General features: G+C 43.7%; 1 protein-coding gene across 3 annotated transcripts; it reads right to left on the bottom strand.

Annotated features, from left to right (window-relative positions):
• Nucleotides 1–92,978: 92,978 nt before the first annotated feature.
• USP6NL (USP6 N-terminal like) lies at nucleotides 92,979–224,845 on the bottom strand. Of its 3 annotated transcripts, XM_040413231.1 has the most exons (16): nucleotides 173,847–173,850; nucleotides 157,848–157,855; nucleotides 154,709–154,710; nucleotides 152,050–152,117; nucleotides 144,807–144,889; nucleotides 132,768–132,807; nucleotides 129,782–129,862; nucleotides 129,350–129,457; nucleotides 127,999–128,108; nucleotides 125,457–125,505; nucleotides 121,004–121,124; nucleotides 120,136–120,230; nucleotides 117,710–117,775; nucleotides 116,184–116,283; nucleotides 106,937–107,089; nucleotides 95,928–97,330 (listed from the first exon to the last, which is right to left on the bottom strand). In XM_040413231.1, coding segments are annotated over exons 2-16 (2,481 nt in total). In that variant the 5' UTR covers nucleotides 157,850–157,855; nucleotides 173,847–173,850. The 3 variants fall into 3 exon arrangements, with proteins under 3 accessions (XP_040269163.1, XP_040269165.1, XP_040269167.1); XM_040413229.1 differs by lacking the exons at nucleotides 154,709–154,710; nucleotides 157,848–157,855; nucleotides 173,847–173,850 and adding an exon at nucleotides 224,668–224,845 and having other exon boundaries at nucleotides 92,979–97,330; XM_040413233.1 differs by lacking the exons at nucleotides 154,709–154,710; nucleotides 157,848–157,855; nucleotides 173,847–173,850 and adding an exon at nucleotides 221,207–221,229.
• Nucleotides 224,846–288,358: the final 63,513 nt, after the last annotated feature.

The raw sequence follows: 288,358 nt of genomic DNA, 5'->3' as shown, positions 1-288,358 counted from the left end.
TGTCTTGATATAACTACTTATCATGGTTATTCTAATATATATGTTGGATTTAAATGTGACCTTTGTTGTACTGTATTTGAGACATCTTATTATGTTGCACCACATGGTCTTTCACATAAACTAAAAGGGGCCACATGGCTACTACATATATTCCCCCAATGTTCTTGTTTTTTCCATTCCACCCCTGTATATATCTTAATAATTTCCAATATGGGTGATATTAATCTATATACCCATATACAGTTTATCATATTCATATATAAATCTATTGGGCCCAGGTAGGGCAAGAGGTGGATTGGAATGGTTATAATATCGAAATTGGGGATGCTATGATCTCTATGGAACACAAATATGTTCCACATAATTGTATATATATATATATATATATATATATATATATATATGAGCCAGAAAGAGGCCCGGAACCTGTAGCCACTTCGTGGAGCGCATGTACGTTCCAGAGATCGGAAGGGCGGCGCGGTATTGACCTCACTACTTGCTCCTATGTGATCGGAGCATCCGCCCATTGGGACGCACATGCGTTCCAACAACAGGAAGTGGAATCGATTTCGAACTATGTGAATCACCAACCAGCCAGGGTGACGTGAACATCCGCCCCATGGAACGCATATGCGTTCCAACAACAGGAAGGTGGAGTAACACGGAGTGTTTTGAATCACCAATAAGGCTGTGGGCACTAATTGGCAGCATTTTAAATGCAGCTGCAACACTAGTCACACAATCGCCTACCAGGGGGAACAGGAGCAGTGAGCAGGACTCCTACATGTAAGTTAACCAAGCCTCGGTCATTTTTCAACTACAGACTTTGTTAGTTTGTTTGGTGTTCATTCAGTGTCAGTTTAATATCAGCATCAGTGGTGACCATAACTTTTGATTGTAGTGCGGGTCTTATTAAGACCATTTGACAGGGGATAACAGAGACAACATCTTGATGGGAGCCTCCCCAGCATCTGAACTGTGAGTCAGCACTGATTATTGACTGATGATTTTACATACATTTGGGTGATGAACATCAAACTGACCCTGGCATACTATTATTTTCTGCCCTATTGGATGCGGAGTACATCATCTGCTGTTTAAAGGAGCCTAATATAGGCATGAGTGTCAAAATATGCACATAATCGGCATTAAATGATGCTATCAAGCACATTCACTGGCCTGACTACATCCCCCTGAATCTATAAATTGTAGAGCGGTTATCTTAATTTGTTAATGTGACCTGGCTTTATGCCAGCACCTATCATGTATTACTTTGTTATGTGGCCTGGCTGTATGTCAGAATTTATCTAGTCGCATTCTATTTGTATAGACTAACAGTTTGACTACACCTCCTGATGAACCCATAGCACTGTCTAGGGGGAAACGCGTCGAGGTAGCTAAGGTGTTTGAATACCAACAGGTAGCTAGGGTGTTTGACTATTTAGTCAACCCAGACCAACTATATGTTTTGTATATGTCTGTACTTATGTATTATTGTAATTTTTGTTTGTATTTTTATTCCATCCAGCTGACATTTCATATATTTTGATTAATTAATTATCCTTACCTCAACCTGGGGCAATCTAGTACTACCTCCTCTCTGTACCCCTGTAGGGAATTGTAAGGGATAGTAGTCTAGGTACGTGGACAGGGGGCCTCCACCATCAGGAGTCCTCCCTGGGCTGAGGTTTTAGGATAGGGGTAGATATAGGGACTACTATTCCCAGACCCCAGGATATTATTATTATATACTGGATGTGAATATCAATCACGTTTATTTCTTTATGTATATTTGATGTGATATATAGTGGACCCTAGCGGGATCCTTTTAAAGTATACCAATAAAATTATTATTTTAGGGGTTAATTCTCTATGCTGGACTTGTTGACATAACTGTACCCCATTATATCAATGTTTATTGATTTTGCTGGAATTTGATATTCACATAAAGAGAAAGAAAAAACCTCCCTGACTCTTGGTAGTGTGAATGGGGAGTCTCAGCAAGCTAATATGCATGATCTCTGCAATACCCGTTTTCTCCTGCCTGGCATGGTAGCACTAGACTCAAGAAATTTAGATTTTGAGGTATTTGTTGACAGTGGTGCGGGGGGGGGGGTAAACCTTATTGACTTTCATTTTCTCCAAAATTTTGGTTTTAGAACAGCGCATTAGAAAAGGTAATACCAGTGTTTGCTATTGATTCCTCCCCTCTCTCACAAAAGAGTCTTACTCATATTGTTCATGACATTCAGTTAAGGATGGGTGATTCACATGTTGAGTCCATTTCTTGTTTTGTTATGAGGGGCTTGCCTGCTCCGATGGTTCTAGGTTTACCATGGTTGGTAAAGCATAACCCTACTATTGACTGGCGAACAAGACAAACCAGTAGCTGGAGTGAATTTTGTACGGACAACTGTCTCTGTGCTTCTATCTCAGGGGTGTCAACTACAGTCCTACCTCACTTTCTCTCTGATTTTGCGGACGTATTCTCGGAGGGTGGAGCTCAGGAGCTGCCCCCCCCCCCCCCCCCCATCGAGAATATGATTGTCCGGTCAATCTCATCCCTGGAGCTAAACTGCCAAAATCTCGGCTATACAACCTTTCCCAACCCGAAAGAGAGGGTATGCGGAAGCATATTGCCGAGAGTTTGGCAAAGGGACATATTAGGCAATCCAAGTCCCCTGTGGCCGCCGGCTTCTTTTTCGTAAAAAAGAAAGACGGATCACTTAGACCGTGTTTGGATTTCTGGGAATTGAATCTTATTACGGTCCGTGATCCGTATCCCCTTCCTTTGATTTCTGATCTATTTGATCAAATTGTCGGAGCCAAGGTGTTCTCCAAGTTGGATTTAAGAGGAGCCTATAATTTGATCAGAATAAAGGAAGGAGATGAGTGTAAAATGGCCTTCAATACACCCGAAGGTCATTTCGAAAATCTTGTCATGCCCTTTGGTTTAACTAATGCGCCAGCGGTCTTTCAGCTATTTGTCAATGATATTTCCCATCATTTAGTGGGAAGGTTTGTTGTTATTTATCTTGATGACATACTAATTTACTCACCCGATTTGGAGACCCATCAGGATCACATGAGACAGGTGTTGTCGAACCTTCGGGAGAATAAATTGTATGCAAAATTGGAAAAATGTGTATTTGCTGTCCAGGAGCTACAGTTTTTGGGATACCTGCTTTCTGACTCTGGTTTTCGTATGGACCGCGAAAAGGTCCGGGCGGTACTGAAATGCGACCGGCCTGAGAATCAGAAAGCACTGATGCGGTTTTTGGGTTTTACCAATTACTACAGAAAATTCATCTTGAATTATTCCACCATTGTAAAACCTTTGACAGATATGACTAAAAAAGGCGCCGACCTCTCTGTCTGGTCGGATGAGGCATTACAGGCCTTTTCTGCTATTAAGAAATGTTTTGCGTCTGCTTCCATTCTGATGCAACCTGGTGCGTCTCAACTGTTCGTCGTGGAGGTTGATGCATCAGAAGTGGGGGTCGGAGCAGTTCTGTCGCAGGGTCCATCCCCTAGCAAATGGCATCCGTGTGCTTTTTTCTCCAAAAAACTCTCCGCCGCTGAAAGAAATTATGTAGGAGATAGAGAATTACTGCCCATTAAATTGGCCTTTGAAGAATGGCGTCACTGGGTGGAAGGGGCTACTCATCCTATTACGGTATATACTGATCACAAGAATTTGGCTTACCTGCAGTCTGCTAAGCGCCTGAATCCTAGACAGGCTAGGTGGTCACTGTTTTTTACTAGGTTCAATTTTGTGGTCACCTTTCGCCCTGGGGTTAAAAACGTCAAGGCAGATGCGTTGTTACGAGGTTTTCCTGGGGGGAGTGATTCGGAGGATCCCACTCCGATTTTGGCTGATGGGGCGGTGGTTTCTGATCTGTACCCCGAGTTGGAGATGGTTTTGGGGGCCCAGGAGGAGGCTCCCGATTCCTGTCCTCCAGGCAAGTTGTTTGTTCCTGCTGAACTGCGATACAAGGTGTTCAAGGAACATCATGATACAGTCCTTGCGGGACATCCTGGAAGCAAATCCACCATAGATCTTATTTCCCAGAGATTCTGGTGGCCAGGGTTGCGCAAGGGTCTGGAGGGTTATGTGGCAGCTTGTGAGACCTGTGCACGGGCGAAGGTGGCTCACACTAGGCCTTCAGGATCCCTTCTTCCTTTGTCCATCCCGTCTCGTCCTTGAACGCATTTGTCCATGGACTTTATTACCGATTTACAGAGTCCCTCTGGGAAAACTGTGATTTTGGTGGTAGTGGACCGCTTCAGTAAGATGGCCCACTTTGTACCGTTACCTAGCTTGCCCAATGCCAAAACTCTCACTCAGGTTTTTATTGATAACATTGTAAAACTACATGGCATTCCCTCTGATGTGGTGTCTGATAGGGGTACGCAATTTGTTTCCAGGTTTTGGAGGGCGTTTTGCTCTCGTCTGGGAATTCAACTGTCTTTCTCTTCGGCTTTTCATCCCCAGTCGAATGGTCAGACAGAGCGCACTAACCAAAACATGGAGACCTACAGTATGTGAGGTGTTTTGTTGCCGAGAACCAGGATGACTGGTCCTCGTTCTTGTCTCTAGCCGAATTTGCCTTGAATAACCGTAGACAGGAGTCCAATGATAAGTCAAAAAATTTTGACGCATATGGTTTTCACCTACAGTTTGGTCCTTTTTCTGGGATTAGATCTAATGGAATGCCAGAAGAGGAGAGATTCTCTTCCGCCTTGTCATCTATCTGGCAGAAGATCCAAGTTAATTTGGAAAAGATGGGTGAAAGATATAAACGGATGGCTGACAGGAGACGTATGACTGGTCCGGACCTGTGTGTGGGTGATTCGGTGTGGTTGTCCACTAAAAACATTAAGCTCAAGGTACCATCTTGGAAACTGGGTCCAAGATTTATTGGCCCTTACAAAATCTCTGCTGTGGTCAACCCGGTGGCATTTCGTCTGGATCTTCCGCAGACCTGGAAGATCCATAATGTGTTTCACAGGTCCTTACCGAAGAAATATGTGGAACCATCTCCATTGCGACCTCCTCCTGTCCTGGTGGATGGCAATTTAGAGTTTGAGATCTCTCAGATTCTCGACTCATGTGTTCTTCGGTGTTCCTTCCAGTACCTAGTGCACTGGAAGGGATACAGTCCCGAGGAAAGAATGTGGATTTCGGCTTCTGATGTTCATGCTAGCTGCCTGGTGAGGCCCTTTCACAGGGCACACCCAGAAAAAGTTGGTCCGGGGTGTCCGGAGGTCACCCGTAGAAGGGGGGGTACTGTCACGCCTTGCTGTCACGGATGGTGTACAGGAAACAAGACAATGCAAAATATTCAATGACTCACTGGATCCACAACTAAGGAACAAAAGGGAGACCCCTGCATGAGACCTGCCACTCTCCCTGACTGCTCAGCCTATGCGAACACCCCAAAAGGTGGATGGGCGCATATCCACGTACCTCGGCTATCTAATACCTGAAGACCCTACAATAGTGAGGGGACACGACCACCGGCTCCCTACACTAGACACGGATGGAGTCAGGGTCTCCTGAAATCCAGCAGACAGAAAATCACAAATAAAGGAACAGCACTTATCTTGCAGAGGACTGGAAAATAGGAACAGCATGCACACACACTCCAGGAAGTTAAGTATAAGCCGCACACTACTGCATTATGAGGAGGAACTTAAAGGGAAGCAATCAGTCCAACTGCATGACAGCTGAGATAGACTAACGAGATGAGGAACTGAAACCAAAACAAAGAAACTCAAGGAGGAGGATCTGGAAGGCTCCTGTCAGAGCTTCTCAGCTGTCTGGTTGTGACAGTACCCCTCCCTCTACGAGTGGACTCCAGACACTCAGAGCCCACCTTCTCAGGATGGGACCTATGGAAAGCCCTGATGAGACGAGTGGCCTTAATGTCCGTCACTGGGACCCACATCCTCTCCTCAGGACCATAACCCTCCCAATGAACGAGGTACTGGAGGGAACCGCGGACAAGACGAGAATCCACAATCCTAGAGACCTGAAATTCAAGATTTCCATCAACCATAATCGGAGGAGGAGGCAAAGGCGAGGGTACAATAGGTTGAACATAAGGTTTCAATAAGGACTTATGAAAAACATTATGGATCTTCCAAGTCTGAGGAAGATCAAGACGGTAGGCAACAGGATTGATGACAGACAGGATCTTGTAAGGCCCAATAAACCTAGGACCCAACTTCCAGGAGGGAACCTTCAATTTGATATTTTTGGTAGACAACCACACCAGATCACCAACATTCAGGTCCGGACCAGGCACACGTCTCTTATCTGCCACACGCTTATATCTCTCACTCATGCTCTTTAGATTATCCTGAATCTTTTGCCAAATAGATGACAAAGACGAGGAGAATCTGTCCTCATCAGGTAAACCAGAAGACCCCTCTCCCGAGAAAGTCCTAAACTGCGGATGAAACCCATATGCACCAAAAAATGGTGACTTATCAGAGGACTCCTGACGACGGTTATTTAAAGCAAACTCAGCAAGGGACAAAAAAGAACACCAATCCTCCTGATTCTCCGCCACAAAACAGCGCAGATATGTCTCCAGATTCTGATTGACACGCTCTGTCTGGCCATTCGACTGCGGGTGGAAAGCAGAAGAGAATGACAACCGAACCCCCAAGCGAGAACAGAAAGCCTTCCAGAATCTGGAAACAAACTGCGTGCCCCTATCAGAGACTATGTCTGAAGGAATACCATGCAATTTGACAATGTGGTCAATAAATGCCTGCGCCAGCGTCTTAGCATTGGGCAAACCAGGAAAAGGGATGAAATGCACCATTTTGCTAAAACGGTCCACCACCACCAGAATCACAGTCTTCCCCGAGGAACAAGGCAAGTCCGTTATGAAGTCCATGGACAGATGTGTCCAAGGACGGGAAGGAATGGGTAAGGGAAGGAGAGGACCTGATGGCCGTGAATGAGGGACTTTGGCACGAGCGCAAGTCTCGCAAGCTGCCACAAAACCCTCAACCGACTTACGAAGCGCAGGCCACCAGAATCTCCGAGCGATGAGATCAAGTGTGGCTCTTGCCCCCGGGTGCCCAGCAAGGACCGTATCGTGGTGTTCCTTAAAAATCTTGTGTCTCAAAGCGAGAGGCACAAACAACCTCCCAGGAGGACAAAGATCAGGAGCCTCTGACTGGGCTGCCTGCACCTCTGCCTCCAATTCAGGAAAAAGAGCAGAGACCACCACACCTTCAGCCAAAATGGGACCCGGGTCTTCAAAATTCCCACCTCCCGGAAAACAACGTGACAGGGCATCTGCCTTCACATTCTTAACCCCAGGGCGGAACGTGACAAAAAAATTAAACCTTGAAAAGAACAAAGACCATCTGGCCTGTCTCGGGTTCAGACGCTTGGCTGACTCCAAGTAGGCCAGATTTTTATGGTCAGTAAACACGGTAATAGGGTGTCTGGCTCCCTCTAGCCAATGGCGCCATTCCTCAAAAGCCAACTTGATGGCCAACAATTCCCTATCTCCCACATCATAATTTCTCTCTGCGGAGGAGAGTTTCTTCGAGAAAAAGGCACACGGTTGCCATTTGGCAGGAGAGGAACCCTGAGACAAGACCGCACCCACCCCTACCTCAGAAGCATCAACCTCAACTATGAAGGGTAACGAAATATCAGGTTCTACCAGGATGGGAGCGGAAGCAAAACTCTCCTTGATATTAGAAAAGGCCTTACGCGCCTCTACCAACCAGGAAGAAAAATCTACCCCCTTTCTGGTCATATCAGTGAGTGGTTTAACAACAGAGGAATAATTCAAAATAAATTTCCTGTAATAATTGGCAAAGCCCAAAAAACGCATCAGCGCCTTCTGATTCTCAGGAAGCTCCCACTCAAGCACAGCGCGGACCTCCTTGGGGTCCATGCGAAAACCAGAAACGGAGAGAAGAAACCCCAGAAATTGAATTTCTGGAACCGCAAACACACATTTTTCCAGTTTCGCGTATAATTTATTCTCCCGCAGGATGAGCAAGACCTGACGTAAGTGTTCCTTATGAGTCTTGAAATCAGGAGAAAAAATCAAAATGTCATCCAAATACACTAATACAAATTTTCCCATTAAATGATAAAAAATGCTGTTCACGAAATGCTGAAAAACGGCTGGGGCATTCATCAAACCAAAAGGCATAACCAAATTCTCAAAATGGCTCTCAGGGGTATTGAAAGCCGTCTTCCATTCGTCTCCTTCTCTGACCCTGACCAGGTTGTATGCCCCTCTTAGGTCTAATTTGGAAAAGACTTTAGCCCCAACAACCTGGTTAAACAGGTCCGGGATCAGAGGAAGCGGATAAGGGTCACGAATAGTGATACTGTTCAGCTCCCTGAAATCCAGACAAGGTCTTAAAGAACCATCTTTTTTCTTAACAAAGAAAAAACCAGCGGCAACAGGTGACTTCGAGGGTCGTATGTGTCCTTTTCTCAGACTCTCAGAGATATAAGCACGCATAGCGACCCTCTCAGGTTGGGAAAGATTGTATAAACGAGATTTAGGCAGCTTGGCGCCTGGGATGAGATTAATAGGGCAATCGTACTCCCTGTGCGGAGGCAAATCCTGAACTCCACTCTCAGAGAAGACATCCGAAAATTCAGAGAGGAAAGGTGGTACAGTCTTAGTAGAAACCTCAGAAACAGATGTCATGAGGCAATTCTCTCTGCAAAAGTCACTCCAACCATTTATTTGCCTCGCTTGTCAATCAATGGTGGGGTTATGTTAAGTGAGCCAGGGTAGCCCCAACACTAGAGGAGTAGGCAAACCACTATATTGTGAACTATGCCCTTTAATGATTTCTGAGAAAGTGGAGCGGAATCAATAGCAAAAACAGGAATATCCTTTCCCAAAGTGCATACCTGGAAACCATGAGTTATTGCAAATTGATTATCAATGAGATTGACAGCTGCTCCACTATCCACAAAAATCTCGCAAAAAATGCTCTTGCTCTCTAGCGCCACCCTAGCAGGCAGGACAAAACGGGAACTACAAGCAAACGGAAAACCTTCAATTTCCGCCTCAACCCTGCCAATAGTAACAGACGGAACATTTTTAAAAGATTTTTTCCTTTTTGTTTCTTTATTACTCCCAGAAGACTGCCTGAATCTCCTAGAGGGACAAACATTTGCCAAATGATTTATACCTCCACAACAAAAACAAACCCTCCCATGCGGGCTGAATCCTCTATTGTCAGAGGCAATCAACCCCAGCTGCATGGGCTCCTGCTCAGAAGGGGCTGACAGCGACTGAGACTCCTGCGCACAGAATGAGACCGCTGCACTGTCCCGGGACTTAGTATGACAGGAAGGAGAGATCTCTCCTCTCTCTCTAAGACGCCTGTCAATACGAACGGCCTGAGACATAGCAGAATCCAAGGAGGTAGGTCTCTCATGAAAGGCAAATGCATCTTTCAATCCCTCTGAAAGACCATGGCAAAATTGACTTCGGAGTGCAGCATCATTCCAACCAGTATCAGCTGCCCATCTCCGAAATTCTGAGCAGTATATCTCTGCGGATTGTTTACCCTGGCATAACAGACGTAGTCTAGACTCAGCCAGAGCAATACGATCCAGATCATCATATATCTGACCCAGGGCTAAAAAGAATTCATCCACTGAACGGAGGGGCCGTGCCCCCTCAGGCAGCGAAAAGGCCCAGGACTGAGCGTTACCCCTGAGCAGCGATATAATGATCCCCACCCTCCGTTCCTCATCACCAGAGGAATGGGGAAAAAGGCGAAAATGGAGTTTGCAAGCCTCTCTAAAACGCACAAAATACTCACTACCCCTGGAGAACATATCCGGGAGCGAGATCTTAGGCTCAGAACAAACTCCATGAACGCAAGCTGAACCGGTCACTTGAAACTGAGAAAAAGTCTTATGGAGATCAGCTACCTCCAATGAAAGACCCTGGAAGCGTTCAGCCAAAAGTGAAACCGGATCCATGCTTGAGTCGGTTTTGGCGGCTTATAATGTCACGGATGGTGTACAGGAAACAAGACAATGCAAAAAATTCAATGACTCACTGGATCCACAACTAAGGAACAAAAGGGAGACCCCTGCATGAGACCTGACTGCTCAGCCTATGCGAACACCCCAAAGGTGGATGGGCGCATATCCACGTACCTCGGCTATCTAATACCTGAAGACCCTACAATAGTGAGGGGACACGACCACCGGCTCCCTACACTAGACACGGAGGGAGTCAGGGTCTCCTGAAATCCAGCAGACAGAAAATCACAAATAAAGGAACAGCACTTATCTTGCAGAGGACTGGGAAATAGGAACAGCATGCACACACACTCCAGGAAGTTAAGTATAAGCCGCACACTACTGCATTATGGGGAGGAACTTAAAGGGAAGCAATCAGTCCAACTGCATGACAGCTGAGATAGACTAACGAGATGAGGAACTGAAACCAAAACAAAGAAACTCAAGGAGGAGGATCTGGAAGGCTCCTGTCAGAGCTTCTCAGCTGTCTGGTTGTGACACTTGCCCTGTGAATGTGCGGAGATCTGCCAGGCTGGCTGCACATGTTTGACTCTTCTCTTTGTTTTGGTTTGAGTTTGAGCTGGATCCACCTTCCCTCAGGTGTACTGGGTTGATTGTTAGCAAGGCTATTTATTCCTCCTACTCCCAGTGGCCTGTGCGGGTTATAGTTCTTTCCTGTGGGCTCTTGATGTGTTGTGGATCGTCTGCTCAGATAAGTCCTCTCCTTCATTTCCCTTTGTGTGTTTTATCTAGGCCTCTAGGGAGACGCTTGCTTCCTCCTGTTTGAGGAAGCAGGCCACCTCTTTCCCTTTCCCTACTGCTCAGGGTTTTCCCAGGGTATATAAACGTAGGCACGAGGGCATGTGCATATCCACCATAAGGGTATGCACATGTGCACAGCAGTATAGGGAAAGCTTCGGGGATCGCTAGGAGGTGACCCTTTCTCCCTAGCTTTTGGGCCTAGTCTATTGTTCTGTTTGTTTTCCCTATGTTTGGTTATTTCCCTGCTTACATACCTTCCATGACACTAGCATCTTACTAGGATCCATTTTGAAGGCGTGAGGAGTCAGAACGTGACCTAGAAATAGTATCTCCTGCACCCCAAAGACACACTTCTCTTGCTTAGGGGACAACTGATTCTCCCTCAAAACCTCCAACACTTGTCTAACAAGAGACACATGAGATTCGAAATAAGGGGAAAATATTAAAATGTCATCAAGGTAGACAATGACAAATTTAACCAAGAACTCCCTGAGAATATCGTTCATGAAGTTTTGGAACACAGCTGGGGCATTGCTGAGTCCAAAAGGCATAACTAGATATTCAAAGTGTCCAGCCGGAGTATTGAACGCTGTCTTCCATTCTTCTCCCTCTTTAATTCGTATTAAGTTATATGCCCTTTTCAGGTAAATTTTAGAAAACCAGGCTGCCCCTAGTACCTGGTTAAACAAGTCAGGAATCAATGGGAGAGCGTATCTATTCCGGATAGTGATTTTATTTAATTTCCGGTAATCAAGACAGAGGGTCTAATGTGCCCCTTAATGAGACTTTCTCTAATATAATCTTCCATGGCCTTACGTTCGGGCTTAGAAAGATTATAAATACGCCCCTTAGGAAACATGGCACCCTCTAGTAATTCTATGGCGCAATCATAAGGTCTATGGGGTGGTAGAGCCTCCGGGGGCGATGATGAGGAAACATCTGAATATTCGTTAATGACTCATCAATAGAATGGAGTGGCTCACTGCTGATTGTGGGTGGTAAGGTGCTGCAAACTCAAATTGAGGACACCCAACCTCAATTGATGAAATTAAATAAAAGGCAAATTAGAAGAGCGAGCACTCACACTATGGCATCTACTAATATTTATTGGAATGAAATAGGATAAAATAGATCTGTCTATTGGCTAAAATAGACTAGCACATGAAAACATATAATAGCATAGAGTAAAATGCATAAGATTTGATCAAATCAAGGCTAAAATATAAGCAATAGTAATATACAATAGACCGCAACAATATAAGCAATAGGAATATGCAATGGACCGCAACAGATTAGCAGCAAGTAGCAACAAAGTAACTTCTGATGAATGGAAACAATTAATGGTATAATAGTAGCCAGTGGTGTGCGCCACCAATAGAGACTGTATCTATTATGGTGCAATGTGCTATTGAATAAAGATATAAATATAAAGATAAAAATATAAAGTGCCAAAGTGCAAAAATAGTGATGATGTCACTCAGTCCTGGAATCCAAATCAGATGAAAGTGTCTCGATAATAGTAAAGAAATAATGAAAAAAGTTTTTTTCTGTGAAGCTTTGTGTCACTGTGATTTAACCAGTGATAAAATCCACATAAATAAGTGTAAAAACAGCCTCTTCTGCGGCTATAAAGGATTGTCACACCACTTGAATTGTCCCGTTTTATCAACTCATCCACACAGGATGATGCATATACGCTGCTTGAAGGACTCGTGGTTTTTTTAGACAAGATCCCAATCAGCAGTCCATATCGGACAGTCGAGCTGAATGCGTGGATTATATAGAGTCCTTGAATAGGAGAAAATTCTTACCTCCTTCCACGTTTGGTTCAGGGTAAAGCTTCTGGCTATGTGCCGATAGTACTCTGGAGACGCCAATACGGCCTCGTTGTTCGTGTTGTACACTGCTCTCACCTGGATCTCGCGGTGATACAAGCAGGATTTCCGTCCGGTAAGCCGAATCACTTGGCTCAATTTGATCAGTTAATTATATCCAGAATGTTCCGATTTAGTATATACCAAATGTGGAGTCTAGCATGGCCATGCAAAAACTGGTTGTAGTGGAGGTTTTACCAGAGAGTCCAATGTCCCAGACGCGTTTCGGGATGATTCCACATCCCTTCCTCAGTGGTCATATCCGGCACTCCCCACCTCCTCCCTTTTATATCATTTCAAGATCAAATCCAAAATGTGGTGACAAAATCCAGAATTCTAAGATTTTTCAATTTTTCACCTCTTGCGGTTCTGATGCGGTTTTGTTGCGGTTTTACCGCCATCAGTGCGTTTTTTCTCTTTTTCAATAGTACACATTGCGATTTCATACTATGTCTAATATGAGCTATACCTCACATTATAATATAGTTTTTATTGCATTTCTCCATTAATAATGCGTTTTTTCCATTTACAGTTGCTTCCATTGTGCTCGTATACTGAATATAATATAAAAAAATAATAATAAACCACAAATATAGTTTAATTTATCTATCTAAGATGATAAAAATTGGAAGTTAGTCATAACTAGCAGCAGAAATTCCTCTAAAAATAGCAGCACAAATTTGTATGAATAAAATAACGATGCCAAAAAATCACAGCCAACATGATAGAATACAATTGATATATTGACATTGATTTTCTAATAATTCGTATGTTGACATAGATTTTCTAATAATTCTAGAATTAGACGAGCTGGGTCAGAATCCCAAACCAGAGAGCGGGTCCCAGTGCCTGATATCGGCCAAACATGGGATCCGCCATCGGGGATGGGACGCCGACCCTACAAAAACCCGAATATTTCCATGTCTGAGTTCAATCCAAATGGTAGAATGGATCCAAACTCATAAATCTGTCTGGATTCTGCTCTAGACATTTTCTGAATAAAATCTCCTCCTCTCCAATGTTGGTCTATTTTCTCTAATCCCATAAATTTTGAGTCTACTGGATTACTATTGTGTGCCTCTTTATAATGTTTTGATAAAGTGTGTTTATCATAACCTTTTTTGATATTTGCGATATGTTCATTAATCCTAGTTTTTAAAGTGCGTTTAGTCCGGCCTATGTATTGGCGATTGCATGGACATTGGATTAAGTATATCACTCCAGATGTATTGCATGAGATACAGTCTTCAATATTCCATATATAATTGTTTTGAGTTGACCGTACATCTACAGTTTTCCGTGATAAGTTGTTAAATTTACAACCTATACATCTGCCACATTTATAGAATCCTTTCATATTTAAAAAGGAACTCAGAGTACTTGTTTTTTTGATTTTATTTGGGACAGACGGTGCTACTTTTAGACCCAAATTACTGGCTTTCGTAAAAGTAATCTTTGGTACATGGGGTAGGAGATGTCCAATTGTTTTGTCACTGAGCAGATATGGCCAGTGTAGTCCTATCATTTTTTGAATTTTTTTGTAATTGGCATTAAAAGGGAGTATAAATCTGATGTCAAAAAGATCATTATCACCTCTCCCCTGTGATTTTTCTTTTTCTTTAAAGAAGGATTTCCTATCTAGCTGTCTTACAGTGTTTAGAGCTTCATCAATTGGTCCTATGGGATAATGTTTGTCTACAAAGTAAGATTTCATTTTTGTAGCTTCCTCCTCAAATTTCTCTTCCTCGGTACAATTACGTTTAATCCTTCGGAATTGTCCAGTGGGAATATTAAGTAGCCACCTCGGAAGGTGACAACTAGAAAATGGGATGAAGTTGTTGGTCGCTGTGGATTTTTGAAACGTACTACATTTGTACTTATCTTCCTGTGTCTCAATCAATATGTCTAAATACTCAGTCTTATTCTTAATACTTGAAGTAAAGACTAGACCTCTATCATTGGTGTTGAGATATATCAAGAATTCTTCCAATTGTGGAATTCCCTCTCTCCAAATAAAAATGACATCGTCGATATAACGCCGCCATAGGACCAGGTCCGCACCCAGCCTGTGGTCAATGGCAGATGACTCCCATTCGGCCAAAAACAGGTTCGCATAGCTGGGGGCGAACCTGGTACCCATGGCGGTGCCCCGCTGCTGTAAATAATAATCTTCCTCAAAATAAAAGTAATTGTGCTGCAAAATGTACTCGATTCCTTCCAATATAAAATTAATCTGGAGATTTTCCAAAGAAGCATCCTTGGTCAATTGCTTCTTTATTGCATCAAGTCCCTGTGTATGGTCAATCACCGTATACAGGGACTGAATGTCCAATGTGCCCATGATCCACCCAGGCTCTACCTTCAAATCTTCCAAAATTCCAATAATATGTGTGGTGTCTTTTACATATGATTTGGATTTCTTCACCAGTGGTTGAAGATGAGTGTCAATATATTTTGAAAGATTTGAAGTGATAGAGCCTATTCCAGAAACTATGGGGCGTCCTGGGGGATTTTGTAAATTTTTATGGATTTTGGGCAAACAGTAGAAGACAGGTAGTCTTCCCTGTGTGCCCAATATGAATTCTGATTCTTTCTGGAGGAGGATTTGATCACGTAATCCCTTTTCACATAATTTTTCCAATTCTTGTTTGAATTGGTTCAACGGATCCTTTGACAGTTTTAAATACGTTGTGGTATCCGTTAACTGCCTCCAGCATTCATTATTGTATTTTTCAGTGTCTAATAGTACTGTGGCACCCCCTTTATCTGCAGGACGTATGGTAATGTCCGTCATTTTTTGAAGTTCTTTAATAGCCACAATTTCCCTCTTGGACAAATTATTTGTTGTAGTTCTATTTTTCATTTTCCTTAGATCGCCCTCTATACATTTCTGGAATGTGGCCATTTCCTTACTGATTTCGTTCCGTGGGTACATTTTAGACTTATTTTTAAGTGTTGTGTGCTGAGATTGCTTGATAGATTTATCAATCTTAATCTCCACAGGATTTTTCACATTTTTCTAATAAATTTTTGTATACCTATATAGGTGGAGAATTTATCCATTTTTGCTGTAGGGGCATATTTTAGGCCTCTATTTAACAGAGAAGTTTGTGCTTCAGTGAGATTGGTGGAGCTAAGGTTTATGATAGAGTCCTTATTCGGTATTAATGGTGTTTCCTGTATCTGGTTTCTCTTCCTTTTGCTCCTCCTTGTTTTTCTCTTTTTTCTAACTGTTTGTAATACTGGGGCTTTTGGGTATGTATTTGTTCGTCGTTTATCCTCGAACGATGATTCCGAGATGGGGGAGTGTCGTAATAATTCCAAAAGGAAGAGAAACCAGATACAGGAAACACCATTAATACCGAATAAGGACTCTATCATAAACCTTAGCTCCACCAATCTCACTGAAGCACAAACTTCTCTGTTAAATAGAGGCCTAAAATATGCCCCTACAGCAAAAATGGATAAATTCTCCACCTATATAGGTATACAAAAATTTTTTAGAAAAATGTGTCTAAAAAAATATTTTATGAAAAATCCTGTGGAGTTTAAGATTGATAAATCTATCAAGCAATCTCAGCACACAACACTTAAAAATAAGTCTAAAATGTACCCACGGAACGAAATCAGTAAGGAAATGGCCACATTCCAGAAATGTATAGAGGGCGATCTAAGGAAAATGAAAAATAGAACTACAACAAATAATTTGTCCAAGAGGGAAATTGTGGCTATTAAAGAACTTCAAAAAATGACGGACATTACCATACGTCCTGCAGATAAAGGGGGTGCCACAGTACTATTAGACACTGAAAAATACAATAATGAATGCTGGAGGCAGTTAACGGATACCACAACGTATTTAAAACTGTCAAAGGATCCGTTGAACCAATTCAAACAAGAATTGGAAAAATTATGTGAAAAGGGATTACGTGATCAAATCCTCCTCCAGAAAGAATCAGAATTCATATTGGGCACACAGGGAAGACTACCTGTCTTCTACTGTTTGCCCAAAATCCTTAAAAATTTACAAAATCCCCCAGGACGCCCCATAGTTTCTGGAATAGGCTCTATCACTTCAAATCTTTCAAAATATATTGACACTCATCTTCAACCACTGGTGAAGAAATCCAAATCATATGTAAAAGACACCACACATATTATTGGAATTTTGGAAGATTTGAAGGTAGAGCCTGGGTGGATCATGGGCACATTGGACATTCAGTCCCTGTATACGGTGATTGACCATACACAGGGACTTGATGCAATAAAGAAGCAATTGACCAAGGATGCTTCTTTGGAAAATCTCCAGATTAATTTTATATTGGAAGGAATCGAGTACATTTTGCAGCACAATTACTTTTATTTTGAGGAAGATTATTATTTACAGCAGCGGGGCACCGCCATGGGTACCAGGTTCGCCCCCAGCTATGCGAACCTGTTTTTGGCCGAATGGGAGTCATCTGCCATTGACCACAGGCTGGGTGCGGACCTGGTCCTATGGCGGCGTTATATCGACGATGTCATTTTTATTTGGAGAGAGGGAATTCCACAATTGGAAGAATTCTTGATATATCTCAACACCAATGATAGAGGTCTAGTCTTTACTTCAAGTATTAAGAATAAGACTGAGTATTTAGACATATTGATTGAGACACAGGAAGATAAGTACAAATGTAGTACGTTTCAAAAATCCACAGCGACCAACAACTTCATCCCATTTTCTAGTTGTCACCTTCCGAGGTGGCTACTTAATATTCCCACTGGACAATTCCGAAGGATTAAACGTAATTGTACCGAGGAAGAGAAATTTGAGGAGGAAGCTACAAAAATGAAATCTTACTTTGTAGACAAACATTATCCCATAGGACCAATTGATGAAGCTCTAAACACTGTAAGACAGCTAGATAGGAAATCCTTCTTTAAAGAAAAAGAAAAATCACAGGGGAGAGGTGATAATGATCTTTTTGACATCAGATTTATACTCCCTTTTAATGCCAATTACAAAAAAATTCAAAAAATGATAGGACTACACTGGCCATATCTGCTCAGTGACAAAACAATTGGACATCTCCTACCCCATGTACCAAAGATTACTTTTACGAAAGCCAGTAATTTGGGTCTAAAAGTAGCACCGTCTGTCCCAAATAAAATCAAAAAAACAAGTACTCTGAGTTCCTTTTTAAATATGAAAGGATTCTATAAATGTGGCAGATGTATAGGTTGTAAATTTAACAACTTATCACGGAAAACTGTAGATGTACGGTCAACTCAAAACAATTATATATGGAATATTGAAGACTGTATCTCATGCAATACATCTGGAGTGATATACTTAATCCAATGTCCATGCAATCGCCAATACATAGGCCGGACTAAACGCACTTTAAAAACTAGGATTAATGAACATATCGCAAATATCAAAAAAGGTTATGATAAACACACTTTATCAAAACATTATAAAGAGGCACACAATAGTAATCCAGTAGACTCAAAATTTATGGGATTAGAGAAAATAGACCAACATTGGAGAGGAGGAGATTTTATTCAGAAAATGTCTAGAGCAGAATCCAGACAGATTTATGAGTTTGGATCCATTCTACCATTTGGATTGAACTCAGACATGGAAATATTCGGGTTTTTGTAGGGTCGGCGTCCCATCCCCGATGGCGGATCCCATGTTTGGCCGATATCAGGCACTGGGACCCGCTCTCTGGTTTGGGATTCTGACCCAGCTCGTCTAATTCTAGAATTATTAGAAAATCTATGTCAACATACGAATTATTAGAAAATCAATGTCAATATATCAATTGTATTCTATCATGTTGGCTGTGATTTTTTGGCATCGTTATTTTATTCATACAAATTTGTGCTGCTATTTTTAGAGGAATTTCTGCTGCTAGTTATGACTAACTTCCAATTTTTATCATCTTAGATAGATAAATTAAACTATATTTGTGGTTTATTATTATTTTTTTATATTATATTCAGTATATGAGCACAATGGAAGCAACTGTAAATGGAAAAAACGCATTATTAATGGAGAAATGCAATAAAAACTATATTATAATGTGAGGTATAGCTCATATTAGACATAGTATGAAATCGCAATGTGTACTATTGAAAAAGAGAAAAAACGCACTGATGGCGGTAAAACCGCAACAAAACCGCATCAGAACCGCAAGAGGTGAAAAATTGAAAAATCTTAGAATTCTGGATTTTGTCACCACATTTTGGATTTGATCTTGAAATGATATAAAAGGGAGGAGGTGGGGAGTGCCGGATATGACCACTGAGGAAGGGATGTGGAATCATCCCGAAACGCGTCTGGGACATTGGACTCTCTGGTAAAACCTCCACTACAACCAGTTTTTGCATGGCCATGCTAGACTCCACATTTGGTATATACTAAATCGGAACATTCTGGATATAATTAACTGATCAAATTGAGCCAAGTGATTCGGCTTACCGGACGGAAATCCTGCTTGTATCACCGCGAGATCCAGGTGAGAGCAGTGTACAACACGAACAACGAGGCCGTATTGGCGTCTCCAGAGTACTATCGGCACATAGCCAGAAGCTTTACCCTGAACCAAACGTGGAAGGAGGTAAGAATTTTCTCCTATTCAAGGACTCTATATAATCCACGCATTCAGCTCGACTGTCCGATATGGACTGCTGATTGGGATCTTGTCTAAAAAAACCACGAGTCCTTCAAGCAGCGTATATGCATCATCCTGTGTGGATGAGTTGATAAAACGGGACAATTCAAGTGGTGTGACAATCCTTTATAGCCGCAGAAGAGGCTGTTTTTACACTTATTTATGTGGATTTTATCACTGGTTAAATCACAGTGACACAAAGCTTCACAGAAAAAAACTTTTTTCATTATTTCTTTACTATTATCGAGACACTTTCATCTGATTTGGATTCCAGGACTGAGTGACATCATCACTATTTTTGCACTTTGGCACTTTATATTTTTATCTTTATATTTATATCTTTATTCAATAGCACATTGCACCATAATAGATACAGTCTCTATTGGTGGCGCACACCACTGGCTACTATTATACCATTAATTGTTTCCATTCATCAGAAGTTACTTTGTTGCTACTTGCTGCTAATCTGTTGCGGTCCATTGCATATTCCTATTGCTTATATTGTTGCGGTCTATTGTATATTACTATTGCTTATATTTTAGCCTTGATTTGATCAAATCTTATGCATTTTACTCTATGCTATTATATGTTTTCATGTGCTAGTCTATTTTAGCCAATAGACAGATCTATTTTATCCTATTTCATTCCAATAAATATTAGTAGATGCCATAGTGTGAGTGCTCGCTCTTCTAATTCGTTAATGACTGCAGGTAATGTACTGTATTCTTCTGAGACCCCAACCTGTACCACAGATAAGCACGAGTCGCACTTAGGTCCCCATCTCACTAACTCCCCTCTGGTCCAATCTATAGTGGGGTTGTGTAATTGGAGCCAAGGCATCCCCAGTACCACCTCAACTGGTAAGTTCTCCAGGACTAACGGGGAGCATTTCTCAGAATGACACACCCCCCAGTTAAGGAAATTTCTGAGGTGCTTGACCTCACCGTACCACCCACCAGGGGAGTAGCGTCGATAGCCATGATGTGAATAGGCGTAGGTAGAACAACAATTGGAATACCCAGTCTTATGGCATATTTATAATCAATAAAGCTGGCCGCCGAGCCAGAGTCAATAAAGGCCTTACCCGACCACTTATTAACACCCAAAGATATCGTTATAGGTACTAAAAGCTTACTTTTCATAATATCAGGGTGCACCTGGTCTTTAGGCTGCCTTGCCTTGGATGATTTTATGGAGAGGATCTTCTTAGGACACTGGTTAATCCAATGGTCAGGATCTCTGCAGTAAAAACAAACTCCACGTCTGCGACGTTGATCCCCTCGGGTCATGCCGACCTGCATGCGTTCTTCGGAAGAGACCTCAGCTCCGTTCCTATGAAAGACCTCAGGCTGGACCACTACCTGAGAAGAGAACTGTCATTCCTGTCGTCTCTCTCTAACCCGTCGGTCGAGTCGGACAGCTAGGGTCATTATCTCCTCTAGAGTCTCTGGAAGCTGATAACTCACTAGAAGATCTTTCAGGTTATCAGACAGACCTGACCTGAACTGACTCTTTAGGGCTGGTTCATTCCAACCTGAGGGTACATACCACCTTGTAAATTGGGTGCAATACTCCTCTGTGGGTTGATCGCCCTGAACCAGTGCCTTAAGAGCAGTCTCGGCTACTAGGGCCCTGTCCGGTTCATCATACAGGGTACCCAGGGCCTGAAAAAAACTCTCTACTGATGCTAGACAAGTGGCGTCAGGTGGTAAAGAGAACGCCCACTCCTGGGGATCACCCTGTAATCTGGAAATGACAATACCCACGCGTTGAGTCTCAGAGCCAGAGGACAAGCGGCGCAAACTAAAATAAAATTTACAATTCTCCTTAAAAGAATGAAACTCCAGAGAAGGGTTCTGGAAGCTTAATCTACGGCTCCATATGCGGACTGGAGGCTTGAGGGGTGGAAGAGCCTTTTCCTAACGGAGTTTCTCCCCTAGCTCCTGCGCTATCTGCGTCAGGTTAGAAACGTGATCTGTCAGGGTCACCAGAGGATTAATGATACAGTGGTTACGTAGGACCTGTTATTCTGTAACAGTCGCGTACACACACAGACAGGGGGGAGGGAAGTGACCACTGCGCTCCACCCTCAGCCCTGGCCCTGCCTACTTGCCACGCAAGTCCTGCTGACAGGGGACAACTGGACGTCAATCCCTAACTTGAAGTAAGTGCAGGGAGGACAGACCAGACAAACAACAGAACGTGAACGGACCGAGTCAAAACCAGGAGAGCAACGAAATACAAATGGAGTAAGCGGAGAATAGTCAGGAGAAGCAGAGGTCATAAATACCAGGAGAGTCGTAAAGTATCACAGGAGTCCGCAGAGAATAGTCAGGTGGAAGCCGGGGTCGGAATACCAGGAGAGCAGCGCAGTACACAGGGAGCAGGCAGAGGATCGTCAGGGAAAACAGCAGCAGGTACGTATGCCAGGTAATTAGAATCGCCGAAAAACCTAAATAACAGGCAACCTGTGGCCAGCAGGCTGCCTGTTAAATACTGATTATCAGGAGTCATGTGACGTGGCCAGCGTCACATGACCCACCCCTCTGAATACAGCTGAGCACCGAGTGCCCAGCTCGGTGCTCAGACTACCCAGTTGCTGGGGGAACCGAGGACGCCGACCGCGTTGAGGAGACATGCACGGCCGGGTCCGTCCCGCCCCCTATCACCTAGGAGAAGAGAACGCTGCACGGCGCTGAGGAGAGCGAGCGCCTCGTCGGTGTCCCGTGACACCACCTCACAGGTGTGGCATATCAAGGTGCTGATTAGACAGCATGAATATTGCACAGGAGTGGACCAACATTCCACAGGCCACAATCAAAAACCTGATCAACTCTCTGTGACAGAGATGTGTTGCACTGCATGAGGCAAATGTTGGCCACACCAGATACTGACTGGTTTTCTGATCCCTTCCCCAGTAAGGCAAAACTGTGCACATTTCAGAATGGTCTTTTATTGTGGCCAGTCTAAGGCACATCTGTGCAATATTCATGCTGTCTAATCAGAGCCTTGATATGCCACACCTGTGAGGTGCCAAGCTATTTTTTGGTCACTTTGCCCCCAAAAAAGTATAATATCCAACATTCAAAAAATCATATCTACCCAAAAATACTTAGAATAAAAACCAAAAGTGTTGTGTTTATATTTTTGTTCAGTGTATATAGGAGCTTGTTTTTTGCAGGATGAGGTGATAGTTTGATAGGTACCATTTTGGGGTACATACTGTCGAATTTCTTCTATATAAAAAGAATCTTCATATAAAAGGATAAAAAAATATATAAAAATTATATGATCCTTCAGGCGGACATAATCGCCTCTAAGTTCTTTTATCGAGTATCTTAATTTGATTTGTGCAAGCAGTGAAACAAAGGGACAATAGTCTATGCAAAAATATATATGTAATTTATTATACACAATACAAACCAAGAATATAAAATCAATACAATTGCAAAGACAAACAATGAAGCAGTAAAATAATACCCAAAATATGACACACGGTGGTGCTAATACACTCCTATCTCACTAGCACAGTACAACTTAAAGTTACTTATGAAAAATTGCCAATGATATACTTTTAACAGGCAGACCAATGATTTATATACCAGGAGAAACTTTTACCAAACAGGCTATAACAATAAAACACAGATTAATATAAATGTTATCCCTTGAGTCTGTTTCCCTATGACCAATCAAAAATATATGATATTAATACGACAAAATATCCAGCTCGGCAATCAGACTATGGAATATAACCTTCCAAGGGTTAAGTACTCTTTTCAAATAATGCCAGATCTTTCATAAGCAATATGCATCTTTCCTAAGAGCATTATGGAGGCGCCTAACACTATATATTCCCCACAGTATGGGGACTTTTGGCTATATACCAAGAGAAATATCTTATTAATATCACGAGCAGTAAACACAGTATACGTTACAGGGTCAAAGATAGGCAGAGGTTTCGATGGGACCAAGTCTCAAGAACTTACCTAGTAGTCAAAAAATAATCCAAGTTTCTTTCTTGTGATCAGTTTCCTTTGTGCGTTTTTCTTTTGGTTTCTGAGTGAGCCCTCTGATGCTCTGCACACAAGTAATTATTTCCCACCTTATCTAAGAATCATCCCCTTCTGGATTAGGGATTTCCAATCAGGTAAGGTGGGTGTATTCGTATGCTAATAACACAATGATAGTATATTAACCCTTGACATGGTATAAAACAAATGGTAAAATAATATAATATTGTCCAGATGGCACTGTTGTAACATCATACTTTTAAGTGAAAACTTAGATAATGTGGCTTTATTTTATTAGGTACCTTTTAACCTCCACAGTTCTGCAATTGATAAATGTACATACGATTTTTGTATAACCGTACTGCAGAAAGTGGGGCCCGATTTGATGGAGTCGCATGCAATGCAACTGCCACAGTGAAATGTCCCTTTTAAGGGATTCATCAACAAGGTAGATGACACTGGTGCCTGAAAAAAGCTGTGGCAGAGTCGATCTTTAAGATTGCGACCTCTCCTATACGTAACCGCTGGCATCAGCGGGATCAATCTGCAAAATACCCCAATACTTATAAAGGATTTTGCGAATTGGGTCATTAAACTCATCATAGGTGGCAATCAAACGAACCTGACCCTGAGAGTTATCCCTTTCACGAGGAATAAGGACTGATTCCCGAGTACATGTTAACGCATGATGATATGCCGAAGAATATCTATTTCCCTTCCCTGACACAGAGGGCGAGTGAAGTTGGTTGCAGTGGTACATATTTGTGCATCGCTGGTGGTATTACCCCCTGAGCTCAGAGCATTATAAGTGGTGTGTTTACAATATCACACCCACCTAAGCAAGGTGGGGTCTTTTTTTCACCAGTTGGGCACATCTATATTCCCCTGTGGGCGATAGCGGGCGGTGGAGGTTTTTTGGTTGATACCCACTGTTCACTCACCCCTGTTGCTCATGACCTATATATTTCAGTCCTCTGAGCGTTCTAGTGCCGCATCACTCCATATAGGAAACTTATTAGGTTTTCACTCCTGTTCCCCTGTTTTTAGTGTATACCAATAAATCACAGTTTCATACACTGCACACACCTGACTTCCCCTCATTTTCCGTGAATTGAACTAATTTGATGGTTCCCATACCATCTTATTTATGGACAGATAAGAAATACAATGGGCCTTACACTCGCACTGTGGGTTTGTATATCTAACTGTCCAAACTATTGAGTAACGATGCCTGGAATAACATTATCTCTTATGAGAAACTTCTATTAGTAGAAAACCTCAGTGTTTTCTATACCTTCTAAGACTATATCCATTCAGTAAGATACACACGGCATAAAGTATTCCTTAATACTTGGTTATACTATACATCAATATTCCATATTACACACGAATTATTGATATGTTCATACTAAAAAAACTAAATAAATGCACACATGAATATATATGATACTTATGAATATATGAATAGACATCACACACCAGATGTGTCTTAAGAATATAAATTCTTATCTTGTCATGGTTTAGCCATGAAACAAACATTTTTCCCTTCAGACAGACATGTCTGGAGAAGCCAGTATACTCCCCATAGATAAAACCATATCTTTAAGCAATAACTTTTTAAAATACAATGTCCATTCATATTCACTATGACTTTTATATAAACTGAACTTGCCATGAAACTGAATCTTTGCCTCTTCAGCCACATAACAGAACTTTGGTTCAAGCTGATTTAATTCTTAAAGGCAATGAGCATTCATTTTGGCTATAATATCATTAGATAATACTGTACACTAATGAAAATGCACAATACTACTTTTTGATCGCTTGGTATTACACTTTTTGTGAAATAAGGTAACCAAAAAATGGCAGTTTTTTTGCACATTTTTTTTTTTTTTTAGTGTTCACCTGACTGAGTGACGGGGTGGATCATGTTAAATTTTTATGGAGCTGGTCATTACAGCCCGGGCAATGCCTAATATGTCTTTCTTTTTCTTACACTTTTATATGTCTTTATTGTGGGATGTCAACTTTTGGGGGTCTGAACCCCTCTGCAATGCGTTGCTTGTCAGCTTTTACACTGACAACAGTGCCTATTAGACCCAGCCTGAGGGCTGGATCTCATAGGCTTCTGTAGAAGGCAATTGGGCTGCCTTCTCAGCCATTGGGTCCCAATCCTTGCAGCCTGGGGACTTGATGGAAATGGGGAGAGAGCTCGTAACCCCTGCAAGCCCAGTGTATGCCATGGTCAGTGCTAACCGCTGCATACAAGTGGGTTAATAGGCTGGCATTTGTGTATTCACTGATGCCGATGTATACAGCAGGGGCTCAGCTGTCAGGAACAGCTAGGCCCCTGCTGCTGATTGGGTGAGCAGAGCTCCTGCACCGACCTGATCAGCACACTGTACCTGTAAGGTGCTGAGACTCAAGACACGTCCTGCAGTGCCGTACATGTACGGTGCTGGTATCCTACAGGTTAAACTTAAAAACGTGATTTAAAACCATAGATCATTTTCTGATGTCACATTCCTCTCAACTTCAGCTCCTGTGTCTACTCCCCAGCAACAGGTGTCCATGTTCCTGTACTCAACTCTGATAATTCACAGTTGCATATCTGGCTTTGGTAAGCTACTGGAACATGATAGGAGGCTACTGGAACATGATAGGAGGCTACTGGCACATAAGGAGGACTACTGGCACATAAGGGGGGCTACTGGCACATAAGGGGGGCTACTGGAACATGATAGGAGGCTACTGTCACATAAGGGGGGGCTACTGGCACATAAGGGGGGCTACTGGCACATAAGGGGGGCTACTGGCACATGATAGGCTACTGGCACATGATAGGAGGCTACTGGCACATAAGGGGGGCTACTAGCACATAAGGGGGGCTACTAGCACATAAGGGGGCTACTAGCACATAAGGGGGGCTACTGGCACATGATGGGGGCTACTGGCACATAAGGGGGGCTACTGGCACATAAGGGGGGCTAATAGCACTTGATAGGGGGGTGACTGGCACATAAGGGGGCTACTGGCACATGATAGGGGGGCACTCTGGCTACAGGCACATGATGGTGGGGAGGCTCTTATTACTAGCACATGATTGGGGGGCATCTATGGGGGCACATGATTGGGAGGCATCTATTGGGGCACTTATTACTGGCACATTATTGGGTGGCACTATAGGGGCATTTTATATGGGGGGCTCTGTATAGGAGCATTTTATACTGGGACACATTATGGTGGGTACTATGGGGAAGGGGGGAGAAGAGCACTATGGGGTCATCTATGGGGGCACTGAGAAGGGGTATTTTATATTGGCACATTATTTCTACTGGGGGGGGGCATTATGGTGGGATTTATTACTGCCCCATGGTATGACCCTCTAGTAGCAGCACCAGCCTCTCCCTGCTCTGCTATCCCTCTGCCCCTTCTCCAAATCCTTATTATGAAATCTTTCTCATTAGGATAAAGCACAACATCAGCTCCACCGAGCCCGCGGCCAAAGTGTTGAAGTGGCGTCCGAGATCCCCAAGGACCAAGCCAAGTAATTGTAAGTTTTCATGTGGAGTATGTTTATGTTACACACTTATAGCATACACTGTGCCACACAATATACAGTATACCTCTACACTGTGTAGGGGTTATACTGTTTATTGTACAGCATGGCGCAGGGGTTATATTGTCCGGCATGGTGTAACCTCCATACATTTTATGTACAGTATACAGTAATCCGCCTTGCCATCTATGCTTTGAATCTCGTTTTATATGTTACTTGTTTTTTGTACATTTACTTGCGTGTGCTAGTTGAGATCTGCTGTGATTGGGTTTTAGTTAGTTATTAAATGCTAACATGACAGTTTTTTGGTTTTGCACATTATTGATGATTGTATTTCATGACTACTCTTCTAAGGGTATTGCCTTCCTTTATACTGCAGTTCTGTACCACTCTGCCTGCGACTTTTAGCAGTTTAAGCAGTAATTTATGATTTTCTTTTGCTCTCAATAAATCTTGTAAAAAATAATATATATATATATATATATATATATATATATGGTGAGACGGTTGCAAGTACTCTTCTGATATGATTTCATCGACCAGTTTTGATGGGGGGGGGGGGGGGGGTTGACACTCGCCCTGAGAGAAATTTTACCTAGAAACTGCACTGCACATCACCGTCCCATTTTGTTATTGCTCCTGCGTCCACCTAAGGTTTCAAATTTCCTGTCTTGTATATTTATAAAGCAGTGTTTAGCCATAATAGTTACTATGGGCCTGTTGACTATTCTGTGGTTAACCAGTACCATACACAGCAAGCTGCGAAACCCTGTTTCTTCCAATATCTCTATCACAGTCAATTTTTCTACATTAGCCCTTCTGAGGGATCAGACTGTATGGGCTAGTCTTCACTCTCTAGCTTGGGGCACCCATGACCACTGTTTCCTCTAAGCCTTGACAGCTGCTGAGCGGGGTAGGCTTACAGATGGGCAATGCTTAGTCACAGGTGGACAATAGGACAATCAAACAATTGATCATCATCGACACATTGGCCAAACATCAAATCTAGCATACTAATTAAGACAAGCATGGTTCATATAACTGCTCTAATAGCCGCAGTTTTTCCACAGGGGAATCCGCTCGTAATCCACATGTGCAGATAGCATTTAGGGCGGGTTCATCTGGCAATGTTATTGAGCTAAAAAAACACGAAAGGGGTAAAACATTGCATGTGAATCCTGTCTGGGGCAAGATGCAATGGGTTTCATCTGAATAAATTATTGACAAAAAAAAAGTAACTTATAGTCAGTAGAAAAATATATATTATGCAGTGATTGCATTTGTCATGATTTGTCATGCAAATAAGCAATAAAATTAGGCTAAATGCAGTCTCAAATGGGACTACAACCCACTGCATCCTGCATATGATGGACAATATGAGCTATGCTAAAGTTAACCAGTGACCAACCCAGGAGCTGAGTCACATGTTGTGTTTTATCCTAATGAGAAAGATTTCATAATCAGGATTTGGAGAAGGGGCAGAGGGATAGCAGAGCAGGGGGAGGCTGGTGCTGCTAATGGGGGGCTCATACCATGGGGGAGATCATGGCACCAAGGCTGATGATGGAGCAGGAGCTGGACAGGTTGTTCATTGGTTCAGTATCAGGCTGCTGGGGACTCAGCTTACAGGGAACACTGGCCATGATCTCCCCCATGGTATTAGCCCCTGTGTAGCAGCACCAGCCTCTCCCTGCTCTGCTATCCATCTGCCCCTTCTCCAAATCCTGATTATGAAATTTTTCCTATTAGGATAAAACACAATGATGTGAGTGAGAAACTAGCAAAAAACCAAGCCTACCCCAAACAGTGTGCTAATTACCAATTTACCATCCAGCTAGAAAATGCGCCCATAAATAGTGCCAATCAGAAAATTCCCCATAAACAATAGGCATCAGAGTGTCCCCATAAACAGTGGTAGTCAGAAAGTGCCCCCATAAACAGTGGTAGTCAGACTGTGTGTGGCCCCATAAACAGTGGTAGTCAGACTGCGCCGCCATAAGCAGTGGTAGTCAGACTGTGTGTGCCCCCATAAACAGTGGTAGTCAGACTGTGTGTGCCCCCATAAACAGTGGTAGTCAGACTGTACCCCCATAAACAGAGGTAATCAGACTGTGTGTGCCCCCATAAACAATGGTAGTCAGACTGCGCCGCCATAAGCAGTGGTAGTCAGACTGTGTGTGCCCCCATAAACAGTGGTAGTCAGACTGTACCCCCATAAACAGTGGTAGTCAGACTGTGTGTGCCCCCATAAACAGTTGTAGTCAGACTGTGTCCCCATAAACAGTGGTAGTCACTGTGCCCCCATAAACAGTGGTAGTCAGACTGACACAGGGTAAAACCACTCTAGCCTCTAAGATGGCACCACCAACGCCGCCTCCACGTTACCTCGCCCTGCTGCTGCGTCCTCTTCCGGTAAGAAAAAGAAGGAGGAGGAAGCAGCAGCAGAGCGGCAATATGTGGTAGGCGGCGCCCCGCTGAGCCGCACACAGAACAAGGACATATTGAAGAAGTCATCATGAGTGTGGGCATTTTGCCAGCAGGGTAAGCTGCGCTCTGAGCGGACTGCACACCCGCGCACCTAAGGCTACTTTTACACTGGCGTTTTGGCTTTCCGTTTGTAAGATCCGTTCAGGGCTCTCACAAGCGGTCCAAAACGGATCAGTTTTGCCCTAATGCATTCTGAATGGAAAAGGATCCGCTCAGAATGCATCAGTTTGCCTTCGTTCCGTCTCCATTCTGCTTTGGAGGCGGACACTGCTTGCAGCGTTTTTGTGTCCGTCTGACGAAACTGAGACAAACGGATCCGTCCTGACACACAATGTAAGTCAATGGGGACAGATCGGTTTTCTATGACACAATCTGGCACAATAGAAAACGGATCTGTCCTCCATTGACTTTCAATGGTGTTCAAGACGGATCCGTCTTGGCTATATTAAAGATAATAAAAAAAGGGATTCGTTCTGAATGGATGCAGATGGTTGTATTATCTAAACTGATCTATCTGTGCTGATCCATGATGGGAACACTGCCCAAGACCCTATTGCTGATTTGCAGACTGTTCTTTCTTGGACCATTTTTGGTAGGCATTAACGTTACATAAAAGGAATACCCCAGAAGACTGGGCATTTTGGAGATGCTCAGGCCTAGTCATCTAGCCATCACTACTTGGTCCTTGTCCAAGTTACTCAGATTCTTTTTTTTAAATCAGATTCTTTTTATTGAAGATTTTTCATTTTAACAAAAGACAGAGCCCTGTCTCCCACTTTTCCCCCTCCCTCCCTCCTCCCAACATACCCCATGAGACAATTATGAGTAGAAAACATTGCATCATTATATCTGACATATCATTATCTTAGTTTTGCGTTATCTCAATACCTTAATTCAGAACCATGCAGTTATGTGCCATGTGACATGATTTACTTAAATACTCAGAAATGTACACTGCGTGCAGATTTATTAGGCAAATGAGTATTTTGACCACATCATCCTCTTTATGCATGTTGTCTTACTCCAAGCTGTATAGGCTCGAAAGCCTACTACCAATTAAGCATATTAGGTGATGTGCATCTCTGTAATGAGAAGGGGTGTGGTCTAATGACATCAACACCCTATATTAGGTGTGCATAATTATTAGGCAACTTCCTTTCCTTTGGCAAAATGGGTCAAAAGAAGGACTTGACAGGCTCAGAAAAGTCAAAAATAGTGAGATATCTTGCAGAGGGATGCAGCACTCTTAAAATTGCAAAGCTTCTGAAGCGTGATCATCGAACAATCAAGCGTTTCATTCAAAATAGTCAACAGGGTCGCAAGAAGCGTGTGGAAAAACCAAGGAGCAAAATAACTGCCCATGAACTGAGAAAAGTCAAGCGTGCAGCTGCCGAGATGCCACTTGCCACCAGTTTGGCCATATTTCAGAGCTACAACATCACTGGAGTGCCGAAAAGCACAGGGTCTGCAATACTCAGAGACATGGCCAAGGTAAGAAAGGCTGAAAGACGACCACCACTGAACAAGACACACAAGCTGAAACGTCAAGACAGATTTTTCTAAGGTTTTATGGACTGATGAAATGAGAGTGAGTCTTGATGGGCCAGATGGATGGGCCCGTGGCTGGATTGGTAAAGGGCAGAGAGCTCTAGTCCGACTCAGACGCCAGCAAGGTGGAGGTGGAGTACTGGTTTGGGCTGGTATCATCAAAGATGAGCTTGTGGGGCCTTTTCGGGTTGTGGATGGAGTCAAGCACAACTCCCAGTCCTACTGCCAGTTTCTGGAAGACACCTTCTTCAAGCAGTGGTACAGGTAGAAGTCTGCATCCTTCAAGAAAAACATGATTTTCATGCAGGACAATGCTCCATCACACGCGTCCAAGTACTCCACAGTGTGGCTGGCAAGAAAGGGTATAAAAGAAGAAAATCTAATGACATGGCCTCCTTGTTCACCTGATCTGAACCCCATTGAGAACCTGTGGTCCATCATCAAATGTGAGATTTACAAGGAGGGAAAACAGTACACCTCTCTGAACAGTGTCTGGGAGGCTGTGGTTGCTGCTGCACGCAATGTTGATGGTGAACAGATCAAAACACTGACAGAATCCATGGATGGCAGGCTTTTGAGTGTCCTTGCAAAGAAAGGTGGCTATATTGGTCACTGATTTGTTTTTTTTGTTTTTTTGAATGTCAGAAATGTATATTTGTGAATGTTGAGATGTTATATTGGTTTCACTGGTAAAAATAAATAATTGAAATGGGTATATATTTGTTTTTTGTTAAGTTGCCTAATAATTATGCACAGTAATAGTCACCTGCACACACAGATATCCCCCTAAAATAGCTAAAACTAAAAACAAACTAAAAACTACTTCCAAAAATATTCAGCTTTGATATTAATGAGTTTTTTGGGTTCATTGAGAACATGGTTGTTGTTCAATAATAAAATTAATCCTCAAAAATACAACTTGCCTAATAATTCTGCACTCCCTGTATAGACGTACCGGTTATCCCCCTATTTCCGAAACCCTTAAAGCTATCTCTCTTATTTATGTTCTCCGCCCCCCCCCCCCTTCCATTTCTTCCCATACTACACACATTCTCTTGCACACTCTCTCATTCTGTTACAATTGCAGATTATAATGTTGAATCCATAACGACCATATTTTCTCAAACTTTTTTAAGCAGTTCCTTTTTTAAAAAACATAATTTTCAAGACTAATCAGCCCATGTATTTTTTTTACCAATTCTTCCACTGATGGCGATTGCCTATCTATCCAATGGAAAGCTATTACCTTCCTGGCCTGATATAAAACCCTAATGATAGCTAATCTTTTTTCGGCCATTGAGTTCGGCATACTCACTCCTCCTAACAAACACACCGATACAGTCATACTAAGCTCAACATCAAAAACAGTTTTTACCAATTCACTCACCCCTTCCCAGTATCTTCTTAATCTAGGGCAATTCCACATCAAGTGAATGAGGTCTGCATTCGCAACATCACACCTCGGGCAACAATCATCACTTCTATATCCCATTTTTTTCATCATAACAGGAGTTTTATATACTCTATGTAGTAACAGGAGTTGGGATACTCTTTGAGCCTCACTCACTGCAACCTGAGTGAAGTCCTCCAGGACAGTGTCCCATTGTTCCTCCGTTAAGTCAGGGGCATCTCTCTTCCACTTATCATATAATTGAAATGGTTGCTTCTTAAATTGTGCTTCCATAATACATGTGTAATTTAGGGATATCACTCCTTTTGTACCTCCACTAGATTTTACTAGATCTAATACTGAGTTCTTCTTTGCAGGGTTTACTACTACTAACTGGTCCTGAGCGCGTATCGCGTGTCTCAGTTGCAGATATAAATAAAATTGAGACTTTTGCAACCCAAAATCTCTCTGTAGACTTGAAAATTCCTTAAGTGTATTATTATCAAATAATTGGCCCATGTACTTCAATCCTGAAGCTTTCCATATTTTTACCCCACTAATCTTGTTTACTTCAGTATACATATAATTCGGCCAAATAGGAGTGATGTCTGAGTATCCTTGAATACCTATTATTTCTCTGGCCTTCCACCATACATTATGAATAGCATTAAGTGTTCGATATATCTTACCCTTCTCTTGAAAAGTACCCTCCTCCAGAGCAGATCTTAGGTTTTGACATCCCGCCAATATCTGAATTATTTTGCTGGCCGTATCCAAGCCATCCGTCGACTCCCATCCCCTCATATGCTGCAATTGTGCTGCCAGATAATATGCCCTTGGGTCAGGGACCCCTAGACCTCCCCCATTTTTTGGTCTGCATAAAGTTTCCAATTTAATACGAGGCGCACCTTTCTTCCAAATAAGTTCCCTGAATATTGCATTAATTACATAAAAGATCCTAAGAGGGAGCCATACAGGAGAATTATGTAGCACATAGAGTAGTTGTGGCATTAGTATCATTTTTATCAGATTCGTTCTGCCTATGATCGATAGTGTTAATTTTGTCCAAGCGTTGACTTTCTGCCTAAACTTTTGAAGCTGTGGGGTAATGTTCAATCTCTCAAAGTCTAGCTCATTGTTTGAAACCTGTATACCTAAATATTTGAAAGATTGGACAACTTGCAAACCTTCTACGCATGAGTTGATGTTATTGGCAGTTCCCTTTAGTGGCATCAGTACAGATTTAGCCCAATTAATGCACAAGCCTGACATCTTCCCAAACCTATTGATTACTTCCATTGCCACCGGGATAGATTCCCTCCAATTATCCATAAATAGCAACAGATCATCGGCGTACAACGCTACTTTCTCCTCTAGTGAACCATATATAAAGCCCTTTATCTCTACCGAAGACCTAATTGCTTCTGCTAGTGGTTCAATTGCTATTGCAAATAGTAGAGGTGACAGAGGACATCCCTGTCTTGTTCCTCTATGAAGTGTGAAACTGTCCGATAAATCTCCATTTACCCGGATCCTAGCTGACGGCTTGTTATATAAAAGTTGGATCCACCCTATAAAGGTCTGTCCAAACCCTAACTTCTGTAATACCTTCCACAGATATCTCCATTCTACACTATCGAAGGCTTTGGCCGCATCAAGGGATGCGACCGCCGCCTCCGAAGTGTGTCTCTGGCTTTGAATATTTAGATATAGGCGCCTGATGTTGACCGCCGTAGACATATTGGGCATGAACCCAGCCTGATCAGAGTGAATAAGATTAGTGATAATCAAATTCAAGCGATTCGCTAGAACCTTTGCTAGTATTTTAATGTCTACCTGAAGTAGTGAGATTGGTCTATATGATTCTGCCTCCAAAATATCTTTTCCTGGCTTCGGTAGAACCACAATCGTTGCCTCAGTCATACTAGCAGGTAATTTTTTCTGTGTCATCGCTTCCTTAAAAACCTCCAACAACCGTGGTAGCATAACTGATGCAAAACGCCTGTAAATCTCCACTGGCAGGCCATCTCCTCCCGGGGCTTTATTGTTGGACATACTTGCCAGAGCTATTTCCATCTCAGTGATAGTTATAGGGGAATCCAATTTGGCACACTGATCTGATGTGAGCGTAGGCATGTGCAATCTCTCTAGGAAGGAGTCTATTTCTTCATTAGGGGCGGATAGGCGAGATACATACAGCCCAGAGTAAAATCTCTTCATAATCTCTAGGATTTGTTCCTGTCTATTGCATATATCTCCATCTGTGTCTCTGAGAGCCGCAATATAATTAGATGGACGTTGAGCTCTTGAAATCAGGGCTAGCATCCTCCCTGTCTTCTCTCCTTCCTCATAATACCTTTGTTTTTGAAAGAACTGTTTGTTCCTGGCATTAGTTAATAACCTATCGTCCAACTCTTTCTGTGCCCCCTTCCATAATTCCCTGTGTCTATCTATTGGTTCTTTTATGTAAGTAGCTTCAGCCATCTCTAGTGCTTGCGTTAAAGATTGCACTTTAGCTCTAGTTTCACTTTTCTTTTTATTAACTTGTGCTATAAGTAGCCCTCGTAAGAAAGCTTTCATAGTGTCCCATACTATTAATCTTGTGGTTGTAGGCAAATTGATTCTAAAAAACTCCTCCAACTGTCCCTTGATGTTACCAATCTCTGGCAGAATAGGCAGCCAAAAAGGGTTAAATTACCATGTCATACCTTTACCCATTCTTGCTGGCCTAATGGCAACAGAGACTAAAAGGGGGGAGTGATCTGTCAGCCTTCTAGGCAGGTACTTAATTTCCTGAATTACTTTTCCCATTTCTGCATTTACTAATGCTAGATCAATTCTAGACAGCGAGTTAAATGTACTGGAACAGCATGAGTACTGTCTTACCTGCGGGTTCCTTTCCCTCCAAATATCCACTAAGAATACTTCCCGTAAAAGTCTCCCAAATGCAGTGCAATCTCCCGATACTCTCGTCTGTGTTCCTATTCTATCAACTTCAGGACAGACCACATTATTAAAGTCTCCCAGTATAATTGATGGTACCCCTGGAAAGTCTAACATAAAAGATAGAACTTTCCTAATCACCAGCGGGGAATATGGGGGCGGGATATAGACTCCACACATCACACAAGGCTGATTATATAGCGTACCATATAGGCACACATAACATCCGTCAGGGTCTACTTTGCTGGACAAACAACAGAACGGAATATCCTTATGTATCAAAATACTGACCCCTCTAGCGTATGTAGAATATGTGGAGTGATATCCCGCCCCCACCCATGCCAATCCAAGTAAATGTACCTGTTCCGGCAACAGGTGTGTCTCCTGTAGGCAGTATATGAGGGGATGTAGCGGACGGACGCTGTCCAGAATCGCCTTCCTTTTAGTATTTTCTTTAATCCCACGCACGTTCCAGCTAAAGATTTTAACACAGTTAGCCATTAGTAATATAACATAATCTTTTACCTATATTAAAGATCTCAATCTTTACGTTAAGTCTTGTACTCTTTTGCTCTGGAGGACGGCACTTCCACATCCATTCCATACTCTTTCTGTCACACTCCCACACATACCACATTTTGCATTGTCTCATACCCATTTCCAAAACTTCCCTAAACTTTAAACATGCCATTAAAAGGCAAAAAACTCTCTATGACCAACTACAGTTCACTGGGCTAACCGATTGGTCCCACACCACGCCTCAGTACTAGGCCCGTGGGATTATCCTGTACCAGTCGGTAAGTCCAGCAGAATTCCCCAGCTAATATATAATCTTAGCAGGGGGAACGTACCCTTCACTTACTACTTGTCTTTTCAGTAATAACTTAGAGACTTTCACACTCACTATCGGAAATATACAGTCCCCGTTTAGCTTCACGCATCTCACCCGAGAGTGTGTATCATATTTTAAAGCATATTCGTACCACCCTGAGTGAGATACAGGATAATTCAGTGCAACACCCATATTATTCTGTTCTATATCTTTTTTGTAAACAGTTGAAAATATCTTTTTCAGCTTCTGAGATGGACAAATATTCATGTATATGCAATACGTTATAACAACCCTATAACTTAGCACAGTTACTCTCCACCTTCGCTACCCCCTTAATATTCCCTCATAAACATATATATGTCTTGCAATATAAGGCAATATGCATATAAAACATTTGTGCCGCCTTCTGTATGAAAGAAGCAAAGTCCCTTCAAGCAGGAGGTGGTTGATGATCCATTCTTATCTGTCGCTCATTTCTGTCCAGCCATCTTGTCGCCTCTCTAGGATCCTCAAAGAAGCTGGTGGTATTTAAAGCCACAACACGTAGCCTAGCTGGATATAGCATAGAATATTGAACATCTAGGCTTCTCAACCTCTTCTTAATGTCCAGAAAGCGTGCCCTCCTTTTTTGGACCTCCATAGAATAGTCCGGGAATAGCGAGATTTTATGCCCATCAATAGATAGTTCCTGCAGCTCTCTTGCCTTGCGTAGAAGAATGTCTCGGTCTCTATAATGTAGCAGATTAGCCAGGACCGTTCTCGGGGGTGCTCCAGGAGGTAAGGGCCTTGTCGGCACCCTATGGGCGCGTTCCACAGCAAATAGTGGGGTCAGAGTATCTTGCCCCACATGTTCTTTCAGCCATGCTTCAAAATATTCTGTGGGATTTCTCCCCTCCACTTTTTCAGGTACACCAACAATGCGTACGTTATTTCGGCGTAGGCGATTTTCCATGTCGTCTTGTTTTGCCGCCAAAACATTTAACATTCTATCATGTTCTGCATTATTTATTTTTAAAGGCTGTATTTCGTCCTCCATCTCCCCCACTCTATCTTCCAGTGCAGTAGTGCGCTCCGCCAATTTTCCAGTCATGTCTAATAATAGAAATGTCCTCTTTGATAGCGCCTACCTGGACTGTGAGTGCACTCAAGGACTTGCCACATTTAGTAATAGCATATAGTACATCCTTTAGAGTGGGTTCCCCAGGGTCCGATTCGCCTGTCTCCTGCTCCAGCTCTTCACTATTCCCCCTCAGGGCTTCATACCTGTTGGTGCTCTGAAGCGTACTTATAGCCTTCTCCGGTTCTTCAGGCTCCGATTCATCCTCCTGGTCAATTGAACCGGTGACCTGGATCTCTCTGCTCTGTTTGCTGTTTTTTGTTTGCGATGGCCTTATATATTGGCTCAGCTTCACTGCCGCTTCTTTCTGTATCTCCGCGGCTCTTTCCCGCCTCCTCGGCGTGCTGATCCCGGCGCCATCTTGGGATTCCCTGTCCGCGCCTTTGCCTTCTCTTTTCCTCGACATACTGGTTGTTTCTTTTCCCCAGCACCTCCGATTTTTCCACCACACTTCTTCCCAACTGTTTAAGCTAATAAGGCTTGCAGATTTCGGTCGTTTTCAGGGTATTTGCAGGATAAATAGCCGGGCAGATGCGGGAGCTCTCACTGCGTGCGACCGCTCACATGCCTAGCTAGCCACGCCCCCGTTACTCAGATTCTTACACTTGTCTACTTTTTCTATTTCTTTTTTTTTTTTTTGTAAAGTCTTTATTTTCAGAATTTTTCAAAACAAACAATGACCATTTGGCCATATATAGTAGTATACAAAGTTGATATCACAGGTCATATACATTACATATATTAACTATTTGACGTATCTTTATAGATCCATAAGTAATATCATGCGGTATAGCAATGATCTCAGTCCCCTATATGACTCCTAGAGGTGTTAAGTAAAGACCTAATAATTGCATAGCAAAGTATATCAAAGTATCAAGGGGGACCATGGTTGTCTGGACCATATGCCATTTATACATAAAAAAGATAAGATAGAAAAAGATACTGAAAAAGAAAGAAAGGGGGAGAGAGGAGATAGAAGGAGAAGAAAGATGAAGAAGAGAAGGGGGGGTGGAGGGGGGGGGATAGATAGTAAGCGAGGTTTAAGCTATTTCAGTGCTCAGTAGAACTGTGTATGAGTTGAGGAACTAAGGAACTAAGCTCAAGATCTAGATCAGGGTGTCGGTTAGATGACTCTAGCTCATCAGTGGTTTGTTTGTTATGATATGGGGTTATCAGCTAATTTCACATCACTGCCCATCATTCCATGACCTCCAAGGGTGCCAGGTTTTCAGAAATTTCTCGTGGTTTCTGTTGATCCAACTTGTCATTTCTTCGAAACTACAAATTAGATTTACCTTGGTAATCCATTCCTTTATTGAGGGGGCGTTTGCGTCTCTCCAGTGGAGAGGTATGATAGATTTGGCAGCCGCTATAAGGTGGGTTACTAAATTGCGTCTGGATGGTCTGTAAAGGTCAGTTGGAAGTGAGAAGAACACTATTTCAAGTGTGATCTTTAGTTCTATAGCCGAGACTGTATTTATTATCTTATTAACGCCTTCCCAGAATGGGGTGATTAGAGGGCATGACCACCATATATGGGATAAAGATCCCTCTCCAATGCCGCATCTCCAGCAAATCCGGTCACCTGACAAAACACATTTGTGTAAGAACTCTGGAGTTCTGTACCATCTGGTAAGAAGCTTGAAATGATTTTCTTGTAATCGTATACATGGCGATGATCCATGCAAGAAAGCTAGAAGCTTTTTGAGTTCCTGGTCTGAGAAATTTATGTCAAGCTCTCTCTCCCAGTCTCTAATATATAATGTTTTTTTTTTTTTTCAATCTCTGTTCCTAATAAAGCGTATAATGCTGTAATGCTGTAATTTTTCTCTGCTTGCGAAGTGGGGACAAAAGAGTTTTTTCAAATTCTGTCAGTTGTCTCACTGAGTCAGATCTCTCCCTCAACCCTCCGCACACAGCTCCTATATATGCTCTAGTGAGAAAAAAACTAGCGGAGTTTTTTATTCGTTCTGGTAACTTGCTTATTATAGATGATTCTATGTCAGGGGTTAGCTCCCCCAGTCTGACTTGCTTTAATGACGACCAAACTTCCTGGTGGATATCTCTATTATTTCCTAGAAGGTCAGGTATGAGGTTTGCCGGTAATAAGGGCGACGGGTCGGGTGCTAACTTTTTGCTTAGTTCTTTCCATGTCTCTCTTTTCCCTTTCAATAAGGGGTCTATATCTTTATTCTTAGTTTGACTTTTGTCAGTTAACCAGAGAAGTTGTTGTAGTGTGGGCCCTACACTATGTCGCATTAGTTCTAATACGTCTGGTTGTCTTTGAGGGTCTACTAGCTCCAGCCATCTATTTAGTTGTGTTGCTTGATAATACCTCGAGACGTCTGGGAGTCCCAGACCACCGTCTTTTCTACTCCTTGTCAGAAGATCATGAGCTAACCTGGGTTTCTTCCCATTCCATAGGAATCTCAGAAAAAGTCTCCTAATCTCCAGGAAGAATGTTTTTGGTCGGTGTATCGGGACCAGTTGTATAACATATAGAATCTTGGGGAAGACGTATGTTTTTATCACATTTTTTCTGCCCATCCAAGACAGATAAGGTAAGTTGTACTTCAGTAGAAGTTGTGTGATGTCCTTTTTAAGGGGAATGTAGTTACATTTAAATAGGTCATCCAGTTTCATAGTGATCTTTATTCCTAGGTATTTTATTGTTCCCTTGGTCCAGTGAAAAGGGAGGTTATTCTGTAGAGAGGTTGCTCTGGAGTCAGGAACAGAGATTTTTTTTTTTTCAATCTCTGTTCCTAATAAAGCGTATAATGCTGTAATGCTGTAATTTTTTTCTGCTTGCGAAGTGGGGACAAAAGAGTTTTTTCAAATTCTGTCAGTTGTCTCACTGAGTCAGATCTCTCCCTCAACCCTCCGCACACAGCTCCTATATATGCTCTAGTGAGAAAAAAACTAGCGGAGTTTTTTATTCGTTCTGGTAACTTGCTTATTATAGATGATTCTATGTCAGGGGTTAGCTCCCCCAGTCTGACTTGCTTTAATGACAACCAAACTTCCTGGTGGATATCTCTATTATTTCCTAGAAGGTCAGGTATGAGGTTTGCCGGTAATAAGGGCGACGGGTCGGGTGCTAACTTTTTGCTTAGTTCTTTCCATGTCTCTCTTTTCCCTTTCAATAAGGGGTCTATATCTTTATTCTTAGTTTGACTTTTGTCAGTTAACCAGAGAAGTTGTTGTAGTGTGGGCCCTACACTATGTCGCATTAGTTCTAATACGTCTGGTTGTCTTTGAGGGTCTACTAGCTCCAGCCATCTATTTAGTTGTGTTGCTTGATAATACCTCGAGACGTCTGGGAGTCCCAGACCACCGTCTTTTCTACTCCTTGTCAGAAGATCATGAGCTAACCTGGGTTTCTTCCCATTCCATAGGAATCTCAGAAAAAGTCTCCTAATCTCCAGGAAGAATGTTTTTGGTAGGTGTATCGGGACCAGTTGTATAACATATAGAATCTTGGGGAAGACGTATGTTTTTATCACATTTTTTCTGCCCATCCAAGACAGATAAGGTAAGTTGTACTTCAGTAGAAGTTGTGTGATGTCCTTTTTAAGGGGAATGTAGTTACATTTAAATAGGTCATCCAGTTTCATAGTGATCTTTATTCCTAGGTATTTTATTGTTCCCTTGGTCCAGTGAAAAGGGAGGTTATTCTGTAGAGAGGTTGCTCTGGAGTCGGGAAGTGAGATATTTAATATTTCGGACTTAGAGTGATTGACCTTGAAGTCTGATATCTGGCTAAATAGCTCGATCTTTTTGACCAGTTGATCTAGTCCTTTATCCGGGTTAGTCACCAGGAATAAAAGATCGTCTGCAAAAGCAGTGCATTTTAGTTCTCCCTTGTTATGTTTGACTCCTTCAATTTCTTGGGTCTGTCTGATCAGCTGGATTAATGTCTCTATCACTAGTATGAATAAAGAGGGTGACAATGGACACCCTTGTCTTGTTCCATTTGATATTTCGAAGACTGGGGATAGTGTTCCGTTGACTTTTAGTCTGGCATGCGGCTGTTGGTATAGTGTGAGAATTGAGTGTATGAAGGGCTCAGGAAAGGCAAATTTTTCTAAAGTTAGCTTCATGAAGTTCCAGTTGACCCTGTCAAACGCCTTCTCGGCATCTATGCTCAACAGGGCCAACGGGAACCTCTTTGTTTTGGCTGCTTGAATAGCATGGAAGATCCTGTGTGTGTTATCTTTCCCCTCTCTGCCCTTAATAAACCCTGATTGTTCCGGGCCTATCAGATAAGGGAGTATTTTATTTAATCTTGTTGCAAGTATTTTGGCCCAGATTTTCAAATCTAAGTTCAAGAGGGAAATTGGCCTATAACTTCCACAGTTCTGGGGGTCCTTGCCATCTTTATGGATAAGAGTTACGTTCGATTCCTGTGTCTGTCTAGGCAATGACCCTCCCTGTAGCAGTGCGTTACAAACATCTGTAAGTCGTGGAATTAGGATGTCCTGAAAGCTTCTATAGTAAAGTAAGGGCAGACCGTCTGGTCCTGGGCTCTTACCAGGGGGGAAATTTCTTATAATAGTGGACACTTCTTCCTGAGTGATTGGTGCAGATAATAGATCTATATCTGTTTGGTGAACTGTTGGAAGTTTGAGGTAGCTTAGAAATTCTCTAATATGTGTCTGTCTGGTATCAGATTGATTTGGGGACATTGATTTGTTAAGGTTGTATAGACCCTCATAAAATTGTTGAAAGGCTCTTGCTATCTCCGGCGTATCTTGAGTAACCCTATCGTCGGGTAGTTTTATCTTGGGTATATATGTTACATTTTTCGTCTTTTTTAACAAAGAGGTAATCAACTTGCCCCCCTTGTCTCCATGCGCGTATACTTTATGTTGAAAATTTTATATCTGTTTCTTTATTTTCTGAGCTAAGAGATTTTTGAGTTGGAGTCTAAGTTCTGCTAATTCCCCTTGTTTTTGTTTACTTGCGGATAGTTTGTCTAATTTCTCTAACAACATTATCTGGGATAGTATGGAGTCTACCTTTTTCTGATTTTCCTTTTTTACCCTGGTACCAATAGAGATGAGACACCCTCTCACATATGCCTTATGCGCTTCCCATTCAATGGGTGAGGTGCTGTGTGCGGAGGTGTTGATCTCAAAATACATCTCTAGTTGAGATCTGACCTGATCGAGGCGAGTTCTGTTGTTCAGCAGGGATTCGTTGAGTTTCCAATTCCATTCCCTCCTTGGTAGTGAGGCCAGGGTGAGAGTCAGGTGACATGGTGCGTGGTCAGAAATAGTGATATTCCCAATCTCTGCATCGCTGGAGACAGGCAAAAGAGAAGAAGATGTTAAGATGTGGTCAAGTCTCTGATATGATCTATGTGGATTAGAGAAGAAGGAGTAGTCCCTAGTTGTCGGATTGTTATTTCTCCAGACGTCTATCAGCTGGAGATCCTGCAACTTTCTATGCAGACTACTGATATGTTTTTGCGCTATGTGTGACCTAGATGTTGAGGAGTCAAGGATTGGGTTTGGTACCAGGTTAAGGTCTGCCCCCAGGATTACCTGACCCTCTGCAAAATGCTTTACAATGTCTAGTGTCTTAAGAAGCCATTGTATGGTGGCTGTATTCGGTGCATACAGATTTGCTAGGGTGTATTTTCTTGAGGCAATCTCTCCTTTCAAGATCAGGAGTCTCCCTTCCGCATCTGTGAGCTGTTGAGAGAGTGAGAAAGGTATGGACTGGTGTATAGCTATGGAGACACCCTTGGAGGCTGAGGCAGGGTGAGCGCTGTGAAACCACTGATTAAATGGTCTAGAAGGCAGCTTTGGTATCTTTTTCTGGCGCAGATGTGTCTCTTGTAAAAAGACAATATGTGAGCCCATTTTTCTCAGGGCAAGCATTACCTGACCTCTCTTTTGAGGTGAATTGAGGCCCTTAACATTGTAGGTTGTCACCTTAATCTCCGCCATGTCCTGATGTATAAAGGTATTTTATACTTGTCCACTAGAGCAGAAAGTTTTTAAGCTGTTTAATAGGGAGAGTAAGAGAGGGGGGGGTGGAGGGAGGAATCAAAGCCAGAGAGAAAAGAGACAGAGGTATGTAGCAGGGGGAAAAACAACAAAAAAACTATTAATAAGCAATATAACAGTAGCTTACTACTAGTATAGTAACTGATTTCTTCCAAGTCGCTGGAAGATAAGGTGGGGAGGAGTGGTGGTGAGTGTAAGAGTGAGATGGGATTGGTTTAGCCCATACACCCAAGCTCGTAAACCAGATTATATTTTAGCAAACAGGTTGGTGACCCTGCTAAATAAATGGTGCTAAATGAAGACCGTAAGGGTCTTTTTTCCTTATCGCAATCATAACGAACAACAGAGGAGATATGATAAATAACAAAAATTTTGAACGTCAAGCCCTGGAAATAAAATACGGTCTTTATGGGATAGCGAATATGCATGACTATTTCAGCTTCCCATTGAAGGCTTGAAACCGACATATCCTGTTCGCATCTTCATGGTGGTGGGGATTGCACTTCTGCTGCTGCTCTATTCATCTTGGATTTCCCCCTAGGTACTTTCTTCCAGGATTCAATCTTTGTGAGTCGTGGCAGGTCTGTAGGTTGGGCAATCGGCATCCATGATGGTACTTCCAGCGGGTGTATTCCTATTGCTTCCCAGGCTCTATCCAAATCGTCTGGGGTATGTATTGCAATGCGCTTGCCGTTCCTTATGATCGCGATACCGAAGGGATATAGCCAGGCGTATTGTATCTTTTGTGCTCTCAGCACATCCAGTAGGGGCTTCATAGTGCGTCGTTTTGCCAGGGTGCGATATCCTGGTAGAGGGCTATGTCCACCCCATCATGTGAGATTTGCCTTTTCTCTCTGGCTGCTGTCAAAATACGAGCAGTGTCCACAGATGACAATAGACCGCAGACAACATCTCTGGGTCTTTCATTCGGCCTCGGGGCTGGTCTTAGGACCCTGTGGATTCTCTCTATTATAATCGAGGCGGCCGACTCTTGACCTAGTAAATTTGCGAAGATCTCCATTGCCACTTTATTCAGTGCTTCGGAGGCCCAGGATTCAGGTAAGCCTTTGATGCGGATATTCCGTCTCCTGCTTCTGTTTTCCTGGTCCTCTAGTAAGAGCATCGCTCTGTTGAGCTCTGTAGTGTGGAAGTTGAGATATTCTTCTACACCCGTGGAGTGCGACACAAGTTCCTGTGCTGCAGTTTCCAGAGATTCTACTCTGTGCCCCATTTGAGTGATTTCCGATTTAATGTCAGAAAGTTCCACCAGTACTGGCTTTATAGCTTTTTGTAGTGTTTGCTCCAGTATCTTTGTGAGGAATGATTTTGAGATGGGTGATGGGTCTCTGGATTCCAATGTGTCTCCTTGAGAGCTGTCTGCATCTGTGTCCTCCTCCTCTTCAGCGCATGTAGCTGCCGCTGCCATCTTAGTGCCTACACCGGGTGAAGGGAGCGCTTTTTTCTTGAGGAAGCGTTGCATTGTCTGTTGCCTTTTTTGGGTTCTTGGTGTATCGGGAGCATCAGAGCTCCTGTCTCTCCCATGTTTGACCATTTTGAAGTGGGTCACCGCTAATTAAATGGTTTAAATTGCTTGGGTGCGGAGGAGCCGAGTTCTCACACAGCCATTTGCAGTCCCGGCTAGGCTCCGGGCCCTTTTTTTAGGTTTTAAAACAGATTGTGAATACAGCTAGATATCTTCTGTCGTTTTGGGTTGACAGAACAAATAGGTCACTGTCTCTTTAAATCGGAAAGTTCAGAGAAAGCAATACCTATGCATCTTTTGGTTTTTCAGATTTGTTAATAATCGGATCTCTCCTGCGGAGTAAGATGGCAGATCTCCACGTTGTCCAGGTAGGCGCTATCTGTATCCTGAGATGCGGTGCTTGTGGTAGAGGGGGTTGTATGAGGTGACCTTAGGCTCTGTTTATGTGGGACTACTTCAGCGCAGCTTATATTGTATTTATACTTCAGAGACAGTGTGTGGCTGCAGAGTGTTGCGACCGATCCTCTTATGTCAGCACTGCTAAGAAAACAGCTTCCTTGATCGTTAAGCAGGGCACCCGCTGACAGGTCTGTATTTGATTTTAACTTTTATCTAGGGGTTGCTGATAAATTAGGGAACTAGCAGTATCGTCACTATTCTTAGACCTAAGATGGCGCCGGCTCTGCCCAGCAGTCAGCGTTATGATGATGTTAAGGTGGATGCTGTTAATATGACTCTGTTGTACAGCTTTAAGGGGGGTAAGAGCCGCATAGATATATGATTATTTGCGCTCCTGATCCTGTCAAGGCTCGGATCGTTCTTACTGTTTAGATGTAGCTTGTGATTCCAGTCTGGAGCGGTCTTCTCTGTGTCCCAAAATGGCGCTGGGTAATGAAGGCAGCCTCCAGTATAACGATTAGGATAACCGCTGGAGTCGGGTCTTTTTCTATTTTTCTATCTTTTTCTATTTCTAACACATAGATGGGAATTTATCATTCCTCTCATACCAATTTCCTAACTTTTAAACACCATTACTCCTAAATTTAGCTGCAACTGCCATTTCTATGCCGCCTTCACCACTTTCCTGAGAAGTGGCATTCCTGAGCAGGGGCATTACAAAGGTGGGTAGGGCTCTGGCCAGCGGACTCAGCAAATTTATCTTCAGTATATGTCTAAACTATGATGAGGACTGGGGATTTCGTATAATGTGGTCTATTATAAATTCCCCCTAAGAACCAACTTGTCACATACTTCTTAAGATATCCAACCCCTTGAAATTGCCAGATAATTTTATTTCACTGACAGTAGTTCTAACTGTATAGCTAAACAGCACACACATAGATCTTTAACATGATGGATTGCTGTACAGTATAAAATAAAATCTTGTTACAATATTTCACGAAAGTTTTTATAAGCGTCTGGTTGAGTTGTTTTTCCAGAATCCAATATTCAGATGTGTGTCTGTGACAGTCTGCATATTTTGCCTGCTTTAAGTAATAGAAAAAGGTCTTTCACACACTAACAAGGATGGGAGCTTATGCAGAGTGATTAATTTAAGTCAGATTGGGAGAAGGAAAGCATTTGTTTGCAGGCTACACTGAATCCTGGGTATAAAGTGGATATGGCCGCTGATCTCCTGAGTCTTTTTTATGTTCTCCAGAGTTTACCAGCTTTAGAAATCCATATTCGATATGGGTACAAAAATGAACTGACTGTATACAGCCAAGAGACATATTGGATACATTTGTTGTGGTGCATTCGTGCATCAGCAATAGTGGGGCAGGTTTACGAAGCTAAACACGCCACAATTCTGCCTTAATTTGCACCAAAAAACTAGAGAATATGCCATGTCCTAGATTAGAGTAGAGCGAAGTGAAACAAATTTAATTTGATCGAAATTTCAGGAAAAATTTGATTCACCATGAACTCGCGCTTCATGGTAACTAAAGTTGAGCAAACCTGTCTTTTGGCAGATTTGTGTTCAGGTTCAGGGTTTAAGTGAATTATGTAATGGATTCCATTCAAGTCAATTACTTAATTCAACGTCGGCGTGCCACATAAAACAAGTGTGTGGCCAGCTCCGAGGGTTCTGTTCTGCTGGCCATACACTTGTATTATGACGGCATGCAAAATGGAATGCCTCTAAAGGCATTCCGTTTGGCATACCAGCATTGAATTATGTTATGGATTCCGTGAGAACGGTATACATTACTTAATACACTTAAACCCCCTGAACTCGAACCTGCCAAAAGGCAGGTTCGCTCAACTCTAATGGTAACAAATAGTTTTTTTTCCTAAAATGGCGGCTACATGTGTTGCAAAGTGAAGGTAAGAAGCCCGGAAATGTGATATGACCCATAATGCAATGCAGCCTCCAAATCAGCAGATAGTCATTCCATGTGATGTCACAGCCTTATAAAAAGCTTCATGCTGCCAGGGACGCTAGGGACAGTGGTTAACAAATCTTTTAATTGTAGAATATTGGATAGGGACAGTGTAGGGAGAGTTTTTACACACTGTATGGAGGGCATAGGGAGACTGCAGGGACAGTGCAGGTTCTGTATAATTGCCCTGTGCATCTTGTTCATCTTTTGCGCCATTCATTCTTAACATGTCCTGTTATACATAGACTTACTGTTCATCAGAATCATTGTCAACAGGCGGTATACATAGATACGTTTTTTATAGTTTATCTGCTGCACTATTCATACTTAATCTGTTACATTACTGATTCACTTACTGTACACTGTGGCCGACAGACAGTTGCCTGGGGACTCAAAAGGAATGGGCAGTGGCAAACCTGTTGTAGCCAGCCCAAGTAGCAGCAGAAGAAGGGGTGGTGGTGGTAGCAGCAGCCACAACAACATGCCAGAGCTGTCACTGTCATCCTCTGGTCGTGTTTTGACCAACAATCCAGCTGTACTGGAATGGTTGACTCTCTCTTCAACATCATCTCAGGTGACAACAGAAACACACAGCAAGGAATCAGTGGGTTCCTCTCACACCACACTTAGTTGGCAGCTCCTTCTGCTCGAAAATTAATGCATGCCGTCGGCTCTGTTCCACTTTTAAGTAAGGACTGTCAGCAGCTACAGGCCAGCACAGACTTGGAAGAGAGGTCCGCTGCGTCCTCCCTTGGGCGTGCAACTAGTGATGATGACAGTGGGGTGTGAACACATGTTGCGAGCTGTCAGGGACAAGGCCATGAGACTGGTAAGAGTGACATAAGTGATGACCAGACAGTAGTGGATGATGATGTAGCCGATCGCATGTGGGAGCTTGATGAAGAGAGGGAATCATCATCATCATCATCATCAGGGGTGAGGGCGGCAGGATGTTGCTGAGCCAGCAGTGGGAGATCTGGAGCCAAATGTGCCTGGGGTAGACCATCTGATACTCAGGAGCCTACCTATCAGGAAACAAGTTGCAGTGCACAGGTTCATACAGGCAGCGGCAGGCAGCACGGAGTGGTGGGGGTAAAATGCCATACTCTGCAGTGTGGGAATTTTTTTATCAAGTCACTGGAGGACGTTAGCGTGGTGGTATGCAGGATATGTGGGTAGAAGGTAAAGCACAGTCAGGGAGCTAATGTTGGCACCACGGCCCCACATCAACACATGGAGCATCACCTGTGGCCTGTGCAAACTGTCGTACTAATGTAGTGGTACAGCATGAAGCAGCAACCGCTGCATCTCCCAGCAGCCTGCATGCCTTCTCCAGCAGTCAGGGCTCCTCAACCGCAGCTGTCGTTCCTTCCCTTCGTCTATTGCTCTTGATGCTCCTCCCCATCATGTTTTGCCAGCAATGGATCACCAAGGCGATTGCAAAGAGACAAAATGATGCATGCACTCATCGAACAGCATAGAAGCTGAACATGCACCTGGCCAACTTACTGGTACTACAGTCCCTCCCTTTCCTTTCCAGTCTTTGAGCCTGTCGGCATCTGGTACAGTTCATGCCAGTGCTGACATGTGAAACTGTAACTATGGTCAATTTATGTCCTTTAAAGCCCACTGGGAAAATTTGGTTCCTGCCCAGGTACACCAGCAACTTGGCCAGGTGATGGCAATGTCACCTCCGCATTGTAATCATAGCATTTCTGTGGCAATGTCCTCCTCTGTCTCCTCATCTTCCACTGAAGGCACAGTTCAGAGTGGTCCTCCAGCATACCCACCTATGCAAAACATGGCGTTGTCACACGGTTCAGCTTTGGCGAACAGAGTCACACTGGGGAGGAACTGCTCGGCGTCATCAACCAAGAAATCGAATCCTGGCTGTCTCCTCTCCAACTGGAGATAGGAACTATGGTCACCGATAATGGGAAGAACATTCTGTCTACACTGCGTCAGGGAGGACCGACCAATGCGCCCTGCATGCCGCATGTCTTCAGGAGCCAGGTAACGACCAGATTGAAGTCTTCCATCCAACTGCAAGACATCATGAAAATGTCAAGGAAACTGTTCATGCATTTCAGGACTCTCACCATGCAAAATACGTCCTCCTTGAGCTGCAGAGGCAGAATGGTGTTCTGCTACATCGCCTCACAAGCGGCATTTCCACACGGTGGAACTCCAAGCTCCACATGTTGGACCAACTGTATGAGCAGAGGAAACCAGTGACCGATTTCTTGATGATGCAGATGGACAGGACTACTACCCGGTGTAACTTTGACGTTAGACAGTGGCAGCTCATGCATGACACCTGCCATTTGAACAAGCCCTTTGAGGAGACCACTTTATTTGTCATTCGCCAGTACTATGGGATGATTTATGTCATTCCAGTCCTTCATGTCCTGGAGGGGATGCTGATAAATCTGACTGGTGAGGGGAGGGGAGACATGGTGCCTATATCTTACAGCCACTTGAGCCCTGTGGAGGCTGAACTGGCACAGGATGGGGAGGACAAAAAAGCCCAGGAATTCTATACAGAACTAAGTGGTTTATCTGCCCAAGTGACAGGAGAGGAGCAGGGAGCTAGAGGGTGATGACAACACAGGTGACCACAACAGACCATGACAGTATGCAGTGGAGATGGAGGCAGGGAGTCCCTCCAAGTCCCTTGCGCAAATGGCCAGATATATGCTGAGTTCAGGGGCGGACACAGACAGCAGAGGGTCCCTGTGCAAAGAATGAGCCTGGGCCCCCTCCCCTCCAAGCCAAGTTCGCAACATAACCAATTCCGTCCTAACAATACTTATAGCAATACAAAACATACAGTTTAAGACTACTTTCACACCTGCAGCACTACGCTCTGGCCACCTGATCTGGCAAAGAATGCAAGGAATTGGCTGGACACAAACTCAGGCATGCAGCAGTTGGTGTCCTGCTGATTCTCTGCATTTTTGCCAGATTGTGGCCAGACCTCTGCCAGACCCCATTATAGTTAATGGGGCCGGTGGACATTCTGTTTGCATTCAGCAGTGCTGGAGCATTCCGGCAGGCTGTTCTCTGCTGGAAGAGCCTACCAGAATCACTAACTCAGATGTGAAGGTAGCTTAATACAGGTCCACATCCAGACGTCTTCTTTGATGTAGATGTTCTCTGTCCTCATCTTCTCCTTTCAGACAACACCGCCATGATGATTGTTTTCATTCATCTCTTCTCTCTGCAGGGTTTGACAGACAGACATCCTAGTTTTCCATCACCCTCCCACATGATCAACACCCCTAGTTACACACAGATAGTTCCCCTTCAATAATTATTAACACACAGTGTCCTAAAAATAACTGTGCCCAGGAAACAGTGTGCCAGACACTAAAAGCGTAAACATAATGTTCCCCAAAAATAATTGTGCTAAGCTGATACAGTGACAGGGTGCCCACTAGTGATGATTGAGCACCAAAATGCTAGGGTGCTCTGGCCGAACACATCGGGATGCTCGGGTGCTCTAGTGAGCACCATAGAAGAGAATAATGGAGAATAATGGAAGTCAATGGGAGAACCCGAGCATTAAACCAGGCACCCCCTGCTCTGTAGAGGGGAGGGTGCCTGGTTCATAGGAAAAGGTCAGAAATAGATGGAAACGCCACCGAAATGGTGCGGGAACATGGGGAGGATGTCTCAATGCATCTTGGACTTCCAGGTCGCTGCTGGGAACCATGTTGTCCAAGTAGTACACCACTTTTACAGACTGACAATAATATGCACAAAACCAAAAAACGAAAAAATATTTTAGAGAAAAAATTGTTAAGAAACATTCTTTCCTGTATATTTACTTGTATATAAAGTGCAAGTGCTGCCAAAAATTAAAAGGAAGAGATTCTCTGATACAACCTGTATATCACATAATGGAGGGCCTCATTCACATTGTGGTACAATAGTTCAGGTAGTCGGACTCCTACACTCAAAAAGCATATGCACTAAGTGAAAGGGCTGCCAAAAATCACAAGGAACCGGCACTCCAAAACTCCTTGTTACACATAAAAGAGGGCATCATACACAACCATGAAAAATGATGATTGATGGCCTGCTGGTGACCCTCAAAAACATTTGGAGCAAGGGCCTGCTGATCTGACCATCTAAAACATTAGGGGCGAGGGCCTGTTGCCGCTTTGGTGACTCTAGATAGGGACGTGCAATCGCCCAGAGGTTATGACGGCAACGATCTATTCGGATGTCTGCTCTATCAACTTTCGATGTTCTTTTCTGCGCCTACCATGGTGATCACGGGTAACAGGCAATCAGGGTTCGATGCCGGAGAGGGAGTCTGAGAAAGGGCTACCACATCCAAGGGAAATCAATGGCTGAAATGTGATTGGCTTTTGTTGCCTTGCCCCTTTTTTTTCCTAATTGTGTACCATCCAGAGAGGGTGGGTCAAGTTATTAAAGCACAAGCATCCAAGGAAGGCAGCAGGCACGCAGCAATTACCCACTCCCGACTCGGGAGGTAGTGACGATAAATAACAATACAGCACTCCTAAGCGGTCCTGTTATTGGAATGAGTACACTTTCCGTTAACGAGGATCTATTGGAAAGCAAGTCTGGTGCCAGCAGCCAACTTGCCCCGGCCTCCACAACGTTCACCCAGTGTGCCATCATGGTGAGGGTTGTGTTGACCAGACTCTTGGCTACTGAGACTGGACTTGTAGGTGAGGGCCTTCTGCCGCTTTGTTGACTCTAGATAACTTCTAGGCTATTGCATGTCCCCGTGACGGCAACGATCCATTCGGATGTCTGCCCTATCAACTTTCGATGTTCTTTTCTGCGCCTTCCATGATGATCACGGGTAACGGGCAATCAGGGTTCGATGCCGGAGTGGGAGCCTGAGAAAAGGGCTACCACATCCAAGGGAAATCTGATTGGCTGTTGTTACCTTGCCCTTTTCTTTTACTAATTGTGTACCATCCAGAGAGGGTGGGTCAAGTTATTAAAGCACAAGCATCCAAGGAAGGCAGCAGGCACGAGGTAATTACCCACAACCAGTAATCCGTGTTGTCTAAAATGCGTATAACGCATGGGTCGTGGGAAAGGCAGCCTAACATGAAGTCAGCCATGTGTGCCAGAGTACCAACAGGCAAGACTTCACTGTTGTCATCAGAAGGTGAGATGACCCTGTAAAAGATTTTAAGTGAGGGCCTGCAGTTGACTGACCCTGTAAAATATTATATGAAAGGGCCTGCAGTTGAGCTGACCCTGTAAAAGATTGTAGGTGAGGGCCTGCAGTTGAGCTGACCCTGTAAAAAATTGTAGGTGAGGGCGTGCAGTTGAGCAGACCCTGTAAAACAGGCATGCTCAACCTGCGGCCCTCCAGCTGTTGCAAAACTACAACTCCCAGCATGCCTGAACAGCCTACAGCTCTCAGCCTACAGCAGGGAATTTTGGGAGTTGTAGTTTTACAACAGCTGGAGAGCCACAGGTTGAGCATGCCTGCTGTAAAACATTATATGTGAGGGCCTGCAGGTGAGCTGACCCTGTAAAACATTATATACGAGGACCTGCAGTTGAGCTGACCCTGTAAAACATATGCGAGGGGCTGCAGTTGAAATGACCCTGTAAAAAATGATATGCGAGGGCATATTGTCGTGGAAATTTTTATTAGCATAGGATGACTATAGTGGACTTTCTCTTTAGCTTAGGAATGTTATGTAGGTTTATTTGTATATGCCTCCCTGTGTAAGGACTGACTGGATTACGGTTATAAAGGAGCGTCATCGGGTCACGACGTTACAAGGGAAATTCTATAGATCAGCACTCGGGTTCCTACTCCCCCATGTGAAAGCCGCCACCGTTGGTTTGAGGGGGATCTAATGGCTGCTGGCTCTGAGAGCAATGTTCCTAGTGAAAGCTACTACCAGGTCCTCATCAGCAACGGTGGGGTATAGCACACTGATGCTGATCTCATTGAAACATGGGGGCCCCAACATGCTGAGAAACATTGGTTGGTGGGACTGGTGTCCATGTGAATGCTATATCACTGTGGCAAAACCAACCTCGCCACTGGGTTTTGGAGAGGACTGGCTGCTGGCCTCTTGCCCCTGGATTATGGGCCATATACTAACTTTTAAACCCCTGAACCTATTCAAGTGAATTTTGGATAGGTTTGTTATATGTATGGCCAATGTAAATTCACAAAGTTGTAACAATTTATAATAAGTGTAACTTGTCAGCTTGGGAGGAAAATGCTGGGTGTGTTTCTATTGTGCCATTGTCCCATTGTGTGTTTAAATGGTGATGTCTGTTCTGTTGTCCTCACATGTGTATTGGCGATCTCCCTTTGTCCTCAGAGATAATTGGATTGCTCCTCAGGTTGTCTCCGGGACAGAGAGGAGGAGACCATGATGCATTGTGGGGATATGTTGTATTTGTCCTATGTCACAGTCTTCATTCTGGTCCTCTGGGGGTGTGAACGATTGGTTGCTGTAGTTACATTGTATGTGTTGTAAATTACTGATTGGTTGTATTTCAAACCCCTGTGGGCAGTACTATGTTTGTGGTTTATGAATAAAAGAGGCTGTACGTGAAGTACAGTCAGACCACTGCTTGACCCTCAACACGGAGCCTTGTCTCGTTATTGGGGGGATTCACTGTATGCTGCTAGAAGACCGATTGCCAGAAGTGTAAGCTGATTCCTGTTCGTCTGCTAGCAGCTATTCGTGAGGTTCCAGTTTGGAGTGCTACTTTGTATCCAGTTCGGGAGTTTGGTGTATCCTGCAGTAGCTGTGCCTGTCTCTCAGAAAGGGGCTTATCGCCTAAACGGATTTTAACCCCTTGTCTGCTGAAACGGTCCGTTACATTGGTGGCAGCGGTGGGATTGTTCCTACAGCCAGAAGGACAGCTACAGGAAACACCATTTTTGTGGATTCTACAATTTAAGGACAACGCATGTCCCAGTACAGCGTCCCTGACAGCAGCAGGATGGAACCAGCAGTGTTATACGAGGAGGAGGACCTGGATGGCCGGGATGCATTAAGGAAAGGCATCTGGTACCAGGCCCTGGATAATCTACAATACCAGCGGGGTGAGAGTCTCCCCAGTGAAGAGCAGCGGTTGCAGAAGCAAGTGGCCCTGCGGATGCCCTTCCTGGGAGAGCAGCCCCTGGAGGAATGGGTGAAGGAACTAGAGCACCGGGTATGGCAGGAGCTATGGCTGGAGGATGCCTACCAGGCGCTTTGGTGGTATATGGCACAGTATATACCCTGGACAGCCGAACATGACAAGCCAGAGGGAGAGGAGTTTTATGGTCCTGGCTTGTTATGGGAGTCCTTTGCCGAGCCTGACTTCGGGAGCCCTGCACAGTCCAGACTTCAGGACATTTTCTATGAGAGGGAGGCTAGGCACGAGTGGGATGACCCCCATGAGGTAGAGAAAGACCTGGCTCACCTAGCAACCCTGGAGTGGGAACTGGAGCAGGACTACCGAGATCTCTTCCACTCCATTGAGAGGGCTCAGCAGGACGGTAAGGTGACAGACGCAGATCCAGACCCATTCAGCTGGGCAGATATTGTAGAGTGTTACTGGGGAGGACCCCAGGTGGCCGGTAGAGATGGGACCGAGGTCTCTCCACCGGTCCTGCAGGGAATTGGGAGCCCAGTCTCCATTCCCCAGTGGCAGTGTGAAGTGCAGGGAGAGGAGAGCAGCGCCCTCCCTCCCCAGCGGCAGGCTGAGGTACAGGGGGGCAGAGGTAGTTGTTCCTGCCCCCCAGCAGCAGAGTGATATGTCGGGAAGGCAGTGTGAAATGCAGGGAGAGGAGAGCAGCGTCCTCCCTCCCCAGCGGCAGGCTGAGTTACAGGGGGCAGAGGTAGTTGTTCCTACCCCCCAGCAGCAGAGTGATATGCCGGGAAGGCAGTGTGAAATGCAGGGAGAGGAGAGCAGCGTCCTCCCTGCCCAGCGGCAGGCTGAGTTACAGGGGGCAGAGGTAGTTGTTCCTGCCCCCCAGCAGCAGCATGATTTTTTGGGAATTGGGAGCCCAGTCTCCATTCCCCAGCGGCAGGCGGAGTTACAGGGGGCAGAGACAGTCGGTCCTGTTCCCCAGCGGCAGAGTGTCCAGCAGGGAATAGAGAGCCCAGTCTCCTTTCCCCAGCAGCAGGACACTGTATTGGGAGCAGAGACGGTCGGTCGCCCTCCCCAGCGGCTGGAAGTATGTATGGGAGAGGAGCTCGTTACCCCCTCTCCCCAGCGGCAGCTTAACGCACCAGGGGGAGACAGTAAGCCCCACAACAGTGCAGATGGGACCGTGGTACAGGGGGTAGAGACAGTCGGTCTCCCCCTCCAACAACCAGGCTCCAACCAGGCTTCTTCCGTGGTAGCGCTGGCACCAGGGCAGAGTACCGCTGATCCCTGCCCACAAAGCAACCTCCACTCCAAGCCAGGGAGCAACACAGAGACCGGGAGTACCAGCTTCCAACATAACCTTGGTGGACTCACTGGACAGAGACAGGCTACTAAATTCAACAGGTCCAGTATTGGGTTGTGGGTGGGCTGCCAGACTAACTCAGGTACCGACCGGCGTGAGGTCAGGTATCTGGTTAGTCTTCCCTAGGGGGGGGAGATGTGTGGCAAAACCAACCTCGCCACTGGGTTTTGGAGAGGACTGGCTGCTGGCCTCTTGCCCCTGGATTATGGGCCATATACTAACTTTTAAACCCCTGAACCTATTCAAGTGAATTTTGGATAGGTTTGTCCCAAAGTTATACTGTTTAAATTGATGTAAGTTATATGTATGGCCAATGTAAATTCACAAAGTTGTAACAATTTATAATAAGTGTAACTTGTCAGCTTGGGAGGAAAATGCTGGGTGTGTTTCTATTGTGCCATTGTCCCATTGTGTGTTTAAATGGTGATGTCTGTTCTGTTGTCCTCACATGTGTATTGGCGATCTCCCTTTGTCCTCAGAGATAATTGGATTGCTCCTCAGGTTGTCTCCGGGACAGAGAGGAGGAGACCATGATGCATTGTGGGGATATGTTGTATTTGTCCTATGTCACAGTCTTCATTCTGGTCCTCTGGGGGTGTGAACGATTGGTTGCTGTAGTTACATTGTATGTGTTGTAAATTACTGATTGGTTGTATTTCAAACCCCTGTGGGCAGTACTATGTTTGTGGTTTATGAATAAAAGAGGCTGTACGTGAAGTACAGTCAGACCACTGCTTGACCCTCAACACGGAGCCTTGTCTCGTTATTGGGGGGATTCACTGTATGCTGCTAGAAGACCGATTGCCAGAAGTGTAAGCTGATTCCTGTTCATCTGCTAGCAGCTATTCGTGAGGTTCCAGTTTGGAGTGCTATTTTGTATCCAGTTCGGGAGTTTGGTGTATCCTGCAGTAGCTGTGCCTGTCTCTCAGAAAGGGGCTTATCGCCTAAACGGATTTTAACCCCTTGTCTGCTGAAACGGTCCGTTACAATCACCTTTCTTGGTCGACCCGGTTTTAAAAGGCCTTCCTCAGGGACTGATCCCCCCTTTCAGAACCATGTCTAACAGAGGTTCACTTTGGGTCAGTAGGATATTTGTACCGGATTAAATGGATGTTGTCCAATTAGGGTCATATCTGTTTAACTAAAAGGCTGATTAATTTGGAACCATTTGCACATGTTCTGGGTGTGGTAGTGGATTGTGAGCATGTTTGAGCTCCACCCACCGCCATTCTCAGGAAATGTGCAAATGTGTACCTTCCAGTTCTGAAATGTATTCCTATTGGTCAAGGCATGAGGTGAATTGTACCTGCCTATCTGTAATATTATTGGGCCATGGATGGCGGGGTTAGCCCAGTAAAAGGTCTAACATATGTTAACAGACACACAGAATTTCTTGGACACTAAGCAGATTGTACGCGAGTCTTCTTTCATCGGTGCTGGTTGCTTACACTTGCAAGTCTCCATATATCTAAAGCGTGGGGGAAGGTAGCCATTTCTGTTACACTGTATTGTCCATCCATGTGCTGGTAAGATCCTTTCCTTCTTTTTTTTTTATTTTAGTGGCTGGAAGCGTGGGGGAAGGTAGACATTTATGCTACACTGTATTGTCCATGTGTTTGTAAGATCCATTACTTTGTTTCAGTGGCTGGAAGCGTGGGGGAGGGGAACCATTTTTGGTCACATTGTCGTTAGGATCAATTTAGATTTGGGAAAACCATCCACCCGATCTGAATTAAAAAACAGGATAAAAATCCATTTTAAATTGAATGTCACATTTTTTAACCGTTTATTTCCCCAATTTTAGTTGTTTTTTTTGTGTCTGGTTAAGTGAGTAGCCGCCATTTTAGGGCAGACCATGTGGGGCTGTTGTTGCTTTGTCCCTCATGTGGCCTGGTGGAGCAAGCAAAGCTTTGTTTGAATCCAGGGAGCGGGAATAACGGTGTGGGCTCACTTCCTACAACTTTTTTTACTTTTTAGTCATTTTTATGCAGTGAATTCCTTTTAATTTTGATTTAAATTTTTTTTGTGATTTTTACTTTTATCTGTTTTTCCTTATTTTTGTGTTTATCAAATTTTCTGACATCTTTAATGCGAAAATTTTAATTGAGAAGGCTACATTGTAGGCTACATTTTAAGAGAAGCAATAGGCCGCTCTGAGTGCACAAGATTTCTAGCTGTACCGTGAGAAGGAGCCGGGCGGTCCTAAACTTTTGATCAGCTGAAAAACAGGGTGTTTCAGTTTATTCGTTGTTTTCATTAAATTGAATGCTCAAAAAATGTTTTGTCTCACTCCCATTTCTTCTTGTTGCATGTTTGAAGCTCTACTTGGAACCTTGTTAAGATCCAGCCATGCTAAATATGATTTTTTGCCATTTTTCAAGTGGTCTTAAAATTTTGATCGGGACTGTATATCCAAAGAATAGGCAGCACTCCAAATGTGATAAAAGGTGATGACCCGTTTATTCCCAGGCAATGTTTCATCCCACTCGATGGGGCCTTTGTCAAGCAATACAATGGTGTCACACATGGGTATATATACCCGAATCAAGTCATGTGAAGTCCCTATCTAACCTTTCTAATTCGCCTCTCCCCCTATCTGACCACAACTACTCACCTTCTCTTTATTGGTCTCTTCTGCTGCTCCCCCGGTCCACACACTAGCACACCCCCGCAGGAACCTTAAACATCTCGACTTTCGCTTGCTTTTTGACTCTTCTCCCACTCTCTACCATCTGTTTCCTCCAAGACCCAGATGCTGCCACCACCCTATATAACACCACAATAAGTACAGCTCTGGACACTGTTGCCCCCCTCACACACAACAAAACCCAAAAAATTAACAGACAACCCTGGCACACCAACCTGACCAAAAAAACTCAGACAAGCTTCCAGGGCTGCTTAGCGGCGATGGAAGAAATCCCATTCTAAAGATCATTTCACCGCATACAAGCAATCCCTCCTCATATTCAAATCCTCTTTCGCTGATGCAAAACAGGCCTACTTCTCATCTCTCATATCTTCCTTGTCCCACAGCCCTAAACAACTTTTTAACACTTTTAACTCCCTTCTCCGTCCCCCAGCGCCCCCACCCTCTCCTCTCTTCTCAGCTGAGGACTTTGCCAAATACTTCAAACAAAAGATAGTCAACATCAGAGAAAGCTTCACTACACAGTCCCGACAGACCCTCTAACACAACTGCTCGGTCCTCTTCTCCCAAAACCCGCTTCTCCACCATTACAGAAGAAAAACTCTCCACTCTACTCTCCAGATCTCATCTGACCACCTGTGCACTTGACCCAATCCCATCCCACCTCCTCCTTAACCTCACCACAGTGCTTATCCCAGCCCTAACTCATCTCTTCAACCTATCACTAACCTCTGGTGTCTTCCCCTCTGCTTTTAAACATGCTACCATCACACCCATCCTCAAAAAGCCTTCACCTGACCCATCTTCTTTGTCCAGTGATCGCCCCATATCACTTCTTCCGTATGCCTCAGAGCTACTTGAACAACGTGTCCATTCTGAACTGTCCTCTCACCTCTCCTCCTGCTCCCTCTTTGACCGCCTACAATTTGGCTTCCGACCCCACCACTCGATTGAGACTGCCCTTACCAAAGTCACCAATGACCTACTAACAGCCAAAACCAAGAAACAATACTCTGTCCTCCTTCTCCTTGACCTGTCCTCTGCCTTCGACACTGTTGACCACTTCCTTCTGTTGCAAACTCTCTCATCTCTTGGCATCACTGACCTGGCCCTCTCCTGGATCACATCATACCTCACAGACCGGACGTTTAGCGTCTCCCACTCCCACACCACCTCCTCGTCTCATGTCTAATTCCCTCTCTATAGGTGTCCCGCAAGGCTCTGTCCTAGGACACCTGCTCTTCTCTATCTACACTTTTGGCCTGGGACAGCTCAGAGTCCCATGGCTTTCAGTATCACTCTTATGCTGACGACACACAAATCTACCTCTCTGGTCCAGACATCACCACCTTACTATCAAGAATCCCATAATGTCTATCTTCTATATCATCCTTCTTCGCCTTTCGCTTTCTAAAACTTAACATGGAGAATCATCTTTCCCCATCTTGCTCAACTTCCCCAACAGACCTATCTATCACAATCAATGGCTGCACACTCTCCCCGGTCAACCAAGTCCGCTGCCTTGGAGTGACCTTGGATTCCGCCCTTTCCTTCCGACCGCACATCCAGGCCCTTTCCACCACCTGCCGCCTCCAACTCAAAAACATCTCCCGCATCCGCGCTTTTCTTAACTTTGAATCAGCGAAAATGCTTGTACATGCCCTCATCATCTCCCGCCTAGACTACTTCAACACTCTCCTCTGTGGCCTTCCATCTAGCACTCTCGCACCCCTCCAATCTATCCTTAACTCTGCTGCCCGACTAATCCACCTCTCAGCCTGTTACTCCTCTGCCTCTCCTCTCTGCCAATCCCTTTACTGGCTCCCCATTGCCCAGCGAATTCACTTCAAAGTACTAACAAATACATGCAATGCCGTCCATAACCTGTCCCCTCCCTACATCTCAGAGCTACTTTCCCAATACATCCCCACACACACTCTCCGATCCTCACAAGACCTCCTTCTCTCCTCTCCTCTTATCGCCTCTTCCCACAATAGACTCCAAGATTTCTCCCGTGCATCCCCCATACTCTGGAACTCGCTACCCCAACATATCAGACTCTCCTCTACAGTGAAATCCTTGATAAGAAACCTGAAAACCCACCTCTTCAGACAGGCCTACAACCAGTGACCCTGCTGCCTCTATACCACCATGACCAACTTTACCCTCTCCTACTGTGTCCTTCTCCCATACCATGTAGATTGTAAGCCCTCTCTCCTTCTGTGCCAGTTTGTAATTCGTCTTGTTTAGGATTAGTGCAATTGTCTGTATTATGTATGTATACCTCTTCTCATATGTACAGCGCTATGGAATGAATGGCGCTTTAATAATAAATAATAATAATAATGTGATAAAAGTGAACAATTTAACCATTAGGTGCATCAAGTAATCACAACATATAGTTATAGAATCAAACTTTTCAGAGTAATACAGTGAATACATGATTACATATAAATAGACAATATAGATAGACAAAATATCTCCATGATTAAAATCGTGATAAAGTATAAATACAAAATATCCATCTGTATATACATAAAAAATATAAAGTGCCAAGTGCATCGATCAAGTGAAGGGTTAAAAAAGAGGTAAGGCCAAGCTGATCTTTCATAGCTGACCTATAATAAATGTAAGTAAATATTAAAAACAGCGTACCATTGGTGGTTCAGTGTGTCCGCATGTAGTCGGCATTCCCTTGTGATCACCGCGCAAGCGCAAAGACAGACAAACCGCCCATCATCCACGGACGTCAGCGGTGTTCCTCCCAAGCAACGCCCACGTGACCTAGGGCGTGCTGACGAGGACACTACCGCCCATACCAGAGGAACAAAAAGGTGGATCATGTGACCAAGCCTCGGCCAATCCACAAAAGGGGCGTGTATGTCACCTAGGTAACTACATAGTTTATGCCAACCAAAAGGTAAATACAATAATACTTAAACAGGCTGTATCAGTGGAGTTATTTATAAGGTAACATTGAATATGGGGTGGATGTAGGCGGACTTACATGTGGTGTCCCAGGGACGCCGCGGGGCATCCAATGAAGGGACACCCGATCGCGAAGTGTCGCCCCCCCACGTAAATGTAAAGCGGCACATCACAGCATGGCGCAACACATGTGCCCTCCCCACCACCTACAGGTATATCAAATGCAGGACCAAACGACTTGAGAGAGACTGGATAATGGAATAACATAGGTGTAGCATAAGGCAGACAGCCCTGTCTAGGACCATCGATCTCATGCTGATGTGTCTACAGGTGACAAGGCACGCTAATGTCCCATCCCTGCTGGCAAACATCAAATCACCCCCCCCCAGATGCATACCAGTCACAAAATAATAAGTCACCTAGGATCCTGTTCAAAATATGAATACATAATAGAGACATAATAGTCATCAAACTAAACAAAAGCAAATGAGGCCACTGATGTTCCCTCAGTCAACAAAGAAGAAAAATATAGTGCAGCCGAACCATGCAGACATCAAGAACCTCTTCTGGTACGCAAATATGGCAAAGGACAACAATCTAGATATCAGATAAAATAAAAAAGATATTACATGTCCGTATGTGAATCAGAGCAAAAAATAACACAATTGCATAATCATATGAACAGACAGGACAGAAAAACATCAGTCCAGAGCAGAGCGAGAACAACACTTAACTAGCATATAACCCCCATTTGAACTCAGTGTTTAACCCATATGGTTTCAGAGTATGTAAACGATATATCCATACCAGTTCTCTACGTTTCAATGATTCCTCCCTATTTCCACCTCTAATAAGAGGGAGAATGTGGTCAATGATCCTAAATGTAAGATCTTTCTCTCTATGACCAGCTTCAGAGAAAAGTTTAGATACAGGTAAATCTTTATTTTTTTGGTTGGATAGTGTACCTATGCTGATTCAAACGTGTCTTTAAATCAAGAGTTGTCTCTCCTACATACAGTAAGTCACAAGGACACTGGAGCAAATAGATTACAAAAGAGCTGTCACATGTTAAATAGTAACGAATATCATGTTGTGTATGACAAGCCGGGTGAATGAACCTATCACCTTTGAGCAGATAGCTGCAGTTCACACAAGTAAAGCATGGAAAGCAACCTTTCCTTTTTATACCTATGTAAGATTGACTTAAACCCTTAGATGTCATTTCCGTTTTAACAAGCTTATCTCGGAAATTGGAGGACCTCCTATACGACATGGGGGGGGCTGGAATTCCTTCACATAATGTAAGTTGCTACGCAAATGTTTTTAAATAGCCGCAGCTATGAAATGGCTACGCCCCGTATATGTAGAGATAAAAGGTACACGAGCCAATGCCTTCTTGTTGTTTTCCGATGGAATATCTGATTCTAACCTGTAAAGATGTGCCTGAACCAACCGTCTGGGATATCCTCTATGTATAAATTTATTAGCCATACCTTGTAGTCTCTGAACTCGCGTTTCAGGGTCCTTAACGATCCGCTGTACACGTAGAAATTGACTCCTAGGAAGGGACTTAATCATTGCACGCGGATGACAACTATCAAAACGCAACAATGTATTGCAATCCGTCGGTTTGATAAAAAGATCCGTGATAAGAGATCCTCCCTGAACACTGACCATCGTGTCCAGAAACTGGACCTGTTGTGTAGAATGCGTGAGGGTGAACTTAACCTCGGGGGCAATAGTATTGAGGAAGCAATGGAAATCCAAAAGATCGTTCTCACTGCCATCCCAGACCACAAACACATCATCTATGTATCTCCACCACCCCAGCACATAGCTGAAGTGGTGGGACACATAGACATGGTCTGCCTCAAGGTACGACATGAAGACATTGGCGTACGTAGGCGCCATATTTTAACCCATTGCGGTTCCTCGCAATTGAAGGTAGTAGCCATCTTGAAATGCTAAATAATTGTATCTCAACACGATGTTGAGTAATTCAATAATGAATTCCTTACATTCTTCGGTGTACTGTGTATGGATTAGGCATCTCTGAATAGCCTCAACACCCCTATCATGATTGATAGAGGTGTAGAGGCTAGTCACATCAAAAGATGCCAAAATGGTCGTAGGAGTCACTGCAATACCGGAGATTTTGTCCAAAAAAATCGCCTGTATCAGGTATAAATGAACGAGCTGAGACAGCAAAACAGCGTAACAGCTTATCCAAAAAGATGGCAATGTTAGAGAACAATGAATCCCTACCTGATACTATTGGCCTACCAGTTTTTTTTTCTAAAAACGTATGTATTTTAGGCAATACGTAGATGAGAAGGGTCTTAGGGTGTGTCACGAATAAAAAAAAAAAAAAGTGTATAGAGAATCATCTATGATGCCAGCAACCTTGGCCTTATTAAGTGTGTTAGTGATCACTTTTAATACATCAAATTTAGGGTCATGCTGTAATCGTTGATACACTGTCGTGTCATGCAATTGTCAAAAAATTTCCGCCAAATACCACTCTGTATCCATGACAACAACGGATCCCCCCTCATCAACGGGTTTGATAGTGAGGGAGCCGCTGCCACATAGTTCCTCTACAGCCTTCAAATCAGCTGTAGTCATGTTAGGGTGTAAAAGTCCCTTATCCCCCAAATGTGTTCTTCAATGTCTCAATCTCCAAATTGACCGCAATGATTAACTGCTGGGCAATTCAGTACAGGTGTGAAGTCACCCTTGGCGCGGAGTCCAACCGCAGCAAAACTGAGTTCATTGGTTCTCATGTCCATCTGTCTACTGTTATTATTGCGGTTAGCTGCATCGGCAAACCACACCATCAATTTAATATTGTGATAAAAACGATACAAATCCAATTCTAATCTAAACCAATCAATGTCCACCGCCGGACAATATGACAAGCCCTTAGCTAGCAGATCCATCTGTGTTTTAGTGAGTACACAAGAGGAAATATTTACCACATTTGGTTTTTCTTTCTCACAGTCCGACTCTTAATAGAAACCTCTGTTCCTTTGCTTGTGCTTTTTCTCCACCTATGTTGTCTTTGTCCACCTCGTCTGGTCCTTTTGGTTTGATGGCTACTTCTAAAAAAGGCATGTCCTGTTGTGTTGCTTGTGTTGACCCTGTAGCTGTAGAGGATACCACTCTATTACGGGTATTGCCTGTTGTTGGATTCGAATTATCCTGAGGAGTACGTCTTTGACCTTTCTGTGTTTGCCACGTGTAGATGTTACCTCTCCTGTATTCTTCCTCATCCCTCAGCCATTTCCATCTCTTTGTAGTTTCTTGTTCCTTAACAAATTTCTGTAGAAAGACAGAGTAGTTTGACAAATATGTATCAGAGTCCTGTGTCGTTAGTATAGATTTCAACTCATTAATAGTCGCAGTATGTCGTTTTTGAGAAACACCCAGTTCATGTTGGAGATATTCAAGATTCAACAAAATTACATCTAGTACATACTTGTTACAGATTTGTGTAAATCTCTGAGAGAACACAGAATCCACGGGAAACAAATTTGGCTTAAGCTGGGAGCGCATACCTCTCGGGATCCTGTGTAATTTATAATACTCTGCTAATGTCGTCAGATGCAGTTCCAGTGAGGCAATGCGTTTACTGTCAGCCTCAAAGCGTTTCTTTAATTTACACAGAGGGGGTAGACAGAAAAGAATTGTCGCTCACCAAACTCTGGAGAATCCGATTCTCATCCTGCCTCGTATATAAAAAGACATGTTTGATTCTATAACTATATGTTGTGATTACTTGATGCACTTAATGGTTAAATTGTTCACTTTTATCACAGGACTTGATTCGGGTATATTTACCCATGTGTGACACTATTGTATTGCTTGACAAAGGCCCCATCGAGTGGGCTGAAAAGTTGCCTGGGAATAAACGGGTCATCACCTTTTATCACATTTGGAGTGTTGCCTATTCTTTGGATATACTAATTTAATCTTGTATCTCGATCACGAAACCCCACGTCCGTGTTTCAGCCTAGTAATAAGCTACCGCGGGTTGGTTTCTTACCCTATATAATCCCGTTAGCGGATCGGGCTTATATCAAACAAGAAACTGGTGGCAGTATACCCGGACTAAGGAAGCGCTGTTTCACTGGGGCAGTGAAAAGGCTCCCTCAGCTTGTTGCCTCTCTGTGCCCGTGTGGACAGGAGGAGTCGGTGAACACTGTACCAAGCTGACCCTACCTGCTCCTCAGGGACGGCGTAACGTCACGCCTTGTTAACCAGTGACCCTACTGTATCTCGCTGGCTTTACGTAGTTGACGTCCGACGTCAGTCGGGGTACGGTATTCATCACAGTGTGCCAGTATAATGCCCCTATTTAATGACCCCCATAGTGCTCCTTTTCCCCCATCCTCCATAGTGGCCCCCATGTGTGCCAGTATATAAGATAGAGCCCCCATATTTCTCCTCCCCCTCCATAGTGCCCCCCATGTGTGCCAGTATATAAGATAGGGCCCACCATAGTGCTCCTCCCCCTTCATAGTTCCCCCCATGTGTGCCAGTAACTAAGATAGGGTGCCCCATAGGGCTCCATCCCCTCCAGAATGCCCATGTGTGCCAGTAAATAATATAGGGCCCCCATAGGGCTCCTCCCCCTCCATAGTGCCGCCCCCCCATGTGTGCCTGTATATAAAATAGGGCCCCAATAGTACTTCCCCCTTCATGGTGCCTCCAATATATGTCAGTATTTAAAATAGAGCCCCCATAGTGCTACTCCTCCTCCATAGTGCCCCCATGTGTGCCAGTACATAGGATAGGGCCCCAGTAGATGCCCCAATGAGTGCCAGTTAGGGCCTCTAGCAAAATGTAAATAAAAAATAATTAAACACATATACTTATTACTTCCCTCCTTGCTGCTTTCAGCGATGCGATGCAGGCCTCTTCTGGCTTGTGTCCAGCGCTGTACGGCTCAAACAGCGCAATGATGTCATTGCGCCGCCCTCTGATAGGCTATAGGCACTAGGCCTGCAACCTATGAGAGGACTGGGGAAGGGAGACACCTCTCCCCTGCCGCAGCATCCATCTGTATCGCCGTCCTAAGGACAGCGATACAGATGAATAGAGACGAGCACTTCGACAATGGAAGCACTCATCTCCCCCTTCCACCGATAAGAAGGGCCACCCTCCTGCTCTGGGTCCCTGTGCAACAAACCGGCTGCACACGCGGTATGTCAGCCCCTGGCTGAGTTGCTTGCATAGAAACAGCAGCATTACCACCATTCGGCAGAAGGATGACTACTGGCTCTCCACAATGTTAGACCCCTCGCTACCAGTCCAAAATGGGGGCTTTTTTTTTTTTTTTTTATACCTTCTGAGAGGGAACAACTACCATTAGTGTTGATCACTGACTATGTGTAGTGCCCTGGAGCAGGCAGTATTTTGACATTTGCCTATTTCCCCTATGCAAAGCTAAAACTTCTTACTATTTTTTATTTCACCTAAAAGGGTTAACTTGCACTGTTTAATACTGTGTAACTGCATTATATATATATATGCTCCACTGTCATGGCTGCTGGAGGGGCGGGGGGGGGGGGGGGGAGCAACACCATCTCCATCAGCAGCAACTTATGTCTTGAGTCTCTAATGAGCACTTTTCATCACCTGCCTATTGAAGAAACCAACCAGCAGCAGCAGGACATGGAACAGAACCTGAACCAGCAGGTGGTGGCATACTTGGACTGCACCCTGCCGCCCCAGATCCCTTGGACTACTGGGCAGACAAACTTAAATTGAGACCGCAACTGGCCAAGTTTGCCCTGGGCAAAGCTTTCCTGCCCAGCCAGTAGTGTGGTATCAGAGCGAGTGTTTAATGGGGCGGGTGGCATAGTCACGAACGCGAACTCACCTTTCAACACAAAATGTTGAGACTAACCTTTATAAAAATGAATCAGGCCTAGATCAACCAGGATTTCCAGACACCGTTGCCTGATACAACAGACTAGATCATTCTGGCAGTAATGATCAGACTGTAGAGTGCTGCCACCCGAGAACATCGTGACAAATGGCCCGTTACGTCTGCCCATGTGCTGCTGCCACTATTCTGATACTGTCACCCACCTAATGCCACACACCTGCTGTCTCTACTGCCATCTGCTTCTACTATGCCACCATCTTGTGCTGTTACTGCCACTCTGTTACGGGGCCACTATTGTGACTCTTCATGCTGTTGCCACCCTCATCAGTCTGTTGCAGGGCCACTAGTGTTCCTGTTTGGCCGTGTTGACATCACTGTTTATTTTTCCGTTCTTCTGATCCATCAGAAGAACAGAAAAAAATAAAATAAAACAGGTCTTTTTGTTTGAGCATCCATAAGGCCTCTATCACACAGTCAGTATTTTGCATCAGGCTATGATCATGATTTGGAATGGGTCCAAAACACAAAAGACATGCAAATATTTCCATCACATGTTATCTCTTTTTTGGACTCAATCCTGTTTTTGCCTTACCAATACTGATCAAATGCTGACCAAATACTGACTGTTTGAAGGTGGATGCTCAAACTACAGAACAGAAAAATATACAGTAATGTGAACACAGACTTACTGCTGACACCCTCCCCACTGTAATGGGGCTACCACTTGAATCTTGGGCCACTGTACAGTTCAGTCCACGTCAATAAACTAGAGTTGACGCTAACATTGACCTGCAAAGTCAGTTATTTCCATCACTTATTGTGAGGCAAATTCAGGAGCCAAGCCTACTCTCGATTAGATATTATGAAAAGATCTGCACCTGTTCTATGTAGGGATGTCCCGATACCATTTTCTTAAGACCGAGTACAAGTACCGTTACTTTTATTTAAGTACTCACTGATACCAATTACTGATAAAAATTATGGTGTGGTAATGTTTTTACAGCAAAATTCAATGTAATTTAGTCATAGGGGAGATTTATCAAACCTTGTACAAAGAAACAGTGGCGCAGTTGCTATGAATTTGGTTGCTATGGACAACTGCTTTACTTTTCCTTTGTACAAGAGTTAATAAATTAATAAATCGGCATATAACAGTGTTTCCCAACCAATGTGCCTCCAGCTGATGCAAAACTACAACTCCCAGCATGCCCAGACAGACTTTGGCTGGGAGTTGTAGTTTTGCAACAGCTGGAGGCACACTGGTTGGGAAACACTGGCCTATAAGGAGGGGAATGGGCATATGAAGGGAGAGAATGGGCATATAACAGTGTTTCCCAACCAGCGTGCCTCCAGCTGTTGCAAAACTACACCTCCAAGCATGCCCGGACAGCCGCTGTCCAGGCATGCTGGGAGGTGTAGTTTTGCAACAGCTGGAGGCACACTGGTTGGGAATCACTATTATATGCCCATTCCTCCCCACCTTATTTTATATTCACTGTTTGAACATGAAATGGAGAGAAATTAACTGAATTTCTCCTCCATTTCATGCACCATAACCATCTGGCATCCTTCCCATGCGGATGCACCAGAGTACTGGGAGGAAGTGGCTTTAACACAGAAGTCCCGCCCCCACGCTGATCAGCTTGGACTCAGCCCTATCCACTCATAGGCTTACCAACCTGAGGGAGTTTTGCAAAGATAATGAGATAATACACATGGTTGGGTGTTGCAGTTTTTAATGTTTTCCAAAGTACTGAGACCAGATCCTGAGGCTTTGGCAAAGACAACTGTTGAAGGGCTTCTGCTGTCTCTTGGGATGTTGCGGCTATTTTGGATTATTAATAAAATAATTAGGATCCATCTGAAACATTTGTCTGCTGTATGAAGAGCCCTCAAATAGCGTCCACAGTACTCCACAGTAAAGGTGGATTTACACAGGCAGATTATCGTGAATGAACATTCGTTCCTGACAATCTGCCCATCTGAGGATGCCGCAAAATGCTTGTTCATTATGTGATCCGGTCATTTGTGGAGGCACCTAAACTATCGTTTCTGGACAGCAGATCCTGCTGTCTAAACAGCAATCTGCTGCCCAGAAACAATGCAGCTGTACGAAGACAAGGGATGGCAATAGCAACCACTCATCCTTATACCGTGGAAGTGATCGCTGCACGTAAATGCAACGATTCACCTCCACTGAGCGAGCAGCCGACTGTTGGGAAGGAACGCTTCCTTCTCAACAATCTGCTGCTCATCAGTGCGTGTAAATGTGCCTTAAGTTTAATATCATTTGCTGTCATATTTCTGTATTGCTTGTAGTTTACTTTTTAGTTAGTTTGTTCCTACTATCTTCCTGTAGTCTGTCTCTCATGTCATCTGTCCCTCCTTTCTCCCTGTTCTAGTCCATTCCATACTATGCTGTGATTAAGGATTAGTAAATAGACTTCGGATGAAACATCGATTTGCATAAAACTTCTTACAGTATTATAATGTATTGGCTCAGATGAGCCGAAGTTATTGCTTTGCAAAGTCTCGCGAAACTTCGGGTAATAACTTCATGAATTAATTTTTACTGTAAAAAAAAAAACACATTTCCCGAACTCGGGTTCGGTTTCAAGTGGTACCTTGGAACCGAAACCAGAGTTCGGGAAATGTTTTTTTACAGTACAAATTAATTATCGAAGTTATTGCGCAAAGTCTCGCGATACTTTGGGAAGCAATAACTTCGGCTCAGCGGAGCCAATACATTTTAATACTGTACGGAGCTCCTGGTCCATACAGCATTAGAACAAAGTTTTTATCAGAATCGACTTCGGATGTTTCATCCGAAGTGGATTCCCTCATCCCTTGCTGTGATATTATTCAGACATTCTGTTGACCTCTGCTGTTTGTGTATATCTACAAGATTTCAGCCTGGAAATAAACCTCATTCTTCTTACATGCATCTTCAGCTGAGTTGATACGGTCTGACAAGGTTTCAAGGAATAGGTACTGGTCCAATACATACAAACCCCAAAAGACTGTCAAGAGCCAGCTACAGAATCACAAGAAAGTTTCAATAGAGCATCCCTGTGTGTTTCAGTTAGGTGACAAGCTGTGAAATCACAAGTGGGTCTCAAGTTGTGACATCACCAGTAGATAAGTCAGCTTTTGTTCAATCACAAGTAAGCTAAACCACTGTGACATCAGAAGAGGACTTCAAATCAGGTAACATACTATGACATCAAAATTGGGTTTTAGTCAAGAAATCAATAGAATCATCAAATGAATTAAGTGTTTCAGACAGATAAGATGCCGTGACTTTATAGATGTGTTTCAGTCACGTAAGCCCAGAGGCGACATGCCTTATGTACCACCAAATTAGCTACTGAAAATTAAAAAGCCTATACACTATTTTTGCCTTGGGAACTCTTCTGTAGTCAACCCCTGACTCGATTTACAATGAATACATTACACATAAAATGTATTATTCAAACCACAGCAATCACTCAGTCCACACCATGCAGTAAGCATACTGTCACAGGGTCCCTACACATATGTTGGAACTTTAGAAACAAATTGATAGTAATTGGTTTCTGGTTTCTTTCATTTAAATGAATTTTCTCAGTTCAGCAAATAGCATTCATCATGCAAAGAAAGTTAATACAAGCCATTTAAAAATGTATTGTTATTGTCCATATTGCCTCCTTTGCTGGTGTTAAATATGTGATATTAATTGGTATTTAATATAAAGTATGTATTACATTACACACTGACACCATCTATAGTAATGTTTATGGACAATGGGAGGTCTGTATGAGGACGTCAAGACTTATATTTAACGTCTCCACGTAGAAGCACATACATTGGTTAAGACACACCTGTATCTATGGTATAAATGACTGACAGAGACAGACAAGGGGTTGTCTTCTTACACCCACTCTGTTAGGGGTGTTTGCTGGCTAGAGATGAAGACACATAGAGCCTGAAGATTCCTAACCTTCAACAATGATACTTCAAGAACATTAAAGGGAACCTGTCACCGGGATTTTGGGTATAGAGCTGAGGACATGGATTGGTAGATCGCCGCTAGCACATCCACAATATCCAGTCCCCATAGCTCTCTGTGCTTTTATTGTGTAAAAAAACTGAGAAGAGTCATATTTTCAAGCTCTGACTCATCTCAGGTTAATCTGCATATGTATCAAATCGTTTTTTTTACACAATAAAAGCACACAGAGCTATGAGGACTGGGTATTGCGGATGTGCTAGCGGCCATCTAGCAACCCATGTCCTCAGCTCTATACACAAAATCCCGGTGACAGGTTCCCTTTAAGACTTTTCCTAAACTATTTCTTTAGGTAATCAACTCTTATGAAGACAAAAAAAAAAAAACACATTATTCATTTTTTATATAACTCTTGTTGAATCCTGGTGAGGAGTCCTCCGGGTGTTCTTTACTCCAAATAAGCATACACTAGATTTAGAGAGAGGATTAGCAAATCAGGTTGATATATTTTTCATACATAAATATAATACACTGGGAGACATATTACAATTGGCGAGCTACCATACCGCATATTCAAGCTTGAAGAGGGGGAAGAGTGAACTTAAAAGAATTATCAAGCTTTAAAGGGTTTCTATCACTTCGTTTTACATATTTAGCTTTCAGACACTAGCGATCCGCTAGTGTCTGCTCTATCTAACCACCCTAATATAAGAGCTTATTGTCCTGCCGTTTAGCTAAAAAAAGAACTTATATAGATATGCAAATGAGCCTCTAGGTGCTATGGGGGCGTGATAAGCACCTAGAGGCTCCGTCTACCTTAACAAACTGCCGCCGCCCAGCGCGTCCCTCCAGCCCGCCCATCTCCTCCGGAATGCAATGCTCCCCGTGCGCGTCTGTATTCGGCGCATGCGCAGTGAATGTCTGATCGCTTCCCTGCTCAGACATCTCCACTGCGCCTGCGCCGATGACGTCATAGCGCTCCGAGGAACAGGCGCAGTGGAGATGTCTGTGCAGAAAGCGGTCAGACATTCACTGCGCATGCGCCGAATACAGACGCGCACGGGGAGCATCGCATTCCGGAGGAGATGGGCGGGCTGGAGGGACGCGCTGGGCGGCGGCAGTTTGTTGAGGTAGACGGAGCCTCTAGGTGCTAATCACGCCCCCATAGCACCTAGAGGCTAATTTGCATATCTATATAAGTTCTTTTTTTAGCTAAACGGCAGGACAATAAGCTCTTATATTAGGGTGGTTAGATAGAGCAGACACTAGCGGATCGCTAGTGTCTAAAAAGTTAAATATGTAAAACGAAGTGATAGAAACCCTTTAATAAGTCAGAGAATCTAAGAAGAATCTTCTGGAGGACAAGTGCCAGACGTACCAAGACGTGCTGATGACAGATGCCCAGCCTTGAATCTACTGAGGCTGTGAGTATGGAAATAATACACTCTATTGCTGATAAGAGTAGATTACAATTTATGTTTATTCCTAGTGAACAGTTAGATCTGCAGAAGATATGATTTGATTTACATGCAGAATGTGAAAAGGAAAACAAGAAGATATTTTAGTCAGAAAAGAGACAGAGAAAATAAGGAATATTTTCCATATGGTGAAGGTTTTTCAGACTAGTGTCAGATACATCCATGTATAATTGTACTAGTGAAGTTCCACCCACAGATGCTGTGATCTGTGAAGATGCATCAATTGAGGGTGGAATTGGTAATAAAGTAGAGGAAAGTAAGAATTAATGCGGATTTGAGAATTTAGCAGGATGAAATGAAACACATATGCATGATCTCTGCTAAAGGTGACTATAACCTTATAGATGAGGAAGGGCCAGTACAACAAGAGAAGACATTGCATATCTCTGCTGAAGGTGACCTTGTGTCAGTAGATAATGACAAGTCTATACACCAGCAGACATTGCATATTAAAGAGGCCAGCTTACAATTAAAATTGCAGAAGCAATTCATGAAAATATGCCAAGAAAGCCCCACATATGATGCAAACCTTCATGTGTACAGGAATTTTGAGAGCCATCCAGACAGATTTGAATTATCAAATGAACAAAGAAATTGATTATTTAGATTGTGGCTTCCTGCAAATTTTTCTAGGAGTCTAGCAATGAAACAGGCTGATGATGATTCAAAAGAATGGATTTTTCATAATGATGTACAAATATAAAAAAAAAGCTGTTTTGTTGCACTAGAAGTGACAGCATGCCCACATATGAAATTCTAAAGGAATAAAAAATTGGCAGAAAGGAATCCACATTTCAATTTATGACTATGTTTGAACGGACATACAAAGGGGTTATTGAGAATGCCATACTTCACATATCATTCACATGTTTATCAGAAAGTTTAAATTTTTAGAGCCTTCTATATTAGTGTTGGCATCAGAGAAACAAACATTATTTCAGTCTGCAAAGTTTCTGGACATTCTGAGGAAGCAAATGAAGCAAGACTTGTCTCCATCACACATAAGTATAGAGAGAACACAGGTCGGATGTAAAAATAGAATCCGGCCTAAGACGACCCAAAAATCATATACATGTAAAAGATGTTTCATAGTATTTTATTTTATATTACCGATAGTAATTCTGACTATATATGTAGTTACATATATATATATATATATATATATATATATATATGCACTTTTTATTATTATTATTTATTTTCCGCCTTCATTTTATGATATATATCCATACATGCGTGTACAATTTTAACCACGTATTTATGGACTATTGTGTGTACACGTTTGTATATATTTATTTATATATTTATATGTGTATATATATATATATATATATATATATATATATATATATATATATATATACACACACAACTTATTCTTGCACAAAACCCCCCCTTTTAATTTGGTGATTTTTCAGACTTGAAAAAGGAGTATATTGACTCCGAAACATGTTGTCACTCATCAATAAAAGATCCTTTATCTATCTACTGAGGTTGTGTCTTTGCGCCAGAAGGTATCAATTGGTATACTGTTATAGTACACAAAACTCTCCCCATTGTGTTCCATATCATTCCTCTGGAGAATTGGCTACTCCACCTACGAGCACTGAGAGCTACCGGCTGCACCGACCCCCTATCCTCACGAGTGTTGTGCCTACGTATGCACAACACCATAAGGTGAGCACAACCATTGATGTCTAACTTCCACACATTTTTTATCGAACTTACTACCCTATGAGCGCCTTACTCTTTTTTCGCCATAATTGCTATACATGTAAAAGAAGCAAAGATAATCTTTATGAGGAACATAGAAAATTACATGTAATATTTATATCCTATCATATGATAAAATCAGTCACACACACAAATCCACAGACACCAATTGTCATTGAACAGATTTCTGAGGTAGATATAAATAGACCGACTTCAGAGAAGGATCTTCAGAGGGAAAAAGATCAGATTTCTAAGTCAGATACCAGTCTAAAGGACAAAGGTATAGACCTTCAAAACCAGATGGGTTTTGAATTATTCTGTTATTATTGATGAAAAACTTAAGAAAAAGCAGTCAAAAGGATTTTTTAAATGAACTAAAAGATTTAGAAATTTCTAAACCAGGTCATATTGAGCAGGATATTCCGGGATCTCATCAACAGAGAAGTTATGAGAATAGGGTTAAGTATTGGCTAGAAATAAGTCTATTGACGACAGACATATTGGTAATGGTTTTGGCCTGGATAAGGATAAGATTTAGTTTTTTCCATAAAAGTTAGCTAAATAAAAGTTCTGATTAATTATAAAACAATGTGTGGCATAATATAAGTATATACAGAGACATGTGATACCTATTGTAAGATCAGCACATTGTAGGATAAACCATGTATTCAGATTATGGTTCCATCCTCTCTTTTCTTTTTTTGTACAAGGACATGTAGAGTTTGAGCATGCCTGGTATAGGAGACAGAAGCTATAATTGTAAAATTACCAGGATCCTATTCTCATGTGTCTTGAGTAGGGTTGAGCGAACCCGAACTGTAAAGTTCGGGTTCATACCGAACTTTAGTATTTTTGGACCCTGGACCCGAACGTTTCAGTAAAAGTTCGGGTTCGGTGTTCGGCGAGTTAATGGCGCTTTTTGAAAGGCTGCAGAGCAGCCAATCAACAAGCGTTTAACTTGTGTGCCCTTATAAGCCATCACAGCCATGCCTACTAATGGCATGGATGTGATTGGCCAGTGCAGCATGTGACCCAGCCTCTATATAAGCTGGAGTCACGTAGCACTGCACATCACTCTGCTCTGATTAGTGTAGGGATAGGATGCTGCTACTGTGAGGGAGAGAATAGGACAGAATCTTTAATCTGAAGTGCTTGTTAACTCAGCTATCTACCTAGATTTTGTTTTGTGGGTGCAGTGCACAATCTTTTTACCCTGCTCTGAGCCCAGTGACACAGAAAAATAACTTTTATCCGTCAGTTAGGTGGGCGTCGGCGGCCATTTTATGCAAGTTCTGTGCACCAGCACAGCATATGTGCATTTGTGACAGTCAAATAGAAGCTTGAAATACTGCAATTATATTCTGGGTTAAAAAAAATAAAAATTTGGGCAAGACCCTATATCTGTGGGCTTTGCAGCATTTGTCTGTGTGTAATTTAAAAAGAATATCACTGAACAAAAAACCCCTAAAATATAACTTTTATTTATATGCAGATAAAATAATAAACCCCAGGCTTATATCTATTCAAGGTAGGTATGATGACCTATATCCGATGTCTGTACTGTGGATACAATATCATACAGTAAAATAATACAATTACGGCAAGGGAAAGAATAACCAGTCTCACCAGTCTGCGTTTCTAATAAACCCTTCAGATATGTACAAAATAACCAGCAGTTGTTTGATAAAAACTCACGGTTACTTGCATACAAATTATCTCAGGATGTTAGGAGACTCATGGTTACACATCACCAGGTTGTCTGTGGGTCTGCAGCCGAGAATATGGAGTGGGGAAGATCTTCTTTCCCTAGGTTATCCCTGCCGGCTCTCCCTGCCAACAGTCGTGGCCAAAAGTTTTGAGAATGACACAAATATTAGTTTTCACAAAGTTTGCTGCTAAACTGCTTTTAGATCTTTGTTTCAGTTGTTTCTGTGATGTAGTGAAATATAATTACACGCACTTCATACGTTTCAAAGGCTTTTATCGACAATTACATGACATTTATGCAAAGGGTCAGTATTTGCAGTGTTGGCCCTTCTTTTTCAGGACCTCTGCAATTCGACTGGGCATGCTCTCAATCAACTTCTGGGCCAATTCCTGACTGATAGCAACCCATTCTTTCATAATCACTTCTTGTTTGTCAGAATTAGTGGGTTTTTGTTTGTCCACCCGCCTCTTCAGGATTGACCACAAGTTCTCAATGGAATTAAGATCTGGGGAGTTCTGGGCCATGGACCCAAAATGTCAACGTTTTGGTCCCCGAGCCACTTAGTTATCACTTTTGCCTTATGGCACGGTGCTCCATCGTGCTGGAAAATGCATTGTTCTTCACCAAACTGTTGTTGGATTGTTGGAAGAAGTTGCTGTTGGAGGGTGTTTTGGTACCATTCTTTATTCATGGCTGTGTTTTTGGGCAAAATTGTGAGTGAGCCCACTCCCTTGGATGAGAAGCAACCCCACACATGAATGGTCTCAGGATGCTTTACTGTTGCCATGACACAGGACTGATGGTAGCGCTCACCTTTTCTTCTCCGGACAAGCCTTTTTCCAGATGCCCCAAACAATCGGAAAGAGGCTTCATCGGAGAATATGACTTTGCCCCAGTCCTCAGCAGTCCATTCACCATACTTTCTGCAGAAGATCAATCTGTCCCTGATGTTTTTTTTTTTAGAGAAGTGGCTTTTTTGCTGCCCTTCTTGACACCAGGCCATCCTCCAAAAGTCTTCACCTCACTGTGCATGCCGATGCGCTCACACCTGCCTGCTGCCATTCCTGAGCAAGCTCTGCACTGGTGGCACTCAGATCCCGCAGCTGAATCCTCTTTAGGAGACGATCCTAGCGCTTGCTGGACTTTCTTGGACGCCCTGAAGCCTTCTTAACAAGAATTTAACCTCTTTCCTTGAAGTTCTTGATGATCCTATAAATTGTTGATTGAGGTGCAATCTTAGTAGCCACAATATCCTTGCCTGTGAAGCCATTTTTATGCAACGCAATGATGGCTGCACGCGTTTCTTTGCAGGTCACCATGGTTAACAATGGAAGAACAATGAATTCAAGCATCACCCTCCTTTTAACATGTCAAGTCTGCCATTTTAACCCAATCAGCCTGACATAATGATCTCCAGCCTTGTGCTTGTCAACATTCTCACCTGAGTTAACAAGACGATTACTGAAATGATCTCAGCAGGTCCTTTAATGACAGCAATGAAATGCAGTGGAAATGTTTTTTTTGGGATTAAGTTAATTTTCATGGCAAAGAATAACTATGCAATTCATCTGATCACTCTTCATAACATTCTGGAGTATATGCAAATTGCTATTATAAAAACTTAAGCAGCAACTTTTCCAATATTTATGTAATTCTCAAAACATTTGGCCACGACTGTACAAGCAGAGCCCACTTCTCGTGGCTAACCCCTCAGACACCCTAGATGTCCCTGCTGAATAAACAATCTTCCCAACGCGTTTCCCCAAGTGGAGATATCCAAATGGTTCATCAGGGGACACCGTTTTGTTGATACAAAAATGCTGCAAGTAATAAGACACATATGATAAGGGCACCAAGATAAACAGGACCGCACCAGCGATTGCTGTTGTTCCCCTTTAAAGGCTATGTTGAAAGCCACACGTCTAACGTCACTTCCGGTCATGTGGTCAGACAAAAAAAATTGCATAGATTTATAGTATGTCTATAATTCTCAATTCAAAATAATCTACACACAAAATCATAAAGGTATCGATGATATTTATTATAATAATCACAAGCACTTTGTAATATGTACCAATTAAGGCGGAAGGACGTCACCTAAGCACTGTGGAGTGCATCTAGTAAGCGCCGGCAGGTGGTGGAACGCATGATGTGTTCCAAATACCGGAAGTAAGGTACATACAACTGGATATGCCTCGTTTAGAGCAGCGCAGATGCAGTGAAGTGCTGTCATGGTTAGGTGACGCTATTCTCGTGCTACGATAATTCTTTCTACTGTACAGCGCCTAGGTATAAATAAATCACTAGCAGGCTAACTTCTGGTGCCCCATTGGGGAATGGAACAAGGGACAAACTATATTTATGAGATCCCTGGTTAGTTTACAACATTGATAAGGTGATCCAGGGTGTCCCTATATACTTGTGTACATTTAATTGGCCATATTTTTGGCTATGGTATAAAGGCAGGATTTAAATCTGTACACTGACTTGGTGCCCAGATACTTTTTTATATAATCAAAACACTTATTTGGACCGTATAGCCTACAGAAAGCAAGAGTAGGAGATCTTTTCATTGAGACCCATTGGATTCACAGTTTTTAACCGATGAATCCACTGGGCCTCTTTATGAAGAATCATTTTATCCCAATCCCCACCTCTGGGGAATCTTCGTACCACCTCAATAACCTGAAACTGTAGGGCACTCACATCAGCAGAATGATATTCCAGGATGTGCCTCGCTACCGGTTTGTCTCTCCGATGTTTTACATCACCAATATGGTCTCCCACCCGTCTTCTCAGTTCCCTTTTTGTTTTACCCACGTAATTAAGTGGGCAGGGGCAGGTACATAGGTAAACAACTCCCTCAGTATTGCAATTGGCAAAGTCTCTCATAACATAACTTATTCCGGTGGAAACGCTGCAGAAATTTTTAGACTTAAAGATGAGTGGACAGTCACTTCCACATCTAAAACTTCCACAGGCTTTCTAACTAACCCAGTTACTAGTCTGAGGGGGTGCTTTGTAGTGGCTATGAATTAACCTATCCCTAAGTGATCTGCCCCTTCTGTATGTTATCAGTGGTCTTGGGGGCAAAAACTCCTTTATATCCGAGTCAGATAGTAAGATCCCCCAAAATCTCCTCAGGTTCCCCATAATCTTCTGATTCTGGACATCATAAGAACCAATAATTCTCATCATATTTGTCTCAGGGGCAGGCCGTTCACGTGGAGACAGTAAGGATTATCTGTCCCTGTGGACGGAGAATTGGAATGCTTCTTTCAAGACCTCAGAGGAATAACCCCGTTGGATAAACCTGCTTTGTTCAGTAATAGTCTCATTATTTCCCCTACGCAAATGCATCTTGCATGTCTGTGAGATATTGTGTGTAATTTCAGCTTAAATTACTGCAATAATTTTCTGGGTTTTAAAAAACAAACACAAATTTTTTGCAATACCCTCCATCTGGGGCCTATGCCGTATTAGTCAGTGTGCAATTTAAGCTTGAAATACAGCAATAATTTTCTGGCTTTTAAAAAACACCTTTTGGGCAAAATACTACATTTTACAGCCCTTGCTGCATCTGTCAGTCTAAAATAAAAGCGTTAGATACTGCTATCATATTCTGTAATTAAAAAAAACACCCATTTTGGGCCAAATACTAAATTTGCGGCCTTGGCTGCATCTGTCAGTGTGAGATACAAGCTTGGAATGCAGCAATAATATTCTCGGTTTAAAAAATAATAATTTGGGCAAAATACAGAATTTTTAAGCCTTTCTGCATCTGTCAGTGTGAAATACACGCGTTAGATACTGTTGTTCTATTCTGTTATTAAAAAAACTGCCATTTTGTGCAAGATCCTAAATTTGAGAAAAATGAGGAGCGCGTCAAATAAGGTACATGGCCCCGGTCGTGGTGCTGCTGGTGGAGCTCCTGTTGCAGGGAGAGGATGTGGTCGATCTGCCAGCTACACGCACAAGTGAAACACCTTCCTCAGGTGCGAGTAGGCAACAGAACCGTCAGCGGTATTTGGTCGGGCCTAATGCGGCTCTACGAATGGTGAAGCCAGAACAAGAACAGGAGATAGTAGATTGGGTTGCTCACAGTGCCTCCAGTTCCTTTACATTGTCTCCCACCCAGTCTCCTGCAGAAAGATCAGAGTTGGCACCTGCAGCCGATGTCCATCAGTCTTTCATCTCACCCCCTTGCAAATCAGCCAAGCAGTCTGAGCCCCAAGTCATGCAGCAGTCTCTTCTGCTTTTTGATGACTCTGCTAGCAGGCTTTCCCAGGGCCATCCACCTAGCCCTGCCCCAGAAGTGGAAGAGATTGAGTGCACCGATGCCCAACCACTTATGCTTCAAGATGAGTACAGGACCACCGCAGCACGTCTCGGATGATGATGAAACACAGGTGCCAACTGCTGTGGCTTTCGAAAGTGTGCAGACCGACAAGGAGGGCAGGGGTGAAGACTGGGTGGAAGATGTGGATGACGATGAAGTCCTCGACCTCACATGGAATCAAGGTCATGCGAGTGACCTGTGTAGTTCGGAGGAAAACGCGGTGGTCGCACAGAGCCACCAGCACAGCAGAAGAGGGAGCAGGGTGCAAAGGCAGAGCGGCCGTCCCCTAGACAGTACGCCTGCTACTGCCCACCGCAGCAAGGGACCAAGCACACCGAAGCCAGCTCCAATGAGTTCCCTGGCGTAAACTATGTGCTGACGACAAGACCCGAGTAGTTTGCATGCTGTGCAATCAGAGCCTGAAGCGAGGCATAAACGTTCTCAACCTGAGCACAACCTGCATGACCAGGCATCTAAGTGCAAAGCACGAGCTGCAGTGGAGTAGACACCTTAAAAACCAAGAAAGGTCTCTTGCTCTTCCTGCTTCCTCTTCTGCTGCAGTCTCGGCCTCTTCATCCACCTCTGGAGTGACAGTGCCACCTGCAACCCCGCAAACAGAGGATCTGCCAGCAACACCACCACCTGGGTCACCAAGCATCTCCACAATGTCCCACGGAAGCGTTCAGCTCTCCATCTCCCAAACACTGGAGCGGAAGAGGAAGTACCCCCCTACCCACCAGCGATTCCTGGCCTTGAATGCCAGCATTTCAAAATTACTGGCCTTTGAAATGCTGTCATTCCGTCTGGTGGAGACGAAGAGTTTTAAAGGCCTTATGGCGGTGGCTGTCCAACAGTACGTCGTGCCCAGCCGCCACTACTTTTCCAGGCGTGCCATTCCTTCACTGCACAACCAAGTGGAGGACAAAATCAGGTGTGCACTGCGCAATGCCATCTGTGGCAAGGTCCACCTAACTACGGATACATGGACCAGTAAGCACGGTCAGGGACGTTATATCTCCATAACAGCACACTGGGTAAATACAGTGGGGGCTGGGCCTGAGGCATATAGCAGTTTGGCGCCTGTCCTTCCACCACCGACCGTTGCAGGGCGCTTCAGTTTGCCTCCTGTTGCTTCCTCCTCCTCATCCGTTCAGCGTAACACCTTCACCACCAACTTCAGCACAGCCAGAGGTAAACGACAGCAGGCAGTTTTAAAACTTATCTGTTTGGGGGACAAACCCTACACCGCACAGGAGCTGTGGACGGGCCTTGAACAACAGACCGATGAGTGGTTGGTGCCAGTGAGCCTCAAGCCCGGCCTAGTGGTGTGCAATAATGGGTGAAATATCGTAGCAGCTCTGGGACTAGCCGGTTTGACGCACATCCCTTGCCTGGCGCATGTGCTGAATTTGGTGGTGCAGAGGTTCCTTAAAAATGACCATATGTCAGAGCTTCTGCAGAAAGTGCGGGCCGTCTGTGTGAGCTTTCTGCGTTCTCATCCTGCTGCTGCTCGCTTGTCTGCGCTGCACCATAACTTCGGTCTTTCTGCTCACCGCCTCATATGCGACGTGCCCACAAGGTGGAACTCCACCTTGCAAATGCTGCCCAGACTGTGCGAGCAGCAGCAGCAGGCAATAGTGGAGTTTCAGCTGCAGCACGCACGGGCGAGTTGCTCGGCGGAACAGCACCACTTCACCACCAATGACTGGGCCTCCATGCAAGACCTGTGTTCCTTGTTGCGCTGTTTAGAGTACTCCACCAACATGGCCAGTGCCGATAACACCGTTCCCACTTCTATGCCTCCTTGAAAAAACACTGCTGGCGATGATGGAAGAGGATGTGGCACAGGAGGAGGAGGAGAAAAAGGGATAATTTCATAGGGTTTCCGGCCAGTCATTCACAATTGGCTCCAAGAGTGGGTTCCTGCACCCACAAACGCCAGGTACACAATTGTCCAGCCAGGGCACAGTTCTGGAGGATGACGAGGTGTAGGATGAGGAGGAACAGAGTTCACAGCAGGGTAGCACCCAAACCAGCTCATGGCCATGACTGGTGCGTGGCTGGGGGGGATACAGAGGACACAGACGATACACCTCCCACAGAGGACAGCTTTTCATTGCCTCTGGGCAGCCTGGCACACATGAGCGATTACATGCTGCAGTGTCTCCGCAAAAAAACGCTGAGTTGCCCACATTCTAACTCGTGCTGATTACTGAATGGCCACGCTGCTGGATCCCCGTTACAAGGACAACGTACCGTCCTTAATTCCGTCACTGGAGCATGATTGTAAGATGCGCGAGTACAAGCGCACGCTGGCGTGCTGCCGGTGGCATTCCCACGTGACATCGGGGGCACAGTGAAAGCACAAGGCGAAGGCAGAGGAGGAGGAAGAGGTCGCCAATGCAGCTGGGGCACCACCAGCACCTCAGAAAACAGGGTTAGCATGGCCGAAATGTGGAAAAGCTTTGTCAGCACGCCACAACAACCAGCACCACCAGCTGATATGGAACGTCTTAGCAGGAGGCAGCATTTCAGCAACATGGTGGAGCAGTATTTGTGCACACGCCTACACGTACAGAATGACGGGTCTCCCCCTTCAACTTCTGAGTCTCCAAATTGGGCACATGGCCTGAGCTTGCCCTTTACGCCTTGGAGGTGCTGGCCTGCCCTGCAGCCAGTGTATTGTCTGAACGTGTGTTTAGCACGGCAGGGGGCGTTATCACAGACAAGCGCAGCCGCTTGTCCACAGCCAATGTGGACAAGCTCACGTTCATTAAAATTAACTAGGCATGGATCCCACAGGACTTGTCCGTACCTTGTGCAGAATAGACATGTATACCGGCCTTAACCAGCCATTGTTATACTACAGCGCAATTGCTCATTGTTGTATTTTGGATATTTCCCACTCTTTTGGAGTGTACCCTAATTAAAAAATAAAAATAATTTAAATAAAAAACCAGTGTTGGCTACCTCGTCCTCCTCCACCGCCACTTCCACCTACACCGCTACGTCCACCGCCTCCTCAAACTCCTACTCCATATGGACCTCCACCTCATAAATCAAGTTTATTTATTTTTTATTTGTACGTATTTTATTTTATGTAATTTTACAAATTTGTCTGTTACATTTCCGGGTGAAATTCACAAATTTTTGGGTGTGATATACCCCTGCTCTACCTAGTAGACAGATAGCATTTCACTAATTTGTCTGATACATTTTCGGGTGAAATTAATAAATTTTTGCGTGTGATATACCACTGCTATACCTAGTAGACAGGTAAAAAAAAATAATATAAAATTTGTCTGTTACATATTCGGGCGAAATTCACCAATTTTTGGCTGTGATATACCCCTGCTGTACCTATTGGACAGGTAAACAAATTTCACAAATTTGTCTGTTACATTCTTGGGTGACATTTGACCATTTTAGTCGTGATTAAACCCCTGCTCTGCATAGGTGATAGGGACATAAATTTCAAAAAATTGTCTGTTACATTGTCAGGTGACATTTTACCAATTTTGCCGTGTACAAACTCCTGCTCTGCATGGGTGACGGAATTAAATTTCAAAAATTCTTCTTTAATTGATGCGCACCCCCTCCTTTCATTCAATGCTTAAACTTGAACAACTTGTCCCACATTTGTGCTTCAATAATTTGTCCCGCTCGATCATATTTAATTTCAAACAATTAATCTCCCTTGGATGTGGTCTCCCTTTCTCACGCTCCCTCTCCGGCGTGGAACCCTGATTCGCCGCTAACCATGATCAACATGGTAGGCGCAGAAAAGAACATAGAAAGTTGATAGAGCAGATATCCAATTGGATCGTGGACATCACAGGGACGTGCGAAATGGTGGAGCAGTATGTGTGCACACGCCTACACGTACTGACTGATGGGTCTGCCCCCTTCAACTTCTGGGTCTCCAAATTGGGCACATGGCCTGAGCTTGCCCTTTACGCCTTGGAGGTGCTGGCCTGCCCTGCAGACAGTGTATTGTCTGAACGTTTGTTTAGCACAGCTGGAGGGGGTTATCACAGGTTATATTTCCCAATGTTTTGGGGCGTACCCCAATTTAAAAAAATATATAAAATTAAACCAAAAGCCAGTGTAGGCTACCTCCTCCTCCACCGCCGCTTCCACCTACACCGCAACATCCACTGCTTCCTCAACCTCCTACTCCATATGGACCTCGTCCTCCTAGATCAAGATTATTATTTTTACGTATTTTATGTTATTTTAAGTCATTTCCCTATCCACTTGCCATGCTCTTAACCACATTTTTCTGGCATTTGCAGCCCTCTAGCCCTTTCCAAGACATTTTTAGAGCCATTTTAGTGCTCAAAAGTTCGGGTTCCCGAACTCGAACTTTTTTGTGAAGTTCGGCCGAACTCAAACATCCAGGTGTCCGCTCAACTCTAGTCTTGAGTCTAGAGACATTTCTCTCTAAATCAGAGGAAGTCAGAGAATAGAAGAATAAGATTTTTGTATATTCTTTTTACAGATAATATTGCTGGGAAATATTTTTCTATTGCATTTAATATTTTCTATTTAAATTTTTTTCTCCAGTAGAAATTTTCTTGAGAAGCAGCATATTGACCGAAACCAATATTTTCCTTTCATAACAATTTTCTCCATATTCCTAAATAACTTTCAGAATTGCATGGCATGTTTAGTAATCAAACTGTTAATCTATGTAACAATGTTTGACTAACAGAATAATACTAAATGTAAGATATTAAAGATTTAACTTTTTGAAAAGCATGGTTCTTGTGTTCAGCCATGATGAGGAAAGCATGCGGTGAGTGGATTGACAGAGGCACATAATGACATTTGGGATCTTTTGTCTAAGAATAGATTAATGGTAGTATTTCAGGTTTATAACTGAAATTTATTTTATAATGTGCATAACAAAATATACATACGTATGGGTTCTATTCCATCATTTTATTCATTGAAGTTAATTGGCTATATGAGCATGTGATGATGTAAGAGTGATGTGAGCAGCTGCTGTGTTATGCGAGTATGTGCCATGTGAGTAGGTGCATGTGAGTATGTATGAATGCTATTCTAAGACTGAGCATAAAATGAGTTAGAAATTAATAAACAATTAGTTAAAAGCTGGTCATATTATTTATAATGACTTGTCAGATATATTGTAGGATTATACAACATATTTCATAATTTGTGTTGACAATTATATATCTAACATTTATACTGGAAATGAGATAAAGGAAATTTGTCTAAATTGTGTTAAAGGGAACCTGTCACCGGGATTTTGTGTATAGAGCTGAGGACATGGGTTGCTAGATGGCCGCTAGCACATCCGCAATACCCAGTCCCCATAGCTCTGTGTGCTTTTATTATGTAAAAAAAAACGATTTGATACATATGCAAATTAACCTGAGAAGAGTCCTGTCCCTGAAAGGAGGGGGTTATCACAGGTTATATTTCCCAATGTTGGTAAAAATGAAGGAAAGGTCAACTTCTGTCAGCTGCAGGGGTGGGAAGGAGGGCGACTTTCTCCCTGCATGCTTACAGTAAGACAGCACAGTGCTGCTTTCTTAGGGTCCATTCACACATCCGTTATAACACTCAGTTTCGATTTAAATCGGAACACTTTTTCGGATCCATTAATTTCAATTGCCTCTGCAAAAATGCGGACACCAATCATAGTGCTGTCCGAATCACGGAATCCGTTCCGTTTTCCTATTTTGGAGTATGCAGATCCTGAAAAAAAATTAAGCTTGTCCTACTTTCTGTCCGTTTTTCGGGTCCGTTGTCCATTCAAGTCAATGGATCCGCATAAATGCGGATGACATGCACAAAACCATCCGAATGTAATCCGATTTTGCAGATCTGTTGACAGGAAAATGGATGAAAAAAAAAAAAACGGAATAACGGAAAAACGGAACGGATTCGGAGGCACTTTAGTAAAAAAAAACGGAAGGTTGTACTGAAAAACGGATCCGCAAAAAAAAGGAATGTTTATCTGGAAAGGTAAAAATACTGAAGTGTGAATGGACCCTTAGAGTAAGCTGTTCAAAAGGTCACGCCCCCCCATCCAGTTAGGTCACGCCCCCTCCCACTTCTCAGAGCCTGAAGATTCCTAACCTTCAACAATGATACTTCAAGGACATTAAGACTTTTCCTAAACTATTTCTGTAAGTAATCAATTCTTATGAAGAGTGAAAATAAATCGCATTATTCATTTTTTATATAACTCTTGTTAAATCCTGGTGATGAGTCCTCCGGGTGTTCTTTACTCCAAATAAGCATATACTAGATTTGGAGAGGATTACCAAATCTGGTTGATATATTTTTCATACATAAATATAATACACTGGGAGACATATTACAGTTGTCTGGATTCATTTTTCCATCACATTATACACTGATTGTTTCCATGGTTACTACCGCCTGCAATCCAGCAGCAGTGGTCGTGCTTGCACACTATAGGAATTGGCCACCAGAGAGACCAGCCCTTTTTTCTATAGTGTGCAAGCACGACCGCCACTGGTGGATTTCAGGGTGGTCGTAACCATGGAAACGAGCAGTATATAATGTGATGTAAAAATGAATCCAGCAAGCAAAGAAAGCAATAGGGAAAACAACAATATATTAGTAAGTGGCTTGTATTAACTTTCTCTACATAACAGCCACTTGCTGAAGTGCGAAATCCACTTTAACCCCTTAGGGACCAGGCTCATTTTTACCTTAAGGACCAGGCCATTTTATGAAATCTGACCAGTGTCGCTTTATGTGGTGATAACTTTAAAATGCTTTGACTTATCCAGGCCATTCTGAGATAGTTTTTTTTGTCACATATTGTACTTCATGACACTGGTAAAATGGAGTTAAAAAAAAAAAAGCATTTTTATTTATAAAAAAAAATATCAAATTTACCAAAAATGTAGAAAAATTTGCAAATTTTCAATTTTTCTAATTCTATTCTTCTACTATAACACATAGTAATACCTCCAAAAATAGTTATTACTTTACATTCCCCATATGTCTACTTCATGTTTGGATCATTTTGGGAATGATATTTTATTTTTGGGGGATGTTACAAGGCTTAGAATTTTAGAAGCAAATCTTGAAATTTTTCAGAAATTTAAAAAAAATAAACACACTTTTTAAAGGACCAGTTCAGGTCTAAAGTCACTTTGTGAGGCTTACATAATAGAAACCACCCAAAAATTACCCCATTCTAGAAACTACACACCTCAAGGTATTCAAAACTGATTTTACAAACTTTGTTAACCCTTTAGGTGTTCCACAATACATAATGTAAAATAGAGATACAATTTCAAAATTTCACTTTTTTGGCAGATTTTCTATTTTAATATTTTTTTTCCAGTTACAAAGCAAGGGTTAACAGCCAAACAAAACTCAATATTTATGGCCCCGATTCTGTAGTTTACAGAAACATGCCATATGTGGTTGTAAACTGCTGTACGGGCACACGGCAGGGCGCAGAAGGAAAGGAATGCCATACGGTTTTTGGAAGGCAGATTTTGCTGGACTGGTTTTTTGATACCATGTTCCATTTGAAGCCCCCCTGATGCACCCCTAGAATAGAAACTCCAAAAAAGTTACACCATTTTAGAAAATACGGGATAGGATGGCAGTTTTATTGGTACTAGTTTAGGGTACATATGATTTTTGGTTGCTCTATATTACACTTTTTGTGAGGCAAGGTAACAAGAAATAGCTTTTTTTTGTTGTTATTTATAACATTCATCTGACAGGTTAGATCATGTGGTATTTTTATAGAGCAGGTTGTTACGAACGGGGCGATACCTAATATGTATAATATTTTTTTTTATTTATGTAAGTTTTACACAATAATTTCCTTTTTGAAACAAAAAAAAAAAATCATGTTTTAGTGTTTCCATAGTCTGAGCGCCATAGTTTTTTCAGTTTTTGGGCGATTATCTTGGGTATGGTATGATTTTTGCGGGATGAGATGACGGTTTGATTGGCACTATTTTGGGGTGCGTATGACTTTTTGATCGCTTGCTATTACACTTTTTGTGATGTAAGGTGACAAAAAATGGCTTTTTTTACACAGATTTTTATTTTTTATTTTTATGGTGTTCACCTGAGGGGTTAGGCCATGTGATATTTTTATAGAGCAGGTTATTACGGACGCGGCGATACCCGATATGTATACTGTTTTTAATTTTTATACTTTTACACAATAACAGCTTTTTTAAAACAAAAAAAATTATGTTTTAGTGTCTCCATATTCTGAGCCATAATTTTTTTATTTTTTGGGCGATTGTCTTAGGTAGGGGCTCATTTTTTGCGGGATGAGGCGATGGTTAGGTTAGTACTATTTTGGTAGGCATACGCCTTTTTGATCGCTTACTGTTGTACTTTTTGTGATGTAAGGTGACAAAAAATGGTTTATTTAGCACAGTTTTATTTTTTACGGTGTTCATCTGAGGGGCTAGGTCATGTGATCTGTTTATAATGCCGATCGATACGTACGTGGTGATACCTAATATGTTTTTTACTTTATTTGGGGGAAATTACGTTTTTGTTTTGTTTTTTACTTATTTTTTGGGGGGAAAACTTTATTTTTTGTCCCACTTTGGGACTTCAACTTTTGGGGTCTTATCCCCTTTACAATGCATTTCAATACTTCTGTATTGGAATGCATTGGCTGTATGAGTAATACAGTGTGTACTACTCATACAGCTTCCGGCCTGTGATATCCAGGGGGAAGCTTAGGTACCAGGACATCAGGGCGTACCTGTACGCCCTATGTCCCAAACAGGTTAAAGGTGTAGTGTGACTTCTCCAAAGCCTTTAAATATGTTTTAATAAAAGATAGTATACTCACCATATAATCCCCTGCCGCTACAGACCTCCTCTCCAGTCTGTGTTTACAGGCTGCGGCGGTGATATGGCGATATACTGCACATTACTGCTGCTGCCAATTACGGACCTCAGCGGTCTTGTGCCGTATACTGCAGAGGGCAGTGATTGGCTGCCATGGTGGTATATGCAGCTATGTCACCGTTGAAATGCTGAAAACTGTGGGGAATTAAGTGGTGCGTATATAATCACTTATTATTTTAACACACTTAGTGGCTTTAAGGATCTTTTTAAATAAGACAGATAACCCCTTAAAAAAAAATATATAATAATATAATATATATATATATATATATATATATATAATGAAAATAATGGCGGCACTGGAAAAAACACACAAGGACAGCACTCCAAGTAAAAGCTAGTGGTGTTTATTCACCCATGTGGATGGCAACGTTTCAGCTCATACAAGAGCCTTTTTCAAGCGCTTGAAAAAGGCTCTTGTATGAGCTGAAACATATATATATATATATATATATATATATATATATATATATATATATATATATATATATATATATATATATAATAAATATATATGCAAGAAAAAAAGTATGTGAACCCTTTGGAATTATATGGATTTCTGCACAAATTGGTCATAAAATGGGATCTGATCTTCATCTAAGTCACAACAATAGACAATCACAGTCTGCTTAAACTAATAACACACAAAGAATTAAATGTTACTACACCATGTAAACATTCACAGTGCAGGTGGAAAAAGTATGTGAACCCTTGGATTTAATAACTGGTTTAACCTCCTTTGGCAGCAATAACTTCAACCAAACATTTCCAATAGTTGCAGATCAGACGTGCACAACGGTCAGGAGTAATTATTGACCATTCCTCTTGACAGAACTGTTTCAGTTCAGCAATATTCTTGGGATGTCTGGTGTGAATCGCTTTCTTGAGGTCATGCCACAGCATCTCAAAATCGGGTTGAGGTCAGGACTCTGACTGGGCCACTCCAGAAGGCGTATTTTCTTCTGTTTAAGCCATTCTGTTGTTGATTTACTTCTATGCTTTGGGTCGTTGTCTTGTTGCACCACCCATCTTCAGTGGAGCTTCAGCTGGTGGACAGATAGCCTTAAGTTCTCCTGCAAATTGTCTTGATAAACTTGGGAATTCATTTTTCTTTCGATGATAGCAATCTGTCCAGGCCCTGACGCAGCAAAGCAGCCCAAAACCATGATGCCCCCACCACTATACTTCACAGTTGGGATGAGGTTTTGATGTTGGTGTGCTGTGCCTCTTTCTCCACACATAGTGTTGTGTGTTTCTTCCAGACAACTCAACTTTGGTTTTATCTGTCCACAGAAATTTTGCCAATACTGCTGTGGAACATCCAGGTGCTCTGGTGCAAACTGCAAACGTGCAGTAATGTTTTTTTTGGACAGCAGTGGCTTCCTCTGTGGTATCCTCCCATTAAATCCATTCTTGTTTAGTGTTTTACGTATCGTAGATTCCCTAACAGGGATGTTAGCATATGCCAGAGACTTTTGTAAGTCTTTAGCTGACACTCTAGGATTCCTCTTCACCTCATTGAGCAGTCTGCGCTGTGCTCTAGCGGTCATCTTTACAGGACGGCCACTCCTAGGGAGAGTAGCAGCAGTGCTGAACTTTCTCCATTTATAGACAATTTGTCTTACCGTGGACTGATGAACAGCAAGGCTTTTGGAGATACATTTATAACCCTTTCCAGCTTTATGCAAGTCAACAATTCTTAATTGTAGGTCTTCTGAGAGCTCTTTTGTGCGAGGCATCATTCACATCAGGCAATGCTTCTTGTGAAAAGCAAACCCAGAACTGGTGTGTGTTTTTTTTATAGGGCAGGGCAGCTGTAACCAACATCTCCAATCTCATCCAGTTGGCTGACACCTCACTCCAATTAGCTCTTGGAGATGTCATTAGTCTAGGGGTTCACATACTTTTTCCACCTGCACTGTGAATGTTTACATGGTGTGTTCAATAAAAACATGGTAACATTTAATTCTTTGTGTTTTATTAGTTTAAGCAGACTGTGATTGTCTATTGTTGTGACTTAGATGAAGATCAGATTACCTTTTATGACCAATTTGTGCAGAAATCCATATCATTCCAAAGGGTTCACATACTTTTTCTTGCAACTGTATATATGTATATATATATATATATATATATATACACTGCTCAAAAAAATAAAGGGAACACAAAAATAACACATCCTAGATCTGAGTAAATTAAATATTCTTCTGAAATACTTTGTTCTTTACATAGTTGAATGTGCTGACAACAAAATCACACAAAAATAAAAAAATGGAAATCAAATTTTTCAACCCATGGAGGTCTGGATTTGGAGTCACACTCAAAATTAAAGTGGAAAAACACACTACAGGCTGATCCAACTTTGATGTAATGTCCTTAAAACAATTCAAAATGAGGCTCAGTAGTGTGTGTGGCCTCCACGTGCCTGTATGACCTCCCTACAACGCCTGTGCATGCTCCTGATGAGGTGGCGGACGGTCTCCTGAGGGATCTCCTCCCAGACCTGGACTAAAGCATCTGCCAACTCCTGGACAGTCTGTGGTGCAACGTGACGTTGGTGGATAGAGCGAGACATGATGTCCCAGATGTGCTCAATTGGATTCAGGTCTGGGGAACGGGCGGGCCAGCCCATAGCATCAATGCCTTCATTTTGCAGGAACTGCTGACACACTCCAGCCACATGAGGTCTAGCATTGTCTTGCATTAGGAGGAACCCAGGGCCAACCGCACCAGCATATGGTCTCACAAGGGGTCTGAGGATCTCATCTCGGTACCTAATGGCAGTCAGGCGACCTCTGGCGAGCACATGGAGGGCTGTGCGGCCCTCCAAAGAAATGCCACCCCACACCATTACTGACCCAATGCCAAACCGGTCATGCTGGAGGATGTTGCAGGCAGCAGAACGTTCTCCACGGCGTCTCCAGACTCTATCACGTCTGTCACATGTGCTCAGTGTGAACCTGCTTTCATCTGTGAAGAGCACAGGGCGCCAGTGGCGAATTTGCTAATCTTGGTGTTCTCTGGCAAATGCCAAACGTCCTGCACGGTGTTGGGCTGTAAGCTCAACCCCCACCTGTGGACGTCGGGCCCTCATATCACCCTCATGGAGTCTGTTTCTGACCGTTTGAGCAGACACATACACATTTGTGGCCTGCTGGAGGTCATTTTGCAGGGCTCTGGCAGTGCTCCTCCTGTTCCTCCTTGCACAAAGGCGGAGGTAGCGGTCCTGCTGCTGGGTTGTTGCCCTCCTACGGCCTCCTCCACGTCTCCTGATGTACTGGCCTGTCTCCTGGTAGCGCCTCCATGCTCTGGACACTACGCTGGCAGACACAGCAAACCTTCTTGCCACAGCTCGCATTGATGTGCCATCCTGGATAAGCTGCACTACCTGAGCCACTTGTGTGGGTTGTAGACTCCGTCTCATGCTACCATGCTAGAGTGAAAGCACCGCCAGCATTCAAAAGTGACCAAAACATCAGCCAGGAAGCATAGGAACTGAGAAGTGCTCTGTGGTCACCACCTGCAGAACCACTCATTTATTGGGGGTGTCTTGCTAATTGCCTATAATTTCCACCTGTTGTCTATCCCATTTGCACAACAGCATGTGAAATTGATTGTCACTCAGTGTTGCTTCCTAAGTGGACAGTTTGATTTCACAGAAGTGTGATTGACTTGGAGTTACATTGTGTTGTTTAAGTGTTCCCTTTATTTTTTTGAGCAGTGTATATATATATATATATATTCTTGTTTCAGTTTCTAATAGCAGAACTGTAAGTTTCCAAAGAAGACAAACAACTTGTAGGTACTTAATAATATTAATCTTTAACGTATTAAAAATACAGTCACATTAAAAAGAACAATTAAAAACTGTAGAGGATGACATATGAAAATAGTATGTATAGATTTATACATAAAATCTACAATATTTAACATGATCGATACATTTTTAGGAGCAGTTGTTACCAGCTCAGCACAGTATATTGTACAGCTTGATTAAGAATCGCAGGCTCGCAATTAGGAAATGAGTATTATTACAGTCACATTTATATACATTGTATTATGAATCATTTCTGTATTTCTGGAAATAATCGGCAACACAGACAACAGAAAAAAAAAGAAAAAACAGAAAAAAAAAGCATTTAGTCATTTGTTGTAATGTACTGTAGTGTTCAGCTATCTGTTAACACTTGTTCTAATCAACCATATACACAAATATCACTCATGCAGATATTACTACTGCACAGCTACCTAGTTTTATCTTTTTTTTTTATATACACATAAAATGCATTACAACTGTACCTTAAAACCTGAAGACATAAAAATACTACTTTCCTGATCCAACTTTAATAATTATGGAATATGAAAAAGAAACATTAATTCTTCTATGTAATTAAGGTATTGTGTGTTCCCTGCAAAGAAACATGCCCTGGTGCAATACTACTTTGGTTTGTGACGCTGCTGTGCGAAAGCTGAAATGACTAAAATTATACTCTTTTCCTGGAACAGTTAAAGAATGCATATAAAAAAAATAAAAAAAAACATCAAAAGAAAAATGTGTCAATCAGAAGTAGGTAAAAACCCACTCAACCCAGCACTTGGAAACAAAATTCAAATTGATTTGCCTTCTCTTAACTTTTAGTGTCATTTCAGCACACAATGCATTGCTTCATAAAAGGTGTGATAGTATAATGATAAAACAGCAGACATTAAGCCATTAAAAGCAAAGGCACATAGTGAAAGACACATGCTGTAGGAGCAGAGTGCATGATTACCGAAGGCGGGGATAGATTCAGCTGAAAGCATGTATAAAATAATGAGCACAAAAGACAAAAAACTGTAACGTCTACCTATTTAGCAATCAACTGCTAAGTATTATGTTTTTGGAGGAGACAAAGTACACACACAGGAGTGTAATTGTAGGAGATATTGCTGCAAATACACACTTTCTAGTTCAACCCGATCCAAATTATGTAAACATTACAAATACTATGTATCTGGAAGAAAGACAATGCACAGTGATGTTAAGAAGGGGAACAAGCGCTATAAATACATTGTGGATCATCACAGATGAACAAGAGGTATCCGTCAAGGCACCACACACAGCACTGCAGCAACCGTATAGAGATATTAAGGGGCATGTGATAGAAACCTTCTCTAGACTACTAGTCTTACAGAGATACTTGGAGGGGTTGCCTAGAGGAAAAGTAAGGTTTAAAAACAAAGCAACATAACTACTGGTAAATCCAATTACAATAATGTGCACTGAAGTGCTACCATCCTCCATAGGCACATACTAAAAACTTCAGTTAAATTCACTATAGAGAAGGCTTGCTACACCATACAAAGGAGTTTGGGCAATGTACTCAGTCATTGGTAATCTGGGTTTTCTGTAACTTTAAATTTGGACATTCTGACCTTATTGCATTAGCTTTTGTTTTGCATGGGATGCACTCAGCAGCTACATCTCACAGCTGGTACAGCACTTTCAAAATCAATATTGGTAAAGTGCACAGTGTCAAATGGATACAATAAAGCATTTTACAGTGTGAATAGGCCAGAGTTGTTGGAAGACACACCATTAAGCCGAATACAACCTAGGCAGAATCTATAGCAGCTGCTGCTCAATGCCGAAGTACTGAGAAAAGGTTCTCTCAAGTACGGAACCATCATCAAAAGCCATACATTCATCCTTATAATACTTTCATACTACAGGAACAGAATAACTCCAGCAAGCTTTGACCTCCAGTTACTGAACCCAAAAAAGTCATGATACTCACCTGGAGTTTAAATTAAAACTTTCATTAGTCTCAAATATATCAAAAAGTTAAAGATAGCACAAAGTAATAGGCACGTCTTTGAACTGACTTTGCTGAATAAGTATACCAATGTATTGAAGCAGGTACTGTAACAGTCTAATGACTTCCAGAGGCTCTGAATACATTAATATGTTAGGAGGAACCCCTAAATGTATTCTTAGATTAAAGGAATACTGTTTCATAATGTTCACCTTTAAGGGATATTCCCATCTCAGACATTGATGGCATATTGCTAGGATATTGCATCAATGTCAGATAGGTTAGGTCGCATATGCCAGAGGTGGGACCCACACCTATCTCCAGGACAGGGCCCAAGAAGTGAAAGTGAGCATGCCATGCTATTTTAAGAGGTCCAATAGCAATGTAAGGAGAGTGCATCGTGCATGCTTGTCCATCCCTCCATTCACTGCTATGGGACTGCTGGAAATAGCAGAGCCAGTGCTGGCATTTTTCTGAACTCCCATAGTAGTAAACAGGAGGTGGCCACGCATGCTTGGTTGTTTTCCCTTCACTTCGGAGGGCCTGTTCTGGAGAGAGAAGCAGGTCCCACATTGATGACATAACCTAGCGATATTCCATCAATGTGTAAGATAAGAATACCTCTTTAAATATTGCTTGTATCACCAAAAGTCTTTTAAATAATTCCTTGAACCAAAAAATCTGCTATCGAGGCACTAAAGTTAAGTAGCTAAAGAATCAATAAATATCTCAGAACATATATGTACATAAAAGGCTACATATCGAACATTCTAAGAACCGGATTTAACACCTAGTTGGTAAGTCTATGTCAACTCTATTGAATGTTTTCATGTATATGTTACGGTATAATGTCTCCTTCCACACAACCTTAAGCGATTCAAAAAGTTCATGCTTGAAATGTTGCTTGTAAAAACAAAGCAACCAAATTCCACTATGACACCATTAGGAATATACAGTTCACAGCATCACAGACTCATGCATTATTAGTCCATCACGAGGATTTCGAAAGTGCGGTGCATTAACTCCAGGTTTTGAATGCAGATACCGTGGTGGAGTTACTTGTTCACTCTGTGGTGAAGTCCTTAGCCTCACTGGACTATTAACAGATACAGAAGAAAACATTTTCACTGGGCTTGAGGGCTGAGGTGAGCTTGGGGAATATTGCAGATTAGACAAATAGCTTCTTGATGCCTCTCGGTTTAATGGTTGTCCAAAAGTCCCAAAAGACACTTCAGGAAGGAATGTGTGGTCCACTTGGTAATCGATCGGTGGGACAATATATCTGTGGTTTTCCCTCTGATTAAAATTACCTAAGCGTAGAGTAGCATTCTCTTCTGCAGGTAGAACTTCAATTCTATGGGAAGGTGATGTAACTGGATTTTGCCTAGCAGTAGAGGTCACGGGTATTTTATCTGAAGGAAAATCAAAACTGCGATCATAGGATCGACTTAATGGACCAATCAATTTTGGTGAATGGTGCTCATTATTTAATCTACTTATTGAGTATTTTGTATTATCTGGATAAATTGGTGGGCTGCTGTAGGAAGGAGGTGGTTGTTTTAGACTGTACCCATCACCAGTACCCTGAAATGGTGCTAAAGGCCCTGGAGAGCGTGACTGCGTGCCAATAGGATAATTACTATCAGTTGCTCCTGGTGGACTGGATCCTTTTAAAAGAACACGTGATGAAGTGCTATTAAAATACATCACATTTCTGTCAGACAATTCTGACTGTCGCCTTAAATCTTCAACATGATTGTCAATCTCATTTTCACCACCGGAAACATTATCATACTGTGATGCATTGGACCCTCTCTTACCACCTGAATCAAAAACTCTATTTTTCTGCTTCACTGCCAAACCCTGAGATTCAGACTGACTTGAAACTCTATATTCTGGTGGGTTGCCCCTTCCATCACTTATGTGCTTTAGAAGAAGCTCTTTATTTTTTGATTCGGATGGCAAATTCCATTTAGGAGCGATTGGCTTTGATGAACTCGAAGTTGCATTTGTGTTTTGGTTAGCGGCAGCATGGTCATAGTATTTAACTTTGTCCTGAGAAGGAGTAACAGGTTGAGGAAGTTTCCTTTGATGTCCATCGGCCTTCAACTGCTCAACACGATATTCCCCAGATTCTCTCTTTATGGATTTCAAGGTTGACTTATCAATGGAATTCTTTCTCCTCTTCTCAGTTGGTGATGCTTGCTGTGTTTTAGTTGGAGAGGGAACTTTTTCATGTTTCACTTGATTTGGAAGCTTGCTGGTACTCTTCTGCCCATTCATAACATGATTTGTTAGTATATGAACAGGTTCGGAAGGAATTTGACCAAGAGGTTTTTTAGGCTGTTCTTCTTCTTTGCCTACGATTTAAGAAAAAAATAATAATATTAAAATAGAAGAATAAACAAAACCTTAAAATTTAAAATGAGCTTTATTGAGCTTTATACAAAGCTGTTGGTCAAGGCAAGGCTTGAAGGTGACATGTGAATTGTGACCAATTACTGTTATCCCCGGGCGCCGCTCTGTTCTCCGGTTATAGCCTCCGGTATCTTCATAGTTAGGCTCCACCCAGGGAAACCTGACGCCGTCTCTTTCTCTTATGCTGTAGCGCTGGCCAATCGCAGCGCTCAGCTCATAGCCTGAGAGGTTTTGTTTTCTCTCAGGCTATGAGCTGAGCGCTGTGATTGGCCAGCGCTACAGCATGGAAGAATGAGACGCCGGCAGGTTCCCCTGGGTGGAGCCCAACTATAAAGATACCGGAGGCTATAACCGGAGAACGGAGCGGCGCCCAGGTATAACAGTAAGTGCAGGGGGATCCCTGGGCGCCGCTCTACGCGTCTGTATAGTTAGTTTAGAGGTTTTATTATGGTGAAAGGTCCTCTTTAACTCTGTTTAAGGGTACAATATGTTTCTCTGCTCAAAGAGCAATGCCGCAGGCACAATTCAAAACACTGAAATTTTTCAATATACACTGAGAGATACATAAAATGTTAGGACTACATATCAAGGACTGCTGAACTCAAACCAATGGTGCGTTTCCACTTTGTGGCAGTATCACGTTCACTGCTAAAGTGAAGATTGCCTACATTCATTGGTGGTGTGCTCCTCCAAATCTGCAAATGCTTATGCCACACTTCGAAGGTTCTATATAAGGAAGACTTACCACAATTGTTACACAGTTAACCCCTGTGATCTATGCTCAGAAATGGCTTAGGGTGTACATTAGAACGTTTCATCTCATTCCAATTCCTATCTCTGAAGCACTGATCGCAGTATAGGACACTTATAATATAATAAAAATTAAATAAATAAAATACCAGAAGTACTAACAGAACAGAACACATATACCATGGGGAGGTGGGAGTAAAATTGTCCATAAAAAAAAAACAAAAAACAATAATTTCTATTGTTGAAAACGCTACCAAAAAGGGCATGCTGCAATAGATAAATAAAAATGGGCAAAACAAAAAGAAGAAGCACAAGTAAATAAATATGTGACTACAAAAATGTTGTATGAAAGTCTATGAAATACTGAATGCTGGACAAATTGGTGTTTCTTTGTAGTTTTTGACATTTGAGGTGTGCATTTTGAGTTTTTTCAAATTGCAGCACGCATTGGAGTTTTTTCCCCTCACTGCCTGGCAGTTTTCTCCTACAGACCTAAACATTTTTTTTTATTTTAGTTAAAAAAAAAACAAATGCATTATGTATGCTGGCGTTTAACAACTTTATTATAATTTTTTTTTTAACAATGCTTTTTCCCCATACAGTTCTACAGATGAAGTGACATTACAGAGGGCACATACGTTCCTCTTAAAACCTTTGGCATTCAAAAAAATTCCAGGTGCTAAAACAACCTATTATGGGCAAAAACTCCAAAAGGAAAAAAAACAAACAAAAAACACTGATCAGGTCAGGCATATTTTGAGCAATTTTTCTTCTGATTCTTTTCTCTCCCTCCCCCAAAAAAATGCCATAAAAAAGGGAGGGAACAGAAATAGAAAAAGAACAGTATGCGGAGTGGGGCAGGGTGGGGAAAGGGTTCCTGTCCCCTAAGGACATGATAATGAAAATTAAGAAGGATGCTACCGGAATAATACACTGAAAATATCACAAGGCTTTACACAAGTGGACTACACAATGACAGGTAGCAATGTGGCAAAAAACATGCACGAAAGCCACAGACTTAAAGGGGTTTTCCGAGAATGTTTAAGTGATGACCTATCATGTGAATAGATGAGAAGATTTCACAGCAGCATATCCAGTGTTACTTTTATTGGGGACCAAGAGTGCACACACAAATACGACGTTTCGGCTACGCAGTAGGTCATCAGTACCCGACCTGTGGGTGTCAGACACCCAGAAGCCCCACTGATCAGGTATTTGAGAAGGTACCAGCACTCCCGTCAGCCTTCTAGCATGTTTCCCTAGGCCAGTGACGTCATGCTCATTGATCACATCGCCGAGGTGCAGCTCAGCCCCATTCAAGTGAAGGGGCTGAACTGCGATACCAAGCACAGCCACTGTATGGCGATGTGCTTGGTAAGCTGCGAGAAGGCCACGGCACAGACACCCGGGACCCTGCCGATCAGATACTGTTGACCTATCCTGAGGACTGGAGCACATAACCCTGTTGTATCGCTTTTCATTTATAACTTCATAAAATGATTTAAATCGCTTCAGTAAAGACAAATCAACACTACATAAATCTCTTCAGGTTGACTTTTGGCAAATGAATATTTCCAGGTAGTAATTACGTTCTAAATCTACTGAAGTACACGTCAGTCCTAAACCTACGTCTTCCGACCGTGCAATGATTTGCCCACTAATAAAAGGACTATAAAAAGATTTTATTGTGATATAAACTATAAATCTTTCTTTGTGGAAGATGTACTGAACATGGTTTTGGAGCTAGAGTTTGTTTTTTTCTTACATGTATGGGTAACTCTGTATAGGAAATATGACGCCAGTTCACCACACCCTTCATATACTAGAAATATTACAGCACATACATGCAGGGATCTACGTTCTGCATGGCTGGGTTTATACGTGCTGAAATATTAAATATTCAGCATGTTCTTTCTCATGTATACTAGAGAAATAATTTGTTAAAAACGAAGGAAGGAAAAAAAATAAAAAATCTAAGTCAGTAGCACCCTTACAAAACAAAGCCTTTTTAATATAATCCATCTTTGTCTTGGTTGGTATTTAAACGTATGTCCCCTTTGTTAATAATGTCACTCCTGCAGCTCTTTCAGGAGTTTATCTTAAGCTTGCCTCCCACTTTCCATGGTTTATGCTGATTTTGGAATTTAAATACCACGTGAAGTCAGATTTAACACCTGAGCTCACAAATCCGGCAGGTTTGTAGGTGAAACTTACGAAGAAGGAAACCTAAACCAGGGGAGTAAAAAGGGGCTCCATATCATAAGTAAATTTAGGGAATACAAAGAAATCTATCTAAAACTAATCGGTCCTTTCTGACAGGACAGTGAGAGCCCTGCTTAGCCCACCCAAACAGGATTATTAACAGCTCTCATAGTATAAGGGAGCATTCACACGACCGTATAAATGGATCCGCATCCGTTCCGCAAATTTGCAGAATGGGTGCGGACCCATTCATTTTAATGGGGCCGCAAAAGATGCGGACAGCACACAGTGTACTGTCTGCATCCGTTGTTCCATTCCATGGCCCCGCAAAAAAGATAGAGCATATCCTATTCTTGGGCATTCTCTATATAGCGCTGGCCATGTGCAGTCCGCAAATTGTGGAACGCACACGGCCGGTATCAGTGTTTTGCGGACTGCAAAACACCTTACGGTCATGTGAATGCACCCTCATTGTGTGTAGACAGAACGCTGTTGATCACTGTGTGTGGGAGGGTAATCAGGACTCTCATTGCCCCTTTACACAGGCAATGATCAGGAATGAACTGTTTGTTCCTGATAATGGCCATTTAGATGCAGCAACAATCCCCCCTCTATGGGGATGAATAATCGCTATTGCTTGTTGGAAGCACATGCCTGTCCACACAGGGTTCTGCACAGCTATAGATGATGATTTTAGGTGCCACGTGAGAGAGGCAATTAACCAACAAACAAACAAGTGTTGTTTGTTGAGGGGGGAATTGCTGCACCTTTACACAGGACACAACTGGAATTAGCACTTGCATGAATGGTCACCCCGATAACTGTTCCATTCCTTGGCCAGTGTAAAAAAGAACCCTTACTCAGAATACCTACTCCAAATCATGTATACCAATATATCACAGAACTCAGGATCTCTTACGCTATCATACCCGGCTCTCAGATAGCCTGCACTGTGCCCCACGGTCAAGTGATATGCTCCTGGTGCTGTACATTGTGCACGTGATCCTATTTTGGTTACAACCCACAATGAACAGGTCAGTGATTTTGACGCGTCCATAACCATGGCGCGTGCATGAGAATGAATCCCTCGCTAGCACTGCCAGAGCATACAATACTATCTCCTAACCATGCTGGCTGCATCAGTGCAGTCAGACAGTGAATAGGGATGAGATGTACCTAGACCACATGACTGATGGTCTAGGGCAGAGGTGGCGAACCTATGGCACAGGTGCCAGAGGCGGTACTCAGAGCCCTCTCTGTGGGCACCCACGGCCCGGAAAAAGTCTATGGTGTACCAATATGCCTTAGAATTTTACCGCAAATCATAAGCGCAGGGCGCACTATGAACAGCAGGGGCAGCGCACTGAATGTAGGCAGGCTACTATAGCTAAATTATAAAGTACATGGAAGATATACTATATTGGCATTAAGGTTAAATTGCAGTGTTGGAACTTTTAAAAAAAATAAGTTGGTTTTGGGTTGCAGTCTGGGCACTCGGTCACTATTGCTGGTCTAAGGTAAGCGGCTGTGGCGCTTACAGGAGCGCCGGGGCCTTCTCAAACAGGGGGTCCCAGGTGTTTGGATAGGTCAACTGTTTCAAAGAGTTGTATAATTCCTAGAATGACAAACTTAAAAAATGACAGTTTCACCAACTTGATCTCCAGAGCACTCCGCCATGAACTCTGACACATGGGTAAGACAAAATGTGATCTGAACCCAACCCAACATCCATATGGATGCTACGACTAAATCTTTCCCAGCAAAACATTGCCCAGAGCACCACACTGCCTCCACTGGCTTGCCTTCTTCTTACAGGACATCCTGGTGCCATCTATTCCCCAGGTAAGTGACACACACGCACATGGGCAACCGCATGATTTAAAAATAAACATGATTTAGCATACCAAACCACCTTCTTCCAATGTCATGAGGTCCAGTTTTGGTGCTCAAATGCCCACTGTACCTGGTTTTGGTGGTGGACAGGTGTCAGCATGGGTACTGTGACCAGTCTGTAGCTATGCTGCCCCACATTCTACAATCTCCAATGAACTGTGTCAATGAACTGACACCTTTCTATCATAACCAGCAATTATTATCTTTTTGCAGTTTTTTGTACATTCACTGACCCATCCATTTATCCATCACAATAGAGTCCTTGGCAAAGAGACTTATGTTTTACAATTTTTCTTATTCCATACATACTACCTATTAATATTCCCCTTATTCCCCTCCCTTGACATTTACTATTGTTACAAGATATTCACTTCACCAGTCAGTGGCTTTCACATCACGGCTGATTAGTGTGCATTACAAATACTTGGTATATATATATATATATATACACATATACATACATATACATACATATACATATATACACACACACACATATATATATGTCCAGTATATCTCAGAGAAGAGATCTATAGCTTGTATATTTTTATTAAATGGTTGTATACCGCCCCCTTGTGGCATTTTTATGTACTTTGGAGCACCAATTCTGTTAATTACAGGTTCAAGTTTAGGAAGCATAACTGATATGTAACTAGCTGAAACCGCTGCTTTGTTGGCTGGAATCATTTAATAAAAGGCAACAAAAAATTCTAAGATCTAATAGGGTGGGACCTTTTAAAATAAGATACAGTGAGTGAAACTCATTAAACCTTAATGCATCTACTCCAAGATATGTATCATTGATGAACATCTACAAGACATCCTAGGGCAACCTGTTGTTGTGTAGAACACTGGCTAAACACACATACAAATTTAACCTCTTGCTTATCAGCTATTGAAGGTGTATTCCAGTGAAATCATTTTATATAAAATGGGGCGGAGAGAGCAAAAATAAACTGAGCTTACTGATCCCCCTGCTGTTTGGCCACAGCTCCAGTTCCCGCTCCTCTCTTACTTCTTTTTAGGCTTGACACACTGCAAAGAGCTTGGCCTTCCAATTACTGGCCACAGTGGTGACCCACTGGCTGGATGGGCAGGCTCAGCCGTTTCCAGTATTTCAAGCAAGAGAAGAGGAAGTGAGGAGAAGCAGGGACCAGAGCAGCCACCAAATAAGGCTACTTTCACACTGCCGTTTCTGGGTCCGATTGTGAGATCCGTTTCAGGGCTCTCACAAGCGGCCCAAAACAGATCAGTTTAGCCCCAATGCATTCTGAATGGATAAGGATCCGCTCAGAATGCATCAGTTTGCCTCCGTTCCGCTCTGGAGGCGGACACCAAAAGCGTTTTGATGTCCGTCGGACGATGCGGAGCCAAACGGATCCGTCCTGACTTACAATGTAAGTCAATGGGGACGGATCCGTTTTCACTGACACAATATGGTGCAATTGAAATGGATCCGACTCCCATTGACTTTCAGTGTAAGTCTTTGCATTATTTTTTTGTTCATGGTAATGCAAACGGATCCGTTCTGAACAGATACCAGTGTTTGCATTATCGGTGCGGATCCGTCTGTGCAGATACAAGACGGATCCGCACCTAACGCAGGTGTGAAAGTAGCCTTACATGGGCAGGGGATAAGTAAGGTGAATACTCACTGGCTTACTGCTATCTGTGACTATTTAAAAGGGTTTTCCAAGATTTTACTACTGATGACCTATCCTCACTGACACTAGGCACCCCCGCCGGTCAGCTGTTTGAGAAGGCAACGGCATTCTCAGTGCTTACCAAGCATGGCGCCATGCTCTGTATAGTGGCTGTGCTGGGTATCAAAGTGAATGGGGCTGAGCACGATACCAAGCACAGCCGCTATACAATGTACGGCACTGTGCTTGGTAAGCATGGAGAAGGCTGTGGCACTGACAGGAGCACTGCTGCCTTCTCAAACTGCTGATCGTGGGGGTCCCGGGTGTTGGACCTCCAGCGATCAGATACTGAAGACAGGTCATCAGAAGCAAAAACCCGGAAAACCCCTTTAAACATTATTGCACCAAAATACCTTGCCCTTTTGTGTAGGGAAATCAGGTACATTTGATAAGAACCAGGATTCTGCAGCCCTAACAGAAATATATAATGTACACATAAAAATGACGTGGGCGCCTTGGCAGAAACTATTAACGAAGCCCTGCTTTAAAAATCACTTCTTTAAGACTGAATGCTCCTGTAACTATCACAGCATGGATTAAGTCTAAAGAAAGGGCAGGCACTGCTTTATTTTAGTTAAATGTCACGAGAAAGCACCTGCTTTCTGCAGTGATAAAAAATTGACATCCTGCTGCAGCATTTAGCAGTCATTATAATGAAAAATAACGTGGTGAAAATTGCAAGCGAAATCAAAGCCTCTTATGCCCGTATACTCAGGCTGCTATGGGAGTATGGTAGAATACTAGAAAATGCCTACAACTAGAGCACAAAGTGTGAATATAGATTTCTACCATCATGTACGACACAAGAAAGATTCTGAGCGAATGTCAGAATAGCACATTTTCGGACACTTGAAAACCTTTCACTTGTAGTCTGCATTCTGCCCCTGAAGAGATTGGGGAGAAACACTTATTTCATACAGGGTAAAGGTTTGCTCTATTACTTTTCTTTTTGTGTTAACATCTTCTTGGATGGTGCTAAAAAAAATACTGAGAAAGAATAGATCGCTTTGCAGCGAGACAAGCAAGGGGCAGATTTATGAAAACGGACCATAACAGCCAATGCTGGTTAAGGTAGAAAGTTGTCACAACATGCAGTTTATTGCCGACAGTAGAATGTGAAGATGTACCCAGACAAGAATAGGCAGTTATATCAATGGCTGTGCGTGCCGTTCCGCAAATTGCGGAACGCACATGGACACCATCCGTGTTTTGCGGATCCACATTTTGCGGACCGCAAAACACACAACGGTCGTGTGCATGAGGCCTAAAACTGCTGATTTCTACACAATGGGGCCACATATTGAAATAGGAGCAAGAATTTTACAAAGTACTGACTAGATGCCATAGCTGGATGTTACCATGTGCCCACTGGCCCCCACTGACTATGATGGGATCTGGTAAAGCTCCGGCTGCTACCCAGCAAATATGCCAGGATTCACACTGTACGCAAAGGTTTTTGTCTGGCCAAATCTTGGCATATTTTCCGGGTAGCAGCTGGATCTCAGCCATATTCCATTATAGTCAGTGGGGCCGGTGGGCATACAGTAACATACGGCTATGCCGGATCCAGAGAGCTCCGGCTCTGCCGTGACAGCCTGCCAGAGACCTCTAATGCAGACTTCAAATAAGCCTCATGGTGCAGATCTGTGTGCACAAAAGCGCACATAAATCCACACCATTTATCGCATTTTTGGTGTGGGTCTGCTGTGGATTTTCCGCAGATCTCACTCTTCCATTGAAAAGGGTGAAATCTGCACAAGAAAAATGCAACAACAATTGATATTGATATTTCAAATTACACACACAGGAGGTCAAAAAAAAAAAAGCTAAGTGTAAATGAGATTTATCTAATCTTACATATTTTGCATGTACAAGTGGTCTCTCAGGTTACAATATCAATTGGTTCTAGGAAGACCATTGTCTGTTGACACCATTGTAACTTGAGTAATCTGTTCCAAAGCCCCAAAATGTCATCCAATATAAGAGGAATTGAAGATTTAAGAAACATAAGCAGATAACTAAGACAGATAGAACAAGTCCTTACATAGAACAGTCAGGAATAGCTGCTAACTAGCAACTTAGGCTACTTTCACATTAGCGGCAGCCTTCTCCGGCAGGTAAACAGCCTGCCGAATCAGTGCTGCCGCTAGTGCACGCGTACCACCGTTAGTCCGCTCCGGCCTCATTCACTATAATATGGGCGGGCCGGAGGTCCAGCCGCATCACAGCAAACATGTCGAGAGGGGGCCGTAATAAAACTATGACATGTCGTAGTTTTATTCCAAGAAAACAAAATACGTCCCACGGCGCAAATTACTGTCAACCAGTCACCAGGATCAAGAAGGAATCTTTTATTGCAGCAATACAACGCGTTTCGGGGAATCACAAGTTTGCCGTGATGCGGCTGGACCTCCGGTCTGCCCCCATTATAGTGAATAGGTAGGGAGTGGACTTCCGGTGGCACGCGTGCACTAGTGGCAGCACGGATCTGGCAAGCTGTTACCTGGCTGTAGTCATCGCATCATAGATTCCCGAGCAATGGGTGGCAAGTTTCGCCAACCAATATGCGATTGTCAACGGGGAGTGAACCAGAGCTTATATGCTGTCTGTGCTGATTGGGCAGCATCTGAGCTCTGTTTCACTCCTTATTAAGAATCATGCCTCCATGACAGTGTATTGGAAGCTGAAAACACAAATACTGACTATTTGTGAAAGGGAAGGGGGGGGGGGGGGGGGGGGGTTCATAGGATAGGAAAAACCAGTGACGGATTCTGCACCAGACTGCACAAGAGAAGAACAGGCTGCTTCTGCAGAGTGCCAATTCAAAATGATAGTACCCAGTGGATATACAAAAGCAATGAGCATTAGGCTGTTTTAAGCAATAGCATTTTGGAAAAAAAACTGTATACAAACAGCATATTAATGTAACTGGATATTAAGGTGAGAAATCAATACACTCATTCTAGAGCGAGATCCACAGAGACTTGCAGGGCTGCTTACCTGGAGGGGGGAGATCAAGCTTTGCTCGCCTTAGCTCGGTCATTGAGAGCTGGAGCTGTTCAATCACGTAGTCATCCTCATAACCAAAATTGTTAGCAAGGCTCTCCTGCAGGAACTCTATTAGATCTTCCATTGTCAGCTTCATTAAGTATTCTAAACAAAAACACAATGAGGTTATTCACCATACTTTTAATAACTAACCGAGCAGGTATAGAGAAGAGAAAATTACTTCATCACATAACAAGCTACAATAGCTATAAAGGCATCATTATGGGTTTTGGGTTATTAGCATTTACTTATTTATGAATAATTAAACTGGGAATAACAATACTGTGAAAAACGCTATGCTAAATTATAAAACTTCATTAAAAACGTATGGCTTTATGGAGAGCATATTAATGATGGCAGGCACATCATCCCAACTTGTGCAGAACACATTGTGAATGCATCCAAGTGTTGCTTCTGAGGCCATTCAACAAAAAACACAGCGGACCTAAAATGAAAGTCGTAATAAACACACAGACAGATTATGAAACATTAATATGGCAAGCAAATAAAGAAGTTATAATCTGTGGGGTATTCACTTTAACCTATCACCTTAACCAGGGTTTGCAGAAAGCAGGCCACTATTCCAAGAAACAAAATTATACAACGGTAATTAGAATTTGAACATCACTGTATTCTAAAGAAATTAGTGTGTGTATATATATATATATATATATATATATATATATATATATATATATATATATATATATATAGAAAATATGGGGTTTGGGATTTGCGGGCGGTTTACTTTAAGTCACTGCATCTTTATTTTACCTTACAATCGTGACGGTCCAGTAACAACTCTGCAGGCAGAGCGGAGGGCGGCGTAACGTCACTTACTCACGTGACGCGCCTGCTCCGCCTCCTTCATTCATAAAGTGGGCGGAGCAGGTGCGTCACGTGAGTAAGTGACGTTACGCCGCCCTCCGCTCTGCCTGCAGAGTTGTTACTGGAGCGTCACGATTGTAAGGTAAAATAAAGATGCAGTGAGTGATTAGTCTGCTGTGAGCAGCAGGGCTGGGGCTGTTATGGGTAGGGGGATCGGTCTATGGCACTGCTATGGGGAGGGGGGATCTGTGCACTGTTATAGGGAGGGGGATCTGTGCACTGTTATGGGGAAAGGGATCTGTGCACTGTTATGCCCATAACAGTGCACATATCCCCCCCTCCATAACAGCGCCACCCACAGATGAATTTCATTCATGAAAAAGAATTATTAATAAAATCATTTAAAAAAAAGTATTTTAAAAGTATTTGGGCAAAAAGGCAGTTTCGGTTTTCGGTCAAGGGCATCCTGAATTTTCGGTTTCGGACCAGAATTTTCATTTCGATGCACCCCACACATACACATACACATACACATATACACATACACATACACACACAAAATTGCAACACCAAGAAAGGCAAGCCGTAAGGTTATGCCAATCGAGTAACTAGCAGGTGTCATTAAGATCTGCAGATGATTACATTTTCAAGCATGTAGCTCCAATCTGTGGTACGTTTTTTAGCCATATGAAACCTCAAAAATCTGATCAACCGATTGTGTGATGCCTCCTGTTTGTCGATGTGCCAGTTATCACCACTTGTGTTCCACTGACCTCACACCACCACTCTCAAAGACTATGATGGTGCACAGTAAGATGGCAATGAAGATAGCAATGGAGGTCTATCCTCTTCAGGGATGGGTCCCGCTTTGTCTCAAAAGCAATGATAGCTAGAAATTGGTGTGGAGACCAAGTGGGCAATGCCATAAAGAAGCCTCCACAAAGGAACGCCACACCGGTCCTACTCCTGGGATAATTCTGTGGAGTGGCATAATGTACGGTAGCCATACTCCTCTAGTCTTGATAATGATAACCTTCCCCTACATTTTCTATGAAACAGTGCAGGAATTCAGAATAAAACATAGTGCATTGTAATGAGGGAGTCTGCTGGTATTTCATGCCGTAGACAACTGTTTCGGGGTGCTTGGCCCTTGTCCGTACGAAGTAGGATTCTGGCTGGCTGGGTGCGATGAGGTTTAGGCAGTCCTCCAGAATGAACTAAAGCTGCCGCACATTAGTTCCTATGGAGCCACTGCCTGTGGCAGGACTGGATAGGAATACATTGAAACTCTCATACTCCAATGCCATATGGGAACTAAAAAATAATGTAAAAAATGTTTTTTTTGTTTGTTTTTTTTAAATGTAAAAAATATAAAAATTCTAAAAAACCCACCTTTACTCAAAATGCAAAATAAAAAAATGCACCTCATGGGTATTGCCATGTGCGAAAACCTCTGTACTATTAAAATATTTTTCCATAGGGCAAACGGCGAAACGAAAAAAAAAAAAAACTAAATGCGCGGTTCACCGTTTTTGGTCGCTTCACCTTCCACAAAAAAATCTAATAAAAAGTGATTACACACCCCAGAATGGTATCAATAAAAAGTACAGATTGCCCCACAAAACATGAGCAATCAAACAGCTCTGTACACATAACTCCGAAAAAGTTATAGGGGTCAGAATATGACGATGAAAATAAAAACTAAATTCTAAGTTTTTTGTTTGTTTTTTTTTCAGTATTAAAATGCAAGAAAAACTATACATATGTGGTATCGCCGAATTCGTACTGACCTGGAGAATAAAAGTAACAGGTCAGTTTTACCATATAGGGAACGCTGTAAAAACAAAACCCATAAAACTGTTGTGGAATTGCGTTTTTCACCCCAATTGGATTTTTTTTCCAGCTCTCCACTAAATTGCATGTATTATTATTAAATGGTGGATTTAGAAAGTGCAACTTGTCCTGCAAAAAACAAGCCCTGATACGGCTATGTAAAGGGAAAAATAAAAAAGTTAATCGCCCCAGAAAGGCAGGTTGTGAAAAAATAGGATTTTTTGTGCTTACCTGTAAAATCCTTCTCTCGCCAAGTTCATTGGGGAACACAGAAGACCATGGGTATAGCAGCTGCTGTTGCCACTAGGAGGCGACACTAGGGGAAAAAAAAGTGCTAGCTCCTCCTCTCAGCTATATCCCTCCTGCAAACACTGAGCTAATCAGTTTGTACAAAAGCAGTAGGAGCAGCCAAGAGAAGCCAACAGAAACCAATTGTATGAAAGAGAGTTGGAGATGGGTCAGAACCAAGAACAGGTGGGAGCCACCAAAAAGAACCAGCAATGTACTTACTGAGTACGTGCTGTGTCCCCCAATGAACTCGGAGAGAAAAGGATTTTACAGGTAAGCACAAAAAATCCTGTTTTCTCGCTCGTATCATTGGGGGACACAGGAGACCATGGGACATAGAGCAGTACCATGGGGAGGGAATAAAAGAGTAGAACAAATCTAAGGCTGGCCATGGGATCCCACACAGAAATGTGAGAAAAGGATGAACAGGAACTCTGAATAGGACTGGAAGAGCGTGAACCAGGAAGGCCAGCCAGAAAGCGTAGAACGCACAGTGTCTTAGACTGGGCAAAAAGAGGAAAATCCAGTTAAACGAAGCCCAAGGGCTCGAGAGGCTTCGGAAGATGTGGATAGCAGCACATAATATCCACAAGGATAAGAATGTCTGACGACTGAAGATGATGTGCGGAAGGTACTTCCAGATAACGAGGACCACAGAATTGCAGTGAGGACCTGGAATGGAAACCCAGGATGTCTTGCATGACAATAGGCCCCATGGAAAACCGAGGGGGGTTTACTCAACAGAAATGAACCTGTAGAATATGGGTATGCACGAGACCTGGCGAATGAGAAACAGGAAAACTCAGACACGACCTTACCAAATGTATAGGTATCAGGATGGGATACTTCAACCCAGGAAAAAAGAGCAAGGAGAGAACACAGGCCGGGAAGAAACAGCATTTGGCCGGGGAATGGAGGCGTGGAGAGGGAAGATGGGGGTGAGAGATTGGGGGAAGTGGTGGATGGAGGGGGGCTATATGTTCACAATCCTCTTCGGGGTATTAGCAGGGTCACGTCTTCAGCCACTAGCACCAAGGTGGTAGTGAGGCTGGAGTGGAGGGGGGACTGCAGAAATGCAGGTGACCGCATGGCTGGCGGGATGCAGGGGAGCTGAGCCGCCCTGGTCCACTTTTGCCTTCTTGGGGGAGGCCGGGGGCGCTGAGGGGAACCGACAACGGCCTTCCTCCTCGGGCCAGGCGTCTGTTTCCCATACCTAAAGAGGAAAAAAAATATATAACAAAAGAAGATGCCCTGCAAAGCAGGGAGGTCTGCCTCCTACAGACACTAAGCTAAAACTGATTAGCTCAGTGTATGCAGGAGGGATACAGCTGAGAGGAGGAGCTAGCACGTTTTTTTGCCTAGTATCTCCTCCTAGTAGCAGTAGCAGCGATACCCATGGTCTCCTGTGTCCCCCAATGATACGAGCGAGAAATGAAAATGCGAAAAACTCTCCGGGGCTGAAAGGGTTAAGGACCTTCAGCACTCTTCCTAAGCTGGAGTAAGTAAAAAGAGACTGGTGAGTGACAAGGGAAGTGTGTGCATGGGAGGGTCAGGGGATTGGTTAGCTGCGTATTACCCCTTTGCTATTTTACACCATTGTCAGGTGTTTATAGTAAAATAAAAAAACACTGAAAACCCCCTTTAAATGGAACCTGTTCCCATGAATATGCAGTGTAACCTGTAGGTATCATGTTATAGAGCATGGTAAGCGGAGTAGAATAATATATAGTTTTATGGGAAAACATTCAGTAAGGCCCCTTTCAGACGAGCGAGTTTTCCGCGCGGGTGCAATGCGTGAAGTGAACGCATAGCACCCGCACTGAATCCTGAACAATTCATTTCAATGGGTCTGTTTATATGAGCGTATTTTTTCACGCATCAGTTCTGCGTTGCGTGAAAAACGCAGCATGTTATATATATTCTGGTCCTCAGTGAAAAACGCATTGCCTCCACAAGCAGGTGCGGATGCAATGCGTTTTTCACTGATGGTTGCTAAGAGATCTTGTTTGTAAACCTTCAGGTTTTTTTTATTATGCGCGTGAAAAACGCAAAACGCATTGCACCCACGCGGAAAAAAACTGAACAACTGAACGCAGTTGCAGACAAAACTGACTGTACTTGCTTGCAAAATGGTTCGAGTTTCACTGAATCTGTCAATCTGCCAATCTGTCACGCTCGTGTGAAAGAGGCCTTAGAACGTGTAGCTTAATTAAACTACTCCTTATTCTGGGCTTTGAAGTCAAGCAGCCGGTCCTATCGGTGACTGACATCCCTCCCTCTATGACTGTGTATACACAGATAGCTGTCAGTCACTGATAGGACCGCCTCCTGGACTTCAAAGCCTTGAATGTACAGGAATTTAAATGAATGGAATACAGGTTATATTGAATCTATTCCCACAAAGCTTCATATCATTCCGCTCAGCTCCTCCTTCTCTATGACACGATGCCATCGGCCTAGACACTGCATTCAATGTGACAGGTTCTCGCCTTCTGTACATGGTATAGGGAGCACAGCAATGAAAAGATAGAGAACAAGGCCAATGAGACCACCTCAAGATCTAAAAGGGGAATATACATTCTTGTCTTTGGGCTGTGGTAGGTATTGCAGCTCAACACTGTTCACTTGTCCTTTTAATGTGATCAAGGAAACAGTAAGCTTATTGAGTAAAAAGCGGGCACCACGCATATCCCCCGCTGGGCAAATCTCCGGGTGAGAAGAACATCCTCTTCCTTAGTTTGGTGTCCAGTGCAGCTCCTGTTTTAATGATCAAATAAAGGGAATATAGCGAATACATTCTGTAAGCCCCAAGTTGCCATTTTCTCCCTCTTGGTTTGTAGAAAGGTATAATATACTGGCAGAGCAGTTTAGGTAATATAAGAAAATGAGAATAAAAAGCCTGCATATTTCATCAAACACAAGAGCGTCTTTGAGATAATTATGGGTAATTTAGTGTGAGCTCTTTTAACCATTTATAAAGACTCTGAATTATGCAGGTGCTTTTTAGCCACAATTTATTCCATGGAGAACAAGCCGAACTGTTCAAAGTGAATGGAAAAGACCGATTTCAAGAATAGAGGAAAGTAAAGTTAAAGTCCGCTTTGCTGATTTATCACATACCGCTTCATTTTAAAGTTTACGTTCACCTGTAGAGGAGAAAAGATTTTATCTCAATTCCCCAATAAGTCTCTGCTGTATGAATCCATCCCTGAACAAATGGCATCCATATGATAACGTACAAGGCAGCCCACCATATATGCCCATTAGCACAATACAGGCTACTCCTAATTTCAACAGCGACCTGTATTCTTCCTAAAAGGGGCAAAACATTAAATGAACATTGGCCGAAGCAATCCCAGCCAACGATTTAATGTGTATAGGGGGTCTCAACCGACTTCCATAGGTGAAAGGCATTTCTTAAAAGGGTGGTCTCTGACACAATGGGGGAATATAGCTAGGATATGCCCCTATTGTCTGGTAGGTGCGGATCCCACCACTGGAACCCGTACCTAGCTCCTAAACGGAGCCCCGAAAGTGGTGGAGGATGCACTACGCATGCGCAGCCGTCCTCCATTCATTTCTATGTGGCCAGCGCTTAGCTATTTCCGTCAGGCCCATAGAGGTGAATGGGACAAGTGGCCGGTCATGCGTGGTGTGCTCCCTTTCACTTCAATGGGGAGAGTGCCTAGTGGCAGCCAGACCAGAGTCCTTTAGACACCACTTTGACCCGCTACGTTCTCGATATAGGTGCGGGTTCCAGCACCTATCAGACAAAGGGGGCATATGCCCCCATTGTATCAGATGAGACGATCCCTTTAACACTGCCAGACAGAGCACAGGACATGTCACATTGCCATATTCTAGCCTAACAGTTACTGAACCGAATACTCCGCATGAAGAGGACTTGCTCTGATTAAATCATTATGCTATACCCACTCCCTTTGATGAAACAGCAATGGTGCAGATTTGGATCACAAATTATTGCTCAAGGCATTACACACACATGTACCTGTCATAATCAATGTACTCGCTGTGCCGTAATAACGCTCACAATATACCCAGAAGACATGGCTTGTTACATGGAGATGAAATGGACCCTCCGGGAGCCATGAATAAACACATCTTAAAGCTTCAGCTCTGTGCCATGTAAACTTCTCCTTTCCAGCACAGGAAGAACGTACATATTTCAGCAGCGCGCAGTTTGTTCCCGACGTACATCACACAATTGTCTGCCTCGGACTGTATTATAAATGGTAATTTTAACTTCACAGCCGTCCAGGATCACACGTGTACAAACTGATTTCCTCAGAGGCTGATGATAGCTGAGCGAATACCGGAGCTACAGCCAGACCTCTCCTAATATTCTATACAGACTGACCTCCAGATATATGGACCCTGCACACACGGATATGGGTCTGTATTCATTAAAATTACTAGAGGATGGGCACTTTTCCACAGGCCGATCGGGCAGGCAATGATCGTGAACAACACTCATAGAAATGTTCCATCATTTACGTGCAGCAATGATCGCTGCTGTATGGCGGTAAGCCAGGGTTCATTTTTTTTGCCCTGTGTTTAATGTATATATTGGGTGAAGAAAAGGACACAAAACTGTAGTAAACTACACTTTGAGTCCGGCAAAAAATAAATAAATGTGTTAATGTATACCGTATGTTTGTTTTTTTTTTTGTTTTTTTTTAACAATGGAACTCTATAGTGACGGATGCTATTGTATGGCGTCCATCAGAGACATCCGTTTAACGTATCCATTTTTTGCACACATTAAACATAAGACAAAAATCTGACGTGAACGCAGCCTAAACGATTGCTACCGTTATTGCTCGCCCGCATAGCGGTTCATTGTCTGTCAGCAGAACAGATTTATTTACATGGAAACTCATCTGACTACGCAGAGGTAAATATTCTATTCTCAGTGGTGATTGCGGCAAATGAGCTCTGTGGTTAGTAATGCTGCCTAAGGGTCCATTCACACGTCCGTATGTGTTTTGCGGATCCGCAAAACACGGACAGCGACAATGTGTGTTCCGCATTTTGCGGACTGCACTCTCATAGAAAATGCCTTTTCTTGTCCGCAATTGTGGACAAAAATAGGACAGGTTCTATTTTTTTGTGGAACGGAAGTGCGGATGCGGACAGCACATTCCGGCCCCGTTGAAAATAAATGGGTCCGCATCTGTTCAGAAAAATTGCGGAACGGATGCGGACCCATTTTGCGGACGTGTGAACGGACCCTTATAGCACTGTCGCCCTGACTGAGTGGTCATTTTCTGTGTCGCAAAGGATCAGGAAGTGGAGACCAAGGACATGGAAAGCATCAGGGCAAGTAGAGGTAAGAGGGGTACCCCTTTCGTTTTTCGTTTTTTTTATGGCATTTTGACTATAAAAAATTTTTTAAAAAGAAAGAAAAAACACTGTATGGACAACTGCTTTAATAAGGACCTGTCACTTCTGCTGACCTGTCTGCTTTAGTAACTACTTTCTTTATAACTCGAAGTTGTGCCATTCCTCAACTATTCCTGCTAAAAGTTTATGAATGAATTGCCAGCAGTCTGCAATAAAAGGTCCAGCTGCACAGTACGACACTGACAGCGCTGACTGGATAGTGTCAGACAGTGCAGGGACATGTCCCCAAATAGTAACACCCAGAAGGACCTTTAATGCAAACTGCTAGCAACTGATTTGTATACTCCAAGTAGGAATAATAGAGGAAGAGAATAAAACTAGATGCTTCAGAAATGTTATTACACGGAGCATGCACATAGTGACTAACAGACATGTCAGGAGAGGTGACAGGTCCTCTTTAAGGAATCCGCTACATCTATCCATTCAGGAGTTGAATAACTAAATACATCCTGACTTTGGATGTTCGGCTCAGTAGCCGTTGCCAGTGCACTCCTCTACAGGCTGGCAGCATTGGCAGTAAGTAATTGCAATCTGCTAACTATTGGAATCCTTGAGGGAGAGTGAACACACACAGGGTGAACTCGGGGTATGTGCCAAAATAGCTAAAAGGATGCTGCATAATACAGTACACATAAAATGGAGTTTGTTGATTGCTACATGACAATACACAAAAAAAAAAAAAAAAAAAACACAATAAAAAATGAAGATTATATAAATCAGCAATTTCTGGAATGAAGGAGATAAAAGTGACACAACACACATCTATTTTTTTAGCAAAAGAAGATGTGGTCAACTGCAAAACAGCTTACAATGAAAAAGAACTTACTTTTATGTAGCTTCACAATTGTGTAGGACATTGCAGTAAGAATTCGATCACCATCAAGTATGTAAATGTCCCATATCCTCAGGTTTAGCGTGAAAGGAGTCTACACAAAGGCGAAAAATATCATGAGTGCCATTTCATACCGAGTGTATTCAGAAACCTAAAGCTACACAATCACCTCCACAGTACGAGTACGAGGGATCGCTATAGCTGCCTGCATGGACGACAGGATCCCCCAATGAATGAGCAGGTCGCTCATTCATCGGCAGAACATATAGATGGCCAGAATATTGGGAACAAGCATTCGCAGAAATGGTCGTTCCCGATAATCTGGCCTATTACTGGTACGTGTAAATCAACCTTAACCCTTTAAAAAGTACCAGATGACAATTTCTTTAAAAGGGGTATTCCCATCTGAAACAATGGGGGCATATCGCTAGGACCGAGAATGGAGCAGGGAAGGTGGTGGCCGGAGGACCCCAGGTTTCCCCGGGTCCAGCCACCACCAAACGCTCTCCTCATAGTACTGAATGGGAGCGCACGGTGCTTGTGCGGCCACCGTTCCCTATCATTACTATGGGGTCGACAGCAATAGCCAACCCAGTGCTCAGCTATTTTCAATGGCCCCATCAAAATGAATAGTAGTGCAGTGCACCCTCCACCACTTTCAGGGCTCTGTCCCAGCGGTGGGACCCGCACCTATCAGACAATAGGGGCATATCCTAGCGATATGTCCCCATTGTCTCAGATAGGAAAACCCCTTTAAACTTGCTTGAAAAGACAAGTAATCTCAATCGGTGAGGTGAAATATCTGGCACTGTTCATCAGTCACCTGTTAGAAGTGGATCTGTACTAAAACACATGAAATGTTGAAAAAAGAGGAATCCACTAATATCTCATATATATGACCAGCTTAGGGATACTGTGCACCCTTCAAAAGGATCTAGGATTAGAGCGGTCATTAAATGGATGTAAACCAGTGCATATATCTGGTTAGGCACTGGTTACTATCAAAGTATAACGAAGCGGAGGCGAAACCCGGGGTCGGGCGTTTCATGAGAGGACATTTTATGTGCGTGTTGTTTTATGGATCTTGTGAGTACAATAAATCACGTTATTTAAACTCAGTTGGCGGTATTTCACCATGTTGGGCCGTCTCTTCTTTCTCTGACTTTTAGGATATTTGAGCATCGACCGTAGTGAGAACCAAAACGGAGGAATCACATCGATGCATACCTTTTGTCTCCCTCAGTGTGAACTGCACTCAAGTTGAAGCAGCGCGGTTTTCTATATTACATACATAGGCACTGGTTACTGGCGATATAAGCTAGCGCTGAAAGAGCTCTCCCATGACAAATTCTCAGACTTTTCCCGCATCTGGACATCTTCCATCCAAAAATCATCCCAGACTTATTACATTTTGCATTGTGTACATTTTTACCGGTCACATCTGAAACAAGGTGGGGGTGGACGGTGTGTGCAGACATGCCAACGTGTCAATATAGAGACTTTGTCCTGGTCATATTTACCCGATCTAGGAAGCACTGGAAAAACCACTTCATGGTATAAAGACTTGTATAGAGTTCCTGAGTTTCCTGGAAAATCAAAAACATCTCAATTCATTCGGGGGGGTTTTATGAAGCCAAATAAAATCTATCATTTATATCCAAGTGAAAATCTGAACAATTGTGTTTAATGCTGCTCTTAGTGTTCCACTATTTTGAAGACTACAAACGAGGTGAACCACCATCTAGAACAGGCCTCCAGAGCAGCCGCACTATGTGACTTCATGGGCAGACGTACCAGTATTCTACTGCACCAGAAAATAACCATAGGAGGTGAAATGCTAGTTCAAATTACAGATTTGGTTTTTCTTAAATATACAGGTAAATTAGGTCAGTGACTTATGTGAAGCTTTGGCAGGTATCTACACCATTCAGCAAGGTGAGGGCATTACGGTATTTTGCTGACCCTGTAATACCGTATTTATAAAGAACTAGAGTGCTTTTAGGACTTTCTTGCTTCTGTAATTACCTGCCTTGTGATCACTTATAGAATTATGCTGCATGACAGAACAAAGAGGCTTTAATGTGCTTTACTATTCTTCCATGAAAATAGCTGTATGTTACATGAAATTTGCAGGATGGCATATTTCTCAGTACAATATAAAATACTGTACACAAGCAATTACTGATGTCCGCCTGTGAACCACTTCAACCTCACTACTACCACTGAGGGCGGGAGCCCGTGGAAGCTAACACTGTAACCACAGCTGCCCGGCAGCTCGCTGGCACCCCCTGCTGTCAGGCTGGTCTACAGGTCAGTCCAACATAAGAACAGTTATGCTGGACTGTAATGTGAAGAATAATTGATATATAGTCAGTTTGACTCTGGTCAGAGTGGCACAAAGATCTAAATGTTAGTCAGACAACAGCCATATTTCCCCGACAACTTCTCCCCCCACACATTCCTTATTTCCACTTGTATGGTTATCCTACGACGTCACAGAAACTGTACCCTGAAAGAAGAGAGCTATAAAGGCTATATGGTCAATTTGGCTCTATACAATCTGTAAGGCTACTTTCACACTGGCATTTTGGCTTTCCGTTAGTGAGATCCGTTCAGGGCTCTCCCAAGCGGTCCAAAACGGATCAGTTTGCACTAATGCATTCTGAATGGAAAAGGATCCGCTCAGAATGCCTCAGTTTGCCTCCGTTCCGTCTCCATTCCGCTCTGGAGCCGGACACCAAAACGCTGCTTGCAGCATTTTGGTGTCCGCCTGACGATGCGGAGGCAAACGGATCCGTCCTGACACACAATGTAAGTCAATGGGGACGGATCGTTTTCACTGACACAATCTGGCACAATAGAAAACGGATCCGTCCCCCATTGACTTTCAATGGTGTTCAAGACTGATCCGTTTTGGCTATGTTAAAGATAATACAAACGAATCAGTTTTGAACGGGTGCATGCGGTTGCATTATCGGTGCGGATGCGTCTGTGCAGATCCATGACGGATGCGCACCAAACGCGAGTGTGAAAGTAGCCTTAGGTTTACAGTTTCTATGTAGCTCTGGGAAAACACCACAAGTAGAAGTAAAGTCACGGTTGAATACAGGTCACTGCGACCTTACCGCTGGTGAAGAAAGATCTTGGCTGAATTTCTGGTTCAGTAGATAGTTTGTAAACTGTTCATTGTTATTACTGTATATTTAACCCATTCACTGCCAAGGGTCAACTTTCACACTTTTCACATACACAAATAATTGAGATATAAATGCAACTGCATGAAACATGCATACACAAATATTTCCACGTTAAATAAAGATGTGGCCCATAAGACTAAATGCCATAAAATAATAACTTATCATACACTCACCGGTTTTGCGGATCAGATGCAGATCCATTACTTTCAATGGCTCCGCAAAAAATGTGGACAGCACAATGTGTGTTGTCCGCATCCGTATGTCCATTCCGCAGCCCGGCTAAAGACAGAACATGTCCTATTCTTGTCCGTTTTGCAGATAAGAATAGGCATTTGTACAACCATAAAACGTTCACACTCCTCATCTGTAACACCTACTACTGTTCCCTCTTGCACTCCTATTGACCTGCTTTACATCAGTTGTCTCATCTACCTCACTATTCTCATACATGCTTGTGTATAAATATATGAATCTTGAATACAATAGGTAGGTACCAACCACTAAGAAAACTCATTTTACATGTTCAATTTCCTGGCTAACACGGGACAAAGATATTTTTCAAACTGAAAAATCACAGCGATTTTTAGTACAATACCTATGGATAGGCCTCTAAAAACTCCATCTACAGGTAGTAGAAAAAAGCCACACAACATAGAGTATAGTCCACAGTATGTCAATTCTGTTGTAAACCTCCGTAACATGCGATGGATACAAGCCTACATTGTCTTTATTCTGAATACTTTACTTACAAAGTGCTGCTTAAGTTTAGGCATAAATTTCTTCATTATTTTATCATGATGCTCCTGAAATCGTAATAGCTTTGGAAAACCTGGAACAAAAAAACCTAAAAAAAAAACAATGCATGTTAAAATCTATACATAATACATGTATTGCACATACATATGCACTGCACATACCTGGACACAAGGGATGGCTATTTTAAAGCTTACCTAAACTTTGGAATCAACTTTTTTTAAAACTAATCTAAATATCCAAAAATGTATTTCTGTAATATGCTTTCATTTTCTATGCATATATCAATATGATGCTATATGACGCCATCAGTGCTGGGAGGTCAGGACGGGTGCTCTCGCTGACACACGCTGCGAGTCCAATGCGTGGAGATCGCTTGTGTGAAAGGGGCCTAAATGTGCTATGCCAGACATTCACAAGCAGCGGTGTGCTATACAGAGCTCCTGCCTGCACTTTCTCACGGTGTTCCGCTAAAAGCATCGATACGGGCTTTTAGCAGAGGAGAGCGGGCGCAGACAGGAGCTCTGCGTAGCACACTGCTGCTCTTGCCCACTCCACTAAAGCCTGGCATAGCACATTTGGACAGGCAGGAACAGCAATGTGTGCTCCTGTGTGGGCCCCGCAGTAGAATCTGTAGTCCGATACATCACTGATGTGTCAGCCGTGTACGAGCTGTCACAGGCAATTGATTTCATGTACCTATTTCACATTTAAAAAAAAAAACATTAAGAAAATGAAAGTGCATTACAAAAATTCATTTTAGAACGTTTAGGTACATTTTAAGTACATAATCAGACACAAATCACACGAATTGTGATTAATAACGATGAGCATTATTTTGAACTAATCATGAGCAATTCTTACCATGCAATGTATGTTTGGACCCAGAGAACAGTTTGACAAGGGCCCAAAAGGCATCTTCTTCATTCATGTACATAAGTAATAATGCAGTAATCTGGCTCATTCCCTGACAGTATCCAACCTCCTGTGCAGTAAAAAAAGAAAGAAAAAAAAAACTTAGTTTACAAAAACAGCCTCTAGTTCAGCATTAATGTAATGCAAGGCTTTATTACAAACAGCAGCCATGAAGCCAAGGTGAACAGAACCATGACCACTAGGACTGTTTCATTTTCGGACACATCCAACAGGTTCAGGACTGCACTGCTTCTCATTATTTGCAGTCAAAAAAGTAGCAGAAACTTGGAGGACGATAGAACCCCACTGCACAAGTGTGAACTGAATGTGAAAGATCTCCCACGGATCTAAAATGGCAAAAACACAGCAGTGCCCGAAGCAGAAATGGACATGCTTCCCAATGAAAACCTGCAGTGCAAGTCAGTTTACCCTGCAGCGGGTGGATGGGATTTCGGAAAGCTCATCCACTCTGCTGGCGCTGTAAAGGTTGCAAAATTTCCAGCTCAAAATTCTGCTGCAGTAATACCACATAATGTACATGGTGTGCATCTGTACCTTTAGGGTACGTCCACACTGAAAAGACAGCTGCGGCTCTGCTGTAGATAAGCTGTGACAATGCTGCATGTAATACCTGACGTTTTAGATGCAGAAATAGCTGCGGATTTCACACGCTCCACTGGAAAAGGTAACATCCGCAGAATAAATTGACATGCTACAGATTTTAAATCCATAACGCTGGTCAATTTATGCTGCAGATTTTTTTATCCTGCTTAGGCTACTTTCACACTTGCGGCAGAGGATGCCAAAACTGTATGCAAACCGATGGCATTTGTCAGACGGATCAGGATCCTGATCCGTATGACAAATGCATTGAAATGCTGGATCCCTCTCTCCGGTGTCATCCGGAAAAACGGATCCAGCATCTATTTTTTTTCACATTTTTTGAGGTCTGAGCATGCGCAGACCGCAACGCTGGATCAATTTTGCCAGAACACTCGATGCCGAGTCATGCATTTCAATGGGAAAAAATGCCGCCCTGAAAAGGCAAAAAGACTGAACTGAAGACATCCTGAACGGATTTCTCTCCATTCAGAATGCATGGGGATAAAACTGATCAGTTCTTTTCCGGTATTGAGCCCCTAGGATGGAACTCTGTGCCGGAAAAGAAAAACGCTAGTGAGAAAGTACCCTTATGGAAGAGCTTTCTTAAGATCTCATCCACTTTGCTGGTACTCTACAATGCTATAGATCTGCCTATTAAAATGTGCAGCATTTCCATCATGTGTGGATGTACCTTTAGAAGTGCACTCTAGAAAGGACTATATTAAACGCTGGCAGAGCTGCTACAGGGCTTGTAGATCCTCATTGGTATGTTGTTTTCACCCGTTCCCTTTCAGAGCGCACAGCTTTAGGTGACCATATAGCTTAAAGAGCATCTCTCAGCTGATTTGTACCTAGGAAACTGGCTGACCTGTTACATGTGCGTTTGGCAGCTGAAGACATCTGTGTTGGTCCAGTGTTCATACGTGTCCACGTTGTTGAGAAAAATGATGTTTTAATATATGAAGATGAGCCTCTAGGAGCAATGGGGGCGTTACCGTGACAGAGAGAAACTGAGCCCTCTCTGCAACCGCCACGACCTCTGCACTTTGATTGACAGGACCAGGCAGACATGGTCACATTTACATTACCTGGCCATGTCAAAGTGCAGAGAGAGCAAGGGCAACACCCCCATTGCTCCTAGAGGCTCATTCACATATATTAACACTTCATTTTTCTCAGCAATGCGGACACATATGAACATGGGACCGACACAGATGCCTTCAGCTGCCAAGTGCACATGGAACAGGTCAGCCAGTGTCATAGGGACAAATCTGCTGACAGATGCCCTTTAAGACAACTGTTGTGCAAATCTTCATTCAGAGGACAGCTTCTTTTGTTCTCAATAAGAAAAATGGAATAAGATGATGTTCGATACCTCTAGCAGCAACTAAAAACTAAAGGATTGGGTCTGCTGAAATCCAACATCCCCATATCATGTTCTCTACGGGTGACACACACTCCTGCGCCATGACATAAAAGAGGCAAACTGGATACTGTAAAAGCTGGGTGACACCACCTATGGAAGAAATATTTAATATGCACTGTACCAACCACAGACAGGGTTCTGTGTGGTGGGTCTACATACAACATAGATATATCCAGTTCTTTGTTGAGGAACCAAAATCTGTTTTTGGATAAGTAACAGACTTTAAGAAACAACTGACACACAAGAAGCGTAGAAATCCTTTAAGAAAAATGGGGTTAGAAATGTAACGATTCTAATAACAGCTAGTCCTTTTCTGAGAATTTCCATGTACTTGGAGTTTTTAAATACAACCCAGGCAGGGAGCTCATCAGGCTTTCATCACACTGCCAGGTTCGGAGGGTTAACAAGACTGGTTTTGACACCATGCAGAACTTTTGCCAAGAGATTTCTCGCATACACTTAAATACCATCTGGTGGTACAGAGATCTAGCATGTGCCGCACTCCCCGAGCGGTGTGAATTCTCTGCGCATTGTGACCAACATGATCATTACACACAGATGTTTCTGTGGAAGGGATGGCGAGACCACTGATATGAACACAGAAGAGGGGACCCTGCAAGACCTTCCATGCCCAGGTAGTGAAAGCTATATATAGAGGCTTCATGTTGGGCGATTAGAAAAATTATCAGAGCCGTCTACCCTGCCACCTGTTCAGATTCCTCCATATGTGAGCACATTTTCCAGCAAGCACTTTCTGTGCTTTAGCTATAATTTAATGCAGATGAACTGGGGGATTCATCACTCTGAAATTGCACATTATTTCCATAAAAAACACCAGAGAATCAATGATAAAAACATCAGGTTCTGCACTGAGCAAAGGTTTCACTTCCTTCCTTTCCACTTAAGTAAGAACAAGAAGACACAAAAAAAAATGGTAAGATGTTGTCTGACCGTACAGAGTGCTGCGAAATGTCACACGCCGAGGTTTCGATAAAACTGCACATGCTGGACATAAAAATCCCAATAGGTGTCGTTTGAATTTGGCCTCTTGCCAAGAGTCTCGTGATGGGGTTTGGGCCATCAATCACCATCTTAATCAGATTGCCTACCTTGGCAGCACTCCCTACACTATGGTCAAGACAAAATACTGGCAAAGAGCGTACAATCCATCTCCATTTCATGCACTAATTGGAACGGATGCCACCTCACAGGGTGGGCTAGAGCATAATAAGTGACCGTGACTCTGGCTCATAATGTGAATGCATGAAACGGCCAGAGAGGTGGACACAAGGTCTCATTGACATGTGGCCATAGTGATTTAGCTCTTCAGCACACACAATACTCTGGCTCGGTACATCAAGATGAAAATGATGATGATTCGCATTACATCCTACAGCGCTGGGTCCTCTATTAGAGATGGGATTCTAAGTGACGGAGTAGGAGCAGCCCACAGATCATGGGGAGTCTAGGGCACTACATCGAGAACTAATATGCCATGCACTGTACTGAGAAGAATGATGATTTTACATATACCTGCATTATAATGTCAAAACCACATCAACCCGAGTGGTCCCCATGTTTCTGAAAATTCATGACGGATGATAGAAATCGCTACATCTTCACAAGATGACATTTTGATAAAAAAAATAATCGTTTTAAAGGGGTATTCTTTATCTTGGCGACTCATGGTTGAGATTAGAATATGGCTGTGTGTAGGAGGAATTATAGAAACAACCCAGTGGGCTGTACTGTAACTCCAATAGAGCACGGTGAGCTACACCGTTACTATACCTCAGAGTAAAGAAATGGTATAGCTCGCTGTATTGCGCTTTTTCCGAAATTTCCAACCACTTCCATGGGATTTATGGAAACAACGTAGCACAGTCCACTCTGCTGTTTCTCTAGTCCAGGCCACCGCTGGTCATCATATAGGATAGGTATTCTGATCTCAGTCAGGAATGGATGAGATTAGAATACAACTAAAGCGTTTTTTGGACATTTTTTTTTATACTGATTGATGGGGTCCGACACAGAGGGCCCCCACAGATCAGTTGTTTGAGTAAACGGTGGTGCTGCCTCCTCACAGCTTACCAAGCACAACGTTGTACATTGTATAGTGGCTGTGCTTGGTATCGCAGCTCAGCCCGTTCACTTAAATGAGACTGAGCAGCGCCTAGGCAATGTGACCAATGAACTTGACGTCATTGGCCTCGGGAAAGCTGCGAGAAGGCCGCTAGCACTCATGTGGGTGCCTCCGCCTTCTCAAACAGCTGATCGAGGGGGGGTCCCCTAGTGACCCTCAGGGGATAGGTCATCAGTATAAATAAAAAGTCAGAAAACCCCTTTAAATAGGTTTGTCCAGAAACCACTTACCGTATTATACAGTGAATATGCCGCCAACACATGAAATAAAGCCTGTTGCCTGGGGAGGAGAACAGAAAACTTTTATCAATACACAATACATCCAGGCTGCTTTAAAAACACATTTCATAAATTCAATCTAATTGGGAGGGTTTTTTAATGTGAAAAGCCATTTGCGGTGCTCTTATAAACTAAGAGGAGGCTGAAAGAAACAAAGCATGTAAAATCAATATGAGAAGTACTGACAGCTCTGTTCAATAGTCAAGCCTGGAAGACATCCAGTAGCTGTACTTCTGCCATAGACCACTTCAATACGATAAGTGGGTCTATGATGATCACAAGTACTACACAGTGCAATAACATTCACGTCATCCAAGTGGCTTCATTTAAAGAGCATTCACCTTGACGGATAAAAAAGAGGAACTCCAATTTCACATTATGGGCTTGTAAAAGCCAGCATTACAAACACAAGCCTAGTTATAGGGGCAGGCTTCATAAATACAGTGGATATAAAAAGTCTACACACCCCTGTTAAAATGTCAGGTTTCTGTGATGTAAAAAAAAATAGACAAAGATCAATCATTTCAGAACTTTTTCCACCTTTAATGTGACCTATAAACTGTACAACTCAACTAAAAAAACAAACTGAAATCTTTTAGGTGGAGGGAAGAAAAAATATAAAAATAAAATAATGTGGTTGCATAAGTGTGCACACCCTTAAACTAATACTTTGTTGAAGCACCTTTTGATTTTATTACAGCACTCAGTCTTTTTGGGTATGAGTATCAGCATGGCACATTTTGACTTGGCAAGATTTGCCCACTCTTCTTTGCAAAAACAAAGATTGCGAGGGCATCTCCTGTGCACAGCCCTCTTCAGATCACCCCACAGATTTTCAATCAGATTGAGGTCTTCTTCTGGTGAAGCCATTCCTTTGTTGATTTGGATGTACGCTTTGGGTCGTTGTCATGCTGAAAGATGAAGTTCCTCTTGATGTTCAGCTTTCTAGCAGAAGCCTGAAGCTTTTGTGCCAATATTGACTGGTATTTGAAACGGTTCATAATTCCCTCTAGGTTAACTAAGGCCCCAGTTCCAGCTGGAGAAAAACAGCCCCTTGGCATGATGCTGCCACCACCATGCTTCACTGTGGGTATGGTGTTCTTTTGGTGATGTGCAGTTTTCTTTTTGGGCCAAACATATCTTTTGGAATTATGGCCAAAAAGTTCAACCTTGGTTTCATCAGACCATAACACCTTTTCCCACATGCTTTTGGGAGACTTCAGATGTGTTTTTGCAAAATGTAGCCTGGCTTGGTTTTTCTTCGTAAGAAAAGGCTTTCGTCTTGGCACTCTACCCCATAGCCCAGACATATGAAGAATACGGGAGATTGTTGTCTCATGTACCACACAGCCAGTACTTGCCAGATATTCCTGCAGCTCCTTTAATGTTGCTGTAGGCATCTTGGTAGCCTCCCAGACCAGTTTTCTTCTCATCTTTTCATCAATTTTGGAGGGACATCCAGCTCTTGGTAATGTCAATGTTGTGCCATATTTTCTCCACTTGATGATGACTGTCTTCACTGTGTTCTATGGTATATCTAATGCCTTGGAAATTCGTTTGTACCCTTCTCCTGACTGATTCCTTTTAACAATGAGATCCCTCTGATGCTTTGGAAGCTCTATGTGGACCATGGCTTTTGCTGTGGGATGCGACTAAGAAAATTTCAGTTAAGACCAACTAAAGCAGCTGAACTTTATTTGGGGTTAATCAGAAGAACTTTAAATGATGGCAGGTGTATGCTGACTCCTATTTAACATGATTTTGAATCTGATTGCTTAATTCTGAACACAGCTACATCCCCAGTTGTAAGAGGGTGTGCACACTTATGGAACCACATTATTTTAGTTTTTGTTTTTTTCTTCCCTTCACCTAAAAGATTTCAGTTTGTTTTTCAGTTGAGTTGTACAGTTTATAGGTCACATTAAAGGTGGAAAAAGTTCTGAAATGATTATCTTTGTCTAATTTTTTTACATCATAGAAACCTGACATTTTAACAGGGGTGTGTAGACTTTTTATATCCACTGTATGTCTGAAAGCTTCTCTGATCATTGAGTACATAGAGGTTACTATTCAGGACTCTGCAACATGTCATAAAAGAACATAAGCTCTATGAGGCATCAAAGGGCATAGTTTTGTGAACGAGTAGTAGCTGTATTTTATTCCTTGTAACCCTACTGTTTTATTAAAGGGAATATGTCCCAACTTTACGCTGCCCTATTTAAGGACAGTATGAACCGGTTGATAGAGACCCTTATTACAATGTTGGGTCACTTTCTACTAAAATCAGTATTGAGAAGCTCCAGCATTACTGTGTAATGAGTACTGGGTGTATTAGGGCGCTATACATACATTCAGCATATGCAAGGAAAATCTCCTGGGACACAAGCTGAGCATATGAACAGTCTTACTTCCAAGGCAGACATACTAACACAGACTCATTTCAAAAGTGGATCGGACCCTGGGAGGCGCGCTATGAAGATAGGGCTGTACGTACTTAACACCATATCGATCTCTGAACATTATGTGGTCTCGAAATGTTCGGTTCACATCCAGATCAATCTGTCTGATATCAGGAGAAAGAATTCTCGCTTTTTGTTTCAGAACCTATGGGAAAAATACATACAACATTAGGAAACCTCCGCAATCCAGATAACTACTGATTAATATCCATATACATTACAATGCCAGTAATCCAGCATTAATAGAGAAGAAAATAAAATGTACTTAAAGGGTACAGGAACCTAAAGGGGTTGTAAAAGATTATTTTTCTTTTCTAATTCCCCTGTTCCCAAGCTGAACCCATGAAGAGATCTCTGACATTTCATTCTGGCTCTGTGACACCCAAGCTGTCTGCACCAGATATACAGTCCCCTCCTGTCAACCATATGGAAGTAGTCATGTGCCCTGCTGTAGCCAATGACACGTCCCCAAACAGCAGTGGGTAATGTGCCACCTGGGGACACATCAGCGCTGAGGTAAGTCATTGGCTGCAGCGGCGCACGTGATCCCATCCATGAAGAAGATGACAGGAGGGGACCAGAAGTCCCGAAGTCAGGATGGGGGGGGGGGGCAGAGAGCGGGTAAGTATAGATCTATTCACAGATACAGCTGCTGGGGAGGCAGGGGTTAGGTGACAGTATTATTTAAGGGGAAAAAAAAAATCTAAAAAAAAATCCCTTTAATTTTAGCCTTCTGGTCCGAGGTCTGGGGAAAATTCTGTATTGTACAGCTATATGTTGAAAGTCCCAGGTTCCCAACATTTGAGGATTAGTGGCTGACGGATAAAAGGAATATTGTCATACATATACTAAAGGGGTTGTGCAGTGATTTATAAGAATGACCTGTCCTCAGAATAGGTCATCAATATCTGACTGGCGGGGGTCCGACAACTAGCATCCCCGCCAATCAGCTATTTGAAGAGGAGGTGGCGATCCATGCGAGCCTCACTTCCTCTAGGAAGTGCAGTGTAATGACGATTACTGCTCCATTCACTTGAATGGAGAGAGTACTTGTAAATCCTCTACGCCACCGCTCCACAGGGGGGCAACACGTGGTGTAATGATCAGAAAGCAACGCTCACTGTCCGGTGGGGGTGCCAGGAGAGGATAAGTCACAAGGTCACATGCAGGCGTGGCAGATTCATTATTGTTTTTCAGAGAACTAAATTACTGTACAAAACACAGGAAAGGTTTATAGGAATTTCCTTGTATGCTACAGATTTTCATATCCATAGCACGCCAATCACCGCACATTTCAGTATGCAGAGGGTGAAATCCACAGATTCTTTCTCTCTGCCACTTCTGAATGTGGCCTAGAGAGAATTATTACATGAAACGAAATCTTACCGTATAAAGGTCTTTTTTGTCTTCTTTTAATTTTGGGACATCCAGTATTAAAGACCATACTTGACCTCGTAGCTGAAGGGGAATGCCCTTGTAAATTCTTCGGTGAAGCTTTGGATTATATATATATATATATATATATATATATATATATATATATTTAAAAAATAAAACATGTAGAGGAGAGAGAAAAAAAATTAGGCAGGAAAGAACATATCATGTAAGCTAAGTAAAAACGACATAAAAATGGATAAGTATATGCAGGTTCTAATGGTTTCAGCAAATTACACTTCTATGTTCCACCCTAGATAAGCTGGCAGCTATTCATGAATATGTGCATCTATTTTTTATTTTATTGCCCCAATAGGTATCTTACAGTGTGCAAAAAGAAATCACAGTGAGAGAACACAACCCATGATGTAACGTCAGCATTACCTTTTCAGAGTTTTTGTACTTATCCCAGCTCTTCAACATTTTCAGCCATTTGGAGGTCCTCTCAATTTCTAGAAACTTTTGCTATAAAAACACAGAGAAGACACACTGATATTACCAACCTAATGGGGTACTGTTATATAGTACTATATGACACCTCCCTCCGTCTATGTGACTGTTCCCCCTCTGGCTTCGATATACAGTAAATGGACAAAAGTCCTATTTTCATCTCTCATCTCCCTTTTCTGTACATTTGTGAGCAGTCCATTTCATAGTGAAGATCACATATAGCAGCTTCATTTTACACATTTACAGTCCTAATAATGTCATACATCTATATGGACGTTAATACACTTTACTAGAACTACTTGGGATGTATCCAGGGTTTTAGAGATTCATTTTAAAAGGGTTCCCCAGGCATGTTTTGCGGGGCAGTCAGAACTTTTCATTTATACTATTTTGGGGTGTGTATGACTTTGTCATCACTTTTTATTCAAATTTTTTTTAGCAGGTGAAGCAGCAAAAAAATAGTGAATCATTCTTTTCCGTTACAGTGTTCAATGTATGGGATAAATACATTTATATTGTAATAGTTTTGATGTTTTAGGACAAGGCAATGCTAAATGATATTTATTAGGGGGTGATTTAAGTTTTTATATATATTTTTTTAATTTTTGCTTACTTTTTTTTTTTTTTTTTTTTTTACTTTTTTTTAAAGGGACACTGACAGGCCCAAAAAGCATATTGAGGTATATATATGACAGTACATATAAAGTGTATTAGAATCCTCTAAGTATCCCCCCTGTCCACCTTCTAAATACAGTAATCTGAAGTTTTATAACCTGCTTGAATCGGGTTCAATCTGCCCAAGGGGCGGTGTTTCATCTCAACTTGCGCCCAGCCAGCCTCGCCACAACTGCCGTTTGAAGCGCCGACCAGATCATCAATATTCACTTCGCTGGGCGGCTACTAGTGTCACCGGCCATCTTCAGCGCATGCGCCCGGCACCCTCACTGGCCGGGATCGCATCGCGCCTGCGCACAGTCTGATTCTCGGAGGCCGATGCAGCCTCTGCTTTATGCGCATGCGCCGGGCACAGTTCAGAGCAGCGCTTCAGAGTAGCCGCCCAGCGAAGTGAATATTGATGAGCTGGGCGGCGCTTCAGAACGGCAGTTGGGAGCGGCTGGCTGGGCGCAAGTTGAGATGAAACACCGCCCCTTGGGCAGATTGAACACGATTCAAGCAGGTTATAAAACTTCATTTTACTGTATTTATAAGGTGGACAGGGGGGATACTTAGATGATTCTAATACACTTTATAAGACCTGTACTGTCATATATATACCTAAATATGCTTTTTGGGCCTGTCAGTGTCCCTTTAACATGTGATCATTTGATTGCTTCTCCCATAGACTGCAGTGATTAGAATTGCAGCCTATGGAGCCCTGCCACAGGCATAGGAACATTACCGTGACAGGCCCTGTAGAACTTCAGAAGGCCCAAGACTGTTATGGCAACTGAATGGCTCCCTCGATCTTGGAGCAGGGGAGGCATTCAGGCAACCAAAGCGCAGTGCTCTGAGGCTATCAGTGCTCAGAACCACTGCACCTGAGGGGCAAATGTCTGATTGGTGTTATCACCGATCATGGTTATTGCCTCCATGGGTCTGCCATCCAAAACAGCAAGCACCTGGCGGCTATGGCCAGGTACATGTATGGCGGAAGTTGTTAAGGGGTTATAGAACTTAATTTGTACAGCCAAGGGAAATAAAAGGGGGGACCTGATCAGACAATTTAAATATGTTAAAAGGCCATGTACCCCTTTGGAGACATTTTTTATGACTGCATTTTATTCTTATCAGTTAAAGGTTGGGAGATCAGTAAGAACAGCTACACATGAGCCACCAGATGAAGGGATTCAAAGAAAACAAAGTCACAGCTTGCATACAAACTGATTTTCTAGCCCTTGTATCTCAGTAACGGCTGAACATTTTTAATAACGACCAATTGAAAAAATGATTTTAACTCAAAAAGAAGAAAAACGCAATGGTAAAAAATAAATAAAAAAGTAATGCCCCCAAAGGTGTACATAGCTTTTAAAAAAAAATATGTTCAGGAAGGTAGTGTTTCTAATAAGAAACGTAACACAAGAACAAGGGGGCACAGTCTGAAACTAGTGCATTTGGAGGAGAGCAAAAGCAAGGTCAGAAAATATTTTACTGAAACAGTTGCAGATGCTCGGAACAGACTTCTAGCAGATGTGGTTGGAAGATCAACAGTAAGTGAATTGAAACCTGCCTGGGACATACATATGTATCTCCCGATAAATCTCTCTATCTTGGCGTTAAACTTGGCGTCAGACTATCAGATTTTTCCAGGCTGCCAGATGCTGGATTAAAGGAATTTCTCCTTAGTTATGACTATAAAAGGCAGCCAGGACACAGCTGCGGTTACTACAGATAACAGCAGGAAACCTGAGCACATTATCCTTTACATACTAATTGTTCCTGCGACTTCCTACAACACGGCATGGTTCCATTAGCATGTCATATTATGCTAGCAGGACAAGTGACACTCGAGTGGCCTTTTCAGCATAACTCATTCTTCCACAGTAAATTCACAATCCGTGTAACTTTCCTAACCCCAGTTCACACTTTCTTTTGGCGAGAAAACACTGCATTAAATGCAAAAGAAAGAGTCCAAAAATGATGAGATTCAAACCGTGCAAATATACTACTCCTCCCATCAGAAGAGAAAACTGCCTACAAGTGTAGGAGGTATTGGGTAAGGGACTTTATTTATGCCGATACGGCATACTACAGGTAGGAGGACACTTTGTATTGCGCTAAAATAAATCTGATTTGCAGGAAATTATAAAATCTCACATGAAAAGAAATCTGCTAAACAATAAAGTATTACAATAAATAAACCCAGATGTAAAACATAAAGAGAAGGAATGCATGAGATGTGATGAGCGAGGTCTATACATACCCTGTCTAATGCTCCATCATAAATTGGTAGTTCTTCCTCACTGAAAGTAGACAAATGCGAGTCAATAAGCTGCATGACATCTCCTCATCCAGCTAGAGGCAGTAGAAGCACAGACATTACGCCTCAGCATCTCCACCATCCACAGCCCAAACATATTAGAAAGTAAGTTACGCTTCCATATTTTTTATTTTTTAACTTATTTTTTTAAACCTAACTTCCCAGACTAGCTACCTGTATTCTGGATCACTCCTACTCATTCAGTACACGGAAACCACACACAATTTAGTTCCTCAAAATTATAGGAACAAGCACAAAAATGGTTTAATGTTGCGTCTGCCACAGGAAGTACTTTTCATAATTTATCACTATTTTAAAGAGGTTGTCTGAAATTTTTATAAACTTGCAAAAAAAAAAAAAAAAAAAATAATATATAATAATAAAGAAAAACTATTAACTGCTGCGTTTCTGCACCAAAATCTGCAATGTCTAATTGCGTTTTTTGGTGAGGATTTGAGGTGGTTTTGCCTCGGATCTCACCCTTTCATTGAAAAGGGTGAAATCCATAGCTAAAACCACAAACACAACAGACATGCTGCTGATTTTGTAATCCGTATAAAAAAAAAAAAAATCAGCAAAGTGTGCATGAGATTTGTGTAATCTCATCCACTTTGCTGGTACTGTAATATGCTGCCGTTTTCCTGCACGAGAATCTGTGGAGAAAAACTGTGAATATTCCACAATGTGTGCAGGTGGCCTAAAGGTCCTACAGTGATTTACATCACAGAGATAACCACTGCAGGCAATTACTGGCCTCAGCAGAGATGCTAGGCATGTATGGCACTGGACTGCTGAGACCAGTGATTAGTGACCGGTGTACGTGATGTCCCTGCTGCAGAACCGGAGGGGACTACTGGAGTGGTGGGGGATTCAACAGGTGAGTAAGGGTTTTTATTTATACCATGACCTGTTCTTAGGCAAGTTTCTGAAAATCCCAGACAGCACCATTAAAAAGAGCTTTCTAGGAGTACATTATTGATGACATATTTTCGGGACAGGTAATCAATACCGGATATGTGGGGGTCAGAGTCCCAATACTCCTGCCAATCAGCTGTTTCAAGAGGCCGCGGTGCTCCGTTGAGTCCGTGATTGCTGTGGCCTCCTTACAGCCTACCTAGCACTGCGCAGTACATTGTATAGTGGCTGTTCTTGGAACTGCAGTCCAGGCCCATCTACTGCACATAAGCTATGTGACCAATGAACAAGACATCAGCTCCCCGTGCCCCCGCGGCCTTTTTAAATAACTGATCTGTGGGTGTGCCAGGAGTCGTGAGGGCAAGTTATCAATACTGAACTCTCAGAAAAATAATTTAATACATTTAAAATAGGTCTTTGCGTATTAAAGATGGCCCAGTGACCAGTTGATGAAAACAGGTCCAGTTTTAGAATCCCTCAGCAATCAGCTGTTAGCAGAATGGGGAACCTGTAGCTAGCCATACTTTTCCTCATATGGACATATGGAAAGGGGTAGACTTCATGAGACAAGAACTTTAAAAAAAAAAAAATATATAGTAGCATCATATTCCATGTAGACCTCCTGTAGGATATTTCTTTCTGCATATAAATAATTTACTTCACGCGCAACTTGACTTTTTTTTGTTAGAGAAAAGGCAAATAAAGCAGAGAGCTGCATCCATACTGTAGCGCCTTGCGCTTTCTTGCTTCACATTCTAGATACATACACTGAAAAAATATATAAACGCAACACTTTCGGTTTTGCTCCCATTTTGCATGAGCTGAACTCAAAGATCTGAAGCATTTTCTACATACACAAAAGACCCATTACTCTCAAATATATTGTTCACAAATCTGTCTAAATCTTGTTAGTGAGCACTTCTCCTTTGCCGAGATAATCCATCCCACCTCACAGGTGTGGCATATCAAGGTGCTGATTAGATAGCATGAATATTGCACAGGTGTGCCTTAGACTGCCCACAATAAAAGACCACTCTGAAATGTGCACAGTTTTGCCTTACTGTCAGTATCTGGTGTGATCACCATTTGCCTCACGCAGTGAAACACATCTCCGTCACATGGAGTTGATCAGGTTGTTGATTGTGGCCTGTGGAATGTTGGTCCACTCCTCTTCAATAGCTGTGCGAAATTGCAGAATATTGGCAGGAACTGGAACACGCTGTCTTATACGCTGATCCAGAGCATCCCAAACATGCTCAATGGGGGACATGTCCGGTGAGTATGCTGGTCATGCAAGAACTGGGATGTTTTCAGCTTCCAGGAATTGTGTACAGATCCTTGCAATATGGGGCCGTGCATTATCATGTTGCAACATGAGATGATGGTCGTGGATGAATGGCACAACAATGGGTCTCAGGATCTCGTCACGGTATCTCTGTGCATTCAAAATGCCATCAATAAAATGCACCTGTGTTCGTTGTCCATAACATAGGCCTGCCCATACCATAACCCCACCGCCACCATGGGCCACTTGATCCACAACATTGACATCAGCAAACCACTCACCCACACGACGCCACACACTCTGTCTGCCATCTGCCCTGAACAGTGAAAACCAGGACTCATCCGTGAACAGAATGCCTCTCCAACGTGCCAGATGCCATTGAGTGAGCATTTGCCCACTCAGGTCAGTTACAACGACGAACTGCAGTCAGGTCCAGACCCTGATGAGGACGACGAGCATGCAGATGAGCTTCCCCGAGACGATTTCTGACAGTTTGTGCAAACTCTTTGGTTATGCAAACCGATTGTTGCTGCAGCTGTCTGGGTGGCGGGTCTCAGACGATCATGGAGGTGAACATGCTGGATGTGGAGGTCCTGGGCTGGTGTGGTTACACGTGGTCTGTGGTTGTGAGGCTGGTTGGATGTACTGCCAAATTCTCTGAAACGCCTTTAGAGACAGCTTATGGTAGAAAAAAGAACATTCATTGCACGGGCAACAGCTCTGGTAGACATTCCTGCAGTCAGCATGCCAATTGCATGCTCCCTCAAACGTTGCGACATCTGTGGCATTGTGCTGTGTGATCAAACTGCACATTTCAGAGTGGTCTTTTATTGTGGGCAGTCTAAGGCACACCTGTGCAATATTCATGCTGTCTAATCAGCACCTTGATATGCCACACCTGTGAGGTGGGATGGATTATCTTGGCAAAGGAGAAGTACTCACTAACACAGATTTAGACAGATTTGTGAACAGTATTTTAGAGTAATGGGTCTTTTGTGTATGTAGAAAATGCTTCAGATCTTTGAGTTCGGCTCATACAAAATGGGAGCAAAACTGCAAAAGTGTTGCGTTTATATTTTTGTTCAGTGTATATAGAGAGCCACTTCTCACTTTTTACATGCATTCGGACCTTGCTCACAACACACATGATTATATATGGTTATCATACTACACACAGAATGCAATCTGCCAGGCCAAATGAAAAGACAAAATTATAGACCGTAAAAACACAAACCCATAGTTATATGGAAGCTGAATATCTTCAATTTTCCAAAGACATTCTTTGTAACATTGAGACTCTTACCACAAGTTAAGGAAAGAAACCGATCACACCCATTGTGCAAAGCAAAGTGTACCTCCAGAGTTTAAACCAGAAACCACGAGCTGGGAAGTTCCAAGGAAACCAAAACTGACGTATGCAAATATTACTGGAAGAGGAAGGCCACAATCCTGCGGCTGTTCAGCATTCATTGATGCATGCTCCTCATTTTCACAACCATTTTATACAATGATATTGAAGGGCTGCAACCCTTAATGTGATCTCAGCCACCAACAAACGCCAACAGAATTTAGCGCCATGGATGGTGAACTATATGAAGCATGATCCATTACTCATACACATTAACAGCAGGGAAGAATGAATTACAACTTTTGAATACGTGCGGTTTTAACTACCAAAATGTAGACCAGTGTTACAAGGACAACCTGTCAAAAGGTCAGGTTTCAAAACACATTTTCTGTTGCTTATACTGCACCAAAATATGCGTCTAGCTGTACAGAGATTGCAATCACTCATGCGCTCAATGGGGTGTGCACAGGCGTGCACCGCCAATGAGGCGAGGTGCGGCGATTGCCTCAGGCGGCGCCAGGTTGGGGCCAGTGGGGGGCGATGGAAGGCTCTGAGCGCTTCTATTGTGGAAACACTCATCTTTGCATATTGATCGATGTTCGCAGGACAGCGATACAGTTGAAGGATGTGGCGGGGCACGGGAGCCATGTCTCCCTGCCCCACCATTCCCTCTAATAGGCTTTAGTCTTAGTTCATGTAGCCTATTAGAGGCTGGTGTCATCATCATCGCACCGCCTGAGCCGGGCTGCATACAGCTCAGGACACAGACTGGAAACGGTCTGCGTCTTGCACCGCATTGCTGACTCAATGGAGGTAAGAATTTGAGTTTAATAATTTTATTTGGCAGCATGCTGTTGGACCACAATGGGGGAAGCACTATGAAGACATTGAGGGCTCTAATCAGGAACATTTTTGTACTGGCACACATTATGAGGGGGCCACTATGGGGACATTAATTCTACTGGGGGCACTAAAAGGGGGTAATTTTTTGTACTGACACATTATTACGGAGCATTTTTGGGAGGACTGTTACAGTGGGGGCACCCTGGCACAGTATGAGCTTAGCATATTTATTTTTGGAGGACACTATATTTATGGCAATAAGTGTCAGGGACACTATATGCTGTGGACAGTTATTTTTTAGGGCACTGTGTGCCAATAATTATTGAAGGGGCAATATCTGCATGGTACTAGTATTTTCAGGTGGACTTTCTGAAGAATAGTGTTGGGGAGCACAGTGGGCACAGTATTTCGGGTGGCAGAATGGGGTGTTCAGAATGTGTGGAGGAGGATGGAAAAGTAGGAAACCAAGATGTCCGTTTGTCAAACTCTGCCAAGACAAGAGATGGCTGAAAGAAATCATCATTGCTGTCTAATCTGAATGGAGAAAATAAGGAAAATCATTTTGATGGAGAATGTCTACATCAGAGGAGACATTACTGGATGTAAGAGGTATGCGATACTGTATTACTCTTTGTTTTGTAGCACTGTATGTAATGTTTTCCAAGTATGTCTTTAACAGTAGAGCTGGAGGAAAGGGTTTAGGTTGAGAATTTGGCATTGGGAGGGGGGGGGGGGGGCGTTTCAGCTTTCTGCTTTCACAGCAGAAAGGCTGGTGCACCCATGGGTGTGCAGTCTAAATCAAACACGCACCTCTTAGATGACTTCTAAAGGTGGCTACACAACAATGGTCAGTTGTTTTTGCCAAGCGTGTGTGCTCTCAGCAGGGAGAAGAAATCTGCCAGAAACCTCTCCCATGTGAAAAGCCCACCCAAACCTTCTCCATTCTCCTCTGCTTCTGCTCCCCTTTGGACTTAGGCCCCTTTCACACAGGCGAGTATTCCGCGCGGATGCGATGCGTGAGGTGAACGCATTGCACCCGCACTGAATACCGACCCATTCATTTCTATGGGGCTGTGCACACGAGCAGTGATTTTCACACATCACTTCTGCGTTGGGTGAAAATCGCAGCATGCTCTATATTCTGCGTTTTTCACGCAACGCAGGCCCCATAGAAGTGAATGGGGTTGCGTGAAAATCGCAAGCATCCGCAAGCAAGTGCGGATGCGGTGCGATTTTCACGCACGGTTGCTAGGAGACGATCGGGATGGAGACCCGATCATTATTATTTTCCCTTATAACATGGTAATAAGGGAAAATAATAGCATTCTGAATACAGAATGCAAAGTAAAATAGCGCTGGAGGGGTTAAAAAAAATAAAAAATAATTTAACTCACCCTTAATCCACTTGCTCGCGTAGCCCGGCATCTCCTTGTGTCTCCTTTGTTGAAGGACCTATGGTGAGCATTAAATACAGTTACAGGACCTTTGATGACGTCACTCCGGTCATCACATGGTACGTCACATGATCTTTTACCATGGTGATTAGCCATGGTAAAGATCATGTGACGTACCATGTGATGACCGGAGTGACGTCATCAAAAGGTACCTTTACCCAGGTCCTAAGAAGAATACAGAAGCAGATGCGGCTGCGTATCAAGTGGACTAAGGTGAGGTTAAACATTTTATTATTATTTTTTTAACCCTCCAGCGCTATTTTACTTTGCATTCTGTATTCAGAATGCATATTATTTCCCTTATAACCATGTTATAGGGAAAATAATACAATCTACAGAACTTGATCACCCAAACCCGAACTTCTTCACAGAAGTTCGGGCTTGGGTACCAAACATGCGCGATTTTTCTCACGCGAGTGCAAAACGCATTACAATGTTTTGCACTCGCGCGGAAAAATCGCGGGTGTTCCCGCAACGCACCCGCACATTTTCCCGCAACGCCCGTGTGAAAGAGGCCTAGAGTGCGATGTGCACCTAAAATCACCTTACAACTCGGGCTAATCAATGGACTCAGCAGTTAGGTGTGCAGGCACGGCACCTGACTGCTGCCACTGCTGAGTCAACCGATTGGCCAGCAGTGGTGACATGTGTAGACAGTACATCACAGTTTGTGACCGGAAGCAGAGAAGGTAGCTCGGCGCTGAAAATGGAGACAGGCGAGTCCTTTTTTCACCCTTGCACCTTGCCTGTACATATGAAACAGGGTTCCCGATTTTGGAGAACCCCTTCAAATATTACATAAAAGTATCACTTGCAGACTCTAGACTACTCAAAATATGACGTTAAAGAGAAACTATGGAGGACGTACGTGTTCATTCCGGCTGCTCTACATCAATTGTTTCAAGCGCTGCTTATTAATTGGATTTTCCAAGTTGCAGGACATACAAACATTCGAAAGCTAAAAATGCTACACTATATGGAAGATATAAAAGTGTAATTGGCAAAGCCTTTCTATCACTAGGGGTTAAACGTACCCATGCTAGTTTATGAGAATTTTACAGGCCAGTGAATAAAACTCTGCCAGTCTGACCCTGTAGACACAAAACTCACTTAATTTACATTGAAATGGCTAATCAATAATATATTAGACTAGTTTTAATTTGTAGCTTCAACATTTTTATGTGCGCTGCAGGCAACAGTGTAATATGAAAAAGTGCTTAACCATAAAAGTCTAAAAATGGCCCCTCAAAATAACATAATTCAGAACATGAAGCATTTTAGGAAAGTGCTACAGAATTTAAGATGGGCTTAATAGCCTTATAACATCTGAATTGCTTCTATAAATATACTTAAAGCATGAAGACACAGTACTTGTGCTGGAGATAAGATAGCAACCTTGTAATTTCAGTTTAGAAATGGGCAGCTTAAAACCATAATGGTGACATCTAAACTGGATTTCAGCTGGAACCATCAATCCAGAATGCCAGGTAGAACTAGAGACATATTCTATATACAGAGCTAGACGTTTCCAAAACTACTACTATTTTTAATAGGAAGCCACAACCTAAAATAAGGCCTTGTTCACATTTTAGTCCACGTCCATGGAAAAGCCATGTGTGTTTTGTCTGTGAAGAAACCGTGTTTGGTCCGTGTGTCCATTTTTTGACCTCCGTGTATCATCCGTATTCCACAGACACTGCTCAGCTGAAAATAATTTTCCAGAACATCTCCTACCAATGGTCCATGAAAGGATGCCATCTGTGTGGCTAGTGGTTTTTCACAAACCTACAGACATTAATAGGCATGTTTGGTCTGAATCGCGGACCAAAGTAGTGCTCGTGTCTGGGATTTTTGGAAAACCACTGATGTGTGAGACAAACATTAATCATTGTGTATGTGTGCTATCTGTGGATATCACTTGTCTGTGAAAAACAAGAATGTGAACAAAGCCTAAAGATCCCTTTAGACAGGACAATTTTGCGGGCGATTATCAGGAAGGAAGCGTTCTTTCACGGCAATCGCCTGCTCATTTACATGCAATGATCTCCTCCACAGTAAAGGGGAGGAGTGAGCGCTAATGCCACCGGTCTTCCCCATGCAGACTCACTGTTTGCCTGCGGAGAGTGATTAGACGGCACGATCTGTCTGCAGTAAATGATTATTTAGGTGTCCACACCAATAATCCTATTACCCGACGAATGAGCGATCCGCTCGTTCATCGGGTAATGGGTGGCACCTTTACACAGCCAGATAATCGCCAACGAGTGTTCCTATTAATGCTTGTTAGCAAATATCTGGCGGATTCTCGTCCCGTGTAATGGGCCCTTTAGCCTGCATTCATACAGTGTTTGACCAGGGATTTCCATCAGTGATTGTGAGCCAAAACCAGGAGTGGAGGCTACACAAACATAAGGTATAAGGGAAAGATTTACACCTAGTTTTGGCTCACAGTCACTGTGGAAATCACTGTTCAAACACTGACTGTGTGAAATGGCCTAAAGGGGATGCACTCACTCCTAAAATTAGGCGCAGGATGTTCTTGTTCTTGAGATCCATAGGGATCCTAGCAGCTACACCTGCAAAAATGTAACTTATAAGTTCATAGATATAAGAAACATGGACCGTAATGCAAATGTATTGTAAGGCTACTTTCACACTAGCATTTTTTGAGGATCCGTCATGGATCTGCAAAAACGCTTCTGTTACAATAATACAACCGCATGAATCCGTCATGAACTGATCCGGTTGTATTATGTCTTCTACAGCCATGACGGATCCGTCATGAACACCATTAAAAGTCAATGGCGGACGGATCCATTTTCTATTGTGCCAGATTGTGTCAGAGAAAACGGATCCATCCCCATTGACTTACATTGTGTGTCAGGACAGATCGGTTTGGCTTCGCTTGGTCAGGCAGACAGCAGAACGCTGCAAGCAGTGTTTTGGTGTCCGCCTCCAGAGCGGAATGGAGACTGATCGGAGGCAAACTGATGCATTCTGAGCAGATCCTTATCCATTCAGAATGCATTAGGGCAAAACTGATCCGTTTTGGACCGCTTGTGAGAGATCATGACGGGTCTCACAAACTGAAAGCCAAAACGCGAGTGTGAAATTAGACTTAGGCGTCTCAAGTGCTACAGTACAGCACTGCATCTATGGAAGACTGATTTATCTTTTACTCAAGGAATGAGAAACACATCAGTATGGAGGTTTGGCAAGTCCCTATGAGTATTTATGGGCCACATATTTGGGAACAATATAACAGATGCTTAATATCCTTGTGTGCCAAGCACTAGCATACATACGGCTGTCATCTCCAAAATAGTTATATTCAAAGGAAGCAGACCGCCATGTGTGGTGGGTGCCCCCAAACAGAACCCTATTTTTCTTGAGAAAATTCTGTCTTCCAATGCTGAGAAATGCTTCACTATATGCAAAGAAGATTTTGGTGTGCCACTGGGCAGAGCTCCTCCACTATCACTCCACCAGTAACACTCAGCAATTGATTTACAGTTCTTAACATTTTAGAGCAGGTACCGGCTCAGTGGTTAGCACTGGTGCCTAGCAGCGCTGGGGTCCTAAGGTTCAAATCCGACCAAGGACAACATCTGCATGGAGTTTGTATGTTCTCCCCGTGTTTGGGTGGGTTTCCTCCAGTTTACTCCCACACTCCAAAAGGCATACAGATAGGGAACTTAGATTGTGAGCCCCATTGGGGACAGCCTGATGATAAAGTCTGCAAAGCGCAGTGGAAAGCATTTCTCATGATTAGCTAATCAGATTTTAACAAGAAAGGTATGGTTACGTTTTGGGGTACCTACCCTATATGGCAAGATACTTACTTTGAAACTGATTTACGAGGTGACAGCACAACTATGTCATGCAATAAGTGTGTTTTTCTGACATAGCTGGTAGGCATTCACACTAGAGTTTTTACTGGATGCGGCAGGGTTCAGCAAAAACGCTTCCGTTACTGATAATACAACCATCTGCATCCGTTATGAATGGATCTGGTTATATTATCTTTAACATAGCCATGACGGATCGGTCATAAACTCCACTGAAAGTCAATGGGGGACGGATCCGTTTTCTATTGTGTCAGAGAAAACGGAGCTGTCCCCATTGACTTGCATTGTGGGTCATGACGGATCAGTCTTGCTCCGCATCCCAGGATGGAAAGCAAACCGCAGCATGCTGTGGTTTGCTCTCCGGTATGAGAACGGAACAGAATGCATTCTGGTGCATTCCGTTCTGTTCAGTTACGTTTTCTTTCCATTGACAATGAATGGGGACAAAACTGAAGCGTTTTTTCCGGTATTGAGACCCTATGACGGATCTCAATACCGGAAAATATTAACGCTAGTGTGAAAGTAGCCTTAGCTTGTCATCAAATAAGACAATATGTAATTGACCAGTCTCAAGGTTAGTCCACCCTGGTCAAAACTACAAGTCAACTAAGTGCATGATGTGAATGGAGAACAATGTTAGTAACTGGGAGAATTACCGGCAGCCAATCTCTTGTTCCACCATCAACCATCTCCAGCGTCGCCCATGCACAGATACATTTTATTGATTAACTCAGTGGCTATAAGAAATGTTTAATTACATGCAATTACAAATGTATACAGATCCAGGTGCTGGTTTGAAAACGGTAGAATATTTTTTGTGGGACAACCCCTTTAAGTGTGCATACTGTGGGAATAGTATTGTTGCTCAAGGTTCTTAGCAGATTTTCCGTAGGTACTAATGTTAGGGCTACCTACTGTAATAAAGAGGCTTAATGAAGCAAGTAGTAGGGTAGAGCAGTAGAACATCAAAGAGTTGGGCTTCACAAATATCAATACATGTGAGGACTGGTACTTCTCGTCTGACATGTAGAATGAAAGGTGCATTGTAAAAGCAAATATGAACTGTCCTTCACATTAAGTATTCAGGTAATACAGTAATCTATAGACTCCTACACACAGCAGTGAACTGTTTACTGTCTCTCTCCTGCCCTTTTACCCTGTCACCCAACTGATTTGGCTGACCTCCATCTAAACAAAAGCATCCTTCCTAGACACACACTGCCACCTAACACCCTATACTTCTCACATCAACTTATATCTCCTCATCCCCCCTCAGCAAATCCCCACTTTTCTATCTCTCTCCTTTCACTGATCCACGGCCACACTGCTTAAACCGCTACTCCCTTACTTGCTCTCTCTAGAAAGAACACATGCAACAAGCTTTCCTTCATCCATTTTCAGGAAAGCTCACCTTTCTGGGTCTCAGAGTCCTTGGCTGTACTCTCATGGGGGACTGCAACGTCTTACTGACACACTATTTAGTTGCCTGCAAACGTCTCTCTGACTTCCTCCCAAGATCTCTCCTCTTGTCTGATCCTCACACAATCATCTCCATGATTTCTCCCATGCATCCCCCATACTCTGAATATCATTATCTCCCCTAAGACTCTCCCCTAACATCGGAACTTTCACACGCAACTTGAAAAATCACCTCCTCTGGAAAGCCTACAACCTGCAATAACCCATCTGTCTCCTTACCCCTTCCTTTGTAGGCTGTAAGCCCACAATGTTAGGGTTGTCTCCCTCCTTGTACTAGTCTGTCACAAAGTTAGTCCATGCTTATTAAATATGTTTTAATTCATGTTGTATACCCCTTGTCATACATACAGCTCCCTGGAATAAATGGAGCTTAAAAATTTATAATAATAATAACCTGCTGGACGTTCAGTCCGTACTGAAGTGACAACTGGTAATACGGTTACATATTTACTGGCAACACGTTACAGACCATTTTATAAAGGTTTGAAACTCCTCTGTTAAATATTAACTGAAACAGCAACAAGTTCATAGAAACAAGGCGGTAGGAGGGGGTGAAGGAAGAGAATGAAAAGAGAACAGTAAATGAAACAGTTCATCTTCATTTTACGCTCTGAATGAATCACGCGTGCTCCCCAGACTAACATAATTTCATTTTAAAAAGACACACATTAAAGTTTAATAACTGAAAATCGGCATGCAAGCACAAACTAAATCATCCGAACACTCTGGCGATAAAATGTTATTAACTTGCACACAAGATCTGTCACCCTTTACAATCTTCCCCAAGCCCTACAAGAAACAGACACTTACTGGAGGAAGCCAAATCTATCGGTGACCTTGTAGACTAGGTAATCCGCATCCTCCCAAGGTTCAATCTGTGCACCTTCTCTGCCCTGTTTTGGAAGCAAAGCAAAGTCAGTAAAAACTTATTTTGGTTAGAAACACTGTAAAGTTAGTTAAAGGGGTTGTCCGAGTTCAGAGCTTATCCCGGACAAACCTCTATTTTCACCCAGGCAGTTCATGCGCCAAGCTAAATCGCGCAGGGCAAAGGCTCTTTTGTTTACAGTAACACACTGATTGGCAGTGTGTTCGGTGACGTCACCGGCTCTGCTGGGCGGGCTTTAGCGTTGCCCTAGCCGTTTTACTGGCTAGAGCAGCGCTAAAGCCCACCCATCAGTGCCGGTGACGTCACCGGGCTCCCTGAGTAGCTGGAAAAAGAGGCTTCAGCGCTCTTGCAAGGGACCAGGTATGTCACCGAGTCTAAGAAAACTTCACTTCCGGCGAAGAATTTCCTATAAGAAAACGGGGCTTCAGAAACATGTGGAAAAAGGTAGGACATGGATGTATGTTATTTGTATGTCTGTCTTGTACTAATGGAACAAAGTCCTCAATCCCAGACAACCCCTTTAAAGGGCAGATACACCAAGCCAGTTCAATGTGAGAAACTCGCAACGTGTGTCAGTGTGAGGTCCCGTTCTGACCTCCTCCGCTCCTCTGACAGGATCGCACAGCATTAGGGCTCATGCACACAAACATGTGCCTGCCGTGCCTGTATTGTGGCCTGCAATCCTAAAGATACGGTGCGGAGGCATGGAGCATAATTCCACAGAATCACTATAGAGTGCTTCCATGGATTTCGGTCCATACCTCCATCCGCACTGCAAAAAAAAAATAGGAAATGCAGTTTTTTGCAGTGCGGGCAGATTGTGGGCCCATTCAAGTTGAATGTGTCTAAATCAGTCAGCACCGACCACACAGACGTGTGGCTGAGCCCTTATAATGATTTATAATGCTGTGTGACCCTGAGAGTCCTTAATGAATTACACTGACATAATGTGGTTAGTGTAATACAATAGATTCCAGGACTCTCAGGATCACACAGCTTTATAAATATGTATAGGTCGGAACAGGACCTCACACTGACACACGCTGCGAGTTTTGAGAATTGGACTTGCCGGTGTGTTTGGCCTAACACAGTAAAAATTTACATAAAGCTCGATCGACTTGCAAGGCTTCACCTTTTGTGGCAGAGAGTGCATTTCTTCTGGTGGTGTTTGAGAGTGCACATTTATTACCATTATGTGCATTTTGTTGGTCGTAAATATAGAAAAAGAGACTTTTGACATTGATGTGTTTATTTTTTTTACTGTACGGATTTCACACTGAATAACCCTTAACATGAGTTGTTCAGGTTATTTTGGTCATGTGGATAACTAATAAGTGTATTTTTTTTTTGTAAGGGGCTGTTCACATCTCATTTTTGTTTTACGTCAAACGAATACATTTGTAAACAGAAAAAACGTATGCCTTGATGTACCTATAGACTATAATTAGGCAAACGTAGTTCAAAAGTGCATACTTTTGACTCTGTCACCATTCCGGTCCTGGGGGGAAAAAAAATGTATAGAAAATATTTTTTTTTTACATTGCAGTGAATAGGAGACTGAGAGAAACAAGACAATGCGCATCCGTCAAACATATACATTAAAAAAGGATAGATAGCCACAAAATTGCATACGTTTGAATACTTTTTTTACGGTATGGCTAAACGTATCTACTCAACAAACAGCTAAAACAAGATGTGAATAGGACCTAACATATGCAGAATAAAATGTATTTAAAATAAATCACTTATTTTGTTTCAAGCTTTCCCCCCCCCCCCCCCAATTTATATTTTTGGTTAACTTTTTTTATTATATTTTTTCTAAAAATCCATTAAGGAATTACTATATATGACAACATTATTTTATACTTCTAATGTATTAGCAAACGCCTGTATGCCAATACATTATGCTCTGTGTCTCTATGGCACAGACTGCAGTTAGGGAAACATTCATGCGGAATTACTGCACTTACAGTCCTGGGGTCCTTTCTAGGTCCCAAGGGCTGACTGCAGAGGGCTTACCCAACCTCCAATCAGATCGCTGAGACCCAATTAGTGGGAGAAATCTCCTTTTATCATGCCGTGGTCAGTGTGGCAATCAAAGAGTTAACAGCTGAAACTGAAACTACCTCTGATCCTGGCTGTAGAGCAAAAGCCTGCTCTAGGAAGCTGTTACAGTTCATGCGCAGAGCAGGAGTGCTCACAGAACGATAACGACAGAGGTGGGTCATCAAGGAGAGAACATACATACATAGAAATATATATATATATATTCTATCCCCTCGAAGCATTCTCGTTCTTGCCGCTTAATACACAGCTCCTATATGTGTACCTGTTTTACTCAGACATATAGGAACCGTTAGTTGTTAAGGCACCCAAAGGGAAGTGCAGCCACATTGGTTGTCACCTTTAGCTTCTCAGTAAGCCAAGTCCGCTATCTAGGCGTGTGGCGCTATACTTTACTCAGAAAGTGGTATACATTTTTACAGGAAGTGTCTGCAGGCTATAAAAGGAAGACCATTTATTTTTAGTAGACTTTTTGGTTCCTTTTTGCCCTCTATGCGACACTGAACAGGCTGTTTACTACAAGCCCCATAATGCCTTGTGGGTGCCATTCCTTCACCAGCCGCTCCCCAGCTCGCCGATTTCTCAGTCTTAGCCCCCCTCTCCTCTCTGTTTAGTACATATACACTGGCAATACCACATCTGAATGGAGTTTGTATGTTCTCCCCGTGTTTGAGTGGCTTTCCTCCGGGTACTCCGGTTTCCTTCCACACTCCAAAGACATACTGATAGGGACCTTAGATTGTGAGCACCCTTGGGGACACAGTGATGCTAATGTCTGCAAAGTGCTGCGGAATATAGTAGCGCCATATAAGTGCGTAAAATACATACATACATAAATACATAAACATCCATAAGCTTTTCAGTTGAAAGCTGGAGACAATCCTGTTGCAGTGCAGGTAGTAAGGCTCCAGCTCTCCAGGGAACTCGCTGTGCTCGGCTTCGTCATAGAATCGGTGGGAAAGTAGAGTACCAGTGAAAGGCAAAGGACAGTATTTAGCACCACTGCGACCATAGTAGTCATACAGTAGTATATCTGCGCATGTGTATCCCCCAGCAAAAGTATTGCTGGATGGACATGTAATGACCGGTATAGAAGAAACAGTGTGGGTGCCAATCCCAGGTATTAAATCTATACTGTTAGGAAAAAATTTTTGAATAAAAGGTCAATGTAGTAAAATGATTAGTTCCCTTCAATGGAACCAATGCTGTTAATTCTCTTACTACATCTACTGAGATCTGCATCAGGGTGAAAACTCACAGAAATGGAAATGTTTGAAGTTAAAAAGCAAACCACACAACATAATAGACATTATACATTCAGTCAGGAAGGTGCTTTGAATGTAGTGAGAGATCCGCCCGGTTCATGCTGAGTTCTTGCCACTTGCGGCACAGTGATCATCACATCATGTCGCCTTTATTAAGTGCTGACAGAAGGTGAGAACACAGCAAGATACGTGCAAACACCTTAGTATAGGCTTATTATCATGCATGCTGTACGGACATGGGGAGGACATGCAAACTCTATAGGGTAGATTTAATAATCCTGTCTAAAATGTAGCATAAACTTAGGCAGTCTAAGGGCTCATGCACACGACCGTATGCCCTCCGAGACATACGGTCCGTGAGGGGGCCATATGTCCCGGAGCGGCATACATCGTGCGCACAGCATCATAGGTGACTATAATGCTGTGCGCATCGGGCCACCCACGGGGCTCTTGTCCCGCACTCAGATGATATGAGTGTGGGACAATAGCCCCGCGGGCGGCCCGTAACCTATGATGCTGTGCGCTCCCGTGCACACGATGTATGCCGCTACGGGACATATGGCCTGCTCACGGACCATATGTCATGGAGGGCATACGGTCGTGTGCATGAGCCCTAAGCGTGCACCAAATTTTTCACAGTGGTTCATGCAGGATGATAAATTTGGTACACAATAGACATGTTTGTTCTACTTTATACCAACTATTGGCTGGCTTACTTTGTGCAATTTTGGTGCAACACTGACACATCTTAAAGAGTGCCCCCTTTTCTGATAAGGCTACTTTCACAGTAGCGTTTCTATTTTCCAGTATTAAGATCAGTCATAGGGTCTTTGTACCGGAAAAAAAATGCTTCCGTTTTGTCCCCATTCATTGTCAATGGGGACAAAATGTAACTGAACAGAACGGAGTACTTGCATTGTGGGTCACGCCGGATGCGTTTTGCTCAGCATCCCATGACGGAAAGTAAACCGCAGCATGCTGTGGTTTTCTTTCAGTCATGGGATGCTGAGCAAAACTGATCTGACGTGACCCACAATGCAAGTCAATGGGGACGGGTCCGTTTTCTCAGACACAAAAAAAAAATAATGGAACTGTCCCCCATTGACTTTCAATGGAGTTCATGACGGATCCATCTTGGCTATGTTAAAGATAATACAACCAGATCCGTTCATTCCAGATGCAAACAGTTGTATTATCAGTAACGTAAGCGTTTTTACTGATCCCTGCCGGATCCAGCAAAAATGCTAGTGTGAAAGTAGCCCAAGTCATGTCTTCTCATCAGGCAAATCTTCCCCTATGTGCCAGAAAATGTGCCAAATTTTGGTGACTGTTTTACATCGAAATTCAATACACTTGAGTAAATGTGGGCCTGTGTGCTTGTGCATTGCCCCAGCACTAAAAGGCAGCAGATCTGCCCACAGAACTACCATGACGTTGACGTTTCTGTAAAGGTGCCCATACTTGTTAGAGAAAATTTGGTCCAACGTCTTGATTACACATGTGCACGGGCAGTTGGGAAAATAGCAAAGGGGGTGTGTATGCCTTGTGTAAGCTTACCTGACCCATGCATCAACTATTTGGAGGATGTATTCATTTGTCTTAACTTACTGCTGAGAGATTCTTTAGATCATGTCTAGTCATCTATACCACAATGTATACTTCCCTTGAGTGAACCTTAAATCAAATTAGGGAGTTGCCTTAATAATGTACTTACAGTGTCTTGAAAAAGTATTTATGCCCTTTGAACTTCTCCACATTTTTTTCATGTTACACCCACACACTTAAATGTATTTTATTGGGATTTTATGTGTCAGATAAACACAAAGTAGCAGGTATGTGTGGAGTGAAAATAAAATTATACATGGTTATTAAAATTTTTAATAAATAGAAATCTGGAAAGTGTGGCGTGCATTTGTATTCAACCCACCCAAGTGAATACTTTTTAGGACCATCTTTTGGGCTATGTCTCTACCAGCTTTGCACATCTAGAGGATGACATTTTTGCCCATCTTTGCAAAATAGCTCAAGCTTAGACAGATTGGATGGAGAGCATCTGTGAACAGTAATTTTAAGTCAGGACACGGAGGCTCCTATTGCTTTAACGCTCTCTTTACTCCTACCATAGCAGCAAAGAAAAAACATAACATTGAGGGTACAGTTACCAAGGCAACTAACCCCTCCCCTCAATCCCAGTGTATATAAGGTCTCTTCCCATTAAGATCCTCCTCTTTCTTTGCTGCTACCAGATAAGTAGAGAGTCTCTCTGTTCCCGGTTCATTTCAGGTGTTTTGTTTTCAGTTTTTTGCGCCATCCGGGCAGCTAGCTATGAATTCCTGTTAACCAGTAACGATGTTATTTGTATTAACTATCCTGTTTCGACTTCTCAAGGTTTTTTTCTTTTCCAACGTTGTCTCCACAGGTTGAAGATATCAGGCCTTGGAGGGCATACTCCAGCGTGTTTTACTTCTAAAGTGCAGGTTTCCTGTTCTCGTTTCCAGTTGTGAAAGTTTCGGTCGAAGGTTCTCCAGTAGTTCCGGTTGTTTCGTCCAGATGTTTATATTCCAGTGGGTCTCAGTTCGAACACGGCAGTGCACAAAGAAAGAGGAGGATCTTAATGGGAAGAGACCTTATATACACTGGGATTGAGGGGAGGGGTTACTTGCCTTGGTAACTGTACCCTCAATGTTATGTTTTTTTCTTTGCTGCTATAAAAGGAGTTAAGAGAGAGTTAAAGCAATACTCGCCTCCGTGTCCTTCATAAAATCATGACTTTACGTCATGAAATAAGAAAATCATGTAATTTTCAAGTCTTACCACAGATTCTCAATGGGACTTTGGGCCATTCTAATACATGAATATACTTTGATCTTAACCGTTCTATTGCAGTACTGGCTGTAGGTTTAGGGTCATTGTCCTGCTGGAAAGTGACCCTCTGCCCCACTCAAGTATTTTGCAGCCTCTAACAGGTTTTCCTCCAGGAATTCCCTGCATTTAGATCCATCCATTTTCATCATATCAACTCTGACCAGCTTTCCTGTCCTTGCTGAAGAAAAGCATCCCCACAGCATGATGCTGACACCACCATGTTTCACGGTGGGGATGATGTGTTCAAGGTTATGTGCACAGTTAGTTTTCCGCCACAAATAGCATTTTGCATTTAGGCCAAAAAGTTCAACTTTGGTCTCATCTGACCAGAGCACCTTCTTCTACATGTTTGCTGCGTTTCCTACATGGCTTGTGGCAAACTGCAAATAACTGCATAACAAGTTCAGAGCTTGGGATATATATATTTATTTATTTTCTAATTCTTTTTTTAACCTAACCCTGATTTACATGTCTCCATAACTTTATCCCTGACCTGTCCGGTGTGTTCCTTGGTTTTCATGATGTTGTTTGATCAGTAATGTTCTCTAACAAACCTCTGAGGGCTTCACAGAACAGCTGTAGTTATACTGAGAATAAATTACACACAGGTGGACTCTATTTAATAATAAGGTGACTTCTGAAGGCGGTTGGTCACAGTGGATTTTATTTAGGGGTATCAGAATAGAGAGAGCTGAATATAAACGCATGCCATACTCATTTCATTTTTTTATTTATTACAAATTTTCACTTCATACATACTTTCTACTTTGTGTTTATCACATAAAATCCCAATAAAGTACATTTAAGTTTGTGGGTGTAATGTGAAAAAAGATCAAGGTGGTATGAATCATTTTTCATGGCACTATATGATCCAGAATCAGCAGTATAACTTGTTTTAGGAATGCGAACCATCTCCTAACACACAGAGCTGGAAAGAATAAAAAAAAAATAAAGAAATACCTGTGTCACTCACCTTGTCATATTTGGCAACTATGTCAGCTCGTTCTTGTGCAGATTTAACAGCCACATCCTGTTCTGGATCTATATAAAGGAGAAGACAACATGAGCACATAATAAAACATTTTCAATTAGCAGAGGATGTCACTCTCTGTTGTCCTGCAGTGATAACATTGCGACTTACTATACGTCACTGGTGCAACCAATAACCAGTCCCTGATTGGCTGCCATGGTCCCATGTGAGTAGTCATCATCACTGCATGACAGCAGAGACAGGCAGAAGAACCAGAATAGTTAGGGATTTTCCAGGTAAGTAATACCAACTTTTTTATTTTAGGACTTCCCCTGCTCTGATTGCAATATTTTATTAACCCGGACAGCCCCTTTAAAAGGGTTTTCTGAGAGTTTTCTACTGATAACCTATCCAGAGGACACCGGTTCCCCTGTTGATCAGCTGTTTGAGAAGTCACCAGCACCAGCGCTGTGGCCTTCTCCAGCTTTTCCTAGGCCATGTGATGGTACGTTCACTAGTCACAGTCCTAGGCGCAGCTCAGCCCCATCGAAATGAATGGGGCTAAGCTGCGATACTGAGCACAGCTGCTATACAATGTACGGTGCTGTGCTCGGTTTGCTCAGAGAAGGCTGCAGCACTGTGAGCAACGGTGCCTTCTCAAACAGCTGATCAGCGGGGTCTCAGGTGTCGGACCCCCACCGATCAACTACTGGTGACCAATCCAGAAGAAAGGTCATCAGTATAGGCTTCCCGGAAAACCCATTTAACACTTCGAATTAAAACTGGGACAAACTAGAAACCATGAAGTGTATTTTCAAAGGTGGTAGATTTATTGAAGAAATATCCCATTTAGGCCTCTTTCACACGAGCGTGATGGATTGGCTCCGGGTGCGTTCAGGGAAACTCACACCATTTTGCAAGCAAGTTCAGTCAGTTTTGTCTGCGATTGAGTTTAGTTTTTTGCGCACGGGTGCAATACATTTTGATGCGTTTCTCACGTACGTGATAAAAAACTGAAGGTTTACAAACAACATCTCTTAGCAACCATCAGTGAAAAACGCTTTGCATCGACAATGCGTTTTTCACTTCTATGCGTGAAAAATGCAGAATATAGAACACGCTGCGTTTTTTAAGCAATGCAGAACTGATGTGTGAAACAAAAACTATCATGTACAAAGACCCATTGAAATGAATGGGTCAGGATTCAGTGCGGGTGCTATGCATTCACATCACGCATTGCACCCGCAAGGAAAGGAGGGGCCTTAGGCACACACGGCTATGTCCATATTTCAGACCACAAACAGATACACAAAATACGAAATCCTTATTTCTGCATTCAGCATTTTTCGCATTCCCATCAAAAGGACAATGCTTGTCTGAAATATGGAAATTAATAGGACATGTTCAATAATTTGCATAACGGACCCACAAAGAAGACGGCTACCTGAATGGCCCCATGGAAATGAATGGGTCGGTGCGCTTATCTGCAAAAAATGTGGATAGCACACTGTCATGCACATGAGGTCTTATCTGAATGAGGCTTGCAATAATCCGTGCGCTTGTCACCAAATAACCACATTCAGATGTGCAGACGGTATTTTTCTGCCCGCATGTGTAGTTCATAAATCCAGGCTATTGAGAATAACATCGATTTCAATAAAAGCAGTCACTATACCTAAATACGGGACAGAGAAAATGTCAGTATTGCAGAGCGGTGCCTCCTGAACACCAGAAGCCACTGAAACGAAAAGAACCTCTGTGCCCTGTAAATCCCTTCCATTACAGCCGTGTCTATCCAGTGGGTTATTAATGCGATCCTCCATGAGGGACATTTAATTAACTTGACTGTCCACTTTTCTTGGCATTTGCATTGGATTCCTCGGAAAGGTTGTCCATGCACATTTATATTCATGTTGTGTCTCGGCAAGATTAATGTTGTAGGTGCTGTAAACAAAACGCCGAACGAAAGCCAGACAGATTTCTAATAATTAACTAGGCCATTTATACTAAACTGCCAAGAGCCGACCCAAGAAGCTAAACCTCTACATATATTTATAGCCAAGTGGAAGATGAACCAGTGAGAGCCCACTATCTGAAATGCGTTGCAGAGCTAAACCTTATCTCACAAGTGCCAGTTTTAATTTCCCCTTCCTCTTGTCAGCAATGTAGTGTCGGGACTTGAGGAAGATAAAACCAGAGCACCACTGACCTCCATTCATGCTCCTAATTTACTGGAGAAATTCATTACCTTTTTCTTCTCGATAGAAATGGGCCTTTCAGCCGCAATGTTAGACTGGTAGCATCAGTTTTCTTAATGCCAAGCCCTACACAGCTGTCCAAGCTCATTCAGTGTCTGATGCTGAGCCCCGGGAGCCGGCAAATCTAATAAACTGTAATAGAAATATGTGGCCCCGGGTCCTCGAGTGTGAAATGGACACTCAAGTGTCTTATTCTGTAGGCAATGAGTTCTATGTTTAAAGAAGGAAGAAAACGAGGACGCTAGACGACCTGACTGCTATACGTTCAAAACGCTGGCTGAAAACTGGAAATATTCGATATCACGGAAAATTATGGAGCACTCGTGTCATGGAAATCAGAAGTCACGGGCTAACATACACCAAGTATCAGATCTGTACAAGGAAGAAAGTGGGAACAATCCAACTCCTCAGAAAAGCACAGGATTCCTGTAACCCCCCAACAGTCACATTAAAGGGGTTTTCCGAGATTTTAATACCGCTGAACTATCCTCTGGATAGGCCATCAGTATCTCATAGGTGGGGGTTCGACACCCGGGACCCCCACAAATCAGCTATTAGGGAAGGTACCAGCGCTCGCTCGCAGTAGCACCCCCGGCCTTGTCTCTACTTTTCCTAGGCCGACTGACGACACATCCATCAGTCACATGGCCTAGGCGCAGCTCAGCCCCATAGAAGTGAATGGGGCTGAGCGCAATACCAAGCACAACTGCTATAACCGGAGAAGGCTGCGGTGCCTTCTTAAACAGCTGATTGGCAGGGGTCCCAGGTGTAAGACCCCCACAGATCACATACTGATAACCTATCCAGAGGGCAAGTCATCAGTATTAAAATCTTGGAAAACCCTTTCAAACTTTGAAAAACTCTCCTGAAAAAGTCACTTTATTGTAGATGTTGAGTTTATGTTTGAAGTACATACAGTTCGTGCACAACTCAGGAGACTTAAAGAAGTTGTGCAGGCCATATATATTGAGGACTTATTGTCAGGATAGGTCATCAATATCTGATCCAAAGTAGTGCATGTCTCCGTAAAAAAAATACTGATGTATGAACAGACAAAATCAATCATTAAAATCAATGGGTACATCTGCTGTCCACAGAAAATGACGACAGCGCACATCAGTGAAAAACATGCCAAGTGAACAAGGCCTACAAGCTCAGGTATCAGAGGAAAGCAGAGATCAATCAGGCAATTTACCATGCACGTTTCACCCTTTGCAATGCAATTATGTAAAAAGCTGATTTTGGAACGGATCTGCAACAGATTTTTTTCATATGTAGATGTACCCTAAGGGCTCTTTCATGTGCTTGTCCCTTGCGGGAATCATGCTCCATGTGACAGAGGAATCCAGAGTTCTGGACTTAAAGAAGTGCAGGGAATTATCATGACTGATAATGCTGTGTGCCTCTGCGTGACCTTTCTTCTACAGAATCATACTGATATAAAGGTATCAGTAGGATTCTGTATTATTAAGGTCAAGCAGAGGTACACAGCATTATAAATCATGATAATGCCCTGCACTTCCTAAGTCCAGAAGGCTGGATCCCTCTCTCACACGGAACATGATTCCCGCAAGGGACACACTCATGTGAAAGAGCACCATCAGTTTTAAAATCTTTACACTCAATGACATTTTTTACTTTGCTCTACTTTTCTGGAAACACAATTAATGTGACCAATAGGCGGTAGCCTATGACCGATTTGCACAAACAACTCTGCAATGCTCATACTTCAGTAGGATGTCTGAAATAAAAAATGCATTTGGAAGCTATTCTTCCGATCATACACATTTTGAGAATAGACAATAGTTAAAAACAGGAAATCCCTGCCATTGTGTATTTAAGTCTTTTCCATTGTATGTTGTAAAGTGTAAAAAAAGGACGCAATGACATGAGCTGTCTGGTAGAGTAAGGATCACACAAGCTTTCCTGTTCACAATGAAGCGGTGGAAGAACAGAAAAAGTCTAATTTTCAGCATTAGACTGCACACAGCAAACCTACACAACTATTTCAGATGTTTTCTTCTTAGACATATTGTCAGTTAGGCAAACTAAATGGAAATTGATTAAAAATACAATCAGTACAACAGTATCGTATGGTGCCTGAGTGCACCATCAAGACAGATGCAAGTTTGATTTTGTGAACCCAAGCTTGTATAGTAAATCATGCTATGCACTGCAAATCTCTAAAATATACTTAGACCCCATCATAAAGTGAGCAGTTCTGATTTTGAGCACATATGTAGCAGGGCACTGGTAAGGAAATACATTCCCTGCCATTACTAGGGGTATAGCTACAGGGAGCAATCGGGACATAACACCCAGATGCTGAATGTTTGGGAAGGGGGCAACAAACTTGCCAGGGTATTCAGATACAGCGTTAGGGCAGTAAGCGGAACATTTGCCCCAGGTGGAAGAAACTTTAGCTACAGCTCTGGTTTCTCTATATATGGAGACTTTTCAATCACAATGTCAAATATATTTTACTTAAAAGAGACAAAGTTCACATGGCACGCACCAGAGGGTTAAAATCTTCATTCCATTACACAGGTACGTGAAGACAGACATATCAGTGACTGCCGTTTCGCGTTAGTGTGCACTTCATCTGGCCTACACATACACACGTGTGTCCCGCCCCTTATATAAGCACTTAAAACACCATTAAAACGCACACGATCACAAATTCTATTCTCTCAGCACTTCAAATAAGGGTTTTGCGAACTGATGCGTCTGCAACATGCGCCAAGTGGTGGAGACAAAAAAAATCATTATAAAAACAAGAGATCTGGGACCATTGGGTCTGAATGACAGGAATGATTTACCGTATTTTTGGCCCTATAAGACGCACCTAGGTTTTAGAGGAGGAAAATTAGAAAAAAATATATTTTTCATTAGACCTCAGATCAGACCCCCAATGATAATCAGACCTCAGCTCACAGCCCCAATCGGACCGTCCTACGCAACAATAAACCTACAGTGGGAAGGGATTTGAATCATATGGATTTGCACGAAAGAGCGTTGATCGATGGCACATTTACACAGGGCAATTATTGTGTACATGGGTTCGTTCCTCAGTCCATGTAAACAGGCCAGGACTTTAACTCACAAATTTATCCTCATAGATCTACCTGCTAATAAGTTAATAGACACCTTTTCTAAGCAGGACAGGTCACGATTCAGATGCCACTCAATTTATTAAGGGGTCATGCACACGACCGTAGGTATTTTGCAGTCCGCAAAACACGGATCTGCAAAAATACGGATGGGATCCGTGTGCATTCTGTGAAACAGAACAGCTGGCCCCTAACAGAACAGTCCTATCCTTGTCCGTTATGCAGACAATAATAGGGCATGTTCTATTTTTTTGCGGGACGTACTTCCGGACATACGAAAACGGAATGCACACGGAGTAACTTCCACAAAAAAAAAAAAAATGGACACGGAAAGAAAATACATTTGTGTGCATGAGCCCTAAGGCTTTCAACTTGGTTATTAAAAGTAAGCAGACAATATCCCTGAAGCCTACCATCACAAGAATCAAGAGACATAGCTGGCTGACAACACTGGAATGGTTATGTGCCACCAGTAACTGCCAAGTATCTTATCGCATTAGATTCGTGTTTACTTACCCAAATACAATGGAACCAAGTACTGATCCAGAAAAAAAGAAAGGTAGGCGTGCTACTTATTGCTATCAATATGCACACGCTATTAAGTTCAAAACCAGGAGAGAGAGGAGTTTTCATGTTCTAGACCAGTGGTGGCCAAACTCTAGAATGTGCTCTACTGGTAGACTTGGGAAAGTAGATCTTCATTTTAGAAGGGGCTGTCTGAGTGGGTTAAAAAAAATTGCCCAATGGAGAAAATGTGATGAAAGAATGAGAGAAGCATTACTTACAGTTTATTCCGCTGCTGTTCCTGCACCGCCGCTCTGGTCCTCTCCACCAGTTTCTGTTTATTTGGAGGCAGCAGTGATGTGCTTGTATACCCATGTGAACGCTGCAGCCAATTACTGGCTTCAGGGGAGTCATATTGAGAACAGCAATCAGCTGCAGCGGTCATTTGGGTATACAGATAGGTCATCACTGCATCTAAGTAGATCGATCATAGGGGAGACCAGAGCAGCAGTGCTGGAACTGCAGGGGAATGAATGGGCAAGTAACTTTTTTAAAAAAATTCTATCAAAATGTTCAACTTGGGCAACTTCTTTAAGCTTGTCATACACCTTCAAGATTTTATTGATACGCTGCAGTCCCTGGAAAACAATACTAGCGCAAATCAAGGGAGTCATTAAGTCACTTCTATGGAGGAGACATGGCGCTCACTGCTACAATGGTCATGTGAGGTACTGTCACCGTCGTTGGTAAGTAGGTGGGCCATATTATTGCTGGCTCTGCTCACATTCAGCCAAGGAGGCATGTTTACCCATTGTTATCTACCACTGTTGTTTATTCTGTATATACTGGATTAAAATTAAAAGCTTGTGACAAAAAAAAAACAAAACACAACAACCCTTTCCCCAAGACATACAGCGAGAACGCTCAGGCCGAATGTAAAGTTCATCAAGGGGCCCAGCTGAAGCCCCCGTAAAGAGGCAGAATTACCACCACTACGCCTGCGCAGGATTTCGGATGCAGGCGAGAGGAGGATCGGGGGTGTTTGCCGCTGATCGCGGCGCTGGGGGGGGTGGGGGGTAGCACTTAGCCTCGCCTCAGAGGCGATTTAGGCGATCTTGGAGGAGTTATTAGTTTTCAAATTTAGGCGGGCACGGCACTTCAGAGGGGCGTTCCTGGGCACCGTGGACAAAGAATAACGCCCCTCTGGGCTCCTTACAGCTTCATTTGAATATCATAAAGCGTTTTTTTGAAGAAATGACAAGACACAGAATAAAAAGAACAAGACATATGGATATAAGGTACTTTATTACACATGGATTCATTAAAAAAAAAAATTTGCTAACACTGACAAAAAAATTTTTTGCTAACACTGACAAAAAAAATAAAAAAAGGAGGGGTGTTATTTATGGGCATAATAATGGAAGAATGGCTTCACTCAGCAAGCAGACCCATTATATTTTGGTACATCGACAGACTTTAGATCCCTGCTAGAGTGGAAGACAACTGCAAATTCGTGATGAAACAAAAGCTAATCCTTTCAATGTCACCTCACCCTGTGTAAGCATGTGACGCTTAGCCAGTGCCCAAGCATCCACATATATCCAGCCCAGCCCTAAACAAGAATATATACACACACAGTTCAGTTTGTGGCTCAGATATTCATTACAAGCACACTTCTTTAAAAAGCCGGAATATGTACAGCCAGTGGAGAAAATCATAGGAGCAAATATTATATGTAGTCAGTCTGGTGCTGATATATACACTGTACAAAGTCTCACCAGCACCACTGGAGATGGCTTATATACAGTATGTATCCCAACTACAGCCATGAATGTCCCCGCGGGCTGCTTACATCTGGTAGACGAATTAAAAAATACAAGGGGACAAAATGCACCATGAAAGCTTACAATCCAATACTGTAACTGTATGCACTAGAAAAAGAGAGGCAGAACTGACAAAAGAGGTGGTAAGCAGGCTGTACTTCTATGGTTAGGCAGACGTTCCCTGCGTCAAGCTCTCCACATTGTCACTATGGATTGACAGCTGCAGTTCACAACAGTGCCCCGAGCTGCAAGGTGCCCGTACATGACAGCAAAGTCGACTGAACCCACAGATTGCAGAAAAAGTGCCAGACTCCTTTTTGCTTGTGAACATGTTGACTCTCCCTAGACAGATTAAGAAGAACTGGGCAGGGCGTGCTGAATTTCAAATATGCCCAATCCTTTTGTTCCGACATGAGATAAGCTGCTCCCATTGAAAACACATGCACACTTGGCCACACTGAACCTGAAGGCGGGAGGGGGATGCAGAGGAATATCCAGTCGACATTAATAAAATGAATGTGCCCTTTACCTGAATGTATTCCTCTAACTCCAGCTTAATAGATACAGTTACAGAACTTTGTTTCAAACACGTTGCTAGTAGCTCCAGCCATGGGTGGACTGGAAACTAAAAGTGGCCCCACGTTGCAGGTGGGTCCAAATTGAAAGAAGGCAACATAATTAGGCAGGGTAACAGAAGTAGGAGGGGTAGCAATACCATAGTGCAAAGCCATATACCTCTTGAGTAGAACCAAAAACCACAGTGCAGCCCAAAATACTGCCGTCTGGGTCACAGCATTAAACTCTATAGCTGTCCTAAGAGTGTGTCGATACCGTTGATTTCAGGGGGGCTGCTGGCCAGGTGTTTAGGAGAGAATCAGATCATTATGTACCCAGCTTGCGGCATTGAGAAGGGCTTGGGTGGCCACAGACAAAATGCACAAGAGGGAACCTCATTGAATTCTATGGGAGATTTTTCTAGGCCAGGAGGGAGTAGATAAGCTGTAATATCACCGATCGTGAACAATGGATCCTAGGTTAACTATAGACAGGTAATATCTTCTATTATAATCCTGCCTGTGATGCTAATGAGATGGCTACTGAAAAGTTACCTGTACAGAACAGGAAGTCTCAACTTACTATTAACTCCTTAAGGACACAGCCATATTTCACCTTAATGACCAGGCCATTTTTTGCAAATCTGACATGTGTCACTTTAAGTGGTGATAACTTTAAAACGCTTTGACTTATCCAGGCCATTCTGAGGATTTTTTTTTTGTCACATATTGTACTTCATGACACTGGTAAAATGAAGTAAAAAAAAATCATTTTTATTTATAAAAAAAAATTGCAAATTTACCAAAAAAATATATTTTTTAAAAGGGCAAATTTCCAAGTTTCAATTTCTCTACTTCTATAATACATAGTAATACCTCCAAAAATAGTTATTACTTTACATTCCCCATACGTCTACTTCATGTTTGGATCATTTTGGGAATGACATTTTAGTTTTTGGGGACGTTACAAGGCTTAGACTACTTTCACATTAGCATTTTTCTTTTCTGGCATAGAGTTCCGTCACAGGGCCTCTTTACCGGAAAAGAACTGATCAGGCATATCCCCATGCATTCTGAATGGAGAGTAATCCGTTCAGGATGCATCAGAATTTTTTCAGTTCAGTCATTTTGACCGATTAGGCAAAAGAGAAAACCGTAGCATGCTACAGTTTTATCTCCGGCGAAAAAAAACCTGAAGACTTGCCTGAATGTGTCGTATCCAGCATTTTTCCCCATAGGAATGTATTAGTGCCGGATCCGGCATTCAAAATACCGGAATGCCGGATCCGTCCTTCCGGTCTGCGCATGTGCAGACCTTTAAAAATGAGAAGAAAAAAAAATACCGGATCCGTTTTGCCTGATGACACCGGAAAAACGGATCCGGTATTGCAGTGCATTTTTTTGACTGATCTGGCATTTTTCAGACTGATCAGGATCCTGATCAGTCTTAAAAATGCCTGATCAGTCAGAAAAAATGACATGCGTTTGCATACAGTTTGCCTGATCAGGCAGGCAGTTCAGGCAACGGAACTGCCTGCCGGAATCAAACAACGCAAGTGTGAAAGTAACCTTAGAAGTTTAGAAGCAAATCTTGAAATTTTTCTGAAATTTTCACAAACCCAATTTTTAGGGACCAGTTCAGGTCTGAAGTCACTTTGTGAGGCATACATAATAGAAACCACCCAAAAATGTACCCATTCTAGAAACTGCACCCCTCAAGGTATTCAAAACTGATTTTACAAACGTTGTTAACCCTTTAGGTGTTCCACAAGAGTTAATGGCAAATGGAGATAAAATTTCTGAATTTAGATTTTTGGGCAAATTTTCCATTTTAATCCATTTTTTCCAGTAACAAAGCAAGTGTTAACAGCCAAACAAAATGCGATATTTATTTCCCGATTCTGTCGGACATGGTGCCAAAAAAAAAAAAAAGGCCATAAAAATCTGCCTTCCAGAAACCATACGGCGTTCCTTTCCTTCTGCGCCCTGCCGTTTGGTCATACAGCAGTTTACGACCACATATGTGGGGTTTCTGTAAACTGCAGACTCAGGGTAATAAATATTAAGTTTTGTTTGGCTGTTAACCCTTGCTTTGTTATTGGAAAAAAAAAACGGATTAAAATGGAAAATTTGCCCAAAAATTGCTGTTTTATCTGAGGGGTTAGGTCATGGGGTATTTTATAGAGCAAATTCTTACGGATGCGACGATACCTAATATGTCTACTAATATGTCTACTTTTTTTATTTATTTATGTTTTACACTATATTATCTTTTTATAAACAAAAAAACATTTTAGTATCTTCATAGTCTGTTTTTTGTTTTTGTTTTTAGACGGGATGAAAGGACGGTTTTATTGGCACTATTTTGGGGGGCATATGACTTTTTAAATCGCTTGCTATTACAATTTTTGTGATGTAAGGTGACAAAAAAATACCTTTTTTTGCACCGTTTTTTATTTTATTTTTTTGACCGTGTTCATCTAAGGGGTTAGGTCATGGGGTATTTTTATAGAGCAGATTCTTACGGACGCGGCAATACCTAATATGTCAACTTTTTTATTTATTTTAGTTTTAGTTAGGGGTGCACCGAAATTCCGGCGGCCGATAATATCGGCCGAAAATGGGCCTAATCCATTTCGGCCAATATTGGTACATATCGGCAGAAAATATGGGGTTTGGGATTTGTGGAATTTGTCACCCGCGCCGAGCGGGCGGTTTACTTTAAGTCACTGCATCTTTATTTTACCTTACAATCGTGACGCTCCAGTAACAACTCTGCAGGGAGAGCGGAGGGCGGCGTAACGTCACTTACTCACGTGACGCGCCTGCTCCGCCTCCTTCATTCATAAAGTGGGCGGAGCAGGTGCGTCACGTGAGTAAGTGACGTTACGCCGCCCTCTGCTCTGCCTGCAGAGTTGTTACTGGAGCGTCACGATTGTAAGGTAAAATAAAGATGCAGTGAGTGATTAGTCTGCTGTGAGCAGCAGGGCCGGGGCTGTTATGGGTAGGGGGATCGGTCTATGCACTGTTATGGGGAGGGGGGATCTGTGCACTGTTATGGGAAAGGGATCTGTGCACTGTTATGCCCATAACAGTGCACATATCCCCCCCCCTCCATAACAGCGCCACCACCAGTATGACATTTCATTCATGAAAAATAATTATTAATAAATCATAAAAACAAAGTTATTTTAAAAGTATTTGGGCAGAAAGGCAGTTTCGGTTTCGGTTTTCGGTCAAGGGCATCCTGAATTTTCGGTTTCGGACCAGAATTTTCATTTCGGTGCACCCCTAGTTTTAGTGTCTCAAGTCTGAGAACCATAGTTTATCAGATTGTCAGTGGCTACAACTTTTTTGTACTATGCCCGGGTTTTGCCCATGGTGTTATATGGCTTGAGGACTTGATCAGAGAGATCAACTCCTCAGATATACCAATTGTAGTCGATGATACAAATCGGGCTTGAGGACCGTTGCTGCGGTACCTCGCACAGGGACAGGGGTGATGCCGTTACCGTGAATTGTGGACAGTACAAGGACATCCCTCTTGTCCTTATATCTGACCAGCAACAGGCTTCCACTGGTAAGGGCACAGGTCGCACCCCTGGGGATAGGTACCTGGAGGGGGTCGGTGGTAGGAGGCCGTGTTAATTTTTCCGCACGGTCCCACAAGCTGACGTGGATCTGGCGGCGAAGGGACTGAACAAGGGAGATACTAGTATAAAAGTTATCCACGTACAGGTGATAACCCCTTATCTAGCAGCACCTCTTGGGGGTCTAGGGTCACACAGCTGTGCTGTTGGACCAGACACCCGATTAGGGTGATGCAATCAGAAACAGATTTTTTCTTTCTACCACTAACTTTCCCTGAATATCCCTGCCTAACCTAACCTTTCCCTAAATACCTGGGTGCACAGATGGGGGTGCTGGGGCAAAGATGGGGTGCTGGATCCTGAGCTCTGAACAGATGGGGGTGCTGGCTGGAGATCCGATGCAGCGCTCCCCTCTCCTCGGCTCCCGGACACAAAAGGAGGAGGAGAGGAGCGCTGCGATAATTTGAATGGCCGCCCGCCCCTGCAGCAATGAGAGCCGATCCTGAGAGGTGATGTCAGGAGACGTGGAGGAGGGCCGTAGGAGGGCAACAACCCAGCAGCAGGACCGCTACCTCCGCCTTTGTGCAAGGAGGAACAGGAGGAGGACTGCCAGAGCCCTGCAAAATGACCTCCAGCAGGCCACAAATGTTCATGTGTCTGCTCAAACGGTCAGAAACAGACTCCATGAGGGTGACTATGAGGGCCCCGACGTCCACTGGTGGGGGTTGTGCTTACAGTCCAACACCGTGCAGGACGTTTGGCATTTGCCAAAAAAACACCAAGATTGGCAAATCTCGCCACTGGCGCCCTGTGCTCTTCACAGATGAAAGCAGGTTCTCACAGGAGCACTGTGACAGACGTGACAGAGTCTTGAGACGCCGTGGAGAACGTTCTGCTGCATCTGCAACATCCTCCAGCATGACCTCTTTTGGAATTGGGTCAGTAATGGTGTAGGGTTGCATTTTCTTTGGAGGGCCGCACAGCCCTCCATGTGCTCGCCAGAGGTAGCCTGACTGCCATTAGGTACAGAGATGAGATCTCAGACCCCCTTGTGAGACCATATGCTGGTGCGGTTGGCCCTGGGTTCTTCCTAATGCAAGACAATGCTAGGACCTCATGTGGCTGGAGAGTGTGTCAGCAGTTCCTGCAAGACGAAGGCATTGATGCTATGGACTGGCCCGCCATTCCCAGACCTGAATCCAATTGAGCACATTCTGGGACATCATGTCTCGCTCTATCACCAACTTCACGTAGCATACAGAATGTAAAGGAGTTGGCAGATGCTTTAGTCCAGGTCTGGGAGGAGATCCTCAGGAGACGTCCCCCACCTCATCAGGAGCATGCACAGGCGTTTGTAGGGAGGTCATACAGGCACGTGGAGGCCACACACACTACTGAGCCTCATTTTGACTTGTTTTAAGGACATTACATCAAAGTTGGATCAGCCTGTAGTGTGTTTTTCCACTTTAATTTTGAGTGTGACTCCAAATCCAGACCTCCATGGGTTGAAAAATTTGATTTCCATTTTATTTTTGTGTGATTTTGTTGTCAGCACATTCAACTATGTAAAGAACAAAGTATTTCAGAAGAATATTTAATTAATTCAGATCTAGGATGTGTTATTTTTGTGTTCCCTTTATTTTTTTGAGCAGTGTATATAGATAGATAGATAGATAGATAGATAGATAGATAGATAGATAGATAGGAGATAAATTGTACACGATTGTTTGGTAAGGAACTAATAAAGAATAATTTGATTATTAATATGCTGTGTATTTATAATTTTGGTGTGTAGATTTGAATTGGTCATACACAGTGGTTATCTCTGTAAAGGTCTACTTAAAAGGGTTTTCCTAGAATTTGATATCCTCTGGATAGGTCATCAGTATCTGATCAGTGGGGGTCCAGCTCAGCCCCATTCTCTTCTATGGGGCCTAGATGCTCCTAGGCCACATGACACATCAACTGGCCTAGGGATAGCAGCCGCTGCCTTGTCAAACTGCTGATCGGCGGGGGTCCCAGGTGTCTGGCCCCACTGATCAGACACTGATCTAGGAAAACCCCTTTAAGACAGTTGCGTAAAATGTTCATTTAGGAGGAGGACACTGCAGACATCGCCTGCAGCCAATTGCTGACCTGTTCCCATTACGTCATGATAAATGGTTGCATGTGATTGGCTGCTGGTGGTGTCAAACTGGATTATTCAGCAAGACAGCCCAGCAGAGCATTGCAGGACGAAAGCAGGAGCGGGGAGCCAGCGCCGGGAAGCATGTAAGTAAGGCCTCTTTCACACAACCGTATGGCTTTTTCAGTGTTTTGCGGTCAGTTTTAAACGGATCCGTTGTTCAGTTTTTTGTTTCCGTTGTATTTCCGTTTAGTTTTTTCCGTTCCGTTTTTCCGTATGGCATATACAGTGTACAGTAATTTCATAGAAAAAATTGGGCTGGGCATAACATTTTCAATAGATGGTTCCGCAAAAAACGGAACGGATACGGAAGACATACGGATGCATTTCCGTATGCATTCCGTTTTTTTGCGGACCCATAGACTTTAATGGAGCAACGGAACGTGATTTGCGGCCAAATATAGGACATGTTCTATCTTTAAACGGAACGGAAAAACGGAAATACGGAAACGGAATGCATACGGAACACATTCCGTTTTTTTTGCGGAACCATTGAAATGAATGGTTCGGTATACGGCCCGCAAAACGGGAAAAAAAAACGGCCGTGTGAAAGAGGCCTAAAGGTGGATTTAGACGGGCCGATTATTCCCGATAATCTGGACGATAATTGGTGCGTCTAAATGCACCTGGAGCTTCCCTTTCCGGCCAAGTAGGAAGGTTTGCCAAAACCTCCCCCATTCTTGCACAACCCCTTTAAATATAGGTCTGGGCGGGATGCATTTTTGTGGCCTTGGTTATTGTAAAGCTGCTGGGACACAGATTTCTTTACACATCAGTCTCAAATGTAAAATAAGGCAAAATATAACTAGGGGAAGGAGAAGGGAGGAAGTGCTTGGATTTCTTCTTCAGTGCGTTTAGTGTAGCTTTAGGTGGTAGATGAAGCATATTGGCAAACTCCACTCAGCATGTCCTGTGCTCGCAGTTTGATTCCATTCCCGACATTTGGTTAGTGGGAGGGATGCAACTATATACATAAAGCGCCATACAAAATAGTAGAAAAAAAAAACTGGCAAATCCTATTATAAAACAGTTCAAATATTTAAAAATAATCTTTCCTGTGCACAATGGGGATTACTAAATATTTTTAAAACCTATCCAAAAAGAACCGATGTCCCTGTAGGATATTATTCTGGAATGAATTGCAGGGGGATGAAAGGGGGGACGTTTTTTTTGTGTTTTTTTTAAACTTCAGAACAACTATGTCCTCCAATTTTCTTTACTTTGAATACAGATCATTTGCTTCTAATCTTTAAAGTGTCAGCTAGTACACTGACATCTACACCACGAAAAACAGGAAACTATGTGGGAACTCCAGCCGAGATCTTACAATGTCTCCATACTTCAAAGTGGACAGAATGCCAAAGCTTCAGACTGTTTTCCCCAGCCTTTCCCTTTTTTCCTCAGATATCTAAAAGTGCGATGATCAGACGCTCTTCATTTTACTAACGTTCTATTCATATACAACTGCCACGAGAGATCTTAATTTCCAGCGTGTACAAGACATTCGTCTCAATAGTCAGCTTTTCTGACAGTGCAAGGGTGAAGATTCACACAGAAAAAAAAAAAAAAACACAAAAAGTTCAAGGTTTCTGAGTAATCTCTACACTACCATGTTATAAATTGTGTGTATGACACGAGGCCAAATAACAATGACGCCCTTCCAGGCTCAGAAATAATGTCAACAGAGCTCATGCCACACGTGACAGCAGAAGACAAGGTTGCCATCTGTCACCTACTAAATGAGCGTCATTAAAACAAATATGTATCAGGTATCAGATACATACAAAAGTTCCACGTTTGAAATTTTTCATTTAAAGAAATGTATGAATTTGTCAATGTAACCTATAAAATATGTACAATAAATTCTTCAAAATTTCAAAATGTGAACTTTTTGAAGGCCCTTCGTACGACTAGATGAAAGTTGCAGGACTGATGGTCTTCTAAAAGACAATTAAGAAACACTAACCATAGGATTAGGATAGAATATAAAAAATAAATAAAAAATTCAAAGAAAATGACTAGGTCGGTCAGATATCAATTAGTGCAGTTGATAGAAATGTGGAAAGCTTGAGTTAACAGTCATTTCTGGTTATATTTGAAGGTTATTGAATAGGAGGCCAATTGAGATGATAGTATGCTAGTGATGCCATGCAGCGCTCTAAGTCCTCTTTTTTGAAAAACTGTTTGTTAGAGGGTTCCAATACATACTGAGCCATGTGCTGTCCACATTTTATTCTCATGTGTAAGATTGTCTTCACTTGTAGCTTTGTTAAACATCTCTAGACAATGTACACAGAGACCCCAACCTCACTGGAGGGAGGAAGACAAAAGGTGGACCTTCTATGTAAGGCTACTTTGACACTAGCGTTTTTACTGGATCCGGCAGGGTCCAGCAAAAACACTTCTGTTACCGATAATACAACCGTCTGCATCCGTTATGAACGGATCCGGTTGTATTATCTTTAACATATCTTTACCATTGCCGAGACGGATCCATCATTAACTCCATTAAAAGTCAATGGGGGACCGATCCGTTTTCTATTGTGACAGATTGTGTCAGAGAAAACGGATCCGTCCCCGTTGACTTGCATTGGGGGTCATGACGGATCAGTCTTGACCAGTTTCCCAGGACGAAAAGCAAAATACAGCATGTTGTGGTTTGCTCTCCGGTATGGGAACGCAACCAAACAGAACAGAAGGCATTTTGGAGCACTCTGTTCTGTTCAGTTCAGTTTTGTCCCCATTAACAATGAATGGGGACAAAACTGAAGTTTTTTTTTCCCGTATTGAGACCCTATGATGGAACTCAATACCAGAAAACAAACGCTAGTGTGAAAGTAGCCTAAATGGGCTGACCCATCTCAACATTTATGGCGCATAGCTAGGATATGCCAATCTCTAGAGCAAGCTGCTACCTCCAGTATCCTCTCCATTCAGTACTATGGGACTTGGTTGTTTTTGGACGTCCCATAGCAGTTAAAGGGTCACCAGAATTAACCCTATTAAACTAGCTGACATTAGCGATGTGCTAATGTCAGCTGAACCTAACTAGCCTATTCCTACTTTTATCTATGCCCCCGTTACTCCAGAAATATTACTTTGGCATATTATAAATTAGTCTCTAGGAGCAGGGGGGGCATTGCCCCTGCTCCTAGAGGCTCCGTTCTCCCACCTCTGGCCACGCCCTGCTACACTAGATTGACAGGGCCAGGCAGCATTGGTCTCCTACTGCCGGCCTTGTCTGGCGTGTAAATCTCGCGCCTGTGCCATCCCGTTCAGTATTCGGCGCAGGCGCAGTGAGTTAAGGGCGCTCGCCAGCTTCCTCACTGCGCCGAATACTGAACGGCGTGAGATTTTCTCAGCGCACAGGGCCGGCAGTTGGAGGTGAAGGCTGCCTGGCCATGTCAATCTAGTGTAGCAGGGCGTGGCCAGAGGTGGGAGAACGGAGCCTCTAGGAGCAGGGGCAACGCCCCCCCTGCACCTAGAGGCTAATTAGCATATTATAAACATTATATTTCTGGAGTAACGGGGGCATAGATAAAAGTAGGAATAGGCTAGTTAGGTTCAGCTGACATTAGCACATCGCTAATGTCAGACAGTTTAATAGGGCTAATTCTGGTGACAGGAACCCTTTAATGGAGAAAGAGCGACGTGCAAGTGCCGCCAACTCTCATAAATGTGGGAATGCCAGGAATAGCCAAGTCAGTGCTGGCTATTTTCAGAACTCCCACAGTGATGAATGGAGGGTGGCGACATATGTATAGCTGCTCTCCCTTCAATTCAGGGGCCCTGTTCTGGAGTTAGGCGCAGGTCCCAGAGGTAGTACCCGCACCTATGACACTATAGGCATAAAATCGCTAGGAGACGCCGAGATGGGTCAACCCTTTTAAAGCAATCAACAAGTTTGTTCATGGGTGGTATCTCATTCATTTGGAAGCTGCTGAGCTGCAATACTGAATACATACCATAGAGAATAGTGTCACTCCTAATCCAAGACAACCCCCCTACTACTAATGTCTTGTAACCTATGGATGTGAGAGTCACTGATAAAGATCCATGAAGTGTACAGAAGATACAGGTAAGGTAAATCATTAAGTGCGTTTTACAGTGGAGGAAGACTGTATGAGGAAGTGTTTGTCACACGCATATTAGTTTCCAATTGAGGACAAATTGACTCATTCACAATAAGGGGAAGTTCCAAAATAACTAAATGCATACCAACTACGGTATTTAAATGGACATATTAGGGCAGCACGCACAGTATGTGACAGTCCGCTAAGTCGCGTTTTATTTAGTACAAAGATATATAACCGAGCCATCATCCTGATTTACATGTCAAATCACCATACTAGAAATACCTTTATTCAATCTGACACGTGCTTTAAGTACATTTCACGTCTTCTACAGAAAATACTGATCATATCATGTATTTTGCTGAGCAGCTGATGACAAAACATAAAAACATAAGAGCTGACGGAAAAAATGTACCCAATGATATAAAAGATTAAACCACGCAAAAAAAATTAAACATTTTCGTCTTCTCCTGGGCAAAAACCCTTTGTCCTCTACTAAATCGGATTTGTAATCCGCACACTCGAAGTCAGAATTGTTGTAACACGTCACAGAATTCTGCTCTGCATAAGTATGCCTAAATGAATTAAGCACTTGGAAAGCACTGAATAATTTTGAACAGAACGAGTTTTACTTTAACAATTACCTGATCTACATCAAAGTTTTCGTAGATAAAAGTAGGAATAGGCTAGTTAGGTTTAGCTGACATTAGCACATCGTTAATGTCAGCTAGCTTAATAGGGTTAAATCTGGTGACAGAATCCCTTTAAAAAAAAATATATATAATATCTATGTTCACTTCACACAAGGTTGTTGTACATTCACCATACAACAGCCCTTACCTAGAGTTGTCAGCAGTTTAGCATGGTCATAACTGCTTTGGAAATGGCACTGTTTACAGAATTAAAGGGAATCTGTCAGCAAATTTATATTTAGTTCACTTTTGTCTTGTATCAGTACACCACATTATTCCCATTAATGTGACCCCCTCAGATAACAAGCGCCATTTCTACAGAGAATGATTACAGCTTAGTGATCTCTACGTATAAAAGGAAAAATGGTAGGGATAAAATAATAGTCTCCTACTTTCTACTCTGTGGGTTTTTATGACGCTCTGCCTTGTAATTAACCTCAAAGACTCCTGGCATAATGAGAATACATCAATGAGCTTCCTGGAAGATAAAGCATCCATTATACTGTACCATTGAAGAAAAAATACGTCTTAATGGGTAATGTGCCAATTACAAAATTATTACATCATCATTTATTGGTCCGTATATGCTTAGGGAAAATATGTAAAAGGTAACGCTAAAGAACATTTTTCCAATATGACAATCTTGTTCTGATCAAGGCATACAGGCAAGTTCCGGATCAATCATTGTATAATGCTACAAATTTAGTGATTGACACTTTTTGTAGGAACACAAGACTTCTTGAGACTACTTCTTCTTGGGAAGATTCTTAGGTTTATTCAGAGACAGTCTTTTATACCCCAGAAAACAAAGGAATAATTAGTATTGTAATTCAAATTTTTTGCAGTGTGCCGCAGTACATAGACTTCAATGTTTACACACAGATTACATCATTAATATATTATTATTCATAATACATGACATCACGAATAGTTCACTATTCATATCCATTGATCAGCATAAGTTACACCTCCAACAATTTCTAATTGGATAAAAAGTTGATCAATAAGACTGCATGCATACATGCATGTTTTTATTCTGCTGAAAAATGGCTCCCAAGTGCCCAGCTGGGGACAGGTCGTCAATAAAAATATCTCGGGAAAACCCCTTTAAGACAGGGGAGAGGGCTGCTTTAGCTGCCCATATCTTGAGATTGAATGCCATATCTCTAGCTGCGACCAATGATTTCAAACATTGCCTAGAAACCTACATAGATCCTTGGGAAAATATAGATATCTATTTCATAAAAATGCTTATATACATTTACTCTGTAAAACTGATTTTTATATTTGCAAATTCATTTTTATGATCAAAATTATGTCCATATTTATAGCCTCTGTTCCCAACAATTGATGTATCGATATACCTTAGTATAGTTTATATTTTATATAGATTTTTATTTTCTTATGTTTATATTTTTTATTTTTAATAAATAAATATATATTCTTTTATAGTTATAAATGATTGCATATGAAATGAAAATTTATGAATGACAGCACTTTGAGTAGGACAAACCAAAAAACGATTTAAATGTCTCTATAAATAGAGAATTGGAGATCTATATAATGGACTTCACAAAGACACCATTCCGGATTAAGATCCGGCTTTTCTGATAGACCGACACAGGATAAAAGGGGAATAGGATGAGAATATGCTTGACCACTGAGGAAGGAGCGAGTCGAGCTCCGAAACATGTTTGGGTGAACAAGCATTTGAAGACTACAACCACACCACTGGAGCGCTTCAAGAAGATTTGAATGTAAAGATACTCACGAATATCTATAAAGCGGAACCCCGGCAGCTGGAGCAAAGAAGTGATAAGGCGATTCAAACACTGAAGGGGCGTTGCAAACATTAAACAGAGACGCCGCCATAACATGTGGCACGCCGACTTTTCAAGCAAGCTGTGATCGGAGGGCCCGAACCATAAAGGTCAGTCTGTTCTCGGAACAAGAGCGGGACGCCGCACCTGTTAACAGCTGAATCGTGAGTACAAAATCTAAATGTGTACAACAAAACGGGAATATATTTGAATATCTTCTTTGTATAAAAAGGAAAAGAGACATCCAGTGATTAATTACAAGTCACGCAAATAGCGGCATACTAAGAACATTGTTGCTACACTGTATGGCTATATTTTTTCCTCGAACAAATAGTGGAGTATACTACATGGGAACTATTACATTGAACTATTGATACATCGAACTATTACCATCAATTCCATTTTAAAGGATACTCCTGCTTTTATTCTAGTTATTAACCATTTGCTGCTTACGTTGCTGCTATCCTCCAATCGTATTTATCAATTGATACTGCTGTTATTTATGAATGGTCTTATATATTGATATTGCTGCTAGAAATTATTTATATGAAGTATACCAAATATTCGTTATTTTGAACTGTATTTTAACATTTATTTAATAAAATTGCCTCCCATGAGCCTATAAATAGAGTGCCTGCTCATTAATACTTTATTTTAATGATTTCAAACGATACCAGGATCACAGCATTATATCAATTACATCAGAATCTATCGCTGTTAGAAAGCGGGATGGCAGCGAATGCAGGTTTCACGGCTTTATTTCTGGAAGAAATGTTCACCGCTTTCCCATTCACAATAAGCCTACAGTTCTCATGTACATGGCCAGCTTTAAGAGTCATTATGGAAGGGCAGATTTTGTTGATGGGCACCAGGACAAAAGAAAGTTTTTTTAATATGATAGTTAGTTCCCACACAGTTTATTTGTTGGCAGTGCATCCCTGTATACAAAGTAAGACACTCTGCTGTCAAAAAAAGGATTTTTGATACCACATAAAAGATCCGAATACCTGACAGACTCACAGCTCACAGCCATGGAGAAAAAAAAAACTCCCGGGCTGTGAGCTCTGCACTGCCATTGGACAGCGCTACAGCCTGGGAGAAGGAACGCCCAGGGAGAAACAGGGCCGACTCCGCCCTGGTGAACCGATAGTAGCAATTACCATACAGCGCGGGAGAAGGTAACGGGTCCACAGCGGGCGAACAGAGCGGCGTCCAGGGATAATAGTAAGCGCAGCGAGATCCCTGGGCACCGCTCTACATGTCCAGATAGTTATCTTACAATGTTCGGACCCATGAAAGGTCCTCTTTAAGGTGGTCATACACATTAGTCTTTTGTTGGCCGAACCTGTGGGGAGCTCCCCACACAGATGATGTCGGGGAACACAAGAGTTGGGCGATTAATATTTTCGCCCGATCCTTTTTCTTTTTTTTTCTCACTGGAGAACAAAACACCTTCCTGTCTGGCAGCAGCTTTCTTTACTCTCCCCTAGAAGCCAAATGTGTCTGTGTATTGGGAAGCCAGGAGGGCATCGGGAAAGCTAGCTGTCAGCCAATGACCATTCAGCTGACAGCATTTTAATGTGTATAGGCAACTTTAACCCCTTAAGGTCCTCAAATGTGACCACAGCATCTGTCAGTCCGGAAGGCCGAAGTCGCGCGCTTCCGCTCCGGTAACAGCATTCCCCGGGCTGAGATCGAAGAACCCCGTTACATCGCTGAAATAGACTGAAGCCTCAAGCAGGTTTCGGTGTCTATTTCAGGAATATACCAAAACAGGCCACTAGTGGCAGCAGTTGTATAGTTATATTGCAAATTAAGTGTTCAATGATGGCTATATAGCCTTCAATTAAACACAATGGGCAATCTAATGATTGCCAGTTGTTGTCCAAAAAAAAATAAAAAAATATATAAAATAAAAGTTTCCTTAATTAAAAAAATAATAATATATAGTTAACCAAAAAATAAACATCATGGCATCGCAGTGTGCGAAAATGCCCTTTACAATTAAAATAACAATATTAATACGGCAAATGGCGTAACGGGAAAAAAAATAAAAACAGCCAATTTGCCTTTTTTTGTCACTTGTCAACTACCCGATAATGTTTTTATAAAAAGTGATCAAAAAAGTCGCACACAGTTCAAATTGGTTTCACTGAAGAGAACAGATCGTCCCACAAAAAATGAGCCCTCACACAGCCCCGTACACATAACTACAAAAAAGTTATTGGGGTCAGAATAAGGTCATAAACATATTTTTTCTTCAAAGGTTTTAATATCTTTTTCTGTATTAAAATGCAAGAAAAATTATACAAGTGAGGTATCGTAACCGTACTGACCTGGAGAATGAAGATAACAGGTCAATATTACTGCATAGTGTACAGAGTAAAAAATAAAAACCTTTATCAGAATTGCGTTTTTCCCCCAATTCTACCCCATTTGGAATTTTCCCCCCCGCTTCCTACTACATGGTATGCAACCTTAAATGGTGCCATTAGAAAGTACATAAGGCTATGTGAATAGAAAAATAAAAAAAAGTTAAAACTATGGCAGGGAGTGAAAAACGAAAACGCTAAAATGGAAAATCTCAGGGCCCTGAAGTGGTTAAGGCCCCTTTACAAGGGATTACACACTTATACCTGATAATTGGCCTGTGTAAAGGTGCCATAGATCACATGATGACCTTTTTTCTGGGCAGCAGTTCGTGCTGTGTACACAAGGATCTCGTTACTTGCGAATTTTTTTTTACGTTTGTTAATCTGCAGCATACAGATGTCTTTATGGTTAGATTGTTTATAGCTGATCTATACATCCATTTTGATCTGAAAGTAGGAGAAGAGACCGGCGCTCCATAGTATAAACCATCCTCAAATGGTGATGCTAACGAGGAAGTTCTAAGTGCTCACCAGACCAAAAAAGAAACATGAACATATAGAGCAGCGATAAGCAATAAAACCAGTAGACACACTCACTGGGACTAAATGTATTCCTTACTTGTGTATTTGACCAAAACTTTGTACACCGATTCGTTTGAACATTTAAAAAGGGTTATCCGAGACTGATGACTTCTCTTCAGATACTGATGACTTATTCAGATTGGTGGGGGTCCGAAACCCGGGTGTCGGACCCCCACCGATCAGATACTGATGACCCAGCACCCAGTGGATAAAGATTATACTTTTTATTCTGCTCCTCATTCTTCTTCTAGCCGCATAGATCATATTTTGCTCCAACAACCGGCTCTTTCGTGGCTGGACTCGGTACATATTGCACGAGAATCCTCTTCACACTCCTCAACAGTCCTTCCATGGTGAGTGGGCACCCCACTTTCCCCCTCTTCTAAAGCCATCCTTCACGGCCCACCACACGTTGGCAATATTAGCAGCCATAAGTCGCCATACCTCTCTAATTGATCCCAAAGGTCCTCTGGTTCCAATCACTAATCAGCCTCGCTTCTCTCCGGGGAGCTCTCCACACCCTTTCATTCAGGGCACAAAGATTCGTCCACTCAAGATTTTACCATGACCTTTCGGGACCCTCCCTGAAGTCTCTACCTCAACTGCTCAGGACCCCTTCCCCATCACCACGTAATTCCTTTGAATAGATACAGCTCCAGCATTTTCACTCCTACATGAGTAAGACCCACACACTGACCCGAAACCTTACAAAATTCAAACAGATGTGCATAACCCCCTCAGCGGTTTTTAGAAACATATCAACTGTATACAAATTACTCATACATCACCGCTCCATGCACTCCCTCCCCTGCTGTTGGGCCTGGGAACAGGACTTAGGTATACACCTCACCCAATCCCAATGGAATAGGACATTTCTCCTGACCCATAAAGCATTGATTTCATCTAAGGCCCAAGAAACAAGCTATAAAATCTTAACCAGGTGGTACAAAGTGCCCACGTTGCTTCACAAGTGGTTTCCGAAAGTGTCTGATCGCTGTTGGAGATGTCATACAGAGGGGGGTACGATGGTCCATATTTAGTGGCAGTGCACTGTCCTGCGCCCTTTTTGGAACTTTGTACACAAGGTAATCAAAGAAGTAACGGGCATACCTGTACAGAACACCCCTGAAGCCCTTCTACTTTTTGTACTTGACCTGAATATCCCTGCCTACAAGAATTCACTTTTAGGCTGAGTTCACACGGGCGAGATTTCCGCGCGGGTGCAATGCGGAGGTGGAACGCATTGCACCCGCGCTGAATCCGGACCCATTCATTTCTATGGGGCTGTGTACATGAGCTGTGATTTTCGAGGCACGCAGGCTGGTGTGTGTACGCAGGCGCGATCTAACGGCACGGCGGGGCGCAGAAGATTGGCATGAACGATGCCCGGAGGATTGAATTGCGCAGGCGCAGGATCAGGACTGGGGAGAGTTCTAGCCGCCGCCCAGCGAAGTGAATATTGATGAGCTGGGCGGGGCTTCAAACGGCAGTTGGGAAGGCTGGCTGGGCGCATTTTCACATGAAACGCCGCCCTTGGGCAGATTGTCTGACCGGAGAAGCAGGTTTATAAAACTTTATATTTCGATCTTTATAAGGTGGACAGGGGGGATACTTATATGCTTTTAAAAGACTGTATAAGACCTGTAATGTGATATATCTAACTATATATGCTGTTTTGGCCTGTCAGTGTCCCTTTAAGCATTGCGTGAAAATCACAGCATGCTCTATATTGTGCATTTTATCACACAACGCAGGCCCCATAGAAGTGAATGGGGCTGCGTGAAAATCGCAAGCATCTGCAAGCAAGTGGGGATGCGGTGAGATTTTCACGCACGGTTGCTAGGAGACGATCGGGATGGAGACCCGATCATATTATTTTCCCTTATAACATGGTTATAAGGAAAATAATAGCATTCTTAATACAGAATGCATAGTACAATAGCGCTGGAGGGGTTAAAAAAAACGTAAAAATTTTTTAACTCACCTTAATCCACTTGCTCGCGCAGCCGGCATCTCTTCTGTCTTCTTCTTTGCTGTGTACAGGAAAAGGACCTGTGGTGACGTCACTCTCCGGTCATCACATGGGCCATCACATGATCTTTTACCATGGTGATGGACCATGTGATGACCGGAGTGACGTCACCACAGGTCCTTTTCCTGTACACAGCAAAGAAGAAGACAGAAGAGATGCCGGCTGCACGAGCAAGTGGATTAAAGGTGAGTTAGGCTACTTTCACACTTGCGGCAGGACGGATCCGACATGCTGTTCACCATGTCGGATCCGTCCTGCGGCTATTTCGCCGTGCCCCGGGCAGCCGCTCCGTCCCCATTGACTATAATAGGGACGGGGCGGAGCTCCGGCGCAGCACGGCGGTGCACGGCGAAAGCCGCTGGACTAAAAAAACCTGACATGCAGTAATTTTAGTCTGGCGGCTTTCGCCGTGCACCGCCGTGCTGCGCCGGAGCTCCGCCCCCGTCCCTATTATAGTCAATGGGACGGAGCGGCGGCCCGGGGGCACGGCGAAATAGCCCGCAGGACGGATTCAGACATGGTGAACAGCATGTCGGATCCGTCCTGCCGCAAGTGTGAAAGTACCCTTAATATTTATTTATTTATTTTTACCCCTCCAGCCCTATTGTACTATGCATTCTGTATTAAGAATGCTATTATTTTCCCTTATAACCATGTTATAAGGAAAATAATACAATCTACACAACCCCGATCCCAAACATGCCGATTTTTCTCACGCGCGTGCAAAACGCATTACAATGTTTTGCACTCGCGCGGAAAATCACGCATGTTCCCGCAACCTTAAAATATATGATCCAGGCAGCTAAGGCAGTCATACCACGACACTGGAAATCCACCTCTCCCCCTCACCGGAGAATGGTTTGAAGAGTTCGCCCTATAGCAGAGAATGGAGGACCCTATTAGGGTCCATTCACACGTCCGTTTTTCTTTCCTGATCTGTTCCGTTTTTTCTGGACCAGATCTGGACCCATTCTTTTCCAATGGGTCCTGGAAAAAACGGACAGCACAATGTGTGCTGTCAGTTTCCGTTGTTCCGTTCCGCATCTCCGTTTAAATATAAAACATGTCCTATTCTTTTCCTGAAAAATCGGATCCTGGTACAATACAAAGTCAATGGATCCGCAAAAAACGGAAGACATTCGGATGTCATTACGTATGTCATCCGTTTTATACGGAATCCGTTCCTGGAAAATGACATTTAATTTTTTTTATTTTATTTTTTTTAAAGAAATCCAAACAACTTTATTTGCTTATTGAAATTTATACATGTTTCCGTTTTTTGCGATCGCAAAAAACGATGACATACGGAAACATTTTCAGGAACACGGATCCGCAAAAAACGGACCGAAAATCGGATTATAGAAAAATACCGACATGTGAATGTAGCCTTAGTGTGACACCCTCAGATTCCTCACGAGTTTTGAAGACCTGGGGTTTATGGGATATGTTTCGCTACTTCAGGTCATTCTGAAACGTACAAATGTAAAATACTACATAACTAGTCTTTAACCTCTTCTTAACCTTCCGCCTCTCCATCCCCCCGTCTTTTGATTTTCTTTAATTGTCTTTTGTCAATGGTTACATTTTGTATTTTCGTTGGAGTTTTGCATCCATGCCATCACGTGGTTTTGTTATATTTGAGCGCTAGATGTTCTACATGCTCTCTCTTCATGTATGACTATTATACGCACTACCAAATGTTACTGGAAAGATCATCTCATACTAAAAACCTCAATAAAAACTTGAATGAGAAAAAAAAAATTAAAAATGTAAACAGCTGGACAACCTCTAATATTTTATTCATGGGACAACCCCCCTTTAATCATCAGCTTGAAATAATTTAGAATCATGCAGAGCAGAAAATCATTTCGACTGAGCCAAATTCTGGAAACGTATGGCAAAAAGCTTTGTGAATACAAATGAAAGGGAAAAAAGTTGGATATTTCCAGCGACACAATAGAACATTCAGTTCTTACAGGAAGAAAAGATGAAGGATTGAAACAACCTCAACTGAACCCTGATTTTTACTGAAAAAGTTATGCAGTTTCATGAAAGACAAGAACTAAATATGTCTGGCCTGAAAAAAGTTCTCAAAGGGAAGTGGGCAGAACAGGCAACGCAAGGCTCTAATAAGCAGGGGCAGAAAGGTGCTACACATCGCAGTGACAGCACAGATGACCCTAAACTCATGTTATTATGTTACAAGTAGGTTAACATTAATACATTTACTTTTTATTATCCATTATATTTTTTTATTCTAGAACATAGTACAATTTTTTAAAATTTTGCATTTCTTATTTTTTTTTTTTTTTTTATCCCCGCAAGATGTAGGTGTCTAGTTGCGGGTAGTGTCTACTTCCTCATTCACTTTAATGGGGAAAATACTATAAATATGCCTTATTTGTTAAAGAAAACCCCCTTCACACACAGTAAAAAGTCCATACAGATTTGAGTATATTGCAGATTTAAAAATCTACACCGCTCCTTATTTACATAGGGCTGGAAAAAACCACTTGATTTTGGTCTAGCAAAAAATAAATAAAAAATACGTCTAAAAACACTTAACATTTGCAAGTATGGTACTCAGCATCCAAGTTTCTCAATGTTCTGTACATATATCTCTATCCTACTTGCAAGAGTTTCCCCCATTTCAAACCATTCCAAGTATTGCATTGTTACTAGAGCCTGAACAAGCAGCTCTTTGTAACGAGACAACTGATCCATTGTTCACCACAAGTCTCAGTAAAGACAGTACAAGTGCAGCCGCTCTTACTTGTATGTATTCATGTAGAGAATAGAATAAAACATCATGTTACTGAGGGTTACATGAGCTGTATGTGTGCATGAGCGCATTATTCTGCCACAGCGTTTCACAAGGTTACTAAGACAAGCACCTCTGGGCTATGATTAGACTCTGCATATTATACTGCGCTGCTTCTATTTAGATACCTCTGCACTGATTCATGTGTGAGGTTTACAGTGCTGGGAGTAGGCCCATGCAACCCTGTAATACACAAATCGCAGATAATACGGGCATGAGCATCAGACCTGGAGCACGGATCGATGCAAGAAGGTGGGCTAGTGTGATGATTCATGTGGATGGTATGCACGATGAGAAGTGGACAAACGGGGGGAGGCAGCGTGTTGCTCTGGGCAAGGTTCTGCTGGGAAGCACTGGGTCCTGGCATTCATTAGAATTTTACTTTAACATGCAACACCTACCTAAACACTGCTGCAGACCAAGTACACCCCTTCAAGGCAACGGTGCAGACAAATGCGTCCTACAACAGTGCAATAATTGTTCTGTAATGGTTTGTAGAATAAGGTTCTCCACATCTCAATCCAATCATGCAACTGGGGGATGGGCTAGAAAAAGAAGACCGATACATGGAGGCCCCACCTTGCCATTTAAGACCCTTTTACATGGGCCAAGTGTGCAAGCAATCATTAGGAAGAAACCGTTTGTTCTAATTAACTGCCTGCTCATTAGAGGAGGTGCAACAATCACCTCTGATGTATGGTGACAAGCTGTAGATTCATTGCTTCTGGGCAGTACATCCCTATTTAGACAACGCACACTGCCAAAAAACAATGGAGGACATTTATCGAGACCAGCATTTTCATCATTGGTCTTGATTTCCCCTGTGCACCCGGAGGATGCAGAGGCAAGGCCTCCCAGATGTGGTGCTTCCTCCAGGCTGGACTTGTGACAGACTATAAATGTTATATGTGTGGACAGGAAGCCATTTTCTCTGTCTATTCCGATGGAAGCCTCAATGTTCGTGTCATAGGAATTAATAGAGAAGTAACCGACTTCCTGTCCTGTGTCAGCTGGAGATCAGAGTACTGGTCACATGACACAGCTGAGGATCAGAAGGTGGGTTATAACTCACAAATACAGTCACTGATGAGAAGATTACATTCACTACAGATCACATCATGTACCTGTCTAACAGGTCAGAGAATAAACATTTTTGTGGGAGTTCTTCTTTAAGAGATGGCCCATCCTTAGGATAGGTCATCACTAGCAGATCGGTGGGGTACTGACCACCACACACTCCAGAGGATAGGCAATATTTTAATAAAAAGGTAGACAACCCCTTTATGAATAAGAAAAAGGAAAAAAATACTAACTTGTGAACACTGTCAGGTACATTGCAGGTGTGCCTTCAGTGTATGTATGAAGTTTATTTTTCCCTAAGTGTGACATATGATCAGATGTGCCCGGTGTAAATTAGAGCTTCAAAAACCGTATTAGTGAACGCCTCTAGCATAAGATCAGCCAGAATAAGTTATTCAATAGCAACTCCACTGCCTTTGTGCCAATGAATAATTTATGCCCTGGATGCTTCTCCGAATCTCGATGTTCCTAACACCTGTACACTTTCAAGTATTCTGACCTGTGGGCTGAAATGCCATGGACCAACGCAATCTTTTTTTGTTGCTAGGGACAAAGCGATGCACTACAGGCCCCTCAGGCACAGCCTATGAACAATTCCTGTTCAGCAAAGTACTGACACACGACTACGGATCATGAAAGCCATTTTGCTTGAAATCACTCCAGTCGATTTCTAATTATAGCTCCCATTTCTTTTAGTGCATGGTCTCACCTGAAAACGCCTTTGTCAAAATCTGTTCCAAAATAACACCATAGAAAATGTTCAATCTCACCGAAGCTTCTGAATGCAGCTATTACTCCAGAGGCCGGTATGAAAGCAAATATGTTTACCTTGCAAACACCGGAAAAATATCTAACAATTGTGCAACTGACGATGAAATGCAAGTAACGGCTTTATATAATCTGCATGATACCAGCATCTATACTCTATGCATTAAATACATGAATCCAATACAAGAACAGGCAGAAGTAATGTATATTCGAGGAGTACGATTCACTTCAAGAGCCAGTTTTGAGGCTTTTTTAGTTTTGCTTTTATTGCAGCCAGACAAAAAAGGTTTTCTTAAAGGGGTTTTCCTACTTTTTAACTTATTACCCCCTGCCCCCATCCTCCTTGCAGGACTTGTGGAGGGAAGCATACTAATCTGCTCCCCACCACTTGTTTCCAGTGCCTTCGTTCCATCGCTGCATTTGCTGAGCTCCAGTCCCAGACAATGGTATCCTCAAACGGGGAATACTCACTGGACTGGATTTTTTTTTAAAACATTTAAAATGCATGATAGTACAGTATTCCACATCACAACAGTACTGACCTCTATTTGCATCTGCTATCACCAAATTGTCTGCAATCTCAAGAAGGAGGCACATTTATTTTAGCTTTCTTTATCAAGATCGCCTGCTCTGTGGCAGGCTGTTTGAGCAGAGAACAGTCTGCTGGAGAATTCTGGATCTGGCATAGCTGAATGTTACTGCAATGCCTCCAAAAAACTTTGCAGCTGGACAAAAAACATTGCGCGCAGCAACTTTTGTGCGGTCGAATCCCGGGATATTTGCTAGGTATCAGCCGATCTCGGCCAGATGCCATTATAGTCAAGAGAGCTTCAACAGGCTGTTCTCTGCAGAATCAGACTACCGGAGAGCCAACGCTAGGGTGAAACTAGCCTTACACATTCGGCAGAAGAGATGCACTTCTTTTGCTTAATACACCTCACTGACGTTGTATGCGTACACCAATATTTTGTGTTAAAAATTATGATGAATTAAATCATAATAAACTTGGAAGAGCCAACCATTGGCAATTGTTTCCCACCTCTTTATTTCAAATAATCTTGAACAAGGTCACAGCAGCAGGGAGATTACCATGGCAGCCAGGGCTTCAGTAGCATTCTGGCTACCATGGTAACCAATCGGAGCCCCAGGATTACACTGCTGGGGCTTCGATCAGAAGCTGCCATTGCACCACCAATGAGGAGGAGGGGAGGGGACTCTGTGGCCACTGCCACCAATGACTTTAATATTGGGGGGCGCACTGCGCCACAAATGAAGATAAGTAACCTTTTAATACAAATACAGGAGGCGGGTGATGGCAGCAGAATCCCATAGCCGGCATCCGACCTCTATGACAGGGGTCTGTGATCTGCGCCAGTTAACCCCTCAGGTGCCACCTATATTTGTATTAGTGGGCGAGTTATCATTGGTGGAGCAGTGGCCACAGCCCCTCTCTCATTATTGGCGGCTGCAGCAGCAGCATGGGGGTGGGGGAGGGAGAGACTGCTTCCTTCTCCCCTGTGCTGCTGAGGGAACATGGAGCGCGCTGAGAACAGCGTGCGCCATGTTCTCTGATACTAGGCTGCCCAGTATCAGAGAACATGGGCAAAGATACCTGGTTTCCTGTAGGGTTCTCATACTCAAGAGTTCCTGTGCCCACGAAACAGGCATCACCCATTTTCTTACCCAACTAACGGCCCTCTATATATGCATTAGGTCTGTTCAAAAAATAACAAATGAAGAAAATGATGCCAAGTGCGGACATACCCCAAGGACACAGAGTCAAAAATGAACCCTGCAGATTCACTACAAAGTTCATCTGTGACCACAGACTTTCTGTACATACACTTGCATTATTTCTTTGCTGTCCATTACAAGAACATGGTTGCCAAGAGCAGTCACTGTTAATGTTAAATCGGGAGCCATAATGCCATATGTGCCAATAAAAGGTGCAACATTTGCCAGTTTTCTAAATACGTCCAACACTCCTGCACCCCCCCCCCGGTGAGCAGTTCTCAAGCAGCTTCAAGCACCGGAGCTACACAACTCAGTTCGAGCTGCACTGCAGTAATCAGCACCAACCACCGGCACATGGCAGCCAAAACCACATCGAAATATCATCACCAACATCGTGATTGGCAAGACACTTTTGATGAGTACAATATAGAGTGGATACCCAGGGTTGTAATCTTCCAGTCAAAAGGCCCCCACACTTGAGAAAAGGGTTTTCTCACCTATTTTGGCGAGACTGGCTGACCATTTTATGTGAATGGGAGCTTTCCTTCACCCCGCAACACATTATTTTGCAGGCAAAAAAAAAAAAAAAAAAAGGATAGGGCATAATGAATTTCACAGGAGATTTGCAGGCTTCGGCATTCCAGGACAACCCCCTTCAAACATTTCGTCTAGCTATGTTACTCCAGATTTTGTAATCCATCCCCCACTGGAGCAAGAAAGGCACAGTTTGTGACTTTTTAAAAAGTCTGATAATTTTGGAGTGAAATTCATTAATGCAGCTAACCTTACCCACTTTCACATCTACTTATTAAAACTGGAGTAAGTGGTGTAAAAATGCATAGCCTTATTTTTGTGACTCTTTGAGTGCAGGGCTTGATAAATGCGCCCAATGTCCCGTTTCCTGCACGTCTGAACACTCGGTGGTGGCTTTAAGCAGCACTTAATGATGAAAACGACTGACGTTTCTGAACGGTGACAACACAGACATCCTATGACCCAGTAATGCTTAGAGTAACGGAGATGCTGGTCCACCCGTACCATTGAAACTGCTCCTGAATTATGAAGTAATTTGCGACCAAATTTGGCAACATTTTTGGCCCATCTCATGTTAGACATCTCTATGAAGCAAGCAAGCCAGAATGTATAATCCACTTAACTTTGTCCACCGAGGGTGCATCGATTGGCATGAAATGGGGCGTAGGTTAAAATGTGCCATTTTGCACCAAAAAGGAGTCTCAATTTCTGTTGCATAGTAAGCTAACAAATATGTGGTATAAAGTTAGACAAAAGTGTCTATCCCTGCATCAGATTTATGATCCAGACGGAGCCCGTGTGATACAATTGGTGGGTTCTACAAGTGTATGTTACAGACATCCTGTAATAACTGAATGTTTTAGCATTTTTTTAGGCAGAATCCATTAAGCAAACGTCTCAACCCCAATTTTCAGAGAAAAATATGCTAATTTAAAAGCGTTTACATAATGGAAAAACATAGTATTAAGATTATTTATTATGCATTACGCCTGACCTAATTATCTCTCCACTTTAAGCATTCACTCTCTCTGCATGTTAATAACTTTCCTAAATTTCACGAAGAACATTTTCAAATACCTGCTTCTATATACGCATGTAGCTCATTACCAGCTGCAGCGAAGCCGAGTGACACCGGATCTACACATCTGTATTCTGAGCACTATGGCAAGTTTTAAGGAAATCTCGAATGAAGTCAGCAACAGATCCTACAGATATCGGGGCAGTGAGCATGCTAGGACAGTGTGCCCTCTGTTAAAAGCAAAGGTCACCATAGCCCTTTATGCTGTAGAAGAAAGAGAACCAGTACAAAAGGGTTAACATGAAAAAGAGGAAGCCTGCAATGAAGAAGAGTAGCACCATCAGTGACCAGTCTGCTCATCTGATCATCTCAAAGGCTTCACTTCTCATGATGAAAAAGGCTGAGGACCACACTTTCCAAGGTGCCTACCTTTCTTTGCTGTGGCTGATCTGCGTCTCGATGGGGAGACCAATTCTTTCACAATCTGCAAGACTTGAATCATTGCTAGTTAGCGAGACAAGACGCCAGCTGCTCATACATAAAGCCAACAGGTTTCATCGCTAGAGCTCATTGTAGTCATCTCCTAGAAGCTCCAGCAATGCAGAAAAAGGAAGATCATACCTTTTCGGAGATGCTTGTCTAAATTCTTTCGAAAGCTTAAAGGCAACCTTCAGGGCTGGCAGCAGATGCACGGAGCATGGTTAGAATAGGGAATGCCGTTATGTTCATTACAGTCAAGTACGGCATATCCAGCCCTCTGTATAGCAGCATGAATAATCACCTCTTGTAATGTTTCATAGAGATCAGAAGAGCACAACAGCAGCAATATGGAAGCACAAACACTGGGAAAGTTTTACCATACGGAGAAGATTACATCTGCCTCAAACCACACACCAGGCGCTGGTAGGACACAAGACACAAGACCTGAAATTATTAGGTGGGATTTTCTTATTGCCCCGGAGGAGCTCCATTTAATATTCAGAACAATGGCGCACATTAGGGTCTAGGTTGTCCTACTAATCTACAATGGTATTTGCATCCGTGCACACTTCATGGCAACCAATATTGTGGAAACGTACCACGAGATTTACATATAATCACCAATCCTATAATTAATCATCACAAATATTGAAAGCTCCATGACTAGGGCCGGGCAATTATGACCTATGGTAAATCAGAAATCGAGATTAATTAAACATGTTGCCTTGGTTACAATTAAAGAACGATTATTTTTTTGCTCTCATACATGTAATATATCAAGGAGTATAGCTTATATATATTTTATTCCAGGCACAGGACCAATGCATACATAGTAAATGTATGCAGATTGTAGCAGCGGAGCCATGTACACAGGTATGCAGGACACTGCTTACCTAGATTCTGTTATCTGGTGCATAGAGCTCTATACACAATGCCATTAACACTACATACAGAGGTGTTCATATTCCGTCATAATCAGAAAGTGGTCACAGTGTGCAGTCCAGATCAGAGAGATTAGATAAGACTATTTTACAGCAATACACCAGGCACAGCATGCATGTGATCATACAGCAGAATGCACTGACCAAGCTCTTCTGACCTAATGTCAAGACTCCTGTGACCAAGCACCAGAACTGCAATGGCTAAGCTGGTATTATCGGGCTACAGGACAGCCCCGGTCAAGCTTTAAAGGGTTTCTCTAGGAATTAAAGAGGTTGTGTCATCTGAGACAATGGGGGCATATCGCTAGGACCCGCACGTATCTCCTAAACTGAGCCCCAAAGGTGGTGGAGAAGTACCCCGCTTGCACAGCCGCCACCATTCATTTCTATGGGGCCACCGAAAACAGTCAAGCCCTGGATCGGCTATTTCCGTCTGGCCCCTAGAAGTGAATGGGAGCGGTGGCCAGTCATACGTGTTGAGCGCTTAGTGGTGGCCAGACTGGAGTCCTCCAGCCACCACTTTGGCCCACTCCGTTCTCGACGTGGGACCCGCACCTATCAGACAATGGGGGCATATCATGGGAAAAATAAAATGGCCACTATCCTATCAGTACACACAAAACCTGTACTAATCACATAAAGGACAAGTTACTTCACAGCACTGAGCTAAAAAGCTGCCTCATCCTCCTCTCTGCTCTGCTTGTCAGTGATTATGATCCTAAATACAGTTTAATATGATCTTCAGCTGAATCTCTTTAGGAATGGAGTTCATGAGGAGACATAGTACAGAGACTATGTACACGACAGACTGTGGTAATGTGGGGCTGTGGTAATGGAGACTGCATACAAGTGACTCCTCATGAACTCTATTCCTACAGAAATTCAACCAAAGTTTCTATCAGCTGTATCCAGGACCATAATCTATGACAAGTAGGAGAGGAGGATGATGCAGCTCTTAAGCTCAGTGTTGTGAAGTAACGTCCTCCTGTGTGATTATGACAGGTTTTTAGGACATGATTACAAAATGAGCCATTATAACTAATGAAAGGTATTTGGGAATATATTTATAATAAAGAAATATTTAAGTATTCTCATTTTCTCAATTCTGGGAGAACCCCTTTAATGACCAGGCATGAGGACTGCTCCAACCAAGCTGTTATGAGGGGGAATCAAGAGCCAAGCTTTTACGATAGGGCTTCAGCACTGCCCTGGTCAAACTGATATGATTGGCATGGGTACTACTCTGCCTGAATGGTAACAAAAGGGCATCAGCAATGCTCCAGCCACGTGTCGTGTTCTCCCCATCTCAAGGTGATGCTGACCCCGCAACTTCTGGACAAGACCCCCCACCACCACCAACTGACACACACAGAAGCACGAAAACTCTCAGCATCTCCAAGGTGCTCTGCCAGAGTACCTGGCTTGCTGAGTGCCCTGGTAACTTGCAAGTCTCCAGGTGAATGTAATGATGTGAAGACATAGCAGCAATAGGAAGGGTGTATCAGCACAACCATGTACTGGAAACAAGAGTGCAAGGAGAGCAGCCTCCCCTGAACAATACCAGTTATCCAAAGTGCACATCTGAGAGCAGCTGAAAGACTCTGCCGTTCAGTGCCCACACAGAATTTCTGGGAAACGTTCAGAACATGCACTGGGCTTACACCACACTCTACATGGCTTGGTTCACACCACTCCTCCTGAGACATACCCTTGTGATGGCGTTGCCTTGACTGTGTCTACAAATCTTGTGTTTTAGACCCAAAAAAAATTTAAGACACGGATGAAAGTGGGCATACTTGGTAAGGAGGTGTGGCCTAAAGGGAATATGGTATCAATTGTTAAATTCTGGATAACCCCTTTAACCTGGCAACACTCAATGTGCTCCTAATGCTGACTGATGTTGTTAGGTGTCCTCCTAAAGTCCTTCAGATTGGCTCAATGCTGCCCCTAGTGATGTTCTTCTGGTCCCAAGTGCTACTATATCATGCAGCCCTATGAGTAGACCACACACTATACGACCACTTACAATTCAATATCTTCTGACATGCATCAATCAATTTGCATAATTTCTTGAAGAGGTGGTCACTTCACACATTGGTGGCATGTCTCTTGGGTATGCCACCAATGTCAGAAAGGTGCAGATTCCACCTATCTTTAGAACCAAGTACTAAAAGTCAATACCACCATGACCAACTTTACCCTCTCCTACTGTGTCCTTCTCCCATACCATGTAGATTGTAAGCCCTCACGGGCAGGGCCCTCTCTCCTTCTGTACCAGTTTGTAACTCGTCTTGTTTAGGATTAGTGCAACTGTCTGTATTATGTATGTGCACCGCCTATCATATGTACAGCGCTATGGAATGAATGGCGCAATAATAATAATAATAGCGCACCGTGCATGTGCTCTCTATTCACTTCTATGGAAGTGCCAAAAACAGCTGAGCCAGCACTTGGCTATTTCCGGAAGCACCATAGGAATAAATAGAGGGCGGTCGTGCATGGGGGTACCATTCTAGAGAGTGGTGCAGGTCCCACCTGACATTGGGGGCATATCCCAGCGAGGACGAGAGTTACAGCAAGGACTACAGAGTGTTAAAGCACACAAATGGAGTTGAAACTACATCTCCTCATGGCTACACAAAATCTATTGCAACGATTTTTGCTTCTCTTCCAAGAGACTATTGGGCTACAAATAATTCTGTGCTGCCAATTAATCGAGTCCTAAACCAGCAGGAGAAGAGTGGTGGAAGCTTCCAGCTCCTCCTGAGAAATCCATACCTTCATCCCAGAGTCTACACAAAGAGGACATATTACAGATAGCACACGCAGTTCACATGTTCACGGCGGCAGCTGCAGAATACCAAACAAGCTTGGAATTCATTTTGGGGAAATAGGGAAAAAAACATGGCCTGTAAATAATTCATTCCCTCTAAAAAGTCTTCCAGATGGACTCCTCGGGTCCTTCAACTTGTTAAAACCTTGTATTACATGTGGATTCTGCGGTTGGTTTAACTCTTTGTAGTAACTATTTGCATCCTCCATGTAATTACAGTTCTGGAACATTTAACACTATTCTTCTGTTACTCCTAATAAAAGTTATGAATTAATTTTAAGTAGTATGTAATTAGGGTCTAGCTGTTACCAGCGTGGGGTCATTAGTATGTGCTGTTTGAGAAGGCCGTGGCGCTCCTGTGAGGACATGTTCTTGTATTACGTGCCCTAGGAGCAGCTCAGCCCCATAGAAGTGAATGGGACTGACCTGCAATACAGAGCACAGCCACTATACAATGTACGGCACTGTGCTTGGTAAGCACAGAGAAGGTAGTGATGTTCACAGGAGCGCCAGTGCCTTCTCAAAACAGCTGATTGGCGGGGGTCCTGGGTGTTAGACCCTCACCTATCAGATACTGATGACCTATCCAGAGTACATAAGTCTCAGAAAATCCTTTTAAAGGGGGTCTGTCACCTCCATATGGCCATATACAGTGCTTACATTGTCCTGTAGCACACCTATACATGAATGTAATAGTACCTCTGTCTTTCTTTACACTTGCAGAAGCTGGAAAACGAAGTTTAAAGGGGTATTCCCTTCACAGACAATGGGGGCATCGCTAGGATATGCCCCCATAGTCTGATAGATGAGAACGGAGTGGGGAAACAAACGAACGGAGGGCGCACTGCGGATGCGCAGCCGCCCTCTATTCATTTCTATGGGGCTGTCGAAAATAGTCGAGCGCTGGCTCGGCTATTTCTGCCGGCCCCATAGAAATGAATGGGAGCAGGGGCCGACTGTGCGTGGTGCGCTCCCATTCACTTCTATGGGATCAGCGCTTGGTGGTGGACGGACCCCGGGAAATCCGGTTTCCTCCAGCCACAGCTCTCCCTGCTCAATTCTCCTTTTAGGTGTGGTCCTAGAAGTGGAACCGCCACCTATCAGACAATGGGGGAATATCCTAGCGATATGCCCCCATTGTCTGTGATGGGAATACCCCTTTAGTTGATATGCAAATGAACACTCGCAAGTACCCAGGGGCAGCGGTCACTATGTAGGAGCCCAGGCTGCCTTGCCTTTTCTTTCATTGTTTCCCCGCTTAAAGGGTTTCTATCACTTGGTATCACATATTTAGGTGTCAGACACTAGCGATCCGCTAGTGTCTGCTCTAACAAACCATCCTAATATGATAGGTTTTGGGGGCAGCCGTTTTGCTAAAATAACAACTTATATCTATATGCTAATGAGCCTCTAGGTGCTATGGGGGCGTCATTAGCACCTAGAGGCTCCGTCTACCTTCATAAACTGCCGCCGCCCAGCGCGTCCCTCCAGCCCGCCCATCTCCTGCTGAATGCGATCCTCTCCGTGCGCGTCTCTGTTCTGCGCATGCGCAGTGAATGTCTGACCGCTTCCCTGCTCAGACATCTCCACTGCGCCTGTTCCTCGGAGCACTATGATGTCATCGCGCAGGCGCAGTGGAGATGTCTGAGCAGGGAAGCGGTCAGACATTCACTGCGCATGCGCAGAACAGAGACGCGCACGGAGAGGATCGCATTCAGCAGGAGATGGGCGGGCTGGAGGGACGCGCTGGCCGGCGGCAGTTTATGAAGGTAGACGGAGCCTCTAGGTGCTAATGACGCCCCCATAGCACCTAGAGGCTCATTAGCATATAGATATAAGTTGTTATTTTAGCAAAACGGCTGCCCCAAAACCTATCATATTAGGATGGTTTGTTAGAGCAGACACTAGCGGATCGCTAGTGTCTGACACCTAAATATGTGATACCAAGTGAAGGAAACCCTTTAAGCCTCTGCCCGCCCTCCAATTCACTTGCATCATCCTTTGGTCCGGCTGAGATCCCTGCCTGTGCACTGCCTCGCCGGGCATGCACACTGCGGGCACGGCATCGCTTTAACTACTGTGCATGCGTCGGCGAAGGTCGCGAAACCAGCGGCAAGGGGGCATTCGTCTGCGCATGCGCAGTAGTTAAAGCGATGCCGTGCCCACAATGGACATCGCAGTGTGCATGATCTCGGCCGGACCGAAGGATGACGCAAGGGAATATGCAGGCGGGCATAGGCAAATGCTGGGGCGGGGAAACAATGAAAAAGGCAGAGCAGCCTGGGCTCCTACACACTGAACACCGCCCCTGGGCACTTGCGAGCGCTCATTTGCATATGAATGAAACTTCATTTTTCCAGCTTCTGCAACTGTAAAGAAAAAGACAGAGGTACTATTACATTCATGTATAGGTGTGCTACAGGACGATGTAAGCACTTTATATGGCCATATAGTGGTGACAGACTCCCTTTAAGGAATGGCATATCATACAGGCATGTCATCAGTACAGATACTTCAGAATCATTATTCCATGGGGAATGCAGGGAGTTGCTAAATCAGACATGTCAGGAGAGGTAACAGGTCCTCTTTAAATCAGTTGTAAAAATCCACAAGGCACCACATAGGCCACTTTCACACCTAAACTCCGGAAAATATCAGGAATATTAGGTCCAGAGATTTACCAGTTTCCCTTTCACACATGTAGCTATCAGCCTGGAGATGTTCCACGTCGGATGCATTCTTACTACAGAGAAAATGTTCCCGATACCTAGAAATGGAGCGGGTATTTCAACAGGCCCAGTGCGATTTTACAGAACATTCACTGCTGAGTTCACACATATGCTCCATTGCACAAAATCCGGATTTTGGGTAAAGTCCGGGACAGATACTGCAGATATTTGCATTCACACATACAGCTCCTCCAGGAAAACTCCAGAAAATATCTAGTTAGGCCTCCTGCACATGACCATGTCGGTTTTGGGGTCCGTGTGCAGAACATCTATGTTATGTAATTTTTTATTATTTTTTTTAACCGCCTCACGTCCGCCCATAGACTATAAACGTCCTATGGGTGGACGTCTATTTCTGACAGCACGTTTTAAAACGTCCTGTCAGAAATAGCAGCTGCACGCTAATCGTGCAGCTGCTGATCGGGTTGCCCGCTGTCAGTGACAGCAGGGCAACCCTAAGACAAGGCAGGGACAGTGCCCAGGTGTCCCTGCCTTCACGATCGCTGCAGACACAGCGCTCACCGAGCGCTGTGTCTGCAGAGAAGGAAGCGCTGTGCGCTTCCTGTTCCGGTCCCGGCGGTCATGTGACCGCCGGGACCGGAGAGTGCAGGGGCTGTGTGAGGTCTTTCAGAGACCTCGATCAGCCCTGCTCTGAGGCTGTACAGCGCTGGATTGCTGCTGTACAGCCTCTCTAGGGGTGTATTTGTCCTGTAACTGGGGCTACTATGTCAGCCCCAGTTACAGGAGAAATCAACTGTGAAAAAAAAATGAAAAAGTGAAGCAAATGTCCCCCAGAGGTCTTGTATGACCTTATGGGGGACGAAAAGTGTAAAATAAAATAAAAATAAAATAAAGGGTTGAAAAAATAAAATAAAAAAAAGTTTCACATGTAAAAAAAAAAAAAATTCCCAAGTAAGGAATAAAAAAAAAAATTAAAAATAGAAAAAATAAAATAAAATAGAGATATTTAGTATTGCCACGTCCGTAAAAAACAGCTCTATAAAAATATCACATGACCTAACCCCTCCGGTGAACACCGTAAAAAAAAAAAAAAAACTGTGTCAAAACAAGCAACTTTTGTCACCTTGCATCACAAAAGGTGCAACACCAAGTGATCAAAAACGCGTATGTCCCACAAAATAGTACCAATAAAACCGTCACCTCATCCCGCAAAAAATGAGCCTCTACATAAGAAAATCTCTCAAAAAATAAAAAAACTATAGCTCTTAGAACATGGAGACACTAAAACATCATTTTTTGGGTTTCAAAAATGCTATTATTGTGTTAAAGTGAAACAAATAAAAAAAAGTATACATATTAGGTATTGCCGCATCCGTAAAAACCAGCTCTATAAAAATATCACATGACCTAACCCCTCGGGTGAACACCGTAAAAAAAAAAAAAAAAACTGTGTCAAAACAAGCAATTTTTGTCACCTTGCATCACAAAAGGTGCAACACCAAGTGATCAAAAACGCGTATGTCCCACAAAATAGTACCAATAAAACAGTCACCTCATTCCGCAAAAAATGAGCCCCTACATAAGAAAATCTCTCAAAAAATAAAAAAAATATAGCTCTCAGAACATGGACACATTAAAACATAATTTTTTTGTTTCAAAAATGCTATTATTGTGTAAAACTTTAATAAATGAGAAAAAGTATACATATTAGGTATCGCCACGTCCGTAACAATCTGCTCTATAAAAATGTCACTTGACTGAACCCCTCAGGTGAACGCTGTAAAAATAAATAAATAGAAACTGTGCTAAAACAACCAATTTTTTTGGTCACCTTGCCCCATAAAGTGTTATAATGAATGATCAAAAAATCATATGTACCCAAAAATAGTACTAATAAAACTGGCACCTTATCCCCTAGTTTCCAAAATAGGGTCACTTCTTGGGAGTTTCTACTGTAAGGGTGCATCAGGGGGCTTCAAATGGGACATGGCATCTAAAAACCATGTGGAGTTCCTTTTCTTCTGCGCCCTGCCGTGTGCCCATACAGCAGTTTATGACCACATGTGGGGTGTTTCTGTAAACCGCAGAATCTGGGTAATAAATATTGAGTTTTGCTTGGCTGTTAACCATCGATGTGTTAAAGAAAAAAATTGATTCAAATGGAAAATCTGCCAAAAAAGTGAAATTTAAAAATTTGATCTCCATTTTCCTTTAATTCTTGTGGAACGCCTAAAGAGTTAACAAAGTTTGTAAAATCGGTTTTGAATACCTTGAGGGGTGTAATTTCTACAATGGGGTTATTTATGGGGGTATCCACTATGTAGGCCCCACAAAGTGACTTCAGACCTGAACTGGTCCTCATAAAGTGGATTTTGGCAATTTTCTTAAAAATTTGAAGAATTCCTTCTAAACTTCTAAGCCTTCTAACGTCCTAAAAAAATAAAATGACATTTCCAAAATGATGCCAACATAAAGTAGACATATGGGGAATGTTAAATAATAAATATTTTATGAGGTATCACTTTCTGTTTTAAAAGCAGAGAAATTGAAATTTAGAAAATTGCGAATTTTTCAAATTTTTGGGTAAATTTGGGATTTTTTTCATAAATAAAGGTGAAATATTTTGACTCAAATTTATGACTATCATGAAGTACAATGTGTCACGAGAAAACAATCTCTGAATGACTTGGATAAATAAAGGCGTTCCAAAGTTATTACCACATAAAGTGAGATATGTCAGTTTTGCAAAATTTGGCCTGGTCAGGAAGGGGGCAAAGGGCCCAGATGGGAAGTGGTTAATTTTCATTTTAAATTTTTTTTTCAGACCCACAAAAATGAATGGGTCTGTGAGCAAAAAATGCAGATCAGACACGATCCAAAATATGGTTGTGTGCATGACCTGTAAGCGTAAATGGGGCTATGTAGAATAAGCTGTTAACATCTTTAGCGTGCAACAAAATCCATGCGGATGTTTTCGGCCATGTGGGAGTCATTTGCATTGGATTTTTAACGATTTTCAGTGCAAAAACTAAAAATGATTGACAATTAAGACCCAGCTCTACGCACACACATAACTACATAAGCTCTAGCAAATTCTAACATACTGTAAAATGATTTTCTTGACATCTGAAGGCACAGATCGCTGTACAAATAAGACACCAACCATTACAATGCTGTCCCCGGTCACCACAGGCTGACGCCTTTATTCCAGAACTCTGGCAGCAAGAAATCGCAAAACAGAGGCTTTACAACTTTTTCAGGTCAACTACACAAAAAAACTTGTGTGTCGCTTTGCATTTTTTACCACTCACTCTAGTTTTGAAATATAGGTTTGAAAGTGGGTAGGGTTTGTTACATTAATTAGTTTAACCCCAGATTTATCACTGCAACTTAAAAAATAAAAGTTACAAACTCACTTGAGTAGACAGAAATGTTAGGATTAAAGAAGTGCAAAAATTAAAAAAGCAACCTGCGTCATTTGATAAATCTGGTACAAAATACACAGTACTCAACCAAGCCGATTTCAAATTAGAGTTGTTTCGGGTATTGAAATTTCAATACCCAATCGATACTTTTAGCCCGGTATCGATAAGATATCGGGATTGGTCTTTTATCGATACTAGGCTGTGTGCCATGTTCCCTCCGAAGCATGGGGAGAAGGAAGCAGTCTCTCCCTCCCCCCTGTGCTGCTGCTGCCTCCAATGAGAGCGCAGAGGGGCTGAGGAGGGGAGGGGCTGTGGCCACTGCCTCACCAATGATAACTAACATTTAATACATTACAAATACAGTCGGCGGCAGAAACACAGTGCCGCACCTAAGGGGTTAACTGCCGCGGATCGCAGCGCCCTGTCAGAGGCAGGGTGCCGGCAATGTGTTTCTGCCACCGGTTGTATTTGTATATTAAACGTTAGTTATCATTGGTGGCGCAGTGCGCCCTCCCCCCCCATCCCTCCACAGCATTAAAATCATTGGTGGAAGTGGCCACAGAGTCCCCTCACCTCCTCTCATTGGTGGTACAGTGGCAGCTTCTGATCGGAGCCCCAGCAGTGTAATCCTGGGGCACCGATCAGTTACCATGGCAGCCAGGACGCTACTGAAGCCCTGGCTGCCATGGTAATCTCCCTGATGCTGTGTGCACTAAGCATAGGGCAGCAGGGAGAGTGCGAGATCCTTTTAACCCTAATAGAGCTCTATTAGGGTGAATAGACAAGAGATTAAAAGATCCCAGGTTCTAGCCCCTAAGGGGGGGGGGGGGAATAGTTATTAAATAAACTGCAAAGAAAAAGTAAAAAAAAAGTTTTAAAAAAATTTTACCAAAAAAACACACACCAAAATATTATGTATAAATCACACCCTTTCCCAATTTTACATATAAAATATATAAACAATAAATAAATAAAATATTACATATCGCCACGTCCGAAAAGTCCAAACTATTAAAATATTCAAGAAAAGAAAAACTGCGCGATTCGCCATTTTTTTTTGTCACTTTGTCCCCCCAAAAAATAGGATAGGACTGTTCAATTATGGGCCAGATGTTCAATAAAGTGTGAAATGCACGTGGCTTTTTTTGGCGTTGAAGTTTTTTTGCGTTGTATCGAATGGTATCGAGTATTGCAATACTGGTATTGAAACCGAATCAAAATTTTGGTATCGAAACAAACCCATCTCAAATACTACCCTCATGCAGTTATTTCTGTGGCCAGACGTAACCTAAAAGTCTATAGTAAAATATAAAAACACACTACTTACAAAGCATTTCTTGGTTTTGGAGTTTTACCCCGCAGGGGCTAATATTTCTCGTTGTGGAGAGTGCCTAGTAGACTTAACAGTTCTCACAGGCAATGCAATGCTCCTTTGGGAAAAGGTATACAAATTAGTCCTATTTCCAGCAAAAAAAAAGAAAGCTGTGCCACCAGATGGAAATCAATGCTCAACATCTGAAACAGGCCTTGAGACATAGCTTAGGATCATAGCCAAGCCAGCACCTCATCTGCAGAGAGCTGTTTAGGGGTGATTGCCCCTCAGTGTAGAACAGAGAAAGCTGGCTTAGTTCACACTTCAGTTATTTGGTCAGTTATTTCCATCAGTTATTATGAGCCAAAACCAGTAGTGAAGCTACTGAGAGATAAGGTATAATGGAAAGATCTGCACCTGTTCTGTGTTTTTGACCCACACCTAGTTTTGGCTAACAATAACTAATCAAATAACTGAAGTGTGAACACAGCCTTAGCTGGGAGAGAGGCCTGTGAGGAACCCTTGGAGCACATTTACTAAGGGACTTGTGACTATTTTAGTCATAAAATAGTCACAATTCCCCTTCTTTAACCGGCCATGAAATAATATTTAGTTGCAAGGCAGGTTTTACAGTGTGTCCACCAGCTGGGTGTGTCGGGGTGTAAACAGGTGTAAATGTTATCAAAGAACTATGCCACTATTCGGCACCCCTAACCAGGGCTCACAAGAAGGAACGGTTGAAGTGGGCCCAGACATACATGAAGACTAATTTTCAAACAGTCTTGTTTACTGATGAGTGCCATGAAACCCTGGGTGGTTCAGATGGATGGACTAGTGGATGGCCACCATGTCCCATCAAGGCTGCAACGTCAGCAAGGAGGTAGCAGAGTCATGCATTGGGTTGGAATCACGGGGAGAGAGCAGTTAGGCCCCTTTAGGGTCCCTAAAGGTGTGAAAATGACCGTGGCAAAGTATATAGAGTTTCTGACTGACCACTTTCTTCCATGGCACAAAAAGAAGAAACGTGCCTTCCATTAGGGATCGACCGATTATCGGTTTGGCCGATATTATCGGCCGATATTGAGGATTTTGAACGTTATAGGTATCGGCATCTATTTTGCCGATATACCGATAACATATTGGGAACACAGAACGCGCTGCTCTCAGCGCTCTCTGTGTTCCCTCCGCAGCACAGGGGAGAAGGAAGCCGTGTCTCCCTCCCCCTGTGCTGCTGCTGCCGCTGCCGCCAATGACAGGAGAGAAGACAAGAGGAGGGGAGGGGCTGTGGCCGCTGCGCCACCAATGAAGATGAGTCTCTCAATCATTCATATACAGGAGGCGGGAGCTGGCTGCAGAATCACATAGCCGGCTCCTGACCTCTATGAGCAATAGCTGCGATCCGCGGTAGTTAACTCCTCAGGTGCCGCGGATCGCAGCTACCGCTCATAGAGGTCGGGAGCCGGCTATGTGATTCTGCAGCCAGCTCCCGCCTCCTGTATATGAATGATTGAGAGACTTATCTTCATTGGTGGCGCAGTGCGCCCCCCCCAAGCCCCCCAGTATTAATCATTGGTGGCGCAGTGCGCCCCCCACCCCAATCCCGGCCAATAGTAAAAACATTGGTGGCGCAGTGCGCCCCGCCAACAGTATTAATCATTGGTGGCAGTGGCCACAGGGTCCCCTCTCCCCTCCTCCTCAGTGGCAGCTTCTGATAGAGCCCCAGCAGTGTAAGCCTGGGGCTCCGATCGGTTACCATGGCAGCCAGGACGCTATTGAAGCCCTGGCTGCCATGGTAAGCTCCATGCTGCTGTGCGCACAGAGCAGCAGGGACAGTGTGAGCTCCTATTCACCCTGATAGAGATCAATCAGGGGGAATAGGACAAGGGTTCTAGTCCCTAAGGGGGCTAAAAGTTAGTAAAAAAAAACACAAAAATATTAAGTATAAATGAAAAAGATTTATAAAAAAAAAAAAATACACATTAACAATAAACAAAAAAATACACATTAACAATAAACATATTAATTTTCAGCAGATTTGTGTAGGAATTTTTGTTTTTTTCTAAAAAAATGAAAATTCCCAGAATATCGGTATAAATTATCGGCCATCTGCCTGAAAGTTCACAAATTATCGGTATTCGCCCTAAAAAATCAATATCGGTCGATCCCTACCTTCCAGAGCTAATTAATCTTCATGCATGACAATGCACCATCTCATGCTGCAAAGAATACCTCTGAGTCATTGGCTGCTATGGGCATAAAAGGAGAGAAACTAATGGTGTGGCCACCATCCTCCCCTGACCTATCCCCCCAACCCTATTGTGAACCTTTGGAGTATCCTCAAGTAAAAGATCTATGAGGGTGGGAGGCAGTTCACATCAAAACAGCAGTTCTGGGAGGCTAGTCTGACATCCTGCAAAGAAAGTCAAGCAGAAACGCTCCACAAAGGTGACATCAAAGAAGAGGTCCTATGTTAATGTGTAACTTGGCCTGTAAATATGTTTTTAATTGAAAGAGCATTTGATTTCAGTAAATGTGACCTCTTAATGCTGCAAATTCAACCAAGGACCATTTTCAGTTCTTTACAACCTATAAAATATTTGGAAAAAACACAGTTATGCATATTAATCTGGAACAGTATAACAGTATAATAATTTGGAACAATGCATTTAGAGTTTTTTAATTTGTGAAAATTGAAAATTAATTTGTTATCATTGAGAGGTTTCTACAGTAAAATTTGATTAATACTCTTACGGTTGATGACTTGAAAATGATACTGCAATAAAATAAGATGACATAAAATGAGTCACTAGGTTTCAATGGTACTTGCGCTGCTGGTCTCCCGAAATGAAGTGGGTTCTTCACAATTGTAAAATGTTAATATAGTGGGACCGCGCTGCTCCTCATTCACACAGAGCGTTTTCACTTTATCTGGCCCAAGACAGACACCCTTCAGTTGGATCGCAGTGTGCTTCTACGCGGATTGGAATTCAGCATTTCTTATGCTGGATCGTCGTAGGCTCCTCTGCAAGATGTCATAAATCGCACAATAGTGAGAGTACCTCCAGGCTGTGCGGAAAGACTACTGCTGTATTGATATGCTGAAAAACCATTTTATTTCTGCGAGTATAATAAAAGTATAATAAAGCAGAATTTTTAACTGTGCCGGAGGTACTCTCACTATTGTGCGATTTATGACATCTTGCAGAGGAGCCTACGACGATCCAGCATAAGAAATGCTGAATTCCAATCCGCGTAGAAGCACACTGCGATCCAACTGAAGGGTGTCTGTCTTGGGCCAGATAAAGTGAAAACGCTCTGTGTGAATGAGGAGCAGCGCGGTCCCACTATATTAACATTGACAATTATACTGACTGTCATTTGCATCAACCATTCAGGAAAATAAATCTGAGAAAAATATAAATTGCATAATAATTTAGAACACAGTGTACATTACAGAACTGGCATCCACGTAAGGGTGCCTTCACAAGTGCCTTAAAAATCCGCCAGAAAATATGCAGCATAATGGCTTCCTCCATGTTCCTCCAGGTGGTGTTGAAAACGGCCAAATCCCCGCCCTGTGTTCTGCTGTGGAATAATGTGTTGCGGCTTTTCTAAAGCAGAATGTCTCCATTCATTTAAATCCGCAATGTAACCCGCACAGAAATGTGCAACAAAATCCCCAACTAAACCTGCATACTTTTCACCACATGTGAAGGCACCCTGAGGGTACGACCAAATGGCGCATTTGCGTCGTGGTCAGAATGTGGCCGTACAAGCAGGAGCTGTCTCATACTAAATTAATGAGACCGCATTGTATTGTTAATGGCCACACGGCACCTTCTATACTGTTCACCCATTAACAATACAGACCCACTGAACAGTGCGGTCTCAGTAGTTTGATTAGAGGCGGATGAGGCCCGTACGACCACAGCGGTAACTGACCGAAGCACGGCCGCACTGTGCGGTGGTACCCCAACTCTTCCAGTTTAATTCCCGTTCATTTTTGACAAGTGGCAAGCATAGCATAAAAAACTAAAAATAAAAATCATGAAATATGTTGTGCAAAACAGTTATGCAGCTTTTGTTCTCCTACACCAGAAAACCGGCACAGGCCTCATCACGAATCGCCCCCTATGTATGTAACCTGGGAGCCTGTGGTCATTTCATGCTGCTGCTGAGAAATTCCCTTTAAAGTCAGTTAAAAAAAATTGGAGCCATCGGAGGACATGTGAAGGCTGCTGCAGCGCAGGACTGAAAACGTTCTTCCAATTGGAATATTAAGCACAGTATGGAGTATAATAACAATCACAGCGCAAAATAATTTAGACTTGGCAAATCTATAGTTAGAAAGGATTCACATGAAACGTTCTAAAAATATAACTCTTCTAGGAAGCTATTCATTAGCGGCCACTGGCTTTCCAAGAAACTAAACGGCAGTCAAAAAGTGTGGAAAAAAAATACCGCACACAATGTAAGTTGTTTGTAATGTTCTGCCAATCCTGATTAAAATGCCAAGCCAGCCTTCCCTGGTAAAATATTTATAGGCCCATTTGTGTTGTATGCAGCACCTTGTGGCGCTCCTCTGTCAATACAATCCTCCTACACAAGGCGAAGGTTTGTGGGGGGAAAAACTACTGATTACAAGGTCTGAAAGGGAAGATTCATAATAGGATAGTTTAGGGGACCTGTCACCAGTAGTTTTTTGTTTTCTTGTAAAGCAATACCTCATACTGTAGTCCAGGTTCAGGTGATGGCATCCTCCATTGCACCACTATGGCTCCTCTTCACAGCCAGGGAGAAGACATTTGGTAAATCTCACGAGAAAAGACTATGTCACGGACGTTCCCGCGACAGATGGCAGGAGATCTGTGAGACTGGCAACACGTGGTTTGATCTGACATGTTTTCGGTTTGGATCAAATTACGTCTGTGTCGTTTCTGGTGCTTGCCTCACGTTCTTTCCCCAGGTGTGGCTATTAGGGTCATTTAAAGGGAATCTGTCACCTGCTTTTAGCATTTTAAGCTGTCACCATCGCCATGTTCAATAAAGTACCTTATTTCCTGCAGTCTTCTTCTTACTTTATTTCGTTTTGTCCTTTTGATAAAAAAAAGCCCTTTTTATGATATGCTAATGAAGCTCCAAGGTGCCCAGAGGGGCGTTTTTTTCCTCTCTGGTGCCCAGTGACGCCCCCTGCAGTGCCCAGCCCGCCTTAATTTGAAGCCCAAGAACGCCTCCTGATCCTGAAATAACCTCCCACAGCCCCGGCAAACGGTTCCGCCCCATCCCCACGTCATCGTCTACCTTATAGAAATGCCCCGTCCTTCTTCCTGTCGGCGGCCAGAAATCTCGCACAGGCGCAGTACCGCCTGCGCGATCATCAAGCTCCTGAGGGCAACAGCCTCAAAAGTCTCACTGGGCATGCTACGAGCCCAGTGACGTAATCTGAGCGCTGTTGCCCTAAGGAGCTTGATGATCGCGCAGGCCGCATGCGCCGGGGCTGTGGGAGGTTATTTCAGGATCAGGAGGCGTTCTTGGGATTCAAATTAAGGCGGGCTGGGCACTGCAGGGGGGCGTCACTGGGCACCAGAGAGGGAAAAAAAACGCCCCTCTGGGCACCTTGGAGCCTCATTAGCATATCATAAAAAGGGCTTTTTTATCAAAAGGACAAAACGAAATAAAGTAAGAAGAAGACTGCAGGAAATAAGGTACTTTAGTGAACATGGCAATGGTGACAACTTAAAATGCTAAAAGCAGTTGACAGATTCCCTTTAACCTTCTCTATTTATAGTTGCTTCTCCCACAATGCTGTGCGGTTTATAGCTTCTGTTTGGACCTTTGGATAGATTGTGGTTGAATCTCGGCTGAGTTCCTGGTGCTTCAATTGCTCCTTTGAAGTTAAGTGTTTCCTTTATCTTTTGTATTCTGTTTGGGTTCTGTGTGTCGCATTTCCCTATTGCTTGTATTAGGCCTGAAGGAGACTCCTGTTTGTCCTTCCTTTTGGAGGAACATGTAGTCTTGTCCCTGCCATTAGTACCAGGGTCCTATAGGGCTTGATAGGACTCTAGGTATTCCTGCGTATGAACTCACCTACCTTTGGGGTCTGTTCATACTGGTAGTCAGTCAGGATTTTGGTTAGGGTTTTCACTAGGAGGTGTCCATTTTCCTTTCCTAGTTCTCAGGCCTGTTTCCGCCTTCCCTCCTATGCTCGGTGTGGTGTTTCCCTCCCACACCGAAGCGTGACACTATATAAGAGTACAGAAAATACTATGCTCGCCTACATAGCCTGTTCTTGCGAGATTTACCAAGTCTCACGAGAACAGCTCTGTTTCTCTCTGGCTGCAAAGCGGTCCACAGCAACTGGACAACATCACAGCCAGTGGGAAGGAGATGACCACTGAGAAGAGCAGAGGCTTTCTCCTCCCTCTACGGATTAACATATTATGCGCTAAAACCAAACAGCACAACAGAGAAGTGGATGAGGAACAAAAAAGGATGGCATCTCCTGAACCTGGACTACAGCTTGAGGTACTTCTTTTATTAAAAAATAAATAAAAATTAAGAAAACTGGTGACAGTCTGGGGGAGATTTATCAAACTGGTGTAAAGTAGAACAGGCTTAGGCTACCTTCACATCTGCGTTTTCAATTCCGCTATTGAGATCCGTAATAGGATCTCAATAGCGGAAGAAAACACTTCAGTTTTGTCCCCATTCATTGTCAATAGGCACAAAACTGAACTGAACGAAACGGAATGCACAAAAATGCATTCCGTTTAGTTGCATCCCCATCGCGGACAGAAAAATGCAAGCAGCGTTTTTCTGTCCGCGATGTGACGCAATAGAAAACGGATCCGTCCCCCATTGACTTTCAATGGTCTTCATGACGGATCCGTCATGGCTAAAGAAGACATAATACAACCGGATCCGTTCATGACGGATGCATGCCGTTGTATTATTGTAACGGAAGCGTTTTTGCAGATCCATGACGGATCCGCAAAAAACGCTAATGTGAAAGTAGCCTTAGTTGCTTAGATGTTTTTAAAGAATTTTTGGTGATGCTATTTTTTATTTTCCACATGTATCTATACAGAAAAATAAACATAAAAGCCTGCAGTTTTCGCACTTTACTGCAGTTATCTGCTTATCACTACAAGCATGATTACAATGACATATGATTGATACATACAGATAACACAGCATCAACCATTCACAGTAGGTGATGGTCACATCTTGTCTACTCTGTCATATAGTATGCCTAGAAAACTCTCCTATAGATGTCAATAAGTCCCCTCCTGTCCATTGTGCCTATGGCCCAAGGTAGCTGCTGTAAAGCACATCTCTAAATGCTGTGAAAAACAGATGAGGCAAGATGGTTGCCCGCATAATAATGTTCAGGAAATAGAATTTAAAAAATATGCAGTCCGAAAAATCAGATTAGGAAAAAAAAATAATGAATGCGTCACTATCTGGTTTAAATAGCGTATCATCATACATGTACAGTACCCAGAGATGACTGAGCTCGCAGGCAGAAAATAACGTGGATTCATAAACCTCAGCCAAAAAGGGCATCACGTTGGCAGATCAAAGAAACCATCACCACCTTTACTGTCAAGAGCACAGGTATTAAGGTTAATGAAATGTAAACCACATTCCTTTTGATGTATAAGTTACCATTTCATTAACTGAAATCATAAACGAGAGCCGGGAGTAATCAGTCACCAATTCCCATACATAGGAGCAGCTTGGTCGCCCAGGTCATATATGTGGTATTTTACATATAAAACACTGCACCAGTCAGACATTAAGACCACAACAAAAGGGAGTTCATTAATAAATGCATTATTAAGGTGTGTTTAGGGATCGACCGATATTGATTTTTTTAGAGCAGATACCGATAAATCGGTGAACTTTCAGGCCGACAGCCGATAATTTGTACCGATATTTTATATATTACAATATATTATATTAGTTGATAGTCACTGAGGTGGTGGAAATTTGCATTTGGCACTAGTATATTATAAATGTACGGTAAATTATAAATTAATAAAGCCATTAGTTGGTTGGTAGTCAATTTATAATTTACATTTATAATATACTAGTGCCAAATGCCAATTTCCACACCATCTCACTGACTTTATTACCCCCATCAGACTTTATTTAACCCCTATCAGACCTCAGATTAATAAAATAAAAAAACTCCTCACCTCTCCTGCGCCGCAGCTCCTCTTCATCTCCGGGTCCGGTGTTCTGCTCCCCTGTGTTCTCCAGCCCGCGCTGCACTGTCACCTGACAGCGTGCAGCGTCAGGTCATAGTGCGCGCACTACGTCCTGACGCTGTACGGGGTCAGGACAGTGCAGCACGACCCCATCAAAGAAGACCAGGGAGGGTAAGTATTGGAAGCGCTTGCTGCGCTTCTTCCCTGCTCCCGGCACCCGATGCATACTAGTGTGCGCTTCCATAAGAGCTCACTAGTATTCGCTTTATCGGCATATAGGCAAGGTTAGATGCAGATACCGATAACGTGCAAAATCCTTAATATCGGCCGATAATATCGATACTTCCGATAATCGGTCGATCCCTAGTTGTGTTCCCATAAAAATAACAGTAAAACATATATAGTTTTCTTTTACAAATGCAAACTACATGACAACATACCCTAACGCACAGTGACCACATATATGCAGTTCAAGGGACACAACCGGAAGTGACGGCATCTCGCTAGGATATGACATCACTCCATAATCAGTTTGGGTCCCAGAAGTCAGAACAATCTGAATGGGGTGGAGTTTACAGATAACTCTATGCTAAGGCCTCATTCACACAATTGTGAGGGCTCCGAGCACGCACTACGGACCGCAAGACACAGCAAAGGTCATATTTTTTGCAGAACGTTGGCACAGAATGGAAAACTACGGGAGCACTTCAAAATCGATTCCATGGGCTTTCGGGTCCGTGCCTCTGCGCTGCAAAAGATAGGACAGGTCTTTTGCGGTATCTGCATCTGCACCACAGGGAGCACATGACTGGTGCCCGTGCATTGCGGACTGCTATTTCCGGGCTGCAGCACTGCGCAGAACCCTTACGTTCATCCTCAGATTGTAAGCTCAGTCCTCATTCCTCGTTTTAATTGTTGACCTGTTTGCAGCTATGTTATTTATGACTCTGTTAGGACTTGAACCCCCTGAGTGTAAAGCGCTGTGGAATATGTTGGCGCTATATAAATAAAGATTATTATCATCATCTGGATGAGCCCTTACTTTTCTGAAGTTGATATACTAGTTCACTGCAGAACACAACCAGCGGTACACAGTCAGGACACAGTCAGGACACAGTCAATGGTACATCTATCATATACAAATAGGGCATCAGTGTGTCCTGCAGCAAGATACGGTTTTAACCTTGTACTATATAGGGTATGTTCACACAATGGAAAATACACCCAGGAAAGGTATTCACCAGGGAAGAAATTTGACGCTGAAGCTTGAATTCTTGTCATGGGTTTTCAATTTAAGCCTCATACACATAATCGCATTTTTCATCTGTGTGCAATCTGCATTTTTTGCAGATAGACTGACCCATTCACTTCTATTGGGCCACGTACACATCCGTATTTTTTTACCACAGGGCTCGACAAATCCCAGGCGCCAGGTCGCCATGGCGACCAGGAATTTGGTCCTGGCGCTTGAGTATTTGTCAGCCCATTTTCAAAGATGCGCTCTCGGCGTGCACCATGGTTTCCTGAGCCGGCACAGTGGAGAAGGAGAGGAGTCCCTCCCTCCCCACTGTGCGCGGCTGCCGCTGACCACCAATGAGAACAGAGGAGGAGGGGAGGGACTGTGGCCACTGCGCCACCAATGAATGCCTGAATACCAATGTGCCGGCCATATCCCGGCCCCTATGACTGCACGCTGTGATCCGCGCGATTAACCCCCTCAGTTGAAGGGTTAATCGCGCGGATCACAGTGTCCTGTCAGAGGTCGGGTGCCGGGAATGTTTGTCTGCATTGGTGGCAGTGGGCAGCTCCGATCGGAGTCCCAGCAGTGTAATGCTGGGGCTCCGATCGGTTACCATGGCAGCCAGGAGTCACGCTACTGAAATCCTGGCTGCGATGGTATGTTAGTGAGCAGCATTATACTCACATGCGCAGTGGCCGCCGGGCGCTCCTTCTGTCTGTGCGGCTCATTGCTAATGCTTATAGCATTAGCAATGCGCCGCACAGACCTATGAGAAGAAGGAGCTCACGGCGCACGTGAGTACAATGCTGCTCACTAACATACCATCGCAGCCAGGACTTCAGTAGCGTCCTGGCTGCTATCGTAACCGATCGGAGCCCCAGCATTACACTGCTGGGACTCCGATCGGAACTGCCCACTGCCACCAATGATGGGGGGGGGCTGATCAGAGGCTGGAGGGGCACATGATAGGCTGGAGGGGCACATGATAGGCTGGCTGCCATGGTCAGCTCCCTGCTGTTGTGTGCACAAAGCACAGGGCAGCAGGGAGAGTGTAAAGTCCTATTCACCCTAATAGAGCTCTATTAGGGTGAATATGACATGGGTTCTAGCCCTTAAGGAGGCTAATAGTTATTAAATAAAAAGTAAAAAATAAAAAAAAATATTTAAACACACCCCCCCGCAAATATAGAAAACAATATATCGCGATATATATCGCACATGCTTAAAATTATATCGCAATATAGATTTTATGACGCGGCTCCGCCTGGCTCCTAACTTTTTTAGCTGGCTCCTAGATTCCAAGGAAATTTGTCAAGCCCTGTTTTACCCATATCACAAATTATAGCACATGTTCTATTCTGGTCCGAAATGGATTTCTATTGCGCCATTCCGTTCAGTATTCGGCAAAGGCGCAGTGAGGGAAGGACGCTTGCCAGCTGCCGGCTTCCTCACTGCGCCTGCGTTGAATACTGAACGGGACGGCGCAGGCACGAGATTCTCCCGGGAGACAGGGTCGGCAGGAGGAGACCAACGCTGGCCTGGCCCTGTCAATCAAGAGTAGAAGGGTGTGACATGAGGTGGGAGAACGGAGCCTCTAGGAGCAGGTGCTACGCCCCCCTGCTCCTAGAGGCTAATTTGCATATAATAAGTTAGAATTGTACAAAAACAGGGGCACACTGAAAAAATTCAGGTGACAGTTGCACATGTATACGGTCAGCCAGTTTAATAGCAAAAAAAAAATTTGGTGACAAACCCTTTAATGCAACATGGATTCCAAATTATAATCAATTGCCAGTTAAAGGGGTTGTCCATGAAAAATATTCAATATGCAAAAAGTTAACAAACCAGCACCTGGATCTGAATACTTTTGTAATTGTATGTACTTAAAACTTTAGCATAGCCACAGAGTTATTCAATAAAATATATCTGTATAGCGCCACCTGTTTGTGTTTCTTATTTCTCTGTCCTGCTCACTGAGATAGCTGCACATGCTCAGTTTCATAATTCAACTTCCTCTTGAGCCGTGATAGGGAGAGCTGAGACACACCTCCTGGGCCGTGATAGGGAGAGCTGAGACACACCTCCTGGGCCGTGATAGGGAGAGCTGAGACACACCTCCTGGGCCGTGATCGGGAGAGCTGCAGCAGAAAGAACACGCTCTCTGGGCCGCAACAGAAAGGACGAATGAGCTGCAGTTTGATATACAGTAAATCTAGCAGAGCAATTGGAACAATAAATGTGGAGATCTATGGTTCCATGTGAGGTGCACGGCTGGTTCGAAATTTATTATAAAGATATTGTCATGTACTACATAATCTGATTTTTATTTTTTACATTAATCATGGGATAACCCCTTTATTGTTTGCCTTTTTTTGTGGATTTCATTGCAGAAAATGTAGCAAAACATCCATTGCTGAAAACGGTTATATGTGATTTGTAGACATTTTGCTGGCCTTTTCAGTGAACTGTTTTTACTCAATTACAGCGGTGACGCAGCACTCTGCAGAGACATGGGGCATCGATGTACAGGAGAACAGCCGGCAGACGCCCCCCACCAATCATTAATATTCTGCCATTTCCTAGTGATATGTCATAACCTTAAATGGGGATATCCCTTTAAATTGTTAACCTATATTCATGGTGGTTTTCATATGATCTGCTGGGTTTATGCTACTACATCTCTTGCAGTATTTCCTTACTGACTCCTCTAGGAAAAACCATATTGTATTTTTTTACATGCTGGAATGTATACAGGAAACTGGACATATTTTTTTTATTTTTCAGCTTCAGAAAGTTTAGGGGGAAAAAAAATATAAAAGTCTGGGCTCTAGGACCAAACTGATACCACAAGTCCCGTGCCTTGCAGGAGTTATATGTGAAGGCCTTTGCTTATTCAGACGCCATCCACGCCATGACAAAGCCTATAAAAGTTACATGCTATGGGAATTTTTCAGCCTCCTGTAAAAGCATCAAAGCATTCCCAAATAAAAAAAAAAAAAACACACATGCTGAACAGAAAACAGGCAGATAAGAAATTCCTGATCTGCTGCAAAACTGACTAAATCTGCAAGGTCATTCAAAAAGATTGTCTAAAGTAAAAAATAAAAAATAAAAATCGGTATAGTCGCCATACCGATCTTCTGCGCCACACCCATGCTAAGGCCTCTGGCCCTGTGATTGGCTGCAGCGGTCACATGTCCATACAAGTTTCATAGGGTAAAAAGGCTTGGACATAATATTTGGGCGCACTGTGACGACATATCTGATGCGTATGGCCAGCAAAAAAATGCCACATATCCAGGAAAGGATTCAATTACTAAAAATTACTTTTTAACAAATATAGTTCATTTATTTCCCTAGGACGTGTATAATACAGGATTTTAATTGCAGAATAACATTGGCCAAGTCATATTAGCAATAGTGTGCATCGCTGTGCGCAAAAAGCAAGGCCAAGGGGACTACAATGGCTCCAGCACTGCAAAGCAGGGGTCTATAAAGTGATGTGAACCTGCTGATCATTTATTTAAAGGGCGATTCCCATTACAGAGTGTACCGCTTCAATCTCAGGGCCTATGGGGGACCCCAACCCATTAGAAAGCGATGCCATACCATCACTTTCTGTGATGAGGATAACCCTTAACTTCTAGTTTGGAACCTACAAGGTTAACACGTTTCTGCCTTACTTCCGCTGAAGCTGTGGAAATGAAAGAGACTTTTACACGGGCACACTGGAGAATAGTGTTTACACAGGGAAGCTGTGGTTGGAAAGGAACACGAATGTTCTCGTTTGACGTGGAGCTCAACACTACCTACAGTGTGATTCTGTGCTAATGTCCACAACCCCAAAACAAGAGCTCAGTCTTCAGCATTCGCAGATGATCTCACAATCAATAGAGGTTCCAGTTGTCCCCGGCGCTCGCTGTTCTCCAGGAACACCAGTAGGTCTTAAAAACGTGACGTGAATTCATTTCAAGGTCCGCAGAGTTTTCAGAACACTAACTACTTGAGCACTGGACATAGATAAATATCAGGAATGGCTGACAATCTAAAGTACACGGGGACAGCCTGACAGTCACTGGATAGAAGCAGTTAGGAGAAAGAAGGATCAGGCAACAAGGGAATTCAGTACGCTTGATCCTCTGTTACACCAGCCATAAATAAAGACACTTGAGGCATTTCTCTTGCAGAACTGTCAGCAGAGCCAGGGGGGCGGTGTGCGCATCTGTCAGCAGAGCCAGGGGGGCGGTGTGCGCATCTGTCAGCAGAGCCAGGGGGGGGCGGTGTGCGCATCTGTCAGCAGAGCCAGGGGGGGGCGGTGTGCGCATCTGTCAGCAGAGCCAGGGGGGGGCGGTGTGCGCATCTGTCAGCAGAGCCAGGGGGGGGCGGTGTGCGCATCTGTCAGCAGAGCCAGGGGGGGGCGGTGTGCGCATCTGTCAGCAGAGCCAGGGGGGGGGCGGTGTGCGCATCTGTCAGCAGAGCCAGGGGGGGGCGGTGTGCGCATCTGTCAGCAGAGCCAGGGGGGGGCGGTGTGCGCATCTGTCAGCAGAGCCAGGGGGGGGCGGTGTGCGCATCTGTCAGCAGAGCCAGGGGGGGGCGGTGTGCGCATCTGTCAGCAGAGCCAGGGGGGGGCGGTGTGCGCATCTGTCAGCAGAGCCAGGGGGGGGCGGTGTGCGCATCTGTCAGCAGAGCGAAGGGGCGGGGCACCAAACTGTCAGCAGAGCGAAGGGGCGGGGCACCAAACTGTCAGCAGAGCGAAGGGGCGGGGCACCAAACTGTCAGCAGAGCGAAGGGGCGGGGCACCAAACTGTCAGCAGAGCGAAGGGGCGGGGCACCAAACTGTCAGCAGAGCGAAGGGGCGGGGGCACCAAACTGTCAGCAGAGCGAAGGGGCGGGGCACCAAACTGTCAGCAGAGCGAAGGGGCGGGGCACCAAACTGTCAGCAGAGCGAAGGCGCGGGGCACCAAACTGTCAGCAGAGCGAAGGCGCGGGGCACCAAACTGTCAGCAGAGCGAAGGCGCGGGGCACCAAACTGTCAGCAGAGCGAAGGCGCGGGGCACCAAACTGTCAGCAGAGCGAAGGCGCGGGGCACCAAACTGTCAGCAGAGCGAAGGCGCGGGGCACCAAACTGTCAGCAGAGCGAAGGCGCGGGGCACCAAACTGTCAGCAGAGCGAAGGCGCGGGGCACCAAACTGTCAGCAGAGCGAAGGCGCGGGGCACCAAACTGTCAGCAGAGCGAAGGCGCGGGGCACCAAACTGTCAGCAGAGCGAAGGCGCGGGGCACCAAACTGTCAGCAGAGCGAAGGCGCGGGGCACCAAACTGTCAGCAGAGCGAAGGCGCGGGGCACCAAACTGTTTTTGGCAGAGCGAAGGGGCGGAGCACCAAACTGTTGTTGGCAGAGCGAGTGGGCGAGGCCCCAACCTGTCGGCAGAGCGGCTTTTAATCTAATTTTCAAACTTATCGGAGCCAAAACCTTATTAGTCAGCAGATAACACCTAGCAGAAAGTCCTTAAGATGAGCAGTGCTCTAGTAAACCACTGCCGGAATACCACTTTACGTGTCATTTATCTCATCTGCTGTTCCTTCCTTTTTCTGTTGGTTCTGGTGCAGAAGTCCTTGTTTCAATCAAACATTCAGAGCCACAACTCAAGCAAAGATGATCTTATTCAACCTGTATTCTGTAATCTTCCTATTTCAAGCCACAGAAAGAAGAATCAGCCTCTTCCCCATCCTTCCATCACTCTATGACATTTGTCTTGACCTGACGGGTTATAGAGGATTCTGCTTCTACACCACACGATATTAAAACAGGAAAGATCAGAGAAAAAAAAAAACTGCTTATTTATCTTGGCCGCATGCAGATTAGAGCCTGGTACATTCAAGATAAACCTAACAGCTTGGCATTCCCACGGTTAACCTGCCATACACTCCCTTATTACATATCGGCATCTTCATTGCTTATGTTTTACCTGCTTAAGGCCTCTTTCACACAAGCGAGTTTTCAGTCCGGGTACGATACGTGAAGGAAACGCATAGCATCCGGACTGAGTCCCGATCCATTCATTTCAATAGGTCTGGACATGAGTTTTTCACAGCATCTTCTATATTGTGCGTTTTGCCACGCAGCTCTGGCTCCATAGAAGAGAATGGGGCATGCGTGAAAAAGACATCCGGATACAATGCGTTTTTCACTGATTGTTGCTGAGAGATGTAGATTATTCTGCAGTATTTTTTCACATTTTTCACATCCAATACAGACGGAAAAACACACACACTGAACAAAATCACAGGAAAAAAAACGGATTGAAGTTGCATGCAAAACCATCAATTTTTCCCGAAACAGATCCTGACACAATCCATATCACTCATGTGAAAGAGGCCTAAAGTGATTGTCCCATTTCGGGCCGGACATAGACTTCAGACCAGAGGAGCCTGCAGCCTACAGCACTGAAGACCACCAGGCTGCCCTCCGGAACAGCTACAGATAAGGGGCAGCACCCCTTCTAGTGACAAGCATTTGTGGTGTGGAAAACAATAGGCTCCTCCGCGTAGAGCAGGGACCAGAGCTTCACCTGTAGATAACTACCTCCTACTTGCATATATGGCGCTTTAGATTTTGTGGGACATGCATTGTGAATTGGGAAGGGGCTGAGGTACTGTCAAGAGAAAAAAAATATATAATGCCATACTGCCAAGAGGCGCTGAGGGGAAAGAGCCAGAGCTATGGTGCACTAAGCATCTCTGGCCCGCCCTTAGTGCACTTCAGAGATAATATGCCTATGGCGGGTAAGAGATTCATACAGGTGTTCATTTACACAACTGGGCCCACTAGTCATTCCACTGTAAATGACCTGCTTACTGGTGCCAAGCCATATACAGAACTCACCAAGCGCTGGCCCAGCTGTCTGCACAAGACCAAGCACCAGGCTCATTATGCGGTCTTTTGTTTTTAAGCTGCACAACCGTAGACCCCATGCACATAACCATATCTGCATATTGTTTTGCTTTCCACATCCATATGTCATTTCTACAAAAGGAGAGAACATGCCCTATACTTGTCCACAAAATTCCTTAAAGGCGTATTCCCATCCCACAGAGTGATGGCATAGGCCAGTGGTGGCAAACTCATGGCACTGGTGCCAGAGGCAGCACTCAGAGCCCTCTCTGTGGGCACCCCCACCCTGGAAAAAGTCTATGGTGTACTAATATGCCTTAGACTTTTCCTGCCATTCATCAGCGCAGGGTGCACTATGAACAGCACAGGCAGCGCACTGAATGTAGGCAGGCTGTTATAGCTAAATGATAAAGTACATGGAAGATATACTATTGGACTGTAGTATTCAGGGTAAATTGCTGTCTTGGCACTTTGCAATAAATAAGTGGGTTGTAGGGGTGCAGTTTGGGCGCTCTGGCTCTAAAAGGTTCACCATCACTGGCATAGGCAATACTTTACAATCAGTGGCGGCCCTGTACAGTTGTTCCGGTACGCCGGGTGTTCAGGGAGCTGCAGCCGATCCCATTCACTTGGGTGGAGCTGTTTATCAAGTGACCAGTGCACCACTGTGCAGCTCTTTCAAACTCTGGAAGAAAAGGGGTCTCAGAGGATGGACCCCCCACTGATTATAGAGTGACGGCTTATGCTAGTGCGAGGTGGAAACGTCCCTTTAAAACCCATCCATATGAACCTTTACAAGACAAAAGCAATAATCTTTAAGGCTTAGACCCCTTTTCAGACGAGAGAGTTTTCCGCGCGGGTACAATGAGTGATGCGAACGCATTGCACCCGCACTGAATCCGGACCCATTCACTTCAATGGGGCTGTGTACATGAGCGTTAGTTTTCACGCATCACTTGTGTGTTGCGTGAAAAATCACAGCATGTTCTATATTCTGCATTTTTCATAGAAGTGAATGGGACTGCGTGAAAATCGCAAGCAAGTGCAGATGCGATGCGCTTTTCACTGATGGTTGCTAAGAAATCTTGTTTGTAAACCTACAGGTTTTTTTAGCACGCACGTACAAAACGCATCAATGCGCATTGCACCCGCGCGGTTGCATACAAAACTGAATGAAATTACTTTGAAATCGCATATTTTTCACTGAACGCATACGCAATGCATCCGGACCTAATCCGCTCACGCTCATCTGCAAGGGGGCTTAGAGGTGCTTGTTTTGTTAGCTGAGGAAGGTCTGTCATGGGAGCTCAGGGTATAAGATGGAGAACTATCATGTAGGTGTGCTTGTAAAGTCTACAACATATACAAACCAAGAGTAAAACCTTCTACTCATCACAGGTTTCAATCAGGCCAGCGGGAAAGGAGGAAGTCAACATTTCGCCAGGGGCACAATGGCTGTTTGCTCAAGATTAGACGTGCGGACAAGCAACATTTAGCATTGAGAACTTTCAAACTACTGATATGTATGGACAGGAAATCACAGTATACGTTTGGCCAAAAGCCAAAAATTATCTCAGTGATCAGGAATCGTGACCCACAGGTAATTTAAGAAAATACGAGCAAGGCACACATGACGGACATTTTATTGGGAGGTCTGCAGAACTTGTGATATTACATCATACCACTTCATACAATGATGATCATAACAATGTGCAGAATACCAAGAAAAACTTAGGACATCAGATGGGGGGACAAGCAAGAATAACCACTCATGCACAGCAAGCCTTTACTATGGCAGCGTAGTATGGCATTAGCTGATGCTGCAAAGGTAAGATGCCAACATGCTTAATGCTGGAGAACATTGTGCATAGTAAGAAATTAAAGGAGACCATCCAGAATTAGGCCCTTTGGTGCACATTAAAATGTGAACGCCATCTATTTTGATGGTATATGATCGCTAGACATTACAAAGCCTGAGGTGGCACTAAGATACTGATTACTAATATAGTGGACCCCAATACTCCTAAACCAGGTGTCGGCAACCCACGGCTCCGGAACCGCATGCGGCTCTTTTGAACCTTTGCCGCGGCTCCGGCATGGGCGTAGGAAGCGGGGTATCAAATCCCCCCCAGGCCAGCGGCAGTGTGTGTGCGGCGGCGGCGGGGCAGGCACTGAGATGAACGCTTCCATTGAGGAAGCGAAGCGCTCATCTCCATAGTGACAGCGATACAAACAGAAGGCTGTGCGGAGGAGCAGGGCAGGGAGGTGTGTCCCTTTCCTGTTCCTCTGATAGGCTGCCGGCACTACTAGGCCGGCAGCCTATCAGAGGCCGGCGTAGGCGGCGCGATGACATCATCGCGCCACCTGAGCCGTACAGCGCTGGAGTCGGGACACAGGCCGGAAGAGGCCTGCATCGCATCGCTCCAAAGAGGTAAGTATAAGGCAAGTCTGGCACATAATGGGGGGGGGCCCTGGTATTATACTGGCACATGATTGGGGAATTTGGGGGGGCCCTGGAATTACTGGCACATGATTGGGGGGGGCTGGTATTACTACTGGCACATGATTGGGGGGGGTCTGGTATTACTACTGGCACATGATTGGGGGGGGGGGTCTGGTATTACTACTGGCACATGATTGGGGGGGGGGGGTCTGGTATTACTACTGGCACATGATTGGGGGGGGGGGGGGGTCTGGTATTACTACTGGCACATGATTGGGGGGGGGGGTCTGGTATTACTACTGGCACATGATTGGGGGGGGGTCTGGTATTACTACTGGCACATGATTGGGGGGGGGGTCTGGTATTACTACTGGCACATGATTGGGGGGGTCTGGTATTACTACTGGCACATGATTGGAGGGGGGTCTGGTATTTCTGGCACATGATTGGAGGGGGGGGGGGGCTGGTATTACTGGCACATGATTGGAGGGGGGGGTCTGGTATTACTGGCACATGATTGGAGGGGGGGGGGTCTGGTAAAGGTATAACAACTTATATCTATATGCTAATGAGCCTCTAGGTGCTATGGGGGCGTCATTAGCACCTAGAGGCTCCGTCTACCTTCATAAACTGTCGCCGCCCAGCGCGTCCCTCCAGCCCGCCCATCTCCTGCTGAATGCGATCCTCTCCATGCGCGTCTCTGTTCTGCGCATGCGCAATGAATGTCTGACCGCTTCCCTGCTCAGACATCTCCACTGCGCCTGTTCCTCGGAGCACTATGATGTCATCGGCGCAGGCGCAGTTGAGATGTCTGAGCAGGGAAGCGGTCAGACATTCACTGCGCATGCGCAGAACAGAGACGCGCACGGAGAGGATCGCATTCAGCAGGAGATGGGCGGGCTGGAGGGACGCGCTGGGCGGCGACAGTTTATGAAGGTAGACGGAGCCTCTAGGTGCTAATGACGCCCACATAGCACCTAGAGGCTCATTAGCATATAGATATAAGTTGTTATTTTAGCAAAACGGCTGCCCCAAAACCTATCATATTAGGATGGTTGGGCAGAGCAGACACTAGCGGATCGCTAGTGTCTGACACCTAAATATGTCATACGAAGTGATAGAAACCCTTTAAATGTCGCAATGGTTTTGCGGCTCCCAGTTTTTTTTTTCTTTGGAAACGGGTCCAAGTGTCTCTTTATGTCTTAAAGGTTGCAGACCCCTGTCCTAAACCATCCAAACAGTAGGTAGTGGACTACCGTATATTCATATGGATGGTGATTTAGATCCAATCAAGGTCTTCAAGACAAGACAGTGATACCTGACAAATCACAACGAGAAGAGTTCCCAACAGAATCCCTCCTTAGTTCAGCTGCCGGCTGGTCTTGGGGAGAGCTTCTAGTCCTGCCATAACTACTCTGAGAGGGACCTACAATGAACACTAGGAGAAGTGTGACTTCTTGTTACAATTTGTGTGAGGGACTACTACTAAGAAAATGGTGGGGTTGTACAGTAAGAATGGAAACTACAGGGGACTCTACTGTAATGATAAAAGAAATTATGTAGGACTTTGTCTGATGGGTAAGTGGGGGCCCTGCTCCGATGACTAGGGGAGTGCAGTGGTCTCCTGGTTGGATGCTAGAGCTGTCACTCAGCAGGGAAGGGGGGTTAACTGTGAAGCCACTCAGTGCAGAGAGCACTTAAAATTAAGCTCCATCCACAGCGCACTTTCAGGAGCGTAATCTGGCAGAATAAAACTTCATATTCTCACTACTCCCGATTGTAAAAGGTCCACAAAAATGCACTTGTCTTCTCAGCCCCTACCTAACACGGTCAGCTGTTTAGCATGGTCAATGTGGCTGACAGATTCTCTTTAACCTCCTCACTCATTATCATGTACATGGTATGTGATATTGTGTGAGGGCTTGTATGGATTCGCCACGGGTGCCGACTATATAATACAGTAGGCATCGAGCTGCACTGACAGGGAACGATGATCGGCCCAAGCCCCATGATTTAACCCCTCAGATGCCAGGATCAACACCGATAACACCATCTGTGAGGTAAAGCAGAAGGATGCGGCTCCCTCTGCCTTTCGATTGGAGCCCCTGCAGTAAAATCCCAGGGCCCACCCATGGCACCTAATTGCCGAACAACTTTGAAGGCAATGGGGGAGATTTATCAAACTAGGGTAAAAGAAAACTGGCTTAGGGTACTTTACTTACGACATTAGCGGCAGGGGACTCCGGCAGGCTGTTCCGGCGGGTGAACAGCCTGTCGGATCTTTCCTGCCGCACCATCCCCATTGACTATAATAGGAGCGGGGGCGGAGTTCCCTCGGCGGCACGGCTAGAGGCGGCCGGACTAAAAGTACTACATGCAGTACTGCCTCTCGCCGTGCGTTGCCGGAACTCCGCCCCCATTATACTCAATAAGGACGGAGTGGCAGTCCAGGGGCACGCGTAAACTAGCGGCAGGACGGCTCCGACAGGTTGTTCACCCGCCGGAACAGACTGCCGCTAGTGTGAAACTAGTCTTAGTTGCCTATAGCAACCAATCAGATTCTACCTTCCATTTTCCAAAGGAGCTCTGAAAAATGAAAGGTGGAATCTGGTTGGTTGCTATGGGCAACTAAACCAGTTTTCCCCCTTTACTCCAGTTTGATAAATCTTCCCCAATAGCTTTTCTTTTACCAACATAATTGTGCAGTTGAGACACGAGTGGGCCCTCCATGGGTGGGTGGGGGTCAGGAAGCATGTGGCTTTTCAAATGCAGCGCACTCACTCTCCAGCCAGGTTGTGCGGACCCAGCCCTACACCATGGCGAAGCTGGCGTCATCTGAATGAGGTATGCAGAGTTGTATGGAACAGATTTTTTAGTCATGAAAATTTGTGCAGCAAATCTGCAGCATGTGAATATGCCCTAAACTAACAGTTGCCTTTTATAAATTTGGGGCATCTTTTAGCATTTCCATAAAGAGTCTGTCCTCCTAAATATTAAAATTCATATCCAGCAGGTTCAGATCAACAGAATAAATCAGGGCTGTGGAGCTGCTAAGCCAAACTTTTGACTCCTATTTTTCCACACTCCAATTTCTTCCTAATTGGCTCATGTATAATAATTAGTAAGAAATTGACTGTAGCAAAATGGTGACATCAGGCTTCTCATCACCATCCTGTAAATAATCAGGCTACTGTAATAGAATAGATTTATATTAAATATACATATTTCTAAGCTTCTCTAAACTGCTATAAAAATATGCAACAAGATATGCATGCGATACATTAATAATACAATATTAATATATAGATTTTTATTTTGAAGCTGACGTTTGGGTCAGTACATTTCTGCACACTGGCAATTCTATAAAATCATCCACTAGCAGCTAATTGTATATACTGTAAGTGTGGCCAAACCCTAAGGATCCTTGAACGGAATAGGTACCGATGCATTCAGTGAAAAATTTGCGATTTCGCAAGCAAGTTCAGTTTTGTCTGCGATCGCGTTTAGCTTTTTTGCACGGGTGCAATGCAATTTAATGGGTTTTGCACACGCGTGATAAAAAAAACTGAAGGTTTGCAAACAACATCTCTTAGCAACCATCAGCGAATAATGCATCGCATCCGCACTTGCTTGTGGATGGGATGCGATGAGATTCTCACGCAGCCCCATTCACTTCTATAGAGCCAGCGTTGCATGAAAATTGCAGAATATAGAACATGCTGCGATTTTCATGCAACGCACAAGTAATGCGAGAAAACCAACGCTCATGTACACAGAGCCATTGAAATGAATAGCTCCGGATTCAGTGCGGGCGAAATACTCGCTCGTGTGAAAGGGGCCTAAAAGGGGTTGCCCAGGATTAGAAAAACAAGGCTGCTTTCGCCATGCACCAACCCTATCCACAGATTATGTGTGGAATTGCGACTCTTCTCCACTGACTCCAATGGGGCTGAGCTGCAATGACCAGACAACCCATGGGGTTGGTGCTGTTTTTGGTACAACGCAGCCATGTTTTCTAATCCTGAACAACCCCGTTAATACATCAGCCTGACACTGCAGGCACACTAGTAAAAAACATCACTGATCGCAACAGTGACTATTTGCTGCATGCAGCTCATGCCCATACCACACTACTCAAAAGAAAAAAGATCAAGCCAAAGGTTTAAACAAAAGGGTTGTCCAGGATTGAAAAAAAATACTGCAACTTTCTTCCAAAAACTGCACCACCCCTATCCATGGGTTGAGTTTGTTATTGCAGCTTAACTTCGTTGGAGTCATTGGATCAGAGCTGCAATACCACACACAACCTGTGGACAGGGGTGGCGTTATATTAGGATGAAAGCAGCCATGTTTTTCTAATCCTGGACAATCCCTTTGAAGGGGTTATCCTGGAATTAATATTGATGCCCATCACCAGGATAGGTCATCGATATCCGATCAGCGGAGTTCGACTGCCTTGCCGCAGCTCAGCCCCACTGAAGTGCGGGCACCAGAGCTCTGGAACAGCTGAGCGCAGAGGTGCGGGGACTCAGGACCCCGACGATGTGATAGGTCATCTTTACCATTTCCTAGACAACCCCTTTAAAGTCTACCATGTAACCACAGCCTTGCAGGGTGACACACGACAAACTAAATGCAGACAGGAGGAGAGGCAGCGATCATTCCATGCCATGATAGACTCAAACGTAGCGCTAAACACGCAGTACAATGCACGCTTCTCACATGCTGGCATAACAGTCGTGCAAATAAAGCATTTCAGTGCAGATGTATTCCTTCTGGCAGGACGCCTTCCCGCCGCAGATTAGTCTACGCTTTAATCAAGGAAGCAGGAACTAACAACATACTACACATGAACAGGGCATTGAAATGGTTACGCCGAGAAACATTTCACTACCTCGCGGCACACAGCGATCCTATTGTTAAGGAGAAGCTTCAAAATAAGACCACATCCAAGTGGGCACAAAACGGCACTTTGTCTTTGGGATGTCATCGCCCGCGCAGGGCTCTGAGCATGCTTCATTGTCAGACAGCACAAGACAATGACTATGGAGAACAAGGAGGCGTTGTCTGTGTGATAGTACAGCCACGACACACACGACCATTAGTGGGATGAGTGCAGGGGAAAGGAACACCATTCTACCTGAGGTATGGCTCACCGCCAACTCTCCCCCAGCCCTGAAAGAGAGGGACATTCACAGGACAGGTTATGGGTGAGGACGCAGATCACAGCATACAGAAACAGAGGGCGGCTCACAACAGTGAAGCCAAAGAAAAGGGCAGGAGAACAACCAAAGAAATGAGAAGTTCTATTCTGCTAGGGCCCGCGATTGGCAATGATTGGTGTGACTGATGGTCAGACAATGTATTATGTAGAGCAGCACAACAGTACCTTTACGTGAAACTTTGCCAATCCAAGGCCCCAGATCCATAGGGGTCAACATGACTATATTCAAAACGAAGGTGATGGCAGCATCTCCAATCCAACAAGCTTTATTCACAAGTGGTGCATGAGACAGTGCAAAAGGTCCAAAAACAGCAACGTTTCGGCTACATAGTAGGTTTCATGCTTGAAAAAGGCTGTTGCTGTTTTTGGACCTTTTGCACCACTTGTGAATAAACCTTGTTGGATTGGAGATGCTGCCATCACCTTCGTTTTGAATACGGGTCCATATGGACGGACTGTCTAAGAAGTCTCCCCTCATGCACGGATCACACATTGAGACCACAGCAGTCGCACTCAGAATTTTACCGCTTCGTGACTTGTCTTATACACTTTACGACGCAAGCGCACCACTTGAATGACACCACAGCAGCGCCACACGAAGGGTCTTAGCGTACATTTACACAACAGTTAAACGGCAAAACTGTCTGCTTCTAAAGGTTGTTGTTTTTTTAACTGATACTTTCTAGGAAACCATCAGTCTGTGAGAACGGCCAAAATAGGACATGTCCTAATTTTTTTTGGACAGCTGTTAAAGGGAACCTGTCACCTCCCAAAACCACCCCAAGCCGCCAGCAGTACCTGAGAGTAGCCAGCAGTGTTTCTGATGATGCCTTTCTTCCTGAAGGCTGATGCGGCTAAAGCTCAGAAAACGTTCTTTCATCCCCTGTCGGCGCGCTTCTCCACACATGCTTGAAGTCAAGGGGCAGCGGCCTCCTTGCTTCAAGTAAGGTTAACCACCCCCCCTTCCCCTTCGCTGTGACTGACCGCGCTTATGCAGAGAGTTCGGCAAAGCCAGCCAAACTGCCGGCTGTCCGTCACAGAGAAGGGGCAGGGAAGGGGGCGTTACCATGACTTGAAGCAAGGAGGCCGCTGCCCCCTTGACTTCAAGCATGTGTGGAGAAGCGCGCCGGCAGGGGATGAAAGAATGTTTTCTGAGCTTTAGCCGCATCTGCCTTCAGGAGGAAAATTATCATCGGAAACACGCTGCGGGCTACACGCAGGTACTGCTGGCGGCTTGGGCTGGCGTTTGGAGGTGACAGGTTCCCTTTAAAAAAAAAAAAAAAACGGCCATGTGAACATGTCAGTAGACTTCTACTGTTCTGAAACAGCCGTTCTTCACCGATGTGTAAAGGTTCACATGGATTTTGATAATCCGGCTACAAAATTTAGCGCAGCATCCACTTGTGGGGGTTTTGTTTTTTTTACCATCCTTTGCTAGATTTTTGTGCATTTTTTTTGAACACTTCTTTTTAAACAAACTGGTGTTTACTTTAATACACTAACATTTTTATTTCATGGTTTCTGGAACAAATCTATGACAAAACAACGCACAGTAAGCACACTGACTTATACAGAGCTGTTTTTTTTTTTACACTTCCCATTCATTTCAATGGGAGATTCAGCGTGGATTCTGCCCAAAGATCCACACTTGTATCCATGTGTTTTGTCAGCACCAAAAAAAACTCAGTGGGGACTGGCCCTAGACATGTTTTCCACTGTGATAAGGGGGGGGGGGGTGCTCCACTGGACTCCCAATCTGTGCTAGCAACTCAACTCGGGTATAAAGTAAGTGGCATACACCTAGACTAGTGACCAGCCACAGTGATCCTAGAGTATTAATAAATCTACATAGTGCCTAACTGCACAGCCAAAGGGGTTAATAAACATAAAAGTTGGTTTTCATATTAATATCCCATATTCACATATACAGGGAGAGATTTATCATGAGGGGGATTTTTCAGTTATACACAGAGACTGTTTCCATAATTCACGCCAAGTTTATGAAATGTCACACGATGTTTGAGAAATATTTCTGGCGCATAGTAAGTAAGGGCCAGTTCACACTGAGTTTTTTTGTGCACATATTTTAAAGTGCTTCAGCCTTAGGGCTCATGCAGATGACCGTATGTATTTTGCGGTTCGCAAAAAAAATACGGATGACGTCCGTGTGCATTCCATATTTTGCGGAACGGAAAACCCGGCCCCTTTTTTTTGCAAAAAAACGGAACGGACACGGAAAGAAAATACATTTGTGCACATGAGGCCTTAAAATCGGCTGAAAAAAAACACCTAAAAAAAAAATCCCATTCATTTAAATGGAAGCAGGGTTTTTAGTTGTTTTTTTTTTAAACACATGGAAAAAAAAGAATGAAAGTAGAGGTCAGCTATAAAGAGAGGGTCACTGCTTGGGGTGACCATGGATTGCCCAAATGACCATTCATTTGAAAGTGCAGCCACCTCTCCTTGAGAGGGTTTTTAGTAGCCGGACCCCAGCAACATAGTGATACTGGTCGCTGCCAGGGTGGCAGAATAGCAGTGATCCCTCAGAAATTAATGAAACTGCTCGATTTTTTACGACTCTCAATGCAATCCCATTCATTTCTATGGAATTGCCGCTAGTCGCGACCACCAGTGTCGCCACGTAGCTGTACCCTAACTGATCTCAACAGCAAGGCAACCCTGGAGGCAGTCAGCACTCATCTCATAGGCATACGTTTTCATTGCAGCAGCTTAATGGACAACCATGTCTTTGGTGCGAGATCCACCCAGCAGTCAATACAGGGAGAGAACCCCTTAAATATGATGGATGGATAGATAGATGATCTGGAGGGCAGGGGATCTAGTACAATAATATCTACATTTCTATGGTCAGTACAGGATACATACATCTAGTGAATACAGTGGACACATGGCCACCAGAACAGCTCCACCTGGACCTGGGGTTACTATGGGACAAGCCATACATGTTACTTTACATCTGGGGGTTTGTTGACAGAGCCTCAGTAGTGTCACATCATAGCCTGGCACTGATCGTTCTGTATTCACCCCCTGAAGTAGAATACTGAACGATCTCACCCACCTGATGCCCAGTAATCAATGATCGGCATCTGATGTTCTATATACACACAGTATACCATGCTGTATAAGCCAGCAATCACTGCTCAGCCCACACTGGGCACTGTCACCATCTGACAGTCAGCAAAAGTGTCAGCGGATTACCATGGCAACCACAAATCCCACACTGGAGAGGCTGATACAACTTCTAACAGGGGGACAGGAAGCAGAGGGTGTTCCCCGGCTCCTGCCACCTGCATCCCTGTCACTGCCGGCTCGGACCACCTCCCTCCACCACAAGGAGAACTTTTCCCCGCACTCACTCATAGCTGGAGCGAGAGAACACACGCTCTCAAGCTGTCCTCCGCTGCGTCCTCAGCTCCGCAAGACTCCCGGGGCCCCGGGCACTGTACTGCCCCAGCCGGACATCCCTGGTCCTCACAGCTTCTTCCGGTCCACCCGTCTGACTGCTGGGGGCCAACTTCCGCATCTCACAGGGAACACGGTCCCACCCAGACACGTCACCGGCCACGCCCCCTGCCAAGCGAACAGCTCCTCCCATTGGTCAGGAGGAGCAGGGCAGCCGAGATTTTGTCGTGACGTCATCAAGGCGGCGACATCGTCAGGGTGTTTGGCTCAGTAATGCTAAACACTACTATTTATAGCAGGAGGAACTTAATCCCATTGTCTGACAGGGAGTGTGGCCGGTAATGGCATAGCTCCAGATACCAGGGCTCTGCTGTGTGGGTGCAGCCATTACTGCAGGTGTGGAAGGAAGAGCATTGTGAAACAACACATTACTCAGAGCCAGATACCGGGACAACAACTTCAGGGGATGGGACACTAGCTGCAGGAGCTTCTACCACCTCTCATTCTCTGGATAGATCATCAGTATCTGATCAGCTGTTTGACAAGATGCTGGCACTCTTGTGAGCCTTCTGGCAGGTTACCAGGCACAGCGCCGTACATTGTATAGCGGCTGTGCTAGATTATCACTTCTATGGGGCTGAGTTGTGTCATCACAGGCCTAGAGAAAGCTGTGGTGCCCTTGGCGGGGGTCCTGGGTGTCTGCTGATCCTCACCGATCAGATACTGATGACCTATCCAGAGGAGGAGGCACGTTGTGGTAGCACAGTCTTGTAATTTGGACTTTGGTATGTGTATTACACTTTTTGAATGATGATGAAATAAAGAAGATGTCAGTATAATACAGTGGGCTCTTTTGTTGCTTGGACTGTGTGGGAAGTATACAAGAGAACTTTCTGAGCTACGCTACTGCCTACACCAGCAATATATGTGGATTTCTTTCTTAACATTCCTGAGGATAGGCCATCAATGTGTACAAAAACTGTGCATCGGAAGCATCATGGCATGGGTTTCCATGGCTGAGCAGGGGCATTCAAGCCTTACATCACCAAGCACAATACTAGGCATCAGATAGAGTGGTGTAATGCACACTGCCACTAGACTGGAGTGATTAAGCACGCTTCTCCTTCTGACAATAAATGCCTAACGGCATTATGCCAACTGTAAAGTTTGGGAGGGGGCGCGACAGTGCTACTGGCTTGTTTTTTGGGGGTAGCCACTTTAGTTCAAGTGAAGAGAAATTAAGTCTTAATGCTTCAGTTGCCAAGACCTACTGGACACTTGTATGCTTCCAACTTTGTGGGAACAGTTTGGGGAAGGCTTTTGTCTGTTCCGACATGACTGTGCTCCAGTGTACAAAGCAAGGTCCATCAAGGCATTGTTGGGTGAAGAACTTGACTGTCCCACAGAGCGCTGACCTCAACCCCATGAAACATTTTTGGGATGAACTAGAAAGTAGATTGTAAGCCTGGCCCTCTCATCCAACATCCGTTTCTGAGCTCACAAATGCTCCTCTGGATCAATGGGCAAAAATTCCCAAAGACACAACACTAAATCTTGTAGTAAGCCTTCCCAGAAGAGTAGAAGTTGTTTTAGCTGCAAAGGTGGGACCAACGCCTTATTAAAGAAAATGGGATGTCATAAAAGCTCCTGTAGGTGTAATGTTTAGGTGTTCCACTAGTTTTGTCCATATAATTTAGCCTAAACGGAGTCCCTAAAATAGTGTATTAATGAGGATTGTAGGCACTGCATGTCTGCTTGCATGGTTCCATTTCTAGTTTCCCATGCTTTACTCTGGCAATGTAATGGTTAATTATCTGGGTTCTGAGCTTTGAACATAGAGGTATTTTCTCAGCAGGTTCTGCTGTCAAGCATTTGTCCTGTTGCTGACCTCGGCTTTACCATTGACAATCCTCTTGTGTAAGCCCTTGGACTCACCTAACGCTTGTCTCTTGTTCTACACGATTATCTCAGCTTTGTTCTAGACTGCGATCTCTCACCGCATATTCCTGACATTTGCTGACTACCTGTTGCTGACTCTTGGCTTGTTTCTGACTACAGTTACATTATTGCTACACTACGGCTGCCAACTGACGCTACTCTGGGAGCTGCAACCTGGGGACTCCCTGCAACAAAGACTAGATCCCTGTCAGGAGTTAAAGTGCCAGAGCGACATATCAAAGGTATTAATTGGTGCAGGTTGGAGTGATGAGATCCCCTCTGATCGCTCTCTGTCCTCGCTGCAGGAGACAGACTCATCGACTTTATAATGAACCTATCTTCAGCAGAGACGAGGGAGAGCACTCTACGAGAGCACTTCTTTTTCTTCGCTCTAGCGATAGATGGGGTCTTAACACTCGGGTCCCCCCCCCCCACAATTACAACCTTTGATACATTGTTTTGACATATCAACAGATTTTCAATCTACAGCAGCACTTTTAGGCTAGTTATAGAGGAGCGTGCTTAACCACCTCAGCCCCCAGTGCTTAAACACCCTGAAAGACCAGGCCACTTTTTACACTTCTGACCTACACTACTTTCACCGTTTATTGCTCGGTCATGCAACTTACCACCCAAATGAATTTTACCTCCTTTTCTTCTCACTAATAGAGCTTTCATTTGGTGGTATTTCATTGCTGCTGACATTTTTACTTTTTTTGTTATTAATCGAAATTTAACGATTTTTTTTGCAAAAAAATGACATTTTTCACTTTCAGTTGTAAAATTTTGCAAAAAAAAACGACATCCATATATAAATTTTGCTCTAAATTTATTGTTCTACATGTCTTTGATTAAAAAAAAAATGTTTGGGTAAAAAAAAAAATGGTTTGGGTAAAAGTTATAGCGTTTACAAACTATGGTACAAAAATGTGAATTTCCGCTTTTTGAAGCAGCTCTGACTTTCTGAGCACCTGTCATGTTTCCTGAGGTTCTACAATGCCCAGACAGTACAAACACCCCACAAATGACCCCATTTCGGAAAATACACACCCTAAGGTATTCGCTGATGGGCATAGTGAGTTCATAGAACTTTTTATTTTTTGTCACAAGTTAGCGGAAAATGATGATTTTTTTCATTTTTTTTTTTTTTCTTACAAAGTCTCATATTCCACTAACTTGTGACAAAAAATAAAAACTTCCATGAACTCACTATGCCCATCACGAAATACCTTGGGGTCTCTTCTTTCCAAAATGGGGTCACTTGTGGGGTAGTTATACTGCCCTGGCATTCTAGGGGCCCAAATGTGTGGTAAGGAGTTTGAAATCAAATTCTGTAAAAAATGACGAGTGAAATCCGAAAGGTGCTCTTTGGAATGTGGGCCCCTTTGCCCACCTAGGCTGCAAAAAAGTGTCACACATCTGGTATCTCCGTATTCAGTAGAAGTTGGGGAATGTGTTTTGGGGTGTCTTTTTACATATACCCATGCTGGGTGAGATAAATATCTTGGTCAAATGCCAACTTTGTATAAAAAAATGGGAAAAGTTGTCTTTTGCCAAGATATTTCTCTCACCCAGCATGGGTATATGTAAAAAGACACCCCAAAACACATTCCCCACCTTCTCCTGAGTACGGAGATACCAGATGTGTGACACTTTTTTGCAGCCTAGATGGGCAAAGGGGCCCACATTCCAAAGAGCACCTTTCGAATTTCACTCGTCATTTTTTACAGAATTTGATTTCAAACTCCTTACCACACATTTGGGCCCCTAGAATACCAGGGCAGTATAACTACCCCACAAGTGACCCCATTTTGGAAAGAAGAGACCCCAGGGTATTCGCTGATGGGCATAGTGAGTTCATGGAAGTTTTTATTTTTTGTCACAAGTTAGTGGAATATGAGACTTTGTATGAAAAAAAAAAAAAAAAAAAAAAAATCATCATTTTCCACTAACTTGTGACAAAAAATAAAAAATTCTAGGAACTCGCCATGCCCCTCACGGAATACCTTGGGGTGTCTTCTTTCCAAAATGGGGTCACTTGTGGGGTAGTTATACTGCCCTGGCATTTTCCAGGGGCCCTAATGTGTGGTAAGTAGGTAAATGACCAGTGAAATCCGAAAGGTGCTCTTTGGAATGTGGGCCCCTTTGCCCACCTAGGCTGCAAAAAAGTGTCACACATCTGGTATCGCCGTATTCAGGAGACGTTGGGGAATGTGTTTTGGGGTGTCTTTTTACATATACCCATGCTGGGTGAGATAAATATCTTGGTCAAATGCCAACTTTGTATAAAAAAATGGGAAAAGTTGTCTTTTGCCAAGATATTTCTCTCACCCAGCATGGGTATATGTAAAATGACACCCCAAAACACATTCTCCACCTTCTCCTGAGTACGGCGATACCAGATGTGTGACACTTTTTTGCAGCCTAGATGCGCAAAGGGGCCCAAATTCCTTTTAGGAGGGCATTTTTAGACATTTGGATACCAGACTTCTTCTCACGCTTTGGGGCCCCTAGAATGCCAGGGCAGTATAAATACCCCACATGTGACCCCATTTTGGAAAGAAGACACCCCAAGGTATTCAATGAGGGGCATGGCGAGTTCATAGAAATTTTTTTTTTTTGGCACAAGTTAGCGGAAATTGATATTTTTTATTTTTTTCTCACAAAGTCTCCCGTTCCGCTAACTTGGGACAAAAATTTCAATCTTTCATGGACTCAATATGCCCCTCACGGAATACCTGGGGGTGTCTTCTTTCCGAAATGGGGTCACATGTGGGGTATTTATACTGCCCTGGCATTCTAGGGGCCCTAAAGCGTGAGAAGAAGTCTGGAATATAAATGTCTAAAAAATTTTACGCATTTGGATTCCGTGAGGGGTATGGTGAGTTCATGTGAGATTTTATTTTTTGTCACAAGTTAGTGGAATATGTGACTTTGTAAGAAAAAAAAAAAAATTCCGCTAACTTGGGCCAAAAAAAAGACTGAATGCAGCCTTACAGAGGGGGGGGGGGGGATCAATGACAGGGGGGTGATCAATGACAGGGGGGGTGATCAATGACAGGGGGGTGATCAGGGAGTCTATATGGGGTGATCACCCAACTGTCATTGATCACCCCCCTGTAAGGCTGCATTCAGACGTCCGTATGATTTTTACGGATCCGATCAGTCTATCAGTGGATCCGTAAAAATCATGCGGACATCTGAATGGAGCTTTACAGGGGGGTGATCAATGACAGGGGGGTAATCAATGACAGGGGGGTGATCAGGGAGTCTATATGGGGTGATCACCACAGTCATTGATCACTCCCCTGTAAGGCTGCATTCAGACGTCCGTATGATTTTTACGGATCCGATCAGTCTATCAGTGGATCCGTAAAAATCATGCGGACATCTGAATGGAGCTTTACAGGGGGGTGATCAATGACAGAGGGGTAATCAATGACAGGGGGGTGATCAGGGAGTCTATATGGGGTGATCACCACAGTCATTGATCACTCCCCTGTAAGGCTGCATTCAGACGTCCGTATGATTTTTACGGATCCGATCAGTCTATCAGTGGATCCGTAAAAATCATGCGGACATCTGAATGGAGCTTTACAGGGGGGTGATCAATGACAGAGGGGTAATCAATGACAGGGGGGTGATCAGGGAGTCTATATGGGGTGATCACCACAGTCATTGATCACTCCCCTGTAAGGCTGCATTCAGACGTCCGTATGATTTTTACGGATCCGATCAGTCTATCCGTAAAAATCATGCGGACATCTGAATGGAGCTTTACAGGGGGGTGATCAATGACAGGGGGGTGATCAGGGAGTCTATATGGGGTGATCACCTCCGTCATTTATCACTCCCCTGTAAGGCTGCATTCAGACGTCCGTATGATTTTTACGGATCCGATCAGTCTATCAGTGGATCCGTAAAAATCATGCGGACATCTGAATGGAGCTTTACAGGGGGGTGATCAATGACAGGGGGGTAATCAATGACAGGGGGGTGATCAGGGAGTCTATATGGGGTGATCAGGGGTGATCAAGGGCTAATAAGGGGTTAATAAGTGACGGGGGGGGGGGGTGTAGTGTAGTGGTGCTTGGTGCAACATATTACTGAGCTGCCTGTGTCCTCTGGTGGTCGATCCAAACAAAGGGGACCACCAGAGGACCAGGTAGCAGGTATATTAGACGCTGTTATCAAAACAGCGTCTAATATACCTGTTAGGGGTTAAAAAAATCACATCTCCAGCCTGCCAGCGAACGATCGCCGCTGGCAGGCTGGAGATCCACTCGCTTACCTTCCGATCCTGTGAACGCGCGCGCCTGTGTGCGCGCGTTCACAGGAAATCTCGTGTCTCGCGAGAGGACGCACCGGCGCGTCCACCCAGAACAACAGGACCGCCGCAAAGACGCAATCCTGCGTACGGCGGTCCTGAGGTGGTTAAAGGGCTTCTGTCACCCCACTAAACTCTTTTTTTTTTTTTTTTGTGTACTTATAATCCCTATACTGCGATTTATGCATACATAATGTGATTAATCATTTTGGTTCAGTAGATACTGCAAAAAACTTACTTTTATCATATGCAAATTACCTGTCTACCAGCAAGTAGGGCGGTTACTTGCTGGTAGCAGCCGCATCCTCCATTCATAATGACGCCCCCTCCTCATGTTGATTGACAGGGCCAGCGGACGCGCTCGTTCTCTGCTGGCCCTGTCTGCATTCAAAATCTGGCGCCGTACCGGTGTTCAGTCGGTGCAGGCGCACTGAGGGGAGGACGCTCGCTCGGCCGCTCCATCCTCAATGCGCTTGCGCCGGTGACGTCACATCTACACCCGGCACAGGCGCACTGAGGAAGGTGCAGCCGAGCGAGCGTCCTCCCCTCAGTGCGCCTGCGCCGACTGAAGACAGGTACGGCGCCGGCTCCAGATTTTGAATGCAGACAGGGCCAGCAGAGAACACGCGCGTCCGCTAGCCCTGTCAATCAACATGAGGGGGCGTCTTTAGGATAGGAGGATGCGGCTGCTACCAGCAAGTAACCGCCCTACTTGCTGGTAGACAGGTAATTTGCATATTACAAAAGTACGTTTTTTGCAGTATCTACTGAACCAAAATGATTAATTACATTATGTATGGATAAATCGCAGTATGGGGATTATAAGTACCCAAAAAAAAAAAAAGTGGGGTGACAGAAGCCCTTTAATGTGAGAAACATGCCGAGTGTGAGAGTGATTTCCTGTTCTGACAGGATTGCACAGCATTATAATGATTTATAATGCTGTGTGTCCATGCTAGACCTGGAGTCTACAGAATTGTTCTGACATAATGCAGTCAGTATAATTCATTAGATACAGGTCTGGCAGGGACACACAGCATTATGAATTATTCTAATGCCCTCAGGGGCGTAGCTAAAGGCTCATGGGCCCTGGTGCAAGAGTTCAGCTTGGGCCCCCTTCCCTCGATGCCAGGGGCAGGGAAGCACATAGCCTTTGTGCTGCCTGAGGCAAACATTAATATGGCACCTCCCCCCCCCCGCCCCTCTCCCAATGCCAAATTCTTGACCTAACCCCTTCCCTCCAGCCAGAGGTTTACCTGGACCAGCATGCACTTTCTATAATACCGGTGTCCTCTTATGTAGCACAAGGGTCTTCAGGCCCCCTCATGTTCCTGAGCCCAGCGGCAGCTGCTATCTCTGCACCCCCTATAGCTACACCCCTGAATGCCCTGAAATCCTGTCAGGGGAGCAGGGGTCAGAAGAGGAATTCGCTCTCACACACTCAGTGAGTTTCTTGCCTTGAACTCGCTCATCTGTAACTACCCTTATAGGTGAAAACCAGGGAATTCCCTAGAAAGATCACCTCACTTTAGCCATCGCATCTTGGATTGCGGCTTAGAGGCTCCACCTGTACCACTATCTTAGTGGGGCACCATGTTCACCCCTAGAAGCTTCTGTCATACGCCATGCATTGGATCATGGCCTCATTTTTTACTTGCAAATTTTTATGTCATTTGTAAAAATAAAATCTTCATGTACCTCCATGTAAAATTTGAGGTAAATTAAATCTGTACTACTTAATCTGCAATGCAGCCAAGTGTCTAAGGTTTTAGGCCAATCTCAGATAGCAGTAGGGTTTTATGGTGATCTAAGTTTAGTTGGACATAACCATCGGAGATCAAGAACCATACTGCATGGCTGAGAAAGAAAGCCCCGTCCATCACGGTCCATGTGACTCTGGATCCTATGAGCTTAGCTTGTGTTCACAGGAAAGAAAAAGGGACCTTCCGACCTTGGTGTGACCCAGAGCAGAAGTAGCATTAGATGTGTGTAAGGAGCTGGGCTATAGTTTTATTGGGACTGAATAAAGTTTCAATAGTTTTTTTTAATAATTATTTTTTATTATTATTATTATAATTATTATTATTATTATTAAAGCCACACTACAGATGCTAAAATGCAGCCATGTCTCGGCTGTCTGTTTCTTTACACTAAGAATTAAAAAGATTACTAGATGTCACAAGACAAGTTTTACTTTCTATATTTGGTGCTTGTTTGTGAATTCCAGTCTTTCCAAGAAAGGTCCAGTAGACACGAATTATCAGTCTATCCTCTTACCCGGAAATCCTTTTCAACAGTGATGCCAGTCAGTGGCATTCCAGACCTCTCTAGCTCTGGGTAACTACAGGGAGTGCAGAATTAGTAGGCAAATGAGTATTTTGACCACATCATCCTCTTTATGCATGTTGTCTTACTCCAAGCTGTATAGGCTCGAAAGCCTACTACCAATTAAGCATATTAGGTGATGTGCATCTCTGTAATGAGAAGGGGTGTGGTCTAATGACATCAACACCCTATATTAGGTGTGCATAATTATTAGGCAACTTCCTTTCCTTCAGCAAAATGGGTCAAAAGAAGGACTTGACAGGCTCAGAAAAGTCAAAAATAGTGAGATATCTTGCAGAGGGATGCAGCACTCTTAAAATTGCAAAGCTTCTGAAGCGTGATCATCGAACAATCAAGCGTTTCATTCAAAATAGTCAACAGGGTCGCAAGAAGCGTGTGGAAAAACCAAAGCGCAAAATAACTGCCCATGAACTGAGAAAAGTCAAGCGTGCAGCTGCCAAGATGCCACTTGCCACCAGTTTGGCCATATTTCAGAGCTGCAACATCACTGGAGTGCCCAAAAGCACAAGGTGTGCAATACTCAGAGACATGGCCAAGGTAAGAAAGGCTGAAAGACGACCACCACTGAACAAGACACACAAGCTGAAACGTCAAGACTGGGCCAAGAAATATTTCAAGACTGATTTTTCTAAGGTTTTATGGACTGATGAAATGAGAGTGAGTCTTGATGGGCCAGATGGATGGGCCCGTGGCTGGATTGGTAAAGGGCAGAGAGCTCCAGTCCGACTCAGACGCCAGCAAGGTGGAGGTGGAGTACTGGTTTGGGCTGGTATCATCAAAGATGAGCTTGTGGGGCCTTTTCGGGTTGAGGATGGAGTCAAGCTCAACTCCCAGTCCTACTGCCAGTTTCTGGAAGACACCTTCTTCAAGCAGTGGTACAGGAAGAAGTCTGCATCCTTCAAGAAAAACATGATTTTCATGCAGGACAATGCTCCATCACACGCGTCCAAGTACTCCACAGCGTGGCCGGCCAAGAAAGGGTATAAAAGAAGAAAATCTAATGACATGGCCTCCTTGTTCACCTGATCTGAACCCCATTGAGAACCTGTGGTCCATCATCAAATGTGAGATTTACAAGGAGGGAAAACAGTACACTTCTCTGAACAGTGTCTGGGAGGCTGTGGTTGCTGCTGCACGCAATGTTGATGGTGAACAGATCAAAACACTGACAGAATCCATGGATGGCAGGCTTTTGAGTGTCCTTGCAAAGAAAGGTGGCTATATTGGTCACTGATTTGTTTTTGTTTTGTTTTTGAATGTCAGAAATGTATATTTGTGAATGTTGAGATGTTATATTGGTTTCACTGGTAAAAATAAATAATTGAAATGGGTATATATTTGTTTTTTGTTAAGTTGCCTAATAATTATGCACAGTAATAGTCACCTGCACACACAGATATCCCCCTAAAATAGCTAAAACTAAAAACAAACTAAAAACTACTTCCAAAAATATTCAGCTTTGATATTAATGAGTTTTTTGGGTTCATTGAGAACATGGTTGTTGTTCAATAATAAAATTAATCCTCAAAAATACAACTTACCTAATAATTCCTGCACTCCCTGTATAGTTAGTATTAAAGGGTTGTGTCACTTCAGCAAATAGCATTTATTATGTAGAGAAAGTTAATACAAGGCAGTTACTAATGTATTGTGATTGTCCATATTGCTTCCTTTGCTGGCTGAATTCATTTTTCCATCACATTATACATGGCTAGTTTCCATGGTTACGGCCACCCTGCAATCCATCAGTCGTTCTTGCACACTATAGGATAAAGCACCAGCCTATGTGAGCTCCCATGGTCCCGGCCACCAGAGAGTCCGGCACTTTTTCCTATATTGTGCAAGCACGTCCACCACTGCTGAATTGCAGGGTGGTCATAACCATGGAAACGAGCAGTGTATAATGTGATGGAAAAATGACTCCAGCCAGCAAAGGAAGCAATATGGATAATAACAATACATTAGTAAGTGCCTTGTATTAACTTTCTCTACAGGATAAATGCCACTTGCTGAAGTGACACAACCCCTTTAAGGATCAGTGACACAGAAATTGTTGACTAATTATTGAAACTTGGCTAAGATGTCACTCACGTGCCTTCTGGATCAAAATCATGCCACAGGGACTTGTCACTACAGTCAAAAAAGGACTTTGTACCATCTCAAAATCAACAAAGCGTCTTATAAGGCTAACCTTGTTGTAATATTGCAGTCTCCTGAAACTAGGCTGGGCAGATAGGGCTTGTCTCCCCCCTACCACCATTTCTATGTGTGTGTGTCCCCTTTCCATTCTTTTGTGCTTCATCCATACTATTCCATTCCATTCTATAGTTTTAACCAACATATGTATTGATTGTGTGTAAATATTAATGTATGCGCACTGGCACACCTCAGGTTGTGATATGAAGTAACCATATACAGTACAGACCAAAAGTTTGGACACACCTTCTCATTCAAAGAGTTTTCTTTATTTTCATGACTATGAAGGCATCAAAACTATGAATTAACACATGTGGAATTATATACATAACAAACAAGTGTGAAACAACTGAAAATATGTCATATTCTAGGTTCTTCAAAGTAGCCACCTTTTGCTTTGATTACTGCTTTGCACACTCTTGGCATTCTCTTGATGAGCTTCAAGAGGTAGTCCCCTGAAATGGTTTTCACTTCACAGGTGTGCCCTGTCAGGTTTAATAAGTGGGATTTCTTGCCTTATAAATGGGGTTGGGACCATCAGTGGCGTTGAGGAGTAGTCAGGTGAATACACAGCTGATAGTCCTACTGAATAGACTGTTAGAATTTGTATTATGGCAAGAAAAAAGCAGCTAAGTAAAGAAAAACGAGTAGCCATCATTACTTTAAGAAATGAAGGTCAGTCAGTCAGCCGAGAAATTGGGAAAACTTTGAAAGTAAGGGCTATTTGACCATGAAGGAGAGTGATGGGGTGCTGCGCCAGATGACCTGGCCTCCACAGTCACCGGACCTGAACCCAATCGAGATGGTTTGGGGTGAGCTCGACCACAGAGTGAAGGCAAAAGGTCCAACAAGTGCTAAGCATCTCTGGGAACTCCTTCAAGACTGTTGGAAGACCATTTCAGGGGACTACCTCTTGAAGCTCATCAAGAGAATGCCAAGAGTGTGCAAAGCAGTAATCAAAGCAAAAGGTGGCTACTTTGAAGAACCTAGAATATGACATATTTTCAGTTGTTTCACACTTGTTTGTTATGTATATAATTCCACATGTGTTAATTCATAGTTTTGATGCCTTCATAGTCATGAAAATAAAGAAAACTCTTTGAATGAGAAGGTGTGTCCAAACTTTTGGTCTGTACTGTATGACTCGGTGCTCTTTCAGTATTATCAATGACTGTAAGGTATTGGTTCAGTATGTTCTCAAAAACTCATCATGAAATAAAAAATGACAATGTAAAAGCATATCTTAAACTATAATACCTAAAACGTGAAAAGAAACAACCTGATACCAGTTATGAACTCTCAATCATAGTTTACAGGAACCTTGCAAAATTATAATAATAATCACATTACTGCAGAGGGGAACATTTATTATTCCCTGGCGGCAAAAAGTTGCAAAAGTTGGCACATGCTGAAATTTTGTGATCAATTTTTTTGGGGGGTTTATGCACCCCTCCCAACTTTTTAAACTAGCAGGCAGTGTGGGGCTGGGTTAGCCAGCCTGCCACATTGATTATGATCTGTACCAGGAAACTGGCATGGATTATAGCAAAAATCTACTGATGTTGATCTCTATTTAGGTGCAAGGACCTGCACAGAGGCACCATGATTATTAAGAGGCACGCACCTATTATTGTTGCATCTGAGTAAGTCTTGTGTGTAATACACTGGTCTTAATAAATGTCCCCCAGCAGGGCCGGTTCTAGGTGAAATGGGGCCCTGGGGCGAAAAACAATAAGGCCCCCCCCCCCCACACACACACACACACACGACACTTGCTGACTTTAACGTCCCCCCATCACTACAGAAATACAGTAGAGCGCTCCATACCTCTTACATTCAGTGTCGTTTCCGTTGATGTAGATGTTCTCTGTCCTCGTCTTCTCCTTTCAGACCTTCAGACTAGACCCCAATTTTTTCGCCATTTTCCGTCTCTGCACCAAAAAAAAAAACTACTTTTCCATCATCCTCCCATCTCCTGGACAAATCATCCTACTACCCACAATACTGTGCCGCTGTGCTCCCCAATACTATACTGTAGAAAAAGATAATACAAGTACCACACAGAGCCCCCCATATAAAATACCCCTTCTTTGTGGCTTCAGTAGAAGTCCCCATAGTGCCCCATAATAATGTGCCAGTAACAAGTGCCTCTCTTCCACCCCCATGTGCCAGTATCAAGTGCCTCTCTTCCACCCCCCATGTGCCAGTAACAAGTGCCTCTATTCCACCCCCATGTGGCAGTATCAAGTGCCTCTCTTCCACCCCCCATGTGCCGGTAACAAGTGCCTCTCTTCCCCCCCATGTGCCAGTAACAAGTTCCTCTCTCCCCCCCCCCCCCCCTGCCCCCATGTGCCAGTATCAAGTGCCTCTCTTCCACCCCCCATGTGCCGTTAACAAGTGCCTCTCTTCCCCCCCATGTGCCAGTAACAAGTTCCTCTCTCCCCCCCCCCCTATGTGCCAGTAACAAGTGCCTCTCTTCCATCCCCTATGTGCCAGTATTAAGTGCCAAACCCCCCCATGTGCCAGTATCAAGTGCCAACCCCCCCATGTGCCAGGATCAAATGCCAACCCCCCCCCCACGTGCCAGGATCAAGTGCCAACCCCCCATGTGCCAGTATCAAGTGCCAACGCCACATGTGCCAGTATTAAGTGCCAAACCCCCCCATGTGCCAGGATCAAGTGCCAAACCCCCCCATGTGCCAGCATCAAGTGCCAAACCCCCCATGTGCCAGTATAAAGTGCCACCCCTCTATGTGCCAGTATCAAGTGCCTCCCGCTCCCCCATGTGCCAGTATCAAGTGCCTCCCGCTCCCCCCCATGTGCCAGTAAACGTCCGGTATAAAAAAAACACTTATACTTACCTACTTATACTTACCTCCATCACACAGCGATGCGATGCAGGCCTCTTAAGGCCTGTGTCCTGCACTGTACGGCTCAGGCGGTGCGATGACATAATCTCACCGCCTGCACCAGCCTCTGATAGGCTGCGGGCCTTGTGTCGGCAGCCTATCGGAGGAACAGGGAAGGGAGACGCCTGCCCGACAGCACAGGCATCTGTATTACTGTCCTGAGGACGGCGATACAGATGACTTTGGAGATGAGTGCTTCCACAATGGAAGCGTTCATCTCCCTGTGACCTGCCGCCGCCGCGGGCCCACTTTCCGGAGCCAGGGCGAGACCCCCACCAGCGCAAGGCCTTGCAAAAAAAAATAAAAGGCTCGGGACTGTCCGGTGTCGGGTGGTGGGCTTGGGGGCCCCTAAGGACTCGGGGGCCTGGGGGCAATTGCCCCCCTTGCCTGTATGGAAGCGCTGGCCCTGGCCCCCAGGGTGTTTAGCTCCTATTTGATGTGTCTCTTAATGGCCAATAATGGTTCCAATCCACGCTATAATATCAATTATCATTATAGATATGTTGTCAAATGTCTAGGCACTAATGCGCGTCTCAGCTATCCAGCAGAATACTAGTTGTTTCTTGTAGCACAGTCCATAGGAAAGTCTTGGAAGAATGGAAGCTAAGTATTAGGCCTCATGCACAGAACAGTATTTTTCATCTGTGTGCTATCCACAGTTTCCTGTTGGGCCATACACACATTCATAATTTTTGTGGATCCATGTCGCCATTCTGCAAATGATAGAACATGTCCTTTTCATGTCCGTAAAGTGGTTGAGAATAGTCATTTCTATGGATGAGAATGAGAAAATGCTGAGTGCTTATCTGTATTTTGCAGATCCGTGGCATGCAGACCGAAATACTAACATGGCCATGTGTATAAGGCCATATGTCTATGGGCTTATGCACATGGCTTTAAGTGTTTTGCGGTCCGCAAATCACTGATCCGCAAAACACAGATACCAGCGAAGTGCATGCCGCCATTTTTTTTTCCTGCAGAAATGTCCTATCCTTGTCCGCAATGCGGCCAATTTTCTGCCATTGAGATATATTGGTCTGCATCCGACCTGCAGTAAACTCGGATCAGATGCGGACTGAAGCTCCGGCTGTGTGCATGAGCCTTTATTCACACAATCAGTGTTCGGTCAGTGATTTCCATCAGTGATTGTGAGCCAAAAACACATGCAGATCTTTCCATTATACCTTATCTCTGTGTAGTCTCCATTCCTGGCTTTGGCTCATAATCGCTGATGGACTTGTTTACATTTGTGTTCTTCACTGATATATGCTATCCGTATATTCCATGTACAGCACAGGCACCCATTGATTTTACTGTGTTTGTTCACACAGTACTGTTTACTGACCGTTGGTCAGTGAAAAGATCATGATGCGGACCAAGCACACTCATTAAAGTCTATGGGTTCATGAAAAATTACTGACACAACATAGATGGCATCTGTGTTTGGTCCGTTTTTCACTGAACACTGATAGGAGATGCTCTAGAAATTAATTTTCAGCTGAGCAGTCCATGGAATACGGAAGACACATGGAGGGCAAAAAACTAACACACAGACCAAACACGGATTCTTCACGGACGAAACACGGATGGATTTTTCAACAGACGTCAGACACAGAAATGTGAAAGTGGCCATACTCTGAAACAGACAGCGAGATGGAATTGATTTGTGTATCTGTGTTTGGTCTTCTCCAGTTCCTGAAACAATCCAGTATTGAGAACTTTTTAGACAACATCTAATGGATAAACTTACACATATCCTATAGGATAGGTTGTGCAGGCAAAGCCGTCTTTAACGCGGGGCAAAACGGGCAGCTGCCCCGGGCCCAGTTGCTCCTGGGGGGCCAAAGGCAACGGTCTCTTGAGCCCCGCTGGCCACTGGAGGACCTTTCATGGGTCCATACTTTATGAACTAAGTAGCAGGACATGTAGGGCATACATGGGGGTTGTCCCTGCACTTACTATTATTTCTGGGCGCCGCTCCGTTGCACCATTGTGGCCCCCGTTACATTCTCCCACACTGTATGCTAAGTAACAGCATCGGAACACCAGGGAGGAGACATCAGCTTCTCTCCCTGGGCGTTCCTTCTCCCCCCTCACCTTCCCCCTGGCTGTGATGCTCTGCGCTGCGATTGGACAGCGCTACAGCCAGGGAGAAGGAACGCCCAGGGAGAGAAGCTGATGTCTCCTCCCTGGTGTTCAGATGCTGTTACTTAGCATACAGCGGTGCAACGGAGCGGCGCCCAGAAATAATAGTAAGTGCAGGGACATCCCTCATGTACGCCCTACATGTCCTGCTACGTAGTTAATAAAGTATGGACCCATGATGAATGCGGCAGCGGCACTTGTGTTCTCCCTCTTGCCCAGGGTACAATAAATATTAATGACGGCCCTGTGTGCAGGCAGTATATATTGATGACATATCCTCAACTGTTGTACTTTATTACACTGCAGATCGTCTTCCTTGCAGTGTCAGCACGGTGTAATTACAAGTACTGGCCGCATTCAAGTGAATAGAGCGAGTACTTATAATAACACTGCAGATAATGCGCAGTGTAATGAAGAGACATGGAGCCTCCTCTTTAACAGCTGATCGGCGGAAATGCCGGATGTCGAATCCCCACCAATCAGATATTGATGACTTATCCTGACGATAGGTGATCAATATATATACTGCCTGCACAACCCATTTAAAGGGGTATTCTGGTTAGATTAAGTTATACCCTATCCACATGATAGGGGTTAACTATTAGATCGGTAGGGGTACTACCCTACAGATCATGAGAACAGGGACCCTGTACCTCCTACAGCCCCCCTGAAATCAATGGTGCACCTGGCCACTCCATTTATTTCTATAGGAATTCTGGAGACAACTGAGCGCTGTACTTGTAATTGTGCAAATAACAGACACAGCTCTGAAAATAGCTCCCATAATGAGTTGCTGTCGCCTCAGTGCTAGAATCTAAAAGGGAACCTGTCACCGGGATTTTGGGTATAGAGCTGAGGACATGGGTTGCTAGATGGCCGCTAGCACATCCGCAATACCCAGTCCCCATAGCTCTGTGTGCTTTTATTGTGTAAAAAAATCTATTTGATACATATGCAAATTAACCTGAGATGAGTCAGAGCTTGAAAATATGACTCTTCTCTGGTCATACAAATAAGATTTGACTCTTTTATGTTAATTTTCATATGTATCAAATCGGGTTTTTTTACACCATAAAAGCACACAGAGCTATGGGGACTGGGTATTGCGGATGTGCTAGTGGCCATCTAGCAACCCATGTCCTCAGCTCTATACCCAAAATCCAGGTGACAGGTTCCCTTTAAGAAGAACGGGCCAGTTCAGACATTGTATATTTGACATGGAAGATAAAACCCTAGAGAATAAGTATCATGCTAATTTCTGTGTAGTAAGTGCTAGTTGGCGAATTTCAGCTACACAAAAATTGTAGTAAAATCATAATCAGAGCAGAGCTACAGCTATTACCAATGGAGGAGAAAGTTGCAAGTGACCTGCAACTATGGCGAAATTTCTCAGCATGGTAACGTCTCCTTAGGGCATAGATTCCCTAGTATTTTCCATCAGTATTTTTATGCTAAAACCAGAATTAGGTCCAAAACACTGAAAACCCTTAAATCTTTCCATTATGCATTTTTTCTGTTTATGATCGATCTACTCCTGTGACTTATGCAAGTTAGTGGCTGAAATACACCTGTAGGTTGCATTGTGTCTAAATTAATGATGTTACTACTTGTTTGGTTCTTTTATTGCACTTTATGTCCTGTGTTCATTTTTTCTAAATAAATAACACAATACTTGACTAAATCAGTGCCTGATATTTTTTACTTGCCTATATTTCTTTAGGTCTTTCCTTACATTGCTAACTTCATCTCACAAAGTCCTATATACAGTCACTAAACACTCTCATGCCACGCCACTATGCAAAATTGGAATGCTCTTGTTAGAAAATGAACACAAACATGAATAAATGAAAAAAACTAAAATGTCATGACTTAAATATCCCTTTCGCCACTAGACAGTATCGGATAGAAATTGTGGGGGAGATCAGTTCCCAAGAACTCTTCTTAAGAGTCACATTTAATTTGAGTTGTCTTTTCCTTCTGCAGTTGCTTCTCCATGGACCCTGTCAGGGGTCAGTGAAGGAGAAGCAATCATGACGATAACATGGAATGACAGTAGCACTTATTGCTCGTAGCTACTGTTAAATCCATGGAATCTCGACAGCAGTAGCGTTAGAGGGGAAATAAAGAACCCCCCTCGGGTGACTGATAGTGGTAACTGGGGGGACATAACAGACCACATATTCAGCCCAGTTTTCAGGTAGCAGCCTACATTGCTTGAAACCATTAATTCACGTTGATGTTGCCTTTTATCTACTTCTTCAGAACTATTAAATATCAAAGAATAATGGTTTATAACCAAAAGGTAGCCCCAAAGTAATCATTTTGATAAATGAGCTTTTGTACAGATCGCAAGGTACTCTGACATTGGATTTTAGTATTATCGTATACATTGCGAGATTTAGTGCCTCTGATTTTTGTCAGTGCTTTGACTAAAATAGCCTATGAGACTAATATTGAGGAGTTTTCTCGATATTTTCTAGTCTCTTTTAAACAAGAGGTGACATCTAAGAGTGCAACTTAATCTGAACAAATGTGCTGCTTCACTGCTAAGCCACTTTGTAATACCGTACTGCAGATAACCTATGAGCCCAATATAGAAGTGCATGTGCTTCACTGTGTTAATGGAATGATAGCAGATAAGGAACATTGCTGGTCAGAAAACTAAAAAAAGGACTTGGCATCTCGGATTGTAAGATAAGCAGTAGCAGACTACCGTTTCTTAGGATAACAGCAGGCATAGTTTATGTGGTAAGCGCCCCAATTGGGGTAATATTCCGGTATTATGCTACTTTCGTTAATAAGTGGTATTTATTGAAAGATATCTGCAGTGATAGAAATCATTCCTTTTGAGGCAAATATGATTTATATGCATTAAATATTTTTTGCCGTCAAAAACATGCTTCAGTTGTAGTGTATCCCTGGAAGGGCCAATAAATAATTAAAAAAAAGTTCTATATAGCGGTTCCTGAAGGCAGAATATTAATTTGTTCCTGTAGGTGTTCTCCTAGTCAATCGAGCACCACCGTTCTTTTATAAATTAATTTGCTGCAGTAAAATTCACAGCAAACTTCAAATCAATGTCATAAATTGCATTACATTCAAGGTTGTGTGTGGTGCAGTTTTCAGACACAGTTTTCTCAGCAGCATATCTGCTTTGTGTACACACAGCGTAAGGGCATTTAGGCCAGGAACAAATCTTTGCACAAACACTCATTCCTAATAATTGTCCTGTGTAAATGTGCTGCTGATACCTGATACCTGCTGCTTATTGCCCTTTGAAGATATGGAAGTGCTGCCAACAAACATTGAACAATTGTACTAACAATTCTTCATCTGCCTGGGCAGCGGGGAAAATCGGAAAGGATGGTACCCGCTACAGCAGTGGGTGTGGAACCACTGTGTCAACCAACTGGTTTGACTTTGACCTAAACCTAAGGGAGTTATCCTGGCAGTCCCCTGGTATTCAACCTTTAACCCCTGTACAGGGATCTGGACTTAGCTGCAGGGGAGCCACCAGGCCGCTACTTATTGGGGTAGTCATGGTATGGTAGTTGACAGAGATACCGGTGTGGAGCACCAAAGGATCAGGCAAAACTCACAATCAGTAACAGGTTAGGGTAGATAGAGTTCATGCGAATATGTGGAACAGGTCCAAGGTCAGGGCTGGCAGCAGAGGATCACAACGGTAAACAGGCACAGGTCAGGGGTCAAAGTAAAAAAATCAGGCAGATGTCAGTACATGGGAAGACAACACCTTAGCAAGAGACTAGTAATGAGCTAGCTGTGAACCTAATTGCTCAGGAAAGAAATGAAAGAAACAGCACATGATATATAGCAGAAGCTAATGAGCAAATTGTAAAGAGCCTAGCAGCCAAAGAGGGTATTTATAGTGATTGGAGTGGCGCACGTGCCCGTCTGAAATAGCAGGGCAGCGGCAGGCACGAGCTGCCAACTTAACAGTACAGAAGTCTTTCTAATTATTTTTTTATACATAGGCCTGTGACTATGACAAGAGGGCATCCTCTACATCTAGAGAGAAAAGATGTTTTCACCATCAACATAGATGAAGATTCTATACTGTTAGATCAGTGAGATCTCTGCTACAGGTTGTTGTGATGGATGATTAATTTAATAAGTTCAAGAATGTCTTGGATGCGTTTCTGGAAAGAAACATAGAACAATCATGGTAGAAAAAGACCACATTGTTCATCTCTTACATTATCACAAGTTATTGGTACTAGAGTTGTGGAGATGGTGTGTTAATCCAGGAATTTATTCTGATTCCCATGTTTGGAGATGGGGAGACATTGTCACGGGGCGTTGGCAATGCGCTTACTCTCCACAGCGCCAACGGCGCCCCGCCTCTGTGCAGGAGCGAGGACGCGTGCAGCATCCTCGTCTCCTAGGTGATGGGGGGCGGGACGGATCCGGCCGCGCACGTCTCCTCAGCGCGGCCGGCGTCCTTGGTTCCCCCAGCAACCAGATTAAGCCTGAGCACCGAGCTGGGCACTCAGTGCTCAGCCATTTGCAGCCGGGTGAGTCATGTGACGCTGGCCACGTCACATGACCTCTGCTAGTCAGTATTTAAACAGGCAGCCTGCTGGCCACAGGTTGCCTGTTATTTAGGTTCCTCCTGTGATTTTGTCTGACCTGGTGTACTTACCTTCTGCTGATTCCCTGACAACCCGCTGCCTGCTCCTTGTGTACTTTGCTGCTCTCCTGGTATTCTGACCCCGGCTTCCTCCTGACGATCATCTCCGGACTCCTTTGGTACTTCACGACTCTCCTAGTATTTATGACCCCAGCTTCTCCTGACTATTCTCTGCTTGCTCCATTTGTACTTCGTTGCTCTCCTGGTATTGACTCGGTCCGTTCACGTTCTGTTGTTTGTCTGGTCTGTCCTCCCTGCACTTATTCCAAGCTAGGGATTGCCGTCCAGTTGTCCCCTGTCATTAGGACTTGCGAGGCAAGTAGGCAGGGCCAGGGGTGAGGGGGAAGTGCAGTGGTCACTTCCCTCCCCCCGTGTGTGTGTGTACGAGACGTTACAGACATTTTTCATCTAACGCTGTTAGTGTTGTACTACATGGGTTGTGTTCTAGTTAGGGCCATGTCATAAATAGTAGGTTCTCAGATCGCCTCGTAGAGAACAACTGAGCCAAAGCGCACTTGCTGCCACTAGTTAGCATTGATGAGGATTTGTGTATTGAAGCTGGGCCTGCTGAGACCATGAGAACCCAATGGAATGGTTACGGATTTCCACCAGCACCATGGACCTGCTCTGGACTACTGTCGCTGAGTGAGGGCTTGCTCCAGGAGAGGAGACCACTCCTGGACTGGAGACTGTAACATGTGAAAAGAGTCTGTTCTGCTGCTAGTTGAGTACCTGTGGAGTATAGAAACTGTCCTGTTACCAGTGGCAACCCCCTGCGGAACCAGGCGCTTGTGTAGTGTCCCACTCATGTGTGTATGGTCCACTCCAAATTGTTGTGTAATATGATGTTATTTTATACTATTTCTTTGTCTATGCTGCTAAATTCATATTTCAGGCAGGTAAACCGCACTACATACTTTTCACCACTAGAGGTCTCTAACACACTGCTTATATAGTGCAGATGCAGAGAAGAGAATAGGAGTGGAGGAGTTAGGGTACTTTCACACTAGCGGCAGGACGGATCCGACAGGCTGTTCACCCTGTCGGATCCGTCTTGCCGCTATTTTGCCATGCCGCCAGACTGCTGCTCCGTCCCCATTGACTATAATGGGGACGGGGCGGAGCTCCGGCGCAGCACGGCAGTGCGCGGTGAGAGGCCACTGGACTTAAAAGTCGGACATGCAGTACTTTTAGTCTGGTGGCCTCTCGCCGTGCACTGCCGTGCTGTGCCGGAGCTCCGCCCCCCGTCCCCATTATATTCAATGGGGGCGGAGCGGCAGTCCGGCGGCACGGCGAAATAGCGGCAGGATGGATCCGACAGGGTGAACAGCCTGTCGGATCCGTCTTGCCGCTAGTGTGAAAGTAGCCTTAGGAGGCAGGAGAGGAAACAGTCTTGTCTCTGTCCTCCTGGGCCTTGCCAAGGAAAACTAACTGGTTTCAACCATTGAGTCCAAAGATCAGGACTATAGGATCCTACGCTGTAGAGTACCCTTCCGGGGTATCAAGTGGATTATGACTTTGAAGTCCACAACCTTATAAAATAATGATAGAAGATTGGCACACTAGCACATACGGAGCGACACAGGATACGCTTCACAATTTATTACAGCTAAATATACTGGTTAAAATTAAATACAACAAAATGCACATAAAAAATTTATATAAACAATATAAAATACAGTATTCAAAATATGCACAATGAATTCGATTGGTCACCTAGTACCATCAACATAGAATCAACCGCTGTTTAATGTCCACAAATTATGCAGATACCCTAAGGTCCTCCTTTGGTATAAGTCCTACTTTGTTGTTATGCAAAAAAAAATTGTGTGAAGAATAACACATAAGTTGCGGATCCTAGTAGATGCCAAAATGTTCATATAGCTAAATAGCGCATGTAGCGATAATTTAAGCCGCAGTATGAATGCACAAAGTCCACAGGTATAACAGGATGGTAGTTGGGACTTTTCTAGTGGACGAGAGTATAGCTTGGCAGCAAACAGGTGCGTTCATCCACTTCTAAGTGCGGCCAACCCACTTTTCAAACACACTAGATCCGATATTTGGAAAGTGAAAATATTCAAAAATTTGCATAAAAAGTCAATACTGAAGATATTCGCATGGTGCGTATAAAAGTCAATACTAGTAACCCACGTTCGTGGGCTTACCTTCCTTTGTTCCCAGCTGGTTTTTAGTTTCTTGTGTTAATTATTGTGTCCGGCTACAGACCGGCGTCCCGGCTTCTGTTTAGTCGGCGGCTCAATGGTGAACGTGGGTTAAAATATTTTTTGCATTTCTCAATGCTGGACTTACTGCCCATCGTATTTTGTTAAGATTACATCTCTAACCCCAATTTTAGGCAAATTCACATATATGTTTCTCACTTTATAGTGATTGTTGTTTATCAGGAAACAAGTGTGTTATCTTTACACATCTTATTAAAATGATTGTCTTCACAACTTTCAAGTGTATCAAGCCGTCTTACGGGCCATATTATTAATCTGGCACATTCAGGGACACAATCGCCCAAGTTGCTGCATAGGGAGTTATATGTATTATTCACAGCATCTAGATACGGTCCATCAAGCAATTTTTCATCAGTGTATCTATTAGTAGCCTACATTTTCACAGTCAATATCTTGTGGTATCTACTATTGTTGGAGAAATCGGGTAACGTACACCCATAATCCAGGGAGGATCACAGTGCTGATCAGGGCTGGGACAAGGTCCACCACCAACAGAGGCTGAGCTGTCCAAGTGCATCCCCCCCCCCCCCCCCCGCCATTTAGATATGTATGTTTGTTATTAATCAGACATCGGAGACCTCCACTTTCATTTTCCAATCGCTGCTGTCTGACCAGTGGCGAGAACTCCAGTCCGCCTGGACATTGTGAAGTTCCGGGATGTAGTGCGCTTGGACGAGCAGATTCCTGGAGAAACAGTAATCCCAGAAATCCTTCGCCAGCCGAGCCAGTAAATCGGAACGCGTGTCACCCAGGTGATTGATGTAGCGCACGGCAGACACATTGTCCATGCGGAGCCGAATGCAAGCGTTCACCGTGTTGTTCGAGAAACTCCGGATTGCAAACGACCCCGCCAAAAGTTCTAGGGCATTGATATGGAGGTCGGACTTCTCCACTGACCACAGGCCTCCTGTGGACACCCCGTTGCAGTGAGCACCCCAACCGACAAGGCTGGCATCGGAGTCTACCGTAAGATCCGGTTGGGAACCGAAAATGGCTCTGCCGTTCCAGGCCGACAGATTGTGAATCCACCACCATAACTCGTCCTGTGTCTCTGTATCTAGAGACACCATGTCCGAGTATGAGGCCCCTCTGCGAAGGTGGGCTATCTTCAGGCGCTGGAGAGCCCGAAAATGAAGGGGAGCAGGGAAAACCGCCTTAATGGAGGACGCCAGGAGGCCGATAATGCGGGCCAGATGGCGAAGCGACAGCTGGGGACGCACAAGCTTCCGACAAAACTCTCTGCAAATTGAGCGAACCTTCGTCAACGGGAGACTGAGGGTTTCCGCTTCTGAGTCCACTAGGAAACCGAGAAACTCCCTCCGTCTGGACGGCGTCAGACACGATTTCTCCAAATTGAGGAGGAACTTCAGCCGGGAAAGGAGATCTATAGTCCATTTGGTGTGCGACCGAAGAGTCTCCGGATTCTGGGCCATCAGCAGAAAGTCGTCCAGGTAAATGATTAACCGAACCCCTCTGCTTCGCAGCCAGGACACCACTGGACGCATAAGCTTGGTGAAACACCAAGGAGCCGAGGAGAGGCCAAAAGGAAGGCAGGTGAAACGCCAGACCTTGTTGCCCCAGAGGAATCTGAGAAGGTCTCTCGAGACTTTCGCCACTGGCACAGTCAAGTAAGCGTCCTGGAGGTCCAATTTGGCCATCCAGTTGCCGGGCAGGAGCAGATCCCGCAGGAGGTGAATGCCCTCCATTTTGAAATGACGATAACGCACCAGGGTATTTAAAGCGCGAAGGTTGATTACTGGTCGCATTTCACCGCCCTTCTTCTCTACCAGGAAAATATTGCTCAAAACCCCTCCTGAGGGGGTAGGGGCACGTTCTATGGCTCCCTTGAGGAGCAGAGATGAGAGCTCCTCTTCGACCAACCATCGGTCGGATGCCGATAGAATGATCGGGGGGGGGGGATACAGTCCGGGGTGTCTACTAGTTCTATCTGGAAGCCTCCGACAGTGGACAGGACCAACCTGTCCGAGGTGATGGTCTGCCAAACATGGAAAAAACTATGGAGTCTGCCCCTACAGAGGGATTGGAAGAAACACGAGGAAGCAACAGGCTTACCGTACGGGCGTCTTGCGCCAGGAGTGCTTCTGAATCCTCAGGAACGCCATGGTCTTCTGCGGGCTGGGAAGAAGGGGGATTGATGACGCGTCTCCTGAAAGGACGACCCCTGGAAGCCTGTAGACTGCTAGAAGGAGCCTCGTCCCGGGATACGGGACTGAATGGCGGAACGGCCGGACAGGCGGCCCCTGATGCTGCCGGCCCTGTTAGAGACCCGGCCCTGGAAAACCCTCCACATGGAGGATTGGGCCTTGTCTAGAGCCGTAAAGTCCCCCACGAAACGACCCAACTCCTTAATAAAAGAGTCCCCGAACAGGAGCCCCTGGGCGTCTTTGCCGGGTTTGGTAAGGGCAAGGTTAGACAATTTTGGCTCAATTTTAAATAAAATGGCTTTACGCTGTTCAATGGATAGGGAAGTGTTGACGCTTCCCGCGATACAAATCGCACTCTGTATCCAACCTCTGAGTTCCTCAGCGTCTACTTGTTTGTCCACTGCTCTGGCAGACTCAGCCAGATCAAAAATCTTGTCCAGTGGACCGAAGACGTCTAAGAAATTGTCTTGACAAGCTTTTAAAGCGGAATCCAGCCCTTTACGGGGGTTCCATCCTAATTTAGTAAGATATTGAGTCATTTTTGGATCCCCAGTAGGGGTATCACAAACTTTATTGGGTATCAATGGTCTGGGGCATTCCGCCTTTAACTTGTTCCGGGCCGCTTTGCTAAGTAGACGGCGGACCCAGTTTTCCAGATATTTAGATACATGGTCTACCGGCAGCCATTCCGCCGACCTGGGATGGTGCAAGGCATATGGGTCAAATAACGGATCGCACCTTCCGCAGTAACGGGGGGATCAGAAGTGGAGCCAGAAGGGGGAGCCCTGGAACCCGCAGATGTAGAGGGGCCCGGGTCCCCCTTCTCTATATCATCCTAACAATCATGATCAGACTCATTCTCAGCCTCCTCCCCTGACCCGATTTCTGAGTCGGAGTCGCTCTCAGGGTGTGCTCTAGCACATTGCCACAGCCTCGCCCGTACTGCTGGCGAGGTAAGACTCTTTTGCGTGAATGTAACACGCTATTCATAGGGTGAGAAATATCACCAGTCACAAAAGTTCTGGAGGCCTGACCATCATGATGGGGCTTGTCCTTGGCAGGGGGCTCGGGTCGTATAGGGTCTAATAGTAGAGCATTGCTCTGGGCGCCAGTGGAATGCGCGAACAGAGCCTGCGACAGGGACTGGGATAAAGTTGCAGAGACCGAACCTATGGCTGCAGCGATGGCCTCAGCTACAGATTTTTGAAGCCCAGAGGGGTCATTGGGCCTGATGGCAGTGGGTACAGGAGAAATATGGGGAGGCCCCTGTACTATGAGGGGGTCAGATTCACCAGAGGGGTGAGAGAGGACCGTGGAGTTAGGCATTATGGATAATGCACGGGGGGAGTAAGAGCAGACCAGCGGAGGTGTAAAAAACCAACAGGGGAAAAACAGAAGGCAAAGGTACCAGGGAGCCGGGTGTCCGAGCGCGGCAGCAGGCACGAATGGCGCGTACTTGGGAAATGTCCGCCAAGCCACGCGAGAACAGAGGCGAGAGCGGGAGGGATCAAGGAGCTCCCGCCCCTAAAGTCCCGCGAGAGCTCCGGCGCAATGGCCGGAGCGGAAAAGAACGGGGAGACTCCGAGACAAAGGCCGCAGGACGTGCGGACATAAGAGGAAAAAAGACAGAGCGCCGCAGAGATCACCGCCGGCAGAAGTAAGGTCAGAGTCCGGCGGAGGGGTAGGGGAAAAAGGGGGACATAACTAGTAATTCAAACAAACCCCTACAACCACAGAGAAATAACCAGGAGTACTTATCCTCTTCCTGAGCAGCAAAGAAAGAGGAGGGTCGGATGGTGAAAAGGACTAATATACATGCTGCAGGGGGAGTGGCCTGTTACCTAGGTCACTCCTTGGTTTTTTCCTCTTCCTGTTTATTTTGCTGCTATTGATAAGTAAAGAAAGAGTTAAAGCAATATGAGCCTCCGTGTCCGAGATAAAATTGTCATTTATCAGACTCCAGACTCCTTTGCATCAGGTGGAGAGATTCTAGGCTTCCGGCAGCTCCACCATAATCAAGGACAGAAAGGCCATCTGTCAGAATACTCATTTACAGAGGATCTAAACTAATAGTGAAAGGTTGAGGGATCAGAGCAAGACCAGGAACCAAACACAAGTAAGAACATCATCTTTCACTCAAGTGGGCTGGAGGTAACCTATGCACTTCACCATAAGCAGCCTGCTAATTTGGATTTTGCAGCTTTACCCTTTTTGCCATCTGTATGAAAGACAAAGTGATGTTATTGGATGCCTTACTACATCTGACAAGTAAAGTTCCTGCTTGGTTTAACCACTGCCTCTCTCCTCATTCCACTTCTCCTCCTCATTGCACCTTACGGTGCTGGCGTCACAAACACAGGGGCCCAGCCGCAAAAGCACCTTACACCAATTACCATCAAGGGCACCTCAACCAACATCTGGCTGGTGTTCCCTGCAACAGAGTGCCCCGGAGGATTTCATGCTGTCTTCCCATCCACTGTACTGCCGGCCCCAAGGGACAACTAAACTGTGAGTACTACTATCCACTGCACCTTATCACTAGTACACTCACGAGCGCATCCTCCATAGGGAGCCTCGGCATGCTGCACTTGTGCCTCAGTCTAAGTAAACCTCTGTTTAAGTTGAACGTTGCCATGTCTGAGTCACCGTGCCATACGTGAGTGGGGTAATATGCATAGGCCATAGGCCACTGTGGGGAATTACCTGTTTAGCAATTGTCCTTCCACAGTCAAGACTTTGCACTGGCCACTCAGGTTAGAAGAGACTAAGGGACTGCAGGTATTCGGACTTTCCCCGGGAAAGAGGGTAGGACTTGTCTCCTTAAAATCCCTAGCAATGACAGACATCGGGGGAGCGCAGACAGGTATTAGGCCTATTGCAGCAATTATTGTGAGACACAGCGCTGGCACAAGCATGCTATCACTTCATACAGCCAATTGGCAGATGGTGCTGAGAGTTGGAGCCCCACCGATCTGATATTGATGACCTGTCCTGAGTATAGATCATCAATATACTAACACTGGACAACCCCTTTAATGATGCTACAAATTAGCATTTTCTCATTTGCGCTCAATCACTGTACATGTTAACAGGGGGCACTGATCAGAAACATACATTCATACACACAAGGTTCAGGCAAGCATTGCTCTGTATAAAAAGCCTGTCTTTTGCAATGAACCCCCTCTATTAGCCATAGAGGAGAATCAGTAAGAAAGAACGTCTTCTGCTCTGGCCAGTTCAGCATAGCCATAGATTACATCATGATCTACTATTCATTTGCAAGGTCACAATATAATATTATTTCGGCCCTGGACCTTGTGTGGCCAGCCTAAATAATCCCCAGTAATATTGCCCGTTCATTGGGGGTTTCAGTAACCAAAACTGCTGCTGAAAAAAGTCAAGCCCTTTAAAGGATGTATTTCCAAGTGATACCTAAAGCGGAAGATGGATTTATATTGCCTCGTAAGCTGAGATAAGGCATGTTTGTTTTCTAACCTATGACTAATGGGCTTGTGTAATCCACTAACTATTCGAGGGAGGGTTGGAATGAAGAATACAATGTAGCTGTAAAGGTGGAACACAATAAAAGATCCCTGTTCTAACTCTCTATGGAATCTTAGGGGGTTTTAGACAATAGCTCAAGGAATTAACTTTAATTGGATCCACAGAAATGCACACATTTTCCCTCTTATTAGAGCAGATAAAAATGACATACAAGAATGATTACTTCTCCTAAGGTCTTTCCATTCAGTCACCAAACCCTGCTATTTCCTGTTTTCGTCTTACAATATGTCTATATGATGTCTCCTGTGATGAGAAGGTCTTTGGCTAGGGCTACACGGCAACACTGGTTGTGTGACAGCAGCCAGAATCACAGGGTAGCAGAGATTTTTTTGTTTTTATTTTTTTAGAACCAGGAAAATGTAATAAAAAACTAAAAACTGTTTTTTAATATATATTGATGATTTCTCTGGGGCTGACATATTAGCCTCTGTTACAGGGGGAAAACAGCCCCCAGAAAGGTTGTACAAGATTCTACTACCTCACTGTAGAGACCCATCAGCTCATGCAGACACTCGGCAGTCACATGACCACTGGGACCGGAGCACTGTGTATACAGCAATGGGGAAGGCAGGAACTGTGAAGAACCATCCCTGCTTTCTCTATGAGGAATCCTGCTGTTACAGGCAGTGGTAGAAACCTCTGCAAAAAATCGGCCATGTGCAAGTACATTTTTAAGATTCTTTATGAACAAGCTTGACTGTTTCCAATAAAAACCAACAGAATTATAAATGCTGCTCTGGTTTACAGTAGAATATATGATGAAGCTCATGATCATCAAGTCATACAACAGTCCCACCTTTTGGGTATGTTCAAACAAAGGTAGGTATGTTGTATGCTTTTAAAGGGTTTGTCACCTGAAAAATGAGTATTAAGCTGGCTGACATTAGCTGAACATAACTATATTAGTGCCATCTCACTGCCTGCCACCGTTATTGAGAAAAACTAACGTTTATCATATGCTAATTAGCCTCTAGGTGCAGGGGGGGCGTTGCCCCTGCTCTTGGAGGCTCCGTTCTCCCACCTCTGGCCACGCCCTGCTACACTAGATTGACAGGGGCAGGCCTTGTCTGTGCCAAAGGAGTGGGGTTTACACAGGAGGAGGGAGGTGCGAAGCGCGCTGGAGGGGCCCTTACAAAAATTTGCTGTGGGGCCCAGTCACTTCTATTTTTTTGGTCTCCTACCTCCGGCCCTGTCTGCAGTGTAAATCTCGCGCTGTTCAGTATTCGGCACAGGCGCAGTGAGGAAGATGGCAGCCAACGAGCGCCCTTCACTCACTGCGCCGAATACTGAACGGCGCGAGATTTACACTGCAGACAGGGCCGGAGGTAGGAGACCAAAAAAATAGAAGTGACTGGGCCCCACAGCAAATTTTTGTAAGGGCCCCTCCAGCGCGCTTCGCACCTCCCTCCTCCTGTGTAAACCCCACTCCTTTGGCACAGACAAGGGCCGGGGACACAGGCCAGGGGCTGCACTGAAAGGGCCAGGGAGGTGCACACAGGGGCCAGGGGCGCAGACAAAGGCAGGGGGGCACAGATAAGGGCCAGGGCCCAGGGGTACAGACAGTGGCCAGAGAGGCGCAGACAGTGGCTAGAAATGTATGGGCCCCAGCCAGAGCAAATGTATGAATGCCCAGAGAAACTTCCCCACAACCCCTCCCTCCTCTCAGCAGCGGCTTGTAAGACGCCTACACTCACCACACAACGTCGGACGTCCCACTCACTCAGTAGGTATGCCCCTTAGTGCCCCCAAACAGTAGTTATGCTCCATTATCTCCCCTTCACAGTAGTTATGCTCCCTTATTGCCCCCACACAGTAAAATGTTGTTATTATTCCCCATTAGTGTCCACACTACACACACTAGTTATGCCCCTTTATTGCCCCACAGAGTAGACATTTTCCAATAGTACCTCACAAAGTAGTTACTAGCTACCAGTACCACGCTGGGCGCTGGACCTGACGTGCTGCTGCTCTGCCTCTTCTCTACTGCTGCCGCCTGCCTGCAGCTCTTCCTGTCCTCCTGGCTGTTTTGTCCCGCCTCCTGTCACAAACTGCTGCCGCCTGCCGCTCCCTGCTCTGAATCATCAGTATGTGGGTGGGCTCAATACAGCCTGCGCGCTGCGCAGACTTCAGGAGACAGTAGGATTAGATCACATTAGCGAGGATTGGACGTGGAAGGGGGGCCCGGTCCGCCGCCGCTGCTGCTGCGCCTGCTGTGAAGGGGCCCTGAACATTAAGACAAGAATCGATCATGATTAACTATTTAACTAACTTGAAAATAAACTATCACACACGCTGCCGGGCACGGGGCCCCTTGGCAACCCGGGCCCCGAAGCAGCCGCTTCCCCTTCTTCCCCAGTAGTTACGCCACTGGTCATACAGTCAGGTCCATAAATATTGGGACGTCAACACAATTTTAACATTTTTGGCTCTATACACCACCACAATGGATTTGAAATGAAACAAACAAGATGTGCTTTAACTGCAGACTGTCAGCTTTAATTTGAGGGTATTTACATCCAAATCAGGTGAACGGTGTAGGAATTACAACACTTTGCATATGTGCATCCCACTTGTTAAGGGACCAAAAGTAATGGGACAATTGGCTTCTCAGCTGTTCCATGGCCAGGTGTGTGTTATTCCCTTATTATCCCAATTACAATGAGCAGCGTTCATCTCAAGTGTGCTATTTGCATTTGGAATCTGTTGCTGTCAACTCTCAAGATGAGATCCAAAGAGCTGTCACTATCAGTGAAGCAAGCCATCCTTGGGCTGAAAAAACAAAACAAACCCATCAGAGAGATAGCAAAAACATTAGGCATGGCCAAAACAACTGTTTGGAACATTCTTAAAAAGAAGGAACGCACCGGTGAGCTCAGCAACACCAAAAGACCCGGAAGACCGTGGAAAACAACTGTGGTAGATGACCGAAGAATTCTTCCCCTGGTGAAGAAAAAACCCTTCACAACAGTTGGCCAGATCAAGAACACTCTCCAGGAGGTAGGTGTATGTGTGTCAAAGTCAACAATCAGGAGAAGACTTCACCAGAGTGAATACAGAGGGTTCACCACAAGATGTAATCCATTGGTGAGCCTCAAAAACAGGAAGGCCAGATTAGAGTTTGCCAAATGACATCTAAAAAAGCCTTCACAGTTCTGGAACAACATCCTATGGACAGATGAGACCAAGATCAACTTGTACCAGAGTGATGGGAAGACAAGAGTATGGAGAAAGAAAGGAACTGCACATGATCCTAAGCATACCACCTCATCAGTGAAGCATGGTGGTGGTAGTGTCATGGCGTGGGCATGTATGGCTGCCAATGGAACTGGTTCTCTTGTATTTATTGATGATGTGACTGCTGACAAAAGCAGCAGGATGAATTCTGAAGTGTTTCGGGCAATATTATCTTCTCATATTCAGCCAAATGCTTCAGAACTCATTGGACGACGCTTCACAGTGCAGATGGACAATGACCCAAAGCATACTGCAAAAGCAACCAAAGGTTTTTTTAAGGGAAAGAAGTGGAATGTTATGCAATGGCCAAGTCAATCACCTGACCTGAATCCGATTGAGCATGCATTTCACTTGCTGAAGACAAAACGGAAGGGAAAATGCCCCAAGAACAAGCAGGAACTGAAGACAGTTGCAGCAGAGGCCTGGCAGAGCATCACCAGGGATAAAACCCAACGTCTGGTGATGTCTATGCGTTCCAGACTTCAGGCTGTAATTGACTGCAAAGGATTTGCAACCAAGTATCAAAAAGTAAAAGTTTGATTTATGATTATTATTATGTCCCGTTACTTTTGGTCCCTTAATAAGTGGGAGGCACATATGCAAACTGTTGTAATTCCTACACCGTTCACCTGATTTGGATGTAAATACCCTCAAATTAAAGCTGACATTCTGCAGTTAAAGCACATCTTGTTTGTTTAATTTCAAATCCATTGTGTTGGTGTATAGAGCCCAAAAATTTAGAATTGTGTTGATGTCCCAATATTTATGGACCTGACTTTATGTGTGAAAATAGTCCAGGATAAGGCGGAAGGATACAGTTATCTCTTCTAAGTTATATCCTTGAATGGATTTGCCCATTCTTGAAGTCATGTGATGTGTAGTTGGTTAGAAGGGGGCGGAATGTATTTAGCATTCCATATTGATGTCTAGGATTAGACATGCCCATCCTGATATCATGAGGTTTTCTCTGAACAGAAGTGATGTATATAAATTATTTTCCTATTTTGATATCCTAACCTAATAATAGCTTGGTTATAATGTGACAAGTTATTTCCACTCACATGTATTGTTAAGCTTGTAATGCTTTAATATATTCATTTGCATGTATCATTGTGTTTATTTACTGTGTTTATAACCTTGTAACCAATAAATCTGCATATTTTTATAATACCTGTGTATTATTGTATAATGCAAAACTACACCTTTAGCATTAACGTCATCTCACGTCAAAAGAACTTGTATCGATTAGGTTGTTTACAACTCACCAGGTCATGATTTCAAGAATTTATGACAAATTAGATACATTTTATTTTTTCATGGTTAATTATTTGCTGACCATAATTAATAATTCTTAATTTAATTATTATCACCCGACAACAGTATGTGTCAAACACTATATTTGGTATACATTTTAGCCACATTTTACTCCTCACTATACAGTTACTATACAGATACAAAAATGTCTAGAAAAGGGGAGGTGGTTAGGAGGATCTAGATGTATTAGTGTGCCAGATACTGTATAATAATGTTGTGGCCATTATTTTTGAGCAAAGAAATTGATGACGTAAGGAAAAATGTTTAACATGTCTAGTAAAATGCGTGTCACGGACGTACCGAGAAATACGGACGTTCCCGCGACAGGTGGCAGGAGATCTGTGAGACTGGCAACACGTGGTTTGATCTGACATGTTTTCCTTTTGGATCAAATGATGTCTGTGTTGTTTCTGGCGCTTGCCTCACCTTCTATCCCCAGGTGTTGCTATTGTGGTCATTTTACCTTCTCTATTTATTGTTGTTTCTCCCACTATGATATGCGGTTTATAGCTTTTGTTGGACTTGCGGTTAGCTTGTGTTTGGTTCTCGGCTTAGTTCCTGGTGCTACCAAAGCTTTATTGAAGATAAGTGTTTCCGTTCCCTTTTGTATTTTGTTTTGATATATATGTGTGTGTTGCCTTTCCCTGTTGTTTGTCATTAGGCCTGAGGGAGACTCCTGTTCGTCCTTCCGTTTGGAGAAACAGGTTGACTCAGTCCTGACATTAGTACCAGGGTCCTATAGGGTGAGATAGGATGCTAGGTATCAGGTATATGAACTTGCCTACCTTTGGGGCCTGTTCATACTGGTAGACTGTCGGGACTGTAGTTAGGGTTTTCTCCATGAGGTGTCCATCCTCCTTCCCTAGTTTCCAGGCCTTATTCGGTATCCCCTTTCCATCCTATGCTCGGTGTGGTGTTTTCCTCCCACACACCAGCGTGATAATGCGCCAAACAAGGGGGCACCTAGCCTTTTTGCTGCCTGAGGCGAAAATTGAAACAGCACCCCGCCCCCATACCAAATTCTCAACCTAACACCTTCCCTCCTAACATTACGTATATTATATATATATATAAAATAACTGTGCTAAGCTGATAATGTGCCAGGGTGCCCCCCTCCCCAACATCCCACCAATGATAATAATTCTCTGCTAGAGCACAATTGGTAGTAATAGTGCTCCTACAGTTCCCCCAACATGTCCCCACTGTGCCCCAGAAGTAATAATGCTCTCATAGTGTCCATACTAGTATTTATGTTCCCTATAGTCCCCCAGTAGTAATAAAGCCCACCACAACACCGCCCAGTAGTAATATTTCTCCTTATAATGCGACAGTAGAAAAATGCCCCCTAATGTGTGCCAGTACAAAAAATGCCCCCCTATAATGTGTGCCAGTGCAACAAATACCCCCTTTCAATGCCCCCAGTTGAGCTAATGTCCCCATAGTGTCCCCACAATGTGTGCCAGTATAAAATACCCCTATATAATGCCCCAAGTCAATGCCCCCCTATATAGTGCCCCAGTAGATGCCCTCAGTGTCCCCCATATTTTGCCAGCATAAAATACCCCTTCTTAGTGACCCCTGTAGATGCCCCCATAGTGCTTCTCTCCACCCTTCCCCATAGTACCCTCCATAATGTGTCCCAGTATAAAATGCCCCTATACAGAGCCCCCCCATATAAAATACCCCTTCTTTGTGGCCTCAGTAGATGCCCCCATGGTGTTCCTCTTCCCCATGGTGCCCCCCATATAAAATACCCCTTCTTTGTGCCATCAATAGATGCCCCATAGTGCCCCCCAATAATGTGCCAGTAAGAAATGTCCCCATAGAGCCCCCCAATAATATGCCAATAAGAAATTTCCCCATAGTGCCCCCAATAATGTGCCAGTAAGTGCCCCATAGATGCCCCCAATAATGTGCCAGTAAGAATTTGCCACCATAGATGCCCCCATAGTGCCCCCCCAATGTGCTTGTAAGAAGTGCCCCATAGATGCCCCCATAGTGCCCCCAATGTGCCTGTAAGTGCCCCCATAGATGCCCCCCAATAATGTGCCAGTAAGAAATTCCCCCATAGTGCCCCCCAATAATGTGCCAGTAAGTGCCCCATAGATGCCCCCAATAATGTGCCAGTAAGAAGTGCCACCATAGATGCCCCCATAGTGCCCCCCAATGTGCTTGTAAGAAGTGCCCCCATAGAGCCCATCAATGTTCCTGTAAGAAGTGCCCCCATAGATGCCCCCCAATAATATGCCAGTAAGAAGTGTCCCCATAGATGCCCCCATAGCGCTCCTCTCCTGCATTGTGTGCCAGATTAAAAAAAATAAACACTTACACTTACCTCCATGAGGCTGGCAGAGATGCTATGCAGGCCTCTTCCGGCCTGTGTCCCGCACTGTACAGCTCAGGTAGTGCGATGACGCCTGCACTGGCCTCTGATAGACTGCGGGCCTAGTTCCTATCAGAGGAATGGGGAAGGAAGACGCCTCTCCCTTCCCCGCCGCACCATTCATCTGTATTGCTGTCCTAAGGACGGTGATACAGATAAATATAGAGATGAGCGCTTTCACAATGGAAGCGCTCATCTCCACTCCGGATGCTGCCCCCCACTTGTTCACCATGGCTGCTCCACCTGAGGTGATCGCCTCACCTCGCCTAATTGGCGGTGCGGCCCTGGGGCCAAATTTCTCATACAATATGCTCTGCTGTGATAAATTTGCCACTGTTTGTACTTGTCTGGTCTAATATTTGTGTGTCTAAGTTTGGGACAGTATTAATAAATGTACCCCACTGTGGCTGAACTTATGGTAAGGAAGCTGCACAGAATAGAATTCATTGGTTAGGCAGTGTTATACAGGCAACCATCTGGCAGGGTTTTGAAGTCCCAGTATATAATATGTTTATTTGTACCCTGTATGGCGGGAATTATATCATACATGTGAGAGAAGGATTTATTATTTTATCCATATATAATTGGAATATTCTGTAGTACACATTTTTGTCCACTAGATGGCCGCAAACCATATGTATGAGAAGGTTAATAATGGAGGGGGAAGAGGGGAGTACATTACAGTCTTCAAATACACCTATAGACTCAGTGAAACCACTCCTATCAGGTTAAGGAGCCAATAGTCTCTTCTTAACCACTTCCCATCTGGGCCCTTTGCCCCCTTCCTGACCAGGCCAAATTTTGCAAAACTGACATATCTCACTTTATGTGGTAATAACTTTGGAACGCCTTTATTTATCCAAGTCATTCAGAGATTGTTTTCTCGTGACACATTGTACTTCATGATAGTCATAAATTTGAGTCAAAATATTTCACCTTTATTTATGAAAAAATCCCAAATTTACCCAAAAATTTGAAAAAGTCGCAATTTTCTAAATTTCAATTTCTCTGCTTTTAAAACAGAAAGTGATACCTCATAAAATATTTATTATTTAACATTCCCCATATGTCTACTTTATGTTGGCATCATTTTGGAAATGTCATTTTATTTTTTTAGGACGTTAGAAGGCTTAGAAGTTTAGAAGGAATTCTTAATATTTTTAAGAAAATTGCCAAAATCCACTTTATAAGGACCAGTTCAGGTCTGAAGTCACTTTGTGGGGCCTACATAGTGGATACCCCCATAAATGACCCCATTGTAGAAACTACACCCCTCAAGGTATTCAAAACCGATTTTACAAACTTTGTTAACCCTTTAGGCGTTCCACAAGAATTAAAGGAAAATGGAGATCAAATTTTGAAATTTCACTTTTTTGGCAGATTTTCCATTTTAATCAATTTTTTTCTTTAACACATCGATGGTTAACAGCCAAACAAAACTCAATATTTATTACCCAGATTCTGCGGTTTACAGAAACACCCCACATGTGGTCATAAACTGCTGTATGGGCACACGGCAGGGCGCAGAAGAAAAGGAACTCCACATGGTTTTTAGATGCCATGTCCCATTTGAAGCCCCCTGATGCACCCTTACAGTAGAAACTCCCAAGAAGTGACCCCATTTTGGAAACTAGGGGATAAGGTGCCAGTTTTATTAGTACTATTTTTGGGTACATATGATTTTTTGATCATTCATTATAACACTTTATGGGGCAAGGTGACCAAAAAATTGGTTGTTTTAGCACAGTTTCTATTTATTTATTTTTACAGCGTTCACCTGAGGGGTTCAGTCAAGTGACATTTTTATAGAGCAGATTGTTACGGACGTGGCGATACCTAATATGTATACTTTTTCTCATTTATTAAAGTTTTACACAATAATAGCATTTTTGAAACAAAAAAATTATGTTTTAATGTGTCCATGTTCTGAGAGCTATAGTTTTTTTATTTTTTGAGAGATTTTCTTATGTAGGGGCTCATTTTTTGCGGGATGAGGTGACGGTTTTATTGGTACTATTTTGTGGACATACGCATTTTTGATCACTTGGTGTTGCACCTTTTGTGATGCAAGGTGACAAAAATTGCTTGTTTTGACACAGTTTTTTTTTTTTTTTACGGTGTTCACCCGAGGGGTTAGGTCATGTGATATTTTTATAGAGCTGGTTTTTACGGACGCGGCAATACCTAATATGTATACTTTTTTTTATTTGTTTCACTTTAACACAATAATAGCATTTTTGAAACCAAAAAAATGATGTTTTAGTGTCTCCATGTTCTAAGAGCTATAGTTTTTTTATTTTTTAAGAGATTTTCTTATGTAGGGGCTCATTTTGTGCGGGATGAGGTGACTGTTTAATTGGTACTATTTTGTGGGACATACGCGTTTTTGATCACTTGGTGTTGCACCTTTTGTGATGCAAGGTGACAAAAATTGCTTGTTTTGACAGTTTTTTTTTTTTTTTTTTTACGGTGTTCACCCGAGGGGTTAGGTCATGTGATACTTTTATAGAGCTGGTTTTTACGGACGCGGCGATACCTAATATGTCTATTTTATTTTATTTTTTCTATTTTAAATTTTTTTTTTTTATTCCTTACTTGGGAACTTTTTTTTTTTTACATGTCAAACTTTATTTTATTTTATTTTTTCAACCCTTTATTTTTTTTTTTTTTTTTACACTTTTCGTCCCCCATAAGGTCATACAAGACCTCTGGGGGACATTTGCTTCACTTTTTCTTTTTTTTTTCACTGTTGATTTCTCCTGTAACTGGGGCTGACATAGTAGCCCCAGTTACAGGACAAATGCACCCCTATAGAGGCTGTACAGCAGCAATCCTGCGCTGTACAGCCTCACAGCAGGGCTGATCGAGGTCTCTGAGAGACCTCACACAGCCCCTGCACTCTCCGGTCACGGCGGTCACATGACCGCCGGGCCGGAACAGGAAGCGCACAGCGCTTCCTTCTCTGCAGACACAGCGCTCGGTGAGCGCTGTGTCTGCAGCGATCGTGAAGGCAGGGACACCTGGGCACTGTCCCTGCCTTGTCTTAGGGTTGCCCTGCTGTCACTGACAGCGGGCAACCCGATCAGCAGCTGCACGATTAGCGTGCAGCTGCTATTTCTGACAGGACGTTCTAAAACGTGCTGTCAGAAATAGACGTCCACCCATAAGACGTTTATAGTCTATGGGCGGACGTGAGGCGGTTAAGGAACACCCCTTTTGTGATGTCATGTCTGCTATTTAAGTGAATGTACTGTGAATAAAAGGCTCTCGCCTGCTCTTCTACCATGCTCAGGGAAGATGAGAAGATGCTTTCATGAAACCACCTAGTTTGTCTGGTCTCATTATAAAGCTGTATGGCATGCACATACTTATACTTCTAATTGATTTGGCACCACACAAAGAAGAAGGAGAAGCGCATGAATTGCGCTAACAAAATGGCGCCGAGCGTGAGGCAGATAGCTTGCGTAACTTCCGATTCAAACACCACGGAGCGACTTAAACGGACCCATCAGACGAGATCACATGCCTGAAAGGTAAGAAAGCTTTATTTCTTACAAATCTCCTCTGTAACTTCCGCTTTTTTGGGTTCTCAAGAGTTGAATTGGTGTTATCGCGATAAAAGGGTTCAAGTTATAGCTGATCTGTCCGTTAGAAAGAACCTGTTGAAATATTCCTTCTTTGTGTGGTAGAACATGCTGAAACTAAAAGGAAATTGTTAGACAGCTGAGCCGGATATCCTGTGACGTAGAATTAGTTCCCAGTCAAGGTTCTGACGAGAACTTTGGGAAAAGGGTTAATACCAATTGTCATAGGCAATTGGAAGTTATTAAGATTTTGTATCCCGGTGAATTGACTAGGGGTCTTCACTTTGAGAGATTGTGGGCTCAATACTATTATATCATTTGATCTTTGTGCAACTGCGCTTAAGTTTGTGGGTTCGGTGGCGATTACTTATAGTAATCGGATTCCGTTTGATCTTTGTGCAACTACGCTTAAGTTTGCGGGTTTGATAAGTAGCAATTGTTAGAGCTTTGTGCAACTACAATAATGGGAAATTCTAATGTTGCAGGACAGAGTGAAAAGAGATATTAACAGCGGCTCAGTTGATGAGAGAAAAAGAAAGGAAAAGTTTCAGTTAGAAATAAAAGTTGAAAGCATTCTGTCATACTAAGTAGCAGCGATTTCCGGTATTATCCGTAAATATGCAGTTTTGTGTAAAAGTTCCCCCTAGAGTTTGCAAATGCAGTAGGAGATAGATTAAATTAAAGTTTGTGGATAAGTGTATATGGAAAGTTGAAAGTAATTGAGGAGAATGGACAATACTGCTATAGTAAAATGGAGGATTTGGGTGTGGTAAGGGAACAAAGAGAGTTGGCCATGCGGCATTCCCTTCCCGCCCCCCACATGTTTTGTAACTTTGGAAAAAAAAAAAAGAGTAATCCTGAGTCTTGTGGTCCATCAAAGAATACTATTGCTTTTTCTGCCCCTCCTCTACACCAGGTGCTGGAATGTGCTAATCAGCACCACCCACTGTGCCTTCTGCTCCTTCTAGCCTTTCCCCATCCTCCAAAACTCTTTCCTTAGGACTTAAGGGGGGATGGGAGTGTGGGTGCAGGTACAGGAATGCTGTTGTCTGTGGATCTCAGAGACAGGACACAATTTTTATCATAGTTTCCAACACTGGATTATATCCAGTGATGTCTGAAAATAACCCTTCCCAATTGTATGTCCCATCAGTTAAAAATGTACCTGCAGTAATTGCCCCTATGATGCCTACTAGAAATATTCCAGGCCAGTCTACTCAATCTAGATTGCACCCATTCTAAGTCCTTATTCAGGTATGAGTGAAAGTGTAGGGATATCTGCATCATTATATGATGTATGACATATACTACACCCAGTAGTAACATCAATTTTGCCATGATGAATAGAATTCCCAATTCAGAGGACTTACTTATGCTGCTTTATAGAAAATTAGTTAAAATATGGAGAGTTTTCTCATATTATTTATGAGATTTGGAAAATTGAGTCCAATGTAGAGCTGGGGATTTAATGCATAGTGAAGATCAGTGAGTCTGTGATGAAGTGTTTAGATCATCAGTCAGTCACATTGTCATCAGGACAGTGAGTGTGGAGAAAGTTTTCACTAGACTCCAGAAAAGTTGGGTGGATTTGGATTTTTCAGATTACTTTAGCTATGCATGAGAAAATCCTAAGTGCTGCCTTTGTGTATGATCTTGAGAATCATCTAGAAAGGTCTAGTGTTGGCTAGGCTTGAGAGAAATTAATTTTGTCCCTATTTTGTCATATTGTTAAAGTTAAATCGAACAAAGACCTAAGGCGGGCGTGGCTGCCTATCAGTCCTCCCCACAAGAGGGGGAGGAAGACTTTGTATGTACTTGCCCACTTCCTCGCCTGTGGGAGGAAGACAAATGTTCAGCCCCTTCAAATGAAACACCCATAGGAAATTAACAACCCAGAATCAAATACTGGATCCCTGTTATCTATACAGTCCTTAGGATCTAATTACATTGCCTCATAGCAAACATGCTCCATGATCTCTTATGACTGAGGGTAGTATCACATGTGTAGGAGTATATAGTAATGCAATTCCTACTCCTCTCACCAATTAATCACCGTCTTAAGGGTGTGCAAAATTAGATCCGATCACTCTGCTGCATCTGGAAGGGGGGGAGGCTGGAAGTAGTAAATACAAATACTTTTTCCCACCTCTGTAAATAAAAATATAAAAATTCAAATTTAATGTCTCCATCCAATTAATAACCACATTTTTGAGTTTCTGGTAGATCATTTCAGGTTCCTGGAAGATGGATCATCTCGGACAGGATATGCTGTTCCTACTTAATCTGATGTTGTCAAGAAAGAACCACTCCGTCCAGCAATGGTAGTGCAGGAGACAGAGCTGAAGACACTCGCTGAGGTTGGTAAGATGGCTGAGGGTAAGACTGCTAACATCCAGGTATGCCTTCGGTATCACTCATTATTATGGTCTAATCTAGTGAAGCAGAGATTTTGTATGATCCATGGCTAAGCCCATCAATAATGAATGCTGAGTGTATGAAAGATGTTTGATGCCCTGATGCTGCCTGAGGAGGTAGAGGCTACATTATTACCTGAAGTCTATGCTAAGTGGAAATCTGTGTGATATAGGATGGCTTATGGCCAGTGGATTTCCAAAAAGTTTGCCTTTTTCAGATACAGGTTACAGAGGCTGAAAGGAAACATCAAAGGATAAAGGTAGAAGTGATAATAGGACTCTGGAGAGTTGGTAATAAACTTTTCCTTCAGAGGGCACTCTACCTAAAGAGGATGGATTTAGAACATGGGCAAATCGAGAGAGAGAAGGTGTGATTGGGTTCTGTAGTGGATGGCTCCTGGGTTCAACAATGCTGCCACTAGGTGAATGCTGTAATAATGATGGGAGAACTATGGGGGTTCCAGGAAGGCATATGCCAAGGTCATCTTACCCATTTCAGAGACTGCGGATTGACTACATTCAGAACAAAGGTGGAACAGTGTGAATATGTCTGTGTCTGTATTGATCTCTTTCCAGGATATTCGGAGATTTGGCCTGTAGCGAAGGCTACAGCTAAAAGATACTGACTGAGGTGAGAGTACCTATCCCTGGGGTTTTTCTCCCTCCGATATACATCTAACCGGAAGATAGGCCTAAGTCCTTATGAAGTACTCTTTGGGAATGCTCCTGGATTAGGTGTCTATTTCCCCAATAGTTCCAGATGCAGCATAGTAGTTTTCCAAAATGATGTTGTCTGTTGCACAAGTTATTGTCTAATGTGTATTTCCAAGTTTTAGTTGTTTCCTAGAATCCAGACTGTATAGAAGCGATTCATTCTTCACAATCAGGAGATTGGATAGTGGTGAAACAAGAGACGGGTGGAAAGTCCTAGACCTACGGTTTGAAGATCTACATCAAATTCTGATAACCGCCGCCACTGCTGTCGAATTGCAAGGAAAAACTGATCGTATTGCAATCAAGTGCCAGGACTATAAGAGCCATAATGTTGTTTCATGCCTTATTGTTTGTTCCATATTGTACAAAGGGGAAATCACAGTCAAATCAAATTCCAACGGTGTTATATTATCAAGATGAGTCAGGAACAACTAAGTTGACTTTTGCAGTATAGTGGACTGTAAGACAGAAGACAGATAGGACACTTGGTTTTGGTCTGATAAGTACATCTGTGTGACGGGGACTGACCCAGTCTATGGTAATTGTATTTAAATATGACCATACCAACTGTGGATATTGGAAATTAACAAGAATGGAGTACTAATCTGAAGTGTTTGGAATATATACCCGTGGAAACTACCTCTAGAGTCAGTAGAGGTGAAGGTTTGTCGCAAAGAATGACTATCCTGAAGGGAACATCACCAAACAGTTGTAAACATGATGAGTGTAATCCTCTGTTCCTGTCCATTAGAAATCCTATCCAAGAGGATTTGGGGATATATGTGTTAGGAGCGTGTGTAAGTGACAAAGATCCCCTAGGCAAATCTAGAATGTTGGTAAGAGAGAAACCTCAAAGTTCAGTAGCATCTGTGGCTCCTACATCCTTACCTATAGTTGACATTAAATATTTGGCCAAATTTAAAATATAATGACAAACTGACCTTAGAGACAGGATTTATACAGGAAAGCCCTTTGGTGTTTTCCCTCCAGGATATTGTTCTTACATAATTCAGCTGAAGAAGACAAGTAGTGACTCTAACGTTTACTCTGACAGTTGGTTTATCAACCAAAATGATCAAAACGCAGATATCTGGTGATTGTGTGGAGATTTGAAACTCCGACCTGGGATGCAGGTGGAATGAAGTGGTCAATGTACCCTGATCAAGTCCTGATCGGGTACTGATGCCATTTGTTCTATTCTCACCTCCTGAGTGGGATCAAATCAGAAAACATTGTCCGGTCACGACTAAGGAGGTCACTGCCTACATCTTTTGACTCACATGTATACATGGATGCCATAGGAGTCTGTAGAAGAGTTTCTGATTAATTTAAAGCAAAAAGTCAGATAGTTGCAGGATTCGAGTCATTAACTCCCATGATTAGTAAAAATAAAAAAATAAATAATTTTTTTGGATTGGATTAACATATCTATTGTCATCAACAGAGATTTGTGAATTATATCTGTGATGCTGTGCAGAGAATGGTGGAACAACTGAGCTCTTTTCCAGTGAAGACTCTACAGAACCGACTGGTCCTTGACAGCAGAAAAAGGAGGGGTCTACAAGAACAACTGCATCTACATCCCGGACAACACTGCCCCTGATGGAAGGAAGGATCACCAAGGATCTGAAGAAACTGATGGAAGGATCACCAAGGATCTGAAGAAACTGATGGAAGGATCACCAAGGATCTGAAGAAACTGATGAACTTTATCAAATGAACTGACGGGAAAAATTCTGAAATTAATATCATGGCCAGAATAATGTTTTGGGAACTGGTTCAGCGACTACAATGTTATTAGAATTTGGTTTTAACAGGCTGTCATATAGTTCTACATTTTAGGAAAATTGTTTTTGAAAAATGTATAATACATCCATGCCCACACTATGTATATGTGCTGTGCCCCTGTCAAAGACACAGAATATTCCATCCTGAAGTAAATAAAACCTTGTTGATGGTTGCGGGGTAAATAGGACAAGGTGAAGGCAAACCCGAAAGGGAGTTGAGGGGACCTGGTGAAGCAATAAGGAAAGTCCAGCTCTTCGCTGTTTAGGGCGTTGGGAGAGTACCTCACTTTGCCTGTTCACCTCTGGTCTATTGCCCGCAAAAGGAGGGATTTGTGAGAGAAGGATTTATTATTTTATCCATATATAATTGGAATATTCTGTAGTACACATTTTTGTCCACTAGATGGCCGCAAACCATATGTATGAGAAGGTTAATAATGGAGGGGGAAGAGGGGAGTACATTACAGTCTTCAAATACACCTATAGACTCAGTGAAACCACTCCTATCAGGTTAAGGAGCCAATAGTCTCTTCTTAAGGAACACCCCTTTTGTGATGTCATGTCTGCTATTTAAGTGAATGTACTGTGAATAAAAGGCTCTCGCCTGCTCTTCTACCATGCTCAGGGAAGATGAGAAGATGCTTTCATGAAACCACCTAGTTTGTCTGGTCTCATTATAAAGCTGTATGCCGCACATACTTATACTTCTAATTGATTTGGCACCACACAAAGAAGAAGGAGAAGCGCATGAATTGCGCTAACATACACTATAAGTGAGGTGTCAGTACAACATCCAACCTAAGGACACTTTAACATGTAGTATTATTGTTAGTTTTTGCATAAAAACCAGGAGAAGCGCAAAGACCAGGGGAAAACAGCAATCGTCAGCAAACATGGTCAAAAATGGCCTAAAGCCAGCTATGGATGTCAGGGAAAGGAAGTATTCTTGTTTACATGGAGAAGCTAAACCTGTCCTGATCACGTTCAACAGCATTGTGTCAAATAATACGCTGCCCTGCAGCATGCCCTGAGACCTGATGGCACCAGTCAGATGTAGGGTCATGGGAAAAAATACTGCAATGGTGAGACGAGAGGCCAAAGTGGGTGAGAGAACAACAGGAGCCCTGGAAATGAACTTATACTTTGGGTCTTGCCCAGGAGCATTGTTTCAGTCATATCCAGATGTCGATTGTCCATAATGTAAACTTCAGCTTGTGACCAAATACTGGCTAAATAAATCCAACATGACAGAATAGAATGCAGATTATCTGTGGGGAAGACTCAGCCATGAACATTAGGAGGCATTCACATGACCGCGGATATGCTGCATCATGGTGCAGACCCATTGACTTCAATGGGACCATGGTCCCCATGTTGCGGCGAAGTATAGGACATACCTTATCTTTTGCAGTATGGATGCAGAAGGACACGGAAGCCCTCTCATGATGGGAGTGAGGGAGCAGGCAGAGTCAGTGGAGGAGATTTATCAAACTAGTGGAAAGTAGAACTGGCCTAATTGCCCATGGCAACCAATCAGATTCCACCATTTTTCACAGCTCCTTTGGAAAATGAAAGGTGGAATCTGATTGGTTGCTATGGGCAACTAAGCCAGTTCTACTTTACACCAGTTTGATAAATCTCCCCAAGTGTGTTAATGACAGTTTCGTCAGAATGATGCTCTGAGGGGCCCACTGATTTAGATTTTATAACGGAGAAGGGGGATCAGTGGTAAGTAATAGTTGTGCATGGCGATATTTTAAAGAGGATATAATACTGTGCCAAATACACAATATTATAGCTGTACTGCTGTGGCAATGGCAAATCCTCCTGGGTGGTATTTTTAAACTGCCACCCTGTGCAGACTACCTGGCCATTTGGAGCAGGAGGGGTGCAGCAGCCAGTCACTGGGGAACCTGCACACGGATGTAGGCTGCTTTGCAGACATTCCGCACAAATTTCCATGCTGATTTCTGTGCGTTTCCACACCAAATCCACCTCAAAAGCTGCATGTGTTACTTGCAATTTTGCTGTGGATTTGGGACAGTTTTGCCACAGATCTCTGTATTAGGCTACTGTATTAGGCTTCCTGCAAAAATTCGGATTACGTGTGGTTTTTCCACAAGGATTCTCGTGCAGAAGAACCACACCGTAATGACGTACCCGCAAAGTGTATGAGAGTAGTACACTTTGCGTTTTTTTTCTGTGCAGAAACTGACCTGCTGTGGGGATTTAGAAATCTGCATCATGTCAAGTGTTTGTGCGATTCTTTTGTGCGGATTTTACCCTTTTCAATGCAAGGACAGTCACAGGACTTTCGGATGTCACATGGTCGCGTGACATGGTAAAGTCACGTGGGTTTGAAGCAGTTGAATTCTGTAAGGGTTCAGCTACAAGGCGACATGTGTCGCACAACAAGAAAGCTGCACAAAATTTCATGTAACGATTGTCAATGGTATCGCAATGCGACATTTGCAAAAAATCAAGACACGCTGTTCGCTTGTCGTGCACGACTTTTCATCCATTAACTTTAATGGACGTCACGCGGACACAACGCGACTGCGACTTGGCAGTGTTTTCACATCCAAAACACAGTGTTACATTAGTGCAGCAAGTTGCAGATAAGTCGCACATATTTTTGTGGCACGCAACTTTTCTGCAACTTGGGAGTCATGCGACACATGTCGCCGTGTGGCCGTACCCTAATGTGTATATCCCATGGGCTATAGTAATAAAGACAAGTGATATTGATAAAGACGCCCTAAATTAGGGCATTTAAGATACACTCTGGTGTTCCGAATCAATGTACCCTCAGGGGGTTAATATCCACGCGTGGTTGAGAGACTGGACACTGACACAGAAGTTGGTCAAAGCAATCTCTAACTTTTATTACATGGGGTATGGCGTATATACATCTTCAGAAGAGGGCAGTCCTCACTGAGGCTAAAACATTGTTTCATTGGTCAAAAAGGAAGAAGAGATAAGAGAGAGGAGATAATACACCTGCATCTGCGCACTGGGCCCTACTTTGGAATGTGAACTAATGTAAACATCTGGTTACCATCGCCATTTTGTAATGGCTTCTATTCTAACAATAATACTGCATACGTCATATGTGACACTTCAAAGAGGTGCTTCTCTATAGGCAGTGGATAATATATATCATCAAGTCATATGATTGGTCTACGCATTCCACCACACTCCATGGGACACCTGCAGAAAGATGAGAAATCAGACACTGCCCGCAGCACTTTGCCCCCCTTCCTCTCCTGCTTGAGACAAAGAGAAGGGTGGGGGGGGAGGCACTTGGAGAAGAAAAAGTTTAACCACCTCCGGACCGCCTAACGCAGGATCGCGTTCCGGAGGTGGCAGCCCTGCGCAGAGTCACGCATATATGCGTCATCTCGCGATGGGCGAGATTTCCTGTGAACGCGCGCACACAGGCGCGCGCGCTCACAGGAACGGAAGGTAAGAGAGTTGATCTCCAGCCTGCCAGCGGCGATCGTTCGCTGGCAGGCTGGAGATGTGTTTTTTTTAACCCCTAACAGGTATATTAGACGCTGTTTTGATAACAGCGTCTAATATACCTGCTACCTGGTCCTCTGGTGGTCCCCTTTGTTTGGATCGACCACCAGAGGACACAGGTAGCTCAGTAAAGTCCCACCAAGCACCACTACACTACACTACACCCCCCCCCGTCACTTATTAACCCCTTATTAGCCCCTGATCACCCCTGATCACCCCATATAGACTCCCTGATCACCCCCCTGTCATTGATCACCCCCCTGTCATTGATTACCCCCCTGTAAAGCTCCATTCAGATGTCCGCATGATTTTTACGGATCCACTGATAGATGGATCAGATCCGCAAAACGCATCCGGACGTCTGAATGAAGCCTTACAGGGGCGTGATCAATGACTGTGGTTATCACCCCATATAGACTCCCTGATCACCCCCCCTGTCATTGATTACACCCCTGTCATTGATCAACCCCCTGTAAAGCTCCATTCAGACGTCCGCATGATTTTTACGGATGCACTGATAGATGGATCCGATCCTCAAAACGCATCCGGACGTCTGAATGAAGCCTTACAGGGGCATGATCAATGACTGTGGTGATCACCCCATATAGACTCCCTGATCACCCCCCTGTAAAGCTCCATTCAGATGTCCGCATGATTTTTACGGATGCACTGATAGATGGATCCGATCCGCAAAACGCATCCGGACGTCTGAATGAAGCCTTACAGGGGCATGATCAATGACTGTGGTGATCACCCCATATAGACTCCCTGATCACCCCCCTGTAAAGCTCCATTCAGATGTCCGCATGATTTTTACGGATGCACTGATAGATGGATCCGATCCTCAAAACGCATCCGGACGTCTGAATGAAGCCTTACAGGGGCATGATCAATGACTGTGGTGATCACCCCATATAGACTCCCTGATCACCCCCCTGTAAAGCTCCATTCAGATGTCCGCATGATTTTTACGGATGCACTGATAGATGGATCCGATCCGCAAAACGCATCCGGACGTCTGAATGAAGCCTTACAGGGGCATGATCAATGACTGTGGTGATCACCCCATATAGACTCCCTGATCACCCCCCTGTCATTGATCACCCCGCTGTAAAGCTCCATTCAGATGTCCGCATGATTTTTACGGATGCACTGATAGATGGATCCGCAAAACGCATCCGGACGTCTGAATGAAGCCTTACAGGGGCATGATCAATGACTGTGGTGATCACCCCATATAGACTCCCTGATCACCCCCCTGTAAAGCTCCATTCAGATGTCCGCATGATTTTTACGGATGCACTGATAGATGGATCCGATCCTCAAAACGCATCCGGACGTCTGAATGAAGCCTTACAGGGGCATGATCAATGACTGTGGTGATCACCCCATATAGACTCCCTGATCACCCCCCTGTAAAGCTCCATTCAGATGTCCGCATGATTTTTACGGATGCACTGATAGATGGATCCGATCCGCAAAACGCATCCGGACGTCTGAATGAAGCCTTACAGGGGCATGATCAATGACTGTGGTGATCACCCCATATAGACTCCCTGATCACCCCCCTGTCATTGATTACCCCCCTGTAAAGCTCCATTCAGATGTCCGCATGATTTTTACGGATGCACTGATAGATGGATCGGATCCGCAAAACGCATCCGGACGTCTGAATGAAGCCTTACAGGGGCATGATCAATGACTGTGGTGATCACCCCATATAGACTCCCTGATCACCCCCCTGTCATTGATCAACCCCCCTGTCATTGATCAACCCCCCTGTCATTGATCACCCCCCCTGTCATTGATCACCCCCCTGTCATTGATCCCCCCCTCTGTAAGGCTCCATTCAGATATTTTTTTGGCCCAAGTTAGCAGAATTTTTTTTTTTTTTTCTTACAAAGTCTCATATTCCACTAACTTGTGTCAAAAAATAAAATCTCACATGAACTCACCATACCCCTCACGGAATCCAAATGCGTAAAATTTTTTAGACATTTATATTTCAGACTTCTTCTCACGCTTTAGGGCCCCTAGAATGCCAGGGCAGTATAAATACCCCACATGTGACCCCATTTCGGAAAGAAGACACCCCCAGGTATTCCGTGAGGGGCATATTGAGTCCATGAAAGATTGAATTTTTTGTCCCAAGTTAGCGGAACGGGAGACTTTGTGAGAAAAAAATTAAAAATATCAATTTCCGCTAACTTGTGCCAAAAAAAATAAATTTCTATGAACTCGCCATGCCCCTCATTGAATACCTTGGGGTGTCTTCTTTCCAAAATGGGGTCACATGTGGGGTATTTATACTGCTCTGGCATTCTAGGGGCCCCAAAGCGTGAGAAGAAGTCTGGTATCCAAATGTCTAAAAATGCCCTCCTAAAAGGAATTTGGGCACCTTTGCGCATCTAGGCTGCAAAAAAGTGTCACACATCTGGTATCGCCGTACTCAGGAGAAGTTGGGGAATGTGTTTTGGGGTGTCATTTTACATATACCCATGCTGGGTGAGAGAAATATCTTGGTCAAATGCCAACTTTGTATAAAAAAATGGGAAAAGTTGTCTTTTGCCAAGATATTTCTCTCACCCAGCATGGGTATATGTAAAATGACACCCCAAAACACATTCCCCAACTTCTCCTGAATACGGCGATACCACATGTGTGACACTTTTTTGCAGCCTAGGTGGGCAAAGGGGCCCATATTCCAAAGAGCACCTTTAGGATTTCACAGGTCATTTACCTACTTACCACACATTAGGGCCCCTGGAAAATGCCAGGGCAGTATAACTACCCCACAAGTGACCCCATTTTGGAAAGAAGACACCCCAAGGTATTCCGTGAGGGGCATGGCGAGTTCCTAGAATTTTTTATTTTTTGTCACAAGTTAGTGGAAAATGCTTATTTTTTTTTTAATTTTTTTTTTCATACAAAGTCTCATATTCCACTAACTTGTGACAAAAAATAAAAAGTTCCATGAACTCACTATGCCCATCAGCGAATACCTTGGGGTCTCTTCTTTCCAAAATGGGGTCACTTGTGGGGTAGTTATACTGCCCTGGCATTCTAGGGGCCCAAATGTGTGGTAAGGAGTTTGAAATCAAATTCTGTAAAAAATGACCTGTGAAATCCGAAAGGTGCTCTTTTGAATATGGGCCCCTTTGCCCACCTAGGCTGCAAAAAAGTGTCACACATCTGGTATCTCCGTAATCGGGAGAAGTTGGGGAATGTGTTTTGGGGTGTCATTTTACATATACCCATGCTGGGTGAGAGAAATATCTTGGCAAAAGACAACTTTTCCCATTTTTTTTATACAAAGTTGGCATTTGACCAAGATATTTATCTCACCCAGCATGGGTATATGTAAAAAGACACCCCAAAACACATTCCTCAACTTCTTCTGAATACAGAGATACCAGATGTGTGACACTTTTTTGCAGCCTAGGTGGGCAAAGGGGCCCACATTCCAAAGAGCACCTTTCGGATTTCACAGGTCATTTACCTACTTACCACACATTTGGGCCCCTAGAATGCCAGGGCAGTATAACTACCCCACAAGTGACCCCATTTTGGAAAGAAGAGACCCCAAGGTATTCGCTGATGGGCATAGTGAGTTCATGGAAGTTTTTATTTTTTGTCACAAGTTTGTGGAATATGAGACTTTGTATGAAAAAAAAAATTAAAAAACAAATCATCATTTTCCACTAACTTGTGACAAAAAATAAAAAATTCTAGGAACTCGCCATGCCCCTCACGGAATACCTTGGGGTGTCTTCTTTCCAAAATGGGGTCACTTGTGGGGTAGTTATACTGCCCTGGTATTCTAGGGGCCCAAATGTGTGGTAAGGAGTTTGAAATCAAATTCAGGAAAAAATGAGGAGTGAAATCCGAAAGGTGCTCTTTGGAATATGGGCCCCTTTGCCCACCTAGGCTGCAAAAAAGTGTCACACATCTGGTATCCCCGTACTCAGGAGAAGTTGAGGAATGTGTTTTGGGGTGTCTTTTTACATATACCCATGCTGGGTGAGATAAATATCTTGGTCAAATGACAACTTTGTATAAAAAAATGGGAAAAGTTGTCTTTTGCCAAGATATTTCTCTCACCCAGCATGGGTATATATAAAATGACACCCCAAAACACATTCCCCACCTTCTCCTGAGTACGGAGATACCAGATGTGTGACACTTTTTTGCAGCCTAGGTGGGCAAAGGGGCCCATATTCCAAAGAGCACCTTTCGGATTTCACAGGTCATTTTTTACAGAATTTGATTTCAAACTCCTTACCACACATTTGGGCCCCTAGAATGCCAGGGCAGTATAACTACCCCACAAGTGACCCCATTTTGGAAAGAAGAGACCCCAAGGTATTCGCTGATGGGCATAGTGAGTTCATAAAACTTTTTATTTTTTGTCACAAGTTAGTGGAATATGAGACTTTGTAAGAAAAAAAAAAAAAAAAAAAAAATCATAATTTTCCGCTAACTTGTGACAAAAAATAAAAAGTTCTATGAACTCACTATGCCCATCAGCGAATACCTTAGGGTGTGTACTTTCAGAAATGGGGTCATTTGTGGGGTGTTTGTACTGTCTGGGCATTGTAGAACCTCAGGAAACATGACAGGTGCTCAGAAAGTCAGAGCTGCTTCAAAAAGCGGAAATTCACATTTTTGTACCATAGTTTGTAAACGCTATAACTTTTACCCAAACCATTTTTTTTTTACCCAAACATTTTTTTTTTATCAAAGACATGTAGAACTATAAATTTAGAGCAAAATTTCTATATGGATGTCGTTTTTTTTTGCAAAATTTTACTACTGAAAGTGAAAAATGTCATTTTTTTGCAAAAAAATCGTTAAATTTCGATTAATAACAAAAAAAGTAAAAATGTCAGCAGCAATGAAATACCACCAAATGAAAGCTCTATTAGTGAGAAGAAAAGGAGGTAAAATTCATTTGGGTGGTAAGTTGCATGACCGAGCAATAAACGGTGAAAGTAGTGTAGGTCAGAAGTGTAAAAAGTGGCCTGGTCTTTCAGGGTGTTTAAGCACTGGGGGCTGAGGTGGTTAACTCATTACAGTCCTAGATATACAAAATATAGAATAAAATTCACACATCTTTAACAGTCCCCCCTTGAATTTTATTCTCTCCCTAAACCTAACCATCTGTCCCAATGCTCCGACATCCTCTTTACCAGCTTCCACGACAAGCCATACCTAGCGAACAGCCTCCCGTGACACTGGATTTGAGAACGGGGAAGTCAGATGATCTTTCCCTAACTGGCGTTGACATTATATGGGGGGGACTGGAGGTCATCAGTGCTTCTGATTTTCTGGATCAATGTTTTCATACAATTTTTCCATATTCTTTTGAGTCATGATCAACAGTCACACAAGGGAAAACCAGTCTCAACACTTCCTTGAAATCAATCCAATTATGCTTTTCTTTGAGCTTCACTGTGCTTGTGGTCAACAACACTCGGAATGGACCATCAAACCAGGGTTTTAGGACTTTTCTAACGTGTCTTTTACTACCACCCAATCTCCAGACACAAGTGGGTGGGTTCCTGGTACTTTGTCAAAACCTGGAAGTGAAGCAAAAACTCGAAAATGTACTTTAGTCAAATGCTTGTACAAACTGATCACATAATCTGCCAGACAACCATGTTGCATCTGAAGCTGCTGTGGGAAATAAATCCTATCCTAGGGGCTGACCCAAAAAGGACCTTATAGGGACAAAGGCCTGTCTCACGGTTAGGCGTATACCTTACTAAAAGAGGGCTACCAGCAGGCACTCTAAGGCTTTTGAATCTTTAACTTAGTGTCCCGTTCAGTTCCTTTTTCCTACTCTACTGCTGCTTTGTGGATGGTACGAAGCATGTAAGGCCTGTCCTACACCCAAAACCTTCATCATCTCCTGCATCACTTCACCTGTGAAGTGAACACCTGTGTCACTTTCAATGATCTAAGGTACCCCATACCTGCACACAACTTCGGCCATAATCTTCTTTACTTCTTTGGGTACGGTTTTGGCCATCCTGAAAACAAGTCACATATCAATACATACTCATACATGCCCACCTTGTGTATTGGAAGGTAGTCTGCAAACGTTGAAACAGATACAAAAAGCAAGACGTGTTTCTTGGGTACCTTAACCACCTTGCCCACGTTGTTGTGGGCACAACCGTTTATCCTTGAGTATGTCTGACTGTTACAGTGCTGAACCCTGGGGCGTACCATATGCTACGTACTAAATCACACATAGCAGTTTTTGTCTGGTGCGTCACTCCATGGGTTGCCTGTGCCATCCTGGATTAGAGGGACCTGGGAAGGTAAAGTTTCCCTTCTTATTTGTAGTCCCCCCTTTCCCATCTACCAGTCCCTTTCCTCCTTCCCCAGCTGGTTCTGTAAGGTCTTAAGAACTTTTGGGAGACAGGAGGAGTTATTTCAGGGACCTGAACTGTGGCCACTTAAGACAGGGGTCTGCTTAGGTAATTTGGCAGCCATTTTTGCCGCCTGATCTGCCGTGGCTTTCCCCTTTGCCTCCTCTGCATCTGTTTACAGTGGCCTTTCGTTGCTATCATCACCTCTCATGTTGGTGACAAGAGGGCTTCCATCAGAGACCTCACTGCTTCCCCATTTTCGATGGGTTTACCTGAAGCGATCAAGGAGTCTCTGGCTTTCCATGTGGGCCCATAGTCATGGGCTATCCCAAAAGCACACCTGGAATCAGTGTAAATGTTGGCTGTTTTTCCATCTGCATATCTGCAAGCCATCTTCAGAGTCTTTTAGCTCCACTTCTTGAGCAGACATGTGTGGTAGTTCACGTTTAATCACCACTGCCCATCCTGGCCATACCTCGATCCATCCACAAAGAGCACATGATCTAGATTACCTAATGGCTGATTTACCAAATCCCACTACCTCTTGTGACATCATCTGCAAACAGTCAGGAGCCTCTTCCTTTGAATCTGGAAGAAAAGTTTAAAGTGCGGTGCCCTAACTCTTCCCTCCCCCCTTGGTCCAGAGGCAACAGGGTGGCTGGGTCCAAAGTATTACACCTTTGGAGAGCAACATTGTCAGGCAACAAAATGGAACACTGCATTCTCAAATAACGGGCAACAAAACAATCATTTGGATTGTACGTTCATGAGGATAGATGTAATATCACCGTCACTTTGTGGTTCAGAACTATCTCAGAGCTTTCATCAAACATAGCTAATACAACTACTACAGCTCTGATGCAGAAAGGGGCACCTCTGGCCACGGGATCAAGTCTGGCTGAATAATATGCTACGGGGCGTTATTGCTGGCCATGCAGTTGGGTGAGGACAGCTGAGTCATGGCCACTCACTTCATAACAGTACATTGTGGGAGAACACAAAATTGCCAGTTCTAGGCATAAAAAGCATCTACCATCTCATCTGTGAGGCGGTGGGGACTAAAGGACAAATCAATCACAGTGGAGTGATCAGGGGTAATGGGAACCTGAGCCAACAAGGTGTGTGTATTGGGCGCGCTCTGGGTGTTAGAAACTGTGGCTTCATTAACGGCATGTAGGTCATGTACCATCCAATGGTGAGTGGTTTTGCTTTTCTCAGCTTCTGGGAGTACTGATACAAACATGGACCAGGGAATTTTATCACTAATGGCCAACAAACAAAGTTCCTGGTCGTTGAGGGCACCTGTAAGCTTCACAGTGCCGCCCTCCTGATGTGAGATACCAGCATGTACTTTTGCAAGCAAATCTGCACCTAGGAGGCAACAAGGGGCGTTACCACTGACCAGCAAACGGGCAAGCGCATCTTGGTTAGGGGCAAATCTAATATGGATGGTTTCTGTTGAAAAGGGAGCGTACTACTTTCCCATCCACTTCTACCCAAAGACTGGTGTCCTTGGAGAGTAAATCAGGGGAGGCCATGTTTGCTGTGCACAACTGTCTTGGCTGCTCCAGTATCAATCAAAAACGGGACTACTTCTTTATCACCCAGAGGGAGGGATATCATTGGGCCAGACTGAATCTGCTAAAAATGTTTAAAAGTAGAGCCGATACTGGATTTCCTGTTTCCTAATCTTGATCTAACTCCCCCCCACCCCTTTCCTGTCTTTGTGTTCTCCTTATAACAAAAAACATGGGTGTCTGTGGGGACGGACAGTGATCCGGGCATGGTCAACATAGAATACAATCCTCTCGTGGTGTGGCCGAGGAGTACCACACACAGCACAACACTCTCTCTTCTGGGATCTGGGTCCCACAGACTCTGCAGGCCCATCATAGGGTGGCAGACTTACTTTTTCCTCACTTCAATGAGGCGTTTGACATCAGGGCTGTAGCAATGCCAAAGGAACACTACCTATGGTTGGCACCACTGAACCACCCAATCCCGCTTGATGTTACTCTGCATTTTGGCTTACAGAAGTATCCAACTTTCCCTATCGCGGAATTAATAGACTGGAAAACAAAACAGGACTTCTCACCTTCCATGGGAGTGTCTTATAACTAGGGGATTGGCACAAGGGCTGTCGTTGTCTGTAACGTCCACCCCTATCCTCCTCCCTCCGCTCTGAGTCATCTAAGTCCACCCCCTTCAGTCGGACGCTGTGGTCCCCCTTTTGTCCATCAGTAATCTGCCAGCTGTCCATTAGAACAGAGCTCTGATGTTTAGCACAACACTTAACATGTAACACGTAACTTCAAACATTGAAACAAACAGATCTGACAATACAGACATGAACACACAAAGGGCCCATAAGAAACTTTTCATTGACTTCGATAAAAAAAAATGTACAGCTTGATCAATGCTGTTGGCACCAATAAAAACCAAAAACTTCCAAGAAAAAATAAAATAAAATCCTCAATGCGCATATTATTTAAAAAAAACAAATACCGTACTTCATACGCATTCATATACATTTTCATGTACTCATTTTCATTAACAGCTCATAATCAGTCTTCACACATATTCGCCTCAATTACAACTCAAAGCCACACCCATTCACATTCCACTGAATCATTTATGTCTTCCAACCCACATTGTTTCATCCCAAAACTTGCAGCACAGACAAACACAGCTTTCCTGGAAACAGATAGCCACACCACACCCAGAATTGCTGATGGTCTGTCGCTGTAAGACAATATACTGTACATGTTATAATCATACAGTCATTTTGTTAAAAGCTGGATTCCCACAGTACACTGCTTGGGAAAGAAGAAAGAAGATTATTGAACAATTCTTTGTCTTCTATAATAATCTTACACATACAGTACAGACCAAAAGTTTGGACACACCTTCTCATTCAAAGAGTTTTCTTTATTTTCATGACTATGAAAATTGTAGATTCACACTGAAGGCATCAAAACTATGAATTAACACATGTGGAATTATATACATAACAAACAAGTGTGAAACAACTGAAAATATGTCATATTCTCGGTTCTTCAAAGTAGCCACCTTTTGCTTTGATTACTGCTTTGCACACTCTTGGCATTCTCTTAATGAGCTTCAAGAGGTAGTCCCCTGAAATGGTTTTCACTTCACAGGTGTGCCCTGTCAGGTTTAATAAGTGGGATTTCTTGCCTTATAAATGGGGTTGGGACCATCAGTGGCGTTGAGGAGAAGTCAGGTGGATACACAGCTGATAGTCCTACTGAATAGACTGTTAGAATTTGTATTATGGCAAGAAAAAAGCAGCTAAGTAAAGAAAAACGAGTGGCCATCATTACTTTAAGAAATGAAGGTCAGTCAGTCAGCCGAAAAATTGGGAAAACTTTGAAAGTAAGGGCTATTTGACCATGAAGGAGAGTGATGGGGTGCTGCGCCAGATGACCTGGCTTCCACAGTCACCGGACCTGAACCCAATCGAGATGGTTTGGGGTGAGCTGGACCGCAGAGTGAAGGCAAAAGGGCCAACAAGTGCTAAGCATCTCTGGGAACTCCTTCAAGACTGTTGGAAGACCATTTCAGGGGACTACCTCTTGAAGCTCATCAAGAGAATGCCAAGAGTGTGCAAAGCAGTAATCAAAGCAAAAGGTGGCTACTTTGAAGAACCTAGAATATGACATATTTTCAGTTGTTTCATTCTTGTTTGTTATGTATATAATTCCACATGTGTTAATTCATAGTTTTGATGCATTCATAGTCATGAAAATAAAGAAAACTCTTTGAATGAGAAGGTGTGTCCAAACTTTTGGTCTGTACTGTATAACATCACTTACTCTGCATGATTCCATGCCCCCATGATTCCCTCCCCCCTTTCCCTGCTCCTCTTATCTCAGGAATGTTTCTGTGTGAAGGTGGGGGGGGGGGGAATGAATTTCTCTATTTCACAGTTCATTTCTGAACATTTAACACAAGCGCCTTTCTGATTGCAGACACTGGGGCACTTTCTTTCTTGCTAATGCCATCAATTATCATCCTGACACTGCTCGGTTTTCTCACTCGTTAAAACTCCCCCTTCAACATCACCAGAGTTCTGATGCCCTCAGTCTGTAAGCTCAGTTTCTTACAGATTTTTATCCCTGTTGCCAGCCGGGCGACCTTCTGTCCGGGGCCACACTTTCTCTAACATTCTTTGTCACATTTTAACTTTCAATTCTCCATATCACATCCTATAATCTCCCTCTTTCCTCGCTACTAGCTAGGGGCTGTATTTTCTCCTTCATAATACTAGGACTGGCCCCTCTTAAAACAACAGTATTTCAAACTGACACACACACAAAACAGAGGAGTGATCAGCACCTTTAGCCCTTTCTTCCGCAGACAAAGGATTCACCCTCCCCACTGGTTTGCTCAAATCTGACTATCACGTCTGACTAGTCAGCTGGGACTCCCCGAAAGTCTTCCCCAAAACCAGGGGTCAAACGGGCTCCGTCGCGTCTTCCTTGGGTCAGGTCAGGTAGAGAATATCACCGCAGTCTTCCCCTAGATCAAAAGGTCATGAGAGGTTCTACCGTCTTCCTAGGGTCAGGTCAGTTAGTCTCCGCAGTCTTCCATTAGATCAAAAGGTCATACGGCTCTACGCGTCTTCCTGGTCAGGTCAGCCGGAGTTTCTTTGTCCCACACCTCGGCGCTACAGCGCCTCCTTCCAAACCAGGAGGTTACTGTCCCCTCCCTTTGTCTGTGGTTTTACCGTCTGTGCTCAACTCACTCCTCACATAAATCGCAGACACACACAAAACATATACACACCAGAGTGATCTATAATTTCAGACTATTGGTTCAATAGACTCTAAGCTTTCAGCATTACAGCCGACTACTATACTTACATCAGTACCACCCCACAGCAGACTGAGCTATCTGAGCATGACGAAGTAAATAGCCGAAAGGCAGATGAGATAAAAAGTTTTCTCACCTTTCTTTGAGGTTGCAATCCTCTCCCCTCTGCCATTCGTCAAGCTCAGGGGCCCGTCTTGTCAGCTGTTTGATGCTACATTCGCTCAGAGTCCCTTCGTGGTCGCCATTTTGATAAAGACGCCCTAAATTAGGGCATTTAAGATACACTCTGGTGTTCCGAATCAATGTACCCTCAGGAGGTTAATATCCACGCGCGGTTGAGAGACTGGACACTGACACAGAAGTTGGTCAAAGCAATCTCTAACTTTTATTACATGGGGTATGGCGTATATACATCTTCAGAAGAGGGCAGTCCTCACTGAGGCTAAAACATTGTTTCATTGGTCAAAAAGGAAGAAGAGATAAGAGAGAGGAGATAATACACCTGCATCTGCGCACTGGGCCCTAATGTAAACATCTGGCTACCATCGCCATTTTGTAATGGCTTCTATTCTAACAATAATACTGCATACGTCATATGTGACACTTCAAAGAGGTGCTTCTCTATAGGCAGTGGATAATATATATCATCAAGTCATATGATTGGTCTACGCATTCCACCACACTCCATGGGACACCTGCAGAAAGATGAGAAATCAGATACTGCCCGCAGCACTTTGCCCCCCTTCCTCTCCTGCTTGAGACAAAGAGAAGGATGGGGGGGGAGGCACTTGGAGAAGAAAAAGTTTAACTCATTACAGTCCTAGATATACAAAATATAGAATAAAATTCACACATCTTTAACAATATAATATGAAATAATAATAAATTAGCCCTAATAATGGTGTTTACAATGAGTCGCATGATGAGTTTGGAATCGAGGCTTCAAATGTCACGCGACCCTCACAAAGGCCTTATGGCGCATGGGATTTTGACACTACCAGACCATATCTGTGCTGCACACTTGAATAGACTGGAGGTAAGGAGCACTATTTCTGCAAGGGGGGACCTAAAGGACACCATTATAGAGTGTGGGGGATACTGAGGGCCACAGTACTGAGAACGGAGGCACTATAATGGAGTAGGGGGGTACTAAGAAGGTGTAATAACATTGTGGAGGGCACTAAGTTTGCCTTGATACTGGGGGGAACATGTGTGGGGACATTATTACTATGGGGGAGCTGATGGGGCATCATTCCTTCAAGAGGGCACCATTAGTGTGTAGGGGACAGATGGTGACACTACTCCTATGGGGACCATTGTTACTGTGTGGTACACTATGGAGCGCAGCTAATTCTGCAGTTTGAGGCAGTGAAGCAACTATTATCTTGCAGTATAAAACTTGATGTTGTTGTAGGGTACGTTCACACAGGACGTAAAATGCAGTGGGAAATCTACTGCATATTTTGCAGAAGATTTGAGGCAAAATACACTTTAAAAATCTGCACAGGTGATATAAGATTTTGTAGCAGATGTGCTGCAGATTTCACCCTCTGGATCGTTACTGATAGTGCTCCAGGGTATGGAGAATTACTGTCAATGGTCCATGGGAACCCAATATGCAAACAGGTATCTCCCTAGAAAGAGAACCATCTCGCCAGTGCCACCTTGTGGAAGTGACTCCCCATGTGTCAAGATCTGTGTCACGGTCATGGTCATGGTCGTGACTCTTAACCGCATGCAGTTGCCTGCGGTCTTGGTGTTGTTGTCAATCACAGGTGAGGGCTATAGTATGTTGCCTCACCTGTGGTTGCCGCTGGCAACATTGTGTATGTGGCAGCAGAGCAGCCTGAGCGGTGCTAGGCAGCTTGCTGCAGTAGGCATGCGGTTGCACCTGGCAACCTCTCTTGATAGGTGTGCCTTTTATCGGTGTGCACGGGGTGTTATGTGTTGTGTGCACTTCCCCTTTAAGTTGTTGTCTTCCCTTCCCTGGTGTTGGAAGGGTTAACTTCCTTCCTAGTGTGTGTGTACACTGGGTGTGTCTGACTGTGGGTGTGACTACTTGTCCCTATAAAGCCTCAGTGAAAGGCAGTAGTCAGAGAGGGTGCTTCAGCCATGCTTGCTGGAGACAGCCTCCTGCTTATTTACCATCTGCCAGTGAGGGCCACCCTGGTTGTCATAAACGTTATGTCTGGTGTTAGTTTATGGTTTATCTGTTATTGCAGCATACGGTTTACTGGGTTACCGTGTGATGTCTGTTGTGTGCTGTGTCCTTTATGTTGGTTGTGGATAGCAGCACTTGCACATGGGTTCCAGGTTGTGTGTCTGTGGCAGGTAAGTGTAGAACTAGTCTCACTTACCTGTCATTGCCATATGTCTGTTTATGTTCCCCCTTTCTATGTAGCTTGGCCAGTGAGACTCCTGTTCCTCTGTGTCTAGGAGGAACGGGTCGTCTTACCCTGCTCCTAGTCCAGGGCCACCCTGAGGGCGAGCAGGAATATCAGGTTCCGGAGTATGAGCCCTCCTACCTTCAGGGTTGGCTCATACGGATAGGAGACAGGGTCAGAGTTAGGGATGTGTAGGAGGTGACCAGCTCCCTAATTCTCTGTCCTGGCCTTGCACTGACCATCCCTCTGCTGATACCGCACGGCTGAGGGTTTTCCCCATCCTCAGCCGTGACAATCGGACTTTTTAACAAGCCTTGGGATTTGACAATGTCTTCAGTATATTTTTAGGGGTTGGGTGGGAGCAAAACACATGCCTCCGGGGCCAGGTTCACGTTCCTGATCTTTTTAGATCTTATGAAGGCCCCTGATGGGGGCAGTCCAGGGGCAGACTGGCCATAGACCCTACAGGAAAATTTCCACGTGGGCTGATGCCCAGGGGGCCGTCTGAGCCCTCATCATGACCATCAGCTGGATATCTAACAATCTTATGCTCTCAGTAGTAATTAATGCTAGCAGCATCAGGTACTTACGGCCTGGCTGGTTGCCACAAGTACCCTCCTGAATACCACTGTATCTCCATCCTCAGGATGGTAATACAGTTGAATACTGGAGCAGGGGAGGCAGTATTTTGTGCTGCACTACGGTATTGCTGTTCCCGACTACTTTTGTTGTCCCTTCCTACTTGTGTTGCCTTGTCTTCTGTCAATTTGTATTCACCTACAAGATGGGGCCTCTTTTAGGTTTTTTTTCAGGGCTGCTTTGAGCTCCTGGGGCAGTCCGAAGTTTGCCACAGAGCCCCTTGGACCCTAGCTATGCAACTGGACCTATTCACCATATTTGTCCTGTGTAGATGTACTCTTACAAAATAAAAACCGCTGCCAAAATCGCTTGTAAAAACCGCTGCGAAAAATATTTGAAATTCATGGTATTATTGGAAGCATTTACAAACTCTGCAAGTGCAGTGTGAAGGAGGACTTAGGCAGGTCTTTGACATTTGGAGGCAGACAGATTATCAGCAGATCCCGGCGACATTTGGTGGATCTGTCAGCTAATGACGGGTCACTGCCACAGTGGAGTAGGGTGAGCGGCGGGTCTGCTGCAGTACGGATCCTCCGTGCGAGGGGGCAGCATTGCTTCTCCGGCTCTAGGTTGCACCGTCTGGAGTGCTATGAAGTGGGGTTGTTACTAAATACTATACTCTGTAAGGACCTCCTCCTTACCAGTGCCAGGAAATAGCCGACTCAGTGTTAGCTGTCGATTTCCTATCACTGGTAAGAACCTTTTTACCCCCTAGTGGTCAAGTCCTGAACTGAAGTAGTATCTAGCCCACTCACAGGGAGTTGGCTAAATCCTATACTCCATTAGGACCTGGTCCTTACCAGTGATGGGAAATATCCGACTCAGTGTTAGCTGTCGATTTCCTATCACTGTAAGGACCTTTATGCACCCTAGTAATCAAGTCCTGAACTGAAATAGTATATAGCCAGTTCACAGGAAGTTGGCTAAATACTATACTCCATAAGAACCTGGTCCATACCAGTTAGCTAACTCTATGGGAGCTGGCTATTTCCCATCATTTGTAGGGACCTCTTCCTCGTTGATCTGGTTACTAAACTGTGCTACAGTGTTATAATATAAAATAAAGTCATATAGGTGACTATTGTAGAATAAGCCTCTTTTAGGTTTACTTTTAATTCTGGAAAATCTTAACAATAAACAATAAAAAAAATATCGTGTGACTTCTGAGCACTTGTCTCTGCAGAAATGTCCGGTCCTGTGATATTCATGGTAAAACACTATGCAGAAACATCTGGTCATGTGATCTCTGTACTTTCCTAGTAGTTAAAGGGGTTAAACGATATTGAAAATATTCCCCCAATGCCCAGGCCACTTGTATGGATTATAGTTACCTTCTCCTCGGCACCCGTGTCACTTCAGATCCCTGCATGGCCACCACTGTATCTCATCGGTCGGATCAAAACATCCAGTGACAGGGTGGGGGGGGGGGGGAACAGCCAAAAAACTGCTGAGGTCCTTTTCAGGGAAAGGATTTAGCCGACTCACACTGATGTGGCTATATCCCGTACCCCAAAAAGGACCTTTTCCATCTATTATGTACTAGGGAGGATTCATACTGCTGAGGTCCTTTTCAGGGAAAGGATCTAGCTGAGTCACACTGACGTGGCTATACCCCATACCCCAAAAAGGACCTTTTCCATCTATTATGTACTAGGGAGGATTCATACTGCTGAGGTCCTTTTCAGGGAAAGGATCTAGCCGAGTCACACTGACGTGGCTATATCCCATACCCCAAAAAGGACCTTTTCCATCTATTATGTACTAGGGAGGATTCATACTGCTGAGGTCCTTTTCAGGGAAAGGATCTAGCCGAGTCACACTGACGTGGCTATATCCCATACCCCAAAAAGGACCTTTTCCATCTATTAAGTACTAGGGAGGATTCATACTGCTGAGGTCCTTTTCAGGGAAAGGATCTAGCTGAGTCACACTGACGTGGCTATATCCCATACCCCAAAAAGGACCTTTTCCAT

The sequence above is a fragment of the Bufo bufo genome, chromosome 1, assembly GCF_905171765.1.
Source record: "Bufo bufo chromosome 1, aBufBuf1.1, whole genome shotgun sequence".
In the NCBI taxonomy this organism is placed as follows: domain Eukaryota; kingdom Metazoa; phylum Chordata; class Amphibia; order Anura; family Bufonidae; genus Bufo; species Bufo bufo.
This window is presented reverse-complemented; position numbering and strand designations above follow the sequence as displayed.

Coding starts and splice junctions, on each gene's coding strand:
- USP6NL (XM_040413229.1), bottom strand. Junction 129,863..132,767: donor ATGATGGAGCATTAGACAGG/GTATGTATAGAC, acceptor GTGTTTTTATAG/CAAAAGTTTCTAGAAATTGA. Junction 107,090..116,183: donor AATTGTGAAGCTACATAAAA/GTAAGTTCTTTT, acceptor GTTTTTGTTTAG/AATACTTAATGAAGCTGACA.